We start from the raw sequence: 288,358 nt of genomic DNA, 5'->3' as shown, positions 1-288,358 counted from the left end.
TGCCTCTGATTTCTGACAAACTCTTTGCTGTCCTCATGAGGACCCATGAGAACCCATGAGGACCCATGAGGACCATGGCCATTGCATAGACACAGCCTGTTTCCACAGAGATGTTGAAGCTTGTATAAATGGACCCTTAAGTAGAGAAATATATATATGTATGTATATTTTTGTAAAGTATAAAGAGGAAATTACTCTCGAAACAGAACACATGTTTGAATGTTCTGAAAAGTCTTGGTGGCTCATTTTCCACACGTCTCCTCCATCGAGAGGCTCCTTTCCAGGTTGCTGGAAAAGTAAGCCAGTCTGGGAGCAAATCCTATAACCCATGTCAGCGGACAGGGTGGTAATCTTGCCCCACACCGCTCACCCGTGTCCAGTTCACGCAAGCAAGGTGCACGCGCGTCCAACAGGTGCATGAAACCGCAGCGACGGATCTCCCCACACCTGTCAGGATGGGTATCACGGAGAAGACACGCGAGATGCCATGGGTTGGCAGGAACGTGCACATGAAACAGCCTGAGCCACAAAATCTAGCCTTGTAGGATGATTTGACTTGTGGGTGCCATGGTCATGCCGCGTGCTTATCGCCTTGTGCTAGGAAGCAACATTGCTCCTATGAGTCGGTGAGGTGACCAGCCCAAAGGGAGAGAAACGTGCTCATGTTTGAAAAGATCACTCTCCGAAGCTTGGCCTCCCTTGCTGGATCTGTCTTTATTAGGAACTCTCTTCTCATGACCTACCCCTCCAGTGTAAATCTCATGGCCCAGCATTTGAAGGATTCTCCCCAATTTGTAAGTCCATGAGCCATTGTCTATCCAAATGCCTAAAAGGAAAATGGGCATCTTTGGGGGTTTCCAAGTGCCAGAGACTGTCCTGGGCCTGAGAAGTGTTTCCCTACCAGAATTAGTATAGTGGGGGCCCTAACCCCAAACCAGACCCTCAAACCACCCCACCTTCCCTCTGTGGTTTCAACTTTCTGGTCTCCAAAAACATCAAGACTCTCCGACCATCGATCTTCTCCTAACACACGTAATAGGTAACCTTGGTCACATACTTCCAGGAAAGACCACACCCGTCATCAGGGAATTTGTCCCACTTCTTGCTCTCAGACCCACTGACCTCCTCGTATCTCCTTCCCATCTTCTCACAGAACGTGACACAAGATGGGCCCTTACACGCTGTTGTGGGTTGAACGGTGTCCCCTCTTCAAAATCCACGTCCACCTGGAACTTCAGAACGTGACTTTCCTCGGAAAGAGGATCATTGCTGGTTAAAATGAGGCCATCCTGGAGTAACGTATGCCCTGAATCCAATGGTTGGTGTCCTTCGAAGAAGAGGAGAGGACACGGATCTAAAGAAGAAGTGTTTGTGAAGAGAGAGGCAGAAATTGGGATGCTTCTTCTACAAGCCAGGAGTAGGAGAAAGAAAAATGTTTTCCCTCCACCCTGTTAAGTTCTGTTCCTGAGGCCTGCAAATTAAACTGATAATAGACTCATAAGAGAACAACTAGATTTAATTCTATACTTATATGCCCATGGGACTTCACAAAGAAAGATGTAGCTGAAGGAGGTGGTTGGATGATTATGGTTTGTGTAGCAACTTAGGCTTAAAAAAGGAAAAGGAGTTTGGGCTTCCTGTAGGAGGAGGAAAGTTATGAGAAGGGAGGCAAAGAAGTGTGTGATAAATAACATTGTCTTGGTATACAGGTAGGACTCCCTTAGGTAATAAGAAATGTCTCCAGAACTAACTATCTTTTTGGTATGAGACATCTCTGCAAAAGCAGATTTCTTTTTAAAAAAGGGAAAACTTATATGCTCTGTTTTTAGGTACTTAAGGAAAGGCAGCTTTTCCTGTCTTTGCAGGTTTGCAATCACCTTTAGATGCCCATATACATGATACTTGATTCTTCTATGTATGCCTTTGAATTTGAAAATTTATTTTTCTCATTCTGCATGGTTTAGACCATTTTATTTTTCACAGCAAGGCAGCACTGTGTATGAGGGTAAGTTTCAACAAACGTAAATCTGAGTGGAGTCCGTCTGATGGTAACGAGTGTCCCTATTGGATTTTCTCACCCAGCAGACAAGTGTTTCATATCATCTATGTTCCCCCTACTCGGCTTTCACTGACCTAGCGAAACATTTTCAGGCCAAACAGCCTCACCTGATCTAGAAAGCTGGGTCCACTCAGTGGTGCCCATGGGCCGCCCTGAACGCCAGCGACCTTCCTAATTCCCCTCGTCGCCGACCCTGCAACACACCCCGGGGAACACCGGCTCTCCTGCTGCACAGAACACTGGCCGCTTCCATCCCTTCCCCAAAATGAAAACATAGAATGAAAAGTAGAGGTCACCCCCTGAAACCACAGGTTTTGAGAAAAACTTTGTGTTCTTCCAGATAAGGCTTATGCGTTCCCAGTTTGGAAGATTTAAGAGAAAAAAAGTGGAAATCCAGGAGCCTCGAGGGGTCTTGTATGGAAATGGACTGCAGACACACAGACAGGAGGAAAGAGACATCAGGTTAATCCTGTAGGAATGAGGCTTATAGACACAGGAGCCCCACAGACGGAGGTGACTGAAGGCGGCCACTTCCGTCCCCTTCATACAAAGAAGTAACACATTGGTCAGGAATCCACAGGGCAATCAACATTGGGCTGGGACACCAAATCCAGAGAAAAAACACAAGCATTGTGTGTGTAGCCTGGTCAGCCCTGCTTTCACGTCCAGACATCAGGATACCTCCCACATCTAGGTGGTGGGTGGCCGCCTTCCCCAGCACACACTTCTCTCCTGCGTCCAGGCCACAGATGGGATCCCCGTGTGCATTGGCTGTGTCCAAACCAATTTTAATTCAGAGCTGGCACATTTGGGGGTGACCAGCCCCAAACCCCAGCAGCCTCCCTCATGACCTGGATTGAGAAAAATAAAAAGCCGAACGTCTTTGCAGACAAGCTAGACGTATCTGCCATTTTCACTGTAGTGAGAAAATAGGCAGCCAAGCCTCACCCAGAGTGAAGACGCAATGCCGGAGCTTAAAATGCCTGAATACCATAAACCTCCACGTGGGACACTAAGGGATGGAGAAGGCAGGTGTCCCGGGTCCCCTAAAATGATGCAAATAATTCTAAAGACTTTCGGCACATCTCGATGGTGGGTGCTGGACAGTCCTACAGTCTCTGAACGCCTGTCCTTGTGAGGGGGAGACTATTCCAAACATCACAGAGAGAAAAGACATGTGTCCCCTTCAGCCTGATTCTCAACAAAACAAAACCCCTCAAATCAACCCATTCTCGACACTTGGAAAATCACCACAGAACTCCACGTGACCGTGACCGCACCATCTTGGTGGATGCACGTGGCGGTACAGGAACCAGCCTGCCTCCCTCCCCACCCAAAGCAAGACTGAATTCCCGGATGCTTGGGAGGAAAAATCTTGTGGAAGGGATCTTGAAGAGGAATGGGATTGGGTCAGGGAGCTTTGTCTTCCTTGCTCTGCAGCTGGCTGGATTCCATCCCTCCTGGGAGACCCCCAGGGTCTTTGTGTAAATAAATGCAATTCCCCCACCCCCTCAAGCGGGGGAGGGTGGGGTGGAGCTCCCATGGAGGAGAGCTCAGATCTGCAAAACGCATGGGGAGCCCCCCCCCCCAGCCAGGTGTGAGCCACCCTGCTGAGCTGCAGAGACCAAATGTCTCTACTTTACATAGACAATGAGATACACAAAGAGACAAAGAAACAAGACAAAGAGAGGGGGAGGCAGGGAGGTCCATCTCCACCGACAGCTACATTTAAAAAGCCAACACACCCCAGGCCTCGAGCAAGACAACTAGACAGAAAATAAATCCCCGTAGTCTGATAACTAGATTCTCTCTGTTCCCCAGGAGAGCAGATGGAAAGCCCCAAATTATTTTTCTCCGTCCTGACTCATCAGGGAAATTCCTCTCACTTTGTGGCGATCATGGGCGTGCCCATCCTAATTTAGGGCCCACGGGAACTCTGGGTGTTTCTCCAAGATTTTCTGGGAGAGGTGGACAAGGACGCTGGCGGGAGGCGTCAGGGGGTGCCAGCGAGCTGGTTAAGGGGAGGGCCCCTTCCCGAAGCAGACATTCACTGTCAGGTTCCAGCTGCCCTTTTATCTTTCTTGAGATGCTTTTTGCACATTCTGAGTCTGAAAAGCTCTCTGTGAAATTCCTTCTCCCTCCCCCCAGGGTTCCACTGTCAAGGACCACCCTTCTGAGGATGATTTGGAAATGTGGGGTTGCTTCTTGTTCTTTTCCAAATGATTCGAGCCTGCCATTTGCATGGGGTGTCCTGGGGCTTTGCCTAACAAGCAATCATGCAACTCTCGTCCAGGAGAAGGAGCACAGCTCCCCTAATGCCCATGCAGAAGAACCTTGAAAAGTCATCTGAGTTTCCACCTGTCCTCGGTTTCACCCAGGAAGCAAGTGTGCAAACACAGAGAAGAAGATTTGCTGGGAACATACACGAGGTTCACATGCATGGGTACCAAGCAGGACAACGTCACCTTAAAAATGACTGATGATACGTGGAGAGGTTTTCTGGTATTCAAACCTCTCCAAACTGTTTAATGGCAGTAAAATATTTCTGTCCCCCCACATTCCCCTGCCTCACACGGACAGAACATTGTAGCCAACTTTCAGAAAGTTCATTCGGGCCATTTTAGCAACTGACAGTCTGACTCAACATCCAAAAATTCTTGGTGAAAAGCTCTACAAATCAGGAACTCCTGTTTTCAGAATTATTAATAAAGTTAAGAAACCACCCTTGGATAACAGTCTTTTATACACCATAGAACAAGATCTCGCTCCAGAAAAAATGGCTCTTGGACATTTTTTCACTACCTGACATGTCTGTATAATTTTTGATTCAAGTAAGTGACAAAACTGATTGATTTACCAATAAAATATCTGCACATGAATCTATAAATAATTTATCATCTATTATGTAGCAATCACATCTATCTTCTATCAACATTCAATCTATCTATCATCCATCATCCACCCAACTATCCATCCCTCTATCATCTATCTATCCATCCATCCCATATATGTATCTATCATCCATCATCCATCCATCCATCCAACTATCCATCCCTCTATCATCTATCCATCCATCCCATGTATGTATGTATGTATCTATCTATCTATCATCTATCATCTATTTATCCATCATATCTATCTATCCATCCATCCATCTGTCCTATCCTAGCTTATCTACATATCCACCCATCCATCTCTCCATCTGTCCATCCATCCATCCACCCATCCATCCATCCATCCTTCCATCTTTCTATCCATCCATCCATCCATCCATTGTTCTACCCATCTATCTATCCATCCATCATCTATCATCTATCATATCTATCTATCCATCCATCATCTGTCATATCTATCTGTCATATCTGTCCATCCCCCATACATCCATCTGTCCATCCATATCTACCTGTGATCTATCTATCTGTCCATCCACCTATCCATCATATCTATCTCTCATCTATCTATCTGTCTGTCTATCTATCTATCTATCTGTCTATCTATCTATCCATCCATGCATCTGTTATCCCTAGCCATCCATCCATCATCCATCCATCCATCCTATCTATGTATTATTTATCTATCTATCTATCCATCCTTCTATCATCTATCCATCCATCCCATGTATCTATCTATCTATCTATCTATCTATCTATCTATCATCTATCTATCTATCATCCATCATCCATCCATCCAACTATCCATCCCTCTATCATCTATCTATCCATCCATCCCATGTATGTATGTTTCTATCTATCTATCTATCTATCATCTATCATCTATCATCTATTTATCCATCATATCTATCTATCCATCCATCCATCTGTCCTATCCTATCTTATCTACATATCCAACCATCCATCTCTCCATCTGTCCATCCAACCATCCACCCATCCATCCATCCATCTTTCCATCTTTCCATCCATCCATCCATCATTCTACCCATCTATCTATCTATCCATCCATCTATCATCTATCATATCTATCTATCCATCCATCATCTGTCATATCTATCTGTCATATCCATCCATCCATCCATCCATCCGTCATTCTACCAATCTATCTATCCATCCATTCATCTATCCATCCATCTATCATCTATCATATCTATCTATCCATCCATCATCTGTCATATCTATCTGTCCATCCACCCATCCATCATATCTATCTATCATCTATCTATCCATCCATGCATCTGTTATCCCTAGCCATCCATCCATCGTCTATCCATTCATCCTATCTATGTATCTATCTATCCATCCATCTTTCTATTATCTATCTCTCTACCTACCTTCATCTATCACCTACCTATGCATCTACACGGTTTCATCGCTTTCCCCAGTATTGTATGGACGTAATAATGGGAAAGCAAGCAGCCACCACATTTTCAGCAGCATGTGCTGCGTAGGAGGCATTTGCAAAGAGTCCACATTCCTTTCTCTGCAGGAAGTGATCAGAGCCCTTTGGCAATGAAGCCCGCTAAGCTCTGATTCCATTTGGATTTAATAAATGATTCCATGTAACTCTGCAAAAAAACAACAAGTGAGTCTAGATTTCCTGCACGGTGACAAGATCTGGGATATGCATCAGCAAGAGGGAGGCAATGATGAACTTAACATTTGTCTGGTATAAATAAGATTTGCCATAGGTTTGTGTGTGCGTGTGTGACCCAATTATAGTTTCAACATCAATTTTAAAAATTACTCTCTCTGCTTTTGTTAAGGGTCAGTGACGCCTTATGGTTTATGGTATATCCATCTGTTCAGAATTTTTCCAACATTTTAACAATTTCCGTTAGTATTTCAACTCCACGAGTGATGTTTAGAAAGCTAAAAAGAGTTTAGACTCTGGGCTGATCCCACTGTTTCAAAAGCACTAGTTGGGCTTATAGTATTTGAAGTGGAAGAATTTTTTTTTTCATGGAAGTGGAGTTTCCACATGGCTCTTAAAAAGCACCTATGACCCATAAAGGGTAAGATAAAATGCTTCCCCTAGAATTGCAGTTGGCTGTATACAAAGCATTTGCAAACCTGGACAGACTCGATAGCCAAGGGTGTTTATTTAATTTTGCCAGTAAGAAGAAATGGTTGACATAGGTGAGTTTCATTGTGGTTTTTTGTTTGTTTGTTTCTTTTTTGTAAAGATTTTATTAATTTATTTGACAAAGTGGGAGCACACGCAGGGCAGAGGCAGAGGGAGAAGCAGACTCTCTGCTGAGCAAGGATCCTGATGCAGGACTCGATCCCTGGGATCGGGACCTGATTAGAAGGCAGATGCTTAACCAACTGAGCCACCCAGAGTTCCCTAGGCCTGCTTCTTGGTACCAAAAATTCTGTGCATCTGCAGGAGGTATGGGCCCTCACATATCTTCTGGACTTAGACATTTGCACAACTCAGGTTAACATAACATATAAGATGAGGCATTCCAAAGAACCACTTCAGAGTTTCCCTAGAATAGCCATTTTATACATTCAGCTACTCTTCTACTGCCAATATCAATCCATTTTCTCCAAATTGTAAAATTATTTCCTTTACAAAAAGAAGAAGGAGAAGAAGGAGAAGGAGGAGAAGGAGGAGAAGGAGGAGAAGGAGGAGGAGGAGGAGAAGGAGGAGGAGGAGGAGGAGGAGGAGGAGGAGGAGGAGGAGAAAAAGAAGAAGAAGAAGAAGAAGAAGAAGAAGAAGAAGAAGAAGAAGAAGAAGAAGAAAGGAGAGGAGGAAGAGGAGGAGAAGGAGGAATAGAAGAAGGAGAAAGAAGAAAAAGAAATATGCTTTCCTTTAGGTCAAAACCAGCAAGCTTTGTTTTTAATGAAATGAAATCCTGAAACTTACTCTGCCTTCCTTTTTCTACCCGTTTTCAACCAGCTACTTTTTCCATTGACGTCGACATGGACATGGAATTCTGCTCCCTCGGAAATTATATTTCTCTTGTTGGTTCTGAGGCATAAAAGGTGTCTGGTGAGCTGGCAGGAGGTAGTGAGGTTTTAACAACTTCTGACTTTTCCTCAAATTCATCCAAGACTCAAGTCAAACCAGTAACCATCGATTCCCAGCTATTTAAGATAAAGATTCATTAAAGAAATGTAAAGACTTTTAAATATTGTTAAAACACCCAAATGGTGGGTTCAGGAATAGCAGTTTGTGATCTGTGCCCTTTCGACCCTCAGAAACACATGGAAACCCAGTCTAATCCAACTGGCCACTGGGCAGATACCTAATATGGAAACTTTCATCGTTTAAATGATGACTCCTAAAATATATGTCTAAGTCGTCACCCAGAACTTTTCAAACTGACCTTATTTGGGGGGAAAAAAAGACTTTTACAAATGGAATGAAGTTAAGGATCTCACAATGAGGTCATTTTGGTTTACAGTGGACTCTAAATCCAATGACACTGTCTTTATATGAGACAGAAGAGGAGATTCAGGGAGGAGAAGCCACGTGAGGATGGAGGTAGAAATGGGAGGGATATGACCACCAGCCCAGGGACGTCTGGAGCCCCAGAAGCTGGAAGAGGCAGGAAGGACCCTCCTTGGAGGTCTGGAGGGAGCATTATCCTGCCCCGCCTGGATCTCAGCAGCCCTGCCCCGCCTGGATCTCAGACTTCTGGTCTCCAGAGCTGGAGGAGGATGAATTCCTGTGGTTTTAAGACACCTCATCTCTAGTCATTTGTTACAGCTGCCCCAGGACACTCCTATGGACTCCTGGATCTCTTGGTCTCTAAGTTTTTAGCAACACCCATTTCCCTGTTCTCTTTATGCAGGTATCACTCCTGGGTGAAGGAAGACTGGGCACCTGTTTGGAAATGGGACTGTGAGTGCCTGGCCTCTCAAAGGTGTGTGGGTGTCCAGCTGAGTCTCAGTTTCCTGGCCCAAGAAAATTGTTCCCCAGAGCTGTTCCTGTCTCTGTGACATCCTGCCTGTCTTGCCATCTCCGGCTCCAGGGAAAGCCGTACGATTGCACAGAGATAGGAACGGATGGGACACACCACTTTCTACCCCCCAGAGGTGCTGCAAGGGCAAAGTTAAATAGTCAGAGTAGAATCTCCTCCCTTTACCAGAAAGAAGGAAAAAGAGACCCATAGGGGGAAAGGAATTCAGAAGTGGCCCGTATGACTTCTTCATTGTGAGAGCTTTTCCCAAGCAAGCATGGAGTTTGTGAATTTACAGATTCAAACCAGCATCATCATGATCATGCAAAGACTGGCCTTCAATCTGGGGGCAAGTGGGACTTTGAAATGATCTCATTAACACCAGCAGGCTCTTTCTTTTATTCCTGTTCCTGCTGGACAACATGGGCATTCTACAAATCCCCCTTTGGGAGGGACCCCCACATGGTCTCTCCTGGGCTCACCTACAAAGCAGGCAAGTCTATGCCATGTAGAATGGGAACATGTCTCTCTCTTCCTTTGCACTTGACTGTGTGAGGGAACAAAACCAGGGAGTTCCCCGCTCATCCCCAGACCAATGGTGCCTCTCATCTAGTCCTCACCATGTCCCACCTCCTTGGTATTGCCACCTGGACATTTGGTGGCCATACCTCAAACTTGGGGCTTTCCCCTGGTGGGTCCCTCCCTCCAGCCGCCATCTTTGCAAATGGCGCCAGCATCCCTCCAGCGGCAGCAGGAAGTCATCTGCAATAAGCATCTTTCTTTCCTTTGCATTCCTCCCCCACAACCAACTAACAGCAAGTCGGGTTCCTTCTACTGGTGGTTTATGTTGGAAAGCCCGGCACCTTTGGCATCTCTAACGCCATTCCTGTGGGCGAGGCCACCATCATCGGCCACACAGTTTGCTGCTTCCACCATCTCCCCTCCTGTGCCTGTGTCCTGTGTCTTATCTCCTACCTCTCAAGGCTCAGCCCCCACAGCAGCCAGACTGATAGCCAGATAAAGCCCCGCCCTCCTTAAAACCCACCGTGTCTTCCCTGTCCCTTTCAACTGCTGTGAGGGACCTCAACCACGTTTTCTCCATTTCACGCAGGCCTGCAGGCAGCTGCTGGAAGCCACCCATCTGGGGTCATGAACCCTAGCTGCATGCCTCTCCTCCACCCCTGGATCTTTGCAACGTCAGTTCCTTCCCATCCTAGAGCGCCAGCCTAAATGTAGTTCTTATCTTAAACATCAAGAGCGTTGGGTACAGTATTATGCACACCTGGTCCCACGTCAGAGATGCTTTTGATAAGGACCGAAGCTCGTCCCAGAGTGCCAGGGCAGGTCCTGGAAGAGACTTGCAGGGAAATCACCGGCAATCAGGGCAGGCTTCCTGTTGCTCGCCTGTGCTCCCACAGGGAAGCCCCTCTCCCCAGTGACGGCCACACCTGTCCTAACGCTCTGCCGTCCTCATTCCCACAGCCATGAGGTTTTGAAAGACAGAGCCCAGGGTTTTCATTCCACACAGTGCCCCTCAAATGACACAGCCCGTCTTGACCCCAAAACAGGACGCCCCACACTGAACTTGCCCACGTAGTTATGGCTCAGATGAGAACCCACAACAGTAGGTTCAGACGCACGAAGCCTATCTTTGCAAACATGCAAATTGTGCATATTTTTTAAACAATTAGATGTCTGAAAGGGTCCCTCAGCTGGACACTTCAGTTTGGCTTTCCAAGGTAATAGGGTGTCTGGATTACTCATTAATATTCTGCTAAAAGGAAGCAGGGATTTCCTACAGTTAAGAAAGGATACCGGGAGGGAGGTGTGGGGGGATATTTGCATTTCCCTAGTGGAAGTTTTGCTTGCCTCCTATATAAATGCAGTAGGAAATTGCACAGAACATGCCTGGGGAGGCGGCAGCAAGCTTTCCAAGCCAGAAATCCATATTTTCTATCCTGACGTCCAACCTACGCCACCGGAAAATATCCATTGTTGCCTTGACACCATCCAGAGGTGGCTGGCCAACTGTCCCTCACCCCAAAAGTCCCTCCCTGAGGAACCCAGACGACCCCCTTGATCGTCCTTCTTGAATACTTGGGCTGTTTCTAGACAGCTAGCTCCGTCCTGGACACTGGCGTTGAGTACCACAGGTTACATAATGCTATGCCCAGGGGTCTTTCCCATCTATAAATCCATCCAACTTGGGTTTTCCTTCTGAAACCCACCAGCATCCACAGTCACATTTCACGAGCGCTCTGGATTTTAAAACGCAGTGTTTTAAACGTCTAGACACATTTTATCCGGATCAGAAGAGTAGATGTTGAGTGGAGCAAAGCATATGGGACTGACTATACGTGTGGGTATCCCACCTTGAGTTATCATTCTTTCCCCCGTCTCTTGAGCAAGAGAGTCTCGAGACAGGAGAATTGATGCATCTGGGCTCCACGTTTCTCTGGATTCTTCTAGGCGTCTGATTAATGCTTCACCATCGTCAGGAGGAACGAACAAAACACATCACAGACGCTACTTGGAATCAACGTATTACTGGGCTTAGAAAAATCCAGATAATTTATGCACACGGAGTATTCTCTTTCTATCTGATTGTGTGTTTTTCTTTAACTTTCTGCGCTTCCTCCCAGAAAATGTAGGTGATGCCCCCATAATCCCATCAATTTGACGGGTGTATGTAACGTAATTGCCCCTTAACATGCACAGAACAGTGGGGGTGAATTTCTTGATCCCGTCGGAGCTGATACATCGAAAAGGGTGTCGGTCCCTTGAAAATGCCCTTTTCGGGAATGGAGTTTAAACATATGCTACCTTTATTTATTTATTTATTTATTTTTACATTTACATTTATGAAGTTGTTTCTTGGGATGCACAAAGCTATATTCGTGTGCCCCCTAGTGGTTAAATTAATCTAATGATGAAAACCATCAAATGCTCAATAAAGCTTAGATTATTAGCTATTAAGGGTGGTGGAAAGGAAGGAAATTTTTTGTATAGAAAATATTTTTTAGGTTCACAGCAATATTGAAAAGAAGGCAAAGCCTGCAGAAAACCAACTTAAAAAAAAACACACTTTAAAGTCATATTATCTGGAAAGAATTTTATTTTATCTTTTTTAAAAGGTGTATTTATTTATTTTAGAGAGAGAAAGAAAACATGCTGGGGAGGGAGCAGAGGTAGAGAGAGAGAGACTCTCTAGCAGACTACCTGCTCAGCCTGGAGTCCAACCTGGGGCTCGATCCCAGGACCTCGAGATCATGACCTAAGTCGAAAGGAGGAGTCAGACACTCAACTGACTGAGCCACCCAGGTATCCCTGTAGAGAGAATTTTATGATTTATAACTCCATTTTGGGACAATGGTTAACCCATCGCCATTTTGACAAATGGCCAAGGCGTGTGCCATTTTGATCTGTGCCATACCTTATATTTAAAATATATATATATTTTAGATTTTATTGATTTATTTGACAGAAAGAGAGAGATCACAAGGAGGCAGAGAGGCAGGCAGAGAGAGTAAAGGAAGCAGGCTCCCCGCTGAGCAGAGATCCCGATGCGGGGCTTGATCCCAGAACCCTGAGCTGAAGGCAGAGGCTTAATCCACTGAGCCACCCAGGTGCCCCACATTTAAAATATTTTATTTACTTATTTCAGACAGAGATAGAGAGAGTGTGTGTACGTGAGCAGGGGGAGGGTTACAGGGAGAGGGAGAAGCAGACTCCCCGTGGAGCAGGGAGCCCAACATGGGACTTGATCCCAGGACCCTGAGATCATGACCTGAGATGAAGGCAGAGGCTTAACCCACTGAGCCACCCAGGTGTCCCACACATACGTCATACTTTAACTCAAAAATTTAGAAGTATCTTTAGGGTAAATACCCAGATGTCCATCAACAGATGAATGGATAAAGAAGAAGTGGTATATATACACAATGGAATACTATGCAGCCATCAAAAGAAATGAAATCTTGCCATTTGCGACGACGTGGATGGAACTAGAGCGTATCATGCTTAGTGAAATAAGTCAATCGGAGAAAGACAACTATCATATGATCTCCCTGATATGAGGACGTGGAGAAGCAACATGGGGGGGTAGGGCGATAGGAGAAGAATAAATGGAACAAGATGGGATTGGGAGGGAGACAAACCATAAATGACTCTTAATCTCACAAAACAAACTGGGGGTTGCTGGGGGGAGGTGGGGTTGGGAGAGAGGGAGGGGGTTATGGACATTGGGGAGGGTATGTGCTATCATGAGTGCTGTGAAGTGTGTAAACCTGGCGATTCACAGACCTGTACCCCTGGGGATAAAAATACATGATATGTTTATAAAAAAAAAAATTTGGAAGGGGAGGCGAACCATAAGAGACTATGGACTCTGAAAAACAACCTGAGGGTTTTGAAGGGTCAGGGGTGGGAGGTTGGGGGAACAGGTGGTGGGTAATAGGGAGGGCACGTTTTGCATGGAGCACTGGGTGTTGTGCAAAAACAATGAATACTGTTACGCTGAAAAAATAAATAAATTAAAATGATACAAAAAAATTTAAAAGTATCTTCAAAACAGCTCATGAAAAAGCAAATACTTATCTAGTGCTCCGTAGGGGGCCATGTGCTAAGCCTTTTATAGGAGTCATCTCCATGAGTCTTCACAAAAGTGCTGTGATGGAGATCCAGTTGTTTTGGCATTTTGCAGATGGACCCCCTAAAGCAGGAAGTGGTCCAAACACACCTGGGTGGTGAGAAGCACAGTTGTTCCCAGGAAACCGGGGCACAGAATGGAAAGTGTGTCCTTGGCTGGACATGGCTTGCTTTTTCCTAGAGCCTTCAGGGCAACATGTGACTTGGGAACATGGAAGGGACAGAACTCGGATCTAAGAGGACTCCTGAACCCAGGGGTCACCAACCTGCAGTCTAGAGTGGGTCGTCCTTCTCACTCACTGATGTGGCCTTTCTTGGTCAATCCCTTCTTCATTGCACACTCTGTCCCCTTCACCCATGAAATAAGGGGCTTTGGTGAGAAAGTCTCAGAAGACCTTTCTCGGGCTAAAATTCTCAGATGATCTTCCGTGACATCCTAAACGCAAAATGAAACTTCTCCTAAGATGTATCATAAAATAAGAATGGATTCGAAACCCTAGGAAAACCAGGGGTGGAGACATGAATCAGCCTTATACAAATAATCATCTTATAGATGAATAAGGTCTAAGGTGGTTTCCCTGGAATCACTTAGAAGAAAAAGGAAATCCTTCCTCAATATCCAATATTAATATGCTTATTTGTGTTCGAGAGTTAAGCATGGGGACTTGGCAATAGGATGGTCAGGGGTCTATTAGCCCAACAACACAAGTCGTGTTCTGCTGAACAAGTTACAGAACAATTTACAGATAGTTATTGCTTATGTACGAGTGTGGTGGACTGAAGGGTCTCTCCCCAAAAGCATATGCTGGTGTCCTAAACCCTGTTACCTGTGAATGTTTCCTTATTTGGAAAGAGGGTCTTTGCAGATGTTGGGATGATGTCCTACTAATCCAATGACAGGTGTCCTTACAAAGAGAAGGAAATATGGGGGTGGGCACACAGGAAAGGAAGAAGGTGCCAAGAAGATGGAGACAGGGACTAGAGGGGTGCACCTACAAACCAAGGGACACCGTGGGTTCCTGGCCATGACCAGAAGTGGGGACAGATCCAAGCAGTGAAGGGTTCTACCCAAAGCTTCAGAGGGAGCATGGTCCTGATGATGCTTTGATTTTGGACTTCCAGGTTCCAGCCCTGAGAGAGAATGAATGTCTGTGTTTGGAGCCACCGCGCTCGTGGCGATCTGCGAAGGCAACCCTAGCAAACCCACGCAAGGAGTCGTACCCACATCATGGCAGTGCAGGAAGGACAGAAGAGACTCCATGAAAGCTCTGCCTCATCCTCATGGGAAAATCCACACGGGGATCCCTCCCAAGTTTTTGATATCCCATTCTCAACTGAGTTTCTGTGAGTGAGAATAAACCCTTTTGGTGGGCTCAGTGGCCACTTTTGTCTCCTTCCTTTCAACGCGCTATGATTTCATCCATTATTATTTGTCCATTATTCGATTCTCCAGATTGAAATGATTTCAGTTATTCAATTCAAAACCATCGTGATTTCATTCATTATGCTTTAATGGTTGGCCTTTTGCCTTCCCCAATCAATGGGTTAGATGCACAGAGGACCTGACATGGAGAGTTTGCTTTGGAGAGCAACAGAGCCCATGTGAATGCTTGTCTCCTAACCCCAGAAGACAGGTTGAGATACACACTTATCACCAAGAGCAGAAAAGAAGTTAACAGACAGCGTCACAACCAATGGGTACATACTGATCTGGAGCTGTAGAGAAGCCCATTGGCTCTCCAACTCCTTCCTTGAAATTTTGCAGATGTCAACATCTGCTCACATAGGCTGCCTGATCCCAATCGTTGCTTCTCCTTACGGTCCCACAGCTGAGGTGCTCTGCTCCGTGTCACACAGACAGAAGGGGAACACACCACAGCAAGGCTTCAGCCATAGGTTGTTATAATTCAATTCGGACAACTGCTGCTGAACAGGAATGATGCTTTTCTTGTGTTCCTTCACAGCGTTGGCCACCGTTCGGATCACGACGTCAAACAAGGGCTCCGTGTCCCGTGTCAGAGGTGTGGACTCAGAGGGGTCCCTGGTGATGTCGAAGACAAGAGGAGGGTCGTGGTAGGTGACCAGGTTGCCTGAACATCTGCAATAGATGGTCTCATAGCAGGCCTGAGCTCCCGGCGGCTGAAACACGGGTGTCACGTAATGAACCTTCCACACTGCCTCACCTGGAGCAGAAAAGACACGTCAGGGACATCCAACTCCTGTGCCAACCAACCTTGTGTTCAAAAGAAGTTCAGAAGAAGATCTTGTGTTCTTCTATCTGGTCATTCTCTTTGCCCATATTTTGATGCTAAATATCATGCGATCCTTAGAACAATACTAAGAAATCTGAATCTGCTAGTAGAACTTTAAGTACTCTTGGAAGAACCCATTCCTTCTGCCTGTCAAAAAATGCCTATTTCTTCAAGACCTCCCCCATCTTTCTAAAGACGATGGTTCTTGGAAAGTTTTCCAAGAAGTTATTTTTGATCATCATCCCGGAATAAAAAGACTGGTCTGGGGTTGGTGACAGGGGCGGTATGGAGGACAAACGAACAAGGTGTTGAGCATGGACGTGAGTGACCATGACCGCGGCATCTGCAGGAAGTAGGGGCTGGTGTACTCACTGTCTTTGGGGTGCCAGCGCACAGCGTGGAGGAACGCTCCACAGTAGTGGAACAGGAACTCATGTGCGGAGCGTTGCACTTCACCCTGAAGCAAGGGCATGAGATTCTGCCCATCGATCACCCTGTGGACACACACAAAGATGTCAGGCGAGGGAGGTTGGCCAGGGGGCTGTTGGAGGGACGGTCTGTGCATTCGATGACATTTCCTGGGCCCAGAGAACAGCGTGCTGACTGTTCTGGAAATCCGTGCACACTGTCAGGAACATTACGTTCTCATGGGAAAGACGGGGAACAAATCTCAGCTTTCACAGTGACATGGCAAGACAGAGGAATGTGTCAGTGTGTGTCCATCTAAAGAGCACTTGGAGCTCTGTCCACAGAAGTTCTCAGAAGATGAGTGCTCTGGATGACTTCACAGATCAGAATTTCATCTGTACCTGCCATGCTACTCTGAAATGGGATCTTGTAGAACCTCTTTGAGGTACCTGGGTGGCTCATTTGGTTAAGTGTCTGACTCTTTATTTCAACTCAGGTCATGATCTCAGGGTTGTGAGATCAAGCCCTGCACTGGGCTCTCTGCTTGAGATTGTCTCTCTCCTTCTGCTCCTCCCTCCTTGCATGTGCTCTTTTTTAATAAATAAATACATACATAAATAAAATCTTACAAAAAATGAACTTCTAAAACAATGTGATGCTTTTTAACTTGTATTAGAAAACAGATCTTCTCCCTCATGTTAGAAAAAATAAAACCTACCTCATAATAAAAAATACAATGATAGCTGTCACACCATCCTAAAAATGATGGTAAAAGAAGTAACATTGACTTTATTCTCAGACACAATGATTGCTTCTCTTGACAATCCCTTAAAAAGCTAGTGGAACTAATTAAGTTTGGTAAGTTCAGCAGTATAGAAATTTATTTCTGTATCTTAGCAGTGAACAACTGGGACATACTTTTTTTTTAAAAAAACCATTTACTACATCACAAAACATGAAATATCAAGGGATACCTTTTTCTAATACTAACATTTTGTGTCCTGGAGCCATAAAACATCTGATAGATGTTTTTCTCATCAGATAGAACTGATAAGGGAGATAAACAATGTTCATAGATTGGAAAACTCAACATTGTTAAGATCTTGCTTTTCAACAAGGCAATCTATAGATTCAATATAATCTCAACCAAAATGCCAGAAGGCTTTTTTGTAGAAAGTGAGAAATGTATTCTAAAATTGACATGCGAGAGCAATCTGGAATAGCTTACATAATTTTAAAAAGGAAGAAAGTAGTTTGAAGGTTTTAGTTTGAAGGCTCAACTAAATAATTCCAAAATCGACTATCAAGCAAGATTATTCGAGCCAGTGTAGTATGGCCATAAGGGTGGACATACGAATGAGTGAAATGAGAGATTCCAAGAAATAGACCAGTGCATATATCAATCAGTTGATTTTCAACAAATATCCAAGGTAATCCAGCCAAGGAAGGACAGTCTTTCCTTAAAAGGCACTAGAATAATTGAATACCAAAATAGCAAAAAAAACTAAATCTGAACCCATACCTCACACCATATAAAAAGTTAACTCAATATGGACCATAAGTCTAAATGTAAAACCTGAAAATAAAGAAACCACCAGAAGAAATAGGAAATCCGTGTGACCTTTGGATAGAAAAATAGTTTTTAGATATGTTACAAAAATCATAATCTATAAAAGAAAAAAGGCAAACTGACCCTTATCAAAATTGAAAACTTCTGCTCTTCAAATAATAATGTAAAAGAATGAAGTTAAGACACAGAATGGAAAATACGATTGACAAAACACAGATCTGATAAGGAACTTGTGCTCACAATATATAAAGAGCTCTTACAATTCAACAATAAGAAAAGGAAATCCCCAATTAAAAAAAAAAAGTGGACGGACGGTTTGAAAAGACAATTCATGAAGAAGGGACAAGGATGGCCAATACAGGAGAATGTCCAACATCCTTGGTCATTAGGAAAGCACAAATTAACACCAGCATGATGCTCAACTACACAATTATGATAATGGTTAAGATGGAAAAGAGTGACCATACCCTGTGTGACAAAAGATGTAGAGCAACTGGAAATCTTATGTTGGTGGTGGGAACACCAGATAGGGTCGCCATTTTGAGAGTCAATCCAGCAAGTTTCTCATAAAGAGATATTAACAATATATCAGCACATAGAAACTTTTGGATTCTTTCTTTTTTTTTTTCAAAGATTTTATTTATTTATTTGACAGAGAGAGATCACAAGTAGGCAGAGAGGCAGGCAGAGAGAGAGAGAGGAGGAAGCAGGCTCCCTGCTGAGCAAAGAGCCCGATGCGGGGCTCGATCCCAGGACCCTGAGATCATGACCTGAGCCGAAGGCAGCAGCTTAACCCACTGAGCCACCCAGGTGCCCCCTTTTGGATTCTTTCACATCAGTTTTCTTTTTTTTTTTTTTTAAGATTTTATTTATTTATTTGACAGGCAGAGATCACAAGTAGGCAGAGAGGCAGGCAGAGAGAGAGGAAGGGAAGCAGGCTCCCTGCCGAGCAGAGAGCCCGATGCGGGGCTCGATCCCAGGACCCCGAGATCATAACCTGAGCCGAAGGCAGAGACTTTAACCCAGGCACCCCTCACATCAGTTTTCCATTGAAGAATGGAAAAGTACACAGAATAAAGATAGGACATTTTTAGAGCTAATTCTGAAAAGAAAAAAAAAAAAAGAAAAATGAAAACCAGATCAGTTCTATGAAGGAAAATCCTAATCAGAGCTTAGCAGACAATATTTCTTTAGATTGTAATTCTGCATAACCTTTGTGAGTTTAATATTTAGACTATGGCCATGTCCCAGAGTTAGTAAACCCCACTGATAGAGTAGAAAGTTATTTTTATGGCTACGATTGGCTCAGTTAAAAGAAAGCTACATTTCCACTAATATTACTATTTTTTAAAATGGGCCATTAAGCTGAAATTGATAAATTCGCTTCTTAGTAGAAGGGACTTGCATTCTGTTATTATTTTATACAAATTCTCAATAAATTCTAAGATTCGCTAAAAAGGAGGTTAGAAAAAAAAAAAAAACCTATGAGATCTTCTTTGCTGCTGTTTCTAATTTTCTTTGGGATCCATTTCATTTGCTTCAGAAAGAGATGAGGTCCCTTGCATGAAGAAGGACACATTAGCATCAGTCTTTGGGCTTACAAGGGACACATGGTAGGGGGTAGAAGCCATTCGAATGAACTGTGAAGAAGTCGCCTGCAAGTCTGCCTTGGTCGGTCGCTCCCAGGGAGTGGCACCATGCCATGGTCGAATGTCCTCTTGCTCGAATTCAAAAAAGTCACATCAGTGTTCCAAGTGCCCATGGAATGTCTTACCTTCATGTCCACCTCCCCGATCTTCCACAGTAGACATAGACAAAGCTAAACTTCCCTAGGTACTGGGGACAACATCCAACCCATTAAGACAGACTTCGCTGCCTTTGTCCCAAATGCTCTGAGAACAAAGATGATGAGAACAGGGGGGATGACATCACCTGTCCTGAGGGACCATGCCTCCGGACACGGCCGCTAGCGTAGGGAACATGTCCATTAAACTTGTAGGTTCCTCGATCACTTTCCCAGCCGGCAGTTTGCCCGGCCAGCGGATAAGTCCCGGAACGCGGATTCCACCTTCCCAGCCGGCCATGCCTTTCCCACCTACGAGGCGAGGCAACGGAGGGACAGTTAAATGGTCACGGTAGCAAGACTGCGTAGAAAGGTAAATGAGTATCAGTACAGACCATGTGCTCAGAGCCCACCCCGTACAGAGTCCTGATGAGGTCAGCAGTATATGTCCGTGGATTTACTTTGCCCCGGGCTGCTGATAGAGTTTTGATGGAGTAACTAGTCGTATTCTATTTGGGACATTTCTGCAGGTTTTGTTTTTGTTTTTGTCTGCCTGCAATGCTGTTACCTCACAAATACACCTGCTACGTCCCCCACCGCCTTCACACGTTTGCACACTATTTTCTCCGTCAGCCCTGCTGGTAGATTTCCTTTAGAATGACAGCATCCCCCTCCCAGAAGTTTTTGTGTTGTGTTCTGCTTTGTTTAGATTTTTACTATCCTCAAAATATCATAGAATTTACTTTTCCCGGTGTGGAAAATTTGAATTTCCTTAAATTTACTTATTAGTATTAATTTATTTATTTACTTATTCTCTTTTTCCCTCCACTAAACTGTATTGAAAGCGCTGATTCTTTGGTTTTGTTCACTACTGAACCCAGCACCCTGAAAACAAACTGATTACAATAGTATGCATATATGCTAATTTATTATCCCAAGCCAAGGGATTATAGAGCGTGGACCCAGAAGGCAACAGTGACCCCAACACGACAGGTCTAAACCAGTGTTGCCTTGAGCGAACCAGGAGGAATGGCCATCCTATGGTGTTAAGGGAGTTGGATTAGCTCATTAAATTATAGTGGAGTTTCAATCAAGCTCATGGAGAAATGGGGATTTTTTAAAAAAGATGTCCACCTAGGTAAAAATAGAGTTTCTGTAAGAACACTTTACTTTATGGGATTTATTTGCTTGAGAATGTACTTTACTTATAAAAGCTCCCAAAAGGCAGACATTCATGCCTCATGCCTTGTGGTCAGACTGAGGCAGAGACTACCCATTCATGCAAAAATCATTATTTCCTACTCAGGCTGTATTTTCATTATTCATGTAAAAATAAGCTCAGTTGCTTCACATTCAGTGGGAAAGCATGAATATTTTATTTTCCTCTGGAAAAAAAGTGTTGATATCTCTTCCCATATATAGGATAACACACACTGAACACTTTCCAGATAATTTTCTTACCCTGTCAGGATGCATACCACAGACCAGGCCAACATGGTGGCCAACGGAACATGTTTTCATGCACTAAGAGTCACACCAGGACATGGGGCTGATATCTGTGCATTTAATTATAAAACCAGACACAGGCTTGCTGCTTTGCGTACCCAGCCATATCCTCACAAGTGAGCACCTCAGCTTCCTTGTCCTCTGTACTCTATCTAACACACTCAATCTTCTATCAATGGTCATGTACAGGGAATCAGTGAGTAGCTGGATCCTCGATTCAAAGGCATGTGGGTACGTTAATGCTTTAACATCTCATGGGGTCACCAGGGAGGCAGATTTCTGGATACGCCCTCAGCAGAACGCCAGCCCTGGTGGGCCAGCCTCCCCCAAAAGGTATCATCGGTTACACGCTCCATTTTACCCAGAGTCAAATAAAAGGCACTTGCCTGCTTTTTCTCACGTTCATCCGTTCCCTTCATGGATGCCCATGATCGCGAGCACAGGAGAGCTTATTCACAACAAGACCCCCCTTCCAAATCCCCACTCCTTACCTTTGTATATTCCGTTCCACCCTCCACGCTGGGAATGGCCCACCCGTGCCTCCAAGTGTCCCCCATGATCTGATGTAAAGTAGACAAGGGTGTGGTTCTTCAGACCAAAAAAGTCGATGGCATCGAGAATCTTGCCTGAAATCAAAGAAAGTGGGAGGGGAAACTCGTGTTATGAATGTCATCATGAGCTTTGGGCTATAGCGCCAGTCCGACCGGTGACCCATTTCAGTGCAAAACTGCCTTTCATCCATGGTACCCCTGCTTCTTCTGGGTAGCGGGTGAGCTTAAGAAGACTCATGTTTTCTGAACTCCTCATCAGCGTCTCGCATTGGACAGATAATTATGCTCAAAGAAGAGTGAAAATGGATTCGTTCTTTACTATGGTACTAGTATTCATTGTTACATTATTACTACCTGGTAATCATATTTATTTTTACTGTGTTATGCGGACACAAGCGTTGATACTTTTAACTTATTATTATGTCGAGCCTTTGCTGATTTTTCATGTGGGGGGTTCATTGTTTCTGTTCTTGATTTAGACAGACTCCCTTATCAAAAGGTGAAAGCATGTTACATTGTTGCTCATAGTTCTTCTGTTTTCAAGGAGCATCAGGTGAGTGTTTAAGAAGCACATTTCTGGTATTTCGGGAAGCGTTGAGTCTCTGCCTCTGTCATAACTTCCGTGTGGCTTAGCGGCTTTGCATTCACCCGGTCTGGACATCCGTGTTTCCACGCAGGCGGGTCCTCTGCGTGCATCTATGATCCTGCTTCTTGTCTTCTTGCAAACGCACCTGCCCCACAGCATTAGGACCGACCCTAAAGACTTCACCGTAACTTGATCCCATCGGCAAACGCCCTATTTCCACATACTGTCTCTTCCACAGATTCCAGAAGTTAAAACGTCGGCCTTTCTTTTAGAGGACATGATGCAACCCCCAACACTGACCGGGCCCGAGATATTCAATCCCTGCCACTCTGAGTTAATTTCCTCCCTCTACGTTCTCCTTCTCACTGGACTGTCTCCACGGCCACCTGTTTCTGCTTCCCTGATCTGAAAGTCAAATCTTCTGCATGTAGTTAATGTTTTAAGTTTGATTTTTAAAAAATATTTTCTTTATTTGGCCGAGAGAGAGGGAGCAAGGGGAGCAGGAGGCAGAGGGAGAGGGAGAAGCAGGCTCCCCGCTGAGCAGAGAGCCCGATGAGGGGCTTGATCCCAGGACCCTGAGATTGTGACCTGAGCCGAAGGCAGAGACTTAACCCACTGAGCCACCCAGCCGCCCCTATATATTGATTTTTGATATTGCAGCTGCTATGAATGAGATACCCTATCACCTACTGTATGTTGAAATGGGTTATTTTTTTTTAAAGATTTTATTTATTTATTTGACAGAGAGAGATCACAAGTAGGCAGAGAGGCAGGCAGAGAGAGAGAGAGAGGGAAGCAGGCTCCCTCCTGAGCAGAGAGCCCGACGCGGGACTCGATCCCAGGACCCTGAGATCATGACCTGAGCCGAAGGCAGAGGCTTAACCCACTGAGCCACCCAGGCGCCCGAAATGGGTTATATTTAACATAAAGAAAAGTATTACTTTTGGTGCATATTTCTAACAGAGAAATTTGTAGGACATATATGTATGTATATGCATAATAAGCTAATTATAATATTACTTTAATTCTGTCCTAGGAGTTTAGTACATAATTACATCAACAGATGTATTATCTCAATGCCTATATTATTATGTGTCTTATTGCTATGGTATATAATAATATAGCATGCTATTAATAATATCATACGCTAATGATTTATGTACATCATATTATACAGAACATGATATACCATTACTAACGATGTATGTATATGTTAGAGTATATTATTATATTTTATATTATATATTACATTGTGTATGGGGCAGAGGGAAAGAGAGAATCTCAACCAGACTCCACACTGATCTCAGGGTCCAAGGCAGGCCTCAATCCCTGAGATCATGACCTGAGCTGAAACCAAGAGCCAGACCTTAACCCACTGAGCCACCCAGGTGCCCCCCAATTAATAATGTTTCTAAAATCTCTCAAAACATTGAGAATAGAGCCAGTTAAAAGCATTGGCCAACCTTATGCTTAAGGGTAAAATATTGAACTGTTTCATTAAGATTGGCTACAAAAGAAGGGGTTTTCTGTCGTTATTATTATAACTCATTTTTTTAGGATTACCTAATCAAAGAAATTAACAGAAAACCTAAATACACGTGTCGTTAGATGAAGACCCTAATTTGATACTGTTAATGGACATAATTGTCTATCTTGAGAACTCTGGAAAGTATAATACAACTATTATTATATGTCTGTGATATGTAATATGAACAATTAATTCTATTCTATATAATACACAATTATATCACATAATACATGAGAATATACTAATAGTAATATACTCATAATATATTAATAATATATACTAATAATGTAACTATGTTATATAGTATACATAATATAACACAATTGTAATTATAACATGCAATATGCATACATATTTATTTTATTAGACTCTGTACAGTTTTCAGCATAGATAATCACATCCATTACAGTTACCATGTTATTCTGAGATGTTTCTATCCCTAATATTTCAAGAGATTTAAAAAAAATTATTATGTGGTGAGCATGGAAATGTATAATACCTTTATGTAAAAATAAATTTTTATTACAAATATAATATGTATATTTCTAGCATCAACTAAAATAGATTATATAAACATTTATAGATGTTATATATTTATAGTCATTGAATTTCTATTATATATAATATATTACATAAATTTATATTGTGTATTATATTATTATATATAATATATATTATATATTTATTATGCGTTATATATAGGATTTTATATTTATTCTCTATTACATATATTGTGTTTATTATATATAATATATGTCATAATAATATGTCATATAATAAAATATATATAGAAATATCTCATAAATGCTATTTAATACAAATATATATATACAAATATTATATATTATAGATGCTGTATAATACAAGCATCTACACAAATGTTATATATTATATTCTAGATACTGTATAATACAAATATCTACACAAATAAATTATATATTTGATATATATTATAGATACTGTGTAATATAAACATCTACACAAATGTGATATATTCTAGATACTGTATAATACAAACATCTACACAAATATATTATATATTTGTTATATATTATAGATACTGTATCATATAAACATCTACACAAATGTGATATATTATATTCCAGATACTGTATAATACAAACATCTACACAAATATATTATATATTTGTTATATATTATAGATACTGTGTAATATAAACATCTACACAAATGTGATATATTCTAGATACTGTATAATACAAACATCTACACAAATATATTATATATTTGTTATATATTATAGATACTGTATCATATAAACATCTACACAAATGTGATATATTATATTCCAGATACTGTATAATGCAAACATCTACACAAATATATTATATATTTGTTATATATTATAGATACTGTGTAATATAAACATCTACACAAATGTGATATCTTCTAGATACTGTATAATACAAACATCTACACAAATATATTATATATTTGTTATATATTATAGATACTGTATCATATAAATATCTACACAAATGTGATATATTATATTCCAGATACTGTAAAATGCAAACATCTACACAAATGTGATATCTTCTAGATACTGTATAATACAAACATCTACACAAATATATTATATATTTGTTATATATTATAGATACTGTGTAATATAAACATCTACACAAATGTGATATATTCTAGATACTGTATAATACAAACATCTACACAAATATATATTTGTTATATATTATAGATACTGTATAATATAAATATCTACACAAATGTGATATATTATATTCCAGATACTGTATAATGCAAACATCTACACAAATGTGATATCTTCTAGATACTGTATAATGCAAACATCTACACAAATATATTATATATTTGTTATATATTATAGATACTGTATCATATAAATATCTACACAAATGTGATATATTATATTCCAGATACTATATAATGCAAACATCTACACATGTTATATATTATATTCTAGACACTGTAGACTATAAATACAGACATACACACACACAAGCTTCAGTTAATGCTGACCATTGCCATGACCACGACCTAATTAATTTTTAAATCTCTCTCAAAGTTACTCGACACCAGTAAACAATGTAACTGTCTGTGCTGGAAACCCTAGAGATTTCGGTGACCCTGGAAATAGATGTCTCATGTTGATCCCATCTACTTACATTTTCAATATACCTTTCATACATGTGTCTTGGTATTTGCGAGTGCACAAAATTTCTCAGACACTGTGGCCCTCTCCTGGGTCCTTGCTGCCCTGCCCAGGGGAGCAGCCAAGGGCACCTGGTTCCCTTACACACCCGGCCCCGAATTCAATCCCAGCCGTCATCACTTTTGTGCAAACGGGTCCAGCCAAGCCTGTCCTCCTGCTCCCATGGTTCATCCGTCTGCCTCACATTGGACACTCACTCTCCTGTGCCATTCTGGAGGAACCTGCTCTGAGCTAAGGGAATTTTCAGAGACTCATTTTGGATGCGTATCTAGTTAGGCACCAGAGGATTTCCCCTGGGTTGGGTCAGGGATGCCATTTGCATTGGAAGGCTCTATCTGGGTTTGTGGAAGCAGGAAGCCAGGTGGAGGGTGGGGGGAAGGAGTTGCTGTAGCTTTCCCAACACCTGGGAAATGACAGCCTGTAGGAGTCCGAGGGGTTATGGGATAGTTCAGAAGGACCCAGCCAGATTTCCTCATCTCTGTCTGTAAAGCCTGGCCCTACACCAGCAGCTGCTGAGCTAGCAAATAGGAGTAAGTAGATTCTGATCCTGGCTCCCCCAGAGCTGTCCTGTAACCTTGATCAAGACCCCAGTGTCTTGTGCCCTTATTTTCTCATCTGCCAAGGGGGACCACAATGTTGAGTATGGTCCCCACTCCTAGAAGGCTCATGGGGATCCCTCCAGAGCACACTTGAAAGAATGCATGCCCCATGCATCAGTGGGCTCATGCAATCAACAGATCCCACTGCTTAACTGTTAAAAAGGACACTTTAAACAAATTCATCCGTATGATGCCCCAACCAGGAACCAAAACAACTTTCTAACAAAACTTCCTAACAAGGACAACAGCAATTCCCAAGACTTGGGGTTTGGTCTTAGGTTCTGGTTTTGTTCTTTGTTTGCCTGTTTTTCGCGATCACACCCACGCACCCCACAGCCGGGCACACACACCTACGCCTACCTAAGCAGAGACATGCCTTCGTATGTGCTATGTTTCAATAAATCTGATTGATATGTTAAATAATTCTTAGAGGTACCTGGGTGGCTCAGTCAGTTGAGCCCCTACCTTTGGCTCAGGTCATGATCTTGGGGTCCTACGATCGGGCTCTCTGCTCAGCTCTGTGCTCTGTTTCTCCTTTCCCCTGGTCTAGCTCACTCTCTCTCTCTCCCTCGTCTCAAAAAAATAAATAAAATCTTAAAAAAAGCACAGAGTTCCACAGTCCATAGGTCCTGCCACTTACCCACCATGGAGTCCATCTCCTGCACATTGTCCCCATATAAGCCATGCTGGCTGGTGCCGATGAACTCGGTCGTCGTGGGGAGAGGCTCGTGCACATGCAGAAAGGAGAAAACAAGGAGGAAGGGTCCTTCACGGTGCCTGGGGAGACATCAGTCACTCCACTATGAGTCTGCAAAGTCTGGGAAGGGGAACCACATCATTTTGGTCACGCAGACCCAGTGTCCATCCATCCTCTATGCACCCCAGGAGAGAAAGATGCATGCACGAGGCAGCCTCTTGGAGAAAGCATCCTGGCTGGGGTAGATGCCAGCATCCTCCAGCATCTGGATTGCTCCCCAGCACATGTGTGGGAGGGTTTATTTCCTGAGTGGCCCCATCTGGCCCAAGGGAGCTCACAAGCCCATCCAGCTTTGCCCAGAGCACTTTTCCCATGACTGATAAAGTCTCAGGCCAGAGTCACACCCAAAAGACCAAAGGGATGGTGGCTCGGGAGTGGTTTCTTAGAAACTCTGACTCTAAAAAAATATAAAAAAAAGAAAAAGAAACTCTGACTCTTTCACAATCCCCAAGCAAGCATGGACAAACATGTCTTGGCAAGCTGCCTCCACACCTTCAGGTCTCCTGGGAAGACAAAGGAAATGAATATGACCTACTTCGAGCCCTGACAACCCATAGGGAAGATAAGTTATCAGCTAACCAGGGCAGGACAACCACAGATGACACTCCTTGGAAAATGTCTGTTCTGATGACATGTGATGGCATAAAGAATGAGGGGAAAAATGAAAAAAAAAAAAAGTTGGGTCATGGGGAGCTGCGTTGAATGGCATCCCGCCAAAACTGGTGCCTATGCAGAGGCTCAGAATGGGATCTCATTTGAGAATGGGGTCTTTAGAGATGTAATTAGTGGAGAGGTCATCTTGGGGTGACGGGGTCCGGGGGACCAGGATCCAAGAACTGGTGTTCTTAAAGGAAAAGGATGGTTTGCAAGGGATACTGAGGATTGAGATGACACGGTTGTTGCTTTACATCACAAAAGGGAATCTGCAGATGGGATTAAGTTCAGGACCTTGAGATGGGAAGATAATCCTGGATTATCTGGCTGTGGCTTCCATGCAATCACAAGTGTCCTTGTAATGGGGTCCCCAATATGGACAAAAAACAGTGTAGGCAGGAGGTCAAGGAAACCCTGCAGCCCCTCCATCCTGGGAGAAGAAACAGACTCTTCCCTAAAACCTCCATAATGAGCCAGTCCTCCCAATGCCTCGATTGTAGCCATGTAGGATGAGATTCAGATTCCTGACCTCCAACACCATAAAATAGTAAATCTGTGTTACCTTAAGCCACTCCTGCTTGCAGAAATCTCTCCCAGGAGCCACAGGAAACTCACACACTGAGAACCCCGATAAAAGCAACTCTACCATCCACGAACCTACAGGCTGATGCTGCTCGTGGCAACTTCAATAATCCACAGAGTGGCTTCCGAATGGTGCCACTGTGGACCATAGAGACCTTCTGAAACTCAACATAGCTCTTAGCGATGGAAGTACTTTTTCACTTTGTTCTTGATGTACTAATGCAAATAGTAAGCAACATGTGCAGGCATCTTCAGACTTGAACTGGCTCATGGAATGTAACAGGATCACTCATCGAGATCTTTTGACATGATGATGTCATCTCATAACATCTTAATGTGTCCCCTTGCAAAGCATCTGCAGCTCTGGACATAAAGGAAGTTTCCAGGGGAGGAGTTTGCCTGAAGAGAAACCAGCCATCCCATTGCACCCGCAATGCAAAGACGGTTTAATTTCTCTGAGTCTAAATTTGTATTGTGCCCACTGTGGCTACAAGGTGAAGACAAAGCTACCTACAGGTTCCCCAAGATCCTTTACATCACCAAACTACTCTATGTGCCAGCCAAACACACACCAGCTTACAGATCCCCTACCCCAAGATGATCTCATCCTCACAAATGACACCTCCAAAGACCTTATTCCCAAATAGGATCACATTCTGAGATTCTAGGTAGACATGAAAATTGGAGGGACACCACTCAACCCAGCTCACCATGGTACAAACACTTTTTAAATTTGTTTTTTTCCCGTTCTTTTCATTTTGATATCTCACCAGAGCAGAAATTTTTCAGAGTGGCATTTGCATAACATGGCTGTCCTTGTTAGCTGAGGATCTATTTTCCTTGTGCTAGAGCTTCACACGGTAAGCCTGAAATCTGTTCTTCATTTTCTTCTGGCTCATGTTTGAAGATTCAATTAATGTACTTTCTCAAGTACGGCTTCTCAGACATGTTGGAAAGTCCCTACAGTTTGGACTGGTAGCACCTGGATTTAGGGCCATTAGCTTATTTTTTATCATGTGCTTGTACTATGTTGTCATTCCTAAATGCAAACTTCTCCTTGACGTCTAGAATGAATCCCCAGGATGGTGATTAGTCATGGTAAAGCCTTGGGCAATGTTGAAATGGTGAGTAAAAAGTGTGTTCACAGTCTTTAAAAAAAAAAGCAACAACTAGAGACCCATAAATGTGACTCCTTTAGAAAGTTTCCAGGCATTATGTTCTGGATGCACTGGGTTTTATAATGATCTCCACTGATCTCAGTTGAATAACGTCCCTTGTGTAGCTCATGCTCAATGATAAACCCTCAGATTTTAATTTCTCAGGGAAGTTTCTTTCCGCACAGGAAAACAGTGCAATGGCCAACGTATTCTACTACCTGGTTTCCTGGCAAATACATTTCCCATTGCACATTTTTATGCAGACATTATGTATATCAATACATATACATGTATTATAAATTAACAGGCCAGATTTGTAATTTTGAGCTCTGTGTGAGTCTATCTGCTTGGTCTGACCAAATATGAATTTCAAGGCCAATGGAGAAATTGTGATTTTAATAACAAGAACTCGAACGAGGTAGCCTTCCTTAGGTACTGCGTGCAGAGTCCAGCTTGCCTCCAAAACATCCTGTATTGTATACTGTCTAGCCCTAACTACTTGTAGTCCCTTTCTTAATTCAATATTGTTCAAATCGTCCTCTCTCATTTTTGAAAAAGTGTTCATTGTGTTATGTTTTTAAAACACTCGTCTCTTGAAAATACTCGGTCTTAAATCCATTAAGATTTATGGATTTTTTTTTTTATAAATTGTAAATTACTTTTACCTTTCCATAAATGAAATCGCCTCCTTCACCATGATGGAACCAGCTCGCTCTGCCTTCATGGGCTGCTCGGTGATGTCGTGCTGTCGGAGGAGGAGGCAATCCCAGTACAAAGGAGACGTGTAACTGGAGAACCAAAAGTAGCCCAGCAGAAAGATAAAAAGAACCATAGAGAGGATGAAGGACCAGGGAAGAGAGATCAAGTGACACAGTTTCGCCAAGAGGAGAGTGAGTGCAGCAACGGCGACCAGCTGCACACAAAACCAGATTTTGCTTTCGATGGCTAATTCTGTGTCACGAGAGGGATCTGGCCAGCAGGGGCTGGTGAGAGTGAATGGCATGCCATAGAAGTAATCAAAGCCATAATGATTTGGATGATGGCACTGGTCATGTCGGGACTGGCAGTTTAAGCCTTGATGCCATTTGCCTGAAATGACAAACAGACAAATTAAGCATAGTATGCCGGCACACCATGAAGATCACGTGAGCACTCTTCATTCAGAACAAGCGGCTCATGCACAAAAATGGAACAGCAAATCGTTTCCTTCTGCCTAAAAATCTGAGGTCAGCACCCGACTCATCTTTTGCTCCTCTTTAGCTCACAGACGTTTGGGCTAAGATCTGGTTGCGAGTGACCAGATGGGATGGAAGATAAAGGGAGGAAAAATACAGCTGTGAGTTTGTAGGAAGGATGTGAACTGGGCAGCTTCTCATTTACAGAAGGAAATAAATCATAGCAACTAAGATAAATGCATGACAGACAGGTCAGGGCAGATTACAGGTGTGGAGAGATAAGTGAGTAGGTAGGTCAGTACATGATATTAGATAATGCGGTATATATGACATAAGATGGATGGACGACAGGGCTGGTGGATAGATACGTAGGTTGATGGTTATGTAGGTAGGTATATAGACAGATGATAGATAGATAGATAGATTGATACAAATAAATGATGGAACATAGATGGGGCATATATATTTGTATATGCAAGAGGATAGATGGATAGATAGATGATAGATGAATGGGAGGATGTGTGCATGGATGGCTAGATGGGTATATAGATAACAGATAAAGACAGATGACAGCAGATAGATAAATAGACAGATGATGATAGACAGATGATAGATAGATAGATATGGATGAATGATGGAGGATGGACCAAGCATGGATGAAGGATGGTTGGATCGCTCACTGGATGGAAATCCTAGGTCTCCCACTAAAGTTCACTAAACTTTATTTGATAAAACTTGCCACACCTTGAACAGTAACAAAAAGACCCAAGGGCATGGGCATCCTGTTGGCATATGGATTCTAAGAGACAATGATCACGTGTATGCACTGAAACATTAATAGTCCCCTGTGTGGAGTTAGAACTACATGAAGGATCCATGTACTCACATCGCTGAGCAACTGAGGGGGTAAGCAGATGAGAGACAAGGCTATGGCCCGGGTTTCTCCATCCTGCACCTGCACTAAGATTGTCTTCTCTTGCCCATGTCAAATTGGTCACAAAGCTTGATTTCAAACGGCATCTTATTTTCATACCATTTGAAACCCAGGCTCTCAAATGGGGATAGTAGGTTTAGGTTCCAATGGGTCGTCATTGGTTGACATCGATCATCTTTGGCCATGAGAAAAAAGACATCTGTACCATATCCATGGTTCCATTTTGATGAAATAATTAGGGAGGGGCAGACAACTTATCTTGAGAACATACACAAGCACGGAGAGGCTGACAAATGTGATCTTATTGTGCAACGTTTGCATTCCAGTGTCTCATGTGTCTCTCAGTGTTGGGAAGAAACAATTTCCTCAGCTTTGAAATTAAGGAACTGTTATTCTCAGACATCCCTTCTGCCTGTAAGTTATCAATGTCAATTTCCACTGCAATTAACTAAGAATCCTGATCATTACCATCCCTCTGCAATGCAGTCCGGTGACTAAATGCAGACTTAATCATCGCCCAAGGGAGTAGCACAGTTTTTTCGTCTTCATTGACTCTCTTGAGCTGTGGAAGTGGTGAAAGAAGGAGCTAACCCATGGGGACAGCCTGGAAGGGGTCCATGGAAACTTTCTGAGGCAACAAAAATGCTCTTTATCTTGATTTAGGTGACAGATACAGGGTGTAGACATTTTTCAAAAGACATTTTTGTTAAAGATACATTTTATTCTATTTGGATGATGGAGATAGGCTGTAGACATTTAGATGGAGTCAAAAGTTGACCCCATAAGAAGTTAATGATGCATCAAGCTATTTGTGTGCTCTTAAGAGAGCTCATCACATTTCTTAAATCATACATGGTAAATGAGATGAAGGACTTCAGAGTCTGCAGAGGATAATAGAGGAAGACCATCATAGAACAGTGGGGGTCTGTGCAAACATGATATGGAAACACATGGGGTGGCCATCTGGCAAAGCCTGGTCATCAGGTGGGAAGGGATCTTCTGTGGTGCCTGACGTATGTATGAAAAGGATAAACATGCACCATTTAGGAAGGAGTGAGTGTGTGTGTGTGTGTGTGTGTGTGTGTGTGTGTGTGTTCAGTGGAGAGGGTCATTATGACAGAGGGTCCCAGGTGAACAAAACACAACAATGAAAGAGGGTTCTGGAGGACACGGGGGACACACTTACTTGAGAAAGATCATATATTAAACAGATTAATGTTGGAAAGAGAAGGGTCAGAGGTAGCCAATGAAATGGCAGATGCAGAACCTACATCACACAGAGGGTCTTCTCTGCCATAGCCAAGATGCATGTTTATTTCGAAATCAAGGGTTTCCAAGAAAACCATGTCAAGTAGAGAGCGCAGGGGTGCGGGGACGGTGCAGTCAGTTAAACATCAGGCTCTTCATTTATGCTCAGGTTACGATCTCAGGGTCGTGAGAACGAGCCCACATCGGGTTCTGTGCTCAGCGCAACTGGCTTTGGATTACCTCTCCCTTTCTCTCTGCCCCTCCCACTCGTGCTCTCTCAAATAAATAATAAATCTTGAAAAAAGGATAGAACAACACATATTATTTTTTATAATAAGTAAGTCACGCCTTTGGCCACTTCTTACCTATTAATGCCGTGCTGTACCCTTGGTTCTTCAGTAAGGCAGCAAATGTCGTCTCGTTATGAGGGAGTCCAGCAGGGGCTCCAAGGGTGATGATGACACGGTTCTGTGTGCTGGAGACCATTCCTAAGTGGGATGGAAAAACAAAACAAAACAAAACAACAGAGCACACATATACAATGAGTAAATGCCCATCAGCATCTACTTAGGGAGACTGTTATTCTCTTACAGAGAAATTAGGGAGATGAGTTACTCTCAGACGTCCCTTCTGCCTGTAAATCATCAATGATTCCATCAACGTGCAATTAGCTAGGAAACCGTCAGTTACCATCCCACTGCAATGCCATTGTGAGACTAAATGCAGACTTAATCATCGCCCAAGGGAGTAGCACAGTTTTTTCCTCTTCATTGACTCTCTTGAGCTGTGGAAGTGGTGAAAGAAGGAGCTAACCCATGGGGACAGCCTGAAAGAGGTCCATGGAAACTTTCTGAGCCAACAGAAATGTTCCTGATCTTGAACATTGGGTGACAGATGCAGGGTGTAGACATTCTCAAAATATTTTTTTTTTTAAGATACATTTTTAAGGTCCATCCACCATGAAGAGGAAGTGAGTTATGGAGGGTTCAGAAGCTGGAGGGTTCAGTTGTAACATGTGAGGAACAGAAAATCATCACACAGGGGAGGAAAATTGTGTTTCCCGGAGAGAACGCACACTGGCCTCCACTACAGACCTCTTTACACGTTTGTATGCACAGACAACATTATCAGACATGCACAAACACACCATTCAAATGATAGTAACACATAGACTCCAGCATGTTTATGATGACACAAGGTATCTTTTCAATAGATACTGGTGATTGAACATCCAACACAAGCTGCCCTTGGTGGGGAAATCACCGTATTGGAAAAGGAGCCAAAAAATGAAACCTTGTGAAAACTTCAAAGCCTACTGTTTCTACAACGGATTCTTTTTTCCGACAATAGATTTTAGTTGTATTTGTGCAAAAGGTAGATATGCCAAATGTCTGTCAAAAACCTGGCTTTGGGGCCTCTGAGAAGACTGGACACCTAGTTTTTGAACCTCTCCATTCCTTACCAAAAATAGAGCAATACGAAAAGAAAACTGCTCACTCATGGACATCACAAATGACAAGTCTAGGTGACAGGTAGATGGGGACATGTCAAACAAGTCCAAGATATACATTTTACAGAAAAGAAGCAGAAGAATGCAAACCAGTTTCTGAAGGATCCTTTAACTCAAGAAGCCCAGAATACCCACCAGCTGTTCTCTGGACAGGAGTAAAAACAGAGGGACTTTCCCAGTCCCACTGCTAGTAACCGAAGATTTCTGAGTGTATTGAAAATGTTGGAGTCATCCAGCCTGAAGAACTCCCTAAACCGACCTATCCTGGCTTCCTTCCAAAATGGCGGCCCAACCTTGGAGCAAAATCTGGGAGTGTAGAGAAAAATTGAATACGATGGGACAAAGTGGATGAAAAGAAAGAGAAATTCCATATAAAAGCAAAAGAGGCGATTCAGTAGGACACTTTCAGAGAGGGCGCTCCCATTGTTTCAATACCATATGCAAGGATGCAAGAGAAAAGTCTTCCAAGTTGGATTTGGTAACCATGTCCTCTGCATGAAACCATCTCCTTTGTGACGTTAGGGAACCTGGTTTCCCATAAAGTGAGTAGCACAGAAGAAAAACGGGAGAGTCAAATCACCTATAAGTTTGCCATAAGGAAAAAAAAAACACAGAACAGCTGGACCCGATTCATCTTAGCACAAGCTAACCAAGATATCATCAACCAACCTCACGGGATGCAAAAGGTTATGTGACAACCTGAAACAAGCTGGACAAGGGGCTTCTCAAGCTTGACTAAGAATTGGACGTAAGAACTGGACACCATTCACCTAGGAATTGTATGCTCTGCATCCTCTTCAACTGTAGAATTTGTGTCCATAAACCACGGCCGGTCTGACCATCTTTGAAAATATAACCACATGGTCCACACATTCCACCCCTCAGTATTGTATCCGAAAGAACTGAAAATACGTGTTGAGTCAAGAACGTGTCGGGACAGGTACACAGCAGAACTAGTCATAAGAGCCTAAAGCCAGAAACAATCCAACGGTTGGTCAATCAAGAGATGAATAAACAGGACATGTTAAAACCATATAATCCTACGATGTGCGATAACCGTTGACGACCTTCTGGCGGGTCCTCCTCATGACACCCACAATTAGTACAGATGCATCTTGCTAATTACTTCCTTCCAAGAGAGCTTGTCATTCTTGCCCTGGGAGGGAAAATCCTGCCTACTCCTGATCACAGCACACTCAGGATAAACCATCAGCTCGAGGTGAAGAGACACAGCCATACAGGGATGGCTTGGGCCAAGGAGGGGAACAGTGGTTGCCATGCAGACTTCTGCAGCTGTGAATGCAAGGACCTGTGTGTGTGTGTGTGTGTGTGCGCGTGCGCACACGCACACACACGCGTGCACGCACATTTTTGGGGAATTTTTTTTTTTTTAAATGGACTAGCCACATTTTCATTTCCTTGAATCCTAACGTGTCCACAGACCATAATAGAGGCACGTCCATCTACACACCGGATCGGATGGGGTATCTTCCCGTGAGGAAGGCGGCCCGGCTTGGGGTGCATATGGAGGCTGCAGAGATGTGGTGATTCAGCTGCACGCCTTCCTTGGCTAGGCGGTCGATGTTAGGTGTCCTGGAAAGAGACAGAAAGGGAATTGCAGAGAAGAGGAGGAGGGAAGAGACAGACAGAGGCAGAGACCAACACTGCTGTTTACGATGATTCCTGGAGCTTGGAAGAGCAGAATAAGTACCCACACACAGAGCCATATTTCCTTTTTCTCCTCACGTCATGGAAAAAATACAGCTGAAGTTTTAGACGGTGGCCGTCTTTTGGAAGGTTGATACAATGTGCTTCTGCGATATGGTGTCTAATGCATATACGGCCCTGGCTTCTAAAATATATATTAAAAAAATTTACGTGTCTGTGGACTGATTCATTAAGGCGAATGACTTACAGGCTGTAGTTACACCTAGCTACTTACGGACACAAGGAAAAGTTCAATGCACATGTTCCGTAGAGAGAAGTCCTTGCTCTAGACCAAGTTCGCAACCCCTGCCTTGTCATTCCCTGTAAAGACGCCTGCAGGTTGGAGACCATCAGATAGACTTCTACAGCAGAATGGCTTGGCTGGATGCAAATAAAGTGTACTGGGACCCAGCTTTCGTCATGACGGAAGTGATCGAACAAAATGGAATTGTTAAAGTATAGGGGTCATATGTCAAGTGTGGTAGTGACGCACGTCAATGGCTTTTGTCGCTTACCACAGAGCTCCGACTCTGTTGGCCCTATGTTTTTTGATTCTTCCAGAGGACCCACTCTTAAAATGGAAGGATATCACCTTAAAAGTCTTCAAAAGTTAGGAAGCATAAAATGACCAGCTCCACCACGTAAAAGTATGCGTAAAAAATCATCACTCATCGGGGTCACCTGGGGGCGCTTGGTCCGTTGAGCAGAAGACTCTTGGTTTTGGCTCAGGTCATGATCTCGAGGTCGTGGGATTGAGCTCCCATTGGACTCCACGCTCAGTTGGAAGTCTGCTCGAGATTCTCTCTCTGTCCCTGCACCCCTCTCTCCCTTTCTAAAATAAATAAATCTTTTTAAAAATCGTCCCTTGTGTCATAATGTTGCATATCACAGAGGGCTCACTATGTGTCAGGTCTCGGCTCCAAATGCACTGCACGTATGAACTCACAACTGTATACTCTCCACCTGTGCGTTCAAGCAATGAGAAAGGAAACCAAGACACTCCCTCGAGAGTTCACCAGCGATAAGTGCAGATCCAAGATTCAAATCCAAACAGGCCTGGTTTTAGCATTATTTGTTCCTTTTAAAGACAATTTCCCACCCATGAGTTTGGTTTTCCACATGATAGGGTCATAAAAGCTTATCAACCTCCCAAGCCCAGACAACAGATGAAATAACGCAACTCAGCCCGAAATCTTACCTCATGGTGTCATTGCCAAAGCAGCCCAGGTCCCCAATCCCAAGGTCATCCACCATAATCAGGACTACATTAGGCTTATCATCAGGCTCCTCTTGGGACCGGCATGGATTTAAGAGTACACATATCCAAGGCAGAGCAATGAAGAGCCTCCTGAAAAACAAGCATGGATTTTGTGCAATGAGGTTGGGAGCTACGTCCCTTGGCAATGTCCCCTTCTCATGAAAACAACCAGGCACATCCTCCCTGAGGAAGAGGAGAGCCTCTCAAATTTCTCTCTCCAAGCACTGGCTGCTGCTGTTGAATGGGGTCCCCGAGGCTCAAAATGACCCTCTCTTGGGTTTCCCACTCACATACACTAAATGTTTTTCCAGGAGGTGAAGTCTGCAATCATTTACTCAGAGACAAAGCATTTCTTAGGCCAGAGGCAGTGAGACTCCTGAGGTCATATCCTTGGAAGAAGGATCCTGCTGACTTTCCTTCACACCAGACGGACCTCAAACGTGGGCAGCTGTAGAGGTTTGCCGAGGGGACATTTGGTTGGAGCAGCAAACACCAACAGCAACAATAGTTGCAATACAAATTGTTGTATATACAATACAAAACCAATACAAAATAGTAAACAAAACAAAGAAAAAGCAACCCCAGGGTAAAGGGGAAGGGAGAACGTTGGTGAAGAACTGAATTCTGGAAAAGGAGCAGCCTGGAATCTGGAGACCAGGCTAGTCCCCTTCAGGATGCTGGTCAGTCCCAACCCGAGTCCCATTGTCTCAAAGAAATAGGTCATTCCCTTCCCACTGGATGCCTCCTCTGTTATCGGGTAATGAATATTGGACACGTGAACTATTAGCCGCATTTCCGTGTTGTCTTTATCCATATTTCAAAACCCACCTCAAATATGTCCTCCAGAAAGAAGAGAAATGGTCCCTGACCCTCGTCTGCTCTCAGAACCCGTTCTAAACACTCAGAAAACGATGCTGGCCACATGAGTTGCAACTCTTTGCTTCCCAAAGATATCCACCCAAGACTATGAACTTCTCAAAGGCGGGACCCATATGCCCAGGACTTGTCCCGTTGCCAAATCATGATAATACATGTGTGTTTTCATCTAACCAACATGTGTTGAACTGCCTTTCTCACATCCTATTTTGACAACGTTTCATTTATTTTTATTTTTGTCATGAAAGTGTAGCGAGGACACAGTGTTACACATGGGCCACAGCACAGTGATTGGACAAGTCTCTGTGTTATGCTGTGATCACCACAAACAGACCTACCACCTGTCACCATGCAATGCTACGAAATCACCTGCAGCATCAGAAAATAACACGACTATGTCAGAAATCTGCCGTGGACGTTTGTATCAGTTGCCAAGATATCTCCGATTTTTATCAGAGACTTAACCGAATCCAGAATGTCAGTGTGGATCTACAACCAGCCATGGCTAGAAAATGCGACATTGAATCCCTAAAGCTGAATTCCCAGCTGTCCCTAGAGTGTCCACAGCATTTGCAAAATAGCTCACTGCTTCTCTCACCTGAGCTTCATCGCACACCGCTGGAGCCTTCCTTTGTTCCTTGGCCAGAGATCAAATGTGCTGGAAAAAAAAAAAACACACACACACACACACAAACAGGTGTTATCTTCTTGTTCATGCCACTAGTCCCCATGGTGAAATCCTCATGAGATGACAAAGCCAAATTTCCACTTCTGACATTTTAAACTGGTTTTTCAGCATCGGTCAAGACATGAACCTTCCACCATCGAAGTCTCTGCTGCTCTTACTTTGTTTTGAACGAGCTCGTGCTATGCCCAATCCTGGGTCCCCCTACCTCTCTCTGCCTTTGGCGTTAACTGGCTCAATCCCTAAACCTACCTAAAACACATCAGGATGACCATACAGTCTTGTGGAGCTGCTGAACCTGGAGGCTTATACCCAGAACGTCTCCATGAGATAAATCTGGGTCGTCCGGAAAAACAGGTAATTGCTTGAATGTCTCCACTACTTTGGTTTTGGATGAGCACAAATACCACAACACCATACCGTGATTTTAGGATAGTTCATCATCATCCATCAAGGGGGAGCCAAGGTCAGCTCATGGATAGCAAAATCCATTGCAGTGAGAGAAAACATACGCTCATCGTTTGCCTGCAAGCCATCCCTCATATTTGTACTTAAAATAATACCGGGAATATAACGCGGACTCCCTCCGTCATCAATCTGTTTGTCGAAAGCAAGATGATAGAGAGCACAGAGGAAGAGCTATTGGCTAAGGAAGGAGAAAGGAGAGAAGCTTATTCAGACAAACACTGGTTTGGAATCAACCTCTCAATGCCTACGCTGATCCATTGGGTTCTAGAAAATAGGCAGCCAAAGGGGCTTCCAAAATCCCAACTCTGCCCCTTGTTTAGTTTAGAAACTAAACAGGAAACAAGAAGAGTCAAGAACGTCCACCCTCATAAGGCTTCCTCGACTCACCTGTCTGCTGTGCTTTGGTCTACCTTTCGTCCACGACAAAACCAGAAGGCTCTCTTGAAGACCTCTTGCTTCTGCTCAGCAGCCACCTGGACTCATCAGCCAAATATAACCCGGCTGGTACCACCTCTCTCTGCGACATGGAGGCTGGTCAACACTCTGCCCACCCAGATGGTTGAGGTTTGCGAGACACAAATGTGGAAACAAGTTTACCTCCCTGATTTGCATCTCCTTACACAAACCCAGGTGGAAATGTCATAGTCAGCAAAGCCCTTGGCACCTTCCCTGTAGTTACTGAGTATTCCTATCTCTGACTACCACCAAAATGATTCATCGAATTGCTCTTCTATGGAGGAACGCTGGATTCTGATGACTTAATGAACTGTAGCATTGCCGCGGGGTGATCTGTACACCCAACTAAAGGAGGGAAAATATAACCTCTCCCTAACTCCCAGGATTATTTCTCCATTCTGCTCAACAAGACCAACTATGGGACATAATCTAGGGGCTCATGGACATACTATTTGTCAACACCAGGCCCCAAATGGGTTGCCACTGTGAAGCACAGACAGACAGAGACAGCCACTCTCCCACATGAAGAAAGAATTTGGGTGTAGAAAAACCAAGGAATTATCATCCTACAACAAAGAAAAGCTCCTGAACACCCAGTTACACAAACCAGAGTAGTTTGCCTGGGGATTAGCCACACAGATTCTCATAATAAACCCCTCTTCCTCTAAAACATAGTTTGTGTATTTTTTTTTTAATGGAATGTCTTATTCCAGGTTCCATCAACTCTAGATATCAGATCCTGGACCATCAGACCCAACATACAGATGATCCCCAGGTCATTTTTGTTTCCAGGGAACTCTGCATGGGAATTGTATAAAAATACCAAAAAAATGAGAAGAAGTTCTGAGCCCATGCTCCCAAATGAGCACCATGAAGGGTGTGCCACATTTTCATCCTGAACAATAAAATATAAGGAATAAAAGTGTTTCCAAATACAGATTCCCATGACAGCTCCATAGTCAACTGGTTTCACCTCTCATCGGTGTGTCCATTCAATGGTTCTTCTCCTTCCAGATTCTGGGGCCCTCATTATGCACCCCTTCTTTCTTTGTGTTATGGGGTGAGTTTCTTGGGAGTTGCTCAAGGCTCTTAGTTATCATACCATAAAAGGTTTTCCATTCATGTGCACTTGCATTCCCTGCTAGTAATTGGTTTCCATACGATTTGCACATCTTAATATGTTTGGTACTTGCTGGCTGCACTTTACGTTAATAAGTGTAACTAAGTGGCCATTATCTGTCAGGTTTCAAGTGGTGATTAATGCGATTTACTCAGTCATTGTTAGTAATGCAATGCTACTATCATAAGCAGCCATCTTAAAGTCCATATTATTCAGACAAACACTGGTTTGGAATCAACCTCTCAATGCCTACACTGATCCATTGGGTTCTAGAAAATAGGCAGCCAAAGGGGCTTCCAAAATTCCAACTCTGCCCCTGACAGTAGAAACTAAACAAGAACCGAGAAGAGTCAAGAACATCCATCCTCATAAGGCTTCCTCGACTCACCTGTCTGCTGTGCTTTGGTCTACCTTTCGTCCACGATAAAACCAGAAGGAAGATACAAGAAACCATTGGAAGATACAAGATGCTGGCCAGAATGGGAGCACGTTTTCTGAGTTATATTCATCAGAAATGATCCTGTTAATGACATTGATTGGAAATCAAGCCTGTCCTCAGATTGAGTGCTTGTGGGAAAGAGTTGGAAAACCTCGATTTTACCTAAATAAGTATGACTTGGTACTTGGCTACTCTCCTTGAAAGACATGCATGTATCTTAAGATAGAAACGCTAATGGATACTTGAACAGGACTTTGAGTACATGTAAACATTCATGATCATGTTGGGTATGGTGTCCTGGTGAAGATCCATCAGGATCTTCCACCAGGAAGATCTTTCTTGGAAGATCTTCCAAGAAAAACTGATAGGTTGTCTGCCTTGTCATCACTGGCATTTTTTTGAGAGGGCCATTGTGCCTGTGGAACAGGGTGTTGGCTCCAAGAGGAGGTAGAGTTAGATTATAAACTCTCCCACTTACCACAGATGGTGAAGTCTCCCGCTTACCACAGATGGTGGAGACCTTTGCTAAACTCCTTAGACTCTCAAGTTTTCTTTCTTAATGGATGAAATCACGGTCACACTGTCACATGTACATATGCACTGTTACAAGGGAACCCTCTCAACGACTCTCCCTGACCGTGTCCACAGATAATTTCAGGTGCCCCCAGAAAGGGGGTCATCAGCCTCATCTTTCACAATGATCAGATGCTGAGGACTGCACAGACCCTGCCAAGTGACATGGAATCGGGTTCTCCTGCCCTCCCTAGAGGTGAAAGCTGGGTTAGCCAGATAAGTACAAATCCCATCCTGCCTTTCTGGCATTAAAAACATGGTCTGCTAATAATCCACTTTCGGGGAAGACGTAACACACACATCATTTTTGCAATGAGCAACCCACTAAGAACATCCTTCATGGAAAAATGGCCAGGAGCACTTGGGTGACTCAGGAGGTTAAGCGTCTGCCTTCAGCTCAGGTCATGATCTCAGGGTTCTAGAATGGAGCCAAGAAAGAAAGAAAGAAAGAGGAAGGAAATGGCCAGACTCCCACCAGATGCTGCTAAGTCTTCTGCCTTCAATCAAAATTGTATTTGTTCAATGAAGTTTTTTTTTAAACTTCATATTTTTTTACTTTTTTATAATTTTAAACCTTATAATTTTAAAAATTATTTTATGTTAGCCACCACACAGTACATCATTAGTTTTTGATGCAGTATTCCATGATTCATTGTTTGCATATAACACTGCCTTCAAGCAAAATTGTATTTGTTCAATGAAGTTTTTTTAACTTTATGTTTTTTTTACTTTTTTATAATTTTAAACTTTATCATTTTAAAAATGATTTTAGTTAGCCACCATACAGTACATCATTAGTTTTTGATGTTGTGTTCCATGATTCATTGTTTGCATATAACACCCAGAGCTCCATGCAATACGTGCCCTCCTTAATACCCAACACCAGGTTCACCCAGCCCCCACCCCCAAATCCTCAGTTTGATTCCCAAAGTCCATAGTCTTTCATGGTTTGTCTCCCACTCTGGTTTCTGCCCCCTTTCAGTTTTCCCTTCCTTCTCTTAATGTCCTCCGTGCTATTCCTTATGCTCCACGAATAAGTGAAACCATATGATAATTGACTCTCTCTGCTTGACTTATTTCACTCGGCATAATCTCCTCCAGTCCCATCCATGTTGATACAAAAGTTGGGTATTCATCCTTTCTGATGGAGGCATCATACTCCATTGTGTATATGGGCCTCATCTTCATTCATTCTTCTGTTGAAGGGCATCTCAGCTCCTTCTCCAATGAACATTGAGGTGCATGTGCCCCCCTTCTCTACACTACCTCTGTGTCTTTGGGGTAAATATCCAGTAGTGCAACTGCTGGGTCATAGGGTCGCTTTCTTCTTAGCATCTTGGGGAACCTCCACACTGTTTTCCAGAGTGGCTGTACCAACTTGCATTCCCACCAACAGTGTAGGAGGGTTCCCCTTTCTCCACATCCTTCATATTTGTTGTTTCTTGCCTTGTTAAATTTTGCCATTCTAACTGGTGTAAGGTGATATCTCACTGTGGTTTGGATTTCTATTTCCCTGATGGCTAACAACGTGGAACATTTTTTTCCTGTGTCTGTTGGCCATTTGTATGTCTTCTTTGGAGAAGTGTCTGTTCATGTCTTTTGCCCATTTTTTGACTTGATTATTTGTTTGTTTGTTTTGATGTTGAATTTGAAAAGTTCTTTATAGATCTTGAATACTAGCCCTTCCTCTGTAGCATCATTTGCAAATATCTTCTCCATTCTGCTGCCTGATTTCAAGCTCTACTACAAAGCTATAATCACCAAGACAGCATGGTACTGGCACAAAAACAGACACATAGATCAATGGAACAGAATAGAGAGCCCACTCTGCTTGGCTGGGAGCCTGCTTCCTCCTCTCTCTCTCTCTCTGCCTGCCTCTCTGCCTACTTGTAATCTCTATCTGTCAAAAAAATAAATCTTTAAAAAAAAAAAAAAGAATAGAGAGCCCAGAAACAGACCCTCAATTCTATGGTCAACAGATCTTCAACAAAGCAGAAAAAAATATACAATAGAAAAAAGACAGTGTCTTCAATAAATGGTTCTGAGAAAATTGGACAGCTATGAGTAGAAGAATGAAACTCGACCACTGTCTTACACCACACACAAAGGTAAACTCAAAATGGATGAAAGACTTCAATGTGAGACAGGAATCCATCAAAATCCTAGAGGAGAACCTAGGCAGTAACCTCTTCATCACTGGCCACAGCAACTTCTTTCAAAACTCATCTCCAAAGGCAAGTGAAACAAAAGCAAAAATGAACTTTTGGGACTCCACCAAGATAAAGAGCTTCTGCACAGCAAAGGAAACAGTCGACAAAAAAGACAACCCACAGAATGGGAGATGTTCAATGATGTCTTAGCAATGCTAGAGAAGAATTTGACATCTGCAGTAGACATCAGAGTTACAAGGCTGAGTCAGAATGGCTTGTTCCTCAACAGAGAGCTTTCACTTCCAGGATGGGAGAGAAATGTGAAAATAGCCAAGTAGAATAAAAGATCACGGAGGAACCCCTGAACACATCCTCAGTTGAAACAAGGATGCCAATGAGAACATGGAAAGAATTCTACCTCAGATACTCAGAGGGGCATCTTTTTTTTAATGATTTATTTTTTTAAATAAACATATGATGTATTATCAGCCCCAGGGGTACAAGTCTGTGAATCGCCAGGTTACCCACTTCACAACACTCACCATAGCACATACCCTCCCCAATGTCCATAACACCACCACCCTCTCCCTCCCCTCCTCCCCCCAGCAACCCTCAGTTTGTTTGTGAGATTAAGAGTCTCTTATGGTTTGTCTCCCTCCCGATCCCATCTTGTTTCATTTATTCTTCTCCTATCCCCCTAAACCCCATGTTGCATCTCCATGTCCTCATATCAGGGAGATCATATGATAGTTGTCTTTCTCTGATTGACTTATTTCACTAAGCATGATACCCTCTAGTTCCATCCACATTGTCGCAAATGGCAAGATTTCATTTCTTTTGATGGCTGCATGGTATTCCATTGTGTATATATACCACCTCTTCTTTATCCATTCATCTGTTGATGGACATCTCAGTTCTTTCCATAGTTTGGCTATTGTGGACATTGTTGCTATAAACATTCGGGTGCACGTGCCCCTTCGGATCACTTTGTTTGTATCTTTAGCGTAAATACCCAGTAGTGCAATTGCTGGGTCATAAGGTAGCTCTATTTTCAACCTTTTGAGGAACCTCCATGCTATTTTCCAGAGTGGCCGCACCAGCTTGCATTCCCACCAACAGTGGAGGAGGGTTCCCCTTTTTCCGCATTCTCGCATCTGTCATTGCCTGACTTGTTAATTTTAGCCATTCTGACTGGTGTGAGGTGATATCTCATTGTGGTTTTGATTTGTATTTCCCTGATGCCGAGTGACGTGGAGCACTTTTTCATGTGTCTGTTGGCCATCTGGATGTCTTCTTTGCAGAAATGTCTGTTCATGTCCTCAAAGGGGCATCATGGAAAAGGTAACTCTTGGACTGAAGTCCTGACAAGATGCATCTAAGGTAGGTCAAAAAGTGCAGGTTTTCTGGGTGAAGTCCTTGCAACATAGGAGGAAGAAAATCATGAAACTCTGGGAACATGACTTTGCCACCTGAAGCTTGGATTCTAGCTGACAGCGAAGGAGAGCTGCTCCATGATTCATGGCTAATTGCTGAGTTTGCAACAATTACATTTGAAAAAAGGAAAACATCGATGGCAAAGACAATGCGATGATGCAGATGGCATAGTTCCTTCAAGGCTATCCTGTAGGATGGCATTGCCTGTATCACGGTTCTGGACAAGTGCATTTGATTCCTCCCCAAAGGTGCAAGAGGTGAGCACGAACCCCATGAGTCTGAGTCCTGGCTCCCAACACACAACAGCCTGGGCAAGAAGTCTATTACCCCCAAATATTGCCCTGCCTGATGTCGCTGCAGCCATAGAACCAGATCAGGTGGAGAACGCCATGCCTGTCTCTGGAGAGCACACAAAGGCATGTCTCCTGCAGCCACTGCCCAGCACATCAGCCCTGTCCATGCAGGCTTACCAGGGTCACTGAAGAGATGGTTCTCCAGCACAGAGGCTGAATCCCACAGTCACAGGGTCACCAGGTGTAGCAGATAAATGCCCCCAGCTCACTTTGAGTTTCAGCGACATGTCCCGTGTTCATTTTAGCACAAACATGTCCCAAATACTGCATGGGGACCTGACGCCGGGGAAAAGCATTCCTTGCTTATCCCAAATCCAAATCCAACCGGGGCCTTTGGTGTCATGTGAGGCCCAGCCCACAGCCTGTGAGCTACGGCCCTGATAACAGAGCAGTCAGCAGCCTTTATGACACTGATTAACGTGACACGTGACCTCACTGAGCGGAAGTCGACGAAGTCATATTGCCAGGGATGGCCTAGACCATTTGGTATAATTCATAAATATCCACCATTAAAAAAAAAAAAAACGAGCCTCAGCAAACTGATGATAGAATGTTTCATTCTTATTTACAAAGGGATAATTTATGTGTGTGTGTGAGCGGGTGCATGTATGTGTGTCTGTGTCCATGTGTGTGCTCATGTGTCTTTGCATGGATGTGTGTTGATGTGTGCCTCTGTGTCTCTCTGTGTGCACACGTGTGCTGTCTCTGTGTATGCTTCTGTGTCTGTCTTGATATGGGTGTGCATTTGTGCCTGTGTGTTGTGTGTCTGTGTACGTATGTGTTTGTCTCTCTGTGTGTTCACATGCGTGCTATGTCTCTGTGTTCCTCTGTGTGTGTATACATGTGTGTGTGCACTCCTGTGAAGGGCCGACGTGGGCCAGCTAGTGAGCCCAATAGCCAAGACAAATGCATGAAAATCCAGGCAGGAATGTGGCTTTGACCCAAATCTCCACTAATATCAAAATTCAATATTGGAGGCTCTGCCCAATGACCAAAATAACCACAAGAAAGAAAGGACAAGTTCTGGCTATCATTTAAAAAAGAAATGTTCAGCCTGGAAAACCAACAGTCAACAGAAAGTCTGATAAAACTCACTAACCGAAAGCCTTAGGAATGTACGCCAAAGGGATGGGTTGTGGTGTCATAGCCAAGTTCATGGCATGAAGCACCAGTCGTGATGGTCCTCAGGGCCAGAGGACAAAGATGAACAAAGCAAGGGTGCAGGGCTGCCTGGGATGTTGGATCATCATGGCAAAGAGGAAACTAAAGCACCATTGGTACCAAAGAACATGGGTGCCATGGTCACGGGTTGGGATGGCGAGTTCTCATTAGCTTGTGTGCCACTCACCCACGGGACTCGTCTACGTCTACAGGGAGGAGGATGCAAAGTGGGGAAAGGGGAAGGACCACATGCTCAGGGAACATCTGAGCCACTCTGGGGAACAGCCTAGAGTCCCCACTTTCCAAGAACCCAACCCCAGTCAGCACCTCCTTCAAGATGGACCCGATCCACTCCACCATACCCCAAAGTCAAGTAAACCTTTCCCCTTGCCTCGTGCCACATAACCGCACAGAAAAAGAAGTGCCCAAAGTTCAGATACAAGGAAAATAACTTGACCCTGGGAAAGGGTCAAGACCAAAGACATTCTTCTAAAAATTCAGAATACACCACAAGACGGAATTTCTCCATAAAACAGAGAAGCCGTGCTAAAACCACTAACGTATGTCATCGGTGGAACTTTGTCACCGGCAAAGGGAGGCACCACAAAGAAGCAGGAATGATACTTCATAAGGAGAAATCATCACCGAATTAAAACCAGCAATAGTCTTAATACCACAGAGAAAACCCACAGAACGTGGGATGGAAATTTATGACATGCCAACCAGAAAGAGCGAAGCGTGTGGAAGATAAACGTTTAAAGACACACAAGCTCTATAATGAAAGCAATTCCAGAAAGACAAGAAGGAACACACACACACACACACACACACACACACACACGACAATCCACAAAAATCCACAAGACTCTCTTCATGAGGCCAAACAACAGATGAAAACTACGATTGCCTCAGAATCCAACAAAATGGTAAGAATGGGCACATCCTGGTAATTTGTTGGTTTTCTTGCTTTCAGCTTCAAGGGCAAAGAATAAACCCAGGATTATAGAGATTGGGAAAGAAAAACAAATTAAGTGTATATTTAATTAAAATATAGCTTGTCTACAAAAATAAAATAGAGTTTGTCTCTATTGGGGAGAAGTAGACACAGAATTTCGGAAACTTACAGATGTAGGGATGGACCGTGCACAAGTTTCCTGGAGCTCCTGCTACAAATGCCCACAAACTGGGTGGCTTAAAACAACAGCCATGTCCCAGCTCTGGAGACCAGGAGCCCCAGATCCCGGTGGGGCAGGGCTGCTGAGATCCAGGCGGGGCAGAACTGGTTCCTCCTAGAGGCTTGAGGGGACAGACTGTTCCACGTCTTCACCCCAGCTTCCAGAAGCTGCCAGCAGTCTTGGGTGTCCCTTGACTGGTCCGGTCTCTGCCTTCATGTCTACATGTCCTTCTCTCCATGTGTCTGTGTCCAAATCCCCCCCCTTTATATAGGGACACCGGGTCATGTCCCACATGGCTCCAGGATGACCTTACCTTAACACAGCTGATTACACTATGTCCAAATACAATGACATTCTGGGGAATTAGGGTTTCAGCATGGGGTTTAAGGGTGGGGGATCCCATTTGACCCACAACGTGCCCTCAACCCCAACACAGACACATACACAAACTTCACCTAGCTCCTCTCCAATGCTGTCCAGGGACCGTCGCCCTTCTCCATCTCTGGGCTCTGTTCCACCATCATGTTACCACCAGAAGGTCCCTCCCTAACCACCCCTCCCACATTGGCTCAATCTATGGTTCCCTGCCTGGCGAACTTAATGTCTGGGAACCTCTTGTAATGACCCGTTGTGCCGCATTCAGATGTCAGGTGCATGAGAATAAGGACAGGCTTCGCCGCCCCCCCAGCTGCACTCCCAGCACCCCTAACACCCTCCATACACAAACCCAGGTTCCCAGCTTGTAACTTCAAGACAGAACCATGAAGCTGGGTCCTAGTCTATGACCTCTCACCATGACTCTACCAACTCCCCTTTTGTACTTAAAAGAAGACCAGCAAAGACCCATTCAAAGGTTGCCATTCGTTTGAGCAAACAAGGGTCTGTGTGCCGTGGGCATCAGCAAACCTAATGTGGTCCAGAGCTCTACATGGACAGGAGTTTGGGAAAGGCTTTTACAGGAAAGGTACAGCATGCCTGTCATTAGGTCAACTCTATGGCTTTTGGGAAAGCCAAGCTGGACTGCTGTTTATGGCTGGTTCCTCTCCAAATTTGGTTTCCTCGGGTTCAAGTGCATTTGCTGGTTTGGGTTTGCTCTGTTCACTGTCACGGTATCAGTCACCTCATTCCGGGGCACTTGTTGTTTAATTAGTCACAAGGTAATTGCACCTTGTAACTCATACACTCCTGCATATGGACCTTGTACATACACTCCAACAATTGTACCTTGTAACTCATACCTTCATGTGCAATCGTACCTCGTGGCGTCTTGACTGCCTCTATGGCCACATTTGATGTCATGATGAAGACCAGCGTCCACCTCTCAGCAGCTGTGTCCCCCAGGTGGAACGTGACCTGAAATACAAGGTGTGTGCTCTCTGAAAAGTAAGGATTGTTCAAGGTCACAATCATGCAAGGGAGACCCCATGACTGTCATGCATCATTGGTTGATAAAACCCTCCCTGAGCAAGGTAGATTATAACATCTCACACCCAATACCATCTCTTTTGGGGATGAATATGCCCACTCATCGTTAGACATGAAGGAGCGTATATTCAAGAACCTCTCCTTTTCTCTTAAAATGAGTTCATACTTTTACCGCAACACGTCACTGCTCCTTCAGAGCCTGACCCAGGGGCTTGTCCGAGGCCCCAAAGACACTCTGGCATGTCCAGATTCCTATGCAACCAATGCCAAGACCCCTCCCCTTACCTAGAAGCTATGGCTCCAAGGCACTGGGTAGAGAGGCACTGAGTCCAGAGGGGTTTCTGGAATTTTCTGTAGGAAGCCACTGTCTGCAAACCATGGGGCATGGGGTGAACTTATATGTGCAGTTTCTGTTTTGGGAATGCAGGTACTTTTCTTACTACAGGTGTCTATCGTATCCATCCATATTGGTTAGATATCCTAATAAACACATGAGAGCCCTGTGTCGGGCTCTCTGCTCAACGGGGAGTCTGCTTCCCCCTCTCTCTCCTCCTGCCTCTCTGCCTGCTTGTGATCTCTCTCTCTCTGTCAAATAAATAAAAATCTTTTAAAAAATAAAGAAATAAAACAAGAATATATATTATAGTAATATATAATAAATATATAATAGAGTAATATATATATAATGAACATATAAACTGTAGTAATAATATATATTATAGTAATACACTACAAAGATACATTACAGTAATATACAATAAATCTATATTGTAGTAATATATAATAAATAGATAACCTAATAATATGTATAATAAATATATATTCTTGTGACATATAATAAATATATATTCTAGTAATATATAATAAACATATATTCTCGTAATATGTATAACATATATTCTAGTAATATATAAACATATATTCTACTAATATTAGGGCAAATAAATATAGACATATATTAAAAATATATTTTTAATGGTCGGTAGGCAAAGCCAACTACTGAAACAGGAACACGAAGGAAGGGATCCAAAGGAAGTCCTCTCCAACAGGTTAAATGTGGGCGAAGACGTTTGCTAAGTTGCTAAGAGGAGAGTGAGCTCCTACGGACATCTAGACGTAGAACCTGCCGGAGAATGTGGAAATTTTGAAAGGTGAGCCTTTGTCTTCCATGGGGCAACCTAAGGGTGGGGCAGCAAGCCCGTTGGAAGGGAAAGCTCGGTTCTCCACCGCACCGGGAGTGAGAATTCTCACCAGGGTCCCTCAGGTTAGGGCAGTAAGGGGGTAGGACATAAATGAGTCCACACAGAATGTTCTGGGTGATGAGAGGACACAGGGCGTCTTGAAATCTTGAATGGAGAAGGAAAGAAACACTTTTGTTGGCCAGGCTTTCATGGCTAGCAGAAATAGAAAGGGTGGCCCCACAGGATCTGGGAAGGTGGGACCCGTGAGGGGGGCAGTACCTGCGACCTGCCCAGGAAGAGTCCCATGGAACAGGTGACATTTTGGGGGACGGCCACCAGAATCCACGTCTGTGCTCCTGGTTGGAAGGCAGGCAGGGCATCCCCTCTCTCTCTGCTGGCAGATAACAAGTCTCTGTCCCTAGACAGGTTCCTCCTTGTCTCCCAGCACCTGTGTCCTTAGTTGCAAAACCCGGGAAATGTTGTGAGCGTGAGAGATGGAACGGGGCCTGGGGCCCAGCAGGGGCTCGGCTGCGCTTGTTTTATTTCATTTATGAATCTAATTTATTTTATTGACCTTATCTTACTGATTTATGTTAGGTCATTCATTTGATTTATTCCATTAATTTATGTATTACATTTATTATCTATTTTGTTATTTATTTCCTTAATTCAATTCAATTCATTGTGTTTTATTAACTTATTTTATTTAAGAAATGTCACCTGTTTTATCTGATTAATTCATTTTATTTAATGGATTAATTTTACTTTATTTCCCTTATTTGATTGTATTTGGTTATTTGTCATTTATTGATTTCATTTTATTTTTTATTTATTTTATACATTTTGTCATTTATTTTATTTCACTTATTCAATTTAGTTTATTTCATTTCCTTGATTTACTTTGTTTCCTATTTTTAAATTAAATTTATTTCATTTATTTCATCTTATTTTTCATTTTTTTACTTTATGTTACTTTAGTAATTTATTTGATTTCTTTAATTTTTTACTTGGGATGTGTGGGTGGCTCAGTCATTTAAGCATCTCATTCAGCTCAGGTGATGCTCTTGGAGTCCCAGGACCAAGTCTCAAGTTCAGACCCCAGTGGAGCTCCCTGCTCAGCGGGGTGTCTTGCTTCTCCCTCTCCCTCTGCCCCTCCTCCCTGCTCATCTTCTCTCTGTCAAATAAATTAATAAAATCTTTAAATTAATTTGTTACTTAATTCATTTAATTTTATTGAAGGATGATTAACACACAGCATGATATTTTAAATATCTTTATGTATTTCCTCAAGAATTCCATCTTCCTTGCAGACAAATCCCTCGATCGCTACATTTTGATCATGCTGTTCATAGAGTTTATAAGCATGTTGTGGGAAGACCCTAGGGTCTGGGATATTTCTTAGTTTCACCACTTATACCTGAGTGATCAGGGAAATTCAGCTAAATATAACATGAGGATAATAACCACTCCTACCCCACACGGTTCCTGTAAAGAATGAAATAAATTTCCTTATAAAGCCCTCAGGACAAGTGACTCATCTTTATATATGATATATATCTATAAAATATATGTACATATACATATTATACTTATATAAGCCAGATACATCTAGAACATTTACCTACCATGTATATATCCCACATATATACTCCATATATGTACATACCATATATATTATATATATGCATCACATATATATACTCTCTATATATGTACCACGTATAGATACAATATAGATACTCTATGTACATATAGACACACAGTAGATACACTGTATCCATGTGTACATTCCATATGTAGAGACAACATGTACACCCCATGTACTTACAATAGATAAACTCTGTAGACTGGAGCCAGTGGGTGACCCGGGTCCCTTCTATGGAAGGTGGGATGCACCCAGGAGGCCATTCAGGAGGTGGACTTCTGGTGTGTCCTGGCTGGCAAAACCATGAGCTCGAGATCAGAGCCAAACCACACATCCTCCAAGCCCGCACACCTGCCATCTGCTCCATTAGGACACTTGGCTTAGGGAAAACCTGAGTAAGCAGTCAGGCTCGGCCAAGATCCTTGTTCCGCCACCAACGCCCATCCCAACGCCTTCTAAAATAGCATTCACGGGCGTTCCGTTTTGTCTGGAAAAGCCCCTGACTTTTGTTCTTGGGGTGAGGAGGAGGGCACTCTTTGTTTCCAATATCTCTGTCCCAATATTGTGATTATTTGTTTTTTTTTTTTTGCAGATTTTAAGTATGTATTTGGCAGAGAGAAAGAGAGAGATTGAGAACAAGTAGAGGGAGCGGCAGGAAGAGGCAGAGGCAGAGGGAGAAGCAGACTCTCCAATGAGCAGGAAGCCAGTGTGGGGCTCCACCCAAGACCCAAAACGTAGCTTTAAAAGAGAAAAAGGGTGAAATGTATAAGTGACCCCTTTAAACCTAGGGGATGCCATCATTTTCCATAGATAATATACACTGTTTTTTTATATACAAAATATATAAAATAAATGTTTCTATTTGATAGATAAACTTACATATATTTATATAAAAATACATGAAATTAGGGGCACCTGCGTGGCTCACAGGGTTAAGCCTCTGCCTTCGTCTCAGGTCATGATCTCAGGGTCCTGGGATCGAGCCCCGCATCGGGCTCTCTGCTCAGCAGGGATCCTGCTTCCTCCTCTCTCTCTGCCTTCCTCTCTGCCTACTTGTGATCCCTGTCTGTCAAATAAATAAATAAATCTTTTAAAAATACATGGAACTAATGTTTATGTTTTATATATATTAATTTTGCCAATAAGCAGAAATGATAGACATAGGCTTGTTCCATTCTTTTTCCTGTTTGTTTCCTTGTTTTGTTTTTTAAGATTTTATTTATTTATTTGAGAGAGAGCATGAGCAGGGGGGGAAGCAGAGGGAGAGGGAGAAGCCGACTCCCCGCTGAGCAGGGAGTCCCTTCTGGGACTCAATCCCAGGACTCCGGGATCATGACCTGAGCTGAAGGCAGACAATTCACTGACTGAGCCTCCCGGGCGCACCCAGAAATTCTTTTAAATATTATTGCCACTTCTTGTCTTGGGACTCCTAGGTGTTGTCACTGTCTTTGTTTCAAATGCCCAACCCTTGGTGTGTCTTACTTCGGAGATAATTATTCAGACCTGCACTTGGTTTTCCAGTCAACTTTATCTTTCTGGAGCCAGAACAGAAGGTGCATCCAGAGTCTGGGTCTGATAACTAACAGCTCCCACGTCAGGGGCCAAACATCCCTCTGGATTTTTGGCGGAGTCCTCTTTCCTAACAAACTACAGGTGGCGAAAACCATGATTCATAAGACCGTCCTTTATCAACATAAAAACCAACCCAACAAAAACCCTCCTCAAAAAGAAGATGCAGAGCTCTATTGTGTCTCAGATGTGGTGCTCCGGTGCTTGGTAGTCCAAAAACCATGGGGTGGCTTTAAGGAAAGGAGTCCCAGTATGTCCTCCATGAGTCTGATAGCTAGAAAGTCTCATGGGCCCATTGCGCTGATGCTCAAAGTATTGGAAAAATGTCCCGGGTGCCGTACCAGTAAAGACCTTAGCTGACACCCTGCTTTACGTTGTTGCCCCCTCCAAACCATAAGCATTCCACAATCCCCGATAAAGCATCCTAGTAATACTCAAGAAAATGTCCTAAAAAAACGGTCAGCTCTGAGATCGTGTCCTATGCCAATGGAGGTGAGTTTGGGATTGTTCGATTTCACTGAAACAGAAGCAGGCAATCACTGACTGCCGTGAGTGTTGAGTTAAAAACCTTTTTGGAGACAGCTCAGTGCCCCCCTTTTTGGGTCAGTTTGTACCCCAGCCATGGACTGCAGCTCCTGGTTTGCAATGGGTACCATCTGGAAGCATCTGGGCCCCAAGGGACCTCCTCACTCTGGCTCCCTTCTCCGGATCTCCTCTGACTTGACTGCCGACAGAACTGTAGAGAAACCCATGTGATGGTCACGGTGCCACAGTCTGCTCGTGGGCAAACGAAGGCTCTTGCATACTGACCTCCAGTGGGACATGGCCTCTCTCCCAGCCACTGAACAGACGACTCTGTCCGCCTCTTCGGGAATCTGCTGACTGCTTCTCCTACTGTCGTCCCCTCCCTCCCTGTTCCAATCTGCAACCCCTTAATCTTGTTTCTTTAGACCCATGAGAGCCCAATATAGCTAACCTGCTACTCTGAACAACCATGACATGACCCTCTGTGGAACGACAAACTCCTCCTCCAACTCCATCCATTTCTTTTGTTAAAAGGTTTTCTTAAAAGGTTAAAAAACAAAAACAACAAAAAAAAAGGAAACCAGGAAGAAAAGTGATTCTGTACACTATCTCACTCTGGAATCGAATAATATTCACGCACAGATAGAGGAATTCACCGAATAAAAGTCCAACTCGTTCTCATTAGTGGATATGCTTGTAATAAAATATCAGCTTTTATTTGTACTCATTTTAAGAACAGACAATATGTGGATATGCATTTTGATATGTTCTAAACCGTTAATTGTATTGATGACCGAGTTAAGAAGAAACGGTTATTTTTTAAGATTTTATTTATTTATTTATTTGACAGACAGAGATCACAAGTAGGCAGAGAGGCAGGCAGAGGGAGAGGAAGGGAAGCAGGCTCTCTACTGAGCAGAGAGCCCGATACGGGACTCCATCCCTGGACGCTGGGATCACGACCTGAGCCGAAGGCAGAGGCTTTAACCCACTGAGCCACCCAGGTGCCCCAAGAAGAAATGGTTTTTAACATCTATAATCACATGAAGCAAAAAACCCCCCCCAAAAAAACCAAAAAAAAACAAAAAAACCCACAAAAACCCTAATAATGTTTTTACATTTTTTTAAATTAAATAATGTAAAACAAATGGAAAATTGGGGCGCCTGCATTGCTCAGTGGGTTAAAGTCTCTGCCTTTGGCTCGGGTCATGATCCTGGGACCCTGGGGTCGAGCCCCCGCATCGGGCTCTCTGCTCTGCTGGGGGCCTGCTTCCTCCTCTCTCTCTGTCTGCCTCTCTGCCTAGTTGTGACTTCTCTCGTCAAATAAATAAAATATTTAAAAAAATGGAAAATTAAAAGTAGAGCTTCCCTATGACCCTGCAATTGCACTGCTGGGTATTTACCCAAAGATACAGATGTAGTGAAAAGAAGGGCCATCTCTACCCCAATGTTTATTGCAGCAATGGCTACGGTCGCCAAACTGTGGAAAGAACCAAGATGCCCTTCAACGGACGAATGGATAAGGAAGATGTGGTCCATATACACGATGGAGTATTATGCCTCCATCAGAAAGGATGAATACCCAACTTTTGTAGCAACATGAACAGGACTGGAGGAGATTATGCTGAGCGAAATAAGTCAAGCAGAGAGAGTCAAGTATCATATGGTCTCACTTATTTGTGGAGCATAACAAAGAACATGGAGGACATGGGGAGATGGAGAGGAGAAGGGAGTTGAGGGATATTGGAAGGGGAGGTGAACCATGAGAGACTACGGACTCTGAGAAACAAACTGAGGGTTTTGAGGGGTCGAGGGTGGGGGGTTAGGTGAGCCTGGTGGTGGGCATTAAGGGGGGCATGGATTGCATGGAGCACTGGGTGTTATAAACAATGAATCATGGAACACTGCATCAAAAACCAATGCTGTACTGTACGGTGACTAACATCATAAAAAATAATGAAATCTTAAAAAAGTAGAAATCATTTATAAGTGTTTTGTACAGCAGAGGAGTATGAGAACGGGGAAAGAGAACAAAATTTCACAGAGAGGAATAGTTAAGCTTTCTGACTGGTAAAGAGAACCATTTTCACATTTGTATCTTTTTTTTTTCCTTTTTTTAAACACCTGCGAGATTAGATCTTCAAAGGCCAGTGATCAGCGGCACTTGAAAGTATCTACAACACAGGGTTGCAGTGTTATCTTTAAAGGTCGGTATTTACAAGGCTCTAAGAAGGCCACCAACGCTCCCACAGGAACAGGGACAAAGCCAAGCAAAGGTCTGGAAAACACACCCACCCCCTCGCCACTTTACCCCCTCTTAGAGGTAGCAGTATGCTTTAAGACATCTGTGTCAGCTGGGGTAATTACTTAAACACTCTGAAATTCATTTTCCCCATGGGAAACGGAGGTCATAATACTTGCCTCACAGGAGTTGCATGGCGTGTTTAAAAAACACATTTATCTGAGCTGCAGGACCTGAGCCCTCCTGGTCTGGCGGCTTCCCTCCTTGTTTGGGGAACACCCCTTCCCCTTTGTCTCCTTTGTTCCCAAGCAACCAAACAACCAGAAAACCAGCCTAATCTCTCACATCTCTCCTTTGCAGCCCTAAATTTCTTTTTAGTCCTTGAGAATTATCTTAATGCTAACGTGCTTTGCAACTTGGTTGTTTTTTTTTTTAATGGAAAATGCATGTATGAGCACATAACAACAACATGTCAAAAGGCTGTTTTTATGTAATTTTGTTACTGAAATATACACAGAAGAAGCACAATTGCAAATGTGTGGCTTGGGACATTTCCACCAAGTGAACCCAAGGGTCACCAGCCTCCAGAGCTTCTCATTTACCAAGTATTTCATATTGGTTTTTCCCTTTTTCTTTTAGTATTTGTAGGATTTTGAGTTTTGTTTCTTCTGTAATTCTCATTTTGCTTTCTTTCTCTCTCTCTCTCTCTCTCTCTCTCTCTCTCCCTCTGTCTCTCCCTCTCTCTCTGTAGGCAATCTACATAAGAGTTTCAAGAAGAAATGCGTTTCTCAACAGAATGAAATTCTATGTTGCAAATGAGGACAAAAAAATAGATCTGAGGGAAACAAAGAACAATACATTTTAGTGTCTCAAAAAGGAGCTCGTTCAGGTATTTGTTACATGGTCAAGGATGAGTGTCAAAACTAACTGAATTTGGACTGAATTAACTGCATTTTAAAGATAGATCAGTTTTATTTTTAGATAGCAATGTGTACAAAAGCAATGTCCACCACTCTGTGAGCTCGCAATGAAAAATTTACAGGTCAAGGTGTAAATATGTTAGAAGGTACAGTTTTTAAATTGTCGATTTTATCGACTAATAATTTATATACAACAAAATAGTGTCTGTTAGGTGTCAAGACCAATGACATTTGACAAAGGAAAAAAATGAATGTTATACTAATGTAACCACCTGAAAATCTCTGTCCCCCTCAAATCCAAGCCCCGGGCAACCTGGATTTGCTTTCTACTACTCTAGATTCTATTGTCCTTTTCAAGAGTTTCATATAAATAGAATAGTACTATAATACCATATGTACTCTTTTTGGTGACTTATTTCTTAATTTCAGGATCGTGGCTTTGAAATTCTTCTATAGGTGTCATGTACATCTGTGGTGGCTTCTTGTTCACTGTTGTGTAATACTCCATGCTTTGCAATTTGTTTATCTGTTATTCTATCAATGAAACACAGAATCCCAGTTATTCTATCAATGGACTGGAAGGAATTAATGGCTAGTATGAATACAATGTTTATAGAAAAGCCCAACAACCGAAGTATAGGAGAAAGGAGAAAAGAATCTGATAAAGATATGGCAAAAACTCAGTTCCATAAGAAGACAAACAAACCAATGCTTGACTAGTTTGTTTGGAAACCACTGTGTTCTATAAACATCCCTGAGAAGAGCTTTTCATGACCCTGTGTCTCACTCCTCTAGAGTGAATACCCTTGGAATGCATGACTTCACAAGCATGTTTTCAGTAGTATTTTTATGCCATGTCACCTACTCTGTATATCCACACAGGGAAGTCATGGTGGATTAATTCCTTTATGCACTGATACACTACACACTGACTCTGTATTCCATCCTGATTCTCCTGATCTTTTAGGGAAACATTGAACTGAAGAGAGAAGGAGCTAGAAGCCAGATGACAGCTAACATTAGCCTCAAAGGAGCAGAAAGTAAGGCAAGATATGGCCATCTGCAGGGAGCATGAACCCTATGAATGAGTCTTGTAAACCATGGACAGGCTTCTCGCAGGAGAAAACAGTCTTCTTCTTCTTCTTCTTCTTCTTCTTCCTCTTCTTCTTCTTCTTCTTCTTCTTCTTCTTCTTCTTCAATCACTTTTTTAAAGATTTTATTTATTTATTTGACAGACAGAGATCACAAGTAGGCAGAGACGCAGGTGGGGGGGGGCAGGCTCCCTGCTGACCAGAAAGCCCAATGCAGGGCTCAATCCCAGGACCCTGGGATCGTGACCTGGACCAAAAGCAGAGGCTTTAACCCACTGAGCCACTCAGGCACCCCAACAGTCTCCTTTTCTACTAGAAGCAAGCTTATGAGCATAATTTCAGTATTTGTTTTATACAAGTGAATCTTCCAATCAAACACCCTCCCATCCAAAGAAAACCACCCCCCCCCCAAAATAGTATGTGATATCTGGACACAAACTTCTTCCATAGCTCAATGAAGAAACTATAAACACACTCAGCTGTGTCATATGACCATGACTATGATTTACAAGTTGTAGGTTTTATAAGACAAAACAATAGGGTGTGACTTTGAAATTCTTTGGTGAGGTGATATAGTTTTGTTCTGTCAAATCACTCATTCTGCCAAAAGTTTCTTCCTTTCTTTTTACCTTTTTAAAAGCCTTATGACCATGAATAGTTTCTACTTACCCCTTCTCAGTGATCCTTCCAGTCCGATATCCTACTTTCTTTAAGAGGGATGAAAATGTGGGATTGCTTCCCAGAAATGTCATTGAGGATGTTTGAAGTGAATTACACAATGTCTGATTCCCAGAACCATTGGCTCAAAATGGTTGTCCTGATTTCTGCTTCAAGAACGAATGAGCAAGATCCTGGCAAACCCATCTTTGCAGAGATCATAGCTATGATCTCTACACAACATACAAAAATAAAGTAGTGACAGCTCTTTAGAGTGGATGGAATTAAAAAAGGGCAGATTCTGGAAAAAAGTCAACATTGGGAAGAAGGAGGTATCCAGAGCTGAGTTTTTTCTAGTTTTTAAGGCTCTGAATCCACAAGGGTTCTCCAGATGATACAACAAGGGGCAGTTAAACCTCAGAAAGGATTCAAGAATAGATCCCAAAACATCCAAAACAGATGTCAAGGAAGGTGAACATCACAGAAAGAAAAGAAAGAGCCCGAGTGAGATTGTTGTAAACACTGCACAAAATCTTCCCCCAGATCTGTATCTGGTGCCAGAACCACGCACAGGCCAGACAAACAGAAAACAACCAGTTAAAGAGAAAAGATTGGAAGGGGATTGATGTGGGAAACAGAGGCAGAAGAAAATCATTAAAATTCCTTATCTACTGACAAGCCCTTGAAACAGACAGAGTGGCTCTCCCCTGGGGGCTCAACTGTCCTCACCTTGAGGATTTGCGAAGGACAATCCTAGCCTGACTGACCCCCCACCCTGACAGGTTCGACCAGGATCCTGTAAGTCTACTTTAACAATTCATTTAGAAAATTTTATCTCTAAACCTCCAAGATAGTGTCGACAATCATTCCCAAGCATATGGCCCACTGATATATATCTAAAGGGTCTCACGAGAAGATTTTTATTATTGGTAATAAATAACCTTTCTCCCAACAATAGCTAGCCCCTCAAGGTCCTAGAGATCTTGCTTCCAAAACTCCTTGGAGACTTAAGCCATCCATAATCCCCTTTGTCCTCACCCACCACTGAGTCCACCCCTACTCTGCCTTTAAAAACTCTGACTATAATCTTGTTCGGGGTCCAAGTCCCTACTCCGCTGTGTTGGGTATACTTGGGCCCAAGCTTAAGCTTGTTAAATAAACCCTCATGTAATTGCATCGGTGTTGGCTCCTTGGGGTGGTCTCTCAGATGCAAAAACTCAGGTACAATATTTGGAGGTCCCACCAAGATCTGGAAGACTCCCAGGACCCCAACATGGAGGGTCTTGCACCGGCTGGTGAGTGCACTCATTTTTATCTATTTGCACGCATACTTTGGGAGCTCCACTCTGCATTTTTACCCATAGGAATTCCAACTTGTATCTGGGTTGACAATGTTGTCGAAATTGCCTAAAAGCCAGAAGGACACCACACTCCATAGGATTAACTATGGACTTGTGGAGATAATGGATGACCCCACTTTCCTTATGATTGAATTGGATGATGCATGTGGGACTCCCCTTATCTCTTGACAAGTTTCCTCCCACTTGCCAGTGATCCTCTGTAATCAGGATATTGTTAAGGTTGGACTACTCAAAGGGCTTCTTAATGGTTTCATCCCTTAGTCATATTTATCCTAGAAGCCACCTCTGTTGAGGTACCATTGCAAACAAATGCTTTAGCGAAGCATAGAATAGCCCTCCTCATAAAAAGAGCTTCAAAACTCACTATGGAACAGTCCGTGACTGTAATGACTTCATATCAGGTCTAGATCTGTCTTAGAAGCCAAAGGCCACCAATGGATGATGGAGGCCGACTTATTAAATACTGAACTACATTTACGGATATGAATACCCAATTGAGGCTCTACAGTATCCTTCTCTCTCTCTCTCAGTAATTGGTTAAGTTCCTGGTTTAAAGGAGGACTATGGCCCAAAATCGCCAATTTGGACTTTTCATTCTTATAGCCTTATTAATCTTAATGGGTTGCCTTGCTCAGTGTTTCTCTACTTGGTGCCGAGAATCCATTGCTGCAATGACTTCACCATGACAGATGGTCCTTACCACGCACAGAAACACTTCTTCACTGTCACCGCTGGATTCAGCTGCCTTGGTCTTTTGTAACTTCCCTGCACATTCCTCAACTGATCAATGTTGACCTGAGTAGGTAGGGAAAACTCTAGGCCCCTATTCAGCTGGAAGAAGCTACAGAAGATGAGACCTTCTACCTTCAACAACCTTAAAGATTTAAGGGTCGAAATTGTTCAGTGGGGAAATGATGTGGGAAACAGAGGCAGAAGAAAATGATTAAAATTCCTTACCTACTGACAAGCCCTTGAAATAGACAGAGTGGCTCTCCCCTGGAGACTCAACTGTCCTCACCTTGAGGTTTTGCGAAGGACAATCCTAGCCTGACTGACCCCCTACCCTGACAGGTCCGACCAGGATCCTGTAAATCTACTTTAACAATTCCTTTAGGAAACTTTATCTCTCAACCTCCAAGATAGTGTCGACAATCATTCCCAAGCATACGGCCCACTGATATACATCTAAAGGATCTCACGAGAATATTTTTACTACCGGTAATAAATAACCTTTCTCCCAACAATAGCTAGCCCCTCAAGGTCCTGGAGACCTTGCTTCCAAAAATCCCTAGAGATTTACATCACCCCTAGTCCCCTTTGTCCTCATCCACCACGGAGTCCACCCCTACTCTGCCTTTAAAAACTCTGACTGTAATCTGGTTTGGGTCCAAGTCCCTACTCAGCTGCGTTGGGTATACTTGGACTCAAGCTTAAGCTTGTTAAATAAACCCTCGTGTGATTGCATTGGTGTTGGCTCCTTGGTGGTCTCTGGGACACGAAAACTCAGGAACAACAGGGACTCTGAGCTGCTACCTAGTAGCCAGAGCTTTCAATTTGAGTCCAACCAAGTGAATTTCCTAAAAAATAAAAAAACATCAGCACTTTTTGTGAATGTAAAAGAAACCAGAATCTCCATACATCATGTTCAAAATGTTCAAGATAGAGTCCAAAATCACTCCATGTAGAGAGTCAGGAGAATGTGACCCACTCTCAAAATAAAACCAACAAATAAAAATATTAACAGAAACTAACCCCAAGATAGCCTAGATAAGGACTTGAAAGCACCTGAAATCTTTATGTTCAATGAGATAAAGAAAAATATGTTCCTAACAAAAACAAAATAATAAATCTCAGCAAAGACATAGTAATGATCAAATATGAGCTAAATGTAAATTCTAGAATCAAAAATGTAGAACTTAAATAAAAATTCACTGTAAATGCCTAAGAACTAAATAGGTCACAAAGGGAAGAGAGTCAATGATTTGAAAACAGATCAGCAGAAATTATCCAATTTTCAGATCAGGGAGAAAAAAAATTTAAAGGAAGTCTTACAAAACAATATCAGAAAGTCTAAATTAGGGGCGCTTGGGTGGCTCAGTGGGTTAAAGCCTCTGCCTTCAGCTCAGGTCATGATCTTAGGGTCCTGGAATCAAGTCCCGCATTGGGCTCTCTGCTCAGCCGGGAGCCTGCTTCCCTCTCTCTCTCTGCCTGCCTCTCTGCCTACTTGTGATCTCTCCCTCTGTCAAATAAATAAATAAAATCTTTTAAAAAAGAACTCTAAAATAATAGCTATATGTTTTTTAAAATTTTCACCATCATTATCAAATAACCTGAGTAAGAAGATCTGGGTTGACAATTTTTTCTCAGTTTGAAGAGATAATACTCTGTTGTCTTGTGGCTTCTTCAGGGCCTTAGCACATCTACTCTTGTTTTAATTCTTTTTATTTCATAGGAAATCTGATGTTTCCCTCTGATTGAGTTAAAGTTTTTTTGTTGGTCTTTTGTGATCTGCAGTTTTCCCATGATTGTCCAAGGAATGGATTTATTTTTGTTTATGCTGCTTAGAATAGTTTTCTAAGTGTGCTTCCTGAATGCCTTTCATCCATTAAAAACATTTTTATCCATATTTCTCTATTTTAAATACTGCCTCATCTCTACGTTTCCTACTTTGTACTTCATGGAATATGATGAATTACAATTGAAGACAATTACAACATCCATTACAATAACATTGACTATTTACTGTACATATAGTCATTTCAGGTGAATTAATGCGTGTAGTGTTCACAGCTACTCCATCCAATAGACTCTGGTTTCCCCCATTTTACACATGAAAACACCAAGACACAACAAGTCCTCCCCAATCAAAGGTTACTAAGAAGAACCAAGACCTGTAGGTGGGAATTTTGTAAGACAAGAAGAGAAGGAAAGAGAAGGCAGGAAATCAAGGAGTGGAAATGAGAAGGTTCTGTACATCAGTGTTCTGTACATCATCTGCTTCAGGTTGAAACAAAATATTTATCATCACTGATAATAAAAATAAGATGTCTGGGTTGAGGACCTGCAAGTAGGAGTTTCTGCCATAACTATGTAAATACAATGCCATCAGACCTACCACTTCGAATCATCTTCTAAGAACCACAGACCCATAAGAATCTCCAGAAGGTTACCTTGGTCGATCTTCTTGCTTGAACAATGACACAATTATATAAAAACATGACACCACAAATGCTCTTCTCCAGGTACACTGGTGTCCAGATCCACTTTCACTACATTGAGCTCCTGGACATGACTTGAAGAAAGAACTGAAATCTGAGGGTTTAAAATAAAAATGGTGGAAAGCATAATTACTTGTCCCCTTTCTGCTCACCAAGGAGTGGAGAGGATGTCATATTCTTTGTCACACCCACAGAAGGGGAAAGTCCCACAGCAGGGCTGCAACCACGGTTTCCAAATGGTGTTGAACACTGAGAACTGCTGTGGGACAGGTGTGAGTGTCCTGCGATGCTCTTTGATGGCCGCCTCGACTTTCTTGACCACCGAGTCAAATAACGCTTCATTATCAGGGTGAAGAGGTCGGGCCTCAGAAGGGTCTCTGAAGATGTCGAAGAGCAGGGGAGGGTCATGGTAGGTGACATCTCCAGAGCATGAACAGATGCCACTTCCATAACAGGCACCAGCTCCATCTGGGGAGAAGTTGGGAGTCACATAATGGACCTTCCACACAGTTGCACCTGGAAAACAGGACTCCATTGGAATGCTATATTTATCATTTTCGGAGACTTTCCATTGAAAATATATTTCTCAAATACCTTTGCCAACAATTGATAAACTTTTTTGAATTATTTTTTTCTAAGATTTAATTGATTTATTTGAAAGAGAGAGAGAGAGAAAGCCTGAGCACGGGGAGGGGCAGAAGGAGAAGCAGACTCCCTGCTGAGCAGGGAGCCCAATGTGGGGCTCGACCCAAGGACCCTGAAATCATGACCTGGGCCGAAGGCAGATGCTTAACCAACTGAACCATCCTGGCGGCCCTGATCCTGGAAATTCTAACTCCAGTTGCTACTTTGCTCTGACGTGCATAGGCAAAGTGGAAAATTTTCTAAGGCTAAATACCAATTTCAGGTCTGACACTGACCAAGGTGATTTGTCAGGATGCATCATTCCTTGTTCTTTCCTTCCTCCCTCTGTCCCTCTTTCTCTCTTCCTTCCTTGTTTCTGTTCTTTCTTCCTGCATAAATGGTTAGGAGTCCTATTTCCAGAAATCAATTTTAAATGGAAAACATCATAAGTGTTTCCCAGCCTCTGATCAATGAGGCTTGCCCAGAAGTCTGTGGGTGAGGTTTTTCAGGAAGGCTATGATTTTCTAATAAAATGAGGCTAAGTCCCCTAACTCAGTCCTTTACCCCCTTTGCTCTTCTGTCTCCCTCCTATATGGAGAGCAGAGGTGATGGCTGGAGAAACAGCAACCACTTTGCAAACAGATCATTAGAATGAGCATAAGAATGAAAACAGGCATGCCAGAGAGGGCCAAGTAGAAATAGAGAAAGAACCCAGATCCTGGTCATGGCATTGAGTACTGTACCAGCTCTGCACCTCTAACTTCTGAAATCCTAATTATGAAAATATAAGTAAAGTTCTATTTGCTTAGCCTTTTATAGTTAAATTTGGGAAATTTTTCTGTTGAGGGGAGCTGTTTTGTTTTGTTATTTACCATTGATCATGCCCCTAACTGAGACAGAATCGAGAAGGAAGAAGTTTCTGTGGGTGTGTTCTAGTTTTTTGTGGGAGATTGATCCACACTAACCTAAAGAATGGATTACACCACAAGTGATGGGTCATATAGAAGAAAAACCCATATCTTTTCTGCAAATTAAGTTAACTCCCATCAAGTAAGAATTCTAGTGTCTACAGTGTCTACAGGAAATGGATATCTCTTGTTAATTTATATCTGTTTCCATGAATCCTATAGTATAAAGGCAAGAAGGAGATGATTAACTAGAAGGGGATGGTAACTGCTGTGTGAGTTACACTGCAGACTTTATTTCTTGTTGCTAATTATTTCCATGTCCTTGGTTCTGGATTTTCATATCTCTCTTCCTGTCTCTTTCTCACTCTGATGTATTCATGCACACGAGCTTACACACACCTCTAAAATCTACCACGTGGCAATGGCTGCTTAACTAACTTCTCTAAGGAAAAAGAATCATCATGGCTGGGTGCTGTGTGCATGGCCCAATTTCCCCCAAAAGGAAAAGGAAACGGGGTATTTCTTTATTGTGTTCCCACGTGTCTTCCATCTTCATACTCACAGTCCTTCTGATGCCACCTGGCTGTGTGCAGGTAGACCCCACAGTAGTGGAAGAGGAACTCATGCTCCGAGTGGGACACCCTGCCTTCCAGCAGGGGCATTAGATTGCGGCCATCAATGATTCTTAGGAGAGAGGGAGAGATAAACAAAGTAGTGAGAGAGGCATGATTTGGTCATACATATTATGACAGGAAGGGGGAGAGGATGGGGAAGAAGGAAGAAGAAGGAGGAGGAGGGGGAGGAAGAGAAGAAGGAGGAGGAGGAGGAGAAGGAGGAGGACAGGAAGAACAGTAAGAGGAAGAGGAAGAAGAAGAAGAAGGAGAAGAAGGAGGAGGAGGAGGAGAGGAGAGGAAGAAGAAAGGGGAGGAGGAAGAGGGGGGAGAGGGGGAGGAGGAGGGGGAAAAGGAGGAGGAGAAGGAGAAGAAGAAGAGGAAAAGTAGGAGGAGGAGGGGAGGGAACGGGAGAAGAAGAATGGACTCTAAAAAAACTTATTACATATCTTCACTCATTTTATACAAAAAGAACAAACAAACAGAAAAAAGGTGAATGTTACATAATTTCTAAGACAGTGGGAGAGGTGAGTGGCTGGAGCTGTTTCCGTACCTGTCCTGGGGCAATATCCCTCCACCTATATAAGACAGGGTTGGGTAAATGTCCATTAGGCTCGTTGGTTCATCAATCACTTTCCCAGCCTCCAGGACTGTCGGCCACCGGAATATTCCTGGGACACGAATGCCCCCTTCCCATCCGCCCATCCCCTGGCCACCTGAAACCAAACATGAAAGTCAATGATAAAGTCAAGTCAACCATATTTCTCCACCCAATTGGGAATTGCATCTAGATAGAACGCTTTCTGTCGCTTGCCAAATCCATGCCAGTGTGCTATATTCACACATGGAGAGAGATACAGAGTACCTCGGATATATTTCTTGCTTTCCAGAAGCTGAAACTCGACTTGTGAAAGTGGCCATCCGGTGACAAACCCAGCTGCCATAAATAAAAACAAGTGATGTCCTAATATGGTGCATTATTTGGTGCCAATGAGTGCCTCACAGTTTCCCTATTATGAGAAAAGAGAACTTTCCATAAGCTAGCAAATCTTCAGTCTTTATTGGAATCACATTGGGCTCTAAAAGATGGGTAAGTAAATGAGGCTCCAAGCAAGACCAGAGAAACAGGTTCTACATGGGCCATGCTGATCATTGAGAGAAAATAAGGAATTTGGACTTTATTCAGTGATCTTCCATATGGACAAAGATGGAGGTGGAGAAAGTATTGAGATCCCATCTCAGACAAAGGATGTTTCGGGTGTTTCTGAGCACATAATAGGTGAGCCCTTGCTTTAGGACCTATTCTGAGGTCAAGATGTTCATTGCAGAATAGATATACAGTCCTAAGCCAAATGACATAGTCAAGATTATACAGACATACAGACCATGAGATTCTCTGGGTGGGGTAGGAAGAAACTCTTCCAATGTAGGACAAACAGGAAATGTTCATGAAACAACTTTTACATGTTGGTTACTCTGACAGTATGAATTATAAATAAAAGACAAGATGGGGTATCTCCACGTAGAAATGCAGCGACATTAAGTGGGAAAACATTTAGGGACAAAGACTGCAGGCTAGCCAGTGTCCAAAGCTGTCCCAGCTCAACAGCAATGTCCTTCTTTCTGGAAAACTTAGCAAGCTCCCTGCGCTGAATTTATGTGTGTATACCAATAAGCAACAAACAAAAGAGCAAACATAAACCCACCGTCACATTTTCATAGTCATATTTAATAGCCAGCGACTGTGTTAGGACCTACAACAAATCTAATCGTCTATGCAGACACCAAAATTTGTCCCTTAAATGGACTCAGCTCCTCCTGGTGAGCTGGGGGTCAGTTCCAAAGATAAAAATGGCTCACAACAATTTTGCTATATTTCTTTGAGAGGCGTGCGAAGGCACTTTTTAGAGTGATGGTTTTATGCACACACAACCTCCCACCACACAAATACACACACACACACACACACACACACACAGAGGCAATGTCACTATTAAAATCAACACATATATAATGGCATATATTAATTTTATTACACACCTTTGCTGCTAGGCTTGTCAACAGTTTAGTCTACGCTAATTAACAGTAAGTCTACAGCAAGCTGGCATGACCCACCAGAAAAGGTGAATACATGTAGGAGGTCAGTTGCTGTCAATCAAAATACACAATGTTACTATTATATCTATCTACAATCTATCTTTCTATCAATTATCTATCTATCTATCTATCTATCTATCCATGGATCAACCAATGTATCTATTATCTATCTACCTATTAATTTACCTATCACATCTTTGCAACCATCCATCCATCCATCCATCCATCATCTCTCCATTCCTTCCATCCATCCATCCATCCACCCATTCATCCATCATTTCATCCATCCATCCATCTATCCATCATCTCACTATTCCATCCACCCATCCATCATCCATCCATCCATCCATCCATCCATCCATCCATCCATCCATCTATCTTTCCATCCATCCATCCATCCACCCATCCATCCATCTATCCATCCATCCACCCATCCATCCATCTATCCATCCATCCATCCATCATCTCTCCATTCCACCCATCCATCCACCCATTCATCCATCCTTTCATCCATCCATCCATCCATCCATCATCCATCCATCCATCCATCATCCATCCATCATCTCACTATTCCATCCACCCATCCATCCATCATCCATCCATCCTTCCATCCATCCATCCATCCACGCATCCATCCATCTTTCCATCCATCCATCCATCCATCATCTCTCTATTTCATCCACCCATCCATCCATCCATCATCTCTCTATTCCATCCACCCATCCATCCATCATCCATCCATCCATCATCCATCCATCCATCCATCCATCTTTCCATCCATCCATCCATCCATCCATCCATCCATCTTTCCATCCATCCATCCATCCACCCATCCATCCATCCATCTTTCCATCCATCCATCCATCCATCCATCCATCCACCCTTCCATCCATCTTTCCATCCATCCATCCATCCATCCATCTTTCCATCCATCCATCCATCCACCCATCCACCCATCCATCCATCCATCTTTCCATCCATCCATCCATTGATCCATCCATCCATCCATCCATCCATCCACCCTTCCATCCATCTTTCCATCCATCCATCCATCCATCCATCCACCCATCCATCCACCCATCCATCCATCTTTCCATCCATCCATCCATCGATCCATCCATCCATCCATCCATCATCTCTCTATTCCATCCACCCATCCATCCACCCATCCATCCACCCATCATCCATCCATCATCTACCTATCTATCTGAAGTTTTTTCATAAAGTACAAGGAACTCCTAAAGTTCCGACTTTTGTAATGATGACAAGTTTGACAACCTTTTACTTTTTTTGATTGGGGTTGGGGTGGTTGGAGGGGAGTAGCAAACACCAAATTCATTTTTAAACTCTTCTGTTTAATCTACTTTGCTGATCCATAAGGGCAGGCTCAGTGGGGCTACTGAATAACCCAGCAGGTGTACATCAAATAAGTCAGAAGAATCCACTCACAATGAGGAGGAAGGCACCCACTCCAAAGGAACACATCCTTTCCTGATCATTTCACAGTGTTTGAAGCACAGTGATAACATTTTTTATTTCGTTCCATTAAAAACTTGGATTTGGGTTCTCTGGTAAGTATTATTCTAGTGAAAGTGGTTCTCAACTAGAGAGGACTTTGGCCCTGGGAGACACTAGGCAATGTCTGGAGACAGTTTTGGTTGTCACTATTTTAAGGGGAGTGGTAGGTGCTCCTGGAAACTCTAGGGTGATGACCAGGGACACGGTTCAACATCCTTACAGTGCCCAAAACACTTAAAGAGTCATCCAGCCCCAAATGCTCAGGGTGACAAGCCCGAGAGACCTGCTTTAGATGGTCATTGAGATCCTCTGCATTTTTACTCAGGAGGCTCTCATTACTTCAGGCACTTTGGTCTTAAATTCTCAGAAACCACCCCCAAACCTGCACCTTTTTCAGTCTGGTTTCGTAAGAGGGAACAACTCCCACGAAATTCTCCAAACCGAGTTTGCAAATGAATGCACGTGCAGGCACAGAGAGTATACGCCACTGGAGGGATGAAACTCAGACACATGGGGTCTCTGCACATCACCTTTGTAGATGCCGTTGTAGCCCCCCAGCTGGGCCTTGCCTTCCTGCACCTCCAGGCGACCCCCGTTATCGGAGGTGAAGTACACCAGTGTGTGGTTGGTCAGGAGCTCCCGGTCCAGGGTCTCCAGGATCCTACCTGGTGTGGGAGGAAACAAGAAACTCTCACCTTTCACCATGGACCTCTGTCAGTGCATGATGTCATTATTAGGCATGTGTTAGCGTAACGGTATAATTAAGGGTTATTTTATGGTATAGGCTATCGTAATAGACAATAAATGGTGATTCTGTACTCTAACATATGTAATATATTTAACTATACTATATAGTAGAGACATAAATATATACTATATGGCATAGAATACATATACTACAGAATGTACAATATTAAATTGAGCTTTAGATAGTTAAAATTAGTTATTGTATATTTTACATTATATAATATTTATATATGAATATTAAAGTATATATTCAGAATAAATACATAGCAAATAGTAAATATATGATATAAATTATCGAATATATTAATAAACACAATAATATTTAAAACATAATATATAAGATGTTTGAATGTTATATTTTAAATAATAAATTGTAACATAAAATATATACTATAATATTTGATAAATATATTATTTGTATGTAAACATATAAAATATAATTTATGTATTATGATCCTATATACTTCCTATATTTTGACTATTATATGGTAATATGTAATATATGATATACAAATATGTAATATATGATATGTAGGTAAAATGAAATATTTATAACTATAGAAGTTATAATTAATAATATCTTCAAATAATATATTAAGTATATAGATATATTTTATATATAAATATATATAAATAAGTATACAGAGATACATATAATCTATTATATAATATAAATAATCTATCAACATATGCATAATGCTTGATATTATATATTATATAATGGTATTATATAATGGTTACTTATTATATAACACTAATGCTATTTTATTCTGTAATATGTAATTTTATTATATAACATTTAATATATCATTTTAGTTTTAGTTTTAATTATTTTCTCACATAATTTTTTAAAGGTTTGATTTATTTATTTATTTGTTTATTTATTAATTTGTCTGTCAAATAAATAAATTTGTCTGTCAAATAAATAAATTATTTATTTAATAAATTATTTATTTATTTAAATATTTATTTATTTAATTTATTATTAAATTAAATTTAATTTAATTTAATTATTTATTTATTTATTATTTATTTATTTAAATATTTATTTATTTAAATAAATTATTTATTTATTTATTTGACAGACAGAGATCACAAGTAGGCAGAGAGGCAGGCAGAGAGAGAGAGGGAGGGAAGTAGGCTCCCCGCTGAGCAGAGAGCCAAATGCGGGGCTCGATCCCAGGACCCTGGGATCATGACCTGAGCCGAAGGCAGAGGCTTTAACCCACTGAGCCACCCAGGCTCCCCTTCTTACATAATATTTAAGAAATATAATACACATTATTATATAAATATGTAAATATAAGATATAATATATACTGCATGTAGGAAATATATATTATATAATGTATAAGAAAATACATTTATTTTACAAATTACATAATAATACATATACATATTATATACATCACGACGTATACCCATACAATATATTAGAAAGTATGAACTAGTATGTAGTATACAACAAGAGCATCACTCAGAATCCAAGTAACCATCACATATTAGGCCTGTCAGTTCAACGAAACTCACAAACACTAATAAAACAGCGAAGGTGCTTTAAAAACTGACATGTCCAGGAATAAATCCACAGGTTCATACCCTTGCCCTGGAGAGCATGAGCCCCGCCTCGTCAAGGAGGCAGTAACCCCATACCCCTCTGAAGGTTGCACCTGACCTGCAGGTTATTCTTCTCAAGCATCAGACTATAATGAGTCCTTCACTTCACTCCGCAAGCATCGTGTTGATGTATGGACTATCTCTGAAGGGGACAAAGGGTTTTTTGTTTTTCCCTTTAAATATTTATGTATTTATTTTTCCCTCTAAATATTACATTTATTTATTTGTCAGAGAGAGAGAGAGTGAGAGACAGCAGAAGCAGGGGGAGCCGCAGGGAAGGGAGAAGATGAGGGAGAAGCAGGCTCCCCACTGAGCAGGGCATGGGGCTCCAATCCCGGGACCGTGGAAACACTACCTGAGCCAAAGGCAGATGCTTAACATACGGAGCCACTCAGGCATCCTGGGAACAAAGGGCCTTTGAACAAAACAAATAGTAAGCTGATCTAGCCACATCTCGAGCTATGCTGATTTAATTTCCGATTCCAGCGGGACATTCACTCTGGGCTCTGTATCGTCACATCACAGTCCCACCAGCCAGTGTGACTCCCCCTGCCACAATCTCGCCCCATTCAAACATGGAAAGACAATGCGGCCAGCTGCAAAGAAAATGGGTTTGAGCAACAACTCCTTGAACTTTCTGTTTCCTTGTTTAAAAGTGACTTATTTTGGAAGCCACATTGGCCATTTTTTAGAAATGTTGCAGCTAGAAATTAACCTATTTTAAAGCCCAGATTTCCTAAGATTAAGATGATAATGGCTTTTTGGTAAGAGAATAATTTACATGTAAAATATCAGTTCTCATTCATTACAGCTGGCTATCATCTTTAGCATAAAGGTTATCTGTAACATATACCAAGTAAATAAAATACACACGAATCCTTTTATTTCTTGGAAATACATATACGTAAACTTATGTGTATGCAATGTGTAAATCATAGAAGCATGCGTGTACATGTATGTATGTACGGCAACATAATAGTCATAAAATCTTTTACAAGACAAAAATACAAAGAAAGAAGGCAAGAATCAAAAGTTGCTAAAATGTGGGGCACCTGGCTGGCTCAGTGGGTTAAAGCCTTCGGCTCAGGTCGTGATCCCAGGGTCCTGGGATTGAGCCCTACATAGGGTTCTCTGCTCACCAGGGAGCCTGCTTCCCCCTCTCTCTCTGCCTGCCTCTCTGCCTGCTTGTGATCTCTGTCTGTCAAATAAATAAATAAAATCTTTTTTAAAAAAGCTGCTAAAATATGTTTTTAAAGTACAAATTCTCTCAAATTGGGGATTTAAAATATTCCTGGACACTTGGAGCCTGCAGGAGATCTGTTTGGCATGTCATTCTTTCTGAGGGCCCCAATGTTACTGCTTCTTCTTGAGAAAGTTATTAACTTAGGAAATGATCTTAAGTTTAATCATCATATTGCCAACTAGAGAACACACACACACACACACACACACACACACACACACACACACGACGCCTCTCTGATTTTTGATCCGCGTCTGGTTTTGATAGAATTTTCATAAACCGTGTAAGGGAAGAAATGCAGTGTCTTGGGAGGACGTCATGCACAGAAATACCTACTTTTCATTTCTCCCATGTAAACGGGATTAGCCCAGGAATGCAATTAAAAGTGTTACTAAATGCAGTTAATACTACTTACAGAACACCTGTATATTTACACAGCGTACAGAATAAATGTAATTAGCTGCTTGTGGCAAACTCTGCATATAAAAAGGGAAAGAAAGTCTATTTGCATCAAACAGCTCTGTGACTCTACATATGAATGCACCAGAATGCCTGGTTTCCAAAGCAGATTAACCCAGACTGTAACAAACATCAAGGAAAAGAAATCATAATCTTACAACTTCACTGAAGTTACAATGTTAGAAATGTTTTTACTGTAGCGGGTTTCAATGTTTGTATCTGCCAGGGAAATAAAAAAAAAACATACATATTGTAGCATGCACATACACCATATAAACAGTATATGTATACCTATATGAGCATTAATATTTAACGTGCATGGATACATTTTAAATATTAACTTAAGTCAATCATATGCTTAATTGATTTAATATTAATAGATATGAAATGCATGTATATATATACCTAGGATATATAAAAGTAACATTATATTTAAGAAACTTTAAAAATGTTCAATTCTTTGAATATTAGAATTCTATGAATATGAATTCATAGAATTCATATCCTATGAATATTAGAAGTCTAGATGGTTCTGCAGAGAACACTTTCCAAAAAGTAGCAGAAAAAAATAATCTTCCTAACACTTTTTGAGATGAAGAAATACTCCATCCTGCGCAATTGATGGAAAAGGCTATTTGGAAATCACGATTTATTGTTTTACTGATATGCATATGCTCTCCTCTCCCCCAACCCCCACATCCTCATTTATGACCCTTTGTGTTTATTTCCACATTGACCCTTATGACTTTGAATCAAATGACTTCAGTTAAGGTAAATTCCCTCCACATTTCTAAGCCTTTCCCGTAAAAATGAGCTAAGGAGAAAAGCACATTTCCTTTCCTATCCATCAGAATGATGGGGAAGGGCAGTCTCCTTTACCGTGTTGAACAGTTTTATTTAAAAGATGGGAAAATCCCATATTTATAATTGCAACTGTTTTCATGTGGGGAATACTCACGGATTTTCCTGCACCGACAGCCAGACTTTGATTCAGTTCCTGGGAACGAATATTCACCGAGTGCCCAAGATCCACAAGGGGCTGTCCGTTGTTTGAGGCAATCAGTATGCATTCACTTTCTCTAGCCCAGGCATCAGATACCTAAGATTGTTTTTCTGGACACTTACCCACCATCCAATCCATTTCTTCGACATTATCCCCATAAAGTCCATATTTACTGTGCCCCACAAACTTCTCTTTGGTGATCAGTGGAGTATGGACATGTAGGAAGGACACGAAGAGGAGGAAGGGGCTGCGTTTATACCTAAGGGTTGGAACGTGAACTAAGTTATTGTCACCAACAGAGGCGTTTTCTCCAGGAGTAGGATTCCACATCAGCTGAAAGATCTCACAACAGTTGATAGAGGTTGTTTATGTCCCTACATGACCAATACCTCTCACAAGATTAGCAAATAGCACAGCAGGACGTCCACGGAGAGGCCATGAGTAGGAATAAAGAATATTGGGACGTTTGCATTAGCAACAAAATAGTGAGTGCCATCTGTCTTCTGAAGAAAGACTTCTTCATTCCTTTCTCCTCCTCCTCTTCTGTGCTGTCTGGGACATAAATGTGATGGCTGGAACTTTGGCATTAACTTTGGGCTATGAGGCTGTTTATGCAGAATCACAGGTAGCCAGATAGATGGAGCTAAGGTGCTCATACATCTTGTTTGTTGTGTTCTGCAGTTCAATATCCAATGGGGCCACTTAAGACGACTCCTTCACACACTTTTACAACTGGGCATTACAAAGGGGGAAGGTCATAGAGATTGGGTGTGTTCTGTCACAGACAGCCAGGGGAGTGACAACCAGAGCTGAGTGACGACATTGTGACCACTGTGTTAGAACAAAGACTCAAAGCGTATGAGTGGATGGGATCCCACTGTTGGATACATTAACCCCACAGGGTTATACCTTTTCCTCTTCCATCCACTCCCCTGAACTCCATACACACCAGCTCAAAGAGCATCCACACCCACAACTCAATCTGCTTCTGGCTAGTAACCTAGAAGGGAGCCGACATGCAAAGATGGGAGATAATTACCTTCATGCCCATGTGGTTTGTATTGAACACATAAAACTTCAAATTAGGTATCTATACATAAAATCACTCCTCATCATTCATGCACACAGAAAGATTTTCCAGCTGCTTCTAAAGCACACCAAATCAACATTAGTCCCAAAGGTTGAATCCATTTAGATCCCAATCCATATTGAAGCTATATGGACCAAAGTATAGGGATTCCAGTGTTGATAAAAAAGAGTGAGCAAGATATATTTCTTTACCCTTTCAGTGTTTATAATTTGCAGGAAATTTAATGCTCAGTTTTATTCTCAGGAGAGATTCTAGTATATGAAAATATCACACACAGATACACGAAGGTCCGTAACCCCAAGATGAACCCAACTTCTCCAAAATGCAAACAAAGTTCCCATGCATGGAACTGGACCACAAAGGACTCCATACCTGTCGATAAAGGCAAGAGCCTCCTTGAGCATGAGGGAACCCACTCTGTCCTCCCGCATTGGCTGCTGGATGATTTCGTGGTTTCTCATAAGAATGCAGTTCCAACGTCGCGTAAACCCGTAACTGGAGTACCAGACAATGAAAAAGAGAAAGGCAAGAAGAGTGAAGGTGACGATGACCTTCCACGGAACGGAGAACCAGTGGGCAAACTTGGGGATAAGCAGCAGGAGGGGGACCAGACTGAGCACCGCCGTGGAGATCCAGAGTTTGACCCGTAGCCAGCGGTGAAGCTCTGCGGTCTGGGACGTCTGACAGTCGTTGAGGAGGCCAAAGGGTAACCCGTAGAAGTAGTCGAACCCATGGTTAAGAGGGTGGTAACAGTGATCGTCCCGAGAGGCACAACTCAAACCCAGGTGCCACTTGCCTGTGGGAAAAACAAAATGGCAGCCGACACGTCCACCTGTTTCCAGAACATGGGTTTTGCTTAGCAAAACCTAAGTATGACTTGCACTGTCTTGCCATGGGGGCATCTTCTTGATACCCCAATCACTGTCCTGAGGATGCTCAAAAGGTTGTCATAATTGTCACCAACACTGCTTTCTCTACAACCTGCATCTTTCCAACTCAAACAGGACAGTAGAGACCCCTTTGCTCGCTGCTCTCTCTCACTCTAAAATAAGTAAATCTTTAAAAAATAAATAAAAACGCATTCACTTCTCTGCTGGTAATGATGTTATGAAAGCATTAAATCCCCTGTCCTGCCCCCCTACAGAATATTCCATTTTGGTGATAACGATGGACAAGCCCATTTGCTTTGGGTTCCCATGATTCTTCTCATACTCTGCTCAATATACCAAAGGTCCCAGAGAAATGACATTGAATCCCTGCCCCACGTGTCTCCTTTCAACAAGAGGGCAGCTGGCATGGGTCCAGCTGACATCCCAGGAAGGCTAAATCCCAGTATAAAGGGGAAGTGCATGAACATGCTTCCGAGTTCAGAGTCCTCGGGCCATACCTATGAGCCCAGTGCGGTAGCCGCGATGCTGCAGCAACTTGGCAAAGGTCGTCTCATTGGTGGGCAGACCGCCTGAGCCTCCAAGCCAGGTGAGCCCTCGGTTCAGGTTGAAGGGAGATGCCATTCCTGAAGTCAGAGAAGGAGGCACCCCGTGAGTCCCACAGTCCCTCTTTGACGACCCTCACAACAAACTCCGGGATTCATCCTGCTCTCCTTGAAACGTTTTCTACTGAGCCTCCACCATTCTGTTCTTTCGAGAATGTTCCCTTACTTTTTTGTTTCTACTTAGCTCGTCCTCACATCTGTCAAAGGCATGTGCTCCATGTGGATCCGGGTCACCAACTCACACACGATACCAGGTCACGCTGGAATTTCATATGAACAATGAATGGATTCTTAGTATAAGCACCACATGTTGCATGGGGTATACTTATACTAAAAATCTAGTCATCGACGATTCAAAATTCAAATGTAACTGTGTATGTGACTCTGAATGATATCTTTGGACCTCAGTTGTGACCTTTGATGCCATCTCTCTACCTGGTGAGAAACCTGCATCTCCTCCAGACCCTCCTTTGAAGTTGAAGTCCTATCTAGATGTCTCTATACTTAGGAACCCAAATCACAATATGACCAACACAGAGTCCGTGGTCATCGTACTTCAAACCTGCTTCAACAAAGGATGTCATAATCCCCCCAGCCACCCAATGCACGAATCCCTTTGGGATCCTCCCGCTCACTCAGCATCACCTCCTCTGTCCAATCCCACGTCAAGTCCAGATAACTCTACCCCAGTAAACAGTTCGAATAGTTATCTCCCACACCATAGCTTTTGAGCAGAGATTCAGCTGGTCTGTGCTTGGATGTCCACCAGCCAAATGCTGTCCACCATCCCACGACCTTCTGAAGAACCCTTCTAACCCATTTCCGTCCCATAGTCAAACCTCATTACTGCCCGTCCCTCACCTTCTCTTGAAATCTAAATCTGGGGTAGAGCTTACACTATGTTTGCTAATCTGAGACAACTGATTATTGCTGTGGCTGCCTCAGTGACCTCTTGCATTCATGCCTGACTGCATTGCCTGTGCATGCCCCTTTCTCTTATGAGCACACCCTCCCTCCTAACTCCTCACATTTCAAGCAACATCATCCAGGAGGACTTTCCTGGAATGCTGGAGGGGCCCCTGTGAGCTTCCTGTGCTCACTGAACTATTCCTTGCATCTTGACCACTGGAACATTTGTGCCTTGAGGTGCTTATGTCCTACTGATGTTACAACCAACAAGAATAAACCTATACATGAAAGGCATCACACAAACATGCACAATCAATTAAAAAAATCAAAATATGTTAAAATAGCATTGTGATCCTATCTGCTTCTCCTTTTTCCGTTCTCAGCAGAAATAAGTACACTAAAAAGGATGCCTTCTGCCAAATCCTAAAAAACAAAAGCCTATTTAACACTTTCAAGAAAAGTGGTTACATCTTTTAATTGATTATAAATATATGTATGGATGTTAGTGTGTGTATAAAAATTTGATGGAGCAGAACTTTGATCTCATCTTCCTGCATGAGGAGAAACCCAAGTCTCCCCCAGACCCTCCTCTGAGTTTGAGGTCCTATGTAGGCATCTCTATACTTGGGTAGAAACTTAGAAACTTAAGGATTGGGAATATTGATAACTTCTACATCATAAAATGTTGAAAATGCTGCAGCTGAGTATAAAAATTGATATTTGTAATGTTGATTCTACACTGTCATGTTGTGTGTGTGTGTGTGTGTGTGTGTGTGTGTGTGTGTGTGTGAGACAGAGAATATGTATGAGGCTCCTTCTTTTCCTTGTTCTTCCCAAGACCTAGGAGAAGAAAGCATGGCATAAAGACAGCATTGTCCTCACATTGCCCTGCCCCACCTGATCGGATGGGGTACCGGCCAGTCACAAAGGCAGCCCGACTCGGGGTGCATACGGAGGCAGCTGCCAGGTGCTGGGTGAGCCTCACGCCCTCGCTTGCCAGGCGGTCAATATTCGGTGTTCTGCAGACAGAGGGAGGATTCAGCACGTGGGTCTTTAATTCTCAATGAGACAAAGAACATTCAAAGCCATCCTGTTTTGAGTCCAGTGGACTATCTTTCCAATAGACCTGAAACACATGCCTCTTAAAGGTCAGTCCATCGACCTGTTCGCATGCCTCCCCGACGGCCCCAAGGAGATGGAAAGCAGACTTTAAAAGCAATGTATCTTCAGGCAAAACAATTGAAGACTAATCAAGGTCCGCGGGTATAATTAAACCATAACCAGTCTGAGCTCATAGGCGTTTCAACGCTAATGTTAGTCCATTTGCTCATAATATATTCCTGAAGTGAACTTGGTGACTTCGGTTACCTAAAATTTTACTGTATTTCTGGTAGTAAAAATGTATCTTTCTTTTTAATAACCAAATGGGGACATTTGGGGGTTTAATTTACTGTCCACATTGCTCGTCAGCTAAGGTGTCCCCGATCTTAACAACACGTGAATCACATCCTAGTCTCACAAGCCCTCAGCAGGGTGATAGAGGACAGAGTTGTACACTCCCCAACATTCTCAGTATCTGAGTCAGGGAGACCCTGTGCAGCCCGATGTCGGGTGCAGGTGCACTCAGTGTCTGGTTGAGAGTGACAGTCCCAGATTCTCAAGCGATGTCTCCTGCCCGACCCATCTCTTGCTTGCGGAAGTTAAACAGGGAAACACGTGTGCTCATGTAGACCTTCAGTGCCTTTAAGAAGATCCACTCCTTTCCAAGTCCAAAGATATACTTAAAATATAGGACTATTCCATGAGCCACATTCCAAGCAGAAAGGGCAGTATTTAACTCCAGACTAAGAGTTATGTGTATTTGCACATGAATAAGATTTGTCTGGAGCTGGGGGGCAAGGGGCATTCAGCAGAAGGATCATGGTCACTGAAGGCTTTGAAAAAAATTCAGGGAAGACCCTGAGAAGCTTTCATGCCATTCGTCTCTGCCATGGGATAGTATCCAAAACAGACAGAAAGGAAGGAATGACACGCGTTACCACGTCGTTGAAAACACGATGCTCGGTGAAAGAAACCGCACACAAAAGGGTACATAATGTGTATTATGTGCTGAATGGTGGTCCCCAAAATTCATAAGTAGGAGTCCGATCCCTCAAGGCCTCTGAATGGGACCGTTTCTGGAGTTGGGGGTCGCTAATGAGGAAAAGGAGTTAAAACCGAACTCAGAGGTGTGTCCTCATGCAGCAGGAGTAGGGTCCTTAGAAGAAGAGGAGATGAGGACACACACAGAGGGACGGCCACTTAAGGACACAGGGAGAAGATGAGCTCTACAAACCAGGGAGAGGGGCTTCAGAAGGAAGTGGCCTCAGCCCTGCCTGGATCTCAGCCTCCCAGCCTCATCCCTGCCTGGATCTCAGCCTCCCAGCCTCATCCCTGCCTGGATCTCACACTCCCAGCCTCATCCCTGCCTGGATCTCACACTCCCAGCCTCATCCCTGCCTGGATCTCAGCCTCCCAGCCTCATCCCTGCCTGGATCTCACACTCCCAGCCTCATCCCTGCCTGGATCTCACACTCCCAACTCCAGGACCAGGAGGGAATCCATGTTACTGGAATGAGCCAATCCCAAGCGACACAGCACATTGGTGATTGCTAGGAACTGAGGGCTGAGGGGTAGAGGCAACTGGTACTAGGTGTGGGGTTGCCTTTGGGGGGCCAAACAGAAGTTCTGGAAGCAGACAGAGGGCATGGCATGGCTGTACCACCCTGTGCATGGGCTCTGCCCCCGGAACGGTGCCCTTTCCGTGCTATACAGAGGAGCTGCCGTGTTAGGGGAATCTCACCTCAAAAGCAGGACAGCAGCCACCAGACCAGGGAGAGCAGGATGCATAGTCTGAGCTCTGCTTTTCCTGGTGCCGACGGATGGTCAAGACCGGCCACCCCCGAGCTAGGGCCCAGCTACTCCCCAAGGCCCCGGGGCACACCCCTCCCTCCACAGTGGGGCAGGGGCGGCTTCCTTACCTCACCGTGTTATTACCGTAGCAGCAAATGTCCCCCACCCCAAGGTCATCAGCCATCAGCAGCACAATGTTGGGCCTGGAGTTCCTCGTGGTAAAGGCCGCACTCAGACCCCCCATCCAGCAGCACAGGCAGACCGCCAGCCAGCCGGTCCTGGAAGCATTTGGGGACGTTGACAAACACAGCAATACACACGGTCAATCCGGACCAGCCTTATGGGCAGCTGAGAAGGCGCCACCATGCTGTTTCTTACCGATGCCCACTACACAGTACCCCTGGCCTACCTTTCTCAGAAACCAGTATTTATTTTATTTTACGCCTTTATTCTTTATTTATTTTTAAGGATTTTATTTATTTATTTGAGGCAGAGAAAGAGACAGAACACAGAAAGGAAGAGAAGTAGAGGGAGAGGGAGAAGCAGATTTCCTGTGGAGCAGGGAACCCGATGCGGGACTCAATCCCAGGACCCCAAGATCATGACCTGAGCCGAAGGCAGATGCTAAACTGACTGAGCCACGCAGGCGCCCCCAGAATGTTTATTTAAAATCCTATTCTATGTTCACATAGTATAACATACAAATTAATTTTCTATGCCTGGTGATATTTAAATCCTTATAACTTCCCCAACCGTTTCATGATATGAGACCCTTAAATACTGTTTAAACCTGAGTGGGAGGCCTCATAATCTGATTTATTTGAATACATAGGTAAACAAAGTAGAAAATCAGGAGCAAATCGCTAGCGAGTGTGGCTTTTGTGTTTTTTTTTTTCTTTTGATGCTCAGTGGTAATTTTTAATACCTTAAAATATACATTTAAAATAACATTGAGAATTCTTTTAACGTCTGAAAAAGGAAAATTGGCATACTTGCATATGCTCCTAAGTGTTAGGCTGTAGACTCATGCATTTGTAACTATTAAATGCTATCATACGCGCCAAAAAGTATTTGAACAAAATCGCTCCCAGTTGAGGACCATTCTCTCATGCAGGAAAGTGGTTCCAAAATCCCAAATTCCAACCCATCCATTCCATTCCAAGCCCCTCTCACTCTACCTCAAAAAAATGCATCTTAAATCCATTTGCATGCATCCACCTACAAGCCCCATCATGGCAAGCCAACTAACTCAAAGCGTATCTCATTTGGACCCCTCAAAACTCTCCCAAATGACCTGGCCCGTCCCATTTTTGCCACTTGAGTGCCCTCCAAAATGCAGCCAACCTGAGCAACCCTATACTATGAATCTGGTTGCAATGCTCCCCCACCAAGTCCAATGGCTTCCCATTGCGCTATGATTGGCAAGCCACACCAGGTGGTGTTCTATGCTGTTCCATCATACTTTCCTGCACTACCCACCCCCCAGCCTTGGCTCATCCATGGGCATCCTTAAAATCCCTACAACGATCCATGACTTTGGACCTTCGGCAACCCCATTAATTTGCATACATGCCATCACTCGTAAGGTAAGCATCGTTTCCTCAAAAAAGGCATCCTGTGGGACGTCAGCAACCCACAGTCCCTGGCACACCCCTCATTATCTGTAGCAGGTGCAGGGCTGATGCAGTTGACCAAACATCAGCCCGGGTGAGGAACACGGGATGGAGAACCCTTCTGTCTGGGATACAGAGAAAAAGGATGGTTTACGAAGTCACCTACTCACCAGTTAGAGAAAGGCTGCTTCATGACTCTGTGTGCTGCTCCCCTAGGGAAGAAAAAGAAAAAAAAAACAAGAGCCTTAGAGCTGACATTTGTCTCATAGCCAGGCGGTCGATCCAGAGGAATAAAGAACCTGTTCATGTGGTCAACCTCTCAATCAGTCCTTCACAGCTCATTTGCAAAGCAGTCATGTTCGTCCAGACAGAATCTGACAAAGAACACCACCCAGTTATTTCTGGGTAGATGTCACGGCAGATTTCCAACACATGATGTGAATCTGACAACAAAAACCCTTCATGGCAAGTCACTGACATACATCAGTCGTCGACGAATGGGCAGTCATTCCATAACTATGTGTACCAGGCATACGGTGTGTATGGTACACAGCTACAAGGAACATTTTCCTCCCCAATGTAGATAAGCAATGTCCACCTTAAAAAAAAAAAAAAAAAAACAGAGATGAACACCTTGGACGTATGGCGATGTTGGCCCAACTCTTTGAGTGCAAGAAGGCATGTTAGCAGCTATAATTATGATCCTTTTATAAGAGTCCAAAGAGTGGTAGAGTCCTGTGTTCTCCCCGCACAAGATCCCCAAATGGCTCCAAGTTGGTGATACTTGGTAGGCTGAGGAAACTTCCCACAAGGCAAATGGTATATAATAACGATTAATGACACCACCCTAGAGTTTATAGGGCTTTTCATCCCCAAGGCATCTCCAGTGTTCCCTTTGGATCCTTAAAATACCTCACCTTGCTTGCCTCAAAGGCTTTATGACACTTCTTTTGTTTTATGGGAGAGGGAGCTGGGGTCATAGAGCTTAGAACACTTTCACAGAGGCTGGTAAACTGCAGATGTGGCATTCAGAAGGTCTCTTCCTTATAATCGTGTGTGTGTGTGTGTGTGTGTGTGTGTGTGTGTGTGTGTGTCCAATTCCCTTGTCTTCCTCCAGGAAGACTCTTGGATGAGATGATTCTCCTGGGCCACTTGGTGAAGCTGACCCTCCCATTGCCTCTGCCCCACAGAACCCCCATCAATACTTGTGTATTCAACTTGTTGCCGTAATGACGTCCCCAAAATCCATACTCTAATGTTTCCTCTCTTCAGCCCCATTGCCTCGCACATTAGATGGCATTCCTGTAAATTTCCAGTAGTTTCCAAAATGCATTTCTAGTACATGCTCACTGAAGATACCGAGTATTTCCCAAGGTTGCATGAAAGATGCAAGAATGATGTTGTTGTTGTTTTTAATTTACCAATTGTAGCCATATCCACCTCATTTCCTAAGAACATATCTCTCCAACCCAAGATTGGTAAACTCACCACGGATGGTCCTAGTCACTGTGCAAAGTTCTTTCTAAAGAACTTTAGAAATAAAAGCTATTTATAAAATAGATGGAAATCAGTTATCACAGAGCTCCTACTGTCCCAAAGAATTATACATATCAAATCAAGAATAACGTGTTTACCCAGGAAGCTTCTCTACTCCATTCTGCACAACCCTTTTCTCCACTGCCTCCCCCCACACCCAGATTTTAACAGAGGAGTTTTTTTTTTTAAAGGTTTTATTTATTTATTTGACAGAGATCACAAGTAGGCAGAGAGGCAGGCAGAGAGAGAGAGGAAGGGAAGCAGGCTCCCTCCTGAGCAGAGAACCTGACGCAGGGCTCAATCCCAAGAACCTGAGATCATGACCTGAGACGAAGGCAGAGGCTTTAACCCACTGAGCCACCCAGGCATCCTAACAGAGGAGTTTTTTTAAAGGTGGGCAAACTGGTGATGTATATTTGGGCTTCTGGAGGTGTGTAAATGCATGAGACTTGTGTCATAGATCAATGTGGTTTTCCAAATTGATTTTATTTCCTAGCTATCTTTGAAGAGATGTTCAAAGTTATGGACCTAATAAAGACACACTGCTCAAAACCCTACTCTATAAGGTCATGTTATTAACTGAAAAGGCAGGTAATACATTAGCCAACAAAAGAATTACATCCTCAGATGGATAAAAATGCAAATGCAGATGTGTGTGGACTATATTCTTTCATAGGGAGAATGACAGTCAAAAATCAAGTCAAAATGAAACAAAACTCCAAAACCAGCACCCTTGGATGGTAGTGTGGACCTTCCAAAATGATGGGGGGGAAATGCAACTATGTGAGGTGACTGATGTGTTAGTTAGCCAGTTTTGGGTAATCACTTTGTAATACATATCAACAGCAAATCATCACATTGTATGTCTTAAATTTACCGTGTCCTGTGTCAATTCCATCTCAACAAAGCTGGGGGGAAAAAAGTCTTTAAAATTCCTCATTTTCATGTTTTCACCTTTAGAGGTTACCTCCCAATGACCCAGAAATAGCAAAACATATCAGTCATGGACACTTTAGTGAGAGAGAGATTATCAGGTAGTTACATGGAAGAAACTGGGGATGGTGCCTTATATGCAAATAGGATATTTCCAGATGTGATGAAATAAAGGATCTGGAGATGACACCATTGAGGATGAGGGTGGCCCTAAATCCAAGTAAGGTGTCCTTGTAAGAGACAGAAGAGGAGAGACAAACATAGAGAAGAAGCCATGTGAGGACACAGCCAGAGATGGGAAGGGTGTGGCCATAAACCCAGGGATGACTGGAGCCCCAGAAGCTGGAGGAGGCAGGAAGGACCCTCCCATAGAGGTTCGGGAGGGAGCACAGAGCTGCCCCACCTGGATCTCAGCAGCCCTTCCCCACCTGGATCTCAGACTCTGGTCTCCAGAACTGGGGGAGGTTACACTTATGTTGCTGTAAGCCCTCAGTCTGTGGTCATTTGTTACAGCAGCCCAGGAAACAAATACACTTTTAAGAAAGATTCTAAGAAAATTACCTGCACACTTGGCTGGTAAAAGTTTTGTGAGGGTATACTGCCACTAAATATTAATTTTTTAAGAAATCATAAGCAATGGCACACCATGGTGTGCCATTCTTCTCACTCCAGAGGCAGCAGGCAAAAGGGAGGGGTAAGGGTGTTGATTGCAACCTTGCTTTTCGACAGAATCAGGAGGAAGCCATCTGAAATCAAGCTGAAGAGGAAGGGATAAATATACTCATGGTGCAGAAATCTATGCTATCTCCTTTAAAGTAAGGAAGATGCACTCACTGATCTTTTGGGGCTCTTTGATGGTAAAGCTGTATAATTCTGGGAGGCATTCCTCAACCGCAGCTGAAATCAAAACAGTAATTACTTTTATGGGACCTTTCATCCAAGGACACCATGATGCTACCTGGATGTTATCTCCTCAAGCTTTGGAGGAAGGACAGTAATACTATGATTACTCCCACTCTTCTGTGGATCCAGGGGGCTCTAGGGGTTAGGGTATAGCTTAGGGCCAACTAATAAAGCCAAATGCAGCCTCTACACTAATTAAAACATTCTCCCTACTAATATTCACTAACAAAAATCTTCTAGGGGCGCCTGGGTGGCTCAGTGGATTGAGCCGCTGCCTTCGGCTCAGGTCATGATCTCAGGGTCCTGGGATCGAGCCCCGTGTCGGGCTCTCTGCTCCGCGGGGAGCCTGCTTCCTCCTCTCTCTCTGCCTGCTTCTCTGCCTACTTGTGATCTCTCTCTGTCAAATAAATAAATAAAATCTTAAAAAAAAAAAAATCTTCTAGCCACTGAGACCAGTCTCGGAAGTGCCTGTATGTTCTTCCAAAAAGTTCCTTCTTTCCCTTACACACCTGGAAAATCACGCAATTATAGAACGAAAGCCACAGTCGACTTACAGAGTGGACCCATGATGGTGGCTTGATGCCCAGCAGAGCACCGGCATGTTATCTTCATGGGGGTAATCCATGTGTAGGCGAGCGACTCAAGGACTTGATTGCAACCCAGGCAGAACTGGGCAAAATTCAGCCTGCCATACTTGAAATGGAGCAAAGTGTTGGTCATTATTTTCAACCAAGCATCTCCTTCCTTTCTTTGCTATGTGTTCAGAACCAACATCTACAGCTGGCCAGTCAAAGCAGCTAAAGCGGAGGAGATGCTTAAAGACAGAAATTCCCATCTGTGTTCTTAACAAGAGCAGAGAAGAGGCAGAGTTGGGAAATCAGTCAAATCCAGGTTGGGTTGTGTTCTCTCAGTTGTGGCACTGTGGGCATCTGGAGCTGAATGGTTCTCTGGGGTGGGACATCCTGGACACTGTCAGGTGAGGAGCAGCATCTCTGGTCTCCATAGACCACGTGCCAGGAGCACCCCCTCCCCAGAGACAACAACCCCAATTATTTCCACACATCGCCAAGTGTCCCCTGGGGCATGAAATCATCCTGTCTCCATGGTGAGCTCCGCTGAGTGGAGTGGAGCTCCACTCAGCTCTGCGGAACCAGTAGGAACTCATTCTTGGATGATTTCAAATGTTGTTTACTCATCACGCAAGATTCTGATTTTCTCATCCAGGTTGTTGATTTAGAATAGAATCTCTGTGATTCCCCCCCCCCCCCCTTAACTTAAATATATGAATAAAAATTGAATGTAGCAATTTTCTCCTTGCTTTATTTTAATAATTCCTGCTGGAAAGAATTTAATATGTTGACTTGTGGTTCTTCACTTAAGAGACTTCTAAAAAGATCCACATATCTCCCCAAACTTCCTCCAAATTGACTGATATTCAATGACTCTTTTTTTCAAAGATTTATTGAATATTTATTTATTAGAGAGCTCGAGAGAGAGCATGAGCAAGGAGGAGGGGTAGAGGCAGAGGGAGAAGGAGACTCCCCGTTGAGCAGGAAGCTGGACATAGGGCTCAATCACAGACCCTGAGATTGTGTCCTGAGTTGAAGGCAGATGCTTAACTGACTGAATCACCCAGGTGCCCCTATTCAATGACTCTTGCAACATCATTATTATAAAATATAAAAGAGAATACTCAACAGCATGAAAAAATTTAAATATCTGTTACTAAAAACATACTCTTTTTTCCTCCTAACAGTTCATATAAACCCACATTTTCTGCTGGATGAGATAAACCCATCTCTCCACTATATGATTTCCACTAGGAAAAAGTCCACTAGTAAAACATTAAATGACAACCATTATGAAGTAAATTCAGAGACCAGAATCCTGGTTTCTAAATCAGCAAAACTGTTATGCCCTGTGTCAGCTTGTGATTTTCAATATTTTGGTATTGACTGAGTCACTGTAATGGTATGAGCGCATTATCCCATTCAGGGATTATAACAGATAGCAGAAAGAAACAGAAGAAGAAGGAATGAAGGAAGGAAGGAGAAGAAGAGAAGAAGGAAGGGAGGAAGGAAGAGAGAAAAGCAGAGAGAGAGGAAGGAAGGAGGGAAAGAAAGAAGGAAGGAAGGAATATAGATTTTAAAGTAAACTTACTTGTATAGATTTTATGTCATTTTACAACCAAGCAAAGGTCACCCACCTCCATGACCTTTGATTAGCCCACTTACTTGTCTTCCTAGGAATAACATAAATACCCTTAAACACATAAAATCCACATTTTGCAAGTGTCTGCTCACAGGTGAATGGATAAATCAAGTCTGGACGTCCCAAATCCAATGGAGTACCACCCAGCAATCATGAGTCCACTATTGATAATACAGTCAACAACCTTGAGGCATCTCCAAATTGAGTATGCTGAGTGAGAAAAGCCACACAAAGCAGTATAGGATAATTCCTGATCCCATTTATATAAAATCCTAGAAAGCACAAGGGATATAGACTACAAGTAATCTATCCTCAACCCTCCATTTTCCACCTTGCTGAGCATTAAAAATTCAAGCACGCCGAACGGAAATTACATTAACTTCCCATATTTTCTATTGAATTACATGAACTTAACATATTTTACTTACTGGAAACAAGTTGTCTCTCCAGCTCTGGCATTTAGGGACACTGGTCCTGTGTATCCAGGCTCCTGTCACAGTTCCTAGTGACTGCACTCATTATTATAATTAAACGTTTATTAAGTACCATGGTGGGGGCACCGCTCAAGTCTGTCAATTATCTTTATAGGTAAGCATAACCTACCAGGACAGCTGGCACATACTTATTTAGCAAAGGGATATTTCATTGGAGCTCAACTGCCACCAAACACACATATATAATTAAGGGGACTTAATTAACTCAAATATGTTTTCTGCCAGGATAATTTAAAAATTAAAAGGTTAAAAAAATTCTCCACTGACTCCAGTTAGGTTTTCAAAACAGCAAAGGGATACATCGAGGTGCGTTCCTACATTGAGGTGCGTTTCCACATCTTAAACTCTATCTCAAACTTTCAAGAGTTGCTTCTGTCTTCCAGTCTAAATGTGTCTTATAAGTATTGCATCTTTAAGCCTCAACACAGAGCTCTGAGGAGGGTGACCATTGCTAGCTGCATTTGGTGGAGATCATGGCATGGAGACAGCCTGTATGCAAGATTCGGTGACACACTCCTACAGGAGTAGATGATAGGAGAAGTGCTTAGAAGGTAGATGGGTAGACAGGTAGATGATAGATGGGTGGACATATGGATGGATCGTTGGATAGATAGACATAGAAGGTACATATGATGGCTGGATGGATCGATCAATAGATGATAGATGGGTAGATGGATGGATGGTTGGATAGATAGACATAGATGGTAGATAGGATAGATGGATGGATGGATGGATGGATAGATGGATGGATGGCTGATAGATGGGTAGATATGATAGGTAGATGGAGGAAAAGATGATAGATGTATACATCAATAGATAGATGATGGGTAAAGAGATGATGGATGGATGGATAGATAGATGATAGATAAATGGATAGGTGGACAGGTGGATGGATGGATGGATGGATAAGTGATTGGGTGGATGGATGGATGGTTGAATGGATGGATGGATGGATGGATGGTTGGATGGTTGGATGGATGGTCGGATGGATGGACAGATAGATGATGGGTGAATGGATGGGTGGGTGGATAGACGAATGGATGGTTGGATAAATATATGATAGAGGGATAGATAGATGGTGGATGGGTGGGTGGAAAGGTGATAGATGGATGGGCGGGTAGATAGATGATATATGGGTGGATGGATGGAGAGATAGATTGATAGATATAGATGGTAGATATGATAGGTGGATGGATGGATGGATGGATGGATGGATGGATGGATGGATGGATGGATAGATGATAGATGGATGGATATAAGCATTGCCTCTATCATAGGATTTTCTCATTTTCTTGTACCCTTTATTACAGTCCTATTTTGTGTATGAAAATAGGGGTAGGTGTGCAAGGACAAGGAGAGACATTCACGTGAGAATTACTGTGAAAAAGACAGGCAGGTCATCATCCAGCAACACAGCTTCACCCAGGGCTCCATAATTTCTGGAGCTACAAGCAAGGAGCTCAGCCTTGCAAAGGAGGTCATCCTTCAAGGACATTCTAATCTTGGGATCTTCCAAGCCCTCACCATGCAGAGCAATCTCTGCAAACAGACCCTTTTCCATGGGGATCGTGTTTTGCCTTTAAGGCAATTCTGCAGTCTCCGTGTGATATCTGGGCTGGTGTTGAAGAATGTAAACTACGACTCCAGGAATTCACGAACACCCCATAGACACACAGTCCCATGTCCCCTTACAGCCCCCAAATGACTCAAAACCCAAAAACACAGTGACCTGGTTTCAGGGCAGCGGAAAAGTAGGTTTCTTGAGAAGCGCTAAACCCAGGCGGTGTACAGAGCACTTGAGGGATTTGTTCCTTCAGCTACAAAAAGAACCAGCAGCTCCCACGAGAAGGACCAGGAAGCTGTATGTCTCGGTCCAGAGCCTCCTTGTGCCACCGACCCTGCAGGACCTGGCTTCTCTTAGCTGACACTCAGGAAAAAACAACAGGAGTCCAGCTGTCTTCCTTCATCACCAACGTCCTTCTGCAGACCTGCCTTGGAGCAACCGTGAATCCCTACCAGAACAGCGCCTACCCGCCTTCCTTTGATTTGAGAAATCTGCAAAGAATTTTTGAAGCCGTGAACTTGTAAGATGGTTATCCGCCAAGCATGAGCCTCCAATCCCAACTCAGACAAGCGCGGGCCACAGAGAGCAAAACAAAAAACCGAACGCACAAAGGGCTTTGAGGATGGATCCTTGGATAGGATTCCGCCCCTGGAGAGAGTTCAGAAAAGTCTTATTTAGGAAAGTCTTTGGAAAGGATCAGGTTTGCATCGTGTGCTGCCTGAAACGTGCATCTTGCCGCCCGCGGAAGGAACGTGCTCCCTCGTGAATAGAAAAGAAACAAACAGACACATAAGGCCTAAAATCCAGAAGTTCCCAAATACAGTTATAGGGCTAGGGAGGGGCCAAGCTATTTGCATAGGACCGTGCTTGTTGATACAGGCCGTGGTGTGTTCTGTGCCCCCCCCCCTTTTTTTTAATTTATGAGGCAGAGGCCAGTGATGGGGAGGTAGGGAAGCCACAAAATTTGAGGACTGTCAAAGAGGCATTTTTGAAGGCAACGGCTTTCCCACTTTGGAGCACAGCCAGCCAATACCCCTCTGAGTTGAACAAAGGTCAGAAAGGTTTCCACCTCCCCGGGCATGAATGAGTCAGTGTTCCCAGCGTGAGTCCTCCCGGCTCCTTCTGGCACGGTTCCATTTTATAATGAAGAACAGAAGTTCTTCTGTAGAAACCGGGGACTACAGTAGCATCCGGACGCCGGCGACTGCCCTGTCCATTCTCTCTGGACAACCGAACTTGTTTCTGCCACCTCCCGGCTGTGGCTTTGAAGAGTGAATCAGTTCCGGACGCACATGCGTGCAGTGGACCGGGCAGGCCTGGGGACTCTCAGACTGTGAGTGCCGCCGGCCCCGCAAGGAGAGGCTGCTCCCTGACGTGCACAACCAGCCCTTCACCTCCAACCTCCAACCTCCAGCCATTCAGGTAAGCGGCTGTCCTGGGGCTCCCGGCAGGGTGGTCCCCGCCTGTCCAAGGGATGCTGGGCAGCTGTGCCAGAAGCACGCCGCGTTGCAGGGCACACCAAGTCCTCGGAGGCAGTCTCTAGCAATCTTGCAGAAGCGATTTTGCAAAAAGGAAAAAAAAAAAAGAAGAAGAAGAAAAGCAAAAACATCAGGGACACGTTTCCAACCCCCTCTTCCCCGGGGTGATTTCAAAAAGCAATGCAGATCGGAATGAACTAGAAACATAATCCGGAGGCTGGGGAAATGGAACGAGCCTACGTTCCTACAGGTCTCAAAGCGCGGGGACTGGATGTGGGAGGAATCCTGGAGACGGGAAACTCGGCGAGATTCCCGAACGGGGCTAAGGCAGAGTGGCAAAGGAAGGCGTGTTGCCCTGGGGCTACAGGACAGCCAGGGAGCAGGACTGCAGGCTCCCCCGCCTGGAAGGTGGTCAAACCCTACATTACGCCTCGCAGCCTGTTTTCTCTTATCTTTTTTTAAAAAACTGGGGTCCAAGTGACCGAAAACCTTGTTTAAGTTTGACGGATACAGCTTGTGCATTTGAGACATGCTGAAATTGCTTTGCGATTACGACACAGGTCCTAACAAACTTTTCCAGGACGTCACATATTTACCATTCCTTTTTTTTTTTTTTTTTTTTTTTTTTTTGCTTTGAGAAAGATTAAGATCTGGTCTAGGGGCCACTTTGAGCGCCGTTGGCGATGAGCGCTATGTTGTGCATTGGGTTGCCAGAACTTAGCCCTATTCTGGTTGCAGGGTAGTCCCGTAACCCTACCTCACTTCTCCAACCCCCTCCAACCCAGCCCCCTGGAAGCCACCATGCTACTCTCTGCTTTCACTCCACTGTGTTTTCTTAAAGTTTTCTCTGCTCACAGGATGTCAATCTGAAGAAAAAAGTAGGCAGCGTTCCATAAACCGCTGAGTTCATTTCCAAAAATATATATATATACACACTTCCTCTATGTAACTAAATATGTTAGAACATATCATTTAGAAGCTAGACTCATATTTGGTGTAAGGAAACCTCATATGAGTTTTCAGTTGCCGTTGGCTCTCAGATGTAGACTGTCAACGGTAACCAGATATGACGGCCACAACCAGCCACCTTCCCCCAGAAAAGTCAGAAGCATCCCCTTTGGGTTTTTCTGGCAAAACCCCAAAATTTTATGTATAAATAGATAAAATGCCTGTCCCAGCTGCACAAAACGACCATGTCTAGTTTATACTCTACTGTATATATTTTTAAATACTACAGATACATTATGTATTACCATGTAATAATATATATTTTCTGTATGTGTGTATCACCATAGGATGTATACGTGTTATTTAATTTATAAGTATATGTAAATAAAAATATTTATACAGACCCCCTAAGAGGTCATGATTTAAGATCTGTAGCCCAAAGCCATAAGCTGGACCAAACTAAGAGTGGGTTGCATAAGGATAGTGTGAAAAGAAAGCATTCCCAGCTTCCGTCCTCTGCTCGTTCTGAGACACGTGGTTCGAAACCATCCACGTATAAAAGCAAGTCAGGTAGACAGAATCCCCAACATCCTAGTTCTCTGGCAGAGGAGGGGAGTGGCTTCACCAACAATGCACACTCTAGGAGCTTCGAGCTCTAGGACCTGCTGGAAAAGGCAAAGTTATGTAGATACTAAAAGACAAGTGGTTTCTGGGGTTTGGGGCCAAGGAGGGATAAACAGGGGCCGCACTGGGGGGTTTTAGGGCCATGAAACCACTCTGTAGGACACTATAATGGTGGATCCATGTCATTATATGTTTGTCCAAACCCATAGAATGGGCACCACCAAGAGGAAACCCTAATGTAAGCTAAACACTTTGGATGCCAGAGAAAGTACAGAGCTACCGTCCCAAAGGGTGACATCATGCACCCTCCAGCAGCAAACCAAGATGTGCACGGAGTTCGAAGGTTCACACCTCATGAAAATCTTTCCTGGAAGTAAGTGAAGCAAATAAACAGCCATGTCTTGGTGCTAGACACGGCCCAGTGGTGGAACCCATCAGGCTTTATCACACGTGGAAACTTCCCAATGCTGAATGCGCTGTCTGCATCCAGCCCACAGAGGAACCTATCCCATGAGGTCTATCTCTGCACAAGCTTTGCCCTGTCCCAGCGGCACGTAACAGCCATCTGGTTGACCACAGACTCATTGCCTTGTCCTCAAGGTGAAGTGAATACTGTGTGCAGAAGGGTGAGAAATCACCTGAAATGGCTAGGAAGTTTGGAAAGAACCCCGTACCACCTGTGGCCAAAGACGGACATCCATAGAACATGAAGGATACAGGAAGGTCAGGCTGAACTGAAAGGACACAGAGTCCATTAGCCTCTCCCAAGAACAGCTTACATGGGGCAAGGTGGCGCTCATGGGAGGGCTGGATGCCCCCCAGGCTCAGAAGCATCCCCCCACCATGGAAGCCAACATCTCTTCCAACAACTCGTGAGTAGGTCTTCAAGGTCACTGCAAGGGCGGAGCCAGATTAAGGCCACTGACCCACAGAAATCCAAAGTTGACTTTCCCTTAATGTCTGAGCCAGGGGTTGCGGGGTGGGATGGGGAGTTCGTATTTAATGGGGACAGAGTTTCAGTTGGGACAGATGAGATCATCTGGACAAAAAGATCCAAAACCATATCGTCTGGCCCTCGAAAGTCATACATTCTAGATTCTTAACATGGTGTTCAGCATCTTAAAAGCCTTTTTAATGGGGAAGGCCATTCTTTTTATGAGTTTTTGGTCATTGTTTTAAGGTTTCGTTGATATCATCGGAGAGAACCAACGTCTCCCTTTGGCTAAATACTTAGTATTTTATGCATGGAATTAGGGCATGTCTGCTGCCTTTGTTATTATAGACCTCTTTATTTCTTCCAGGCCATAAAAGTCAGGAGAGGACATGTTACCTCAGGACCACTCTTGGTAAGACAAGATTACATGGGATCCTTGATCTTCTGTTTCTGCTTCTACGTTTCTTTTTGTCCCTTTGTCAGGATGCGTGGACACAGTGGTCTTGTTCACTTAGTCATTGATGGTGCATCTGGGGGAGTGATCGGGGGACTCGGGATTCCTCTCAGTGATCCACAACCCCCATCTGGGAGCTTGTGAAGGAAGTCTGTTTCCCTATTCCCAAACCCAGCTGTTCGGTTTTCCAGAGAGTCCATATTACAGATATTCGACGACTCAGATCTCATCTTTACTCCATGGTACTGGGGATGGCAGGACTCTTATCCTGCTGTGTATGCATGAGCCCTAGGTGGCTTCCATACAAAGAGAGAGGAGGGGCTCCTTGGATGCCATGGTTATGGGGTTATGATAGTGATGATGGTGGGAAAGCCCCCAAGCTCTGTGGCAATTCCTCCTGACGTGCCACCACCGAGTGTCTCTGTTCTGGGCTGGAACCTCAAAAGACTCACTTCCCATCATGAAAAAAGTCAGTCACATTCATGCCAGAATATATGGAGACTTTTAATAGACTCAGAACCAACAGCTGGCATTGGTAAGCTGTCGCCCTGACTTTTCTTCTCTGTCTTGCTCTGGTCAGTGGTCCAACTGCCTACCAAGTGCCACAGATACCCAAGTTCAACACAGTTGACTTATTTGAGGAAAAATGATAAAGAGGCAAAGGGGAAGGAACTATAGCTATTCTGGGGACCTGATCCATGTCTAATAAGAAACCAAATAAGGTTTCTCCTTAATCATGGGTGCAATGACCTAACAACAGACTCCAGGGCTTAAAATGCCAAAAAAGTGTTGACCATTGAAATAAAACCATCAAGAGCGTGAGTTGTCTTCAACTAAGAAAAAGTCAAATGCCCAAGAATGTACTTAACTATTCTACAATGTGATGCTAATATCAAAGTCCCCTAAAATGTGGACTTGCCTAAAAAAGTCCCACCTATGGAAGTCACGTACAATACATGGGAGAGCAGAGTTAAGCGTTCATCGGCACCTTGTCTTTCAGGAGCTGGCTGGCTGTGACGGTCGGCATGCTTCTAGGTGTGAGGCCCTCGGCTTGCAGAAATTTATCTGGTGGGCATCCAAACATCCTTCTTCTGATGGCAGATGATTTTGGCATTGGCGACATTGGCTGCTATGGCAACAAGAGCATCAGGCAAGGATTCTGAGAGTCATTCATCTGGGACCCCCATGAAGGCACCATTGACAATGGGTGTCACTCTCCATATGTGCTATCCAAACTTTGATGGGATTCACACTTCCTTTCATGCCCCCTAACCCTTCCTTCTTCCCATCCCAGGTCAGATTCATCCTACCTGTGACTCATCACTTCACTTTTAGACGTGTTTTCATCAGCATGGTCCAAGATGGAGCATGTTTAAAAATTGTTGGTGTTGCATCAGAGTCAATGACCCGAGTTTCCTCATGCTCCACTTCTGCCCATCAGCCCAACTCCATCCATTCATGCATGACTTCAGCTCTCTCTGCTGAAAAGCTCTGCTTCTGATGGACAAATCCATGTCCCCATCACCACCAGATATGACACGCTTATCTGTCATTGCTGACCCATCTCTCTTAGAATGAGCTCACCCCATCGCGTAGATCACAATCTAATTGTCCTTGGAGACCCAGCTTAGGCAACACCATGAACCTGCCTCTGAATCCCACCGTCACTACAATATGTTGGTGCTGAGAAGTATAATTTTCATGAGTCCCATTAGAGAAGCCACTCCAGATTCTCAGTTCTGGATTTCCCATTATGCCCGTCTCTGTATAGCTTGTTTCAGAAACTTAGTAAACATTATTGAACTGAGTTTATGTTACTTCAATGGTACAGATGACATCTGAAATTTTTGCCACTGCCTTTTGGTCATTCCCAAGAACACTTTGATGGGTTAAAGAATGATGGGCTGATTTTCTTTCTTTTTGGAAATTTAAATTCAGTTAATTAACATATAATGCATTATTGGTTTCTGAGGCAGAGCTCAGTGATTCATCGGTCTTATATAATACCCCGCACTCATCACATCCCATGCCCTCCTTAACGCCCATCACCCAGTTATTCCATCTTCCCACGCACACCTCCCCAGCAACCCTCAGTTCGTTTTGTATACTTAAGTGTCTCTTACAGTTTGTCTTCTGTTCTGATTTCATCTTGTTTTATTTTTTCCTTCCTTGCCCTCTGATCCTCTATTTCTTAAATTCTATATATGAGTGAGATCATATAATAGTTGTCTTCCTCTCATTGACTTATCTGGCTTAGCATAATACTCTCTAGTTCCATCCGCATCATTGCAAATGGCAAGATTTCATTCTCTGTGATGGCTGAGTAATATTCCATTGTGTATATATATAGACCACATCTTCTTTATCCATTCATCTATTGGTGAACATCTGGGCTCTTTCCATAGCTTGGCTATTCTGGACATTGATGATACGAATTTCTATTAAATACATAGATATGCTTGTAGGAAACCTTATGTGTTTATTTGTAAAGGAATAACACTGTTCATGTTTCCCTCTGTAGGACGCCAAATATTGACCGCCTCGCAGAGGACGGTGTGATGCTTACCCAGCACGTGGCAGCTGCATCAGTGTGCACCCCAAGCAGGGCTGCTTTCCTAACGGGCAGATACCCTCTCCGATCAGGTTTGTCCTCTCTCACGTCTAACCATGGCTCTGGAGAAGAAGAACACGATCCGTGTATTAGAGATACTAAAGCATGGGTCCACTGCTCTAGTGGGGAGAAAATAATGTAATCCCTCCATATTTCTACCATCAGATCAGACCCAGCAAGAGCCATGGAGCCCTGTAGGTAATGCGTGACACAGGCAGAGGGATTGAGTAGGGAGTGGACCAAATGTTTGAAAAAAGTCTGTGTGATGTCTTTGGTATCCTTCTGCCCTTTGGCCCTAAAGATAAGGAACCCCCATATCAAGGGTTATCTCCTTTAGTTAAAGATTTGTAGATGTTAACCATTTCTTTAAAAACCTTCACAGAAACACTTAAACTAGGGGACTAGTGTTTGAATTACTGGGGATTGCCCTGGCCATGTGACATACCAGACTCTCACAGACTCTCCTATGTATGGGTCCCTGGCATCTTCTCATACCCCAGGGAAGACCGAATTCTGACATAACGTAAATTTATGTTCCACTCCTCTTCCACTCAACCAGATGTATGCTCAAAGCTTTGGAAAATCTCAGAATGAATTCTCCAAGTTCCCAGAGGATGATGGTTGAGATATGTTCAGTCTTGGAGCCAAGTAGATCTTCTCTAGTTAAGACTGAGCTGCATTCAGAAAATCAGTCTAGGAGGTACAGAGCATCTTTCTAGTTAGTGGTTCTTGGCTGTATACTCCAGAGCATTAGAAAAATATTTAACCTATGTTTTTAGACACTTGAATAATTGAGTGAATCGAGTTGCATAAGATACCAGGGTCAGTGTGAATTATATCCATGCCTCCCTACTGTGTTAGCATACATAGATCATCTGGGGCATTTTGTAACCATTCCAAATCCCAAATTCCCCCCCCCCCAACCAATTACAATCACAATCTCTGGGGAGGCACCTGATTGGCTCAGTTGGCTAAGCATCTGACTCTTGGTTTCAGCTCAGGTCACAGTCTCAGGGTCGTAAGATTGAGCTCCCCGTTGGACCCCACTTTCAGTCTGGAGTCTGCATGAGAGTATCTCTTCCTCCCTCAACCCTCTGCCTTTCCCCCTGCCTCTCTCCCTAAAATAATTAATTAATTAATTAATTAATTATTAAAATCTTATAAAATAAAATCACAAGCTCTGGATTGACAACCAGGTCTCAGAATATTTTCAAGCTCCCCAAATGATTCCAAAGTCCAGATAAGTTGGAAAATCTTTGGATTGTATCAAGAGTCTGGTGCAATTATAAAAACCATTTTTAATTCTCTTTCCTTTTTCACTTAATTCTCCTTGTGTTTATAACCTTCACAGAATAGTTCTTCTACAAGAGAGTTATTCTTGCTAAGTTCTCAATTAATGTTTCACAGCATATTTTAAATGAAAAAAATCATCATTATTATCATTATCATTATTATTAACGTGTCATTGTCGGATGGTAACTTTTCTTTGAAAATGGTTCCCCAAAGGTATGGTTTCCAGTGATGGTTATCGAGTTCTTCAGTGGACCGGAGCATCTGGAGGGCTCCCAACCAATGAGACAACTTTTGCAAAAATATTAAAAGACAGAGGATATGCCACTGGGCTAATAGGTATGTGTATTTTTTAAGTATTGAGTACCTTTCCTTTATATGGAGAGTGTAGTCAACCAGAAACCTTGGGAATGAAATTATTTTGATGTGGTGGGATTGTCCACCAGGCAGAAAGCTCCATGAATGCAGGAATGACCTAAGTATCCAGAATGCCTTGTGTGAAGTAGATGCTGAAGATAATAAGCTTAATGAAACACCTGGCATTTCCTAGTATTTGCTGATGCACCATGATGGGGAAAAAAAAAAAAAAGGGACATTTTTTTCTAATGTCAACAAGTTACCAACAATTTCTGTAATGTTTTCCCTAAATTCTGCACAGAAATGGGGCTATAGGGCTTAGTACTTCCCTGCTTTATAAAGAGCGTGCTTATCTTTCTATATGTCAACAAACCATGTCATGTACAAAGTGAAGCACAATTAAGGACAGTCGTTTCTTGAGAGGGGACCAAGCTGTCATTGTTGCTATCATGGTACAGTGATAATTTTTATTAAACAGTGACATTTGCTGATCATAAACAGCAAGACTTGCTGATACACTGAATATCCAATGCAATAGACTTATAATTTTTTTGAGATAGAAGTCTATTCTCATGGAACACTTCTTGGAAAATCTCATAAAGTTTTCTGGATGAGAGATGGCCATTTGGGGGTGGTGGGAAGACACAAAGGTCTCTATCAATGCTCTACTAGTGACAAGGGGAAGATAAGCATCTGCCGTTGATTGAACTTGAAACCTGTGCTCTGTAGAACCTCTGACCGACCATGACCCTGACTACCATTACAGCATTTTAACAAAAAGAGGGACAATTCCAGAGTCAGGCAATTGTTCACCAACACTGAGAACAGCAGATTGTTTTCTAGAACTATGTGAGCACTCTGTGCCTTCCTTACTGCTCAGTCACAGACCTTTGCGAATTTAGCTACAGTAGATTGAATAACAGTCTCCAAAGATATCATGTCCTACACAATAGAAGCTAAAAAATTATTACCTTATATGGAGAAACGGTCTTTGTAGATGTTGTTAAATGAAGGATCTTGAGATGAGGAGATTTTCCTGGATTACCCAGGGGAGCTTTATATGCAAGGTTAAGACTCCTTTTAAGACAGACATAGATGTCAAAAAATGGGCAAAAGACATGAACACACACGTCTCCAAAGAAGATGTACAAATGGCTAACAGACACATGACAAAATGTTCATCATCACTAGCCATCAGGGAGATTCATATCAAAACCACATGGAGATACCACCTGACACCAGTTAGAATGGCCAAAATTAGCAAGACAGGAAACAACGTGTGTTGGAGAGGATGTGGAGAAAGGGGAACCCTCTTACACTCCTGGTGGGAATGCAAGTTAGTGCAGCCACTTTGGAGAACAGTGTGGAGACTCCTCAAGAAATTAAAAATAGAGCTTCCCTATGACCCTGAAATTGCACTACTGGGTATTTACCCCAAAGATGCAGATGTAGTGAAAAGAAGAGCCATCTGTACCCCAATGTTTATAGCAGCAATGGCCACGGTCGCCAAACTGTGTTAAGAACCAAGATGCCCTTCAATGGACAAATGGATAAGGAAGATGTGGTCCCTATACACGGTGGAGTATTACGCCTCCATCAGAAAGGATGAATACCCAACTTTTGTAGCAACATGGACGGGACTGGAGGAGATTATGCTGAGCGAAATAAGTCAAGCAGAGAGAGTCAAATATCATATGGTTTCACTTATTTGTGGAGCATAACAAATAACATGGAGGACATTGGGAGATGGAGAGGAGAAGGGAGTTGAGGGAATTTGAAAGGGGAGATGAACTATGAGAGACTGTGGACTCTGAAAAACAACCTGAGGGTTTTGATGGGGTGGGGGGTGGGAGGTTGGGTGAGCTGGGTGGTGGGTATTACAGAGCGCATGTATTGCATGGAGCACTGGGTATGGTGCATAGACAATAAATTTTGGAACACTGAAAATTAAAATAAATTAAATTAAAAAAGAAAGACAGACATAGAGGGATATATGACACAGAAGGGCGGAAGGCAGTGTGGGCCACAGAAGCAGAGTGGGAGGGATATGACCACAAGTGAAGGAACTCTTGGTGCCCCCAGAAGTAGAAGAGGCAGGAAAGATCCTCCCCAGGAGCCTACAGAGGGAGCACAGTCCTGTCAAACCTTGATCCTGGGCTTCCAGCCTCAGAACTGTGGGAACATAAATTCCTATTGTTTGAAGGAACCACACTAATGGTAATTTGTTCCAGTAGCACAGGAAACAACGTACCACATAATGCTGCCACACCGGCGCCTCACTGCTCTGAAACAGTGCTAAGCCAGGCTGTGGTTGAAACAGCCGTGAACACTACCCACATCTTTGTACTTCCCCACCCCATTCGTGCGTGCGGCAGAACATCTAGAAGAGGACAAGCCTGCAATACCTATTACCCAATGACCAGCCGGTTGTGACATGGGAATCTTCTTTGCCTTTCAGGAAAATGGCATCTGGGCCTCAACTGTGACTCTTCCAATGATCACTGCCACCACCCCATCAGCCACGGATTTGACCATTTCTACGGAATGCCGTTTTCCATGATGGGAGATTGCGTCCACTGGGAACTGTCGGAGAAGCGTGCAGGCATGGAGCACAAACTCCACGTCTGCTTCCAAATCATGGCCTTCGCTGCCCTCACTCTGACCGTGGGGAAACTCACCCATCTGACATCGGGCTCATGGACACCGGTCATCTGGTCAACCATGGCCGCCATCTTGCTCTTTGTGACCTCCTGCTTCATAGGGGTCCTGATTGTTCATGCTGACTGCTTTCTGATGAGAAACCACACCATCACGGAGCAGCCCATGCACTTTCAAAGGATGATGCCTCTGGTTCTCAAAGAGGTCTCGTCCTTTGTCCAAAGGTGAGCATCAAAGGGCTAGCTTCATCCTAGTGCTCTGATCCATGATGAAAATGCATTTCAAAAAGTCTTTCCACTTTCTTTCTGTAATGGAGATAGGAATGGTGAACTCATTCTGGCTCAGGAAGATATTTTTGGTAAAATGTGTTAGAAATGTTGTTCCATTGAGCCAAGTTGATGGTGCCAATTGAAACAGGTGACAGGGCGGTTGAAATTTGCTGTTGTCTCCCAATCCCTGGAGCCAGTCCCATTATGTAAGCAGCTACTGATCACCTCGGACCATATTTAACTAACAAAACAAACTGAATTACCTGAAGACTTACAATAAATATAAATATTTGTAAAGCTCTATCATCAGAACTAAGTTGTCCCGTTGCTAACTCTATCCTAAATGTAAATTTGAATAATAAAGGCACTTACTATGTCAGAGTTAAGAGGGGCAAGATATAAAACTACATCACACAGAGCCAGTTCCATGCTCCCCAAGTGTTTCTGTAAAGAGGCAGACACCACAGAACCCCAATTCACCTGGTGGAGATGAGGTTGTGATCCTATTCCAGAACATTCTTTTCATGGGCTTGCCTAACAGAGGTCAGAAATGATGCTGATAATTACTGTCGAAGATGGAGAGAGGAACAGATGAGGCACCACCTAGATGGGGCACAATCAAATTGAAATTAATAACCTAATACTTGCCATTTTTAAAGTGTGTTTTAAAATAACCATGGCGTATCCTAAACTTTGTTGCTTGAGAGCAATTAAAAAGAAAACCAGATGTGAAATAATCACTTTATTCTGTATGCTAACGTTCTAAATGGGAACATACACTGAACTAATTGAAGTAAACATCAGATCAGACAGTTGCCTAGGGTTCCGTCTTACGTTCACTTGCCAGAAGTATGTAGAGTTATAAATTGATAAAATTCGGGGGAGGGGGGAACATGTATAGTATCAGTGTGAATTTTTCAACAGACTTTAGAAGGGTAAAGTCATCACATTAAAGAGTAGCAGATAGACTTGTTGAAGGAAATGACAATCTGGATCTCTATTTTGTGTCTCTAGGACCTCAATCCATCCTTAAGTAAAAGTAACTCCATTCACCGTTATTTATTTTCAGGAACAAGCACAGACCTTTCCTCCTCTTTGTCTCCTTTCTACACGTGCACACCCCTCTGATCACTACGGAGATGTTCCGTGGGAAGAGCGTGCATGGACTATATGGGGATAACACAGAAGAGATGGACTGGATGGTGGGTAAGTGCCTTTTCCTGGTGAAAATGGGACAGGTGCTCCTCCCGAAACAGCAGGAAGAAAGGACATAGAGAATGCAATGAGATTAACTGTGTCTGCTTTCTTTCTGCTCATCACACTGTCTTAGGTGGGTCGATTTCTTATTTTTCCCCAGAAGAACATAGATTAAAATCCCCATGGGTAGGATTATCTTGTTTTGTTGTCCCTGTGCATCCCCTGGGTTTGGAATGATGCCTGGTATGACACAGTGCACATTTCTTCAGTGGGTACATTGGATATAAACACAGTGACTCCCCTGAGTCTCAAGCAAGGACTTGGATGCCCTTGGGTTGACATGCTGGTGGACATAGAGGGCTAGAAGCTGCAACATAATGGGAATCAGAGATTTTAGGAGAAAACATGATTTTAATAATCCATTGAAAACATTACCTTGGAGGAAATTGTTGGCAAAAATGGTGGAGATAGGTAGGCAAAGATCGATGTCACAACATGTCCCCAGTGCAGCTTCAGGACAGACTCACTCATCATTGCCACTATGGTCCTTGTTGGAAAAGATTAAGAATCACCGGAAAATACAGGCTATTTTATATGATGTCAAATACGGCATGTTTAAAACAGAATTCACCATGCCACAACTTGAGGGAAAATCTTTTGAATAAAAGACATGCAGATATATGTAATCCAATACATATTGAATAATAAAGTCTGAAATTCTACAGTACAGAGTTAAGAACCCCCTAAGTCCATCAAGATAAGGAATTCTTAAGACCTAGGTCAAGAGTCTTCTCTATGGCTTCAGTGTCTCTGTGCTCCTTGATTGAGATTGATGGCTCTTGATTGAGTTTCAAACTCAGTCAAGCTACAATATGACAACTTTAAATGAAAATCATGGTCCAAGTGTAGATAGGTGGAGGATAGGGGATTTTTAGGAAAGAGAAACTATTTTGTCTGGTACTATAACACTAGGTACATGGTATTGTGAATTTATCAAAACCCCTAGAATGTACACCACCAAGAGCCAACCGCCATAGAAACTACAGACTTCAGTTAATAATAGTTTATCGGTATTGGCTCATAGATGACATTACAACTCAGCTTATTTATAAAACCTAAAGCTGTTCTAAAAAAAAATTGATTAATTGATGGAGGGGGATTTCCTAGAACCACAGATTTTAAGTCTTCAGCAACTGAAGACAAAGAAATGGCTTAACTACAGATGGAACAAAGAAAGAGAAAAATAATATGGACATGGCTAATTTCAAGCTAAGAGGATGGAAAAATGGTCTTCATTGTGCTCAGTCAAACCCATGAAAATGTAGTGTCACCAGACTGGAGGAAAAAAGCAAGACCCAACTCAAAAGACATACTGTTTAAATATAAAGACACAGATGAGGTCGAAATAAAACTTACCCAATAACGGGATCTACTTGAGACCACAGTCAACTTTCACAACACTTGGTCCTCATGAAAAAGTAGATTGTAAGTTCTGTCTCCTGTTGGAAATAAAATAATATGATTTTTCCCATCCCAATAAAAAAAAAAAAATCCCATAGACATGGTGAATTGTGTCAACTGTAAGATTTCCCTTTGAGGTGATTATAAGAGACTTGGAGCCACAGTTGTAAACCATTCTTCATGGATGGACATACATCGCCAATGCCCTTGTCAGCCTTGTTCCTAGACCCTCTTGATCTCTCCTTTTTCCCCTCTTTCCCTTTGTTTAATTGAAATATGGTTGACTCTATACTCTTTTTTCTTTTTTGCCTCCTTTCTAAGCTTTTACTATTTTTTCCTATGTAGTCTATACTCTGTAGATTGCCTAAAACATTTTGGAAACAGAATAGGGTGTATCTAAGGATGTATATGCATCTTGAGTCAGTGATATTTGGGATAGCATGATTTTATTGCTACTCACTCCCATTATTTGTGAATACTCAAGACTCGTTCTCATGGAGATGTCCAAAATGCTGAGACATACACTGAACATCTTGGTTTAAGATAATCTCCATTTTGACCTGCTCAAATGCACATATTGTTCGCAGGGCAGATCCTTGATACTTTGGATATGGAAGGTTTGACCAATAGCACTCTTGTTTATTTTACGTCGGATCATGGGGGATCTTTAGAGGCTCAACTCAGAAACAACCAATATGGCGGCTGGAATGGAATCTACAAAGGTAGAAAGATGATGGGCTTCTTGTTCATGGTCTCTACCCCTACCCTACAGTTCCCAACCCTTCCCATGGAATGGGGCCATCCACCTCAAGAGAGTCACCAGGGACTATTGTTTTTCGTTTGAGGTGGAAATTATAATTTGTAATTTTTTTTTCTTTTGCCCAATGCTGTGGTTTTTGGTCTATTCACAGAATTGCACAACCATTGCCACCACTTAATGGCAGAACATGGTCATCCCCTCAGAAAGAACCTCAGCACACATTTGCAATCATTCCCTGGTTCCCTCTGTGCCTAGCCCCTGACAACCACCAGCTGAGTTCAATCTCTGCATATTTTTGTAGTATAACCGTTCCATGTAAATGGAATCATGCAGGATGTGGTCTTTGGCCGCTGGCTTGCATTCACTGAGCATGAAGTTTTCCAGATTTATTCAAATTATGCCAAGTGTTAGTGCTTCATTCCTCTTCATGGCTGAATAATCTTCCATTGTCTGGATGGACCACACTTTGGTCATCCATTTCTCAAGTGGTGGACTCAGGATTTACGCAATGCATCCAAGGACCGTGGGGGCCACATCATATTCAAACTGGAATTTTACCAACTACAGACACATCCTTATTGGCTGTACCCCAAAGTTGGCAAAACACACTGCCAAAAAAAACATGGCACAATCACATTCTTTTCTGTTCATGTTTACACACAGGTGGCAAAGGGATGGGGGGCTGGGAAGGTGGGATCCGCGTCCCAGGGATCTTCTGGTGGCCTGGGGTGCTGCCGGCCGGCCGAGTGATCCACGAGCCCACCAGCCTGATGGATGTTTTCCCCACCGTGGTCCAGCTGGGGGGCGGTGAGGTGCCCCAGGACAGGTACAGAACAGCTCGAGGAAACCCAAGCAAGTCAGTTTTGCACACAGACACACATGTATGTGAAATGTGACTTTTGAACTGCGTAACACATCCATGAAATGAGTCTCGGGAAAACACTCTTGGCTCCCTACTGTTAGCTAAACTTGCTTCATTGTATACATAGATCTGTCTAGACATGTAGATTTTGATTTATCATTTAGATCTATTTTCCATGCTACATATGTATTCTTTATACATACACGTTTTTAGAAATTTTTGTGCATAGACAAGAAAATTTAATGACTTCATGTTATTTTCTTTCAACCATCCCCTTTTATGTGGACGTTAGCCTTGCTTTAAAAAAAAAAATACTGTGTAGTCACATTATTGACAGTCATAATTGCCTCCTAAGGAAGAATCTTTTAGAAAGTGAATTCCTGAGTCAAAGAGTATGACCGTTTATAGGTAAATCTCTTGATATATTTTGTCAAACTTTTCCTTAGGAATCACTACCAGTCATATATGAGATATCCATCTTAAAACATAACAGAACTACAATCAATGTCAATTCTGTACATGTAACTTATATATATAAATTACTCATATGTATCTACACAAGTATGTATCTATGTGTGTGTTATAATGTTCATTGTTTCATCCTTAGAGAGGTTGAATATTTCATACCTTGCTGTCTCTTTACTTGCACTGAATATCGTATCTCTGGTTGATTATTTTTCCTAATTGGGTGCTAATTTTTAAACTAATTTATATCATTTGCTTTAAAAACTAAAATTGTCTGACATGTATATTGCCAATGTGTTGTTGCCCCAGAAGGTAAAATAAATATAGCTATACAGTGTCTGGAATATGTATACACACAGACACATAATCATATACATGTGTCTATGTGTAAATGAATATTTTTGGAGGTGTAATTATATTTATACATACACACATATATATGTTGCAGATAGATTCTTTTGTTTCCTTTTTCAAGGTAACTAGTAACTCTAAGTAAAATCTCCTTGGCGTTCTGAATTCTCTACCATGACGAAGAACATTAGTCCACTTAGAGAAAAAGATCCCCTTTTTATGGCTTTTCAAAGTTCCTGGTATCTGTAAAAATCTATCCTTGGTATTGACGATTTCCATCTGGACGCAAAGGTTCCTGCAATTTGACCAGGTCCCTGGGGGCATAAAATGCCCATGGCAGCCCCTGCAAATCACAATGCTCGATGTAGGTTTTCTCCTAAGAAGGGTGGAGGAAATGGAAGTAGAATCCCAAGAAACCTCCATCCTGAATGGGAACAGAGGTCCATCTTGGAAACTGAAGAAGACAAGGAAGGGGAGGGGTAAGAAGACAGGCAGGGAGGCAGGGATGGAGGAGGGGAAGAGACTTATTATAAGTCCCTGTGCTGCTGTCCGCAGGGTGATCGATGGCCGGGACCTGCTGCCCTTGCTGCTGGGGAAAGCACAGCACTCCGACCACGAGTTCCTGATGCATTACTGTGAGAATCTCCTGCACGCAGTCCGTTGGCACCCACGGGATGGTGAGTACTCTGGGTGGTCAAGTCACATCTTGGCTTCTGTTCCTGTGGCTTTGCTTCACAATTGGCCCTTTTCTCTCGTTGGGCAGTATTTTCCCCGGATACCAGCAACATCCTTCCTGATGCATGCAGTCAGTTACCTTATCACCATATGATGATTGTTTATGGGGTTTTCGTATGGGCTTTCCTGCCCATGAGTCTTCCCGTCTGCCTCTCGCCCTTGAAGCCCCTACTTTTAGTCTATATCAGTGTCCACCTGTCTCAACCACCTTAACTCAACAACGCGGTTTCACCCTTGTAATAACCATAACTTTGTGGTATAAGCCGCCATGTCCACACCGAATAATTTTTGCATTTCGAAATTTCCTGGGCTATTTTGGCCCAACTGGTCTTTTAAAAGAACTGTAAGATCATTTGCAAGATTTTTTTTTTTCAATCCCGTGGGAATCTGAATTGCCTTGGCATCCCATGGGTCCATTAACTCAGGGAGAAGTTTGGTTATCTTTACAGTATCAGATTTTCACAACTGAAACCTGTTAATGCCCCTCCCGTTCTCTTTTTCCTTAAAAGTATGCATTTCGTCAAGCATATAATTCCTGTCCCACATAATTTCATTGTATTTTAATTGCCTTCATGTGTATCAGGATCTACTGTTCATGTTCACCTAACTGGCTTTCCCAGAAGTTTTCTGGTTTTAGCAATCATGTTTCTTTTAAAAAAAACTCCGTTCTTGCATTGACTGGAGAACTATTATTTTTAAATTTTATACACAGTGAATTTTTGCTGCTACCTTTGTCTTCTGATAACAGAGTTTCCCCTATTTGAGTGGCTTTCCTTCGTTTTTATTTCCCTATTATTCTGACATTTCCTGACCTTTTCTCCTCTGTTGGATTTGCCCTACGAATTGATCAGATTCATGACTTTATGATTGCATAGGTTTTCTGATTTTTTTTTTTTTCTCACCAGTGTTTGGGAAGGGCTGTATATTCTCCTATTGTTTAAATTGTCTTTCCATTCCTCAAAACCATTCTCTACAAGTCTTTTTTAACTGTCTGAATCAGGAGAGAAGGAATACCTCTTTGGATTTCCCTTATTTGAGGACATTACCCTCCATTTTTTTCCCCCTAAATGCCCCTCCCTTTTCACCCATTCTCTTCAATATTACTGTAATCTGGTATGGCTTTTAGTGCTACATTTCATTTTTTAAAAGGTATGTATTACCCCTTTCCTTCCATTTTTGAGGGTTTCCTTAAAACCCATCATTCCATTTTACATCCCAATCTACGTCCATGCATGCCTGAGAGCACAAATGAGTACATCCAGTGTTCCGATCTGTCCTTTTACACTGTGGCTTCCCCATTACGGGTCTCTCATCTCTCAGTCACTGGGCAAATGCTTCTCTACTTTTTCAAGGGCAGTAGATGGGGAGTGTCTTCCCAGTGCTCAAGCCTCTTCCAGGGCACCCGAACTGGCTTTTGCAGATCCACTGTTCATCCTACATGCATAATCCACTTAGCCCCCCTGCTGAAAGCCATCCCAAGACCACCCAGTGCACACACATCAGTACAAATTCCTCCTTGTAGAATGACCTATTCCCTCCCCATGTCTGAGAACCCCACTCAAAGGCTCATTCTCAATGTTCAAATGGACTCAAAGGAGGGGTGGATCCCCACGTGACTAGCTCATTCTCGATGTTCAAATGCAACATTACCTTTTCATCAAGGCTTTCTTGACCCAAACGAATCCTGCCATGATGCACCCAACCTCTCCCTCCAACACACACACAGTCACAAACACTCACACGTCCACCATCACCTTCCACCCTTCACAGTTTTCTTATTTCTGTGGGTTTACCCCCATCTGGCCTCTTCTGCCTCCCTAAGACTTACCTGTCTTCTCTTTGTGCTCAACACGTTTCCTGAATTATCACAGCAGTGAGTGACCTTGATGGGTCCATAGGGCTGTGCTTCGTGGCTTCCTTAGAACCCTGATCCTGACCCCTATCTGTCCTTGCTTCCTGGCCTTTCTGCCCCTGGAGGAGGCAGGCTCACCAGAATCCTGCTCTCTCCCCTCTGGTTACCCATGTGGCTTCCCCAGACTCACTGCCCTGTGGGGGATACAAAGCATGGGTGTGGGGGCCTCCCTCCCCAAAGCAGGAAGCCGGGCAGGATAGGCAGTGATGTTGGGATGATCCACATCCAGGCAGGAGGCCGGTGCAGGAGCCCTAATGGACCTCCCTTCCATTCTTTCAAGGTCCCTTCCTGAGGCAGAGTTCTGTCTGGTGCCCTCCCAGAGGCCGGAGGTGGTTTGCTGTAGCTGGTTCCTCCCTTCCTCTGTCCTCTCCTCCTCCCTCCCTCCCTTCCTTTTCCTGTGGGTGCCGGCCTAGCTGTGGGGGTGCGGTGAGCCTGGGAGCAAACTTCAAGAGAACAGCTGTTGCCATTTTAAGCCTCTGAGCATCTCGCCTGAAACTATGCATGAGGAATTAACTCCTCTGCAAACAGCTTTACGGAGCTGCAATTCAGTCTCCGCAGAAGGCCACGAACTGGTGACTTACAAACCACAGACTTATTTCTCCCAGTTCTGGGGGCTGGACAACCCAGACAGGCTTCTGCTGGCCGGTGGACTGCCACCTTCTCGCTGTGTCCTCGCGTGGTGGAGAGACACGGGACACAAGCTCTGTCCTGGCCCTCGTTAGGGCACTCATCCCGTTAGGGCACTCATCCCGTTCTTGAGGGCTCTGTCCTTGTGATCTGTTAATCCCCCAAAGCCTCCACTTCCTGATTCCATCCGGTTGATGAATTTTGGAGGGACACGATTTCAGCCCATGATGCTGCAAAATTCACTTTTAAAAGGTACAACTTGGGGGCATTCGACACATTCACTATGTTGTGCAAAGAGCATCTGTGTCTCGTACCAGAACGTTCCATTCCCCCGAAGATACCCCGTCCCTATTAGCACTCACTCTCCATTCTCCTCCCCAGCCTTGGCATCTACTGGTGTTCTTTCTGGGTCTACGGATTTCCCTGTTGCAGACTCTCCTACCAAGGGGATCCCACAGTCTGTGTCCTTGGGTTTCTGGCTTCTTTCATGGAGCACCGTGTTTTGGTAACAGGTCTCAGAGCTTCATTTATTTTTATGACTGATCCCATCCCATGGCGTGGATTGGCATCTGCTCAACCATTCATTTCAGCTTCTCTCCAGCCATCGTTCTGCTTCTCCACGTCAACCCCAAGGTTCTTGTCCTTCCCTCAGGAGGAAGACTATGGAAAGTCCACTACACAACCCCAGTGTTCCACCCAGAGGGTGCCGGTGCCTGCTACGGGAGAGGGGTCTGCCCGTGCTCCGGGGACCAAGTGGCCCATCACGACCCACCATTACTCTTCGACCTGTCCAGAGACCCTTCCGAAGCCCACGTCCTCACCCCGGACACAGAGCCCTTGTTCCATCAGGTGATGGACACGGTCGCAAGGGCCGTGGAGGAGCATCGCCAGACGCTCAGCCCGGTTCCTCTGCAGCTGGACACGCAGGGCAACACCTGGAAACCGTGGCTCCAGCCCTGTTGTGGCCGGTTCCCCCTCTGCTGGTGTGATCGGGAAGGCGACCCGGAATCATTGCCTGCCGGGGAGAACTAGCTCCCTCCCTCATCCGGGTAATTCTTGGTCCAAATACAACTCCCCTGTGAAGTTAAGACGTCCCTTTATGTGGGTGGGACAGTTCTGCACCCCAAAACCCAAAAGGTATAAGGAAGACACAGCAGTGTGCCATCACCCCTAAGTCAACCGAACCACACTGGGCTTGTTCAGCCCCCTTGGACCCCCAACAAGTGAGGAGCAAAGCCCCTCCTGCCATGGGGATTTCCATTCCCCAACCGCAGCCCCACCGGGAGGAGGCTGCTCTGTCCCCATCCAGACTCAGTCCCCGTGGAAAATACTTCTGTACCAGATGGGTTTGCTGACAAAGGCCAGGGGAGCACCAAACATAGCCCAGAAAAGGTTTGCCTGGGGCTAGTTTCAAGAGTTTGGGTTTATTAACTCTTTTCAAGCGATGATTCTCTGCAAACGGATGCCCTAGAAATTCGGGAAACCCAGAACTTGGGGGGTGGGGGGGCTGTGCTGGGTATTCAGTGTTCTCCTGCTCTGTGTGGGAGGTCCCTGCATTAGCACCAAGACCCCTGGCCCGCAGGCTTTGCACTGGACATGCCCAGGATGGGACACCAGCAGGATGGGGACTTTGTTCTGGACCCTGCACCCAAGCTCCTCTCTCTGCGTGCGCGCGCCCGCGCGCGCAGCGCGCTCCACCATCATGACTTTGCAAGGCTCAGCTTTAACCCCCTAACTTCATCCTCTCCAAGCTGCGAAGCTGGGAAGTCCTGAGATCAAGGTGCGGACAGGGTGGGCTTCTCCAGAGGCCTCTAGGGAAATGTGAGCTAAATAGGGCCGCCAGTTCTAAGGCAAAATTGTCTTTTCTCCAAACAGATCCTTCAGCAAACTGCCCCAACCCTCAAGTTTTTGGCAAGCCTTAATTCCCAGTGACTATCTCCCCAAAACGCAGAACGGAGTTGGAAAGGGACAGAGAGAACTCTGGGCAGCTAATACGGACCAGGACGGGGAGGTGACCACCAGGTAGACCACCCCCCTGGTGTCAAGTCCTGTGGGTGAGGGTCTAACTAGCCCAGCTCACACCTGACCCCTGCCCCCCCCCCCCCCCCGCCTTGGCCGTAGAGAAGGGGGATGGCATCCCGGACCCTAGTGAAACAAAATTCACATCCAGGCGGCCAGACCGCACGGGAGCAGTCCCCAAAACTTTCCAGAACGTGCTGGAAACTGCTGGGGTTCCTCATCCTCTCCCGGGAGTGCCCACCTGGAGGCCACCGAGACTCGGGAAAACCGGTTTCCAAGATCAATTCCCTCGGGAAAACCGGTTTCCAAGATCAATTCCCGGAAGGCCCACTGCGGCAGGAGATTAAACGGATTGGGGCGGGACGGGGTCCACCCGCCCAGAGGGCTCCGCTGCGTGGGCGGGTCCGGGCTCCGCGCTCTGGGGGCAAGGTCCAGTGCGCCAGGCCCGCGCGCCGCCACGGCTCCCAGGGCTCCGATGGGACGCACCGCGCCCGCTGCCAGGTGCGCGGGGCCCGAGGATACGGCCCCCACTCGGGGCGGGTATGAGGGCTGGGGGAGACGCACACTGGTCGACAGTGGCCCCCGGGACGCGCGGGCGGTGTGTGCGCCTTGGAGTCACCAAAATGCAGCTCGATCTCCCTCTCGCTTTCGCAGGGACGCGGGGCCAGAGAGCTGGAGCTGGACGGGAGGAGAGGGGAGGCCGGAGGGAGGAGAGGAAGGGAGGGCCGGCGGCAGGAAGGGGAACCGCCGGGCTGTGCTCGGAGACCACGCCCCGGCGGAGCGAGGCCTAGTCCCCATCCCCCACTGTGTGGGTCGCGCTCCCTTGTTCCCGCGTCCCCCCTCCTGCACCAGCACCAAACCCCAAAGCACCCTCCTCGCCCCTGAGCGCTGCCGCGTGCCCCCTCGGTCCAGCACACGCCCCCTCCCGCTCGCTGCCACCTACCCCCCCGGAGTGCGGCCGTATACCCAACCCCCCCCTCTCTAGGGCACGCCGGGTCCCCCCCTTGGTTCCGCACCCCCAACAGCACCGTGACGTCTTCCCCACCCCACCCTCGCTCGTCGCCTCCCCCCATCCCTACTTCGTTCCGTCCCCCCCAGCCGGGCCCCCCAACCGGCCGCACCCTCCCCCACTCTGAAACACGTCCGGTCCAGCACCCGCTTCCCCGCCTCCCAGAGCGCGCGGCTTCCTCCTCCCGACACCGCCCCGCCCGCTCCGGCCTCCGGCCCGGCCTCCGCAGCCCAAGCGGAGCCTTGCCCACCCCCACATCCGGAGCAGAGCCTGGCCCCCAGCCCTAAGACTTGACCAGTTCCCCAAGACCCCGTCGCCGGAGCGCTGCCTTGTCCCCTCCTCCCGCTCTCCACTACCCTCTGGACGCTCCGCCCCCGCGCTGTGCGGCCGGGGTCTTCCCTGCCTCCCTGCTCCGGACTGCTGGCGCACTGGGGCGCAATCAGGGGACAGGACAGCACTGAGGGCCTTCCTGGGCGGCCTCGGGGCACGCTCGAGCTGCCAGCCAGGAATGAGGATCAGGGCGCCCCAGGCCCTGCGTCCCTCCCGGTTACGCGGCGGGCAGGGCCGGAGATCCGCGTCCCGGACGCCCCAAATCCCTTTCCCGCGCGGTGCCTAGCGCGCCCTGCAGGCGCCTTGCTGGCCACGCGCGCTCCAAGACCGTGTTGTCACTACTGGGTCCCACCAGCACCTGGCGTGGTCCGGTTACCCTGAATCCCACATTTTTCCTTTCAAAATGTCTGTCCCCTGCTGCTCCGACCCTCTGGGTCCGCCTACCTCCTGTGGGGTCGCCCCGGGGACGGGAGGGCGCTCTGGCAGCCTCTGCACGGGGAAAGGAGGGAAAGCGCGCCCTGGAAGACAAGCGCTCGGCCCTCCGGTCTGCGCTTCCGGTCTGCGCTTTAAGGAGCGCCCACCGAAGGAGGTAAATCCTAATTTAGGGCAAACTCACGTGCCTTCCCAGCAGGCCGCTTGGAATGCCGGCTGAACATTACAAATCCTGAACGTTAATTTGGGCCTTGTTGCTTGTCTCTCCAGGGACTTTTTATGGGGTCTGCTCCTTCTGTGTTTGCTCCTGAGGACGTCCGAGTTAAAAGCAGCAAATGCCCTTCAACCCAATATTCTACTGATAATGGCGGACGATCTTGGCATCGGGAATCTTGGTTGCTATGGGAACCATACGCTCAGGTATAACGTGCTGGTGATGCTGGTGGTCCTGGGGTGTGTGTGTGTGTGTGTGTCTGTGTGTGTGTAAGAGGAGGCATCTGGTTTACGATGTCTTTGAAAGCTGCCTGTACTGGGAAAGCCCCGGCTCATCAGATGTGAACCCCCAAGAAACTATTTTTTGACCAGGAAGCTGGATCTTAAACTGAAATGTTCAAACACCATTGCACTCCGGTGAGTGGGTGTATTCCTTTCTTAGGGCTGCCTGAACAAAACACCATAAATGGAGTAACTTGAGACGCAGGAATTTCTTCTCTTTCCAGTCCTGGAGATGAGAAGTCTGAGATCCAGGCGGGGCAGGGCTGAGCTCCCTCCAGAGGCACCAGGACAGCTTCCTGCCTTGTCCAGCTTCTGGGGCTTCAGGCGTCCCTGGGCTGGTGGCGGCGTCCCTGGGCTGGTGGCGGCGTCCCTCCCATCTCTGCCTTTGTCTTCCCGTGGCTTCTCCTCTGTGTCCGTGTCTCGTCTCCTGTCTTTTACAAGGACACCTGTCATTGGCTTTAGGGCCACCCTGGTCCAGGATGAGCTCATCTCAGATCCTTAACTAATGACACCTGTAAAGACCCATTTACAAGTCAGGTCCTATTCACAAATACCGGGGATTAGGATAGGACAGCTGTGCCCCTGAGGCTGCTACTCACTCACTGTGGAGACCTCAGCGGACCTCAGCGGACCTCAGCATTCACAGTTTGCAGGCTCCTGCGTCTTCCCTCCTGGCCAACGGGTGCACGATGGTGTTTGCGTGATCTGTGCAACAGGAGACAAGAAGCACCTCATTCCTTTTCTTTTAGAAAGACCACTTCGGCAGCATCACACGATCTGTCTTGACGTTAGCAGTCCATGTTGGGACTTCGGCACAGACCCGGGCCCACCCACTTTGGTCACGACCTTTCCAACAGCAGCAGACACTGCCCTGTGTATGCAGGGACCTTCCTCCCCCACGCTGAGCCTGCCTAGTTATACCTGCCGGGATAGACCATTCCCCCAACAAAACCGGACAATCCATTGGCTTCTGGTAGCTCCCAAGAAGTCACTATGACGCATTTTAGAATATTTTCACAGCCCAAGAGCACGCCTTGCCCTCTTTCAGCCATCACTCTCTGTAATGGACTGAATCGTGTCCCCCAGGATTCATAGGACGAATTCCTAACCCCTCAGGACCTCCTGTAGCCTGCCCCTGTGGGTTAAGAAAACTTAAGCCAAGAAATTAATGGAGAAACTGGGATTGCATAACCAATACCACCGCTAGGGGGCAGCACCCATGATTTTTGTTGTTAATGTCCAGTGTTTCTCCTTCCAACTAAAATACAGGCCGAGTGCAAGAAGGGTGTTTGGGGGCATCCTAAAGACGGCGGAGATATTCTCTTAATTTAATGCATTGACTCAGTGATGAAGACATTGAACCAGCTGGCCCCATGGGTTGCAGGGCGCCCCTTACCCATGTAGGGTCCATGCCTCTTCTGATCAGCCTATGAGGATGTGGACTTTCTGCCCAAACCTACTACACTTCTGTGGTCTTCAAAATGTTGTCTCCGCGGCACGTCCATCCACCCCAACACGAGCAGGGCACTTCGCTTTAACAATTCTGCCCTAGCAAGCCATCAAGGCTGTTAGGTAGAAGACGTAAGAATCACCCGGTTTAGGGAAATCTACACCCCGTCTTGGCTTTCGAGGGGAGTTGACTGCACATGCTCTAAGGCATCCATGCCTTCATCCTTTGGAGATTTGCTATGAAATCATTCCGACTCCTCTAGCATATAAGCCATTTTCACAAGTAAGTGTATTCCGTAGAATTCTCTCCAGCAACCAGGGGATCTGCTGTGCCTAGATACCCTAGAAGGCATCAGATACCCTTGTTTAGAGTCACTCCGGTTGCTCATGTGGGACACACCGGGTCTGTGTTTCATATCTTGCCTCGTAAGAAAGGGAAGTCGAGAACTCAGAGATGTGTAATGAATGTAGTCACCGAGGGTCAGGGGAACAGGAGGTCAGGACAGAATAGGGAGCCCCAGGACTGACTCTGTGGCCCCAACCCTGCTTCTCAGTATCTGTGCCATCAGTCATACATCCAGCCCCAGTTTCCCCTGTTCACATAAGGCCTTTGGATGATCTCCACCTTTCCTTCTGGGACCATGATGCAAAACATGGAAGTGAACCCCTGCCCCAGACCTGTGTTAATGACAGAAACCAGTCTGCAAATACATGTGTAACCTGCTTGTTTTATTAGTATAATGGGAAGAAAAGATATGTCTTCTTTCAGGAAAATCTCATACATGCCCTGCCCATCCAATCCTTTTGTGAGAGTCACTGGGCTGTCTCTCAGCACACTGGTACCATTTTCAGACACTCCCATACTTTCCCTCTGTTTTTAGAATAAAAATATCTGATCCCACAGGCCAGAGGGTTATTTAAAAGAGAAAGAATGCATAAAAAAATGAAAGGCACTTGAGAGTAATATTTTGGGATTATATATGCCAGTCATCTTGGTTAGGGAAAGAAGGAGATGACATTAATTGATTGAGAAGCACAGAATTTAAAATCAGGAGCATTTTTCCTGTCTTAGGGTATCTTTTAACAAGTGGAGGAATGAGATTCTACAGACGATTTCTGTGCTGAGGTTGAAACCTGTGGTATTTTTCATTCTGATCCACAATGTAGATAATCATGAAGACATCTGTTGGATATAAATACTTGATAGAAGAGAGATAGCTAAACAGACAAGTGTTGGATGGATTGATGGATGGATGGATGCAAGGATGGATGGATGGATGGGTGATGGATGGATGGAAAGATGGATGGATGGATGGATGATGGATGGATAGATGGGTAGGTGGATGGATAGATAGATAGATGGATGGATGGATGGTTTGTTGGATAGATGGGTGGGTGGATGGATGAGTAGATGGATGGATGGATGGATGGGTGATGGATGGAAAGATGGATGGATGGATAGATGGATGGATGGAGGGACGATGGATGGATGCATGAATGGATGATGGATGGATGGATGGATGGGTGGAGGGATGGAGGGACAATGGATGGATGCATGAATGGATGATGGATGGATGGATGGATGGGTGGATAATGGATTGATAGAATGATGGTTGGATGGATGGTTGGATGGATGGATGGATGATGGATGAATGGATGGATGGAAAGATGGATGGATGGGTGGATGGAGAGATGGATGATGGATAGATAGAATGATGGGTGGATGGATGGATGGATGGTTGGATGGATGGATGGATGCATGGATGGAAAGACAGGTAGATGGATGAGTGGGTGGATGGAAGAATGGATGAGTGAATGAATGGATGGTGAATGGATGGATGGAAAGGGATGGAAGGGTGGGTAGACAGATGGTAGGTTGGTACATAATAGATTAGATATCAAGCTAGAGATAGAACTTTTGTAGCCTTAAAAATAGGTCAGAGCTAATATAATTATACTTACTTGGTAAAATCCTATAAGCCCTTGGAATTCGTGTTCGTAGTTTAGTTAAAAAAAAAAAAAAAGTAAATTTTTACAGGTGGGTTATTGAAAACAACCAGCATGAGTACAGAATGGGTGATTTTTTTTTAATAACAGCATTTGTATTTGGGTTGGTTGCAGTTTTTTTTAAAAGTCCAAGATGAGCAAAGTGGCCAGAACGGTCTTGAGTGACACAGCTGTCCTCTGAAAACAGGGGCATGGCAGGGCCCCAGCAGCAGCCCGGGGCAGCTGGTGTCTGAAATACTGACCTCAGCTGTGGTTTCTGGGCATGCAGGATGGGCCTGGAAGCCACGGCTGAATGAGTACAGACAACAGCTTACACACCAGAAGGCGAGGGGCACTGTCTTTAAATAGGAACAAAGCCATCAGGAAAAAAGCTTTAGTGGTCCCAAAGTGGACGGGTGGTTGCGAATGATCATAAAATCCATGCTTAATGGAAGATATGAGCCTGAGGATGGACATACTTGTCTCACAACCCTCAGAATGCCACCCTCGGTGGATTTTTTTAAGTCACACGGATAAGGTGTGACTTAACGAAGGTGTTAAACCCTCCTTTGGCATGCTCTAGCTCCGTGACCAGGGACGAGTGGCTCAGTCTCCCAGCTTTGCTTGTCTTCTTACAAACGGGGAGATCACTCCAGTGACTAAGGAGTCATTGGATCTAAAGATAACACAGGGATTCCAAAAATGCATCTTTTCACTTTAATAGTCTCCAAAGATGTTACACTATTATATTACTACACTAACTTAGAAGTTATTTACTGGTCTCCCATGCATTTACACCAAACATCCTTTGAACACTGTCCTTCGGCCCCTGACCTCTGTGCTTCTCCACCTTTGAGGATTTTGAAGGATACAGTTGTAAAGTTTCATGTTTTTTAGACAACGTGTACTATGTTCACCCCAAACAAAAGCAACAATTAAAACGAGAAGTGTGGTCTTCAAAACTGGCAACAGCCATCTGAGTTAGTAAGAAAGGCATTTACCTCAGCGTTTGGAGGATGGTCTTGACAATGGTTTTGATGCATCTGAAGTTCTTGAATCCGAAAACCTACACTAGGACTTTGGGATGCCCACTGGCTCCCAGAAGTCCTTCAGTTCACCCACAGCTCCTTCAGGAGTCATCGTACTTCTGTCCTCTATCCACAAAATGTACAGATGGGGATCCTCTGGGTGACAAGGCTTTGGAAGAGGCGTGTGTCCAAGAAGACAGCACCTACTAGCGCTATGACTCAGCCTGGACCTGCCCAGACCTTCAGCAAAGCCATGGTCACGTCTGCGTGCTTCTCCCAGGTCACTGGGAGAACAGGGACACTGAGGCTCCTCTTCCCCATAGATAATGGTTGTGGACCATTGTCCACTCCCTTTGCACCCTCCACCAACACTCATACTCAACAAGGAAGGCTTCCATCCATGCCTCAAGTCCTCTCCAAAGATGCCTTTGACCTTGGGCCATTGGAACACCTGCTCAGTAAGGAAGTTTTAGGTATCAGCTCTCACAGATTTTATTCTGGCCAGTGGCTTCAAGTCTTGCTGTTTTCCCGTGTCTCCTTAATCCACTCACCCTCTGCCATTTAACCCACCCATGTGGAAACTTGGTGGTGCAAGCAGGAAAGGCATGGCATTCCTTCCCCCATAGGACTGGGAAGACCATTTACCGTTTGTGAACTAGAGCATGCTCACAGAGGAGCAACGTGTAGCAAGTAGTAAGGAACCCACCTTTGCAAGCCAGTAGGTTGGTGTGGCCACAGCCTCCTGGCAGACAGAAGCGGACAGCAAGAACTCTTATCTCTACACACAGCAATAGCATCCAGAGAAGCTTGTTCCCAGCCCACAAGACTTCCGGGTGACATAGTGGGCTCAGAGGGTGGCTTTGCATGCAGTGGGTTAGGCGCAGCCCGGACCCTGGGACAAGGGCTCAGCCCCTTTTGCAGCAAGTGGTTCTCAGTCCATGTGCTCATGCTGGTTGTTTTGGGGATGGGTTCATCTGCCTTTACAAGACACCATATGCAACTAATGGTAAAACCCTCAAGAAACACTGATGTACTCTGCACGGTGCCCTTTGGTGCAGCGATCCCTATAAGAGCTGTCTTGACAGGGATGTTTGTGTATGGTTTGCTCAGGACACCCAATATTGACCAGCTTGCAGAGGAAGGCGTGAGACTCACCCAGCACCTGGCGGCCGCCCCTCTCTGTACCCCGAGCAGATCTTCCTTCCTCACGGGGAGGCACGCCTTCAGATCAGGTCAGTGTTGTGGGGACGACCGAGAAGGGGGCACATCTGCGTCCACTCGTTACTTGTCCTCAATATGATCATTGATGGTCGAGATCCAGGGGAGAACGGTGCACATATAATCTGCAGTGACATCCCCTCGAATGACATGAAGACTGCTGTGTTTTAGGTAGTTATGCAATGATTGGGTTGACTGGGAATTCAGAGACGGGCACTCTGCAAGGGTAGCTGGTTATGGCTGACATTGTGTTTATTTGTTTAAATATTTTAGCCCATCTGGCTGTGTAGTCCTGACGTCAGATAGGCTTTGGATGAGCGTGTAGGGAGCTAAAGGATGGTTCCCAAAGATCCCACATCCTAATTCCTTATATGGCAAAGGGGACTTGGAAGCTGGGGCTAGTTGAAGGATCTTCAGATGGGAACGTTATCCTAGATTATGCAGGTGGCACAGTGTCATCACAAAGGTCCTTCTAAGGGGAGAGCAGGAGGGTCAGAGTCAGAAAGGGACAGGGAAGAGGCTGGTGAGATGCACCCTGAGGCTTCAGGAAGGGGCCCTGATGTGTTTGTCTGCTTAAGCTGAAAGCATGCACACTCATGACCCAGCAATTAGGCGCCCAACATGTGCACACACGCAGGTTCTACAAAAGATGGAATGAGAACGTTCACAGCAGCACCGTACGTCGTCTGTATGTCTACATGTATGTTTGCAAACATGGACACAGTTCATCAGTGGGAGAGGGGGTTAATAAGCTGGTACATTCACATATTGGAATATTGACGTATGAGTTTGTCTGAGCTGCTGTAGGGAATACCACAGATGGACCAGCCTCAACACCACAGATTACTTTTTTGACCATCTTGGAGGCTCAGAGTCTGAGATCCAGAGTAGGGCTGGTTCCCCCCGAGGCTTCTCTCCTTGGCGTATGGACTCTGCCCTCTCTCCCTGTCCTCACGTGGTCGTCTGTCTATAACTCTTCTTCTTATAAAGACCCCAGTCCTATGGGGTCAGAGCCCACTCCAATGACTTCTTTTTTGCCTCTTTAAAAGACCCTATCTCTTTTAAAGATCTGATCTTCAAACACGGTCACATTCTGAGGTGCTGGGGCTCAGGTCTCTATGTGCAAAATGCTTGTAGCAGTCACTCTCCCCACCGAGTTGTGACAACCAAAAATGTCACTGGGCGTTTTCCAAGTGTTCCCTGGGGGGCAGAATTACCTTTGGTTGGGAACCACTGCCATAGATAGATAAAGGAAAGAAGATACAGAGATAGAAGATAGAGATAGATAGATGGATAGATAGATAATAGGTACATAACAGATTGATAGATGGATGGATCGGTGCATAGATGGATAGATGGGTGGGTGAGTGGATGGGTCAATGGATATATGGATGAATGGGTAGAGTTAGATGATAGATAGATAATAGATTGATAGATGATAGATTAGTAGATTGATAGATGGATGAATAGAGTTAGATGATAAATAGATAATAGATTGATAGATATAGATTAGTAGATTGATAGATGGATGGATCGGTGCATAGATGGATAGATTAGTGGGTGAGTGGATGGGTGGATGGATATATGGATGGATGGATAGAGTTAGATGATAGATAATAGACTGATAGATGATAGATTAATAGATAGATGGATGGATAGGTGCATAGACGACTAGATGGGCGAGTGAGTGGATGGGTGGATAGATATATGGATAGATGGATTGAGTTAGATGATAGATAATTGATAGATGATAGATTAGTAGATTGATAGATGGATAGATAGGTGCATAGATGGATAGATTGGTGGGTGAGTGGATGGGTGGATGGATATATGGATGGATGGATGGATCGAGTTAGATGATAGATAATAGACTGATAGATGATAGATTAATAGATAGATGGATGGATAGGTGCATAGACGACTAGATGGGCGAGTGAGTGGATGGGTGGATAGATATATGGATAGATGGATTGAGTTAGATGATAGATAATTGATAGATGATAGATTAGTAGATTGATAGATGGATAGATAGGTGCATAGATGGATAGATTGGTGGGTGAGTGGATGGGTGGATGGATATATGGATGGATGGATGGATCGAGTTAGATGATAGATAGATAATAGATTGATAGATGATAGATTAATAGATGGATGGATGGATAGGTGCATAGATGACTAGATGGGTGGGTGAGTGGATGGGTTGATGGATATGTGGATGGATGGGTAGAGTTAGATGATAGATGATAGAGATAGATGATGGATAGATAGATAGATAGATAGATAGATAGATAGATAGATATAGGGATGGATGGATAGGTAAGTAGGTAAGCAGTTGATGATTGATAGATAATTAGATAGATGATACTTGAATAGATGGGTGAAGAGATGGATGGATGGATGGATAGAGAGATGATAGAGAGAAACAGACAGACTCTCTCATGCCAAGGCAGAGTTTCTCAACCTCAGCACTGCTGACATTTGGGCTGGATGATTCTCCATGGTGGGGGCAGCCTGGGGACTGTTGGGTGTTTCCCCCAGCTGATGCCAGTAGCACCCGTCCTGCAGTTGTGAAACCCAGACCAATCCCAGACAGGGTGAAGGGCCAGCTTCCTCCCCAGGCAAGAACCCTTGTTGTCGTCAAGGGAGAGTGAGTGCTTGCTCTCTGCTCTGCTCCGCAGGCATGGAAGCCGATGATGGGTACCGCGCCCTCCAGTGGAACGCGGGATCGGGCGGACTCCCCGCGAACGAAACCACGTTTGCAAGAATCCTACAGCAGCAAGGTTATGCAACCGGCCTTATAGGTACTCATACCATTCAGGGGGCAGGAAGATCAGCCTATTTCCCTACAAGGGGAAAAAGTTACATGTCAGAACCAAAACTGGGTGCTGACCCCATATGACCACTCTTGGATCAGTCACACCATTGGAACTTCTGTCATTGATAAGCCATTTGAATTCAACCTCTTGGGGGATTTGCCTCTTTCTTTTCCATTCCCAGGCTTTGTATTAGGGGCTGGTCTCCTAGACACCCGCTGCCTGGCACCCACCCCCAAACCCCAGCCTCCAGAAGGAAAGCAGGCATTCAGCAAAACCATGTCTTGCAAATATTTTACAACCAGAGCCACACTTATTATTTAGGGAATGATGTAAATCCTCTGGAGAGATGATTCTCGCACATGATGAGTCAGGGGCCAACCTCGTAAGACCCCCTTTCTGAGAACAGCACTGTGACACCTGCTTGGTGGCTTCCTTACAGATGGGCACTCACCTGTCATGGACCAGATGCTTGGGAACACTTTCAGTCCTTGCTCAGCCCATGTGTTTAGAAGTAGTGTCCTGTCTTAACAGGAATCTCCAAGGCCAGATGACGGGGGTGTCTTCCCCAACCCCTTGGTCAAGGGAAGATTCAATCAGGTCTGTGTGCATTCGATTCCTCACTGGTTCTTCCACACTCAGAGTCACTGTTGAGTTCAGAGGGGACTGTGACACCCCCATGTTGTCAAGGTGGTGACTGGGTTGGACACGGGGTAGTCACCCCTTCTGCCCCCCCTTTTAAAATCTCCTGGCTACTTTAGAAATAGAGATTATGTAGGCTTACTTCCCACAGTTCTGGAGGCTGAGACGTCCAAGATCCAGACTCCATGTCTGGTGAGGACCTTGCCCTGCTTCAGAGACAACCATCTTCTCTTCGTGTCCTCACATGTGAGAAGAAGGCATGAATCTCTTTGGGGGCACTAATACCATTCATGGGGGCTCCATGATCTCCCCTCTAAGGTCCCACCTCCAAATACCATCACCCTGATGGTCAGGTCTTAACATAGGAATTTTAGGGAGACACAGATACTCAGCATATCACATATCCCATTTTCAAGGGCATTTCAAGGACTTTGTACACATCTGCTCTATCACCTGTATTTCTCTTTTCAATCCTGAGAAGTAGAGCAGAGCTGCTTACCCACCCAAATTGACTGGAACTTTCCATTACCAACTCTCCACCATTGGGTCAACGACCCAGTGTCCTTGAGCCCACCATGTATCTTGTACTCTGTGGGTGGAGATGTGTTTAAAACTAGACAAGTGGATTCATTTTGTGTTTGCTGGACTTGTAGACCTGTGTATTGGTTCCTTCTGTGAATCTTTATTCTTCTGGTGCACACACCCCATCTGAACTTAGACAAGGCCGTTCTTCACGTTCCAAATGGTAGACCGTGGACAAGATGGAGACCATCCTGTATACTTTCCTTCTCCACCTGTTTCACCCCATCCCGACATTGACACGTCCTTAAATGTCAGCAGGGATAGAAAGGAAAGTCTCCGGGCTTGGGACTAGAACCAATCCCAAAGGTTCTGAAGACCCTTTATGAGTCATGGGAGGGAAGAGGAGGACGGGGACCCCGTTTAACTTCTGTACTTGGAAATTATGGTGACTAGTACATTGGACCCTCTCCTGTCCTATTTTGTGTCCTATTTTGTAGCTAAATTTAAGTTGGCTGAGCATCTGGAGAGAACCCATTTCTTGTATATCCTCCTAGAATCTGATATATGTGCTTTCTCATGTTCCATCTCAATGATATTATAAAATTACTGCCTTTGGGGAAAAAAATGTCTTAGAAGCATTTCTTGCTTACTTGGTTACTTCTACTCTGTTATAAGATTATTCTAGAACCAACTCCTTTTATCAAGGGGCTGTCTTTTAAGTAAGAAATATCCATAAATGATATTTTCTGAGTTATTTAATAGCAGAATAGTCTAGGGTGCAAATTTATAATTCCTAACAGTTCAGAAAGTCTTGAACCTTTAATCTCATGACCTCCATATGTTTGTTCAGTATTTGCAAAGGGCAGGGTAACTATATAATCTGAATTATTGAGAAGATGACTGGGGTCAAACAGAACACCTCCATGAGTGTTCTTGTCTAATTTCTTGCTCTTATCTTCAGGAAAATGGCACCAGGGTGTCAACTGTGAATCCCGCAACGATCACTGCCACCATCCACTGAACCATGGATTTGACTATTTTTACGGCATGCCTTTCACGCTTGTGAATGACTGTCAGCCGGGCAGGCCCCCAGAAGTGGACGCCATGACTAGATCCAGACTATGGCACTACACCCAGATGGCGGCTCTGGGGGTCCTGACCGTTGCGGTTGGCAAGACTTGTGGGTTCATCTCTGTGTCCTGGAAGGGAGTCCTGGGGGCAGCCAGCCTCGTCTTCCTCTTCCTCGTCTCCTGGTACGCCAGCTTTGGGTTTGTGCGTCGTTGGAACTGTATCCTGATGAGAAACCATGAGGTCATAGAGCAGCCCATGGTTTTGGAAAGAACGGCGGGTCACATGCTACGCGAGGCCGTTTCCTATATTGAAAGGTAATCCCATTTTTAAAGAGGAGATGAGTTCTCATAGTACCCGAGTCTGTATCATCTTTGAATTTCTTAAATGAGCCCCGACAGGGTGATGGGTTTTAAGGACTCAAATGGCTCAGATAGTGTTGAAACAGGTGCCATCGTGTCTGAAGCATGTTTCTCTTCTTTCAGGAATAAGCACAGGCCATTCCTCCTCTTTGTGTCTTTGCTGCATGTTCACATTCCCCTGGTGACCACAAAACGGTTTCTTGGGAAAAGCCAGCATGGTTTATATGGCGACAATGTGGAGGAGATGGATTGGCTTGTAGGTAAGTCAAGGCACAGCCATGCGTCATTCAGTCTTGGCCTCACCGCTCAACTTTGGTAACAGATGGGCCACCTCAGCATGAACCAAGCTGCAGTAAAGAAGAAGAGAAAAGGCAAAGAATTGGGAGAAAGTTCCCCATATCACTCACGCGCTCCTTCGGCCTACTTCTGCACAAAATCATCCTTTTACAAAGCCCATTATTTAAAGCCATCATGAGGAGCACCTGGGTGCCTCAGTCAGTTAAGTGATACCTTCGATTCAGGTCATGGTCCCCAGGTCCTGGGATCAAGCCCCACATCGGGGCTCCCTGATCAGCGGGGAGTCTGCTTCTCCCTCTCTGTCTACTTCTCCGCCATCTTCATGCTCTCTCTTTCTCAAATAAATACATGAAATCTTTAAAAAAATAAATAAATAAAGCCATCATGAGATATTACAGAATGTGAAGCAAGAACGCTCTTTCAGGGCAACAGACCAGCATTACTTTTGGATGAGATTGTACATTCTGTTTGTTTTTACTTTGATGTGTAGTTGATACAGTGTTACCTTCCCTTCAAGTGTATATAGATTCTTAAAAGAATGCAGACATCTAAATCCTTGCAGGGTGCGAGGGCTTATCCTGGGAGAAACATAGTACTACGGTGCACCAAGTAAAGAGGCAGACAACCCCAAAACGGGAGCGTGGATTACATCGTGCTCTAGAAATATGCATTTCCAGTGCTGCACAATCCCCATGTGGTGTAAAATTTTTACTTTCAGGTCTGTAGATGTGCACTTGGTCTCCATGGATAAAGTGAGTGCTTGGCTGGTAGACGGCGCTGCTCTCCGGAGCCTTGGCCCCCATGTGCCGACACACGCAGATGAATGCTCACAGCTCTGGGTTCTTCCTATCTCAAGGGGATTCTCCCATCAGACTCTTTCTTGCCACACGCCAGCCCCATGCGGTCATTATGGACACATATGCCAACAATGCCCATTCTGGACACTCAATTGCTGCCATATTGGCTTTAGCCATTTATTTTGTTTTCTGTATTAGTGATACCTTTGTAAACAAGATTCTGAATCCTGTGGAATCAGGAAAATCAGAAAGGGTTCACACTGTGTGACCACGTTCATAATGACAGTGACTACACCGTCCCCTTATGGGACTTTCTAGCAAGAACGGGCAAATTTGGGTTGAATTTGCGGGTGGTGATTCATTGGCTCTGTCCTGAATTGTTCTGTTTCTCTTAAAGGGGAGATCCTTAAAGCACTTGAAGTCAACGGTTTGAAAAACACAACGTTCACGTATTTTGCCTCTGATCACGGAGGACATTTGGAGGCAAGAGACCGACACGGCCAGCTAGGGGGATGGAATGGGATATTCCGAGGTGAGACCACTGGATATTGGGGGTTAAGAGGCAGATGCGGGACCCACCAAATGATTCTCAGCGATATACCCTGGAGACCCAGCAGAAGGGAGAAAGAGTGTGCGCTTTCAAAGGGGGATTCTTGAACAGCTGCTCTCCACCAAATCCTATCTGAGTGCCAAGAGAGAGAAAAAAGGACACATGCCCTTCCCTTAAAGGGCTTATATTTTAGTAGGAGAGGGAGATCTACAAATAAATAATCAAGATAAAATTAAAAGAAATGCCATCCTAAACCAAACATCGCACTGTAACTATAACCTTAGTTACATATGTCTCTGTGTTCCACTCTATCTTGTGAGATTTAGGGCGTGGTACCTTTATGTTGCCGTCTTTTTAAAAGTCTGATACAGTCGTTTTCTGCATGATTCATGGATTCCACGTTTATGACGTCATCTACTTGCTAAAATGTATCTGCAACCCCAAAATCAATATTTGCAATGCCTTTGTACTTGTTTGAACAGCAGTAAGAGTATCAGTCACCCGCCATGCACGTTGTCAACCACGGTTGGGTGCGGTAACCCTGTGCCTACATTCCTTCTCTCAGACATAGACGTGGGTCCTTTTCATGGTCTCTTTCATGGCCACGTTTCTGTGGTTTTGTTTGCTTTTTGTTGGTGACTTTGCTCCTTGAAAGGGCCCGTGGCCGTAGTGCTGAAGGGCTATCCCTTGTTCCCAAGGGCAAGATGCTTGCCATGTGTCTTATGGAGAAAGTAAGTGTGTTAGACACGAGTTCTAGCGCTCTTGGCCACGAATCTCGTGAGAATGAATCACGATTTCTAACCAATAAGGACTCTTTAAACCAACACACACAGAAATGTACTGATTGGCTGATGGAAATACAGGGACCAGAGTCTTCCTGGAACCGGGCCGTGTGTTACACACACCTGAGAGTCATGGTTCAGTATGTGCGGTGACTTTGTAGAACATCGCTCCAGGGAACAATGAGAGTTCACGGTGTATGTTCCTACGACTTGTAACTTATGACTCCAGTCCTCCATACACGTCCCCGAGCTATTCAGTAGCTTCTCAAGGTTCCCGGTGGTATGTTCTACAAACAGCCTACCCCTTGATTTCCTAATGTGGGACCCAGAACGGAGTAGCCGCCAAGCCACCCAGCCACGCCCGACTCCCAGCATACAGAACGGAGACCTAGCACACGAGAGCGAGGTTTCTCCTTTGCCGTAACTTGTTACGCAGCAGTACAAAGGGAAGGCAGGTGCATGACAGTTTTTGAACCGCATCAAAGAACCCATTTATTTAGCAAGATTCTGAACACATCCCTGCCTGTTTACTCCTCACCTTCTGTAACATAGGATTGCTTTATCGGTACTTCTTTGCAATTCCTGAAGACCCGAACCGGGCCCCAAGCTATTGCTAGGGGTCCCAGAAATGAAGAAGAACCAGGAAAGGGGGTAAAGGAACAGGTGGATGGTACAGCGAGCAGGTGGGAGAGGAGGAGAAGAAGGGGCTCCCAGACCCAATTCCTGGTCCTTCCAAAAGGAAGAAGGATAGAGGAAGACGGGAGCCACCAGCCGTGCGTGGTGTGAAATTTCAGCCCCCGTTATAATTCTGAAGTCATGCGTTGCACACCCTGTGTGTTCCCGTGGTCACAAAGACCTGCCAGATCTGAAAAGAAGAGCATATAGACTCCACCTGCCCATAGGGCAGTGACCAGGTTCTGGAGTTATTGCTGCAAACGTTTTTGGGAAATGCAGGCTGCCACTGTGAGTGTTTATGTGTGGTAACCAGGCACATACAGAGACAGACAGGTGTGCCCAGGTGTGCATGTGGATGGGACCATCTCCTGCAGAATTCTAACGATGCTTCCTTACAGGTGGCAAAGGGATGGGGGGCTGGGAAGGCGGGATCCGCGTCCCAGGGATCTTCCGCTGGCCTGGGGTGCTGCCGGCTGGCCAAGTGATCCACGAGCCCACCAGCCTGATGGATATTTTCCCCACCGTGGTCCAGCTGGGGGGCGGCCGTGTGCCCCAGGACAGGTACACATATCATGAGACCCCTTCCCTTCCCAGTTGCTGAAAGTTGTCCTTTTATGATTTCACACATAGGGGAGAAATTCTACCATGATGTGGGAACATTTAGAAAGTTCTCACATCCTCAAAGGGAGGGGACAGCCTACTGCAAAATAATCATCCTCAGTAAAACATGATTAAATAAAATATGGGGTCCGTCTACTTCTTTTCCGTTCGGGTAAGATTTGATAACTCAGCACAACAATGGCGGGATGAAAGCCTTAGAAGTTCATCCATTGAAACACCTTTCCCTATGATTTCCTGAGTTACACTCTTACCCATGCATTGTTGAGGCTATCACAGCATGTTTTAAAAATGACTTATCACTTCGATATTAGCACAGGACCAAAGACTGTACCTAATCCAAGGCAAAACAAAGCAGTCAGTATTTTGATAATAGTCTGATATTCCTCCATTTAAGGGGACAAATAAATAGTCCTGTATAAGAGAGACAAAACCAACAGCGTATGTGCGAGTGTCTGTGTGTTTATAAAATAAGGCATTGAAGGCATTGGCTCCTGAAACTGTGGAGGCTAAGAAATTGAAATCCTTATGGCAGGCCAGCAGGCTGCAAACTCAGGCAGAATTCCCCTGTTACACTCTTGAGGCAGAATTTTGTCTTCTCTGGGAAACTCAGTCTTTGCTCTTGACAGCCGTCAACTGATTCTGCGAGGCCCACCTTCCTTGTGAAGGGTGCGCTGCTTTGCTCAGAGTCCACTCACCGTGGATGTTAACCATGTCTAAAAAATGCCTTCACAGCAATCCTCAGCCTGGTGTTTCACCACATCCCTGAGCACCGTGATCCAGACAAGTAGACCCAGGATACGGAACCATCCTAATTAGGGTATAATTGAAATAAAAGTGTTTTACAACTGTAAGGAAAAGTACAACATTTGTACATTAAGTTCAGATCGAGGACTTTTTAAAATATGGTCCTGCGGCCATGACGGGCAAGGCTGGAATGGTGTCTGTATGTCTGTGTGCACACTGTGTATGCCATTCTGTATAACAGATGACCTCACAATTTAGTGACTTTTTCTTTAGAAACAGCGACGTGCCTCTTGCTCAGCAACTTGTTGAGCTCTGGACAGAGTTGGGGAAACAACTCATCTCTGTTCCTCTTGTCCTTAGAAGGCCCTTACGAGCTAGGAGTTTCACTTTCAGGTGCCGGGCAGGCTAAGCGGTTTTGGTCTGACTCCTCCTTCTGTCTCTTCACTGAATCAGGGTGATCGATGGCCGTAGCCTGGTGGCCTTGCTTCAAGGGACTGCTGAGCACTCAGCACACGAGTTCCTCTTTCATTACTGTGGGAAGTACCTCCACGCAGCACGTTGGCACGAGAAGGACAGTGAGTACATGCCTTTCCCCGGTGCAAGGGAAAGGGCCCCCCCCCCCCCCACCAGGGAACAGAACCTAGAGTGGGATGGCTGCATAGATGGATGGATGGATGGATGGAAGGAAGGGAGGGAAAGAGAGTGGATGGATGGATGGATGGATGGATGGATAAATGGATGGACAGATGGGTGGATGGATGGATGGACAGATGAATGGACAATGGATGGGTAGACAGACAGGCAGATGGACAGACGGATGGATGGATGAAAGGAAGGGAAAGAGGGTGGGTGGATGGATAAATGGATGGAGGGAAGGATGGAGGGAGGGTAAAAGGGAGGAAAGGAAGGAGAGAAAAGGGTGGATGGGTGGGTGGATGAATGGAGATATGGATGGATGCATTGATGAATGGATGGACAGATGAATGGATGGATGGATGGATGGAAGGATGGGAGGAAGGAAAGAAGGAAGGAAAAGAGTGGATGGATGGATGGACAGATGAATGGACAATGGATGGGTAGACAGACGGATGGAGGGATGGATGGAGGGAAGGAAGGGAAAGAGTGGATGGATGGATGCTTGGATAAATGGATGGAGGGAAGGACAGAGGGATGGTAAGAGGAAGGGAGGGAAGGAGAGAAAAGGGTGGATGGACGGGCGGATGAATGGAGATGTGGATGGATGCATTGATGGATGGATGGACAGATGGATGGATAGACAGATGGACAGATGGAAGGATGGGAGGAAGGAAAGAAGGAAGGAAAAGAGAGTGGACGGATGGATGGACAGATGAATGGACAATGGATGGCTAGATAGACGGACAGATGGATGGAAGGATGGATGGAAGGAAGGAAGGAAAAGAGAGTGGATGGATGGATGCATGGATAAATGGATGGAGGGAAGGATAGAGGGATGGTAAGAGGAAGGGAGGGAAGGAGAGAAAAGGGTGGATGGACCGGCAGATGAATGGAGAATGGATGGATGCATTGATGGATGGATGGATAGATGAATGGATAGACAGATGGACAGATGGATGGATGAACAGATGACAGATCAAGGATGGATGGATGGATGATAGAATAGAGTGATTGAGTGTTGACAGAGAGGTAGCTAGGTAGATAATGGATGATAGAGATGGAAGATAAAGACAGATGTAGATGAATGGGTGGACAGAAACAGCGATTTTCAAGAACTGTGTCATGTGTGGCTGTGGGGACGGTCACGTCTGGCATCTTCAGGGCCAGCCCACAGTCCTGTGGAGTCCGAAGGCTAGAAACTCAGGCAGAACTCATGTGTTGTGCTCGGCAAGCAGAATTCCTTCCTCTTTAGGGGACCTCGTCAGCTTTCTGTTACATCTTCAAGTGATTGGATGAGGCCCACCCATGGTATGGAGGGCAGTCTACTAATGTAAATGTTCATCTCACTGCGGGGGAAAAAAAAAACCTGCCATGGTGACATGCAGATGAGTCTTTGCCCATCTGGCACCGTAGTCTGGCTGTGATTAGGAATGAAATGCAGCATCACAGAGCAAATCTGTTTCTGAGAAGCTGAGAAGAATCCATATCACATGGAAAATGGTGGCTGGTGCTGGGCACACGTCCAGGGGAAGGGAACCTTAGGGCTGCACCCCATGTCCCCCTCTGACTGGCTTTATTATCTGCCCTGTACCCAAATGCACCCCCTGGGAACACAGCGAGGTCTTTGCCAATCACCGTGTTGATGGGTCCTCTTTGCCTCCATTACCCAAACTACTACAGGGATGCAGAACAATTACAAAATAGCGGGAAGGGTAAGAATGAAGAAAGCACAGTCCATGTGGGCGTCATCCCTGCAGGCAGCCTGCCTGAGCACTTTGGGACGAGTCCCTTTGCCTCTGTGTGCCTGGAGCACACCATATAGACACACTTGGCAAGAACCACCTGGTTTCCTCCTCTCCTCTCTCTGTATTTGTATGGGTTGTTGGTGATTTCCCCAGGGCCGGTACTTAGGTCAGGTGTTCACTGCTCTTTCCGTCTTTAGGCGGAAGACTCTGGAAGGTCCACTACATGACGCCACGGTTCCACCCCAAGGGGACGGGGGCCTGCTACGGCCGAGGCGTGTGCCCCTGCTCCGGGGACGGCGTGACCCAGCACAGCCCACCTCTGCTCTTTGACCTCTCCAGGGACCCTTCCGAGGCGCGGCCCCTGGCCCCCGATTCCGAACCCCGGTACCACGCAGTGGTCTCACGGGTGGGCGAGGCAGTGGAGAAGCACAGGAGAACCCTGAGTCCTGTGCCTCCCCAGTTTTCACTGAGCAACATCATCTGGAAACCGTGGCTGCAGCCGTGCTGTGGAACCTTCCCCCTGTGCGCGTGCGGGCAGGACGGAGAGATCCCCAGTGAGACGTGACCTCACACTGGGCAGGATGCCCGTCGTCAGGGAGATGGGGCGAAACACGTTGACAGGGACGCGGAGAAAGGGGAACCCTGTTGCACTGTCATAGCACTCCGGAAAACAGTAGGCAGGCTCCCCCAAAAATGAAAAACAGTTAAGCTAGGACCCAGGGATTCCACTCCTGGGTGTTTTCCCACAGCAAATGAACACAAGATCTCAAAGATACCTCCACGCCATGTCCATGGCAGCATTCGTCTGAGCGGCCAAGACATGGAAACAGCCCAGGCGCCCATCGATGGACGGAGGGAGAAAGAACCGGTGGCCCATCCACGCAAGGCAACACGACTCTGCCACAAGAAGCAAAGAAATCCTGTCCTTTGTGAAGACCCGGACGGACCTGGAGGATGTTATGCCAAGTGCGATCAGCCAGACACAGATAGGAAAATTCCACATGATCTCACCAATTCGTGGAATCTTAACAATAAAAAAAAAATTGAAACTGGTACAAGGAGAGTTTGGAAGAGTGGGTGCCGGGGGCTGCGGAAGCTGGGGAGAGGGTGCCCAGAAGGTACACAGAGGACTGTGTTGTGGATACGTCTCAGCACAGTGATTCTCGTATTGTAGTTCCTAATACTGTGTTATACCGTTCACATCTGCCGAGAGAGTAGATGTTAGGTGTTTCCACCGTGCACACCGAAACCGATGGCTCCCGAAGGTGATGGGTGTGTTCATTCCCTTCACTGGGGTGGCCATTTCACGATGTGTATGTATATCAAATCATCACGCTGTAAACCATAAATACATACAATTTTATTTGTCCATTGCACCCCCATAAAGCTAGGAAATGGATATTTAAAGAGGAGAGGCACAGCTCCCCCAAATGCCGTGACTACGATGGGGTACCCAGGAAAGCGAGCACACTGAGAAGCTAAGCTTGCATTTCCCTTTCTCCAGGAGCATGTCTGGGTGGGGAGTGTGTCTCAACTTTCTCATCCACGACATAAAACCATCACAGTGGACACCCAGTAATGACCTTGGTCTAAAGCTCGGGGTTATCACAGTGCCAATGTCCAGTTTTTGTACCCATTCATCTCAAAGCCTACTTGGGGTTTCACTGGGTCTTTGAACACCCTTACAAAAGGGCAGACAAACCTATGGGGATAAAGCAGCTCTGTGCTGGTTCTGATCTCAAGTGGCTAATTCAACCCCACACATGACATTCACTGTTCCTGTGTCCTCATCTTATTACTTGAAATTTACTTTGGGCTTCCAGCAGCAGACATTGGGAATTAATCTCATAAACAGGGGAAGGGTGTGTTCTCTCTTGGAGGGATGCAACCCCAGGCTGGCAGCCGCCTTGCAATGCCAAGCTCTACTGTCCTTTGCCTCATGGCCTCGGGATGGCTGCAGCAGCTCCAACTATCACATAGGCATTCCAAGCTGAGGGAAGAAGGGCCTTCTTCCTAGCTGAGTCTGCCCCTGTTAAGGGAATTTTGCAGATGTCCTTAGCACGGGACTCCTGCTTCCATCCATAGAAACACCTAGGAATTGAGAAATGGACTCTTTGAAGTGGGGCAGTGTTGGTCCCATCAGCCTAAAGGTGATTCGGCCTTTATAACAACTTGTCTAAGGTCTTTGATACATCATTTCCAAATTAAATGATACATCATTGCCAAATGAAATGATACATCTTTGCCAAATGAAATGATACATTTTTGCCAAACTAAATTGCTTACTTAGCAAACTTAAATGTTCCAGTTAGCTTATAAGCCTCTGGAATTTCTGCAAGAAACCTCCTGGGCTTTTTTTTTTTTTAATATTTTATTTATTTGACAGAGAAATCACAACTAGGCAGAGGCAAGCAGAGAGAGAGGAAAGGAAGCAGGCTCCCTGCGGAGCAGAGAACCCGATGTCGGGCTCGATCCCAGGACCCTGAGATCATGACCTGAGCCGAAGGCAGAGGCTTTAACCCACTGAGCCACCCAGGCGCCCCGTGGGCTTTTTTTTTTTAAACTTTCTTGCTCTTTTTTCTTTCATCCTTTACGACTTTCTTGTCTGCATCAGAGTCTTTTTGAGTGAAACTTTGTTTCCGCTCAGAAGACACTGCCAATATGCAACTCTACACAAGTGTATTTCAATGCAAAACTGACTCAGAAAATCAGACCTGCAGCAGGGAGGGGGGAGAGGGAGGCGCATGGGGGGAAGACACCGGCCCAGCGGGAGTGCTGCCTGCAGGTAACAATGTGGAAGTCAGCTGCACGGAGCCCCAGGACGGTGATAAGCGGAGGCATTCCAGGGGTTGGGGCAGGGCCCCACTGATAGACAACCAGACTGAACAAGTCTTACTTAATCTCCAGGGCTCTTTGTCTTTACTTGCCCTGAAACCTTGGCAACTGGTCTAACCGGTTAGACCCACTGTAGTTTAACTAAGTGCCCAGAGGCAAGACAGACCTCTCCCCTCCACCGTAGGCTCCCAGCCAGCTGGAAACGGAGTTTCCTCCCAGACTTTGGTGCTGGGTCTGCAGACACAGCAAATGGAGAGCTTGGGGCAACCGCTGAACCCCCAGGACTGCCTGCCAGCTCCCGTGTCTGGTTGCCCTCCTCCTCTACATCTTTAGTGCATGCTCTGCATGAGTGTGACCAGGATCTGAGGGACCTGGGGGTCCGCTTGGATATCCAAGCTAGGGAAATTTTGCAGAAAACGGTCAGTGCTAGTTGGCCCCAAGGATCAGCCAGTTAAACATCGGACAGGGTGTTCACGGGCACAGTGGGCTGTTCACATGAAAAACACACAGTGAGACCCCTAACCTCGCACAACGTGCCAAAGAATGAATGCCAAATCCACCAGAGATGTAAATGTTAAAAAAAAAAAAAAAGAAAGAAAGGTAAAATGTAAAAAAACAAAAAAAACAAAACAAAAACAAAAACCAAACAAACAAAAAAAACCTCAGGGTAAAATCTTTGTCTTCTTGTGTTAGGAAGACATTTTTAAAGATAAGACAGTCAAAGCCTGATCTACTTTATAAAACTCGGTAAGTGAGTGTCTATCAAAATGCAAAGCTGTGTGCGTCCAAGAGAACCTCGAAGAAAAGGCAAAGAGAAGCCACAGATGGGGAGAAAAGTATTTCCAAATGAATCCAACTCCATAATAACGAGAGAAACCATCTAAGAAGTGGGCAAAAGCTGTACATTTCACCGAAGCAGATATAAATGACTAATAAGCATATACAAAGATCACTGGTCTGCATTTCTTTATTCAGGACTGGCCGCCAGGAAGAAGCCGGGTTCTGCTTCAACCTGTTTGCAATCCTACACCAAAGCTCATCAGCACCGAGCTGTTCAAGTGCATTCAAACACGCACAATGCCTTCAGCAAGATAGGATCAAGTGATAATACGATACTGCCTTCCTCTGCGTCTACATACTTCACCCACCCAGAACAGTCACTACATCTACAGGTGCTTCTTTCCTCCTGCCCCCAAATAATTGGTAAATATTTCCAGAGCAATAAAATGTAAACACACACACACACACACCATCTTTTATGCACCAAAATATTAGTGATAGTATACTTCAAATCACATCTCTTGGGGTCTCAACTTACACAACTGTGTAGTCCTGACCTTACATAGCACAGTTTCTGGCATTGGCCTCTGTTCAGGGAACATATTATAGCTCTTACCCAGATGTTACTTAGAAACTCTCAGAATGTTTTGAACTACTCATTGCATAAGGACATGTCACAGGGCCTGCCCTACAGAGAACTCAATAACCATGGGATGGATGGATGGACAGATGAAAAGGATGGATGGATGGATGGATGGATGGATGTGTGGAGGTATGGATGGATGGATGTGTGGAGGGATGGATGGATGGATGGATGGATGGATATGTGGAGGGATGGATGGATGGACGGATGGATGTGTGGATGATGGATGGATGGATGGATGGATGGATGGATGGATGTGTGGAGGTATGGATGGATGGATATGTGGATGGATGGATGGATGGATATGTGGAGGGATGGATGGATGGACGGATGGATGTGTGGATGATGGATGGATGGATGGATGGATGGATGGATGATGGATGGATGTGTGGATGGATGGATGAATGGATGGATGTGTGGAGGGATGGGTGGATGGATGGATGGATGTGTGGAGGGATGGTTGGTTGGATGGATGGATGGATGAATGTGTGGGTGATGGATGGATGTGTGGATGGATGGGTGGATGGATGGATGGGTGGAGGGATGGATGGATGATGGATGGATGGGTGGATGGATGGATGGATGGATGTGTGGAGGGATGGGTGGATGGATGGATGGATGGATGAATGTGTGGATGATGGATGGATGTGTGGATGGATGGGTGGATGGATGGATGGATGGATGATGGATAATGGATGGATGTGTGGAGGGATGGGTGGATGGATGGATGATGGATGATGGATGGATGTGTGGAGGGATGGGTGGATGGATGGATGATGGATGATGGGTGGATGTGCGGATGGATGCATGGATGGATGGATGGATATATGAGTGGGTGGTTGGATAGATGGAACGAAAAATGGTATGACGGGTGAAGAAGTGGATGAGGGATGGGTGGGTGAGTGCTTGGATGAAAGGATGGGCTGATGGATAGATGGATGCATGGATGGATGGATGGGTGAGTGACTGGAAGACGGATGGATGGATGGATGGATGGAATGAATGAATATGAAACACTGAAAAACAATACTAGGAAATGGGTAGCTTCCCTGGAGAGACCTTAGAGAATTTCACACAGTGAGAAGTAAACAGTTCTACATATTTTACTGCTACTAGCAATTCTGAAAAAAAAAAAAAAAAAAAAAAAAAAAAGATTGGTGATTTAAATTTACCGTCAGACAGACACCCATGTCCCTTCCCTCTGTTACATATAAAATATTATTCTGATGGCTCAGAACACATGCAAACACACACCAGAAGGGACACCATGTTGCTGTTTTAAAATTTTAATTGAAGTGCATTAGCATCCATTGAAATCAGAAGATATAGACCAGAATGCATAACAGAAGTCTGTGTTGAACAGACACCTTAAGCCATTGAACTACTGTCCAGAAACAGGAGTTCTCTTCCCCACAGAAGCTGAACCAGACTCAAATACCCATCACCTGGACTCCTCCTCCTCAAGTATGTCAGACTCTGGCTCCTGCTTTTTGTAACCCCAAATCACAGCACCCAGCACCCCTGGTCTTTCCCCAGAACAAGTTTATAGTGTTACTCTAATGATTACTATTCCAACTCAATCCCTGTAAGGCTATATCCATATGGCTATCTTCACTTAGCCCCAGAAGCATCATATGTGTGATGCCCAACCATGACAGCAGACCATTACCACCCAGACATAAAGGAAACAACCCCTCTGTAACTCCTGTCTTGCAAAAAAGCTCACACCACAACTACCGTCATGCACTCCCCCAGATTCCCCTACCCAAGGGCTCAGCTGCTTGACACGATGTCAAAGTGACCAAACACACCCACCACGTTACAGCATAGCCACCACGATGTGGTCCAAACTTGTCTGTAGGTAAGCCTTTGATGTACCCCTCTATGCATGATAAACAAACCATTCTAACTTTTTAAAAAATCACATTTCCCTCTCTTTAGCATGGTAGTTCCCATGTTTAGGAGGTGGCCATGAGCTGTGACTCTGTGAGAGCTGTTACAACACACTGCATGAATTCACAAAATTAGGATACTTCTGAAGATGAGTATTTCCTGTAGAATAAAGCATCCAGTCTCATAAAACTGAGAATTCTCCCCCAAACGGCAGCACTGAAATGGTCTGAGGAACACGGTGACTTGACTCGTTATTTAAGACTGAGGTAGTGATATCCAGCAGAGCACAGTCAATTGCGATGGACGGCAGACAGATCCGCCTCTACACAAAGACCCTCTCCAGATCCTGCCCATGTGAGTGAGGTGTCATCAGAACCACCCGGAGTAAACCCTTGGTTCTCTCCAACCAAGAAGATGCTCCATCTGCCACGCCAGCTAGACTCTCCCTTCCAGGTTACAACCAGCATTTCTCAAGTCGGGCTCCCGCCAACAGCACTTGGCAGTCCCACCAGGTTTGGCAGAAGAGAAACAACAGCTGTGTGTTGCTCAGACATGCTCTGCAAAGTCTACACCAGAGTCACCCTCAAGATGTCTGAACATCTACCTAGTCCCCAGGGAAAGGACTTTCTATCCTCGAGCCTTCCTGAGGTCTTGAATACATATACTGGTGTCATTAGCTTAGGGGCAGAAGAGAATCTGCAGGGATGTCCAACCTCACATGGGATAGAGATTGGTAGCATTGCCCAAGGCAGCATCTTGGAGCTCCTTGAAGCAAGACCAGAGAGCATGAACAAGGATCTACCAGAAGTTTATCCCTGCTCCCATTTGCAGAGAAGGAATGTTGTCTCAGGGAAGCCAAGAAAGCATGGATAGCTTGGATCAGCAGGGCAGGAGGGTAGGAGGGCTGTAAGTTGGGATTTTTATGGTCTACATTATTTTGTGAGGCATTCAAGTTGGTCAGCCATAAATAGAGGCACATGGTTGAACACCTGTTCCCTCCAAAGGGCCTGGAGATGTCTGTGCTCACGGGACCATGCAACAGAACACTGCCTAACCACACTCAGCACAACGTGAGCCCTGGAGTTACTGCAGAAACCGGTCCAACTTCTCCTGGATGCGGGCGAACGCATCCTTCCCCATGTAATCGATGCGTCCCTCCTCCCATTTTCTCCTTTCTTCCTCGGGACTCAGCTCCTTGACCTTCTCCTCGATGGAAATCTCGAAAACAGACATGGCCAGGTCAACCTAGGGAGGACAAGCAGACGGAAGATGGTTTCTGGGGCCATCACAGGCATGACAGAACATCCGACTTAGCAAGCGGTTCTACAAAGGAATCCCAGTTCTCTGGAGCAAAATACACGCCGAGATTCATACTCTTAGAAGATGCTTTCCCTGGCCATGTTTTGTGAAATTTTACAAAATACCAGTGTATATGTGTTCACTTTTTCATAAGAAGTGTTTTAACTTTTACCACTCAACCATTTTACACACACACCTTTAATGCTTCTACGCACCCGAAACTTCAATGTTTTGTATCACCGTATACAATCAAATTACGTGACATCAAGAAAATGTTCGCCTTAGAAGAATAAAACCTATAGTAGTCTGGACAGCCTGCCAAAGCCATTTAAATAATAACCCTTGGTTTTCTGCTTGCAAATGGCAGGGATTTTGATCTTCTTAAAGCCAAATTAAAAGAGAATATATACACACATATAAGCAACACACACACACACACACACACACACTCCTTTTGTTTGGCACAACAGCAGAGTTTCTTAAGAACCCCATCATGGACACCTCTAGAGATCAGTTCAAAATACTGCATTTGGCCTTGACTACATGGACAAAAGAAAAGGGAGACAAAGGGTTTTCTCCACTTTCTAGCAGTACCAGAAGTACTGCTTTTCTCCAGCAGGACCTTCTAGTCAAGGTGCCGTGCAAACTAAAATATGTATTATATAGTGGGCCATCTTGCAAATATTGCTATAAACTAAATATCTGGGTCACCCCAAAATTCACACCAGCCCCAGGATGGTATGAGGAGGGGGGCCTTTGGGAGATGGTCTGGTCGTGAGGGTGGAGACCCCATGAATGGGATTCGTGTCCTTATAAAAGGGACCCCAGAGAGCTCCCTCGACCCTTGGTCTGTGTGAGGACACAGCAACGAGACAGAGGTCTATGAACCACGAAGCAGGTCTCAGCCTGACCTTGGACTTTAGGCTCCCAGGACTGTGAGACATAAATGGACCATGAGCATAAGCCCCTCAGGCTATAGTAGCCAGCTAACAGCCACTCAAACAGACCCCTGTTCAATACTAGCTTTCCTCAGAACCCAATGCCTGGCTCCAGAGCCATATTAACTATTATGGAAACTATTATGTCATTCAATCGCTATTAGAAAAAGATTTTTTTTTTTTTGATAGTTTTCATTCAGCGTATCCATGGAAAGAAGAAAACTTAAGACGAGGACATCTGGAAGAGGTGAGAAAGCACGGCCTGTGCCATTTGGTTCCAAACGTTCGCCCCCAGATTTTCCATCATTATCCTCTTCATTTGAGAGAGCAGCTCACGAGGCAGTCATTCCAATGCTCGCCCACTATACGGAAGGACAACAAAGCCCCAGACCGTCAATTAACTGTTGCAGAACAGTGTTTCAGGAGACAAAGGCCGTGATGATTCAGGACAGGAAAGAAAGTGACCAAGCACCCCAGGCAAATGCTGGAAAGGAGGAAGATGAATCAGAGGCAACGAGAGAAGCAGGCAGCCTTATTTCAACAACGTCAGGCTGGGCATTGAGGTAGCAGCTGGTGCGTGAGGACTGCCGGCCCCAGTGATGGTGGACAGCAACCAGCAGGAGGGCCTGGCAAGACAATTAGGGTACCACCTCCAAAGCATCCTGAGGAATGGGGTCCCCGGGGACATCCACAGGGGGCTCCAGGCTTGGTTCCAAGATTTCCACAGGTGGGCCACCTTCTGCTTTATCCGCGGGCTGCTAGAAACATAACCATTCCATCGTTAGTCCGCAGACGGCTTCACACGACTACAGTTTTAACCACAAGAACTGAGAACTCCGTCAGGGAGAATGAGATCAAAGGAACGTGTCGTGTCGAACGGCCCTTTCCACAAAGACTAGAAAGGGGAGCTTCCCCCTTCCCACCTTCTCCCCTCACACCCACCATTTCTCACACAAGATGAGAGGCTGGAAGTTTTTATGGGATGCACCAAAGGTAATTTTTCAGACAAGGACTCAATGGCAATTCACCCCTGAATAACATGGGGTTACGTGTACTGACCCACACACGGTCGAAAATCCACGTATAATTGCTGACTCTCCCAAAACTTAACCATAAACAGCCTATGTTGACCAAAAGCCTTACCAATAACATTAAAGAGTCAATCAACAGATATTCTGCATATTCTAAATATTTGCATAATCTATATATTATAGCCTGTATTCTTACAATAACATAAGCCGGAGAAAAGAAAATGTGATTGAGTCAGTCATAAGATGTGAAAACACATTTATAGGATGGTACTGTATTTATCAAAAAAAAAAAAAAATGTGTGTATAAGTGGACCCGTGCAGTGCGACCCTGTGTTGCTCAAGGGTTATAAACCATATAGTTTATACCAAAAGTCCATGGAAGCATTTTACGAAGCTTGTGTCTCAATAAGCACAGCGGAGTCTGAGCTCAATCTTCTCATGAGGCACAGTAAGAAAAGCCCAGATTCCTGAGGGAAAATTAAGCAAAAACAGAGGTAGGACTCATAATCCTTCAACACTACTATTAAACATGGGTCCAAAAATCCTGCCAAAAAAAAAATTTTTTTAAAGGGAGAATATATGTCCTGGCGATGTTACACCTTTGTCATTTCTAACTCTTCCTAAAGGACAATGGACTAACCAAATGACCAACAGAAATTGGAATGGATACCCAGGTCCTATATAGACTGATGAATCACAGCCTGTGTTCAAGGTTGGGAACGATCAGATTCAGAAAGATCAAGGGATGAAGAAGAAAAAACACGGGCCATCTTCTTTGGTATTCGATGGACAAAGACACACCAAGAAGACAACAGGAGACACAGATGTGCATAAAGATTGCAAATGAGGTGTACCGAGGAGGTCTGGGTCCCTGAGGAGTCTGCACATTGGGGGGAGGGTGGCGACAATGGGTCACACCTCACTCCAGCGGATGTCTCAGGTTCAGGCCAACCTATCGTCTGTCATAAAGAAAGAAAGAAAAGGAAATTAGGACAAATCTCTTGCAAATATCTGAAAACACCCAATCTATTTTGTTTGCCTCCACGATACAAGGCAGGGTGACAGGAACAGGTGCAGGGCAGATGGTGCCAGGTTCACCCATTCCTGCATCTGGTCTTCTGTCCCCATCTTCCTTGTACCAAGTGGAGTCACACGATGACTTCTCACCCACACCACTGGGATGTGGATGTGAGTCACATCCACCGACGCAGGAGACTTTTCTTAACCCTCTTTACTCACAGGTCAGGTGAAGAACAAGATCCATCCAACCTCTTCCAACTGGGGTTCCATGAGAAAACAAACCATTCCAGAAAGCAAATCAAGGCTTTTCTCAATGTTTTGTTCTCAAGTTTTCTCAATGCCTTTAAGGATGGTCCACAGCTAAGATCATTCCAGGAGCACGGGAGACAATACAATGCATGGTGTGCGATGACTGGCTTCAGCAGGAAGGCCTAACTTTCTCTCGGGAGCCACAGTGGACAAGGAACGCCCTAAGAGAAGCTGGACCAGAACTCCAGGAGGATCCTGGACCCCTTGGTGACTGTGTGGAGCCCAGCATGCTTTTGGCACCACAGCTGACTGGGACACAGACATAGATTTTTACCTATTTAGGGTTGTTTGTTATACAGCAAGCCTAAGCAATTCATGGTCAGGAAGCAAGTTTGTGCCCATGGCTGGAGGCCATAAATAGTCCAAAGGCTTCTGCAAGATTGTCTGCCACAGAGGCTAGAAAATATTGAGACATTTCCCTGCTGTCCCTGCAAACACACTGTAGAAATCACGTGGGCAGGGTGGGTTGCCCCTGTGATAGGAAAACAGTAAATGCACCTGGCAGCCTAGCCCCCCTTGAGGTAACCAAGAAGCTGCAGGAAGATTATGAGCAGAGAGTTCAGCCACACAATGAGGCTGAGGAACCCATAAATGATGAGGGATTCAGGAGGGACCTTCTGAACACCACAGGCTTTCATGAGGGAATGCACTTAAAAGGGAGACTGGAAATAGAGCAGCTCTTACAAACACAAAAGCCCAACTTCACACCAGCTCAAACTCTGACCGGGTGTGGGCAAACCACCTCTATGAAAACTTTCTGCCAGGGAGGAAAAAAAAAAAAAAAGAAAGAGGAAAAAAAAGCAATGCATTCTGGATGATGATGGTAATATGATTCAGAGCTCCCAGTGATCTCTGTAATTTTTCCATATGCAGTGTGTTGTGTGGTATCAAAAATCAACTAGCACAGAGCCAGACAAGACCAAATGAATGAAGACCAAGAGGAAAAACAAAGCCAAACCACAAGAATAGATCTACATGAAATCCAGATAATAAGACTGATCAGACATGGACTATAACCAAGTGCAAGAAACACTTTAAATAAAGGGACAAGTTGGAGAATTTCAGTGAAGTACGGAAACTGCCCTATGAAGTATTTGATGTTTATTGGGGTCAAAAATACAATAAGTGAAATTAAGTGTTCAGGATGTGTGTTTAACAGCGATTAAACACAATGAAAGAGAAGATGAGTTAAATGGGAAGGAGGCCAGTAGAAAGAAGCATGGAAAGACAGGTGGGAGAAGAATACAGAGAGGGGAGTCATAGTGAGAGCAAACAAGGTAACCAGTCGTACTGAAGATGTAATTAGGATTCCAGAGGGTAGGAGAGTGGGTAGAGGGAAGGAGAAAAAGAGGGAGACAGAGAGAGAGAGAGAATGGGCAGAAGGAAGACAGGGCCAGGCTACAAATTCCAAGCAGAAGGAATATAAAGAATAAAAAACCCAGAGCCATAATTATAAAACAGATGACCAAAGCCCAAGACAGAAATCTTTAGAGCAGCCAGAGCAAAGAGACAAATGACCCTCAAACACATACGCATGAGCCTGGAAGATGAATTTTCAGAGAAATAATGGCAGTCAGAAGATTAAGAAACAACATCACCCGAGTGCCCTTATACAAAGAAACTACCAAGTGAGGATTCTACGTTCAGAAAAATATGGCCCCCCACATGAAGGTTAAATAAAGGAATTGTCAGATATACAGATGGAGGAGGGAAATGTTCAGCATGAAGCTTGAATTAAAATAAATGATAAAGGAAGTTCTTTGGGGAGAAGACAATGATTACTGATAGAATGGAAGATGGAATGAAAATAAAATGATATAGCTTAAGGGGACTTGGACTGTATAAAGTAGGTGTAGAATGAAAATAGACAACAAGAGAACAAAATGTGGAGGGAAATGGACAGTTTGAAAGCTTTCTGGGGTTCTTCTACTCCCCGAAGCGGTAAAGTCTTTAATATATTACGTTATGTCAAAGTTAGGAATGAAAACTGGAATCTCCAGGTAACCACTTAAAAAATAATCAAAATAATGCAAACTGATATGTAAATAAATGAAATAAGTAAAAACACATTAATCAATCCAAAGATTAAAAAGCGAGAAAAAGATCTTTCAAATCGGTGATCATGAAAAGCAAACCAAGGGACAGACTTAAACATAAATGGACTAGTAATTACATTAAATGTCAACAAACTACCCCAGGTAAAAGGCAAAAAGGTATTCAGATAAAAAGAAGACAAAACCTCATTCTGAACATCTTAAAGAGTTACATCTTAAACATAAGAACACAGAAAGGTAGACGGGAAACATGCAGAACCACATGGTATGTTTTATCTTTTGTCTGGCTTCTTCAACTCGGTATACTTATCCTTTGCAACTTTGCTGCCTGGATCAAAAGTGCATTCCCTTTGGTTACTGAGCAGTTTTCCAGTGTGAGGATGGACCACACTTTGTTCATACTTTGACCTGTGGATGGACACTTGAGCTGTGTCCTGTTTTGAGCTATTACAGATCAATCTGCAGGGCTCCTGGGGGGCTCAATCAGTTGAGCATCCGCCTTCGGCTCAGGTCGTGATCCCAGGGTCCTGCGATCGAGACCAGAGTCAGGCTCCCAGCTCAGTGTGGGAGTCTGCTTCTCTCTCTGCCTACCACTCACCCTGCTTGTGCTCTCTCTGTCAAATAAATAAAATCTTTAAAAACAAAACCAAAAGCAAATCAATCTGCTATTTTTGCATGATCATAAACATTCATTTCTCTTGAGAAAACACCTAGGAATGAATTGGTGATACCACACACTACAAGCAGGATGGACATTTCAAGAAATGACTGGGCGGCATCTCACTTGCAGATGATATAAAGGTGTGTACAGCATAACCAGAAGAATCCGGACAAAAACTTAGCATTCACAATGACACTATTTGTCATAGCCTCACAAACCACCAAAAACCAGGAATAAGTCTAGCAAAATGTATGCAAGATCTGTCCTTTAAAAAATAACATATTGGGAGAAATTAATAATCATCGAAAAGTAGAAATACTCTAAATCCATTGAGTGTAAGACTGAAACTTTGGTGGTATTAGTCTTTCTAAAACCCAGCTATAGATTCAACACAATCCCAGTCGAAATTCCAGAAGATGGTTTGTTTTCCAAGACACCGCAAAGCTGATCCTAATATTCATATGGGAACTTAAAGGAAATTAAGACGAGGTAAGGAAAGAAGAAAAATGTTGAAGGGCTTGTATGACCCATATTGAGACTTACTTTAAAGCCTCGGTAATTGTGGCAGTATGTTACTGTAATTGCAAGAAAGGGAAAAATAAAAGAATCGAGAATCTGGAAATGGATCCATCCACATATAGGAAAGGAAACAAAGCAGGTGGGGGGGAATGATGGTATTGCCATCCCCCAAATGGGGGATGGCATTGCGACCCCATGCCGAGTTAATGACAGACCCTCATGTAACAGTTGTGAATGTTGACCCCGAACTCATTCACTACCTAACATCCATTCAACTGGATTATGCCCTTACCTATAAAAGATAGGAACAATAAAAATTCTGTAAGACAACCAAGGTGATTATCTCCATGACCTTCGTTTACGGACAGACTTCCTAAAGAGTAAACAATCCATAGTCCTCATGAAGGATATATTAAATCCCGGCTAAACTAAGAACTTCTATTCATTGAAGGATGCCGTGTGAGGATTCCAAAGGGAACAGAGTAGGAGAACGTATTTATACCGTACTACTGAAAAAGAACTTGTATCTGAAATATATATAAATTGTGAAAACTCCAACTTACCAATAAAAAAGGAAATGCCAAAGAAAAACAATGTTCAAAATATTTGAACAAGCATTTCCCAAAGACTCAAAGCTTGATAAGCATCTACCTAAGAATTGGCTTAAGTCAACTCAACGCCATCTTATACTTGCCAAGTAAAAGCATGAGGAGATGCCCCACGTGCTCACTGGCACTTTGGAAGAAAGCTGAAGACCTCAAGCCATCAGGACTCCCCCACCCTACTAAGGGTGCAACCACTTGCAAAATCGTTGGCTGAATCTATTAATGCAAAAGGATATACATGCGTGCCTTCTGATCTAACAACCCCGCCATTAAGGATAACCTCTCCAAAAATGCTTAGCAAGCGCAACTAAATGCATGTATAAGGTGGTTCCTAGTGGGGTTATCCGTGTTACCCAAAATGGCAATGCGTCCACCAACACTAGAATTAAACAATACATTATATCTTGCTACAATTTGATAATATGCAGCCCACGGAATCAATGAACTATCAAATCCCCCAATAAGACGAATGGATCTCCTAAAGATGTCAAGTGAAAGACACCAGACCAAAAAGTACATACAGTTGGATCCCGTTCATAAGGAGCTCAAAAGCCCTCACAAGTAAGTAGTGTGGGTCAAGGTCAGGATAGCCTTTCCTAGTGATTGGGAGGGTACGAGAGGTCTTTTGGGGGTGAGTTTCTGGATCTGGATTGTGGCGATTTAGGAATTTTTTTTCACTCTGAAAATGCATTAAGATGTATACTTATCACATACCACGTGCACCCCCCTTTTTCTACATGTATGTTATCCCTCAAAAAAAAGTTTTATGAAAAAACAAAGATGTTCTAAGAAACCACAGTAAAAACAACCAATAACTTCAAAAAACTAAAGGGCATTCTTCATTGTTTCATTAACTTCATTCCCTCACTCACAATACTGGAACACACAACACTTGACTGTGAAGACAGTAAAGGGCAAATATTTTTTTCTCTAAAACATTAATTTATATATGGGAAGAAGATTAGACATTCAGCTTTACTTTGGAAAACTGAGACCAAACTGTCAATACTCTTGCCATCATTCGAAGGCTGCTATCTTCAATACGGATCCCACATTCAGGACCTAGCTCTGTCTATTGATAGGAACTTATGAAAATAATCTCTCTCTCTCTTTTTTTTTTTTTTAGACTGGGTTCCAGGTCCCCAAATTCAAGATCCAGAATCAATAAGTCAATACATGGCCGGTAGATGGCAGTTACGCTTCATAATTAATTCCATATAAGGCACTCTGCCTGGGGTACTATCCCCCAGATACTGTGAAAGCATCCCTTCCTTTTTTTTGTTTGTTTCTTTTTTGTTTGGTTGTTTTTTTTTTGTTTGTTTCAAGTTTTAATTTAAATTCTAGTTAGTTAACATATAGTGTAATATTGGTTTCTGGAGTCGAATTTAGGGCCGCATCCCTTCCTTTTAAAAGCCTGAGGACTTTATTGATTTTACTTATTTATTTTTTTATTTCTTTTCAGCCTAACAGAATTCATTGTTTTTGCACCACACCCAGTGCTCCATGCAATACGTGTCCTCTCTATTACCCACCACCCAGCTCACCCAACCTCTCACCCCCCACCCCTTCAAAACCCTCAGGTTGTTTTTCAGAGTCCACAGTCTCTAATGGTTCATCTCCCCTTCCAGTTTCCCTCAACTCCCTCTCCTCTCCATCTCCCCATGTCCTGGGTGTTCTTTGTTATGCTCCACAAATAAGTGAGACCATATGATACTTGACTCTCTCTGCTTGACTTATTTCACTCAGCATAATCTCTTCCAGTCCCGTCCATGTTGCTACAAAAGTTGGGTATTCATCCTTTCTGATGGAGGCATAATACTCCATCGTGTATATGGACCACATCTTCCTTATCCATTCATCCGTTGAAGGGCATCTTGGTTCTTTCCACAGTTTGGCGACCGTGGCCATTGCTGTTATGAACATTGGGGTACAGATGGCTCTTCTTTTCACAACATCTGTATCTTTGGGGTAAATACCCAGTAGTGCGATTGCAGGGTCATAGGGAATCTCTATTTTTAATTTCTTGAGGAGTCTCCACACTGTTCTCCAAAGTGGCTGCACCAACTTGCATTCCCACCAACTGGGTAAGAGACACATGCGTATCATAGTCAAGCCCTGAGATGTCTTCAAGAGTCCATCACTACAACACATTATTTAAGGGTGGTAGGATGGAAAGGCAGAGACAGATGGGACGGGAATAGGAGATCGAAGGATGAACCAGATACCCCGAAACACTCTTCCTTGTGTACATTCTTTTTATTCCAGCAAAGTGTGCAAAGTGCTGTGGACTGCCAGCATAACCCCCACAGCTGTTCAGGGTTGAGTCCATATTTACGTATCCAAGTGGCTTCATTTCCATCTCCAGCCCTTTCTCCAGCACCTGCCCATTCCTGAGCTCTTTTCTGGATCCCTGTCCTCCTCCCTGGGAAATAGGACATACGCAAGGGGTGCTCAGAGTACTCTGTCCAGAGCCCCTTCCCCTCTGAGTGTCCAGGACATGGAAAAGTGAATCTGGCAGAGTCTCAGACACCTGAGTCCCCCCCCCCACCCCCCCGCCACCGCCTTTTTCCCTTGGATCATCAGAGACAGCACCCTCTGGTCATAATTACACATTTCAACAGACAAGAATACGTTCCCTTTCTGCCTCTTCATGTTTGCGGGATCCCTTCTTCCTCTGAGCACGTTAGTCGAAATCAAAGTTAGGCATCCAGGTGGGTCATCCTGTACTCCTTCCTCTGGCTGCTTCCTTTGCAATTGCAGACACAGGTCCTTCACTGCAGGGGCCTGCTGTCTGGAAATGTTTGCGAGGCCTGGGGTGTGGGAGTGTGTAGATGAGCTGGAGCAGGGCCAGTCCACTAGGGCTGCCAAGACGAGAGACTGGAGTTCCACGGTTACTTGTGAGGACTAGTGGATTATCCTGAGCTGAGCACACTCAACCCACCCAGGGCGTCATCTCCCCTGTACCCACCCCTGGCCTTGGGCTCAGACTGCACTGAGCAGAGCACGACGGCAGCCCGAGATCCCATCTACAGACCTCACTTTCTGTAGGGACACAGAAGGGTTTTCATTTTCAATGACATTCCTTCTCTCATATGAGGATTGTTCTGAACCCACTTTTCTCCAGTTCTTATGATATTTTCCCACCGTCCTCCTTTCCCCAACATTACCCCTTAAGGATGGGGTTGGGTTCGGGACCACAGCAAACTTGTCCAAGTGGCACCGCAATCTTCTGCCACGGATGGAGCCAGCTGACCCAATGTCTGGGCTGCTGTAGTGGACTTGTGTACTTGGATTGCCACGGTCCAGCTCAGCAGGCGTTGAGGGAACCCCATCCTGAGATGCAGGTTCTTTCTGTTGGCTTTGCCCAGAAGCCCGGTCCCTTTTGCAGGAAGATCTCGCCTTGACCTGGCTCGGCCGACTTGGGTTGAAATGCCGCTTGTAAACACTCAGACACAAGGACATCTGTTGTGTACATCAAAGGTTCACCAACAATTATGAAGCCAAACTAAGGTATGAAGCAGATACCAAAAAAAGCCACAGCAATCAAGGAAATCAACATTAATGAACCCAATGTGGAGAAGACGGTATTCGTGGAACCGAAGCTCTCTTTGGACTGTGAATATGTTTCTGGTTCTTCTGAGATGGGTACAGCGTGGCCCACGGAATTCAAGTCTCCTAGAGTTTCTGCAAAATCTCTGTCTACACTGGGCTTCCTTGATTTTTCAGGACTGGTGACAACCCATGGGGTCCCACCAGCGACCAAAGGATCCAGAGCCCACACTTGCTTTTGAAACAGGGTTGCTGGCGGTCCTTGGGAATGGGGTGGTGTCCATGGGATCAAGAACAGGTTTTATCAATCACGTTGACATCATTCTGTCAAGTGATTCTTATTCAGACAAAGCTTCTAGACATAGCTAGAAAACAGCTAATACACACTGCCAAATGATAGAACGCGATTAAAATGGGATCACTGGGAATTAGAAACAGCGTTGATGAATGAGTCCGTGGTCTCTGGAGAAACAGGACCGATAAGACTTACAGATTTACAGGGAGGTATTCTGAGAGACTGGCTCGTACAGTGATGGGAGGCTGGCAGGGTCCCTATCTGCCTTCTGTAAGATGGAAGCTGAGGAAAGCCAGTGGTGATAGTCCGTTGGGTCTAAAGACCTGAAAACCAGGAGCACTAATGCTTGAGGGCAGGAGATCATGCAAATCCCAGCTGCCACACAGCAAGTCTGCCCTTCCTCTGCTTTTTGTTTGATTCAAGCCCTCCATGGGCTGGGATGAGACCCACCCACCTTGAGAGGTTGGGGGAGGGTCTTCTTCATTCCAAGTACCCATTCAATTGCTCATGTCTTCCAGAAACACCCTCACGGAAACCCCTAGAAATGACCTTCTACGAGCTATCTGGCAGCCCTTAGCCCAGTCAAGCTGATGGATAAAATCAACCATCAAGGTGCAAAAGGGTTTTCTGAGCATTACTTAATTGAGTCCACGTGTCCGCTAAACATTTGTGGGAATGCTGAATTTTCTTCCTGACCCCATTTCTTCCTGATCCCCCCAGGCGGGGCTCCTGGTGACAGAACAGGGAGTTGTACACACACTGTAAGAGCTTAACAGACCGATTCTTCACATTCCTACAAGAAGCCCACGCCCTGTCTTGAACTCACACGGGACGCTTCCCGGGACCACATATGGACCGGGAGGGGGTTTCCTGTACCATCAGGAGGAATGAGAAACCAGGAAACTCTCCTTTTCTCCTAACACAGCTGAGGGTCTCACTTTGTCTGGGTTGATGTGACCTCCAACCTCCAAGGCTATCAACAACTTGACAATGCGATTTGTTCCGTTGTATAATAAAGAACAGAGTGCCATCTACGGACACGTTTGCTACAATTTAAAGAGCGACTATTCCAAACCAATGAGACACAGTTTTCCCAGACCTACGTGAAGCGCATGGAAAAATATATGACGTCCCTTGACACCATAGCCCAGATCCATCCGAGGACGGGAATTCAGCACACCCAGCCTCAGCAGAAATGAGCACACGGGTCCACATTAATCTCCAAGTCATATTTGCATTGGTGGTTTGGCAAACACTCTCCGGATGTAGAACCCTGTGGCCTGGCCGCGGGGTTCAAGGGAGATACAAGCAACGCCTTTCGAACCTGACAACTCGGGGACCCCGCAATATCAGGGTGAGACCCACACCTGTTGTCAGGGTGCGTCTTAGCTTCCTGTGGCTGCTGTAACGAATGTAACAAACGCCCACATTTGTTGCCTATCTGGGCGGCTTCAAACAATGCAGACTGACCACCTTGCGGTTCCGGAGCTCGGAAGTCTCACATGGGTGTCACAGGGCTCACGTCAATGTATGGGCCACCGTGAGATCCTTCTGCAGGCTCCAGCAGACTGTCCATCTCCTGGCTTTTTCCCACTTCTCGAGGCCCCCGCAGCCCCGGCCTGTGGCTGTGTTCCCCTAACGCCAGCAGAACTGGTGTCTTCTCATTTCTGTCTGGCCTCTGTTTCTTCTGTGACATGTTTAATCAGCGAATCTCCCTCTGCCGCCCCCATATGAGGACCCTCGTGATGACACAGGGTCCACCTGGAAAGCCCAGAATCATTCTCTGGAGGTCCTCAACCTGACCACACCAGCCAAGACCCCCTTTCCTGATAAGGTAGCATGTTTAAGTTCCCAGAATTAGGACGCGCGCATGTCGGTGGGGGAGCATTATTCAGTGTACCCCCCGGGGCACGGTGCAATGATCTACATGAACGCAGGACCCCTTGAAGCTAGAGGACACTGCAGATGGGGCCATGTCCTGGGAGCCCCAGGAGCAGACTCTCCACTCTGTCTCCTTGGAGAGCCAGCATCTGATTCTCTGATTCTCCAGGCATACCCGTGAGGAGGTTGGGTTTACTTACGTCTTCTGAATGGCATCCCTTGGGTGAGGGAGGGGCGTCATCCGTGACCACAGTCTGCTCTGAAGGACCCTCGGCAGGCCAAGGCTGGCTGGGCCCTGCCGCTGGTTTTGTGCACAGCTCCCTGATGCCAGCCTGCACAGAGAGGGATGCACTTAGTAAGTCCTCCTTACCTCTTTGTAACTCTCTGGCTGCCCTGGGGACCCTAAGACCTGTCCCAGCCTCTTTGTGGCCAGCACTCTCCTACCCTATCATCTGCCCTCAGTAAACACAAGCTCGCCCAAGGAATGCACCCAGACTTAGGAAGCTGGGCCCCGAGAACATATAAACAACCTATCCATGTTCTGAGCTGGCCATGCACAGAGCCTCATTCTCTGGAAGCAAAAGCAAGCGCTCTCACACCCCTGGGAGGACACAGAGAGCCCCCAAGCCCATGGGGCTCCTGGCCATGTCACAGGTCACAACGTAGGCTACAATAAAGCAGGTGACAGGTGCTCCTTCAGGAAGCTGCCCCTGTTGTGGCCAGAACAACCACACGGCACACGGCTCCTAGAACTGCTCTCGACTGGCCATATTTCCCAGAACTGCCTGACTCGATGTCTTCATTTCCTTTCCACACAACGCGAGGCCTAGCCAACGACCCAGCAGAAAACAAGAGGCAACACAAACACAGATAAACTCCTATTCCCTTGCGTGAAATGACGGAAGAAACAGAGTCCTCCCAAAGAGAAGCAGCACCTAGTTCCACGCAACGAAAACCACGGCCAAGACCAAAGTATGGATTCCCTTCCTTTTCCCATCAACGCGAGGGCTGGTGGTCAACGGTGTGGGACTAATCCACATCCTGATCATAGCCATGATCGGGTAATAAAGTTCCCTGGAAACAAATTTCAAGAGGTCTTTTGCAGGACAGGTGTATCCACAGTAAACTAGCTGCACAAACACGACTATTTAGAGCAGGAAGGGTCACCATTTCGTTTTTTTTTAAAAATCAAATTGGTATCAGTCAAGAGTTTCCAAAAGCCTCTTCAGCAAGGCCCTCCAAGAGCTACTTGAATTGATGATGCAAATTGGCAAGGGTCTCCTCGAACAACATAGCAATCAATCATCCGCAGGCACTTAGCTACAAGGGGCTCTTTCCCTGATGAAGGCGGCTAAGTGAAATAATCTATTCATGCACCAACCCTCTCAGTCACAGCCACATTTTGGCACATTAAACATTCATGATTTGGAGCCAGAGAAACAACAAACCAGGGTATCTGCCATCCTTTTTGAAAGACAGCACGCAGGAACAGGAGGGAGCACTTCAAGAACGTACACCGGGTATCGATTCGATCATGCACAGTGTATGCCCATTCTCCACCCCTGCTGTTAGAGGGTGTCACCCGCTTACGGAGTGTCCTGGAGATGCGCGTTCTTCCTCATCCCGGAAGCTTCCGTAAAGAGGCAGGATGCCGTCCTGGTAGATTTTCCACCAGAGGTTAAGGAAGGACGTCTGGTGCTCGTTGGCCAACCCGGAGCCCTCCTCCAACACCGACCCCGTCTGGGGGTTGTACTTGTAGTTCCATGGCTTTGTGGGCCCCAAAAAGTGAACCACCTTCACGCTTGAACCAAATCTAAGGAAGAAACACAACACATTCTACTTTCCACTTGGAAGTGATTCCACACGCACGGAAATTGCCCCCAAACCACAAGGCATGTCAAAGACAGCAGCCCATCAATGCTTGTCTCAACCCTACTATGTAGACCTGCATTTTTTTTGCTTAGAGATCATTTCTTTTTTTTGCAATCAACATTGCGAGTATTTCGATTTCTACCTACCAAGAAACATAATCATCACCCAGTGGGGAAATCCCTCACACTAGAAGAATAAATCAAGAGCCTTATAAAGACAGACAATATGGTAGGTAGCCCAAACCTTCATCTCCTTAAAACAACAGGGACCAAAAAAAGAGAAAAAAAAATCACTTTTATAGTAGATGACACAAGCCGCAAAGAAGAAAACTGGCTTCTCTTACAAGATTCTGAATTTTCTCCTCTCAACCTTCCTAAACATTTTTTTTCCCCATAATCATCTTCCCATGAAATTTTAACACTACATTCACACCAAACATCCACAGCCTGTATGTACAAATCTGCTTTATACATTAGAAAGAATAGGATGTTTTCACTCCCCGAGGACCCACTTCTCCTTAGAGGCAACACATTCTCCGTTAAAAATGTGCGCTCTCCCATTATCTTTCCCTATATTGTGCTCCGATTTCTCACTGTTGTTTACAACAACACCATTCTCGCAGCAGCGAATCTCAAACATTTTGGTCCTGGGGCATCTTGATATTCTTAAAAATGCACAGAGGACCCAGAGTTTTGCTTTGTTCATATGTGTCCTATCTGTCTGTGTTTACCACAACGGACAACAAAACCGAGAGACCTGAAAACGGATTTAATCAATTCATTAGAAATCAATCGACCCATGAGATGTGGGTGTTCCTGTGACACATTTTCATGAAAAATAACTGTATTTTTAAAATACAGTTGTCGAAAGAATGACTTTGACCACCTCGAGACGAGGCAGCTGTTTTCTCCCATCTGTGTCTCCGTTCAGTGCATTGTTTCGTTTTGGGTTTTTTTAGCGCCTTGTTTAGTCATATCATGGAGTTTCTGTAAAATCCCGCTGTACATTTATAAAAAAAAAAAAAGAGAGAGAGAAAAAAAATAACATCTTAGAAGACTTCTTTTTAAAGTCATTTTGACTGCAGACATTCGAAAGAACCACAGAGGTTCCGGAGACCGCCCTTTGGGAACCACTACCATGAAGACGTACGGTCTTGACCATCTATGATTTAAAGCAACAGGCAAGCAGAGGGATCATCTAGTTTTTTCCTGCCCAAATTCTAAAAGCTGGTAAAGATTCTAGAGACAGGGCTGCTTGAAGGCAGCAGGCATGGACGGTTATAGAAAGTGGAGAACTTACCGTTTGAAAGCAGGGCTGTAGGTGTACGCCGTGTTACTGCTCAAGTTATAGATGAACGGCAAGTGCTTGTGGATGTCTGCCGTTGACCAGCTACTGAAGAAGCTATTCAGTAAGCCTTGATCCGCCCCTAAATGGCAAACACACAGCCAAGGAGGCCCATCACAGATGGTAGAGCGTTTCAAAGAATTCAAGATGTGTTTGAAGGGCTTGACCCACCCACACGTGGGGTCCCATTCTATTTCTTCTCTCTGCCCGCTACAATATGACCATCTGTCTCAAAAAGGACGGATCACCCATACCATTCATTTTAACATGCATATTCTCTCCAAAACTTTCCACCCATAACCCAAACCATGCATCATAAACCCTCGTAGTGTCCCCCGAATTTTCAACTCTTGCAATGAATTCTATCCAGTGGCCCACAGTGCTTTATGGGCAAATCCTGGTCCTTACCCACAGATGATTCTTCGTCAGTCCCCCATTTTCTCTTATGGGACAACAATCCTAGCACTGCCCCCATCTACTAATGTCCCTTCAAGTCAAGCACGAGCTTCTCTTTGCTTCCCAGAGTGGTTCCCTTTGTTCTCTACCAGGGTCTGCCCAACTGAGGCTTGCATCCCCTTTTGTCAATAAAGTTTTATTGGAACACAGACATGTTCATGTCAGTTTTGTCAAGGGCTACTTTCACTCTACACCTGCACGGTTAAATATCTGCAGCAGATTTCATAGGATCTGTGATGCTGGAAAAAAACAAATCTATTATCTGGTCTTCAGAGAGAAGTTTGCCTACCCTTTTCTGTTTGATCAGGATTGGGGAACCGTTCCTCCTACTCACTGAGGATATTTACTCACTGAGGATATTTTCTTCTGCGGTTTTTCTCTGTCGTGTATTTACTTACTTCACTGATTCCTGTCACCCTGTCTGGCCGCATTCTTCCACTGGATCCTTAACTGACTTATGCCATCATGTCTCTGGGGGAAGTGAGGATGAGGCAGGGGTACGGGACCAGAAACAGCCCCATCCTCTTCCACGCATTTCCAGCTTCCCATCACTCACCATCAAAGCTGCCGTGGTCTGTGGCATGTTGCAGCAAGAGGCCGTGCGTCTCCAGAGACGGTTGGAAGACAAATACACCACTGTTGAAGCAATCCGGCCATCCGGGATCGGGGGCTGCAGAAAACTCTGTCCTATCAAACAGCTCATCGATATTGGCTAGCACCTGGCAAAGCAGAGCATGGGGAACTTGTAGCACACTTCTCTTACCTCCAGGATGCAGGTGATAAATGCAGCAGAAACTTGAGGATGGTCAATGTCTGGTGATTGGAAATCTGTGCCCACTTTGCTTTCTCCCTTCCCTCCTTCCTTCTTTCTCTGTCTTTCTTTCAAGATTTTATGTATCTATTTGACAGAGAGAGCACCAGCAGGAGGAGTGGCAGAGGGAGAAGCAGACTCCCCGCTGGGCAGGGAGCCCAATGTGGGACTCGATCCCAGGACCCTGAGATCATGACCTGAGCTAAAGGCAGATGCTTAACACACTGAGCCACCCAGGCGCCCCAGGTTTTGGACTGACTCTCCTTTTCGGCTTACAATTTGAAAGAGAAGAGTGTGTAAGACTCTGGTTTATTTCAAGTGATTGTTGGAACACCACTTCTGAAAGTAAATCATTTTCTCAAGGTTCTTAAAATCCTCTCCGGAACTCGTCTGACTGTGTATGCTCTTTCGTCTACCAAATGTGACCAACGGAGCTCTGAACACACATGAAAGGAGAGGTTCACAAGTCGATGTAATACACTGGTTGCCTTCCAGAACTTGCCTATGGATTACAGACCCCTCCAACACCCACTGAGTTTCCAACCTGTGCGGTTTGGAAAAAAGAAAACATGACTCCAATTGTGTTACTGGTCTTATGTCCCTCTGCACCTGTCCATCTTCCTATAGAGCTGCTTTGGCACAACCAAAACAAACCAGGACGCATGCCAACACCCTGACTTCATTTTACGTTTCCACCTTCCAATGACTGTTTTGGAAAGTAGCCCATCCTAGGCTCGTACACTGCAGGTCGCTACCCCACACGACAAGAGGAGGATGCCTCAGCCTAAGAAGCCCCGTGTACCAGTCCCATCCAAAGTATGTAAGTCAAGATGCAATCAAAGCCAAGTATTTTTTCTAATTATTCTATTTTTGTGTCGATAAGATCATGTGATTATAAAGCCCTCCTAGGGAAGCAGCATGCCTTCAAATCTGTTAGTGTCCTGGGCAGGGTCAGAGTAGTTTTAGCATTATGCTATAGCTGATTTTGATGCACTGAATGTCCATGCTGGTGATAGAGATGCATGTTATGTGCTGGGAATCCACACGGAAACACTAACAGCCTCCTTACAAAGGAAAAGGCATTATCTCTGAGGGGTCCCTTATCAAGTAGAGCGTCTCGTCCTCATCATCCCCCTGTACTCACCAGAGTATCTGCATCCAGGAAGACACACTTGCTATAATGGGTGAGGGTCCAGCAGTGAAGCTTGGTGAGGGTGACCCCAAGCTCAGGCCTCTTCAGAAAGGCCAGGTGGATGTAGTCTGCACTGTCGATCAGGTTCACCTCAATTACCTCATCAAACACCTTCGAGAGGATAACCCTGGAAAGACACACACTAGGTACTAGGAGAGCAAGGGAACATTCAACACAGGACATCCTACCCCTTCAAGATGACGCCCTTTGCTACTCACCCACATGAAGCATAGATCCAAAACCCCATCAGAATCATGGCAATCTTCACATTCAGGCTTTATTTTTCCCATGGAGTTTGCATACTTTCCACTCACACTTAAACTTTACGCAAACTTGGACATCTTGACAACTGTACACAACTGTGTTGGGTAGAGTGATTCCAGTCATCCCCTAGGAAGGTAATTCTCTTTGAAAACGGCATGGGCCATGGGAATGAACGCTGAGCAGGGAGAACTGGACAGATGGCTACGACCATCTCCATCAGTTTTCACTTTATGTATTCAAAACCTACATTGTTAGTTGCATACAAGTTAAAGACTCAAATTTTGAAAGACTGTACTTTTTATCAAAATGAAACTTTCCTCTATTCCTTTTTCTCTCTCTTTTTTTTTTTTTTTGACTTAAATTCGACTTCATCATAGGTTGGAATGCCTTGTGATGATGAAAAATTAAGAGCCAAAAAAAGATGAGGGCATGTCAAAAAGATACAGAGAACCAATCAGGAATCTGAATAACAAAACAAATCACAAACAAACAAGAAACAAACAGAAAACATAAACAAACAAACATAATATAAGATGGATATTCATGGGTCCATAATAACAACATAATTGAATAAATAAGTAAGTGGGAAAGAAGGAGCAGCAAATTCCTTAAAGAAGAATTCCAAATACAAAATGAATTAGAAATGAGGGAAATAGAAAATCACCATTAGGCTAACACCACCGTAATAATGACTGCTGACAAGGTTCACCGATGGATACTAAAATTAATGGGTAAAGGTTTTGAAAGAAACAGCATGTTTTCATATGCTGAAAGTATCTGCTCCAAGGTACCCATCAATTACAAAGACAAAAATCATAACCCCACAGATAATACCTTAATGCTATGATCAAGGTTAAAATCACCAGTAACAGACCACAAAAACATCACATACTCCTGGATAGGAGGCCCTGAAAAAAGTTACATCACTCCTGAGGGCTTTTTTTTATTTTTTTATTTTTTTGCCAAAAAAGGCATAACTTCAATCTACTACTGAAAAAATATTGGACAAATGCCAGCCCCCAAAATTCTATAAAACAAATGACTAGTACTCCTTGAAAATATCAAGGTCATGACACATAAGGAAAGAAGGAGAAAAGGTCATAGTTGGAAAGTCACAAAGGCAGGTATAATAACTAAGTCCTGGTTGGGAACAGAATCATATACTATCAAAGGTATCCTTTATTTTCAACATTCTGTGCTGTGATTGAAGTTGCCTCCTGTACATATCTAGGATATGGCTGGGTTTTATGTCTACTTCTCTGTCCTTTAAATGGGGTTTTAAACCCATTCACCTTTAGTATAATCATTGATATATTCGAATGGAGTCCTGCGGTTTTATCTCCCCTCCCCCTTTTTTTTAGTGTGTAACAGTCTCTTTTTCTTTCTAATCCTTTCCCACCATCCACTGCAAGGATTACATTTTTTTCCCCATTCCATGCATTTTGCATTAATGCTTGGGAAGTTGTACGTATCCTTTCTAGTCTTCTGATGGTTACCACCCTTGACTTTCAACACACATATTTAAACTTATATTCTCTACTGAATGTAAAGGCAGTCAGCATCTCTATCTTCACCCCAAATGAGACAGGAACATCAGCCGATGTTTACTTCTGTCCCTTCCCTCTGTCCCCCTCATCACCTCTGCGTGGAGTGCAAATCCCAGATTATTTTCATAACTATGCCTTAACACATTTACAATTAACTTTGAGTTCTACTCATATTATTGGCTTGGTGTTACATCTTTATTGTAAGTTTTTCTTCCTTGGAGGTTTTTCTTCCTTGGATTCACAATTCACTGTGCTTGAGGATATCCTCAAGGAATTCTGTTCCCAAACATCATCCATGGGTAAAATCTTCAAGCTTTTATGTATTCGGAACATCTTTAATTTGCTTTTGAATTGCACAGATTTGGCTAGATACAGAAAACTCATTGGAAAATTATTTTGCCCCCGGGGAGGATGGTGGGGGGAGGGGTAAAACAGGTGGGAGGGATTAAGAGGTACAGACTTCCCATTATAATCGAGTAGGTCACAGAGGTGAAGAGTACAGCCCAGGGAATGTAGAAATAATAATGTCAAAATTCTGTACGGTGACCCTACTTGTGGAGAGCATTCTATAATGCACAGAATGTCAAATCACCGTGCCATACACTGGAAACTCATGTACTACGCTACGTCAACCATACTTTTGTAGACAGACACATGAAATTACTTTGCCCAGAAAATCTGAGACGTCTGCTCTCTCAACCTGACCGATGCTGAAATGCTTTTAGCGCCTTTCTCTGTTCTTGGTGCTCTGATAACACCACCCTTGGGTATCGACATGTGTGTCCACTCATTCTGCTTGACACTCAAGGGGCAGCATGCTCAGAGCCGAAATAGGAGAGGAGTTAATTCCTACAATTTGTTTTCTCTCTTTCACTCCTTTTGAAACTTCCATTACGAAGCAGATGTTGGTGCTTCCAGGATCTATCTGTTATATCCTGTACCAGCTTGTATCTTATATTTTTTGGTGCTTTTTCATCAAATGCTATTAAAAGTACCTACATCTCTGAGAAAGCACTATCTCATCGCCAAGGTTCCCTTGCTTTTAACCCAGTTATTTATGGAATTTATGGCATCCTTAGGGTTGTATAAAGATCCGGGAGCGGGGGCAGGGGGGGTGGAAGGCAAAAGAAATATCACTCCATGTTGCTACAAATAGACTGTGATGTATGTCCCCAAATCCCTTTGTTCAGCTCTGCCTGTTTTCTCAAAATAAGTGCCTGGGCTGGGAATGAAATCTCAAAACTACAATTTGAAGCTTTTTGCAGAAAGATTACCCCACTCTGCCCTTGAAACACACTGCCTGGAAAAACAGAGTGGTGGTCCTCATACCCACACCCTTGGTCACTTTCGGTCACCTGTCACTATTTGTCACTGGACCATCGGTCACTGTTCCTCAGCTCTCCCAGTGATTACAAAGTATGTAATGGGTCCTATAAATGATAACTCATTCTGTAATACTGAACATTCCCAGGATTCCTGAATGTTTCTGAATATTTTACAGTTCATCTCAAGTAGGCCAGGAGACTGAAGGAAGTCGGTGTGGACAGCTTTTATGGACCCTGAAGAGACAGGAATGGAGGACAGTTGTGTGTTCTTCTGGGGTCCTTTTGGCTTTATCAGGACCATTCTATGAAAAAAGTATGACTTCCTCCAATCACGAGGGGGAATGATGGGCCAGTACGCAACCAAGAAAGACCCCATGTTTCCCATCTTGGTCCCTCAGGGTCAGCGTGCCTGCTCTGCATCTGCTGGAGCCTCTGGTCTGACTCTGAAGGTCAGGCGTCTGGACACAAGGGATGCATTTCTCTCTAGAGCCGAAGAGCTCATCTCTGGCAAGAGGAAATACACTGTACAGATTGCTTAAGCTGAAACACTTTGAGAAAATGGGTTTTAGCCAATTTGCCTCTAGTCTAATGATGTCATTCGATGTCAAAGACAGAGGTCTGCCCTCCAAAACACCAACATTTACAAAGACAGCTGCCAACCTAGCTGGTCATAAATACTTCCCATAGACATACTGATGGTTCATACCCTCCACCATTGTGAGATTCATCCGTCCATTTGTGATGCTTGGTTTGAGGACTTCTTTGGATATTATGTAGACCAACAAGCCTCCTCCCCAGGATAGATTTTATAAATGTGTCCCTTTGTTGATTTGTTTGATCTTTTACTTTTACACATAGTATTTCTGACCTATAGAGGTCCTGGTGGCCTCCTCTGCTTTCATTTAAGACAGTTTTCCCCACATTCAGATGAACGAATCTGTCATTGAGATGAATGACCCATCTATGGCAAGGTCTGGAGACACTGGTTGTGGATGGTGATCCTACCAGCATATGGTGGGTGGAGACCAGGGACACTGCTCCACACCCTCCAGTGTCTAGGATGCCCCAACTCAGAGAGCCATCCAACCCCACATGTCAGTACTGTCCAGGCTGAGACACTCTGATTTACTGACTTCTAAGATTTTTCTATCCTTTAAAAATTTTACCTTTACACTCATAATCTACCTGAATTCATCTTGGTACACATGCATGTGGTGAATTATACAAAGGTCATGAACTGTCTTCTTTAGGGCAACATTTCTCTATGATATACCTCACATGGTCTTCCTACTCTTGTGTATGTCGAGGCTTTTCTCATCTACATGTAAAACACAACCAAACCTGTAAATCAAGTTTGGGTATCAAGATTAGGATGGTTTCTTAAATTAAATGAACACATTCTTTCTTTTTTTTTTTCCCCTCAGCTCTGAGATAGCTCCTATCACATGGAAATCCATTCATTGTACCCAACATAACAGAACGTTCTTTATAACTGCCCAGGATCAGGACCTTCTACTAGATAAGCCTTTGATAACATTCTCTGCTTTCTACCCTGGGGTACTGGTGAACAGTCTTTTCTATGCCTTCTAGTATCAATGTGGGGTCATCTGAGTTTCCCTACAAGGATCAAGTATTTCATCAATCTAAACCAGCAAAGTGTTCTGTGAGGTTTCTAGAAGTTTCCTGCAAATGACTACTTTTTCACTTTAATTTTGGATACTTATGTTTTCTGTCATCTTAATTTACTTTTAGATAATCCAACACTTGGACTTGTTTCCTGTTCCCCGTTTTCAGTTTTTATGAATCTCTTCTCTCTTGACTTATGTATTTTTTGTTTGTTTTAATTTTTTTTCCAATTGTATAATTTCTTCACTGATTTTAATTTTTGTATTGTTTGCCTTCTGTATTTTTTGTTTGTCTTAATGTAAGATTTTTTTGACTTCGATAATTTATTTCTTCACTGATTTTAAAGTTTCTCTGTGGAATGGCATTAGTTTTCCCCTTTGGTATCTATTTATTTTATTTTATTTTATTTTTTAAAGATTTTTTGTTTATTTATTTGACAGAGAGAGATCACAAGTAGGCAGAGAGGCAGGCAGAGAGAGGAGGAGAAAGCAGGCTCCCCACTGAGCAGAGAGCCCGATGCAGGGCTCAATCGCAGGACCCTGGGATCATGACCTGAGCTGAAGGCAGAGGGTTTAACCCACAGAGCCACCCAGGCGCCCTGCCCTTTGGTTTCTATAGGTAGCATTCATATTGCGAATATTTTAAGCACCGTAGAATTCAAGGTTTGATTTGTTCACTTATGAAGTGTTCAGCAATTTCTGATTTAAAATGTCCAAGGGTAACGCTGGTTTTAAATTCGGTTTGCAATGAACGTCTACTTTTATTACAGTATAGTCAAAGACTATAACATTCAATTCCTGCTCCAAGTGCCACATTAAATGCCTCTTCGTACTGAGAGTATAAAATCAATTTTCCTAAGTGGTCCATGGCTGGTGAGAACAAAGATTACCATTTACATAATGCATAACATTTAAAAGATACCTCATGCATTATTCATTAGATCAATTTACTCACGTGTCTGCCTCATTTGCGAGTTAAACACTAGGAAAACTATATAAAAATACTCTCCCTCTTCCGTTTTTTGCGTTTGCTTGTATATCAAATAACGTTTTTTAATATGCTTTATGTGGTGATTGTTGGCGCACCAAGGATCTTGAGCAGTGTATCTGCAATGGGAATTCTATTCTTTATTATGTAGGGTTCCTTGTCTGGATTGTTACACTTAGAAAACCGTATGACTGTTTCTGCTTTTCCTTTCTTCTACAGGTGATCTGTCCATCGTTCATTAGGTAACTATACCAGACAGAGGAGGTGGGTGGGGGATGGGTTAAGGAGGTGATGGGGATAAGGTGCGGGGGGGTCACTTGTCATGATGAGCACCAGGTGATGTTTCAAAGTCCTGAATCACTATATTGTGCACTTGAAACCAGTATTATACTGTATGTTAACTAACTGGAATTTAAATCAAAACTTAAGGGGCACCTGAGTGGCTCACTGGGTTAAAGCCTCTGCCTTCAGCTCAGGTCATGATCTCAGGGTTCTGGGATTGAGCCCCGCATCAGGCTCTCTGCTCTGCAGGGAGCCTGCTCCCCCCTCTCTCTCTGCCTGCCTCTCTGCCTACTTGTGATCTCTGTCAAATAAATTCTTTAAAATATATAAAAAAATGTAATCAAAAAATACATATACCAGATAACATGGGTCCTTCTTAAATGTGCATAGTTTTGTAAATATATTTACAATGATTATTTACCCTCAATACTAGGTTTTTTTACTCCCCTCCTTGTCCTTCCAGAAAGATCTTTCTCATTAAGTTGTGGTTTTTGATACAATGTTCACCCAGCAGATGACAATTTTTTTTTCTTTTAGTAGCAAAATCCGTAAGCACCTACATGCTTGAGAATCATTTCTGATCCTTTGCCAATAACAGATAAACTTGGCCAGGTGGCTTATTGGATGTATCCAGAAATCTTGATCACCGCAACTTTAGAAAGTCGTCAGTACACAGACATCTATGTTTGCCATCTTTATTTGCTTTGCTCCCCTCTGGCGATACCGATTTTTTTTCTGGTGTTTCTTCACCATGGGGGATTTTCTTCATATACGTCCTTGTTTCCAAGCTGGTTTCATCTGCTCTCAGCTTGGGAGCCGACTCACCTCTGTTTTAAACCTTCCTACTCTACACACTTCTGCTCAAATAGTGGGAAGCCTCTGACATTTTCCATAACAATGAGTCTCACAGTCGGCGGGGAAGATGACATGGAATGGGGTCTCTAAAAAGTTTAGTTTTTTAGTAATTTTAATCTGCTGTTAAATTTGCTGCCTGACTCTCTGCCTACTTGTGATTCTGTCAAATTAATAAATTCTTTAAAATATATTAAAAAACTTAATCAAAAAATACATATACCAGATAACATGGGTCCTTCTTAAATGTGCATAGTTTCGTAAATATTTCCTCAGTTCACGGCTGGACCCTTTTCAACTCAGTCCATCCTACCAGTTCCATTTGTATCAACAAGTCTCTACTTCCATGAATTTTATTAAAAGTGCCCCTTGGATCTTTTCCAAAGTCCTTGTGTTCCATGCACTAACATTTTTCATGAACAGCCTCTCCCTGAACTTGAGTATGATGTCCCCACCTTCACCTGGAGAAACATTTTATCTGCTCGGTGCTGATTTAAATTCTTCTCTGTCTTCACCTTGATACAAAAAGTGGGCTGATGCTTCGTCAAGGAGTGGGTGGGTTCTCATTGCTTCAGACTACCTGGTCCGAATCAGAAGTGGCCTTTCAGATCTCAGCCCTGAGAGCTGGCCGAGCAAACCTGACATCACTCGTTTAATGACGTAGGGAGGGACAGAGCAGGAAACCCCTCCAGGGCCCGTGTCCTTACACTGAGTAATGAAGTCTCTGTGACTACTACAACCAGACTGAATTCCAGCGGCTGCCCTAGCTCCCTTTCCTGGTGTCCCCTGCTAACTGGGACAACCCCTTCCAGGAGTGGGCCTCAACGTACCAGAGATGAGCCCATGCACACTTTTCCAGGCTTCTGCAAACTCTGGGACTCCCTGTGTACTCAAATGCTGCTCACACAGAGCCTGACTCTCATCTGCCAACCCCTGCCTTCATGAAGGCCTCCTCTAACCTTCCCTTCCCCTTCAAGGCTCACCCCACCCATGAATACCGCGGCCCTGTGCACGCCGCCCACAGCCAAGACAAACTGGAAGAACCTCGTGCCCACGCGTCTATCACTAAACAGTTTCATCATTCTTTACATTTGCCCATGGCCAACAGGAAGCTCCTCCATAGTGCAGGCATCCGGACCATGCCTCCGAAGCCCCAAATTCATGAAACTCTGTTCCTACAGCAGCCGCCTTCAAGACAAGTCTCCATGCACGTGCTCCATCGAGATGACATCCATCACCTGGGAGCATCCAGAAGGAACAAATGGTCTCCCCAGTGAACTACTGCCACGCAGGATACTGTGGGGACACCACCTTCCATGTGTCTACAGATGGGAACAACCCCACACTCAGGCTGGAATGCACAACCCGCTCTACAGAACTAGGGCGCCAACGGGCTCCACATTGCAAGCACGTGCTCAAGGACCTATAGCCATCCATCCTGTCAACCTAAGCGTGGACTCATCCTTGACCTCCCATCTCAAGCCCTGCATGGCAATCTCAAGACGTGGCTTTGAACAATCGTGAGAAACTCAGGGCATGCACTCACCACCACAAAACAGCTTTGCACACGGCACAGCCCCGTGCAGGAATGTCCACTCATCTTCCCGGGAAACATCGCACACAGGGACGGAGACACACAAGGATGCAGAAACCCATTCTGCACATGCAAGATTCTGCAAAACCACACGTAATGTGCTCCGGCTTCCAACCTTAAACCTCTCACCTCCTCTATGAGACTTGCTTCCTTTGATGATGAATTGAGTGGACCAGCACTGAATGCCTGCTGGGAATTCCAGACCCACCGACAGTTCTGGGGACCTCCAAGAGCCACAGGAACCGGTCAGGCACCAGAGCATCTTCCTGACTTACCTGAGCAGACTGGACACCTGTGGGGTGATGAGCACCACCAGCTTCCTGGTCGCACGCTGGTTCCTCAGGGACTGTCCCAGGACCAATGCACCCTGGCAGTAGACATCATTGGTGGCCAGCGTCACGAACGCCTGGTCAGACACTGCGGGTGTGGACAAAAACACCACAGTCACGTGCCCAGTGGAAATCAGAGATGGCAGGGTTGGCGGTCACCCCTCTCTGAAGCTTCACCAGCTGAACCAAGTAACTGCTCCATAGTTTACCAACATTTATGGGAACACTTTACTGACGTCCTTCCTGCCCCCTCCCTCCCTCTCGATCTCCCTCCCTTCCTTCTTCCCTACCTCCCTTCTTTCCTTCCTTCCTCCCTCCCTCCCTTCCTCTCTCCCTTCTTTCTTCCCTTCCTTTCTTCCTTCCATTTTTAGTAATCTCTCTGCCCAACATAGGGCTTGAACTCATGACTCCAAGATCAAGACTCTAAGATCCATGCTGAACCCCCTGGGCACCCCCACATCTTTCCCTTTGAAAACACACAAACACACGCAGACACACACAGTGTAAGGAGCCTGCACATGATGCCTTTTCTCTGCATTCGAGTGTAAAAAAACTCACCCCAAACACCTGAATCTGAGACACAAACAAATCAAAACCTGTAAGCAACTGCCCAAGTTATCTGAGCTAGGATCCAGATGTCTGCCCAACTCAAAACAAAACCAAACAACACAAAACTATGCCCAGTTTCACAGGGTCTCACTCAGAGGGGAGGAAATGCAAACAGGGGATCCAATTGATGGCAATTTCCAGTCTAAGCGCATCCTTGTGGTGGTGGTAGCTTTCATGGGGACTTCCAACGAGCTTAATTCCTGCTCCCCCAGGAGCGTGTTGCCGGGAGAGAGACAGCAGTTTAAAGAAATCCAGTGCAGGCTCCCGTGCTGTGTGCAGAAATTAAAATTCACAGCATGCAACGCAGGGCGAGAACACACAGACCTTGCTTTTCAAAGAGCAGAGCGTCCTCCCCTCCCCGGGCCAGCAGCTCCCCAAGCAGGGCCCGAAGGACTGGCATTCTCGCTAAATATAACATGACAAAGGCAAGCTTCTGAGGCCCGGTTCCCGGGGGGTGGGGGGGGGGGCCTCCTTGACCTTATACATTCCATGGGGGTAAATTCCAAAACAAGCCTATTACAACAGGCTCCTGTCTGCCCGTTCTTGTTGCTGCTGCTGCTGCTTTCCCAAATTAAGAAGGGTCTGCAAACTCCTCGCCTCTCCACTGGGAGTTGTGGGTTGTACTCAGAGAGTAAAGTTCCAAACTCAACTTTGCAGCTCCCCAAAGTATGTATGTATATATGTATCTGCCTCTCTATCCACCCATCCATCCATCCATCCATCCATCTATCCATCCATCCATCATATCTATCTATCATGTATCCATCCATTTACCCATCCATCTATCTATCCATTCTTACATCTGCCTATTTACCATTCATCCATCCATCTGTCCATCCATCCATCTATCTATAATCTATCATCCATCTATCCATCCATCATATCTACCTATCCATCCACGTATCCATCCATCCGTCCATCCATCTATCCATCCATCCATCCATCCATCCATCATATCTATCATGTATCCATCCATTTACCCATCCATCTATCTATCCATTCTTACGTCTGCCTATTTACCATTCATCCATCCATCCGTCCATCCATCCATTCATCTATCTATAATCTATCATCCATCTATCCATCCATCATATCTACCTATCCATCCATGTATCCATCCATCCGTCCATCCATCTATCCATCCATCCATCCATCCATCCATCATATCTATCATGTATCCATCCATTTACCCATCCATCTATCTATCCATTCTTACGTCTGCCTATTTACCATTCATCCATCCATCCGTCCATCCATCCATTCATCTATCTATAATCTATCATCCATCTATCCATCCATCATATCTACCTATCCATCCACGTATCCATCCATCCGTCCATCCATCGCTGTGTCTGTCTATGTATCTATCATCCATCCATCCATCCATCTATCCATCTATCCATCCATCACTGTGTCTGTCTATGTATCTATCATCCATCCATCCATCCATCCATCCATCTATCCATCTATCCCTGTGTCTGTCTATCATCCATCCATCCATCCATCCATCCATTCATCCATCTATCCATCTATCCATCCAGCCCTGTGTCTATCTATCATCCATCCATCCATTCATCCATCCATGCATCCATCATATCTCTCAATCATCTATCCCTCTTATCTACCATGTATCTATCTACCTGTATCTATGAGATGTTCAAGGGGCAGGAGACTTCCCCTATGGACATATCTGAGACATGGGAACAAAGACTGGGGTCCTCTAGAGACCTCAGGGTGACGAGAGAGTCCCATGTCCACAACAGAGCACCCTGTGATGGGATGGTTGACCACACAAGAGGAAGGTATAGCTGCATTAGCCCAAGGGAAAGTAGTAGACAGAACATAACACAAAGAGCAAAGTCACCAAAACTGGTTAATGCATACACTGGTTTTGCTGCATTTTTGTAAGGACATAAATGTAACTGCTATAATCAGTGCATATTATGCGCTAAAATATGTTCCCCCTCCCCTGGCCAAACTCGTAGTAAGTCCTCACTCCCAGGACCTCAGAATATGGGTATATTTGGAGATGGGGTCTTGAAAGAGGTAAACTGAGGTCATTGGTATGAGTCCTGATCTGCCAAGATTGGGGTCCTTACAGGAAGAGGGGATGAGAACACAGACACACACACAAAGGGATGACCACGTGAGGACATGGGGAGAACGTGGTGTCTACACCAAGCAGAGAGACCTCAGGGGGACCCAGCTCCGCCTTGCCTGGCTTGCCAAAGCCCCACCTGGATCTCAGATTCCCAGCTTCCAAGACTGGGAGGAAAAAATATATCTGTTCTCTAAGGCATCCTATCTGTGCGATTGGTTATGGCAGCCCTAGGACCCTAATAAATTGGGGCACTGAACTTGGGAAGCAGACCCGGTAATGCCACACCCACACTGGAGAAAACGGGCACGGCAATCACTTGGTTACACGCTCAGGCTCCATTTCCATCATCGTAACTTGGCTACATATTTCCTATGTCAACATTTTAAACTGGATCCTCCTCAAAGAAAAATAAAATTCACAACACATCTTGGTTGGATATTTCTAAAAGAGAACATCGAGGTCCTTCTGAATGGAAGGTAACAGGAAGACATGAAAAATACCCAACTAGATTATTCCTACCCCTTTATCCTCTCCGTGATCGCTAAGGAAACCGCAATACAATTGGCAGGGTCTGTTTTGGCTCAGCCATGGTTGATAAATATGGGCGTCCTTCCCAGGAGAGTTATCAAACCAGACTCCAGAACAATTAGATTCCAAACCATCTCATGTTTCAGACCTACTTTGTTTGAACACATCAGCTGATTCCACGTGAAAACGAGTCATGTGTGAGGCAGGGGGAAGCCAGGAGGTCCTGGGAGCAGAGCTGCTCCGTGGTCCATGGAGGGGAGTACATCATCTGGGAGGGCTTTGGGGACCCCAAGGGACACACACCAAGGACTGGTATTTGTCCTGAAGCATCTTGATTCAATGAGAATCCTTCGGACACATCTCCTGTGGGCCCCATCTCACATCGTGATTTGCAGGATGGACAGAGATAGTGCTGGGTCTACAGAGCGCATCAACTCTGTCCTTGCTTAGGATGGATTCCTGGTCCTGTCAATAGGCTGACACCACAGCACCCCGGAGAGCAGACCCCCTCTCTCCAGTGACCCCAACATGCAAACTCACGCTCTGCGAGGAAGATGTGCCCGTCCGAAGGCTGGCCACCAGGGCCCCACACCCGATGTGAGATCCCTCACAGAGAAGAGGCACAAAGACAGACCAGTGGATTTTAAGGACGGAAATTCATTAACAGGTCTCCAGGGGCCACACGGTCTTGCTTTTAAGAAGTTACCAAGGACCAAATCTCATGGTGGCATCAAAGAACCTCCATGACCGTCCAAGGACACCGTAATTAGAGTCTGCTGTCCCCCAACATAGTGCCAGGGTGAGGACTCGGGGAAACACACAGAACACGAGTGGCTGTACTCCAATCAACGGCTTAAGGAGAAAAAAAAAAGATATTCTCTCAACATGAAGTTCCACCCAAAGAATGTGGTGGCTGACTATTTCATAATGAATCTGGGAGAAAGGTTCATTTTTACCCGTTTCTCGTCCTTGTGCGTCCTCCACTCCCTCCATTTTCTATCCACCCTCCCCTCCCCGAAATAACATGGCCAGCTTCCCCCTTGGTCCCTGCCATTTTACTCAAAGGTGGTTTTTGTTCCCCAAATACCCACTTCGGGTCTTCGAGCACATTCCAGGGCCGATGCAGACACGTCCAAAGGTTGCTCATTGAATGCTGCCATTATACGGACCCTAGTGGGTTTGGGGGGGAAAGTGGTTTTCGTTCTGGAGACCTGGAAACTGCTCCCGGGAACAGAGAAACCGTTCTGCTTCTCCTCCGACAAGATTCATACAGCAGGAACCACAGGAAACCATGCCACGGGCCCCGCCTCAACCATTTTCCTTTCTGAGGCCAGACAGGGAGAGAGCAGCATGGAAACTGCTGTGTGATTTTACCAAATTGCTCCTCTGATACAAAGTTACCTGTTGTTTGGAAAAAGGAGGGGGGGGGTGCCTCATGGATGATCTCCTCTGGTCTTGGTCTGGTGCGAGGCGGAGTTCTTCTTGATAAAAACAGAACATGCCTCTCTCTTACGGGTTAAGGCCACAATCCCATGATCTAATTTCTAGCCCTCTGAACTGTCCACATCGGATGTCCACAAGCCCCCTGGAAAGGCAGGTGCATAGGACTGAATCTGACCCTCGGTGGCAGCCAAACCTTGCCCTAAGCTCAAGTCCGCTGCCCTGCTGGGGGGACGGGGGTGGGGGGGGAGTTATCCCAATTTTACTGGAATAACGACGTGTGCCTGTGGTCTGAACTTGGGAAACCCCAAAGGCACTGTGTTCCTAAACTTTTAGGGACATGAGCTTCCCATCTGTCTACCAGTGGGTCAGAAAAGCACTCAGTGAAATTTTATGCCCGAGAAACAAGCCCATGTAAAGTCCTAGGGCTGCGTTTTACAGAAGGGAAATTCAGGAATCTGGAGGCCCCCTGACCAGCCTATAAATGGACCCCTGGGAGGGGGGGTGTGAGACTCAGCCCATCTCATCTGCGCCTGGCCGGGCCAGTCTCTGCAAACCCAAGGATACCTTCGGGAGGCACTGGGGAGACGAGGGGCTTGGGGGTGATTGTGCAGGCAAAGGCGGGGGGTCTCCCCAGAGCAGATGGATCTCAGAGGGACCAGTCGGAACAGAGAGGTTGGACGGAAAGCGTTTGCAGACTCACCGGGCATGGTTTGGGTACAGTGGGGCCGCTGGGCGCCTGGGCTCTCTTGGGCGTGGTGGGTGAACTCTGCAGCCTGAGGCAGGGCCTAGCGGAGGCGTGGTCTCCAGGGGACCCTCGCAGATTTCCAGGCCTGCAGGGACAGCTCAGCGTTCCAGACACCCATAGCTGTACCCCAACCCACGGCCCCCCTACCCGCCCCGTGTCAGCTGGGCGCCACTGACTGGAAGCCACACCCACGACCCCCTTCCCTGCACCTCACCCTCCAGGCTCCTGGGCAGCCTCTGCCTTCCAGCCAGGCTCCCCGCGACGCCCCGTCCTCGCCCCGGGGTCTCCTGCAACCCTCTGCGCCCCGCTTGTCCTCCCTGCCCTGGGACACCCTCAGGCCCTTGCCCGCCCGGGTTTTAGAAGCGTCCCCGCTGCGCCCCCCACTTTCTCCCGACTCTGGTTGGTCCTGGGCTCCCGCCCGGCGCCCCTCGACTTTCCGACTGCTACGGAGTCACCGGCGCCCTGGCTGCGCCCCGCCCCTCCTCCGCGCTCCTGGGGGGCCCGGCCTCACCCTGGCCCTGTGGCTCCGTCACCTTTCTCGCGAGGATCCCACTGCGCTCCCCAACCTGCACACCTCGCGGTGGGCTCTCAGGCAGCCCTGCGCCCCCTGGGCCCCCAGCACGACCAAGCGGCCTCCACGCCCCCGCACCCCCTGCGCGCTCCCGCACCCCCAGCCCTCGCCACGCCCACCGTCCCGCGCCTCCCTAGCGCTCCCGCACCTCCCGGGGCGCCCTCCCCAAATTGCTCCCCAGCCCCCCCGCAACCCCTCGCCCCCCACACCTCCTGCGCGCTCCCGCGGCCTCTGGCCCGGCCGGCGCTGGGAGGGCCCCGCGGCCCGCGCCCCGCGATTGGCCGCTCGCCGGAAGCCCGGCCCCACCCCCGCTCGGCCTCCGGGGCGCGGGTCCCCCACGGAGGAGCCGCAGCCCCAGCCCGCCTCCCTCGCGCGCCGCCTGCCGCGAGTCCCGCGGCCGGGAGAGAGCCGTACTGGGCCGGCGGCCGCCTTCCGACCCCGCGCCCCGCCCCTGCCCCCGAGGCCCCCTCCCCGCGGAATCCGGGAGCCCGAGGTGTCGAGGTTCGGACATTTAACCTTTACCCAGCCCGCTGCAGAGTAAATGTTTGCTGTGGCCCCGAAGCCTGGGCCCGAGGCCAGCCGGCTGCGCTGGAGAGGCCACGCTGGGAAACCTACCCGCAGGGACTGCGGCGCACTGGATCGTACTGCATTCGGGGGTGGGCGAAGGAAGGAGTCAGGCACTGGCGCACGCCGGGACGCGGGAGAGGATCGCAAGATAAATGAAGCCTTGGCGCCTCAGCAGTTGAATCCGTGCGCGCATGGGCGGAGGCGCCAGTGAGTGTGCGCGTGCAGGAGTGCAGCTGTGCGGGCCCGCAGGACGCCGCCAGCGGGTGGGTGCGACCGTGCGCTCCGCACTCGGATGTGTGAGTGACGGGCCGCGTGCACGGATGCGGGGGTGCACCACGCGTGAAGGCATGAGCGAGAATGTGCATGAGTGACCAGGGACACGAACAACCCAATGCAAGCGTGCGTGAATGAAGGCGGGAACCCAGGAGGGAGGGAATGAGGGGGCTCCACGCAGCGATGAGTGAGTTCGTGTACGCGTACCTGGACGACTGCAGGAATGCCCAGATCCACGCGTGCATGAGTGAGTTTGCACGGGAGTGAATGAATGCATTAAAGGCATGAACAAGGGAACGAGTGAATGCGTGTATTCAGGAATGACTGAACGTGTGCGCGAGAACACGAGTCAATTAAATGTATGAAAAAGGGAACGAGTGAGTGTGTGCATCCTTGAATGGATGGAGGTGTGCCAAAAGTCAAATTTAGGGAATAGTTCAAGTCTGCGGTCCAGAATCTGGCAGGACAGGGAGGCCCGTGGCTGGGTGTAGACCCAGGAGCTGCCAATTTAAAACCTTCTGCTCTTTCATGAGTCCCGTTGAATGTACAGAGAAAAGGGGTGCACAGGGGCAGCGGGTGCCCAGGGATGCTGCCCAGGAGAGCTGGAAATGCTGGACACACACTTGAAGGGTCGGGAGAAGAATGCAGGGTAGCAGTCGGTGTTAGAACAGGAGACCTGTGAGCCATGGAGACTCATAGAGGGAGAGTAGTGTCTGCCAGATGGGCCAGATGGGGAGGAGGGAACGCTTGGCTGGGGCCATAGGGGAGCCCAAGGACCAGTGGTCAGAAAGACCTGGCAATTATTTCCAGAACTCCTCATTCTCTGTGGCCCTCTTTGGTCCACAGACTGTCATCATCCCACCCGCTGAGGTGTCCAGGGGACATCTATCTGCAGGGGGGTTGACGTGCCTGTTGCTCAGGAATAGAACAGTTGGGCTTCCTGCCCTGTAAAGTCACCTGCAGGGGTTGGGGGGAGGAGGACAGAGGAGTCCCGGGGGGAGGGGGTTCACCGCCCCTCTAACCCAGCCACCTGCCTCACAGCTTCACCCCATATCACGTCTACAACATCGGTACACATACCAATGAACGAGGTCTTTGTATTATTATGAAAACTGCTCCTCCCAAACCCCCACAGACGTCGGGGTGTCAGGGAACCCCCCGCCTAAGGTTCCACATTCCACGCTTTGGGAATCGGCACAACTGAGGCTCCAGAAATGAGAGGAAAATGTCCAAGAGAACATCGCCGATGGGAAACCTCATTAAGGATCAGGACCGGAGGGCGGGGATGTCCTCCAATGCCCATCGGACTGGGAGATTGCCAAGCAACAGTATGAGTATCCCTATAACATTCGTCCTATTATCCCAGCATCTTGGCCTCCCCAGAGCAGGACTTTGCTGGATTTCCTCTGGTTCCCCATTGTGCCAAGTCACCCACTCGCAACCCCACAGGGAACAGGAAGTTGGCATGCTCCAAAGCCATTCAGGCTCACTGGTGTCAGAAAAAAGGGGGCAGAGGCAAAAAAAGAAAGGGCTCCTGGTTCTAGAAGCCACCATCCATAAAGACGGCACCTCGATCTATAGCCACCAGCCAGCCTGTCCCACCAGGGGACAGGCACGGGTGGGGGTTTTCACCGCACATCACAGATAGGCCCAAAGCTGTTAAGAAATTGAAAGCAGGTCAGGCACTGGGTAGAGCCACCTGGAAACCACGAGTGTAGTGCCCGCCTCATTGTGACCATTTCTACCCTAAGGGGCTCCAGGATGCACACCCACAGTACCGTCAATGTATTGCTGGTCTGTCCAAACGGAGAAGACGCATGGAGCTCTGCCCCCACTATGGGCTGTGGGCACCTGCTTCGCTCCTTCTGGGGTCTGGATAGGTATCTACAGGGCTATAGAGCCCCTGGAAGGTTCCTTGAAATCTCTGCAGCCCCTGGACTGGTGGTAGGAGGATTGAGATCTGAGAAATATCTGAGGCAAGCCCCTTCTGGTGTCACTACCCCTGTTGTCTATCCCTGGCCCAACAGCCTGGAAGAGGAGAAATGTTCTCATGAAGCTGGACATACAGGGGAAGAGTCAGGTCCAACGGGAGTCCTGCTCAACCCCAACAGGCCCCTTGCTTCCAGGGGAAGGTGGAGGTTCCCTGGGCTCTGTGCTGGTCTCGCTGTTCGCTCCAATATTTACCAAGTGTCCCCCTACAGCCATGCCATGGCTCATTCTGTTTGGCCTCATTCTGGCCTCAAGTGAGCAAACTGTGGAGTACCGTGTGCAAAGGCCCTCCAGTGAGGAATGGGTCCTGGACAGACCTCCAGTAATCAGAGATCTGTTTCCAAATGTCCCAGGCAGCTCCTGCCTCCTTTACTACATGGATTTCCAGATTGTTCCCTTTTTGTGGATTAGAAGTTACCCAGCAGCAGGAGTTTCACCTGGCACTAGTGACATGTGGGGTAGGTCACTCTCTGAGATGGGGCATCCCGTGCACTGTAGGGTATGGAGCAATGTCCCTGATCTCCACCCACCAGGTGCCGGAGCATGCTGTTTCCTCCCTCAGTGGTGACAACCAGAAACAACTCCAGACATTGTCAATGATCCCCTGAGAAGCAGAATCATCCCTGGGGTGCTAACCACTGGGATGGATGGATGGATGGATGGATGGATGGATGGATGGATGGACGGACGGATGTGTGGATGGATGGACAGATGGATGGTTGGATGGGTGGATGGATGGGTGGGTGGGTGGATGGATGGATGGATGGATGGATGGATGGATGGATGGATGTTTGGATGGAGGGAGGGAGGGATGGATGGATGTTTGGATGGATTGGCAGATGTTTTGATGGATGGATGGATGGATGGATGGACAGATGTTTTGATGGATGGATGAATGATGGATGGATGGAGAGATGGACGGATGGATTGATGATTGGATGGATGGATGGATGGATGGATGGAGAGAGAGATGTTTGGATGGATGGACAGATGTTTTGATGGATGGATGAATGATGGATGGATGGAGAGATGGATGTATGGATGGATGATTGGATGGATGGATGGATGGATGGATGGATGGATTGGCAGATGTTTTGATGGATGGATGGATGGATGGACAGATGTTTTGATGGATGGATGAATGATGGATGGATGGAGAGATGGATGGATGGATGGATGATTGGATGGATGGATGGATGAATGGATGGATGGATTGGCAGATGTTTTGATGGATGGATGGATGGATGGACAGATGTTTTGATGGATGGATGAATGATGGATGGATGGAGAGATGGATGGATGGATGGATATTGGGTGGCTGGATAGAGTCCCTTGTTTTGAAGCAGTGTTTCTTGGCATCAGCAGGACTGACATCTGAGGCTGGACCATTCTTTGAGGTGGGACGTCCTGTGCATCTTGTAGGACTCTGAGCATGACCCCTGGTCTCCACCCATCAAGTGCCAGGAACACCAGACCCCCACTTGTAACAACAGAAAATGTTTCCAGACATTGCCTCTCATTGAGAAACCCTGTCCTTTAGCAAGAGAACCTTCTGGGTAGAAGCCAGTTTGGGGCTGAACCCAGCAGAACCGTCTGCCCTGAGGGAAGAAATGAGGGTGTTCCCTTCCCTGGTCTCCCCCACAGCTTCCTTGACATATGTCTCAGGGGTCTGAGTGGAACAATCAAGACAAAGGGCAGGAGGAACCATCTGGGGTCTGCATGCTCATTGGAGTTCCTGGTAGCTGATGGACTGTGCAGAGGGCAGCCTCCCTTCTCTCCAGGGGTGGGCACATCTCTCTCCTAGTAGAGCACAAGGCTCTGGCTTGTGCACACATTCACATCCTGGGCATCTGGGCGAATTATCAGGGGCAAAAGTCAGGTTATGCCAGCTCCCTGCTGGGGTCTCGCTGCTCAGAGGCACCAGCCTTGCTGGGGTGGGGCATCCTGTTCACCGTAGGGTCCAGAGTGCCTCCCTGGTCTCCACCACGAGCTGCTGGGGGCACTCCCTCCCCAGCTTCCAAAACACAGACAGGACCTGAGAGCAGGAGTGGATGGCCTTTGCATGAGAGCATAGGAGGGTTAGGGGTGAATGGCTGTTTCCTGCTGGCTTGGGGAAGAAAGCCCGCATGGCTCTGCTGTCCCTACACCAACCTTCTGTATCCTGTTACCCCCCTAAGCTCTCCGGAAGGCAGAGTTGGAATGCTGGTGTTCTAGCAGCTCTCGGCAGAACAGGAAACAATGGCAGGTGCATGTGGGTTTGAAAGAAGGAAGGATCGCCCCTGACCCAGCCTCCGAGCCTCCCACCCACTCACCAGCCCTGGGTCAGCCCCGAGCAGGCAACATTTGCAGTCCTCTGGGGAAGCTGTGAGGGACACACATCCTCTGGCTTCCCTACGGGCACCCTGGGATCAGAAAACGGAGTCTGGGGACCGGATGGGTTCCCATGATGCATGCTCAAGCAACAAGCTCTGTTCTGATTGATGGACCAGGTGGGGATGTGGCAGGAGAAGGTGGAGAAAGATGCATGGTGGCCAGAGGGAATTGGGGAAACTGCAGAGATGATCAAACAGAAGGTTGCAGACGTCCCAGCAGCTGCCGCGTGTCCCAACACACACTTCCATCGTGACCTCACCCCTGCCCCACACACCCGCCTGCCCCGTGGGACCCTTGGTACTCTGAATTTGTGCTCAGAAACCGGGGCAGAAGGCAGTAAGCCGCAGGCGAGCCTCCCCAGTCCTGGCCACAGGTCCATTATACAACTTTCTTTTCTTTTCTTTTTTTAAACCATAATAACCATATGTTGGGATAGATTTCAAACCCAGAAACTACGAAAAAGACACCAACCGATTTGACTGCACAACACACTTTTGTGACCTAAGGCCAATGAATTAATCTGAAAAGGACAAGCAAGAGATCGAGAGATGGTATTTGCCATTATAAACAGGATATCATGATTGCAACAATTTATTTGCCATTATAAACAGGACATCATGATTGCAACAATTTATCCATATATTACCCGCTTGTAAACATACACATCGCCATGTATGAAGAGCTACAGTTGCAAACCACTTGATACAAGCAATAGACAAAATGTTTGTAGGTTAGGCTACTGGTTTACTTTCAATCCCTCCTTTGCCCCGACTCAACATCAGACATGGAAAAAAGACCTGCTGAAGTTGAAGATGAATCCGTGGAGGGACCCCTGGCGGGCTCAGTCGGGGGAGCTCGTGGCTCTTAATCCCAGGGTTGTGAGTTCGAGTCCCACGTTGGGTATGGAGATTACTTAGAACTAACTAAATACATAAGATGAAGCCTTGGATTTTTTACTTTGTAGGATTGTGGTAACTGGGAGAGACATAGCTGGGATTCTGATTCTCCTCCATAATTCATGCATCTTTATCTGATTGATTTGGGTGAGGGATGCTGTGGAACATTGTGGGTCAATCAAGGCTGAGAAGTTGCCTGGTAGCTTCCACGTGGAAATCTTTATCCTTAAAAGAAGGAAGTGAAAGAAAATGCTCTTAATTAGGGCCCTGGATATTAATGGATGAGGCTGTGATGGCTGGTGCTACAGCAGCCATCTGTGGCCATGAATAAAACTGGCTAATGCCTTGCAACAGTGAGGTCCAAAACCAGCAAAGCCAGACACCGGAGGAAATTATTGAATCCTCAAATCACTCCACCCCAGAGGCTCAAACCTCAGTAGGTCTTCTTAGGTGATATTTTCTTTATGGATTGACCCATTTTGAGATGGGCTTTTAGTGACTTCAACATCCTGATTCATACAACCTAGCAGAAATTCTCAAACGTTCTGGCCACAAGACTCCTCGAGATTCCTAAAAATGATCAGGGAACCCCGGGACATTTGTTTACATGGGTTGTCAACATCTATATTTTCCATCTTAGAAATAGTAACTGAAAAATTTTAGGTGTTTCTTTACTTAATACATTGAAGGTAATTACAAGAAGCCCGTATGCTTTACCCAAATCACACATTTTTAGTGGAAAAATAAATACATCTTCCTGAACAAAAATTGAGGGGAGGGGCAAGAGCGGCCTTATTTTCCACATTTGCATAGTTCTTCAATACCTGGCTTCCTAAATAAAGAGGATGGCTTTCTCATTTCTGCTTACACGTTGCTGTACCGAGGTCTTCCAAATATTGGTATATTACAATCTGTAATATTTCAGTATATCATGTATATTTTTAATTAAAAAAAGATTTTATGTATTTATTTGACAGAGTGAGAGAGAGCACAAGCAGGGGGAACAGTAGAGGGAGAGGGAGAAGCAGATTCCCCGCTGAGCAGGGAGCCCGATGCGGGACTCGATTCCAGAACCCTGAGATCGTGACCTGAGTTGAAGGCAGACGCCTAACTGACGGAGCTACTCAGGCGTCCCTATCATGGATATTTTTAAAGCCCTACATCTGTTTATGTGTTTAAACCCGTCTCCCCTGCCAGTGTGTGGGCAGGCAGTCTGGGCAGAACGAAACACATTCATTCATTCGTTTTAGCACGCATGCAACTAAGAAATACCTACTGACTTTCTCCTATGTGTCCCTGTTGCAAGCACTGGGGACACACCCCTTATCTTTGCAGGTTTCACATTCCGCTGTGGGGGAAAAGCCAGACAAAAAAGGGTAAAAGCGTGTTCTCAGCACGCTGGACGTGGATATGAGCTATCAACCCAAGGTCTGAGCCGGAGCAAGGGAGAGGGTGTGCCCATGCTGGAGGAAGCGGCTGGCGTTGCAATGGTCCCATCTCCCTGCTTCCTCTTTGGTCTCCAGTTCAAGGTGACAGTGTTGGGTTTTGCCTGCAGCCCCTGACCAGCCCGTTTCGCTGCCCCCTGTGGGTAAATGTCCCGTCCTTGTTGGGTGCTTTCTGTCAAAGGAATGTCTAGACACCGTCTGTCCCTCCGTGGACTGTTTCTGCATCCTGAGCTATCCACAGAGGAGGACTCTGATGCATACGCATTTGGGGCAGGGTCCATGATGTGGATGGGGATGGGGGAGGTCAACCCAGACCCCCCCTACAGCGTCGACCTTGGGAACCGGAATAGCAGCCCGTGTGACAGGGGACAAGCAGGACAAGCAAATCCATCCCTTTGTGTGTCTGACCTTCAGGTGACTGTTCATGCAACAGGACAGGCTCCCCTCCCTCAATGCCCCCCGGCATCTTCTGTCTCTTCATCACGAGATCTCACAACAGGTTCGTCAACAAACACAGGCTGTTGTCTGTGTGTTTTGTGCACAACGCCCGAGCAGCCCCGTAGGGAAGGACGTCTCGGAGAAGAGACACCAAGACTAACTTTTGTGTTTAAAAATGGTGATGGTGCTTATCCGAATAACAATTCTGAGATTCCCAGGGGATGCCTCGCATGTTGGGTGGGGCACGTGGGCTGTGCCCTTTGAGAAGCTGTGGAGGCCGGCACATGAGGACCCCTAACTTTCAAGCCACCCACAAACTTAGGGGGCTCAGCGAATAACCAAGCACGTTAATACACCTTTGAATACACCTGCCGAATTCCGGGCTTGGCATATGAGCCCCACAGGGCGTGTGGTGGGTTCTGTAAGACCGCACACCTTCCCCGTCCCCCCGTCCGTCTTCATGAGACTATTACTGACCGTTTACTACCAATGACGCCCGCTGTCGTGTGCACTGGGTAAAATCTAATTTAGCAGTTTCTTTTTCACACAGTTCCTAGTGAGATAGAACATATGTATGCATGTTCTTGCTGCTATGATCATGTAAGTACCGGTGTTCATATATGTATTCTGTATTTCTCTATAATATAATTACAATATATTATGTAATGTGTGTAATTATGTACATATGGGTAATATATGTTATATGTTACATGTTATAATATATGTAATAATTATGTAATATATGTAATTATTACATAATATATTGTTGTCTACGTATTATATATATCCTCTATATTATATTAGTTTATTTTTAAACAATAGATGTTATTTTTAATATATATTTACCTATAAATGTATAATTTATGTATATGAATATGATATGTATGTAAATACATATACTTGTATTATTATATAGCATATAAATAATATATGTATATATAAAATATATAATATAAACTTATTTATATAAATATATAGTAATAACATATAAATATAAGTTTGTATACTATAAATGTATCTATATGACTCTATATAAATATATAAATATGTAGATATCTGTATAAATCTATAAATATATAAAAATATATAGGTTTTATAAATCTATTAATATATACATATATAGATTTATATATAGATCTATAATATATAGATTATAATATATAGATATATATAGATATATCTATATGATATATATAGATATATCTATATAATATATATAGATATATCTATATAGATATATAGATATATCTATCTATATAGATATATATATATCTATATAGATATATAGATAATAATATATATCTATATAGATATATATAATATATATATAATATATAGATAGATCTATAATATATAGATCTATATAATATATAGATAGATCTATAATATATAGATCTATATAAATATAAATATATAAATATGTAATTATATATTTATATATATAAATCAATATATAGATCAATATATTTATATAAATATATAGCTATCCAGGGGCACGTGGGTGGCTTAGTGGGTTGAGCCTCTGCCTTCGGCTCAGGTCATGATCTCAGGGTCCTGGGATCAAGCCCCCCATCGGCCTCTCTGCTCATCAGGGAGTCTGTTTACCCCTCTCTCTGCCTGCCTCTCTGCCTCCTTGTGATCTCTTTCTCTGTCAAATAAATAAATATAATCTTAAAAAAATAGAGAGAGATATCTATACATAGATATATATTTATGTATATAAAATATATAGATTATATATTTTATTTTATTTACTTTATTTATATATAAATATATAGATAATATACATTTACAAATATAATGTATAATTGATGTAATTATACAAATTGTACATATAAAATTATACATAAAATTTGTAAATAAAAATTATAAATAAGGTATGTACACAAATACAAATATATAAATATGTAAATATAGGTATATTTATATATTTTTATTTATAAATGGATTTCTATTAATATATAATATATTTATATATTTACATATATTAGTTATATATTTATATATAATATATAACATATATGACGTATAAAGTATATCATTAATTGTATATTTAATTTATTATTTATTTTAATTTTAATTTAAGACATTATTAAATGATATGTAATGACTATTATATTTATTATTTAATATTAATATCAAATGAAAATAAGTCATTTGTAAGACTATGTAATTATCTTGATACACAATGTATGTCTTTTTCCGTTCACAGAAACGCGTTCCACTCACGAGACAATGGAGCAGCCGTCGTCAGCGAACTGCCCGATGTCCCTTTGAAATTCTGTACCCCAGCTTCTGCCGTCAGCCCCAAGGTCGCGTGTGCACAGAGTTCTTGGCAGGTGTATTTCGGGCATACCCCGAGACAGAACCCACACATGTGGGTCTTCAGCATAGGCATCAACACACTTGCATTCAAGGACGGTCGCTGGTCCCCGGCAAAATCCCCAAAGAAAAGTCCTTCACGGTGTTGGGAGGAGAAAATTCTTCTCCACCTTTCACCGTCCTCCAGCTGGCTTCGGAATTAAATCAACATGAGACAGATTAGCAAGGGAACAACAACAACAACAAATCCCGCAGAGTTTTATTATGCGTGCACGGAAGCCCAACATTGAAATTTGAGACCAAGGGAGGCAGTTTCTCTGCTTTTTCTATGACGAGACAATATATTTGTGAAGCATGGACAGCATGAGAACAAAACAAGCTTTTGGGAGCTGGAATGAGTAAGGAATTCTGTGTATAATTTGGGCTGAGGCAGAGTAGAAAATAAATATTTGTTTACACAACTTTGTCATCTTTAAAGCCCCAGTTTCTGGTAATCAAGATGTCTTTTTACGTCTTAGTACAGGGAGGGCATTCTTTATACGGGAGATCTATTTCCTGTTGCAGAGGGACAGAGGAAGGTCTGAGTGTCCTTGACTTGGCTGTGTCTTTAGTAACTTCTATTTAAACAGTATGTTTTGTTTCTTAAATACCACATATGAGTGAATTCTTATGGTATTTGTATTTCTCTGGCTGACTTAGTTTACTGACCTTAATCCCCTCTAGATCTATCCATGTCTTTGTAAATGGCAAGATTTTCTTCTTTTGTATGGCTGAGTAACATTGTATTGTGTGCATACATACACATACAATATCTTCACATTATAATATATTTTATATAGTGTACAGATGTATACACACAATGGAATATATACATCACATCTTCATCTTTTTAAGATTTTATTTATTTATTTGACAGACAGAGATCACAAGTAGGCAGAGAGGCAGGCAGAGAGTGTGCCCTGAAACCCAGATGCTCCAGAAAAACAGTGTTGAACAGAGAACGCAGGGCCCCTGTGAAAAGTTCACCTTGGGTCTGCATTCCCTGTCAAAACGGTGAGTTTCTGGAAAGCCAAATTCTGCACTACGGTCCTTGCAAACATCACAGGAGGAACCGGGGTCACAGTATAGACGTCTGCTTTTCCAAAAACTTTCCAAAATTAGGGTGCCATTGCTAAAAGAAGTGAATAACATTTTTTTTTGGAAACAATACTAAAGCCACCAATTTTCACAGGTTATTAATCCTTTCCAATGATTTGTTTGGTGATGTTTCTGGGTATTTTTTAAATTTATGGGGTGCCTGGGTGGCTCAGTGGGTTAAAGCCTCTGCCTTCAGCTCAGGTCATGATCTCAGGGTCCTAGGATTGAGCCCCACGTTGGGCTCTCTGCTCAGCAGGGAACCTGCTTCCTCCTCTCTCTCTCTGCCTGCCTCTCTGCCTACTTGTGATCTCTCTCTGTCAAATAAATAAATAAAATCTTCAAAAAAATAAAATAAAATTCATTTTATTATTATTATTATTATATTATTTGCTATGATTCTGAGTATCTAACTAGGATTTATGCAAACAAACAAACAAAAAAATCAAGGTCCAACTGAATGGAGATTAACATGTACCAGAAAATTTATGGTGTGAATGGAAATTCCCATCTTCAGTGGTACCTACAGCTGCTTTTCTAAGAATCCCAAGGATGCCAACAAGAAATGAGTAAATTCGATAAGCAAACACAATGTCAGTAAATCCTTGCTCCAGACAGACGTCACGCAGCTATGGACGCTGTGTCCTTGAAACTGGGGACACATGCATGAGACCTGGTGACGAATCACAAGGAAGAAATTCAAGAAAATGATGAATGTGGTCACATAAAAGCTCGGATTGTCTGGAACAAGAAGCAACCTGATCTACACTGAATTATCTGGTGGAAAACACAATAATGCTGCCCAGACATCCCCTGTTAAGAAGTCTCCAAAACGGAACAGCTTCATTGCAGTCAGGAAAAAAAAACACAGTTTGAACGTCGGATTCCATATCGCTATCACGCATGTCAACATGTCAGGCCACACAGAGAGCCATCGGAAAACCCCATCCATATGCATATAAAATTATATAGAATGTGCCTGTGTTTATACAGGGGTTTTGTGTCTTTGTGTTTCGTACAGCATTTGATGTGTCTGTATATAAATACGTGGTTTATCCATTGTATACCGTGTATATGTAATTCTTACATGTAATGAATTATCGCGGAATGTGGCATTTTTAGGGAATGGACCACGGAAAGAAACGGGAGCCTCTTTGCAGAGACAACGCCAACGTCGTCTGTGCATGGGGATGCCCCCGCGCTCCAAGCAAAAATGCTTGCAGGGAAATCAGAAGTAGATTTTTTTTTTTTTCTTCGTTTTTGGTTTCCAGCTTGAGGGTTTCATAGCCTCGACGTAGAGCCTTCTGTTCAGGGTCAGGGGTGCACCGTGACAGGAGGGTCCGGTATGCACCATGACGGGAGGGTCAGGTGTGCACCGTGATGGGTGACGTGAGTGTCCGGGGTGCACTGTGACGATGTGACAGGCAGACATTGCACCGGGAGGTCCAACATCCCGGTAGCTAACACCTCCCTTCCCTGCACACAGTTAACTTTTTCTTTCCTGGTGGCGAGGACAGTGAAGGTCACGTCTCTCGGGGACCTTGGCGAGCACCTTGCAGACCAGTTAACTCACTCACCATGCTGCTTCCCCAGCACCCTGTGGTCTTAACCCTGGAACCTGGTGCCCTTTTATGGGCTGGGGTGTGAGGACCACAGGTAAAGGGTCCCTCCATCAGGACAACCGGGTGGTGACCGGCAGCTCCTTCCCCAAACCCACACACACTCCTGATGCTGGTCATGCTGTTGGGTGCTGAGCTTGGGGAAACAGGACGGTCTTGCTGCCCCAGAAATCGAGGTTGCATGCCATTGGCCCGGAGTTGTCACATGACCACAGTGACCTGCAAAGGTTGCTGGGAATTGTAGTTCATCTGGGAAGGCTTGCACCTAGCTGCAATCCTGTGGATTCTGAAAACAGAACAGGGTTTTTTTTTGGGGTGGGGGGGACCTGCATTCTCGAACACTCTGTGTTTTTAGTGTCTGCAGTTTTGACTTCCTGATGTCAACTTCTCACCTGAGTCTAAGAAAGATCCTGAATATTGCAACGAGCCTAATTCTATTTATATTAAGAAAAAAGGGTTTAGGGGCGCCTGGGTGGCTCAGTGGGTTAAAGCCTCTGCCTTCGGCTCAGGTCATGATCCCAGGGTCCTGGGATCGAGCCCCGCATCGGGCTCTCTGCTCAGCAGGGAGCCTGCTTCCTCCTCTCTCTGCCTGCCTCTCTGCCTACTTGTGATCTTTGTCTGTCAAATAAATAAAATAAAAATTTTAAAAAGGGTTTATTTGTATCTTTTCCCCCCATTCCATCTGCAGCCCTCACTACGCACCAGGCCCGACCGGGAATGCTTGTCACACATCAGCTCATGGGCCTGCACCCTTGGGGGGATGCGGAGCCCACGATGATGCCCGTTCACCAGATGGCGCACCTGCATGCCCAGAGAGGGTGTTTAACTTGCTTCAGGTTGCACAGCTCCGAATGCACGAAGCAGCCTGTGAACTCGTGAACGGAGCCTCAGCGTCCGGAGACAAATGCTGAACAGTGTCATGGCGACGTCCCTCGGGAAGCTCCACGAGTTCCCCGTCCTTTCCTGTAAATTAGGAACCCACGTAGCCAGCACGTAGTCACGGACTCACGAATGTCTTTGGGCGGCTCTGACAAGGTTCTGCAAACCCAGCAGCTTCGACCACAGACTCGGATTCTCTCTGTCTCTCTGTTCTGGAGACAAGAAAAGTCCGAGGTCTGGGCAGAGCAGGGATGCACTCGGGCAGAAGATGGTACGGGACGGTCTGCTCCGTCCCCCGCAGCTTCTGGCCGGTCCTCGGCTGGTCGCAGCTCCGCTGTGAGCTCTGCACCACACTCTCCCTGCGTGCATGTCTCTGTCCACATCTCCCTGCTCACGCCAACACGCCAGCCCCACGGGGCGAGGCCCCCCGTCCTCCGGGATGACCTCAGCTGGTGACTTCTGTGGACTCTCCTTCCAAATAAGGTCAGATTCTGAGCTGCGGCAGGCTACCACTCCAACATGTTAACTCGGGTGTGTGTGCATGTGTGTGTGTGTGTGTGTGTGTGTGTGTGATTTTGTCTTCCCTCTTTACAAGTCACACCGTGACAGCTGGGACCATGTCTCCCCCCTCCGCCCCTGGAAAGCCGTGCATGGGGCCACGGATACTCAGCTGAGGAGGGGAACAGAAATGCTTTCCAAGTGTGTGCAGGAAAATGGAAATTAAAGCATAGATCCCGTAGCGGTCGCTGTCCTCTGGCCCCGCCTGGAATTTTCTTTCAGGCTTTGCTCCGTTCCAGCATGAAGATGGACCTGCAGACCTGCCCCCTCGCCCGCCCCAGGCACACTTGAGCTCCCAGGAGGAGCAGAGGCGTGTTGCTTTTTACAACAGGGTCCAGACTATCTGTTCCCCCCTTCACGGGCATGCAGAGTGGAGCTTACGGTCATTTCTCTCCTCTTTCTAGCAGGGAAGCATGACTTCCTGGTGGCCTGGGGGGTTCCTTAAGGACCTATGCTCCCCGCTTGGAACTAATCTGACACTCTGGGTTACCCATCCCTCAGTCATCAATCAATCAATCAATCAATCAAATGCTTCTGCTGTATCAGCCCTACCCTGTCCCCCGCAAAAGATAGGCCTCCAAGGGCTGATGATTCCAACTTGCTTATTCTAACTGGGCTGAACAGGAATGCGTTTCTGCTTGTCACTTGGGTGATTTTCTTTTCTTTCTTTAAAAATTTCATTTGTTTGTTTGAGACAGAGAGAGAGAGCAAAAGCAAGGGGAGAAGCAGGCTTCGGGAGACAAAGCAGCAGGATTCCCACTGAGCAAGGAGCCCCGTGCAGGACTCGATTCCAGGACCCTGGGAATATGACCCGAGCCAAAGGCAGACGCTTCACCAACAGAGCCACTCAGATGCCCTACACCTGGGTGATTTTCATTCCCCAATCCCGTAACTACATTCACGTGTTCAGCATCCATCCTACTCCAAATGGTGCCGATGACAACATGTCATCGCCAAACACCTGCCGTGACCCTCGGAACAGGGCAGACACCGCAGCGGACGCAAACACACCCCCTAACGGACACCCCACCCTGCTCAGGATTGCACTGATACATTGCCCGCTAAACTGTGTAGACAGCTTTGTGAGTCGTGCACCTGCCCTGCGCTGTCCCCTCTTTGTGGGTGGGAATTACAGAAAGCAAGAACGCGGCAAGCCAACCGGGGTGTTTTGTTTTTCTTTGACGTTTATTTAGAGTGATGAAAATGTATGTATGACAGGCACAGGAAAAAAAAAATGGATGTACGTCCTTATAAATGCTTCCGTGGCGCGTCGGTCTGATTACAAAGGTGCAAACGCGTGTGTCCGTGCACACCCACACGCATTCACACACGTCTTCAACCCCCGTCACGAGAAACCCAACCCCGAAACTCACATCCAGGAAACCTAGCGCGCGAGGACATTCCCGTCCCGGGAGGAATTTCGGGCTGCCGTCTTGAAACGGCTCTGGTCACCCATGAAACCCGGATGTGAGACCCCACACCCAGATTCTTGGCTGCAAATTCCTTTTGGCTTCTGGAAAGCTCTCTTTAGGGCTTTCTGCATTCGGCACCCCCTCGATGGAGACCTAGCTCCCAATCCACAACGGCGAGTGCAAAGCCTGCGTATTTAGGACTTTTCTGGGTCCTATCCACGAATTGCAGATGGCTTTAATTGTTTTTATTCTGATATTTAGGGCAAAGCCCAAAAGTGCTCTAAGCATGTACCTAAGTTGAAGGAAACTATACCCATAAGCCCCAACTGTCCTTTTTCCTTTCCCCCAATATGTTAGTAAATAGAAGCAAACAGCTAGTCTGCATTTCAGATGCTTGAACATTTAAGGTTTCCTATTATGGGTCTTAAAAAAAAAAGCATACACAAAGAAAAAGGATGGCGTCATGCAAAGGACAGAAACCTATAGGGCATCAGATGGACACTGATACGAGAGGACAGTCAAGAGAGTCACAATCGCCGTCCCCTGTTTTCCCAGAAATCCCGAGACCTTAAGATTTCATAACAAAAGGAAAAGCATCCCCAGGCCACTTCCTCCAGCCTTGCCCCCGCCTCCCGCCCCCGAGATGGCTTGCCCTCGAGTGACTGTGCACGCACAATCCCGAAACCCAGGATCGGCGTGTGCAGGTTACAGGCAGGGGAGGGAGGGCTGGTCGAAGCTGTCCCCAGGGGTGAGAATCCCGCATCCCACAAGAGCCAGACCCACGGGCACCGGTGGAGACTCAGCCTAGGCCAAGCTTCCCCCCAGAGCTTCCTGGAAACCATCCCCCCACCCCTAGTGGTGTTCCTGATACCCCAGAAGACAGCACCCATGTCCTGGGACCCCCCACACTGTGCTCAGGAGACACACATGGGTCCCCCACATGCACGTCCTGCACCCTGAGGTAGCACTCGGAACGCAAGTCAGAGTCAGCATCTATCCACATGTGTGATCGAACCATTAGAGGGAGGAATCATCTTCGTTTGACCCGAGGAGGAACCCAGTCATGCTCATGAATGCACCGTATCCAGCGGACTGGGGATGCTTTCTGGGCCAAACCGAGTCCACGTCAGGGCGGCAGGTGATGTCGACGACGAAAGGAAGCGTCCCAGGAGCGGCCAACGGCATTCCTGTCTACACCGAGCGTCTCTCCAATCGGCCGCTGGGTCTCCAAACCCTCACACGTGTGCTGGTTCTGGAAGGGAAGACGGGAACCAGCATGTCATACGGAGGGTGAACGGACCAACTATGTCTTTTTGGGTCACAGCTAATTTTTGCACAAGCCCCCCTTTATGGATGGGGCTCCACGAACCTTCAGAACCTCGGAAGCGGGAGCTTTTATTACTTGCAGTCGAGCAAATAAAACCAAAGCGTCACACTCAAACAGTCCGCCTGTCGCCCTGTATGTGGCCCCGGAAGTGTGACCCCAGAAGGTGTGGCAGCGTCAAACTGCGGCTGTTGCACACGTCCAGTTCCACAGGTTGTGCACTGCAACTCATCCCCTTCCAACTTGCCAAGATAGATGTCAGCCATCCTTTAGCTGACAGGGGACCTCTTGGACCCAACAGCACAGCTGGGCAAAGTCGGTGTGAGGGGATAGAGCCACACTCGCTGCAATGCTGAGACTCTTCCCCATACCCATGTCTTGGACGAAAGCCTAGATGGAACCACCATGGGTCATACGTGCTAGACGGTTTGCAGGCCTGGCAACTGGCAAGACCAGGTAGTCCCAGGGTGAATCCTGCCCATCTTCGGAGGGTCCCCTCGTCCTGTGACAGTAGGTGTGCCTGCCTGGTGTCTAAGGGCCCTAGCTTTAGCAGACGGGCAGGCAAACATGGTGTGCACGGGACCCAGGGACGTCATCCCTGAAGAGGAGGTACTGAACGGGACGTCTGGGGGCTCAGTCAGTGAACCATCAACTCATCATCTCAAGGTCCTGGGATTGAGTCCCACATCTTACGAGGCTCCTTGCTTGGCAGGGAGCCTGCTTCTCCCTCTCCCTCTGCCCGTCTCCCCGCTCCGGCTGGCTCTCTCTTGTACTCTCTCAAGCAAATAAATAAAGTCTTAAAAAAAAAAAAAAAGAGTTACTGAAAAACTAGTCGGGATGTGTTTCTCGTCTCCAAAGAAACAAAAAGAGCGTCCAGACGGGAAAAACAAAACAAAACAAGAAAAAACAAACAAAAAAGCATCTTCTCAGATACACAGGAAGGCCGTGATCCATACTTAAAAACAACACAAAACAAACAAACCAAACCAAACCAAAACAAACAAACAAAAACACCCTCCAGCTGCTGCTGCAAAAAAACAAAAAACAAAAAACAATCCAATTCCAGTCTACACTGACGGGTTCCGAAATGCCCGCGTATCCGTGTGGAAGGAGGGATCCAAAGTCACGTTGTGCGTCTGTGATGATCCACGACTGCCCAGACATCCGTGGGGCTTTTCAGAGGCTCAGTTTCCCCTCAAGCTTTTCGGGGGGCAGGTAGGGTGGGGAGTGGGAAGCGGGTGGGGTGTAGACCCGAGCAACCCAGTGTCTGGATTTGGTCAGTACTGCCTGTCCGCCAGCAGAGGGAGGCCCCGGGCAGGTTTTGGGATTTTGCAAGCCTACCTGAAACACCCTTCTGCAGGCTTCATTAGGCACACGAAGGAAGCGGAGTGAGTGCACCCCACACACCCCACACGGAGTCCTCCCTGGCTGCCTGCTGTGGGGACCACACCTCAAACACTCCCTCAGCTCACATCTGTCCCCTACAGCCCCCTCTCTGTCCCTGGACCCTCCCTGCAGACGGGTCCTCAGCCCAGAACCTGCCACCTTCGTCCTCCAAGGAGTCGTGATTCTCCAAACCTAAGGTCCTGGACGCCCCCCCCCCCCCCCACACACACAAAATCCTGAACTAGAAAGCCACAGCGGCCCCCACCCATTTCCCGGGGGGGAAAATTCACAGGAATTCAACAGAAAGCCTTCCAAGTCTATCCCTCCAGACTTTCGTTTTTGGAGAGGAAGACAAACACCGCGGGTTCAACGGAACCGTTTCCCGAGTCCCTTAGGACCAACAGAACCAGTGTGAGCCCAGCTGATGGCAACCCCGATAACATTTCAGTCTATGTCAGTGACTGGCAGAAACGCCCACTCTGGCTGACCCCGAAGCTGCTTAAAAAAAAAAAAAAAAAACAAATAAAAGGAAAAGCATTCCCCCCGCGAAGACCCAACTTGACACCACGTCCTCAGCCGACGCCGCTCTATGGGGCGAACCCAGAAAGAACCCAGCCCAGCGACAGGCTCCAGGAGCTGTCTGTACACAGCCCGAAACTTGCCGTTTGTCCTCAAACAGTTCCTCATTCGGTTGCGTTGGCAGTAACCGGCCGCGGCACCCACCAGCGTGACCACCAGCACGGACACGACGGGAGACACGATTTTCGCTACCGTGTTACCTGCGGGATGGAGACACCAAAGAGGGGCTCAGGAAACACAGGGCCAGCGAGGGCGGCGAGCACGGCGAGCATTGCAAATTATCCCATAATCTCAGCTCTGGTCTTCCCAACCTTAAATGCATGGGGAGGGGGTGGAGGGGAGGGAAATATAACATTAAAAATAAAGACAAAGAGGGGCGCCTGGGTGGCTCAGTGGGTTAAGCCTCTGCCTTTGGCTCAGTCATGATCTCAGGGTTCTGGGATCGAGCCCCGCATTGGGTTCCCTGCTTAGTGGGGAGCCTGCTTCCTCCTCTTTCTCTCTCTGCCTGCCTCTCTGTCTACTTGTCATCTCTGTCTGTCAAATAGAAAAATAAAATCTTTTTTAAAAAAATAAAGACAAAGAAAGAACAAGAAGTCCGGGGAAAGGAATCTGCTTTTACCCCATTTGGAGATTATGGATGGCGTCTTTCCCCTTCCGGACGTTCAAGTCAGAGCATTGGAAATACGACTCATTCGATTGCTTTTTTGTGGATTTGTTGAATGGGTGCATTTGTACCTTGTTCAAAGTACAATGCTTATACTCTTGTGAAAAAAAAAAAAACCAAAATAAATATTCAACACACACGGGGCCTCACACAAACTCTCGCCAGAGGCACGCACCAAACCTGACTCCTGCGACGCAGGCTTACAGCCTACAGTTTGGTGTTTCTGCCCCGGGACCTGGCCTGACAAAAGTCCGGGCTTCTGAGAAAGGAAATCACTGCTTCCGTGGGCGAGAGCGACCTGCGTCTGTATCAGAGCGGGTCAAGCAGCTGGACGGCTGTTGGGTTGCCTATGTGGCTTCCACCTGACCTTGGCTTGGACACTGCCGCCTGCAGGAAGGACAGCTTGCCCCTCGCCACCGCAGTTTGGCATCGCTCCCCTGTCTGGACTCAGGACCCCGTATGTTCCATGCAACTGCGCGCCCCCTTGATTTCTGTCTTGGGCTTTGCCCCTCCAGAGCCCCAGCTCGGGTCCGAGACGAGAACGGAAGGGATGGATGTCCTCCCAACACCAGCACAGCCAGGCAGCAAGGAGCTACCCCAAGGCCGTGCATGCGCACCGGGGCGCGGGGGCTGGAAAGCGCGTCCATGTGTCCTTCTCCCGGAGCATCAATGATGCACAGAAGCCCGGCATTGGGGAGAGCGCATTCAGCTGTTGGATGGCTAAGAGGGTGCATTCTGCAAGCAAGGCGTGACCAGCGTGGGCCTTCTGGCCTCCACCCCTGCCTTGTCGGACCTGCTCTGGGGCGGGCAGTGCATTTCTAGGGTGCTACCTAAGGGCGGAATGTCCACGCCTCCTTTCCATTCCCCTTCTTGGTTTCCTGTTTGTGCGCTTGCTCAAAGTCCCGGGAGCCTTCGGTGGCACCTGGACAGGTCCACGAGCCCCACTCTGCGCTCGGAGCCTTGAGGCATCCTCCAGCCCAAGACCTACCCTCCTCCCTCCTTCTCTGAGTCCCCAGGGAGCTGCGCCGCCCAGAGAGGAAGACCGTGTTGCTCAGGCATTTCCCAACCGAAGAACTACTGGTCCATGAAAACCCCGTGGACCTGCCCAGAGCATGTTTTTATAAAAGACGGGGCTGCAAGGAGCCATTACCCTGTGGGTTCCCGTAGGTCGAGTATCCGTCTCCGCCTGTCAAGGGGAAGGCACATGGTCACGGGTTTGCCCAGCAGAGTTTCCGCCGCTGGGCGCCTGGAGAGGCTGCGCAGGTAGCTAGAAGCAGCGGGAAGCGCCGCGGATGGAGATCTCTGCGTGCTCGCAGGGAGCTTACCTTCTCCCAGAGGAGGGGGCGGACACAGCCTCGGGAGGGGTTGGCCGAGGCTACATCCAAGGTGAGGAGTGCCACGGGGCAAGGTAGGGACGAGGCAATGCAGCTTTCACTGCCGGGGGGCACGGGATATGCGCACACATTTGCAGGCGCACCGCGCACGTGCGCGCAGCCACAGCCATGCTCGTGCGCACCCGAACGGATGCGTACACGCCGGCCGCCACTCATGCACAGGGCACCACCCACGCGGACTCCTCCAACCCTGTGGGCCTGCACACCTCCACGCAGGCAGACCACATGCGAACACACCTGCAGGCACCTACAAGCCACACGCATACACACGTGCTCACACAGACGCGCACACATTGGCACACGCTTGCACACACATGTTCACGCACAGGGGAACACGAATGCACGTGTGCACACACACATATTTCAGTTGCAAGCACGGCTTACTTACTTCCTGGCAAGAAAGTAAGGTTTCAGGGCATGCAAAGGTGTGGACGCAAACCAGACCCAGCGGGTCCGTTCATTTCCACGCGGCAGACAATAGCAGAAGCTTCCCGCCAGCGCCCAGACGGGGTGTTAGTTCTCCTCAAGGACAGTTTCTCCGCACACAGCTCATAAGAAATCATTCCTTTACCATAATTGTTTCCGTAAGAGTTGGGTCTAGAGCGCCCTCCTCCTGCAGGACAGAAAGAGCACGTGAAACGGAAGAGAACCCTCCAGAAAATTTGGGGACACCGCTCAGAAAACCAGCACAAGCAGAGACTTCCAGGCCAGCCTCCCCGTGCAAAGAAGGAGCGCAGTCACCACGGGGTGGCCACTGACACACAGGAAGCAGCCGCTGAGGTCAGCCTGCAGGACGCATGGCTTCCCCAGATGCCCTCTAGAGCCTGTGGCAAAGGGCAAGCACCATACTCGCGCCCCAAGGCCAGGGCTGACCTGAGCTCCCGTGCAAACACGTTTTCCATGAGGCCAGCCCGGGGCGTGCCATGGGGACAGGCCATAGTCATCCCGGCCAGTGAAACAGAAAGATTTCTGGCACCTTCTTCTCACGTCTGGAGACCCATTTCTCAACACAGGTATCAAATGACAAATGCTTGATGCCAACTTTGTTAACTTGGAAGCGGGAGTGTTTTTGCAGGTGCCGTTTCAACACTGACGGGTCATTCGATGGACTGCCTCTTTCCAATGCATGATGGGGGTTACGGGTTGAGCCATGTCCCCCTCCCCAAAATTCATATGTTGATCGCCTTGCTCCCCGGGACCTCAGGACGGGACTGTGCTTGGAGGTGGGGTCTTTAAGGGTAACAAGGTACCATAGGGTGACAGTGATATGCCCCTTAAAGCAGGCTGTTTGAGAAACATGCTTCACCCTTACTCTGGAAAATAGGATGTCACATAAATATGTGTTCCCGAACTCTGGGACATCACGGAGAGCCTGGGGACCTTGGTTAACAATCCCATACCCTACATTTAAAAACAGTTGCTAAGGGAGTCAATCTTTAAGATTCTCCTTTTGCAGTAAAAAAATAAAATTTGCAGGGCACCTGGGTTTCTCAGTGGGTTAAGCGTCTGCCTTCAGCTCAGGTCATGATCTCAGGGTCCCGGGAGCGAGTCCCGCATCAGGCTCCTTGCTCCGCGGGGAGCCTGCTTCTCCCTCTGCTGCGTACCTTGCTTGTGCCCTCTTGTTTTCTCTCAAATAAATATTTTAAAAATTAAACAAAAATAAAATTTGTAACTGTGTGTGCCCACGGACCCACAAAAAATGAAATTTGTAACTATGTGTGGTGATGGACACAAAAAATAAAATTTGTAACCATGTGTAGCGATAGACACAAAAAATGAAATTTGTAACTATGTGCGCAGACAGAGGTTCCCCAGACTTAGAGCCGCGACATAGAATCAATGTCGAATCGCTATGGTGTACACCTAGATTGGATACAGTGTTATGTGTCCGTGGTATCTCAAATAAAAAAGAAATCAATCCGTAGCATTTCATTTTCCCAGCGATGACGTTTGGTTCTCGGTCTTCCCTGATGGAAGCAGGGAGCGTCCGAGGGCTCCGAGATCTGCCGATCTGATGGCAAACAGCTCAGTGCAGACAAGAACCCACGGATCGCTCCTGCGGACTTTTCCTTTTTGGCAGCGTCTGCCCCCATGAACTGTTTTGAGTTGGGGGTAAGTCCGCCGCGTACAAAAAGTCCCTGATGTGTTGAATGTTGTCCCCCCAGTGAGTGCCGTTGCCTGTCGCTCTGTTTCCTGCTACCCGGACGCTGGGGCCCCTGGACAGCAGGACGCGGCTAAATCAGAGGGTCAGCTTGGAGAGGGCTCCGAACCCCGGACACCAGCACCCACGAGCACCAATGCCCAAACTGCCAGGACGAGGCTGAGATGGTCATGCAAGCGGGAGCCCTGCAAAGACGACCCCCACCCCACCACGCACCGGGGGCCAGGGACCGGGCGTACCGTGCGCGTTTCCCGACCCGTCGCTGCTGGGGTAGTAGCTCCCTCCGCCTCCTGCAGGAGAGAAGGTTCGCGTCAGGGATGCTCTACTGGGAACCACAGGGTTCCTGGTGATGGTCCCAAAGCCCAAAGAGAGCCCCACAGGGTGGCAAAGAGTGGGGACCACCAAGGCATGTCCAAGGCTGCCTTCCTCAAGGCACAGCTTTCTGGAAGGACAACTCAAGTCAAGACAGAGCCCCATGGCAAGCTTGGTGCCTTCAGAGAGCACACATGAACCCTGAGAGCCTTATGGGAATGCAGGGGTGTCCTTCTCCTGCAGAGAGATCCGAGCAGGACTGGTCATTCTGACGCAGGAGCACCTGTATGGCATGGGCAGATGGGCAGGCAAACCCCATCACGCACGACCTTTCTTAGGGGCCAGGCATTTTTACGGTCGGCTGGTCGCAACCATCACAACCTCGAAGACAAAGCCGTTTGTTCTCAGTGCTGAGCATGGCAGAGAGAAGGGGCACACATACCCCGCGCGTCCAGACCACACAGGTGCCCCCTGGCCAGGTATCGGGGCCGAGTCCTCATGTCTTCCGAAACGCGTCACGTGTGACGGAACAGAGGAGAAACCCCGTGAAGCTGACACAGAGCCTCACGCAGTCCAGTCTGGAGCCCGGGCCTGCAGAGGGCTCCATCCTGACCGTCTGCGCTGCGGTTTACGTATGAAAACGTCTCGGCAGGTGTCCCCAGTCCCGTGGTAGAGAGAACGTCCCACTAAACATTTACATACACTTGTGTACGTATATGCTGTGCACCAGCATAGAGCTGGGAACGTGACTCTCCACACACATACACACCATAAAGGTGTATTTAGGTACGTAGAATGCACCGATAATCAGAGGAACACACGTGAAAATATGCACACGTACGTGTCAAAGTATATGAATACCCATGAAGATACATATCCCCACGTGCATATGCAGAAGTACAATCAGGGCACCTGGGTGGCTCCGTGGGTTAAAGCCTCTGCCTTCAGCTCAGGTCATGATCTCAGGGTCCTGGGATCGAGTCCCGCATCGGGCTCTCTGCTCAGCGGGGAGCCTGCTTCCCTCTATCTGTCTGCCTGCCTCTATGCCTACTTGTGATCTCTCTGTCAAATAAATACATAAAATCTTAAAGAAAAGATATATAGAAATATATAAAATATATTTATAAAATATATAATATATGTAAAAGACCATATGTAATGTCTATAAAGCGATCCATACATGAATATTTACATGCATATATAAAGGATACATTCCTAAGAGCAGATAGAGCGAGACATGTGCGTACAAAGATGTTTCTGTGCACGTGACTCAGGGATGCATGCATAAGCCACAATGTGCAGAGACGTGTACACACAGATGCATTTGGAAAAGTCTATAAAGGGATCTACATGTGAATATAAAGACATAAATATGCATTTTCATATACAACGGATATATGCATCAGTGAACATATATACGGACGTATGTATACAAACGTCTTTATATAATTGTAGATAGAGGCATATGTATATATAAGATATATGGGGCGCCTGGGTGGCTCAGTGGGTTAAGCCTCTGCCTTCAGCTCAGGTCATGATCTCAGGGTCCTGGGATCGAGTCCCGCATCGGGCTCTCTGCTCGGCGGGGAGCCTGCTTCCCTCTCTCTCTCTGCCTGCCTCTCTGCCTACTTGTGATCTCTCTCTCTGTGTCAAATAAATATATAAAATGTTAAAAAAAAGATATATGGAAACATGTACACAGAAGTTTCTATAAGTGTATATAACAGATACGTGCGTAAGTGAATCTAGAGAGACGCACATATACAGACAGGCGCATACGCAAATGTCGATAAGGGTTTCCGTACATGAATATGGAGACACGTAGTTTTGTACACGCACATATAAGGGATGTATACCTAAGTGAATATACAGAGAGAGACATACGCAGGCAAAGATGTTTCTATCAATGTATATAAAAGATACAATGTAAGTAAATTTGCACAGACACATGTGTACCGACAGGTGCGTTTGTAAATGTCTATGAAGAGATTGTACGTGAATGTGGAGACCCTTGGAGAGCTACGCGTCTGTGAACCCGTACGCCTTGCAGGATACCCATATGGACCGACGTGTCGGCAGAAAGGCACGTGCACAACTGTGTGCAGACTATAAAGGAACGCACACGTGGGTACACACAGACATGCACACGCACACACGTGTACACAGACACGACCAACACTTAGGAGTGCAATTGGCCCTGTGGCCAGCGTCACCCACAGCACCAACCACCAGAAGGGACAGGTGCATGGAGCACGCCGTCCGATGAGGCACGGGATACGGACGCCCTGTGCACCTCGTCTTCTGCTCGGGGCCAGCTCTGCACCCAGGCCTCCCCGACATGCCCCAGCCTAGTGAGAGAAGTCATAGGCCTACCTGCGGGCGGTTTGGGTCTGGGCGGGTAGCGGCCATCATCCCGGTCGGTGTTGCCGAAGTAACCTGTGGAGTGAAACACAGACCATCACTCATACCCCGTGCAGACAGCGCTCAGTCAACCCCAGCCCACGGGCAGCTTATGGAGAGTGGGGCCGACCCCTTCCATGATGCCGGGACACTGGGACCAAACTACAGGTGTCCCCAATGCCCTCCAGGTGGGATGACATCCTTCCTATGGGATGAGCGTACAGGTGGTCCAGCAGCCTAGGGAGGGTAAGTGCATGGATGGTCTCCTTATGATCTGAGAGCTGAAGAGAGGTACAGCATGCAGAGGAAGACAGTGATCCATCACCTCTCAGAACCCCAGACCCCACGGCCTTTGCACATGCCCTCTGCACTGAATGCAGGCTTCCATTCCTGTCTCAGACCCTGTGATAAGACCACCTCCACCCTGGCTGGGAACCCAGAGCTCCCACACTGTCCCATCGATTAGTTCCTGCCCCCCAACCGTGCCGCTTGGTGACTGCCGCACCCCCGTGCCAAGAACCATACACGGTACGTGTGATGAGCAGGTCACAAATTGCAGTCAAGTCATGTGTGACCTCTGGGGATGGGAAAGACGCTACAGGATGAGTTAATCCCAATCACCCACGATTTAATCAATCATCAATCGTGCTAACGTGATTGAAGCCTGCCTAACACCCAAAAGGACTGGTTTCAGTGAGAGTCAAGGTCATGCTGAAGGGGGGATGCTTCCCCCGTCGCTCCATGGGGACACGAGCTCCCGTCCGGACCCCTCCAGACCTCACCCCCATGAGCCTGTTAACCCTACAGCTTGTGCATATCCTTCATCAAATCCCATACGGTAAACGAGCACCTGTGCAAGCCGCTCTACCAAATTAACAGAACCCAGAGAGAGGGTCTTGGGAACCCCCAATGTACAGCCAGATGTTCAGAAGCTCAACCTGCACTTGCCAAGTATCATCTCAACCAGGGCCAGTGTCCTTGGGCTGAGCCCTTACCCTGTGAGATCCGGTACTATTTTGGGGAAACAAGAGTATGGTGAGGGATTTTTTGGTCAAAATAGAAAGAAATGGAATGTGCACGCGAGTCCCCAAAGGTCCCTTTCGGGTTCAGTGATTCCCTTTGTGAACATTCTGCAGGCACCAAACGTCCTGACCTTTTCCTGGGGATGCTGATATATGGAGGCTGGTGAGGCGGCCTGACCTGTCCACTGGGGCTGTTGCGGGGACGTCTGTGTTTGCAATCAGAAGAAACCTCGGGGGCCTTGAGAGGTGGGGGCCAACTAATCTGCAGAGCCCAGCTGCAGGATGTGAGTTGCCCTAGGGTGGCGGGGTGCTAAGGGGGTGTCAGAAGGCAGTACCAGTTCCTGTGGCCAGGGACCACCGTCCACATAGGAAACTGTGTATCTTGCCTAATGGCTCTGGCCGCAAGCCACAGCCTGTCCACCTCCCAGCTGCCTCCTGCGCACCCACAGGGACACAGGTCCCAGTGGAGACTCCAGCCCCCACATCTGAGCTGGCCACTTGCTAATGCCATGGAAATGTGCACAGCTAATGCCATGGAAATGTGCACAGCTAAGTGCAGTGCTGGAAAATGTGCACGCAATGGAAAACCCTACAGAAAGTGTCCACCTGCTTGGAAAACCCTACAGAAGGCATCCACCTTCTTGGAAAACCCCACAGAAGGCATCTACCTGCTTGGCAAACCCCACAGAAGGAGTTCATCTGCTTGGAAAGCCCTACAGAAGGCGTCCACCTGCTTGGAAAACCCAACAGAAGGCATCTACCTGCTTGGCAAACCCCATAGAAGGAAAACCCAAAAGAAGGCATCCACCTTCTTGAGAAACTCTACAGAAGGCATCCACCTGCTTGGAAAACAGCATGGAAGACATCTACCTGCTTGGCAAACCCCACAGAAGGCATCCACCTGTTCACTGCTCCCAGATGGCTGAAACCTGCATGCTTTGTCCCCAAGAGCCAAGACATGGCCCCAGAGATGCATGTAGAGAGGTTTACGATGCCTTAAGCATCCTTTAGCAAAATCTGTATGCATGACCCGCCCATCTCTCCAAACAACCTTCTCTCCCCACAGAGTTCTAATGCCCCCTGCCCTCCCAGGGCGTGTGTATAGGACTGAGCTACTTGGAGCCCAGATGACCTCCAAGGGATCCTACTCAGGGTTTGGGAGACCATCTGTAGTCACCCTACATCTCTTTCCCCTTCCCTGTATTAATAAGACCATAGTTGGTCTCTGTCCTGTCTCTTAGAAACCCCCATAGAGAAGCCCAGATGTCCATGACCAGCAGGGTTGGATAAAAATGTCCAATTTCTCTCAACAAGAATCGCTCCATCAGGGATGCCTGCCCAGATATGTGGGGACCCTTGGGAAAGGCGTTTCTGGAAACCGGTCCTGCCATCCAATAAGGGCCAGCCACCAGACATGGCGGCATCTTCAAGAGGCTGTCACGAGGCTCTGGAGAGCTCACGATTTCCCATTAATTTTGCTTCAAGTGGGCGTGTCCAGAAACATCCGTGAGATGAGACCAGTGTCCATCATGACCCCCATGAACACCATGGAGGAGACAGAATGTCACGGCCAGGGATTTGGGGAGGGTACGGGGGGACTGTGTAGACCACTCCAGCTGACGGAGTTGAGCGTGTGCACTCTGATGGGGAGATGTAGGGGGCTGGGTCTTCTGTCCCCAACATGGGAGTGGACGACTAGTCAAGCAGCTGCTGGGCGTTCGAAAACCATCGTCAGTTCACCATGGAGGACGGAATTTCAAGTGGGTCCATATGGATGGTGCATCCATTCCCAACGTTTCTGTATCCGGGATTAATACACTTACCTCCGCCGCCGTCAGAACCGCCAGGCTGGGGGCGTGGGTGTGGCCTCGGCCTTGGGTAGATGTCTGTGGGAGAGTAGCACGGGATGTGAAGAACGCTTCTGGACACCCTTGACGTAGCCCAGGCTCACATGGTTCTACGCGGTCGGGTTTTAGGATTTGGGTGCCATTGGATCACCAAGGACTTTACTGACAATGTTTCCTTCTGTTTTATCTCTTATTTATTTTTAGGAAATCTATGGGAACTGTGTCTACCAGGGTTTTGAGGCCAAGGAGACACGGAGGGTCAGTGACTTGTAATGCACGGTGCACGCAGGTGGGATTTATGAGCAGGAGATAATTTGGAGCCCTGCAAACGAGCGGGAAAGGAACTTGTCCTCAGCATCCCTAAAACCATCATGAGAACATACAAGATCATCTGAGTACGTGGTATTTTCCAGAGCTCAGAGCAAGGGGAAATAAAAGGAATGATGTCGGTTTGACCTTCGGCCCCCTCCCACTGTGGACCGTGACTCCGTTTCCTGCAGAGCGAGTTGCTCCTTATTCCCAAAGCAGCCTGATGACCCCCCACCCCACGACCACGGCCGTAAAGACAAGGCAGGCTCCACAGAACCAGGCTGGAAGGGAGCCCGAGGGCTGAGAACGCTTACTTCCACTATCGTCCGGCATCCCGGGCTGCGGGTGGTACGGCGGTTTCGGCCTTGGGTAGAGATCTGCAGGGAAAACGACATTATACATAATGATACATAATATGTATTTTGCATTTTCAGCCCAGAGAAACAGCCGCCTGTCACGAGCGGCCTATCAACAGGGACGTTGTGCAAGTATCGATTTTCTGTCTTATTCACATTTGCTGCTCACGGTGTCACAGATGGCCACGGACCCACTGCACACGACTGAGTCGATAGACGTGAAATCTGAAAACTACAACTTAAAGGGAAAAGCACACAAGGGTGCGTGTACACACACACACACACACACACACACACACACACACACACACACACTGTTCCTAGAAGCTAGCCTCCATGGCGAAGACGGTGTCAGAGTTCCAGGTTGCCGACAGGTGCTGGCTTTATGATAAGGATCAGCGTGCCACCAAAAAAAAATGGTCAAAAAAGGCAGAGAAATTCTCCGGGTGTATTTTTAAATTGATGTCAGTGCTTTCTTACTAAGTATAGTCTTCTCCTGGTTGTTGGTTATCTCTCTCCATTTCTTTTATTTTAACTCTATTATTTATTGATATATCATATATCGTAGATATATATCACTCATACATCGCATATATATGACGTATCAAATAGTGTATCAAATACCATACAATGTAATACATACGTGTTATTAAATAACATGTACTAAATTTTATTATGTAATATACCATTTATTTTATATATAATTTAGTAATGTATGTGCTACGTATAATACATATTATGTGTTATATATGTACAATGATATATAATTATATTATATTAATATTATATATAATTGCCTATTATATCTTATATATGTTATATATAAATTTATATATATAACACATATAATATATAACTTATATAAATTATTATATAAAATTATATATAAATTATATATATTTTATATAAATCATATTATATAAATATATACAAGTATATATTATATGTTGTATATTATTATATATAAATATATAAATTATGTATTATTTGCTTTACATGTATATTACATACGCCATATTACATATGCTCTCCAATATATATAATTATACATTGTCTTTTGTTACATGGCATATAAATATGTTACTGATTTCATATAATTTAAGAATGTATATTGCATGCGAGGTACCTATATCTCTATAATTTTATATTATAACACATATGTGCTATAAATCATACATGTATTACTGAGGTATAATCGACGTACAAGATTATACTAGTTTCAGGGAAACAACATGACAAGGGGGTATTTCTCCGCATTTCAGAATCTGGTTAACACCCATCACCACAGACACCAGCTACAGAATATTTTTTTCTTGTGGGGAGAACATTTTGGATCTACTCTCTGAGCAGCCTTCCGACATGCAGTTCAGTATTTTTAACTGCGCTGCTCACGTTGGCGAGCCGTCTTCACGGTGATGCACGTGGATGCTGTGCGTTGAGACGCTGGGCTCCGGGGTCCGCCTCCCACGCCATGCCACTGATGGACGCGTAGGTGTTGTTTTGTAGCTCAGCTAAGGATCCTTTGCACCCTGAGCTCATAAGACACATCGTCTATTTTCCCAACACTTGTAAAGTGTTTCTTTGCATACTTGGATTTGTCGTCCATCTAGATCTTATTTTTATAAATACTGCAGGACGTTGAGAGTGAACTAGCTATTATCCAGGAGAACAGCCGGTCGCCCCGGGCCTGCTTGTGTGGCGTGCTCCTTTCCCGCTGTTCTCTGGCTCTGACCTCTCTCAGGTACGGAGACATAATTTGGTCCCTGAGCTGCCACCCTGCCTCTGGTCACACCTCAGCCTCCCACCCTCCCCGGGGTCTGTGTCTGGGTTTCTTGTCCAGACCCCTGGCCAAAAATGTGCCCATCCCTGCAGAAGTAACAGACGGCCCTCTTTCCTAAATCATCCTGTGCTACACAACTGTCTGCTTCTGAGCTAGACTGTGCAAACGTAATAAAAACTGGAGATTATATAACACCTGTTGGCTACTATGAAAAACACAAGAAACGACAGCTGTTGGCGAGGATGTGGAGAAAGGGGAGCCCTCCTGCACTTTTGGTGGGAATGCCAGCTGGTGCAGCCACTGGAAAACAGCATGGAGGTTCCTTCAAAATATTAAAAGTAGAAATACCCCAAGATCCAGTAATTCCAGTACTGAGTGTTTATCTACAGGAAACAATTACTGTCTTGAAAAGGTATCTGCACCCCCATGTTCCCTGAAGCACTATTCACAATACCAACAGATGGAAGCACCTCCAATGTCCACTGATGGAAAAGTAGATAAAGAGAATGTAATATAGGTTTCAATGTAAAGTATATATAGAGATATATTGTATCTATATGTAATATGTATAAAAGAGAATATATATATTACAATGTAACATACAGATTACATGGTATCTATATGTAACATGCATACTGCAATATAATGTATCCATTACCACATATACAGATAGAGATACATTGTATCTATATGTAATATGTATATTGCTATGTAACGTGTCCATGACCACATATAGAGATAGAGATATATTGTGTCTATTTGTACTATGTATATTGCAATGTAACATATCTATTACCATATATAGAGATACATTGTATCTATATGTAATGTGTGTATTGCAATGTAATATGTACCTTACCATATATAGATAGAGATACATTGTATCCATATGTAATATGTATATTCCAATGTAATGTATCTATTACCACATATACAGATAAAGATATATTATATCTATGTGTAATATGTATATTACAATGTAATGTATCTATTACCACATATACAGATAGAGATATATTGTATCTATATGTAATATGTATATTGCAATTATCTGTTACCACACATAACATATAGAGATACATTGTATCTATGTGAAATATGTATATTGCAATGTAATGTATATATTACTATATACAGATAGGGATACAGTGTATCTATATGTAATATGTATATTGCAATGTAATGTATCTATTACCACATATACAGAGAGATATATTGTGTCTATTTGTACTATGTATATTGCAATGTAACATGTGTATTACCATATATAGAGATACATTGTATCTATATGTAATGTGTATATTGCAATGTAATATATATATTACCATATATAGATAGAGGTACATTGTATCCATATGTAATATGTATATTGCTATGCAATGTATCTATTACCACATATACAGATAGAGATATATTATATATATGTGTAATATGTATATTACAATGTAATGTATCTATTACCACATATACAGATAGAGATATATTATATATATGTGTAATATGTATACTACAATATAATGTATCTATTACCACATATACAGATAGAGATATATTTTATCTATGTATAATATGTATATTGCAATGTATCTATTACCACACATACAGATGGAGATACATTGCATCTATGTGAAATATGTATATTGCAATGTAATGTATATATTACCATATACAGATAGAGATACAGTGTATCTATATGTAATATGTACACTGCAATGTAATATATATTGTAACATATACAGATATAGAACTATGGTATCCGTATGTAATATATATTTCGCAAAGTAATGTATATATCACAACAGATACAGATATAGATAAAATGAACTATTACTTGGCCACAAAAAGAAGGAAATCCTGCTACTTGTGACAATATGGCTAGAACCTGAGTGCATTATGCTGAGTGAAATAAATCAGACAGAACAAGGCAAAGACCATACATCTCACTATATGTGGAATTTAAACAAAAAGAAAATCAAAGCAATGAGAAGGTCCTAGACACAGAGAACAGACTGGTCGTTGGAGAGATGGGAAGTCAGGGAGGCCACAATGTCTGAAGGTGGTCAGAGGGAAATCATCACAAAAAATATGTCGCTTAGGTATACACATTTGGCAGAAACCAAAATGAAGCAAAGTGAGGGAATCACTCTATATAAAATTCAGTATCATGTTTAACTCTGATGGGGAGATGGGGAGATAGGAAGGGAGTTCCCAGGTAGATATATCTTATTGCCAAGTACGAGTTCTTGAATTCATCATGAAATTACTTAAAATACAACAAGGCTCTCCTCAGACAAAGATGACAAAGGGACATAAAATAAGGATCACAATTCGTTCAAACTCTGGGCAGGTTTTAGGTTTTTGGCATTACTGGATCACTAAGGATTTTACTGACAATGTTTCCTTTTATTTTATCTACTTATTTATTTTTAGGAAATCTATGAGAACTGGGTCCGCCGGGTTTTTGAAGCCAAGGAGACACGGAGGGTCAATGACTTGTAATGCACAGTGCACACAGGGGGCCTTTTTTGAACAGGACATAATTTGGAGCTCTGCAAACAAGTGGGAAAGGAACTTGTCCTCAGCACAACTAAAAATCCATCACAAGAACATACACGAGCGTCTGAGCATGCGGTATTTTCCAGAGCTCAGAACAAGGGGAAATAAAATGGTTCGACCTTCCGGCCCCCTCCCGCTTAGGAATGCAACTCTGTTTCCTGCAGAGTGAGCTGCTCCTTATTCCAAAAGCAGCCTGATGACCCCCATCCCCCTTAAGACAAGGCAGGCTTCACGGAACCAGGCTGGGAGGGAGCCCGAGGGCTGAACGCTTACTTCCACTGTTGTCCGGCATCCCGGGCTGCGGGTGGTATGGCGGTTTTGGCCTTGGGTAGAGATCTGCGGGGAAAACGACATTGCATTTTCAGCACAGAGAAATAGCCTCCTGTCACGAGTGACCTATACAACAGGGACGTTGTGCAAATATCGATTTTCTGTCTTATTCACATTTGCTGCTCACGGTGTCACAGATGGTCACGAACCCACTGGACATGACTGAGTCGACAGACATGAAATCTGAAAACTACAACTTAAAGGGAAAACACACAAGGGCGTGTGTACACACACATACACACACACCACACACACACACACACACACACACACACTGTTCCTAGAAGCTAGCTTCCGTGGCGAACACGGTGTCAGAGTTCCAGCTTGCTGAAAGGTGCAGGCTTTATGATAAGGATCAGCGTGCCACCAAAAAAAAAGCCAAAAAAGGCAGAGAAATTCTCCTGGTGTATTTTTAAATTGATGTCAATGCTTTCTTACTAAGTATAGTCTTCTCCTGGTTGTTGGTTATCTCTCTTTTTCTTTAATTTTAACTATAGTATTTACTTATATGTAATATATAGGATATTATGATATGTGCTATATTATATATAATATACAAGTGTATCTTAAATTTATGTTATATGAATATAGTAAATATATTATTTATTTTATACTTGATTTAATAATGTATATGATACATATAATATATACTGTGTATCATATATGTAGTTATAATATACAATTCCATGCTATATCATTTAACTATATTGTTTGCTTTATTTATATGATATATGCTACATGACACATATTATATATAATTACAGATATATTATTACATTATACAAATACATTACTTAATTTGCATGTATGTCATATAAACTACATTATATACTCCATAATATGTATAATTATTTAGTACATTTCATTATATGGTACATAAATATATTAGTTATTTTATGTACAATTTATTTTCTTGTTTTAAAGGACTTTATTTGTTTATTTATTTTAGAGAGAGAGAGAGAAAGAGCAGGCAGGGGAGGAGCCAAGGGGGAGGGAGAAGGAAGGCGACAGAAAAGAATCTGAAGCCGTCTCCACCCTGAGTGTCGAGCCCAATGAGGGGCTCGACCCCACAACCTTGAGATCATGACCTGAGCCAAAACCAAGAGTCGAAGGTTAACTGACTCAGGCTCCCAGGTGCCCATCATATATAATTTAATAATCTATGTGCTGTCTATCATTTATGGTATGTGTGCTCTATGTGTGGTACAGAGTAGTTATAATTCTATATTTTATTTTATTATACGGTATATCATTTATGTATCATTTATGTTATATATAATTTATCATTTATTTCATATACCATTTATCATTTTATATATATTATATATAATTTATTTTATATATAATGTATCATTATTTTTTGTTTATCATTTATATATCATTTATTTTATGTATAATTTATCATGTATTTCATATATCATTTATCATTTTATATATATTATATATCATTTATTTTATGTATAATGTATCATTATTTATTGTATATCATTTATATATCATTTATTTTATGTATAATTTATCGTTATTTTATATTATTTTATGTAAAATTTATCATTATTTTACATCATTTATTTTATGTATAATTTGTCATTATTTATTTTGTATCATTTATATATATCATTTATTTTATATATAACTTATCACTATTTATTTTGTATTATTTTTATATATCATTTATTTTATATATGATTTATCATTATTTTGTATCATTTATATATATCTTTTATTTTATATATAACTTATCACTATTTTGTATCATTTATATATATCATTAATTTTATATATAACTTATCACTATTTATTTTGTATCATTTATATATATCATTTATTTTATGATAACTTATCACTATTTTGTATCATTTATATATATCATTTATTTTATGTATAATGTATCATAATTTATTTTGTATCATTTATATATATCATTTATTTTATATATGATTTATCATCATTTATTTTGTATCATTTATATATATCATTTATTTTATGTATAATGTATCATTTATTTTATATCATTTATATATATCATTTATTTTATGTATAATGTATCATTATTTTTTCCATATCATTTATTTTATACATAATTTAAGAATGGATATCGCACGTGACCTGTGCTATCGAATCGCGTATCATATGATAAAAAACGTCCGATACACATCCTGTGTGTATTACGGAGGCAGCGTCGATACACAAGACTGGGTCCCTCTGCCCACGTCGGGATCAGTCAGCCCCCACCCCCAAAGGTCCCAGCTACCACACACGATCCTTCTTTCTTATGGCAGAACTTTCCAGACCGGCGCCCCGAGCAGCGGTCAGATACGCGGGTCGGACCGACGACCCGTGCCGCTCCTGCCGGCCGGCGGCCTCGTGGAGACATGTGGATGCCGCGCGTTCCGACTCACCTGAGCTGGGCTTCTTGGTGGGCTCTGCGGACAAAGAGGGGAAGCGAACCCGGTGAGCCTGGAGAATGTGCCGCGGCCCCACAAGGAGCCGTGCACACCCTCACAAAAGATGAACAAATGAAGGCAGGGAACAGGTTTCGAATATGTGTATTTCGGGAAAGGGGGGCAGGAAGAATGCCGCGTAGGGTCCGGACCTCCCCATCTTCCCCGGGGGCTGTGCAGGCTGCGGTGGGTGTGAGGAAATCTGAGGAGGTCCGCTCGGCTCATAAGCACACGACTTAGAGCAAAGCCCTTGCGGAGGTGAGGGACAGATGCTTTGCACAAAGGCCGCCTTAGCCGAGAGCCTCCAGGGCCCGTGGCCACCTTTCACCAAGAAGGTGGCCGTCTGGCAGCCCGAGGCAGGGGAGGCAAAGACAGGCAGACAGAGACACTTTCTGCTCCCACAACACTGCTCTGTCTCTTCCTTTCATGTGTGTCTTTATTCATTCAACAAACGCTGAGTGTCCACGTGTCCAGGAGGGTGTAACGCGGATGCACACAGCTCCCCAGGCGATGGCACGACCACAAGGCCAGCCTTTGGGGATGTGGACATCGGGCGGGCTGTGCTCGGGGGTGCAGAGCACAGTCTGGGTGAGCCTGGGCGTGGGGTCTGCGTGGGCAGACGGGGGGGACGGGAGCTCAGAGGAGGGAGGATGGACAGGGCTGAGCAAGCACAGACAGGACCGCCGCGGTGCACCGTGGCCGGCCTGCTTCCAAGCAGATGAGACCACTTGCTCGAACTCCCTCCTGCAGTTCACATCACGTCTCCTCACGGTCCATCCACTGGCCGGCAGGTACCAACCGTCCTCCCTTTCCAGGGCTGCACCAGATTCCCTCCGTGCATGCACTGTGACCACACACCTTCCAGCAACTGTGAATGGCTCTGCTGTTCCCGTGCACGGCTGTCCACGAGCACGCACGTGGGGACATTGGAGTCCCTGCGGGTCCTTGTCGTGAGCATCTCCCCAGGATGGGAATGGCAGGGTTCTCCGCCAGCGCTGTTTGCCGTGAGCGGCAGCCGGGCTGCTTCCCACAGCCCCGCTGCTTCCCACAGCCCCGTGTCCCTTCTCCGAGTTTTCCATCCCCTCGTGCCTGCCGCTCAGACTGACCTTTGGAGGATGCCACCCAATACCCTCAACGGGGGTTGCAACCATCCACACTGGGGCTACCCTGACCTCCCAGTGGTGCCGACCAGGAGCAGTAAAGCCTGAGGACCCCAGCGCAGCCTCATGGGGGAAACAGAGTCCCCACTTTGGCACACCCCTGCCGCTCAGCTAGACCCGAATCCAGACCCTCGTGCACGGTCCAGGAGCCGAAGAGTCAGCTTTCTGGCAGCAAGAACGGGCAGGTGGGCTCACAGGTGGTGTAGACAGGACGTGGGGGTCTCTCCAACCCCATGCCCCCTTTCCGGGGAAAGCGAGCAGCCCCGTCGACGGAGGCCGATACAAAACCCGCTGGGGAAGGGCCCCCAGACCCCCCAGCAACCGCCAAGCTGCTGCAGAAGCAAAGCCCCCAAGAAATACGGTCACTCACCGGGGTCGTCAAGAGCATCGGCCAAGTCGAAGTCACGCTGACCTGTGGGGGACACAGAGGGCGTAAGTGGCGTGGACGGGAGGCGTCAGGGGCCCGGGCTCCTGGCTGCAGGCGGTTCCCGTTGCCCCGTGCGTCCACGGTAATCAGACGGGGCCTCGGCGCAGACGTCAGTCCACGGCGAGAGCTCAGGGACAGTCAGAGAGTCTCCACCTCCCCGTGGGGTTGTCAAAGGAGTATCTTGTCTTTCCCAGAAGCTGATGCCCTTCACCCAAGACGCATCTTCTGGAGATCGTGATGCTGTTGCTGTCTTCAAGGAGGACAGCATCCTCCCAGGATCTCAACTCCTTCCAGCTCCCGAGCAGACCACGGGCGTGTTTCCAACACGCCGAGCACCCGTACACTCTGCAAACACCGCTGGGCACTGGGCGGGCGCCAGGGAGCCCGGTCAGCCCTGCTTCCCACTGCTTCAGGGGGACGGGAGCGTGAGCACCCCGAAAGGGAGAAAAGAGAGGCAGCGGGCAATGCACTTCTTACGTGAGCACACCCGGAGGTCTTCCCGGAGGAGGTGATGGGGAGCTCTTTCAAAGGTGCGGTTGACGTACGAGACTTGCGAGACTCCCGAGAACGAAACACCCGGGTAGTCAGACAGCAGCATATCTGAGACAAGGTTAGTTCCCTCCCCTCCAGGGAGAGAAATGCACATTGTCCCTCCGGCCAGCCGAATGGGGAACAAAGGCGGTTAGCTCAGCCCACACACAAGCCAACCAAATCCGCACAAAGAGCTCTAACATGGCCTGAAACTGCCATCGGGACTAGCCAGCTGCACCCTGCTTGTCCCTCTGCTCCCCAAGCCGAAGCCACCGTTTGGGACACGTCCCTGCTCTGACTGTGAAAGCGACACAAAACCAGCTGTTTTCTGCTATTTAACCCGGAGCCGAAGCCGCCCCCTGCCGAGCGACACATCTCTCTCGCTGGCTCGCTCGGGTGTTACTTTCGCTTTGCAAACTAGGCCTGACAGCAAAGACTTCCCTAACCTCTGCCCAGTCCCGTCACTGCAGGAATTTGGCAAGACGTCCCCAGGAGCTGCTCCCGATCTCCATTCCTGGGTTCCCGGGACACGCATGGGCAGAATTCTGGGGTCTTTCCTTTCTGCGCTCAGACACACGGGTGTGCGACGCCGGCCCGGCCACACGCCAACCCCTGGCTCCCCAGGACCTTCCCCCGCCCCCCGCAAGCCTTTGCAAAGCGCTCTGAACCCGGCCCTCCTCCGGAGCTCAGACAGTTCTGAGGCTTTCTGGCTTGCTGGGAAATGGTGAAGGACATCTGGAATCTGGGCAGGAGCTAAGATCCTATTTGTGCTTTTTCGCTGGTTCAACTTGGTGGCCTCCCCATGCAGCAAGGTTTGGTGGCCAAGCACACGCCTCTGAGGGGCCTGGAGGCTGGGGTGCACCCAGCAGCAGGCCCCGCAGTCCACAGGGGAGGCCCCGGGGGACGTGCCCCCGTCCAGAGCCAATCGAACGGAGCCGCTTCCCACTGTGAGAGGCGCCGGTCCCCCCGCGCCCACGTCCGCCTGACCAGGGTCCCCTTCGCTGCAGCCGCTGCCTGTTGCTCATGCAGGGACAGCCTGGCCCCATCTGCTGCCCCCGGGGCTCTCTCTGGCCGCCTTCGTCCAGGATGGATGCACGGGGCTGCGCATCAACCCCCTTGCAGGGCAGCTGGGGACGCACACCCCCTTCCGTGCGGCTCCCGCGCGCAATCCCCTGGCACAGGCGCTGATGTTCAGGAATGACCATGGCCCTGCTGTGGGTTCCAGGCACCCCAACAATAACCCGGCGCCCAGCAAGCTGCTCCCAAGGCCTCGACCATGCCTGTTGTCCCAGATAAGCAAAGGCCTCTGTGTTATCTGCGCGGATTGCCCAGCCCAACCGCTGACCCGGCTCTCCCAATGCCTGTGCCCAGAGGGCGGGAACCCCGTGCATGGAATGTAGGATCCCTCCCAGCCACCTCTGCGTGCATTAATGGCCAGGGAGCCCCCTCGCTGCCTTACAAACCTCCCAGATCTGTGCCCCCTCCCTGCCCAGCAGCACCTTGGCCCAGATGCCCGTGTGTCCCGAGCTCCGGGGGGTAGAAAGGAGGACGGGGCATGAGGCAGCCACATCTGGAAATGTGGGGTTTGCCCTGCCAGGGCTGATGTGTGAGCAGAACTCATGCAAGCATGGAGGGGAGGGTCCCCGGGACCTCTTGCATCAGCTGTGGACTCTGGCCAGCCTCAGGCGCCCGTGGAGGGAACGTCCACTCCTGCAAAGCAGGGGGAACTGGCCAGGCACCCAGCGCTCTCTGGGGGCTGTGGCCAAGACCGGGCAAGGGTCCCCATGCAGTTCAGATCCTAGCTGGGCGGGGAGGTCACTTGGGCTGAGGAGGCCGCTCCCAGAGAGACACCCAGGGAGGGACGGTGCTCACGAGGCCATCGGCATTATTTTCCACTCGGAGCACATGACCCGGCTCATGTCCCAAGACTTGTTTCTCATCTGTTTTCTCCTTTGGCTCAGCAAGGTCGGAGACTAATAATCAAACCTACATGTGCTGGATCCGGGACCCGGGGAGAGAGTAGCATCACGTGTCCTGGGGTTGTGATGCTGGTGACCCCGCTGGGATCCCGGGGATGTGGGCGTATGGCGGCTCATGCTGGTGGGGAGGCTGATGGTCAGTGTTATACACAACAGCCCCCTCCCTCCACCAAAAAAACAAGCTATTTGGGGTCTTTGAGTAGCCATTGGAGGAAGATGGTCGTCTCCAGGAGCCAGGAACCAAACTCAGAGCTCCAACCCCCACCGGCCCCCACGAGACTCCCACCGCTCCCTAGTGCCCTCCGCATGCCCTGAATTTCTCAGCTAAGGCATGGACCCTCGACTCCACATGACCACGGAGTCCTCAAACAGCAGGACCGTGCTTGGAAGAATCATCACGGCACACCAATGCGTCAGGGTCCCCACTGCCCGCGCGGCCACGACCGACCTCCACACGAGCCCCGCCCGAGCTCCCCCTGCAACCACAGAAATCCTGACTCTCCACTGTATCTGCCTCCCGTCCAGGAATATATGCGTTGTTTCTTCACGTACAATTTGACTGATTTCCTCCAGTTGCGGGGCTAATTGAAAGCAGCCTTTGGGGTCAGTTGCCGCCCAACACTTGCCTCCCCAAGGCTCCCGTTTGTAGGACCCGTTCCCTTCCTTGATGCTTCCTCTCCTCCAGGGACGTCCCTGGAGCAGGGATGCCCAGACAGCCAATCCTGACTTCCCCCAGGCCAATCCTTTCACTCGGCTCCGTTGTTCTTAAATATATATATATTATTGTACAAAGAGCATATTTTCGGAGCTCTTCCCCAGGATAGGGAAAACTCACAGTGCGTGCATTAGGTTTGCACGGACAGTGACAAGGAGCCCGGGGTGGGGTGCCCAGGTGGGCGGGGGGTGCATGGCCGCAGGGCTCTGCGTTCTTCCTCTGAACAGCTGTGCCTGCAACTGTAAGAGTTTCAGGGCGCTTCCGAGCTTTCTGTTTTCCTGCAGCAGCAAGGGTTACGCAAGAGGGCTGGGTTCTCAGGCTGCACAGCTGTATGCCCATGCAGGGACACCAGGAGGGACTCTCTGTCCAGAGACAGCAGCGCAGACCCTCTGTGGAGATGAGACGGTGGTTCCTGGAGCCCCTCCCTACCCTTCTGACCCTGCAGCTCAGGGCAGTGGAACAACTCCTGCAAGGTCAACCAGTTGTCCTGGTTCCTAGTGTCCCTAGGTCCCCTCTGGATGAAACCCCTCCACCCTGACAACATGCACGGTCCCGGGAAGGGAAAGTACTTGGTCACAAGGGACTAAGACGGCCGTCGTGAAATGCTGACCGTCAGACAAGGCAATATCGGAAGCTGTGTCCTAGACCTCCGAGGACACAGTGACGCACAGCCTGCATTTCTCTCCAGCTCCTCGGGGAGATTGTGGTCTTCCCACCCAGTCCTGGAGGGTGGAGACTGATGCCTCCTGAGGCCTCCCTCCTGGGCGTGTCGACACTGTGTGCTCACATGACCACCCCTCCGAGCCGGTCCTCATCCCCTCTTCTTAGAAGGACTGCCATCCTATGGGATCAGGGCCATCCTAGTGACCTCATTTTACTGTAATCGCATCTCTCAAGACCCCCACCTTCAAACACAGCCCCATTCTGAGATCGTGGGCTTAAGGCTGCCTCCTCTGAATTTTGAGGGGACACAGTTCAGCCCGTAACAGACTTAAACCATGGAAACACCACAGACATTCTGCTGGGATAGGCAGGTGGCTCTCATGCAGCCCCAGTCCTGGGGGGAAAGAAAGGAGGTTTTCAGCAGAGCTGCATGAGGACAGGCGGAGCACATTCCTCAGGCTCAGAACTTCTGCCTCCACACCTCTCAGACCCTCAAGGGCACGCGTATCAGCCCATAATCCTCTTAGGAGCAGATTCTGGTTCAGCAGGTCTGGGCGAGGCCGAGACTATCCTTCTCAGCAGCTCCCAGGGTGTTGGAGCTGTTGGCCCCGGGGACCCTACTCTGCAGACATCCCTCCTCCCAGCTCTGTCCAGGTCATGGAACCTCCCAGGATCTGAGAGATCCTCACCCCCTTCAAGAAAATGAGAGCCAAAGAAGAGCCCTAGGCTGTTTCTTCCCATGAGTAGGAGGGAAGTTAGCTTTGAGAGAGGCTCATTGACATCATTGTGGGTGGAGACACGCGATGCTCCCCTCGTGACCTGGTAACAGGCAGGGGCTCCCCGAATTCCCAACACAGGAGGACTACCTACAAAGCTGAGAATGCATCCAGAGTGGGGCTCCAGGAATGGATGGTGGGATGGGGGACTCTGCATTTTGACCAGGGCCACCCCCAGCAATCCTGAGGACCGCCACCCACCAAAGTTCCCCAACTACCTCCCCCAGGGATCACCGTTTGTCCAGACCATATTTTATTGGGATCCACAAGGATAAAAACAAACCATCAGAAGACAGTGTTTTGGGAAAACTCTTGAGAATGGTTTGCTCCAGGGTCATCTGGGAAACCGGTCCGAATGCTCACAGCAGAAGGCACAACGCTTTGTGAGCTTTGCCCCCTCGGTTCTCAAGAATGTGGCAATTTCTACAGCAGCTGTCCTCACCACAGGGACACCTTCTTCAAGTGTGTAGCTCAAGGTCATAGGGAAAGCGGGGATGCTAAAAGATTTAACAGACCTGGCTCCACTCTACTCTAGCACCAGAAACAAACACAGGAGTTATTTCTGAAGACAGACCTGCAGGAGACCCAGGGGGCTGAGGACAGGCACATTGGAACCCTCCAGAAAACCTGCAGACTTGGTGCCTCAAGCAGTGGAAGTGGAAACATGAAAGCACCCTGGATGTTTCATACTTTGTGTCAGTGTGGACAGGCTTCACTGCCCAGATGTTTGGTCAAATGCTAGTGTAGATGTCACTGGACCGGTACGTTGTTGATGGGACTGCCATCTGCAATCACATACTGGGAAAGCATACCACCGTTACTAATGTGTGGGTCTCCTCCATCTGTTGAAGGCCTTAAACGCAATGAGTAAGGTCTCCTGGAGAAGAAGGGAGCCAGACTCAACATGGCAGTGTTGTATCCTAGCTGAGTTGCTAGCCTGCCCTGAAGGTTTTGGACTTGCCAGCCCCATAGTCCTGTGGGGCAGTTCGTTAAAGTATATTTGAGTCTATAGATTTATGATGATGATAAGGACAATGATCATAGATAGATAGGTGGATGGATGGATAGTCAGATAAATGATGGATGGGTAGATGTATGGGTGGATGGATGCATACATAGGTGGATGGATAGATAGATGGATAGATGGATGGATGGACAGATGGATGGATGGATGGATGGATAGATGGATGGATGGATAGATGGATGGATGGATAGATGGGTGGGTGGATGGATGATGGATGGATAGGTGGGTGGATGGATGGATGGATAGATAGATGGATGGTTTGTTGGATAGATGGGTGGGTGGATGGATGATGGATGGATAGGTGGGTGGATGGATGGATGGATAGATAGATGGATGGTTTGTTGGATAGATGGGTGGGTGGATGGATGAGTAGATGAGTGGATAGACATGGATGGATGGATGGATGGATGGATGGATGGATGGATGGATGGATAGATGGGTGGCTGGATGGATGATGGATGGATAGGTGGGTGGATGGATAGATGGATGGTTTGTTGGATAGATGGGTGGGTGGATGGATGAGTAGATGAGTGGATAGACATGGATGGATGGATGGAAGAATGGACGGATGGACACATACATAAATTATGGATGGATGGATAGATCAATGGCTGGATGGATACATAAATCATGGATGGATGGATGGATGGATGGACAGATAGATGTACGTATATATAGGTGGACAGACATCAGGTGGATAATACTTAGATCCATACATCAGACTCAGGCTGATGGAGACTCTCCTGCTAACATAAGATTTCTCAACCTGAGCTGCAGCAACATTTGGGGCTGGATCCCTTTCTGACACGTGCAGCAGACATCGGCGGCCTCCTTGGCTTCCACCCGACCCACTCACAGGCGTGACTGCCAAACAGGACTCCAGATATTGCCAAGTGTCCCCTGGGGTCAAAGCGGCCCCCATTGAGAAGGGCGGGCTGCAGTATGTCTGCCCGGGGGATGTCCCTTTTGGCCTGGCCATGCTGGCTGCTGATGCATGGCCGAATGGGGAACCCCAGAGCAGCTGGCCCCTCGTGCCACAGATCCATGGGTCTCCACCCAAGGGTAAACCAGAGGGCCTGGTCCTTACTCATCATTCGTCCCAGGGAGCCCTGACTCTGCACAGCGTCACTTCGGGTGCTTCTGAACCTACAGGTCCCAAGCCCCACCCACATACCATAGGAGCATCTCAAGGGGGCAGTACTTGGCCTGGCGTCTTTAATCCGGCCCCCTTCCAGGTGACTCTGCACTACAAGATGGAGAACCACTGCCCTACATAGGTGGGCAGGTTCAGCCCCACCAACAGGCATGGTGACAAGACAGGCTTAAATGACTCATCTGGGGCTTGGCCGTCACACCCAGAGATCAGCTAGATCAGACGTAGTTGAGGGTCCACGAGGAACGAGGCAGAATTAAGGGAGACTCTTGGTTGGTTCTGGGGTGCGCTCAGCGTGGGCTGCAGTCCCGTGGCCCAGTGTGGCCTGGTCTATTGCCTCGGGCACGGATCCCACTCTCCACGTATCAGCCAACCACAACGCCCCACAGAGCTGGGTGCAGCACAATAATATGATAATACATTATAATAACATATATAGAAGACGCTATATGTTTAGGGGAGAAACATGCATAAAGATAGGTACTTCCTTCTTTCTCGAGAGACCCAAACCACAAGCTGGCCTTGGCAAGTTTCATTTCTGCTTCTGCTTCCCGATGGCAGAACCTCAGGCCCGTGATGGAACCCCACCCCGTGCCTCAGTGTACCCATCTATAAGGCGGCGGCAAGCACGGCCTCATCATGGGACTGCGTGAGAATCCGCTGGGAGGCTGATGCGTGCGTGGGGTACAGGACACGAGGCTGTCACGGAAGGAATTTGGTGCACGTGGGCCACAGCCAGGGCCTCGCCAAGGACACCCGCCAAACACCCAGCGACGTTCCCACCGATGCCCGAGGAACCGAGTGGCTCCTGAAGGAATTTGCCCCCCTCGTCCCTGAAGCATCCGATGGACGGAACCGTGCAGGTCTCATTGTCCCGAGGGGTTCGCTGAGCCTCCCGCTGTCCCCACACAATGACAAGATCAACTCTGGGACCTGCTTTCCTGGAGGTCGGGCTGCGTCTGCCCCTGGGCAGCTCCATGTTAAAACGAGCATTTGCCCTCTGGTTCCTGGTAGGATGAATGTGGGGACTGGCCTGTCCCTGCATACGGGAGCTCCGGAATGCATCGCACGCTGGGGGAGATGGCCAGCTGACCCTCACCTCCCCACCCGCCCCCGGACAACCTACGCCCCATCCCTGAACACACCCCGAACAGGAAAAACAGGACGCACCACGAAAGGGACGTGGGAACACAATCCCGCCTTCCTAACCTACAACATGTCCTAAACCTCCATCCCACCCGCCTCCCCGTGCTTGCAAGAGGACCACGAAAATGACCAGAGGGGCTGCTTCGGTCCCAGATCTCACGTGTTCCATACGGTTCCCAAATAGCCTCCTGCCCCGCCCTCCTACAAACAAACACCCCCTCCGCACCCCTCCCCGCATCTGGGACGCAGCCGCGTGAGCTCCAGAGGCAGCTCTGGGCGTAAACAACTTCCATGACTTTCTTTTGCAACCAAGAAGGATCTCATTTATCCAAGAAGCGGCAGAATCCAACCCCGCGTGCCAGCTCTGGGTTTACCCCGAAAACCGGCCGAACTAATCTTTTCCATGGGGAACAAGGACTTTAAAAGACCCTTTGCTCCCCCGGTTGAGCTTACATCACGGAGTAGGAGGGCCATGTTGGAAACGCAGAGCGGAAAGGCCAAGAGCGCCCCTTGCTTCCAAGCGCTGTGGGCCCACGTTCTGCCGGTTCTGGGTCCGGGTTCCGGGCTCCACGGCGACCCGCGGTCCCCTGTGCCCTCTCAGAAGCCACCCATCCCGTCTCCTCTAATGCCGTCTGGCAGCTTCTCCCCGTTTGATCAGCAGAAGCTGTTCAGGAAGGAGATTTGAGAAGCAACCAGACAGCACCACGGCAGCTCTCCCTCGGGGCCGAGACGGCGCTTACCTTGCACGTGCGCCAGGAAGCCCAGCACAGTGACCCAGAAGAGGCCCCAGGGTCTCTCCATCCTTGACGGCAGCAGGAACGAACCTCCTTGACGGCCGCAGCCCAGCGGCGCGTGAGATCCGGCCTCCCGAACCCCACCCTCCGTGTGTTGACTTCCTGTCTCCCGGCTTGGAAGGAAGGGAGGCCAAGTTCCAAGCGGAAAGTCTGAAGCGAGCTGCAATCCCTTTGCCAAAAGCTAATGGGGCCCGTGCTCAGACGGCAAACCCCACAGCCAGGGCGGGCGAGGCCCGTGTGTGCTCGATGGAGGTCTCCCGGGGCCTCCCCAGAGCAGGGCTCGCTGGCGGACGCTCAGCACGGCGGGAAAACAGGCACCACCTGGCAGCAAGTGGCCTTCCCCACTTCGGGAAGCCGGCACACCTGCTCAACAGCTCTGCTCCCTGCCGGCGTGGGAGGTGCCCCGAGATCAAAGTGTTGCCAACCCCGAGCCCCAGGAAGGACGCTCCCTGCCCACAGATCTGTGCATTCCAAGCTTCCTGCTTCCCCACAGGGGGATTTCAGGACGAGCTCACGCATTCGTCCCACAAACACGGGGGACACAAACGTCTTCTGAGCCAGGCCCACACTGGCTGCCGGGTTGGCGGCGGTGAGGAATGCATCGTTGTGGACAAAGAGGAGGGGACATCGAAGGTTAAGCCAGACGGTGCTCGCGGGGCATTGCATGATGCAGGGATGCACACCGAGGCCTCGGGGACAGGGTGGGGGGGCGCTGGCAGGCGCTGAACTCAGCCAGGTGTCGGAAAACTCTTCTGGGGAGGACCGTGGCCTTGAGAGGATTGTAAAAGCTGAGAAGGAAGGACGCAAGATGGGACAGACAGAGCGTTAGGGCCGAGAAGTTGTAGGCTGTAGGCTCTCCGTACAAGACAAGAAGCCCACGGCCACTATGTGGGACAACTCTAGGGGGCGCCATGCACACCTCCAACGGTTATCAACTGAAGGTCTGCGTCCCCCCGAGATCCATATATCGTAGCCCCATCTTCCAATGGGATGGGATTGGACGTGGCCCCCTTGGGAGTGACTACACTGAGATCAGGTCATGAAGGTGGGCTCCATGATGGGATTGTGTCCTGAGGAGGAGAGGAAGACACACCATAGCTCTGTCAGTCCACCCCGTGAGCACACGGGAAGACGTGGGGTCTCTGTCCCAAGGAGACTGGCCTCGGGACGAACCAGCCTCGGCCCCGCCTGGATCTCAGACTCCCAGCTTGAGCCCCGCCTGGATCTCAGACTCTCAGCCTCCAGGACAGTGAGAAATAATGGCTATTGTTTGAGCCGCCCAGTGCTTGGTATCTTGTCATACCAGCTCAGGTGGACGACGGTGCCAAGTAGGACAAGTGCCCCAGAGGCGAAGAGTAGCCATTCTTTGCCTCGTTCCTCACGGACGTAGGGTGTGACTTAGCGCATGTCATGTGATACATCAGATAGCATCTGATAGAGCCTTCATGATATTCCGTACATCCGGGGGGCATAGTTTGTCGGCTAAACCATTCCCTGTCCATGTAGGGATGGTGCTGTGGGATGGGGAGGCCAGTGGGGTTGCACAGTTGATCCTGGGGCCCATTCGCTGCTTTGTGGGCCATCAGAACCGAGAACAGAGATTTGCCCTGACATTTACCGACTTTGTCCGACTCTACGTTTATGGATAGTCCGTGTTTCGAATTGAAATGTATCACAGCCAACGTTGAAAGCAGCCCAAGGTCCATTGTATTTGGTGTCTCGTTTTGTCCCGTAGGAAAGGGAGCGAATGACCGTGTGAAATGAAAAGGCGGGATGTCGGGAAAGTTATCTCACCCTCGTTCCTTCCTCCCGACCCCCCAAAAAATCATGGTCATGAAGCATGGGAGTTGGTCCTTCGAGCACAAGGACAAATTCGATGGAGAGAAAGGGAAGGGAGAACATTCGGGGAGAGCAAACAGGAGGTGTGGACCTCTTGAGTCCCGGCTTTGATAATAAGGTCTGAGTCGGGTCCCTTGAGGATTACCATAACGACCGGCCGGGTCTTGACTTTGCTAGTCCTGGATGCTGTATGAAGATCTCGGTCTGCAGGCTGGTGGGAACCACAGCGCAGCCGTAATCAGGGGAGGCTGGAGATGGTGTCCTCTTGGGAAGAGAAGCCCACCCGTGGCCAGGAGATGAGTTACAGAGGGGGCTGAGTTTGATGCAAGGAGGTCACAAAAGCCTTTGATGCCTGCTGGGGGAGGTGGACAAAGCCAATAGTCATGGGGTGGGGTGGTTTCAAGCATTCTTTGGAGAGAGAACCTATGGAAATATGGCACCCGTATCCTACCACAAGAGGACCCTTCTATGGATCTGGAGAAATTGCAGTCCCTAGCATATGGCAGAGCTTGGATTCAAAGCCAGGCAGCCTAGGGGCACCTGGGGGGCTCCGTCGGTTAAGAATCTGACTCTTGATTTTGGCTCAGGTCGTGATCTCAGAGTCGTGAAGTCAAGCTCTGCATGGGGCTTCCTGCTCAACGAGGAGTCTGCTGGAGACTCTTTCTCTCCTTCTACAGTTCCTCCCGCTCTCTTGCTCTCTCTCAAATAAATAAATAAATCTTTAAAAACCATTTAAATCCAGACAACCCGAGTCCCAGACTCATCCGTCCTCAACGTGTCCTGTTGATGGTTGGCCCGAAGCATGGGTTCAAACATGACCTGTTACGTTAAACCGAGAGGAAATTGGAAGAAGGCGGCTGGTGAAGGGGATGGAGGTGACCATCCAGCCTTCCGTCTTTGGTCCAGCGTGGGTCGGGTTGACCCTAGAATGAGAGAGCAAAAAGTCAAGAGCAATGTCCGGTGCTTGGCGTGAAGAGAAAACTCTGGCTCGGACCGGTTGGCTTTTCACGTTGAGTGAAACACAGGGGCGTCTGTTTTTCTGGTTTCCTGAGTATTCGTTACATCTCCAAGTCTCACGTCTGTCACCCAACAACTACTTGGAAATTACCTGCTTGGTGTCAAGCACAGAGAGGCGTGGGACACTGAGCTAACTCAACAGGCGCCGTGCCCTCCAGAGATGGACACATCGGTGTTTTCGGCTGAGTTGTGTCTCCTCGGAAACATACGTCATGGTCCTCAACGCCAGGAACTCAAAACGTGACTTTATTTGGAAACAAGGTTCTTGCAAACGTAGTTAGTTAGGAGGACCCGGGTGGGCCTAGAGAACTGGACCTTCTCATGGCTGATCCAAGTGGGACCTAAATCCAATGACATTGTAAGACATAGATGAGGAGAGACAGAGACGCAGAGGAGAAGCCACATGAAGATGGACGCAGAGATGGCAGGGACGTGGCCATGAGCCCAGGGATGCCTGGAGCTCCAGAAGCGGGAAGACGCAGGAAGGACCCTCTCCAAGAGGTTCAGGATGGAGCATGACCCTGCCCTGCCTGGATCCCCATGGTCCTGCCTCGCCTGGATCTCAGCATCCCTGCCCCGCCTGAATCTCAGACATCTGGTCTCCAGACCTGGGAGACTTGATGAATTCCTGTGGTTTTAAGCCGCCTGATTGGTAATTCTTTGTCACAGCAACAAGGAGACATTCATAGATGTCCCTTTCTTTGAAACAAAAGACCAAAAAGGTACTGACTACGCATAAGCCTTTTTCTTCCGGCACAGAAATTACCCCCCAAGCCCTCTGTGCTACGTATCGGCAGAGCATCGCCACGGTCACGTTGGAAAGCCCCGTCGTGTTCATCAGCGCCGTTGCAAACTGTCACACAGGCACGTCCTTCACGCCGTGGTGGGTTTTTCCTCCCCTCCCATCACTAGGATTCGGACACGACAGTACAGTTCTCGAACACGGGTCGGAGCCCAACCGAATGCATTTCCCACGTGCCTGTCCATCCTCCGTGACACGTGGACCTGAGTGGAAAAACACAGGCACTCGCCTTACGTAAGAGCACTTTCGGGGACCCAGAGCCCGGCTTTCTCGTGGCCACCTCGAGGTGGAGAATGCGTGGCAGAAAAAAGGCTGGATAGGGCACCCGGTGACCGGCCGCCGAGGACACGGCCGGGGAAGCACTCAGTTGCGGGGAGGAGGGTTCGAGGGGTCTTGTGCCGTCATTGAGTGCTTTGGAGCCAGCTGGGACTGAAACCACCTGAGTCCGCAAAATGTGTCCTGTCCTTTTCTTCCTTCCTTTCCTCGCTCCCTTTTTCTTTTTCTTTCTTCCTTTCCTTTCCTTTCCCTCATTCCCCACACAAGGCAAAACAAAAACAAAAACAAAACCAGACAAACCCACACTATCGACGCCGCAGACATTTTACAGAAGACCCGGATTCTTTCCATCCTCGGTTGGGAATCCGTCCGCAGCACCAAAGCCGCCCGGTCGCCGATCCAGGAATTTTTTCCCCGTTTTCCCAGAGTTTACAGCCGCGTGTCCACAAGACCCTGCGATTACGCCTCCTCACCCACCGACACACACTGACCGACCCTTGCCGGCCGCCTCCCTCCACGCGTCGGCAAAACGTACCAACTCACCATTTCCAAAAGGCTCGGAACCGTCTGACCCCCGGCGTTCGTGCCCAAGAAAGACAAAAAAAATACATCCTGGTCGTGAAAGCGGTTTCTAAACCACCTTCCCTTACGCACACAAAAGAGCTGGATTTAGCCTCAACAGATGTGAAAGGGGAAACGAAGCCTGACGTTTTCTGCCTGTTTTTTCCCCCGACACCGGGAGACGCGCGCACGTGTGCGTTGAGCGTCTGGTGATCCGGTTCTGGTTCTGAGCACCCAGGGCCGTCCTGTCGGAGGTGAGGGACGCAGGGCACAGTGGGGCGCACACAGGTCTGTGTATGTGAGAGAGAGAGAGATGCTTTCAGGAAACCTGCATGTCCGATCCCAAACTCCCCACGGGACCGTCGATCGCGGCAGGGGACGTGCTCGGAAAGACGCTTTCTCCCCATTTCCCCGAGCAGGAAAAGGAACAGGGACACCGCCCTGTGGACGAACTTGCAAAACCGCACGGTCAGCATCAGAAAACAGACACCAAAGGCCACATCTGTGTCAGTCGGTGTCCCTGAAGCGTCCACAAGGGGCAAACCCGAGGTAGAAAGCAGATGGGTGATTTCCCAAGGACGCAGTTCAATTGTGTCCGTCCCCACCCCCCCCCCCCCCCCCCCCCCCCCGCTCCTGCTCCCCCAAAATCCCATATTGGAGTCGTCTCTGGAAATCCTGCAGAATGTGAGGTTTGCTGGACCTCAGGGAAGTGTCAGTGAAACTGGTTAGGACGGGGTCACGCCGGACTCAGGTGGGACATGACCGGTGTGCGGTGTTCCCATACAAACGGGGACGTTTGCACACGGATGGGCGCATGGAGGCAGAGCGGGACCAGCCAAGGGACGCCCCGGCCCTCCAGCTGCCCCGGGGAGTGGAGACGCAGACAGGGAGCAGACTGTCCCTGGGATGCTCTACCGGGAACCGGTGCGGTGCCCTGCGCGGTCCCAGACTTCGGGTCTCCAGAACAAAGACACAACACGCTTCTGTGGTTTAAGCGCTTCCCACCCGTGCTACGAGCTGCCACATGCAAGACGGACAGGAGTGTTTTTGCTCACGTCTTTGTCCGTCTGCAGCACACAATGGGGCAGAACGACCCCCATCCCGGTCTAGTGAGACACGACAGCTCCCATGGGCAGGACGGGCCGTCCAGAGCCTCCCTCGATTCCATGGACTTGGGTACAAGGACAAAAAGGTGCACAGAATATAAAACACCTGTTTCCATTGCCCCAGGTTTGCAGTGAGAAAGCAAAGGGCGGCAGGTGTCCCGGGACGTGTGGGCAGGCAGCGAAGCAAGCCCAGAGTGGGACCTTGGACCACATTCCTCCCATCTATGGGGCCAGGATGCCAGGTGGGTTCCTGGCGCAGAGAGGGAGGGAGCCGACCTATTTGATACCCTGCCACCCGCCATGTGCCCCGGAAGCCGGGTGTGAGAACAGAAGGGGACGGACAGAACCGGGAAGGAGCACTCAGCCTCCAGGGAAGCCGGATTCTGCGAAACCGGGCTGTGGGCACAAGCCGCGTCTGGCCATATATGACCATCCCCTGAGCAGCGGAAGGAGATACACTGATACCTTGTCAGGCACTCCTGGCCAGAGACGCTCTTGTAAACTGGGCACGGCCAAGGTCAGAAATCCCTGCAGGCCTCCCCAGCTGTGCCCCGTCGAGGGCCAGAGGGTCACTTGGTCCGTCTCTGCAAGCCACGCAGGGTCTGGGCAAACCACCCCATTTGGCCGTTAGAGGCGGGAGGCAGCCACACGCATTCCGAACAAACAGGAGATCTGGACGACCACCCAACGTGATGCGTGGACACAAAATTTGACTCGAAGGCCACAAAATTTTCGTACATCCCCAAATATGCCTGTTCTTATGGAATCTTAAAACCACAGAGAGTTGGGTGCCCGGGTGGCTCCGTGGGCGAAGCCTCTGCCTTCAGCTCAGGTCATGATCCCAGGGTGCTGGGATCGAGTCAAGCATCGGGCTCTCTCTCCGTGGGGAGTCTGCTTCCCCCTCTCCTTCTGCCTCCTGCTCTCTCTCGAATAAATAAAATCTTTATAAAAATAGGTTAAAATAACAAAATGATGCAGAGTCATAAAAACCATTCACACGGCAGACCGCACTGGGGTTCTGGGGTGGGGGTTGTGTGGTCCTGGGATGCACGTGGTCGTTGGACCCCCACGTGTCACTGGTGGAGGACGGCCACGTCTTACGCCCCCCAGTCAAAGGACTCTAGTCTCCCACACAGGTCTCAGCCCAAACAGCTCCCATACAGGACGCACAGATGGGACAGAGCTGATCAGAAGGATTTCACATTTGCGTCCTCTGTATCTTCAACACCGAGAATGCACGTGGGTTTCCATGTTCACTCTCAGGAACAAAAGCTTCGATCCACTGGAGAGGGAAAGAAAAACCAGAAATGATAACAACAGGAACAAGGACACGTGAAAAAAATGGGCAAAGGGTGTATTCACGTGTCTCCCCCATAAATGGCAGGCAAATGGATTTTCCCACGCATCCCCAATCCCACCTGCATTGAGAGAAATGTAACCTAAAACCAGGGATTTGATGCTGTGTTTTCAACAGGTTGGCAAGGCCCATAATGTCTCCACAGCTTTTGGAGGACACCAGAGACATCACTGGGAACACCATGAATTTACACAATCTTCATGCATTTAGGCTAAACACACACACACACACACACCCTAACGAAGCTGGCCTCAGACAGTAAACAAATACACACACGCTTGCACAAATGTTCAATGCCCGCATTTTCCTGATGCCGACAACCTGCACTCAGCTCACGCGGGTTGGCTAAACGCATTCGGACCGAGGCGTAAACCCTCTAACTGGGTTCCTGTCTCCCGTAGCCCTACATAAATTTCTTTTTTTTTTTTTAAGGATTTTTAAAAAAGACTTTATTTATTTGAGAGAGGAGAACACAAGCAGGGGAGAGGCAGGCAGAGGGATAAGCAGGTTCCCCACTGAGCAGGGAGCCCGATGGGGATCTTGATCCCAGGGCCCCGGGACCGTGACCTGAGCTGAAGGCAGACGCTTCAACCATGGAGCCCCTCCAGGCATCTCCCCTACATAAATTTTCTCATCCTGATTTCAAAACCGTGACCCTAAGATTCCTCATATAAAAGCTCAGAAATAACTAAACGAAGCCATTTTCGTCAAGGAGGAAGAGTACACTCGCAGCTCCTTTCCAGTCGTTAGAAACAGCAGGAGCTCGTCTGCCACCAAACAGTGTTACCCCAAAGATAGAGCAACATCTCCCACCCTGGCAATGAACACACGTGGTAAAGACACGACCGTTAGCAAATTTTCACCAAAAAATCCACAAGGAAGAAGACGGGAGTATCTGAAAGCAGGGGCGACATCTGATTCAGGGGAGTATCTGAAATGTAGAGGAGTATCTGACTCCGAGGAGTATCTGACACACAGAGTAGATCTGATTCAGTGCAGAGGGGTATGTGATGCAGGGGAGTATCTGCAAGCAAGGGAGTATCTGAATGCAAGGGAGTATCTAATGCAGGGGAGTATCTGAATGTACAGAAGTATCTGATGCAAGGGAGTATCTGAATACAGAGAAGTATGCAATACAGGGAGTATCTGATGCAGGGGAGTATCTAAAACAAGGGAGTGTCTGGATACAGAGAAGTATGCAATGCAGAGGAGTATCTGAAAGCAAGGGAGTACCTGACTATAGAGAAGTATCTAATACAGGGGAGTATCTGAATGTATAGAAGTATCTGATGCAGGGGAGTATCTGAATACAGAGAAGTATGCAATGCAGGAGAGTATCTGGATGCACAGGAGTATCTGAAAGCAAGGGAGTATCTGCATATAGAGAAGTATCTAATACAGGGGAAGTATCTGAATACAGAGACATATGCAATGCAGGGGAGTATCTCAAGCAAGGGAGTATCTGAATACAGAGAAGTATGCAATGCAGGGGAGTATCTCAAGCAAGGGAGTGTCTGAATACAGACAAGTATGCAATGCAGGGGAGTATCTGGATGCTGTGAAGTCCTTGTTCCCGATGTACCAAAACCAGTAAAGGAAAGTAGGCAGCGAAAGAAAAACCCCGAAAAGACAGGGGCACACTTGGGTTGTCCATCCCACTGGTTTCCACAGCCTTCTTTAAACGTCACCCCATGGCAAAATATTTCAGTAAAAAAGTACTTGGTTTCTCGTTTCTTTTTTATTAGTCTGGCGTGGAAAACAAGAACAAAACAAACAAATCCTACCCAATGAAGGAAACCTCGAGGACACTAGTGGAAGGTTTATCTCACTGTATCCGAGGGTCAACGCCAGGGACGGGTCTTTTTAGTTGACACGTGGTGTGGTAAACCGCCCAGAGTTCCGGGCGGGAGAACCTGTGCGGGGTCGGTGTTGGAAAGACTCTGCCATGGAGAATGGGTCTCACCCACCCCATGGGGAAAGCCCTAACAGCCCCGGAGAGGGGGAGCACAGTTCCCCTCTGAAGGCAACGCGCAGCGTGAGAACCCCCCTCGTCTACGCAGCATGGTGCAAACGGGCGCAACGCATCTGAAGGTCAAAACAAAGCGTCTCAATGTAAGGACAGGCGCGGGCAGGACGGGGCTGGAGCCTGCCGTGGCCGCCGCCGCCCGTGCACGTGATTTTAGGGAAGACACAGCCAGCGAGTCTTGTCCTTCTGCTGGGAATTACGTCACGGACGTGCGTCGTGGCCAAGCTTCTATTTTTCCAGAAGACTCCACTGGACTGTCAAGGACAAACAGATGAGAAAGACTTGAGTAGGCATTCCCGGCTCCCCCCAAAACCCACATGTCACCAGCTGCTCCGGAAACATTTCAGACGCGGGTGATTCCCCTACAAGATACGTGAGCGCGAAACCCATCACTGACAGAAAGCAAATCCTGACTCTGACCTGCTTGGAGAAAAAGAGTCAAGAAATTCAGTGTATGATCAACTCTAGCTAGAAAAAAATACATACTCCACGAAAAATAGGAAAAAGAAAAAAAAAAAAAACAGGAGAAGGCATTTTCTCCTAGAAAAAAACAAATAAAAACATACACCATGAGAAATGGGGAAAAAATATAGAAGGCATTTTTTAACTAGGAGAAAAAAAAATTCATACTCCAGGAAAGCTAGGGGAAAAAATAGGAGAAGGAATTTTCTCCTAAAAAAACAAAAAGCAAAAAAATAAAAACATACTCCAGGGAAAATAGGACAAAAAAATATAGAAGGCATTTTTTCCCCCTAAGGAAAAAAACAGAAGGCATTTTCTCCTACAAAATAACCAAAAAAAAAAAACCAAAAAAAAAACAAAAACCAAAACAAACAAAAAAAAAACCAAAAACAAAAAAACAAACCCCGAAAGCAACAAAACAAAGCAAAACAAAAATACTACAGGAAAAATAGGATAAAAAATATAGAAGGTATTTCTTTTTCCTAGAAAAAAAATATATATACTCTAGGAAAAGTAGGGCAAAAAATAGGAGAAGGCATTTTCTCCTTAAAAAATAAATAAATAAATAGATAAAAACATACTCCAGGAAAAATAGGATAAAAAACATAGAAGGCATTATTTTCCTAGAGAAAGAAATAAGAACACATTTTCTCCTACAAAATAACCCCAAAAGCCCAACAAAACAGAAATACTCCAGGAAAAATAAAATTAAAAAATACAGAAGGCATTTTTTTCCTAGGGAAAATAAATACATACTCCCGGAAAAGTAGGGGAAAAAAAAGAAGAAGAAGAAGAAGTCATTTTGTCCTAGCGACTGCTCGGACACAGCCAAAACTGTCTCCGATCCACCAAATCTCACCGTACGCAATTTCCTAAATCCAGTCCCGTGGTGTTTATTAGTCTGGAATGATTTCGGGCCGAGATTTTGCTCAGCAGCTCATTTACAGTTTACAACGGGAAGTCACAGCCCGTGAGACACAGACGTCCCCAAAGTGTCCATTTTAAAAGGGAAAGTACGTTACAATGTCAGGCGACACCGATCTCGGGTCCGCACGGGTCCCATTCCCTACACGCTGCCTCTGGCGGGGCAAACAGGTACATCCCCACGTCCCTATATATAGGGGAAACGCGCTCACAGACGCCTTATTTTATTTTATTTTTTTTTTCCAACGCGGCTTTCGAAAGTGGACCTGACGGTCCGGCGTCTGCCTTGGGCCCCGAGAAGCTCCCCTCATTGGGGGAAAAAAACCGTCCCATGGACCTCGTTCTGCTCGTGGTCCCGAGGCTCACCTGGCTGGTCGGCGTTGGGGCTCTGCTGGTTCTTGGTACTGGCCTCACCCTGGTCGGCTGAAAGGAAGCACAGAAGATACCCCAAGGGGGTCAGTACACAGAAGTCCCCCCTCATGTCACCGCCAAGCACGGTGAGCCCCCCACGGTCCTCACCACCGGCCCACATCAGCGGGACCTGGAGGGACGGACACCCAGACCCACCCGGGGCAGCTCCGTCCACAGAGGCTAAGGCTAAGGCGGCCTCGCCGGGTCCCGTTGGCTCGATTTCGAGTTTTCCCGGTTTGGGTCAATTAAAAAACATTTTTTTCCCCGAAATTTCTCTTTGGCATCTGAGCACACAACTGCTGTCCCCGACGTCCCCTCCCCACGACCGAGATCCCCTCCAGATGTCGACGGAATTCAAGACAAGGGACAGAGTCGCGGGCAAAAGGCGGTTTATTTCCGGACGGTGTCGCTCGGGAACACCGGCCGCCAAGGGGTCCCCGAGTGGACGCTGTCCCAGACCCTTCACAGAACTTGGAACTTTGTACAAAGCAATGCGCCCCATTCGGGGCAGGGACAGAGCAGACACGCCACACGCCTTCCACTGCGGGTCCCGGTGGATGTGCCAGAATCCCACTGTCCGTCGCCCTGTCCCCCCGCGTCCCCTTGGGGGCAACACGGGAAAGCGCTTGTGCCCTTCTGATGCTTTTCGATGTTGGTGTCGCACACCGCCGGCTCTCGGAGAACCTTCTCGAGGTACCAGTATCACGGCTGGACGTTGGAGGGAGCAGGACCCCGGAATGACCATGGACGGAGAGTGGGGTGGACGCGACCTGGGACAGGACAGGTGTCTGCTCTCCGGGGAGCAGGACCCCGCATGCACGGGGCACGGAGCCCAAACACCGGGGCCGCTGGTGCTGACAGTCGTGATTCTGACGGGGCTTGGCCACCCGGGCGCCTCTCCCCAATCCTGACGGCCGGGCTCTTTGCTGGACCCGTTCACACCCTTGGCCAGGGCCGACACTCGAAAGAGACGCCAGGCCTTGCAACCAGCAGGGGTGCAGAGCCAGACTCCCCGTCTCCCAGAGGGGACCTATGCCCGCCTGGGAGACATCACGCACCTCTGCCCCTAAGGGGACACCCTGTTGCCCAAGACACACCCTGCATCCCACCCTCTCCGCCCTGCCCTGCAACCAGGAAAGGCCACCCACAGCGTATCTCAGAATAAAACCAAAGCACATGCTTTTCGTCGGCACGGGGGACCACTTTTCCCTGGTAGGACCGTCACGGAAAGGGCAGCTTTACGGGCCTCTTTGGCTGGGGACTCTTTATGCGCAACGCGCGTTTGGAGCCAAGACCACAGCCCTGGGGCACCGCCGAGCCGCTGTGCCTGATGTGAGGCAGCACACACTGGACTCAGGCCCACCGGGGAACAAGCCTCATTTTATGGGAACAAAGAGATCGGCAGGGACATCCTCCAAAAAGCCAGCGGTGGCCAAGGTGACCACAGGCAGGGGAGGGGAGGGACCAGACCCAGGAGCAAAGCACTCAGAGCCCCCAGGATAGCTCCCTCCCCGTTCACTGCCCGCGCGAACCCCACGACCTTCCAGAGACCCAGGGAAAGGAGACGCCGGAACATGCCCGGGGCAGGAAAACACCCACGGCTGATTTCCCATGTACGGAACAATCCAGAGTGCATGGACTCTCCGGCCGGGGACAAGCTCCACTCCGTTCTCGACAGACGTTCAAATTCTACGACGGTGAGATTTTCAGGTTGTTCCTACACAATGGGATTTTTTTTTTCCCCTTTCCTTACTGGAGAAGTGAGTCAAGCAGGACAGTCCCGTATTATTATTATTTTTTAAATAACACGGGTCAGAGCGACAGCAAGGAACTGCTTCGTGGGACGTGCAGAGGACGAGGCTTCCGAGAACTCCAGACGCTGGAAAATCAGACGTCAAAAGCTGCAAATGCAACGCGGGCTTTGCCTCGGGACCCCCCGTTTGGCCCCGTTCAGCTTCAAGTGTGAATTTGACGGACGCTCGCGAGCGGGATGGAGGCACGGACTAAGCCCCCTCCCCGCACCCGCCACGCCGCCTGCCGCAATGTCTTTCCTGCGGATTTAAATTTAGAAGGAAACCGTTGCATTCCTCCTCCCGTCCTAAAAGTCCTTGTGCACAAATACAGTCTAACACCAAGCGCGTCCGTGCGTCTGCGAGGGGAGGGGCAGGGGACACAGAATCCGGGATCGGGTTGGCGTGGGGGGAGGCATCCCATCCCCGTGGCAACGGACTGACTGGCCGCGGGGAACGGGGCAAATGCCAGGGTTTGCGTTAGCCTCTGCGTCTCGGCGGACACAGATCACACGGGGGCAGCTCCAGGTGTGCGCACGGTTTCCTGCTCGTCCCTACGGCCGCGGCTCATCTGTAACGAAAGGTGGAGAAATGAAAACCGAACCAGACGGAAAAAGGGACCGGGGGAGCTCTGCAGAGGTCCCGGCGCGTGCAAAAGCCCTGGGCAGCAGCCGCCGGCTCTGCCAAAGACAGTCTTTGTGCTCAGGAGTACAGCGGGTTTTAGGATTTTTTTAAAAGCGATGCTTGAAGGCCAAGGGGCCGTGGGAGGCACGGGTCAGAGATGGAACCTAGTTCAAGGACAAGAGGGAGGTGAAGGTAGCCATGGACGCTGGGAGGGAGAGAAAGACAAGGGACAGGCAGCAGGTCAGCCCAGCAATACCTCAGGCACCTGCCAGAAAGAACACAAGGACACACGTGAGAGCCCACATCAGCCACCATGCACATGGGACAGCATCGTGCACAGCAAGTGACAGCCGCCCAGAGCGGGTCGCCATACATGACATTGGCCGCTCAAAGCCAACACGGCAAACCAGAAACACCCACATCAGCCACGAGCCCACGCCAGAGACGGCTCTTAACAGACCACCATGCGCCATTTGCAAAAAAGCCACATTAAACTCTAAGGCGCACATCGAAATCTCCAGGAATAAAGGACAGATCTATCAAGCCGTGTTGGCCACGGACACCGTTCCGGGCATCGGCTCCCAACATGACCCTAAAAAGCACTTCAGGGAATGTAGAGCCAGAAGGTTGGTATCTGACGGATGCATTTCCCCGTAGAGTAGACCACCCAGTTGGCGGAGACCGACCTTCACGCACAACTCAACAGACCCTACCAAATTCAATGCAATGACAAGGTCCTGGAGAACCACCCTCTACAGAAACACCCACCCTTGTAGAACTATGGTTTTCCCCAAAAAAACATGGTTTCTTGAAGCACTGGGACACGCCACGGCCATGTCCTTCTTAGAAAATGTCCATGCTCACAGCTCCACCATCCCAACAAGGACACCCACCAACAGTCCTGCACAAACTCCACTGAAAGATCTAGGATGTTGACGATCCCAATGGCTGAATCCAACACTTCAGTTCTGGGTCTTCATAAAAATGTGCCATGGAGACAAACCCCGAGTCCATCTACTAACAGGTCAAGAACGCCAAAATGTCTCTTCACGGACTTGGAAGAGATGACTCACTCTCCTATGATACCATCCTGGGGTTTGCTGAAAAGCAGAACCTGATTTTCTTTCTCTTATGGGCACTTTATAGCTGCAGACTAAGTTTCCTAATGACTGAAATCAGAACTACCAGCTTTCTTGTTGCGTTGGTTTTGTTTTTCGGTTTTTTTGGACATTTTCTTTGTGCGTCTGTATCAGCAAAGATCATAAATCCCATAAAAACCAGAAAGCAAATCAAGATGGTAAAGTCACCCCCAATGGTCACTTCACTCATGCACAATGAGAGACTGTACGAAATTCTGGGTCAATGGATGACCAGGAATGGGGGGTAGGGGGACAGAGAACACTTGGTTTTCCAAGTTCCTAATCCCATTCCAAGTACGGGAGAACATCCATTATGTCCATTATGGACATTATCCATAATCCATAATCCATAATCTGTCCATTATCCAGAACGTCCATTATGATTCTCAGGTCCTCCCCCAAATCCCTGTGCCTTGGCATATGAATGTCACTTTGGCATTGTAACATCCAAGGGAGTCATGTATCTCAAACCCGAGGTGCCAGAAAGGCTTTGCAGGTCCACGATACGACTGAATTTGGAAATCCAAATTGGATTTGACAGTCACCTATAGATTTTCAGAAAATCGTTGTTCCCAGACTTCCTATCATCCTTCCCTAGCAGGCATGCCTTCCTTCTCTCCTGGCTGGACATCAGGCTCTGAGCTGAGCATTTGCAGAGAGGGGGGCAGAAATGAAGTCCACTTGGGCTCGTCCTTGACCTCGGTTCTCTCTCCATTTGGGCACGTCCTTGACCGCACACTTGGGCATTTCCTTGACCTCATTCTTCTCTTGATTTGGGCACGTCCTTGACCGTGGTCATCTGTCCACTTGGGTGTGTCCTTGACCTTGGCCATCTATCCATTTGGACGTGCTGGATACTCAACATTCAGGCAACCGAGCATGGTTTCCTGAGGGCCCCTGACAGAAGGCGCCTGGTCACAGGGACCCTTCCCCTTTGTTGTAGGGAGAGGGATGTCAACAGAAGCTTATGTTAAGTCTCTGAACCTACAAGTCGCTTGTGACTTTCAGTTTCAGGCTACAAACAAGGTCCATGAATCTAAAAATCTAGAATGATGGGAGATTGAGGGTAGACTCCCTCTTTACAGTCAAATTTTGTATCACCATCTATTCAAATCTTTTGTGAATTTCCCTAGAGTCCTCAGGCAGTCGTCCTTGAAGATGGAGGTCAACAGCTAAGTATGAATTTGGACTTGAAACTACAGGTGGGTTGAGAAGTTCAGATAACATGAGGCTCCATCCATAGACCATGGGACCCCTAAAGCCACATCAGAGTCCACCCCTCGTGTTCATCTTACAAGAGGGAAGGCAAGACTTAGAGCAACCCAGAGATGCAAGAACATGAGCCACGTTCAAAACAGAACTTATGGACTTCAGGGCAAATCCTATGTAATTCAGGGACTCTTGCCTGTATGGTACCCAAACACCCAACGATGGAGTTCCAATCCCAATGCTGGTGGTTGTGATACCCTCCACATTTTCCTATAAATTTTATATCCTACTCCCAAACCCTCGCAAGCACCTGTCAGTTCGGGGTGGTACCAGAAAGGCAATCAGCCCTCCTCCGTTTCAGTTTTAATTCCCTTGGTTGGAGAAAACAACATGGCGGCCACCGAGTCATCGCTCTTGTCATAAGCGGGATGAGGACGATCACAGTTATAAATTAGGATGAATAAACATTTCCAAGAGCTTACATTTCTCCAATTGACCTGTCAAGACTTTCACACACAGCCCTGTGAATCCTCACAAAAGTCTGGTGGTGTGCAGTTGATCATCTCCCCCCTTTAGAGATGGAAAGCCCAAAGACAGGGGTGGTTAGTGACTGGCAAAATTTGCACAACTCCACACGGGTGGCACCAGAATGGAAGCTACAGAACCGAATCCCACTGTTCCAGGCATCTCTCGAACTGTCGGCCACCTCCCACGTGTCTCATGCCAACGGGACTTCTGCATTGTTTTAGTTTCGAGAAAGCAGAGCCTTCAAGTTAGTAAGGCACGAAGGGAAGGACGCGGCCGCAAAAACCTTACCGTTTTCTTTGAAGCAGAACTTTTTCTTCTGGTAGGCGATAAAGCTAGAGACCGCTCCAGCCACGGCCACCACGACGGCCCCAATGATGCCAGGGACTACCCCCGGGGAGTCGGCTGTAGGAAGAAGCACACGGCACCGTGACTGGGAACGTTCGCGAAGAGCAGACCACCAACAGGACAGGTGGCTGGAGGCCCTGCCCACCGGAAAAAGGTGAGACTGAGTGTCAAGACACAGGGTCCCAGGGTGACCATGGAGGAAACCCCACTCCTGAGTCTTGCCCAACTTCCAACGCCGCCTCTAGCCTGTTTGCTTGACGTGGAGAACCAGCCATTCTGCTCCCCGAAAGTCCCACCTCGTACTGGAAGTCATCTGACTACACGTATCCCTTCCAGTGCAAAACAGGTGTCAGGTAGATGACACACCCTGGGTCCCCCCATCCCTGTGGCCAGTGCAGGGGTCCTAACAGTTAGCAGAAGTTCTCAGGTGAGGCAACATGGCTCACCGTGCATGGTACCCATCTCGGAGTGGGATGTCCTGGGCATCATCCTCTTCAAACATTTTCTGAAAATCAAAGCCGCTGACCCCCTTTGCTACTTTCATTGGATTTATGGGCATGTGGTTTCCACGTGCTGTCAGTAACTCTCACACCACATGTATCTCTGCCACGTGGACAGCTAAGCTATTTCTAAGCATGGCAGCTGCTCAGGACATCCCATTCCATGAGTCAATCAAGGATGGTGTGAAGGTTAATTGTGTCCATTGACTGGGTCCAGGGGTGCCCAGATGACTGGGAAAACATTCCTTCTGGTTAAGTCCATATGGATGTTCTCGCAAAAGATTAATGTCTGTATCTACAGACTACGTGAGGCAGGTGACCTTCACCAGTGAGGATGGGCATCAATCCATCCGCAGAGGGCCTGCACGGAACAGAGCACACAGATGGGACATCCATCTTCATCTGCCCTTTGTGCATGGGCACTCCTACTTCTTGGGATTTGAGACTCAGGAGGAGACTTGCCCTCCCAGCTTTCTTGGTTCCCAGTCCTGTGGACTGGGACTGAACCACACCCCGGCTTCTCCTGGTTGTCCAGCTTGCAGTCAGCAGATCATAGAACTTCTCAGCGTCCACCATCATGGGGGATAATTCCTTACAATCAATCTCTTTCTGTAGCTCTCTATGTACATCTACATCTAGATAGATCCCAATGGTTCCGTTTCTCTGGGGAACCACACGTAATAGAGATGGGTTAGGGTTAGGGTCCGTAGGGCACCGTGGGAAGATGAGTGAACCTAACGTGTGGGTGTCATCCGTACCCCCTTGCTGAGCCTACTCAAGGACGTCAATGACCTACTTCAGCAGAGCGCTTGGGATGTGCACGGGGCAAGGCAACCACACTTGGACGTTGACCGCCATCATCTTTAGGACAACAGAGCCAACACAACACGTTTGGTCTTGACCACTGCATTCCACGTTTTCTCAACAGTGCCTATAAGAAACCCAAGACATCAGACACCACGGGTACATACCCTGCTCCCCGCCATCATGATTCTGGCTTCCTCCACCAGCGCCGCCACCGCCGCCACCCCCACCGCCTCCTGCAAGGGAGAAACAGGCTTGCAGACAAGTCGTGTTGGGAAGATTTGGGGCAAAGAAAATATCATCCCAGAGATCAACTTCCGGGACCTTGAGTTATGAAGGAACTCAGAGAGTCCTTTCCTTTCATTGAGTCCCAACTTTGCTAAACGTCATTGGACTCGTTCCTGTTTGTCTGACACGCAGGCTCAGCTCCTGAGTCAAACCACTCCTCTCATGGTGGGCCGCAGGAGAGCCAGGAAGTCCTGTGTGCCTCACAGATTGTGACCCCTCTTGCTGAGCAGGGAAGAATCCCAATCAGGGCCTTGGAGCCCACCTAAGACCCAGCCCATGGCTATGGGGTGATCCAAGCCACGTTCCTATTGACTCCCAGGATATGTACTGGTGACCCCTTGAACAACGCAAGAGGATTAGGAGAGCCAACCCACAGTACAAGCAAAAATCCATATACAACTTTTGATTCCCCCCCAAATTAATTACTCACTAATTACCTACTGTTGACTATTGGCTTCCTGATAACAAAACAGTTGATAACACAGATGTTGTATATATTACATACTGTACTCTCTCTCTCTCTCTCTCTCTCTCTCTTTTTTTTTTAAGATTTTATTTGTCAGAGAGAGAGAGAGTACAAGCAAGGGGAGAGGCAGGCAGGTCAGCTGAAGGAGAAGCAGGCTCCCCACTGAGCAAGGAGCCCAATGTGGGACTCGATCCCAGGAACCCGAGATCATGACCTGAGCCAAAGGCAGCCACTGAACCAACTGAGGCACCCAGGAGTCCCCTGTGTACTGCACTGTGACAATAAAGTACTCTTACAATGAAGTAAGCTTGGGAAGAGAACATGTGATTAAGAAAAAAGAGAAAAAATCGTAAGGGAGAGAAAAGACATTTACAAGATTATTTTGTATTTATCATAATACATGGATTCATGCAGACCCAACCTGTGTTGGTCAAGGGAGAACTGTAAGCGTATAGTAAGACCAGCTACATGTACGTATCATAAATATTAATATATTCTAACTATTATAAAGATGTTATTATTTTATTGTATACTTAAATTTTTACTTATATGTACAAGATGTATTATATCTAAGGACTGCTCTGGACCCTACTCTAACCTAAGGTTTTAAAGAGAGGGATGGAATCTGTCATAAACACATGCACTAAAAAAGTGAATTTTACTTTATGTATTTAATAAAATAAATTTAAAAAAATAGAGAGAGATGGAGAATCTGCTTTCATTTCTACGTTCACAAAATAACAGAACACATGCCATTGATGACACCCAACAGTCACCAAGCAAAAACAGGTGACTGAGGCATTCAGGAGATGTCTGAGAAACGTGCGGTCAGCCCCATGCATACGGCGGGTAGCTCCCTGAACCATCAGCACAGCAACCAGGGACCAGCCCTGGTGGGGCAGGTCTTAACAGTCCTCATCCTTGATGCATCTACCAAGGGCAGAGGGGGGAAGAGATTTCCAAGCAGTTGACTGTGATTTCACTGAGGGTCAGACCGTATACCCTGACATCATTGTGTACAGCAGGTGCGTGACAGGGAGGAAAGAGAACCCGTAACTCGACCTCCATCTGAAGCTCCATCGATGAGATCGGAATCTGAAAAGCCACCTAGGAGACAAAAACACAGTGTCACCTGGCATCTTGGGACGGTCAGGAGGGTCGAGATCAGCCACGCCTGGCCCCAAGCTCGCGGACACATAACAAATTTTTTTTTTTAAGATTTCATTTTTGTATTTTAGAAGCCGAGAGAGAAAAAGAGCATGAGCAGGGGAGGAGGGTACAGAGAGAATCTTAAGCAGACTCCACGTGGAGCATGACCCAGATGGGGGGCTCGATCTCAAGACCCTGAGATCATGACGTGAGCTGAAACCAAGAGTCGATGCTCAACTGACTGAGCCCCCTAGGCGCTCTAAGACATAACAATTAAAAAAAATTTTAAAGCACACTGGGTTCGTGCATTATTTGTTATACAGCAGTAGCTAGCTGATACGTATCAGATTTAATGCATCAGTTTAACAAGACCTATCATAGCTAAATACGGTTTGTTCCAGGAAATCAGGGACGTCATCTGTAGAAAGACATCCTTCGATATACCTTGTCATATTCATGGGTTAAAAGAAAAAAAAATATGTTCATATGCATTAATGAACACATGCAATCAATGAAATTTAATATGGGTTTTATAGCCAAGGCACAATGATTCAAATACAAGAAAACTGGAAAGAGACAACATAAAAAAATATATATATACACATTTGATTTAAAGATCACTTGCAAATAATATGATAATCTTTTTTATAAAAACTAAATGATGAAGGCAAAATTATTAACAGGTAATAAGGATTCATCATTAAGTGGCCCATGAGGAAAGACATATGCAATTCATTTCCATATCTCAGAAATAAGCAGAAAAATAATGGGCATAAAATGTATTCACAGAAAAACACCAGCAAGCAAAAGCAATTTAGAAATTACGTTTATAGGAACAGCAATGCGAAAGAGGAAAGAGAACAGATTCCAAAGCAAAAAAGCTCAATTTTGCAAATGGCCGGCACTCTGCAAATTGATTTCTCATTGGAAACCATTCCAGTGACAATAAAAGGAGGGTTTTCTTTCTCCCCAGAGGGATGAGAGACAATGACCCAGTGAGTGCTAAATTAAAAAGAAAAAACAGCCACAAAGACGCAGGGGAGCCATTCGAACATAAAAGACCCCACGGGGAAAACACACACACGTGCACACACATTCCAGGACCACTTGCCAAAAACCACTGCGAAAAATACCCAAAGGCGAAAATAAGGGGAGAAATGTTTTCATCATAAATGACTGAAAAAAGGATTTGTGCGTGGGTGACGCGGGCTTCTCGACCAGGCAAGACATGCCGGTTTTCCTCAAATGTAACCCAGAACCAGAGACACCATCAAGCCACGCGCAAAAGAGAAACCAGACGTGGCCATGACACGCCGAATTTATTTCCTTTCATTTCGGAAATACGTTGCACCAAAAGTCAAATCCAAACCAAAAATACCTTTTCAAGAACTCGTGTCCCACTCCTGGAAAACCAGAATGGCCCTGTTCCAGGGAGGGTCCCCCCCCATGAAGGCCACGCTGATCTGATAGGACGACTTCTCGGCCGACAGGGAGACCACCGTACTCTGGGAAATGCACAGTGTGCGTTCAGGGAAGGCGTCTTACCAGAAGATCCCGGCTGGTTGGGGTTTGGATGAGGCTTAGGTTTGGGTGGATTCGGTGGTGCTGGGTCATCTGTTGGTAAAAAAACACAAGTGTTGCATTTGTGAGGAGTCAGCAAAAAAAAAAAAAAACCCAAAACACAAGAAAGAAAACACATCCGTTTTCCTACAGATGGTTTTCCAAATAGCTACAAAGGGGAGCATATCCTTTCTCATGGTGGAGAATGCCAAACACAGCCACCAGCCCATTTCTTTCCATCGTCATCCAGGTGTCCTACCTACCTCCGAGAGAACCAGACAGTTCCAACAGTTACGTAAATTTTTGTTAGAAGCTAAAGCAAGTGCCTGGACCAGGTACAGAATTCGTGGGACCCAGGGCAAAATAAAAATGCAGGGCCCTCGTTCAAACTCAATTGAGAATTTCAATATGGCGGACGCAAACCATTCCAGCAAGGGTAGGACTATAGTGAATGCACAGTCCGTTGCCCTGGCAAGGGTGCTCATGTTAACCTTATGCCATTGCAAAGGCTAGAAGCCCTTTTATTTTTTTTTAAATAAAAACAAAAACAGGCAAAAACCGAAACCCAACAAAAGCCAACAATAACACACTATTCCCCATGTGTTCATGGTAACAGCTAGTTCCGACTTGAGAGGCACAAGGCTCTTGGGAATGATGATAATTTAGTGATCCTAACCAAGTCGGCCACCCAGAAGACTTCCCAAAGGTACTTACTGTGTCCTTCCCCGCCGAGGGCATCTTCCAGACTGAGCCCGTCATCGTCTACAAGGGAAATGGGCTGTTAACACTGCAGACCCAGGAAGGAATTCAGCTCCCCAAGCCACGGAGGAAGCCCTGCATCCCCACCTCCCCAAACACGACGGCAAATACCAGTCTGACCCGGGTCCAAACAGAAGAGCCAAATTCTTGACCTCTCCGAGGAGAGGAGCAAGAGACAAAGCAAAACCCACAAAAAGGAACTGTACCCATCCAAGGCACCACGTGCGCCAAGCTGGGATTCCAACTCTGCCCACCGAGAATCCTTCGCCGTTACCGTCCCGTCCGAAACCACCCCTCCCATGTGGACAGCGTCCTCTGTAAGGCAGACACGATGCGGTGCACGCAGAAATGGGGCACCAGACTTAGGCAGGCGTGTACCTACACCGGGATTCCCTCAACGAAATGATGGACGCTTCCTGCTGGCATCACGGCTCTCCTTAGTATTATGACCCCTTTCCAATTTCCTGCTACGTTAGTGACGTTGGTGCATCTGCCCATCGCAAGGCACTGAACTACGGTGGCAATTCAGGTTTTCAACACTCTCTAATCCAAAATTCTTTTCATGCCCGTGCTGTGCAAAGATGCGTGTCTGAACACGGCAGGTGCTACCCTTTCCCTTCTGACGGGACATTCTGGCCGGGGGACCCTGTTCCTAAAGAAACCTATTCCCTTAAAAACAAATTAAACAATAGCGGTAAGACCGCCATGATTCTGACGTCTGGTTGGCCAAGAAGCAACAATCAGACCTTTGTTCCAGGTTCCCAACTTCCATTTGGAAGGAACCCCGCCAAGAACGGGTAGGTGTGTCCTAGCGGCTGGAGACCGGGTTTGCTCACGGGTTGTACCGGCATCTCGGCCCCGAAAACTGCTTCCCCTACGCAATGCACATCCCAACACAGAGCGAGCCCTCCAGAAACACACTGTCCAGGCGACCCGAAATCATCCCCAAGACTCGTCAGACCTCAGTCTGCCCCAAAAAACATGGCACCCGGTGGCCAACGTCTACACCACGGCTCTGGTAGGAATCAGTCTGCACCCAGAGATCCCAAACCACTCGTCTCTGTGGTCGTCTACGTCTCGAGCAGCTCTCGGATGAGCGGGAGGGAGCACGGCCCAGAGAGCTGTCCGGTAGACGTCCTCTGCTGTGTGCGCCAGGCCCGTTGGCTTCTTACCAGCACTGGGTCTCTTGGGCGGTGTCGTGGGCTTCTTCTCCTTGTCTAGACAGAAAAGACATCGCATCAGCAAGACCCGTGGGTGAGAAACTGTACCATCTCTCAAGGATGCCCCATGTACTCTAAAAAAGTCGGGAGAATGCCCAAATCGTCACACACAGCCCCCATGGCTCTGGGAGTGGACAGGATCTGGAGCGTGAATTCCGAGCCAACAGGACCCCCATGGACGGGTACACAGCCTGATGCTGGACGTGGCCTTTGCTGAGACCAAGACCAAGGGGGTCTTTGCACCGGGAAGGTTTCCTCCCCCTACCCAGAGCGTCTGGCTTTTCCTCCCCCCGTGTGAGTCCCTTCATGGGTCCACACTCGATACACTCACTACATTCAGACGAAACACTCGTCGTCCGTTTAGAGACACAATTCTAACATGACGTCTGTCACCTTATGAATATTTAATCGCAGCAGGACTTACCATCGAGGGCGTCCGCCAAGTCGAAGTCTTGGCCTACGAGGACAGAGAATCCGGTTAGGAATCAGGAAAATAGTCATGCAAAAATTAAGAAGGCAGTATTTCTTTTTTTAAAAAGGCGGGGACTGAGATTTTTCTGGACTGCATGATGGTTGCAAAAGTCAGTTGGTTTTTAAAACGTAGAACACGCCGGAAGGTCTCATGTCTTCGACACGCTCATGTTGATGCCGAAAAGTAAGACGACCGTTTACGTTGGAAACAGCTGGTGATCGTAACATTTAGCAACATAACAATTAAAAAAAATGCATCTAGCAATTTTTTAAAAAGAGCGTAACAGTTTTAAAAAATGTGTGCAACAATAAAAAATGTGTATAACAATATTAAAGATGTGTATAACAAATTTTTAAATGTGCATAATTTAAAAACTGTATAATTTTAAATGTACGTAACAATTTTAAAAATGTGTGTAATAAAAAGTGTATAACAATTTTTAAAAGTGTAGAACAATTTAAAAATGTGCATAAAAATTTAAAAAATGTGTGTAACAATGTTCAAAATGTGTATAACAGCTGTTAAAAAATGTGTAGACCAATTTAATAAAACGTGTGTTACAATAAAAGTGTATAACAATTTAGAAAAGGTGCATAACAATGTTAAAAAAATGTATATAACAATTTACAAAATGTGTGTAACAATAAAAAAGTATATGACAATTAAAAAATGTATAACAATTTTTAAAAATGTGAATAATAATTTTAAATATGTGTGTAACAATTTTAAAAATGTGTGTAAGTTTTAAAATAATGTGTAGCCCAATTTAATGGGTTACAATAAAAGTGTGTAACAATTTTAAAAAGGTGTATAACAATTTACAAAATGTGTGTAACAATTAAAAAAGTGTATGACAAAAAATGTAAAACAGTTTCAAAAAACGTGCATAATTTTAAAAATGTGTATAACAATTATAAAAATGTGTATAACAATGTAAAAATGTGTATAACAATTTTAAAAATGTGTGTAACAATAAAAGTGTATAACAATAAAAATGTGTATAACAATTTTTTGAAATGTGTGTAACAAAAAAGTATAACAATTTAAAAATGTGTATAGCAATTTTTAAAAATGGGCTAAATAAAAAATGAATATAACAATTTTTAAAAATGTGTATAAATTTTTAAAAATGTATATAACAATTAAAAAAACTGTAGCAACAGCTAGAGCGCTAGGAAAATATGGTAATTTTGCCCGTGTGCCATTCCTGAACAACAGACCCCTCCAAGAATGACTGACTATTTCCCGTACGTGAAGAAAACACACACACAGACAGAAAAGCCCCATTTACGACCAACCTCCCTGACTAACCCAACCTGCGTTTCTTGCAAATGCACTAAACTACCGAGAAAAGCACCGAAATCGTCCTCAGCTCCTGGGATCACTCAAACGGGGCGTCTGCTGAGACGAGCCGCGTTTTCTCTCCGGTCCCGAGGGTTTTGATGGAAACCGTTTCCGTGCCAGGGCCCAGGGCCCGCTCTGACCGCGGCACAAAAGACAACGTAAGGACATTTCGGAGAAGCCCGCGTGGGCTGTGAGGACACGGACCGCAGGCCGGACGGGGACTGTGGGATCCGGAAGCTGAGGGGACCCTGACCTCCCCTCAGGAAGGGCCGGGCCTTGAACGCTGCACGAACACGCAGGAGCCGTCTCGTGTGGGTACGTGCTCAGCTGCACGGAGCGTCTCAGACAGGCGGCGCTCTGTCATTGTGTCCTCTGTCCTGTGTGCGTGGGGCATGCACGTGTGTGTGCACAGATGCGGGGGTGTGGTTTGTGTGTGTGTGCATGGTTTGTGCGCGCACAAATGTGTGCAGGTAGGTGTGGCCTGTGTGAGGGTGTGGACACGTGTGCGTGGTTTGCACGTGGGCCCATGTGTAGCTTGTGTGGTGCATATTTGTGTAGCTCTGTGTGCATGCACGTCTCTACGTCTAGTGTGGATGTGTGGATCTGTGTGTACACGTGTGTGTGTGTGTGTGTGTGTCCCTACGTGTGTGCAAACAACAGGCAGGCAGAAGCCGGCGGTCTCGGGCACGACGCTCATGCGATCCCCGGCGGCCCCAGGGTGGCTGTACTCAGGATCCCAGACCTGCAGTCCGGCCGTCTACACCCGTGCGGTCCAGACACAACACACACAATTACATGACGTCCAGCATGCGGCAGGTTTCCCTGAGGCAGCAGGTGGGATTCCGCAGACGTTGCCTCCCCCCAACCCCCGTGCGTGTGTCTCCCCAGGAGAACACCCTCGGCCCCAGAGTGAGAGCCTCCCTTGTGGGCAAGACCCAAAGGCATTCGGCTGAGCCATTCAGCCTGGATCCCAGGGCTTGGGGCTCTCTGCCCTCTGCCCCCTGGGGACCCCCTTTTTCCTGGTCACAATGCCACACCCTCACCACAGATGACAGAATCCCAGGGACTACCCCCCGGGAGTGCTGCCTACACAGAGCTGGACAGAAATTCAGGGGCACGGAGGGGCCAGCTTCCACGGAAAGTCCCCCCTTAACTCAATCACGAAGACACGTCCCCCCGCCCTGCCCGTGTGTGGGTTCCCCGATGCCAGCTGCCCCAAGACTGCGCTGATGTTTGCAAAAGGGACGCTCGCGATTCGTGACCGCTCGAGCCCCCCCCACCCAGGGACAGTCAGGAGGTGCAATGATTCAACAGCCAGCAGCACCGGCCAGCCCTAACCCCTCCCAGTCTCTTCCTGACCTAATCTGAGCTCTCCGTCTGCATGGCTGGCATCCCAGTTCCAGCCCAACACGGCTGACTCTGTCTCATCACAGGCGACCACGTCCGGGGGCTCCCGGCTCCCGGCAGAAACCCTCCTGTGCCGGCCGCTCCCCCTACTGCCTCCCGGGGCCAACTGTCACCACCCGGACCAGGAGCCCGGGCCCCGTGTCCAGAGATCAAGGCATGTCGCGCCTCCGTCCCAGCTACGAGCAGACCACGGTGCACGCAGCCCGTCCACCCCCCTGGGCTCCAACACCCCTCAAGGCTGCAGATGTTCAGGGCCACGCAGGGGTGAGTCACGCAGGGCGAGGCTCGCCCTGGCCGGAGGGAGAGACACGTGACTCATGCTGATGGCACCACGGCTCCCGCAGCCCCTCCCGCCCTGGTTCGGCCAGTCCTGCTGGGACGCAGGCTGAGCCCCGTGCAGTCCCCAGAACCCCTGGGCAGGTGGGCAGGCGGGCAGGCGGCTCCTCCTGAGTGCGGATGCACCCCTGCCTGGATCTGCATCCCTGCCTGGGTCTCCATCCCTCCAGGGTCTCCATCCCTCCAGGGTCTCCATCACTCCTGGGTCTCCATCCCTCCAGGGTCTCCATCCCTCCTGGTCTCCATCCCTGCCTGGGTCTCCATCCCTGCCTGGGTCTCCATCCCTGCCTGGGTCTCCATCCCTGCCTGGGTCTCCATCCCTGCCTGGGTCTCCATCACTCCTGGTCTCCATCACTCCTGGTCTCCATCCCTCCTGGGTCTCCATCCCTCCTGGGTCTCCATCCCTCCTGGTCTCCATCCCTCTGGGTCTCCATCCCCCCAGAATCTCCATCCCACCAACCCAGCCTAAATTGGGTTTCTCTGAAATTCTACCACAACAATGGGCCATTGCAGAAATATAAAGCAGGATGGAGATATGCATAAAACTAAATGACAAAAATGACAAAAGACAGGTTCCATACAAGGAACTTAAAAGTTATAGGAATACATAATAGAAAAATTATAGATGTATATTCAGAACAAATTCTATATGTTTAAATATACTGAAGATTCTCTCTCAATATATAAGATTCTATATATATATAAAAGATTCTATATAGAATATAAAATAAATTATAAGTACATATTTGGGATAAATTATAGACATTTACACATATATAGAATATAAAATTCTATATAGAATGTAGAATAAATTATAGAAAAATATTTAGAATAAATTATATACATATGGAATATATTATATATATTTACACATATACAGAATATGGAATAAGTTATAGTACAATTCAGAATAAATTACATATATAATAATTTTATGTAATTGTTATATGCTTTAATAATAAATGATAGAAATTGGAAATCACATAACTTATACACAGAATTTATAAAATCTAGAGATAAGTCATATTAAAAATATAAGTAAGTTATAGATATTAGAATAGGAACAAAATATATTGATGACTCATAGAAACTAAATTATGTAACTTATGCAGAACTTATAAATGATATAAATACATATGTAAGATAAGACACAAATAAGTTGTAGAAATAAAATCAGAATAGAAACGAAATGTAATCATAACACGTTATAGAACTTGGAATTTATGCAATGTATAATTTACACACACATAAATCCACAAACCCTATAAACGAAACAGAAATAAGTCACAGGACAGAAACAGGATTTGGAATAAAGTACAGACAGTCGTTTTCCGTACTTACACATTATAATTTATACGGAGCTTACGAACTATATAAGCATATGAACACAATTACAGAAATACAATGAAAATAGGAATAAATGACATGCATTTCCAATAAACTATACAACTTTGGGAATTATACAATTCCCAATAAACTATACAATAAAATATACAATTTAGACAAACTGGAAATCTCCCAATTTGCACACATCGCCTGCAAATCAGACACAAACACAGACACAGACAAACACGTACGTCAATAAAGTAAGTCACGGAAAGATGAGAGGAGAAATATCAAGGAGGCGGTGAGGCAAATGCTCGCATTTTCAGGTATTTTCTCGGGGGTGCACCAGAATAACAAATGTAGGCAAAGCCTGCGATGCCCCCGGGGCTTTCCAGTTAACATAGGAGTCCCCACGGGCGACGGGAGGAGCGCAGACCTGCCCAAGGCGCCTGGGTCCAGTGCAGTGGGTGGAAATGCCAGGGTCCCCCCAGCCCAACCACCTGCAAAAAACATGGAGCCGTGGGGGCCGTCCGAGCTCTGCGCCACATCTGCAGACCCGGCAAAAGCTTTTCGTTAGAGAGCCCTCCCCCACCCCAGGTCACATGGCATGCCCCTGAGCAGCCGGTGTCCAGGTTCCTGGGGGCTGGAGATGGGGTCCCCTCCACCGGATGGAGTGCCCAGCACAGAGCCCAGGGCGTGGAGACACACACAGGTGTCGGCCTCATCCCGAGCCCTGCAGGTCAGGAGGACGACGGACATCGTGACCACGAATGCCATCTGATTGCATCGTATCTCTCGATACCGAGAACGTCCTCATGTTTCCGGGCGCAAGACGGGAATCGCTTCAGAAATACCTCTGTGCCTTTTGCAGACGCGACACCAAACTGTCTGCCCTTCACAGTTTAAGATTTATTTGGGACAGAGGGAGAGCGCACGCGGAAGGGGCAGAGGGAGAGGGAGAGAGACTCTCAAGCCGACGTGGGACTCAATCCCACGACCCCGAGATCACAACTTGAGCCAAAACCATGGCTAAACCGACCTTGCCATCTAGGCGCCTCTGCCCCTCAGATGTTTTAAGTCCTCAAGGTTGCAGGACTGTGCTGGTCCTGGGTCCTGCTTCCCAAAGACGCACGATGGCACGACAACAGATGAACACGCATGCACAAAAACGCACTCGACGGCTCGGTGACAGACGCCCAACGAAGGCCACGCTGACGGACTATCGCCACCACTCAAGCAACGGGAGCCAAGATGGCGGGCTGCACACACGTGTCCGTGAACCCAAGGCATGGCGCTCGCCCTGCCCAGACAATGTTCTTGGCCACAAAAGGGAGCCAATCTCAGCGCCATGGCGGTCTTGGGCGTCATGGGCACCCCGACGGCTGACATCAACTCTGCTCCCTGTTTTAGTCCCACGCGGGTTCATCCTCCCCAGGGGCTGGGATGCACCAAGTCCTTTCATGTAAGTTTACAACACGGTGGAGGGGAGGGGAAAGGTCTTTCTCTCCATCACGCCAGGGACGGCCCTGAAAGGTAGGCCAAATTGTGCACAAACCCTGGGAATCTGGTGAGGCCGTGGGGTGGTGTTGGGGACCATCACGGTCCCCCAGTCTGCCTGTGCCAACAGATGCCTGACAGATCGGGTTGCCATCCATGGACCTGCCTTTCTAACACCGTCTGGCCGGGACCCTCTGCTGTCTGCCCGCTGCTTGGGGTTCTCCCTCAGAGGCACCCAGTGTCTCCCCTACAAGGAGCCAAGGCATTGCTTCCCAAAGGGCAAGCTCCAAAACCAGACTAGAAGCCCCCATTCCGAACCCGCCACCTCTCCAACTGTGCTCCCTTCACACAGGGCCCTGCCTGCCCACCTGGGCTGGCCCCCAATGACCCATCAGACGATCCCAAACTTTGTCAGCTCATGGAGCCCTTGGTGGCTCTGGAAACTGGCCCGAGGCTACAGAACAGACTCGACCATTCTGTTAATTAATTACAGTCCCTTCTCACAGGTCACGGAAGTTACATTCTCTAAGTCATCGGGGATGCTGAACGCATGGATGCTCCATCTTCGCTCCTAGGGATGGACAGGGTTACGATCCCACAGCCCTGGGTCACACGTTCCCCAGGGCATCAACGCACGACCTTGTTTTCTGCGTGTTTCTGCTTAAACAGACCGTCCTGGATCTGTGTTGTTTATTCATCAGTGTGGCCAAGCACAGGACACAAAAATGCAAAATACGTGCTCCCACACAGACCATGAAAAGGACACTTGTGGACAACCTGGAGGCTGGACGTTGGCTCGCATAGTCTGCGCTTCTGCACCCGTCCCTGAACACGGACGATTTTCATCCGGGAGTTCCAAATAAATGGCAGCAGGTGGGCAAATGCACAAATACAGGATCCGTGAATATGGGGAATGCACTGAATTTCACCTCAAACAGCATCACCCCAGGAGGTCCTGCGGTGTCTAACACAGGTGGCTCTGGGTTCTCCAAAACTTTAAACCTTTCCCCGAAAACAATCCCAGGAGTGATTTAGGGCACATTTAGGGCACCTACAGTCTTCATCTGGATCCTCTCCTTGCCTGTACATGCTAATCCCTTCTTTCCGTACCAGGAGAACTCCTATTCATACCTCAAAGCCCCGAGAAAATGCTGCCTCCTCTGGGAAGTACTCTGTCACTCCTCCTGAGCACACTGAAGCATTTCCTCACCACGGTGTGCACAGACTGCTTCTCAGCTCCAGCCGTGGGTGATTTCATAAGCCTGGATGCTCAGCTCAAGGTCCCGGTGAATTAAACCAGGAATTTTGTGGGCTGGGATTCAGGTACAAGTTCACGCTTACCTGCCTGCTCAAAACCCACCAGGGGAGTTTCAAATCCACATTCTGGGAACCAGGGCTGCCTATCACGTACCCGCTGCAGGCTGGTCTAGAGCTAGAAATAAACTACGTCCTTTCGGCATTAATCACCGCTTCTGTCTTCTCTTTCCCTCCTCCACACACCCTCCGGTTGAGCTCACACACCTAGGCTTCCTTCCTGCAAGCCACGCCCCCACCCTAAAAAGCCCTCTTCCCTCTTTATCAGGCTTCCACCACTACAAAGGTCTGTCCACTCGTGGAAACTTGGTGCCCATGGAGGTTCCCACCTGCGAGGAGCCCTCTCTGACCCCCTGGGGCAGAGTGGTCCCCGCTCCCCTTCACACAACACTGCACCAGAAGAGACAGCTTGCTTGTCTCTCCCCTGGCAGAGAAGAGAGGATGGGGACGAGGTATTTCTTCTCTGGATCCCCGCACACAGCAGAGAGAGAATACAGATACCACTGGGAATTCTATCTACGCCAGGTGAAGGCATGCGCAAGAGCCGGTGGCTGGCTGGGTGGGTATGTGCACGGACGGACAGGCGAGTGGGTATGTGGGGCGATGGATGAGAGGATGGATGGGGAGATGGATGAGTGGGTGGATGGAGAGAGAGTGGATATATACATAAAGCTAAATAAAAGAAAAAATTGGTGTTAGTCATAAATAAATGATGGGGGATAGATAAACTAATGGGTGGACAAATAAACTAATGGATGGACCAGTGGATGGATGGATGGATGAGTGAGTGGATGGAAGGATGGATGGATGGATGAATGGATGTATGGATGGATGGATGGACGGACAAATGGATGGTGGATGGATGGATGGATGGATGGATGAGTGGGTGGATGGAAGGATGGATGGATGGACAAATGGATGGTGGATGGATGGATGGTTGGATGGATGGATGGGCAAGTGAGTGGGTGGATGGATGGATGGATGAATGGACAAGTGGGTGGATGGGTGGATGGGTGGATGGATGGTTGGATGGATGGATGGATGGATGTGCGAGTGAGTGGATGGATGGATGGACAGGCAGACAGCTGGACAGATATATGGGTGCATATATGTACAGATGGATGGATGGATAGGTATATGAGTGGGTGGATGGATGGATGGATGGATGGACGGATTGACAGAAAGATGGATGGATTAACAGCTAGACAGATGGGTAACTGGATGAATGGTTGGACAGCTGCATGGACAGACAGATGGATGGATGGATAGGTGGACTGGTGGATGGATGCACACATTGAAGGGTGGACAGTGGGTGGATGAACAGACAGATGGGTGGACACAGAATCCATGAGTTGTTGAAGAGGCCTCAGTCACTGATATTGGATCCAGTTCACTATCAGGATTCAGAGCTCTCGTCTATCTGGACTTAAGTTTCATTAAATATAGGACAACCTCCTGTACTTCCCTATCATGCCACATTATTAAGAGAGGCAACTCCCTCTGTGGTCTACACAGCAACACCTAGAGAGCTCCTAGCCCACTGGCCCTGAGGCCCGGGTCTTGCGATCCAACATAAACCCAACGACATAGGTGGGCCTGGGGGACCCAGCTCTGGGGCCGGGCCCAAGAACCTAGGATCTGGGCCTGCACTGGCCGCTGAGGGTTCCTGAGCAGGTGTGGAATGGCAACCCTAGCTCAGGCATCAGGACAGAGAGCAGAGGAGGTGAGCAGGAGGATGAGCAGCCCTGAGCCTGGGATCTTCTCCACCTGAACCCTAAATAATTGATTTAGTAAAACCAGCTTCCTCTGCAACGTTATGTGTTTTATCTTGGGCATTAAAACATGAAGTACCCTGAGAAGGAGTCCTCACCACCCTCCTAAGAGTGCCTGAAAAGGCCAGGGAAGAATGTAGGTAAGGGCTCTTCCATTCGTGTGAGAAAAGTGTCAGGGTAGGGGTGCAAGTCAAGAAAAGAAAGAAGAAAGAAGAAAGAAAGGAAGGAAGGTAGAAAGGAAAAAAAAAGGAAGAAAAGGCAGAAATAGTGAAAGGCACATGAGCCAAGAAAGATTCAGAAGTTGAAATGAACAGGATTTGGTAACAGATGGAAAACAGGAGGAAGGCGATGGCAGGAGTGCAGGGTGGCTCTTCCATCTGAGAGTCTGAGCAAATGGTCGCATCACAAGAGATAGGAATGAAGGAGGAGACCTAAGTTGAGGAGAAAATAATGAGAAGTTCCAGATACGGAGCACTGGAGACACCACGGGTGCAACCAGAGGGACCTGGTTTAGGGCCTGGTACCTCAGGGAAGGGAGCACTGGCATCCCAAGAGGCGGACAGGGAAGCTTCCTATCCTGTAGCCAGACACACGGTGTCAGGCTTACGTTCATCTTCCTCTCTGTCATTCCCACTCCCGGGTGCCTTTCCCAACCCCATGCCAGCTCCCTGTTGTCAGAATGCAGAGATTCTGACCCATTTGTCACCTGGTAAGAGGCTTATGATTCACTGTGATGAATCCGGCTGCTTTCAGAGCAAGGAGACATGTACACCTCCACCTGGGAGCCACTTGGGACAGGCTGGGGCATCTCTCTCAGCTATGTGTCTATCACCCAGATGTCTGTCTGTCCATCCATTCTTCCTGTCTGCCTGTGTATGTATCTATGTATCAGTGTGTCTACTTATTTATCAATCACCCATCCATTTCATCCATCCATCCAACCATCCATCCATCCATCCATCATCCATCCAACTGTCCGTCCATCCATCTATCCATTCATCCATCATATCTATCTGTCTATCTATGCATCCATCTTTCCATCTATCTTATCTATATGTCCATCTGGCTGTCTTTCTATCTATCTATGCATCCATCCATCCATCCATCCATCCACCACATCCTAACCCTAACCCTAACCCTTTTGAGGGCTACCTCACTCCAGCCAGGCCACGAGTCCTTAAGCAAGTGCCCCGGCAGGCAGGGTCCACGGCCTCACCTTTCTCACAGCATCCAGTCCGAGTGACCCTCAGCTGTTCACAACCACCTCCTGCTCCGTGAGACCCCAGCACATCTGTCCTTTCCCGCCATACCATGTTGCTCTGCCTCAGAGAGCCAACTGCTCCCCTTACCATCTCCCTTCATCCTTCTGGGGTACCCTGGGGTACACTCTGCGCTGAGTCTGGGGCAAATACCACTGTTTCTGTTCACACTGAGCACAGAACCCACGTCCTCCTCTAAGAGAAGACAGCGGACAGCCTCAGAAGGACACGAGCCATGGATGGCTTCCTGCAGTATTTACAAAACCGACCAGCCTCCGGGACCCTCTGCCCCCGAGACAACATCATCAATTTATACTTTGTCCATGTATAACACCAGTCCATGGTGCATCCCAGTGCATGGACGCCTCGTCCACACGGCATGCCTTAACGCCTGCCAGGGAGCCATCAGACCAGCACACAGGGGCTGTGGCAGTGGCCGCGTGGAGCACAGGCAGCCAGAAATCTCTGGCCGCGTTGTCTGGAGATGACTAATGCCTTCCAAAGCACGAGAATGCAGCACTCCGCTCCTTGAGCCCCCTTCCTGGGGAGGGCGGTTCATTCAAGAATGAACAATTACATTGTTGCAGAAATGTAACTGCCTCACCACAACTATGTTGCTCTTTGCAAAGTTCCTGATACAATGTAGTGTATCAAAAAACAAAAAAAAAAAAAACAAAAAACAAACAAACCAGGGGAATTCTCAAAAACTTCCAAGCAGAGAAAAGGAACGTGATTTGCACCGGGTTTGGATCGGCAAGTACTTCGGGACCCTGCTGCCTCCCGTCCAAGGCAACAAATCCGTTTTATATCTGGCCCCAGGCCACCCAGATGCAGAGAAACAGAACAAAAGGCTCACGGATGCTCACTCCGCCACACTGGCGGAACACAGGGCTGCTTTAGCTTCTAGTGAGTTTTCTTCTTGTCCACGCGGCCGGCCGCACCGCCACACATGGAACTCTGGGCCCATCAGTGCATCCTGAGTTACTGCGGGAGGAGCACACCGGTTTGACCATCTCAGGGTGGGGGAGGAAAGAGGAAGTCTCTGGTTTCCTGTTTAGGGGATTTTGAATGACACGGCTAGCAAGAGCAGCCAGAGCTCAGGAGGGATAGTGGCAACCTTGAGTCATTCCGAGACAAAGCTGAAACACACCCGAGGGCCATCTGCCCAAACTGGTCTAACCACGGGGCCCGGGAAGGACAAGAAAGTCGAGAAAGGGAAGTGTCGTGTCTCTAGACGTGTGGAAGATACGACGAATTCCCTACATACAACTAGAACTTTGGCGAGGGTCCATCGGTCATCCCCAGACACTGGCCCACACGGGAAAGAGTATCCGCATGTTGGATGGTGAACCACCCAACACGTCCAAGCAGCATGGCACCAGCAAGATCACCGGCAGTCCACGCGGCCTTCTCTCCCACATCTCCACAGTGGACATGACCTCACGGAATCCTGAATCCTCACAGCGGTTCACTAGGATGGGGAGGACGGACGCCCTGTGTGTTATGGGAGTCTCTGGACTGTAAGGTTTCAGGGCGAATATAAATTAAAAACCAAGAGTCCCCTTTGAAAATACCAGAGCAACATAAGGGAAGGCCTGATTTCCCCCACTAATAACAGCACCGGGAAAGAGCTGGCAAGACCCGTTTCCGGAAGGTTGGAGGACAATACTCAGCAGAGGCAATCGGTACCCGTTCAAGGGTGTGTCCCTCTCAGACGTTCAGAACACGCATCTCTGTCTGCAGAAAGCATTTCCCAAACCACTAATATCCCCCTTGCCCCTAAAAGGACTTTTAGAGATCCCTCCCTAAACACACACTTCACGGTCCATCAGAAAAATCAGCAAAGGACCAAAGGAGGTCCCACAGCCATCTCCGCTGATTGACCTAGGACAGACGCCCAGACCTTAAAACAAAGCACGTGAGGACAGACAGACATGACTGGAGTCCCCTGTGTCTCTCCGACCCCCACAAAGGCTGGACATCCTACAGAACAGTCCTCCAGTCTCTGGGCGTCCGAATGATCCCAGGTAGACCAACAACGTTATCGATTTTTTTTTTTTGAAGAGGGGGGGCTCCCACTCACGATCCCGAAATCAAGACCTGATTTGAGATCAACCTCCCTGAGACACCCACATGCCCCCGGGGATGCTGAGTAATTCTGAGCCTCCAAACACAGGTCCGTCTTGGAGCTCTACCCTGTCTTTACGTCATAACCCCCATAGGATTCTCTTCCCCTAAAAGAAGTCGTCATGCGTTGGAAAATCTCGGGAGGGGGAAACACCATGACACCCACGACTGTGGTACTCAGGACACCGTGGGGGGGCCACGAGCCAAGAAAAAGGCCACTTTCCATCCACGAAATCATGCTGGGACCCTTCACGTCGAAATCATTGGGTTGCTTGAACAGCCACGTTCTGTTGTAAATGAGAGCAGGCAGCCAAGATGTCATCCAGATGGAAGAAAAAAAAAATCTACAAAAATCAAGTACCTTCCTATCTCGACATGCCAAAAAAGAAAAAAAGAAAAAAAAAAAAAGGTGTTAGCCTCTTAAACTGAAAATGGGGAAAAGCGCCCAAGCGGGGAGGTCCACAAGGTGCAATTAAGTTTTATCAGAGCCCAAAGGGCAGGCAGGCAGGCAAACAGGCGGGGCCACGAACTTCATACCCGAAAGCCATACCCACGGGGCCGAGAGCAGAGCCGGTGTCAGGAAACTGGAGAGACCAAGCCCACACCGGCTTTGGACATTTGGGGCTGCGTGACTCTGGGGGATGGGGAGGGACGTCCTGTGCAAGGCTGGGCATTGAGAGTGTCTGGTCTCCAGGTACCACCTGTCCGTGTACCCATTCCCCCAGCTGTCACACCTCAAAAAAAAAAAAAAAAAGAAAAAGAAAAAATGTCCCCATGCATTTCCAAGTATCCCAGGGGTGGGGAAAGCCCAGCTCTATGAAAGGTGAAATGCCCCTTTATGTCTCCTCCATTCCCATGGGAATCCCAGAAGCAAGCCAGGAACTGGGGGAGCCCTAGGTCCCCGGGACTTGGAAATCTGTCCCGTGCCGTTAAAAGCCAAGGTCTGTCCCCAGGCTCTGCTGGCTTCGACCGCCAGCGTGCCAACCACGCCAAACATGTATTTCTACAGTCAAGTGTGTTCTGACCTTCAGCAACTGGTAAGCAGTTTCCTGATTTAAAAAAAAAAAAGGCATTTGTATCTTTGGGACAGCTGGTTCCTGCCCAGAACCTCAGAAGGATCCTGTAGGGAGGCGTGCATGTATGTAAGGGGGAGTGTGGACCGTTGAAAAGATCAACGGGTACTAAAGGTCCATCCTTCCCTCCTTTCTCTGCTGTTGGGGCGAGGCTGGCTGCCCCCGCCTCCCTGCCCCCCTCCGCTGCCTCTCGTAATTTCAGTAAAATCATGCCCCATGTTGCAGCTGCCCGGCACAATCTGTATACAAATCAGGTTAACTCCCGGATGATCACGCCGTGGGTTTTTCCAAGAAACAAATCCCAAAAGGACTCGTGTGGGGCCCCAAGAACAGAAGGAGGCTGGCCCAGATCTGTGAGCCGGACCACGACCAGAGAGCCCCCACATGGCTCGCCAAGACTGCCCACCGGGATCTTGAATTGGGAGACCGTCCCGTTCTTGGAGCCCGGTGTCCTGGGTGTGGGTTTAGATGTTCCTCCAGCCCCGCCACCGCCAAGGATGGTCCCGTCTTGAGGAACCAGAACCACTTGTGATCCACGTCCCTGGAACCCTGCCCATGGGAAGGGGCTCATGAAAGCTTCAGAAGACACACACACCCAGAGGCCCAGAGAACCCTCGCACACTCCTCTGCGCAAGTGTGATACCAACAAACACACACAAAGACAACCATGGGGGGGTCAGGGGCAAACCCATTTCTGCTCGACCAGCCAGAGCCGAAGGAAAAGAGGACATTTCTTCCAGAAGGAAGAGAGAAACTGGGGAGCCATGCCAGGCCGTCCCAGCCAGGTTGTAAGTTGTCCCAAGATGTTCCCCCCCCATCGACCAGGCTTAATCTCCCCTAAAGTCACCAGAGGGCCCGGGGCCCATTTCAAAAGCCCCCACATGAATTCACAAATCCTCCCCCAAAACAACCAGGCTGCCAGGCACTCAAAACTCAAGCCCTTAGCACCGAGCTGGAGGTCCCTCCAACAGAGGGAAAGTCCCCAGCACCACACAGGCCTCCCGCCATGACTCCTATTTGCAAAATGCGTCCACCTCGGAGCAGACCGGTCCTGAAACGGCTCTGCCGGGCGCCGGACTGTCCACTCAACAGTCTGGCCACCCTCCCCGGGTGGGTCCCGGTCCCGGGGCGCCAAGGAAATCAATACACGGTTAGGTGGGGAAAGTTTCCAGAATGCCACGCCCAGCAAAAAATAAGTAAATACATAAAAATTCTAAAAATCGGAGCTCTCCTTTTGAAAGGACAGAGAGGGAGAAACAGGATGGCAACTTCCCCTTGAAAGGACAGCAACAGGAAAGCAGGCAACAGCCAGAAACAGGCGTGGGCTGCGTGCGCCGAAAGTGGGGGGTCGTGGTGGAGAAGGGAGGGGTCCCCAGGCCTCTCCTAGTCCTGACATTTTTTCTGTGTTTTCCGAATTCTCCACTGGAACAGACGCGCAGTGTGCTGAGACCACGTCCCCTTTCCCCGCGCGCGCAGCGAGCGCCCCGTCCCCGAGGCTTGGGCACACAGTGTTTCTGAACGTGTCCAAAGCTCCGAGTTGCTCTCAACGGCCCCCACCCCCGCTCCGCGGGCGCCCAGGCTGCACAGCGGACTCCAAATTTAGGCCCGGAACGCAGGGCGTGGCTCCCCGCGCACCAACAAAGACCAGGGCCCGGGGTGAGCCAGAGGGGGGGAACTCGGGCCGCTGCAGGGGAGCAGGGGCGCACACGCGGGGCCGGGGGCACCTGAGAAGTGTCCCGCGTGCGAGCACCCAACGCCAGCGGCTCCCGCGAGCGCCTCCAACTACGGGAGTTGCTGACTTGGAAAACACACGCGGCATTTCGCCGCTGGAGTAAGTCCAAACCCGCCCCGGAAAAAAGTTGGAGAGTCGCGAGGCCGCCTATTTGGGGCGTTGGCTACCCGCGGGCACGGCGCGTCCCGCCAGCGGGGAGGAGGACCCGGGGTCCCCGCCGCGTCCCACGAGGCCCGCCTCACGCTGGGCGCCCCCGAGGCCCTCCCCGGGGTCCCGGCGCGCGCGTCCGTGTGCGGGTCTTCCCCAGGCCGGCCGGCGCCCCCAGGGCACTCCGCCCGCCCCCGCCCTGAGCTCCAAATCGCTCACCCCGGGCGGGCACTAGGGTGCCGAGCAGGCCGACCAGCAGCAGCGCGACGGCGGCCCGTGGAGCCATGGTGCGCCCTGCGCCGCGCAGGAACCTCCCGGAGTGCGGCGCCCGGGCAGCGGGGGCGGCGGCTGAGGCTGCGGGAGGGCCCACGGGGCGGGGCCGGCAGAAGGAGAGGTCGGTGGGGGCGCCCTGTGGCCCCGCCCTGGCCTCAGCTCCGCCCCGCCCGCAGGCCGGGGACACCCCTGGGGCGGGCCCAGCGCAAGGGAGTGGAAAAGCCGGGGAGGCCTGGTTACTCTGGGCGGCCGGGACGGGAGCAAGTGACCCCCTCCCTATTCGGAAAGTGGGGGCCCCCTACCCGCCCTAAGAACTCCAGGTCAGCCTGGAAGGGAGCAAGTGACCCCGTCCCTATTAGAAAGTGGGGGCCCCCTAGCCGCCCTGACCACTCTAGGGCGTCCTCAAGGGGAGCAAGTGACCCCTCCCTATCAGGAAAGTGGAGGCCTTCTGCTCGCCCCTAACCACCCCAGGGCGGCCCGGACGGGAGCAAGTGACCCCCTCCCTTTTCAGAAAGTGGGGGCCCCCTACCCGCCCTAACCACCCCAGGGCGGCCCGAGGGGAGCAAGTCAGCCCCTCCCTGCTCAGAAGGTGGGGTCCCTCCTTGTGTGTCCGGCCCATAACGGGATCCGCGCCCCCAAGAACGCGGAAGAGGCCCTCCCCGCCCCTAACTCCTAACGGGGACTCGTGCCCCCTCGAGCACCGAGTGAAAGGCTCTCCTTTCCCAGGAACCTTGGTTCCCTGGTCCCCGGCAGCCCCCAGTCCCATCCCAAAGTCCGGTCTGAAGGGACAGAGCCCGGAGCATGGGTGGGGGTTTGGGGGGCGCAGGGCAGAACCCTACCCTGCAGCCTGCACAAGGACCTTCCTGGGCGGAGCCTCCGAAGCCTTCGCGCACCCTAAGCTGGGGGCTGGGCGCGCAGACGGGGAGAGGCATGAGACCCCTCCCTCGCCCCCCCTGGGGAAGTGGCACTGGCGTCCTGCTGGGTCTCTGGCCACAGCCCAGACCCCAGGCTTGGAGCTGGTCCTTGTCCCAGACCATCAATATTTTTTTCACTGAAATGTTAGCTTAATATTCTCTCCGTGTCCCTTCAGAGAACAGAACATCTCAGATGGAGAAAAATCCCTGAGTCAGATTCCTGCATTCCACCCTGCAAGCCTTACCCCGCTGCGGGCCAGCCCCAGCCCAGCTCCAGCCTCTCCTCACCCCTGCAGGAGTCAGGGTCCCTCCCTGGACAGGGCCATCGGGACACCTGTCCAACTGCTCTCACCTACCGCCACCTACCAGGTCCAGACAGACACCAGGCAGGCCAGACGCACTGGACGTAGCACCCTGGGGCCTGCCTGGGGCAAATGCAGGGACACTTACTTAAAAAGGGAACGGTCTGGCCATATAAGGCTGGATGCTTGGTGGTGTCCCGTTTCCCATCGGCTAACCATTCCCCACCAACGGAAGCCTGTGGTTCCAGAGGTAGGAAGATCACACAGTCCTTTGTCAGGAAAAAGCAATAATCAGCCTTTGAAGTCAACGAGCACTGACCGCCCAGCCAGAGACCACCTGCCCTCTGCCCCCATGCACCTGCTCCCTCTATATACGCCTTTCTCTGTTCGTCCCGTGCAGCCTTGACTCACCCCCCACGAAGCCATTTCCCTTCCCAAGCACGTCCCCCTTCCCTGGCCACAACCTGGCGGCCAGTGCAGCGTGTGGACCTTGGGCCAGGGCCCCCAGGAGGCTCTTCTTGGGCAGCAATGGGATGCCGGAGCTAGGGCAGCCCTTTTGGCACCCTGAGGCAGGTCGGCAGCCTGAGAGAAGCCAGTTGTGTTTGGGGCCAAAGTCAAAAGGCAAAGACCTCTCCCCTGCCCACGGAATGGTCCAGTTCAGCCCTGTCCTCCCCTGTTGAACATAAAACCTCACCCGGGACAATGTTTAACCTCACTCCCTTGGGATGCAGCGAGGCTGAGACTGCCCTATCCACACCACGGCCAGCATTCCAGAGCACTCTCCAGCCTGGGCTCACCTTTCATCCCCCTGGGGCTAGGTCCCCATCACCAGCTCTCACAGATGGGCATGGTCACTGGCACTAAAAGCCAGGCTTTCAGGCTGCTTGGTGTTTTAATTTATGTTCATACCGACAGGCGTCTTGGACGCGTCTCTTTCTAATTCATTAAGTTGACTTTTCTTTTTTTTTTCTTAAGGGCTACCTTCCCTGGCTCAGAATGAACATTTCCATCATGTCTGGCAGGTGCTCTGGTGTCGAGGTCTAAGCTGCAGAATAAAAATTAAGTTAATTGACGGAGGCCCCTGAGGTGCTTCCAAGCACCGCAGGAGAGATCTTTGAAGGGCATCCGTGAAGACCTAGACAGGGAGGAGGGAGGAAGAGTCCTTTCCAAGCGGACTTCTTGCTCTGCTGGTTGGGACTCAGGACCAGAGGGAGGTCTGAGTGTTTTTGGCATCCCCTGCAACACACGCACACCTACGGACTGGCCCTTCTCCCTCATTGATGGACCATCCTTTGTGTGACCACTGGGCTCTGTCTCTCGACCTTGGGGTCTTGACGTGGACCCCAGGAATCCAATGCACAGAGAACAAAGTAATCTTAGAAAGCAGAACACAGAAGACTGTATCCATACGTGAGGGAGACAGACAACCTCAGCTGTCCGAGCAGACGTTTGCGGAAAGCAAGACCTGTCCAGCGGGGGAAATTCCAACAGGCCATTCCCGGTTGCAGGAGCCTGGGCATCTGTCTCCATCTGTTCCCATCTCCCTGGGAACACTCTGTCCTCACTACAACCCAAAGCTGCCGGGGGGGTGGGGGGGGGTCCCCTCTTTGTCGCCCTGGAGTCAAAAGACGCAGCCAAACCAAAGAACGGGAAAGGGGAGGGTTTTTCTTGCAATTTCCCGAAGCAGTGTCTTCTCCGAACCATGGAATGGGGGAGTTTGAAGCTTCGGGGTGTATGCCTGACCAGGATAGGGCTTGCAAGATGGGGGGACGCAGGGCAACAACCTGGACAGGGTCCAGGTCCTATCTAGCTGCTGGAACTCACAAGGGTCAGGGAGGCCCAGGATTATCAATACTCTGGCTCTGGCCGGTCTGCTGTTTGGGGAGCTCACAGGGCTTTAAAACCCTGCCTAATGTGCTCCAGGTCAAACTCGGGTCCTCCCACAACGAGGGGAGCCATACGCCTGGTTTCCTGGCTCTGATTCCTTCTGGCTGGCTCCGGGCTGAGGAGAGACTTTTTGTTTTTTCATTCTTTTGTTCCCCTTAAAAAAAAAAAAAAAAGTCCTGAACTTTATGTGTATTTTTGTCACGTTTGCAGGAAGTGCTGCAAGAAGTGTGCGGGGGAGGGTCGAGCCGGTGGGTACTAGATCACTAAACGATTGGGGGGACCTAAAATATTTGTCTTCTGTTTTCGTTTTTGGTTTTTTCTTTTAAGATTTTATTTATTTACATGACAGAGAGAGAGAGCACACAAGCACGGGGAGCAGCAGAAGGAGAGGGAGAAGCAGGCTCCCCGCTGAGCAGAGAGGTCGATGCTGGACTTGAACCCAGGCCCCGAGATCGTGACCTGAGCCGAAGGCAGATGCTTCACAGACTGAGCCCCCCAGATCAGGAAGCAGCAGGGAGCCCAGCACGAGACCAGGCCCTTAGAGTTGCAAGCAGAGCCCTTCCCCGGGCTGGCCCAGCCTTCAGCAACAAGCCTCACGACCCCAGGCTCTGTTTACGGGGAGAACAACACTCCGTTTGGATTCTGGGAAGGGGCACTGTCCAGCTGGCATGGACCACCATTATTCCAAAGTACCACAGACATCTGTCCGGTCACCTGTCCCCGTTCCCCACCTGCTCATACCCTCCCATTGGGTTGAGCCCTTTTGCACTCACGACTGCATTTCTAGAGGGATGCAAACATTCAGTCCCTAGCAACCTCCCCTTAAGAGTATTGTTTACGACAACAGAAGCACAGAAAAGCACACGCTTCCTGCAACACAAGAACAGAAGTGACTGCCAATCCACATAAGCCAGGAAGGGAAACGGCAGCCTTTTTAAAGCACTGAAAAACCACGGCCTAAACCCAACCACATTGCGTCGAAATGCTCTCTGGGGTTTAAGAGAACGACCCGGTCTACACGCCGAACACATAGCCCTGATTGCTTTTTGCAAAGCGAGGGATGTCCTTGTTACCTGTATTTGCTCAACTCTCTGCACGGAATCTGCGTTACTTTTGAAGTTGGAGGTGAACATATTTTGAAACTGGAAGAGCGAAAATGTGGGGAACGCCACCAGAGTATGGCCCTAACTTCAGGAAGGATCGAGCTCCCGGAAGATGATGATAGCCATTCGGTAAGACGGAGGCTGATTTCCCTTCCGCCTCATCTCTGGACAGGTAAATGGGGAGATGGTTCATGGATGCACAGTTAGTGGGTGGGTGGGTGGATGGATGGATGGTTAGCGGATGGATGGATAGATGGATGGATGGATGGACTGATGGATGGATGGATGGTTAGTGGATGGATGGATGGATGGATGGATGGGGTGATGGATAGATGATGGATACATGGTTAGTGATTGGATGGATAGAAAGATAGAAGGATGGATGGATGGATGGATGGATGGATGGATGGATGGATGGATGATGGATAGATGGATGGATGGATGGATGGATGGGTGGATGGATGGATGGATGATGGATAGATGGATGGATGGATAAATGGATGGATGATGGATGAATGGCTAGTATTGGATGGATAGGAGGATAGAAGGATGGATGGATGGATGGATGGATGGATGGATGATGGATGGATGGATGGGTAGGTGATGGATGGATGGATGGATGGATGGATGGATGGATGATGGATAGATGGATGGATGGATGGATGATGGATGGATGGATGGATGATGGATGATGGATGATTGATGGATGGTTAGTGATTGGATGGATGGAAGGTTAGAAGGTTGGATGGATGGATGATGGATAGATGGATAGATGTTCTTAGCTCCTAGTCACACCAAATCTTGTTCTCCAGACTTTCTCTTGATATCTCAATTATTCTTGGATAGTCAGTGAAAACTGACACATTTGACATCTGGTACGTACATAACCAGTGCCTCACCCTGAATCAGACGGGCTCCACTGCCCTCTTAAGGTTCAGGTTTTCATCTTGAAGCCTGGGCAGCACTAGACCTTTTGGCCAGAATGTTTTCACCGGGACAAGGCCCCCCAGCACTTCCCTCCTCTGAGTCCCTACCTATCCAGCTCCCGTTCCCTCCTCTCAGTCTTGTCTTCCCCAAGTTCCTTGGGAATCCCTCTTCTCAATGATTCCTTAACACACCCAGCCCCTCAACAGCTACCCAAGGGCCCGCACTTTGGAATACAGCAGTGAAATCCAGCAGCCGTAGCTCTGCCTCAGAGAGCAACGCTTAGTTTTAATAGCCCTTGATTTACATGTATTTATTTTTGTTGATCGGAGTCTCCCCAAAGTCTTTGAGCAGTCTTATTTTTTATTCTACCTCAGCACCTGGCTGAGAGCCCAACACACAGAGACTGCCTTTCAGATGCTTAATTACTCCACTGAATCAAGCAAAACAGACATGAGCGTGCCATGAAAAGCTGAGCATTTAGGTAATGAAGCTTTCGTATTACCTTTAGGTCTATCAGGACACGCACAGATACAGTGAAACACACACAGAGTATGCATGTATATAAATGTCCACACTTGCTTCTACATATAGATCTACATCTGTCCATCCATCCATTCATCTTGTGTACATGCAAGACCATGCATTGTACGCAAGACTTTTACCTTCTTCCATACCAAGGGACTTGACCTTTATGGACGTTGGCAATATGGCAGCTGAAAGACCATTATCTACAGTCTTCCTTGCAGTTAAGTGTAACCAAAAAATAAGTTCTGGTCAATGAAACAAATGTAAGCAGAAATTGTTGGAGAAAACTTCTGAAACGTTCCTTAAACGATGGATGGTTAGATGGATAGATGGATGGATGGATGGATGGATGGATGGATGGATGGCAAGGGGCCCTTTTAGCCTTCTCCCTTCTTCATCTTGTGCTTTCCTGGGATACCAGGTTGATGTCTGGAGCCCCAGCAGCCAGTCTGGAGAAGGAGGTAACCCAGAGGATGGGAGCTACTCTTGAAGGATGGCTGAACATAAGGAAAGAGAAGCAACATTTTTATCTTATCCTTTTTAAAAAAAAAAAAGTCATATTTGCTTCAGTCTTATTTAAACCAGTTTTCTTTCTGGTCTTTGTTATCAGAGGTCAGGCCCAGTTTATAATAGAGACTGAGTATGAGTTCCTTATGGGCAACCAAAACAGCTAAGATGGGTCTGACCATCACACATGGTGTCTGTTGAACAGATGTTGAAGAGAAATTTCCTGAGTCAGTAGAATGGCAGGTGGAAGGATGAGTAGTTGGAAGTGTCAGTGGATATGTGGGTGGATAGATGGGTGGATGGATGGATGGTTGGATGGATAAGTAGATGAATGTGTGGATGGATGGATTGATGGATGGATGGATGGATGGATGGATGGATGGATGGATGGATAGATAGATAGATGATAGATAGTTGTATGGGTGGATGGATGGATGGATGTGTGGATGAATGGACAGATGGATGGATGGATGGTAGCATGGATGGATAGATAGATAGATAGATAGATAGATAGATAGATAGATAGATAGATGGATAGATGGATAGATGGATGGATAGTTGTATGGGTGGATGGATGGATGGATGGATGGATGGATGGATGGATGGATTGTTGGATGGGTAAGCAGATGGATGTCTGGATGGATCGACAGATGGCTGGATGGACAAACAAACACATGAACCTTTTATCAGATACCATTGTGACGTATTATAACTTACTTCCACGTTGGGAAACAACTATGAAGTAGGGGTATTGGACTGACTAGCCCTCTTCTGTTGAGGAGGAAACTTCCTGGTCCCACGGAGCTCATGCATGGCAGGCTGGGGTCAGAACCAGGATTATTTGATTCCGAGTCCAGGCTATTTGTACCTCCCTGCCTCTTGACTGCCTCCAAACCACCGGCATTTTCCTCAGAGTGTTCCCAGCAGCCAAAGATAAAAAGCGTGTTGTAAACTAGAGTTTTTACCTTAGAAACCTCACGGTCTGTGCCCATCAGTGGTCCAGTTTATTTTTAAAAACAGTGCTTTCATTAATTTAGCAAAAGGTTCATGTGTTCATGTGTTTATCCCCTCTTAAGTGTAATGTAGGTCGGGGCCCCTGCAGAAATCAAAAGATGTAGTGAAGCTTCCTAATACAGAAACAACTACTTTGTCGAAGGAGCTAAAGCTCGTGGTTAGTCTGGCTTAGAATCAAGAACAAATCAATTTCCCAGAGGACAGGAGTCCCCCTTCATCCTCGGGGACAGGTTCCAAGGCTCCAAGGGCATGCTTGGATCTGCAGATAGTGCCAAAGCCTATATGCACTGTATTTTTCCCTGAACTTGCGTATCTTTAGTAAAGTGTATTTTATCAGTCGGGCACAGCCTGAGGTTAACAGTAACTAACCAGGGGCACCTGGGTGGCTCAGTCGGTTGAGCATCCCCTCTTGATCTCAGCTCAGGTCTTGTTGTCAGGGTCGTGAGTTTAAGCCCTGTGTTGGGCTCCAGACTATGCCTGCAGCCCACTTAAAAGCAATCAAAGGGAAAAACCCAATAACTAATCATAAAATAGAATGATTAGGACAAGGCGCTGTAACAAAAGTTACGAGAATGGGGTCTCTGTCTCCCTCAAATTGTTTTATTGTTCTGTACGCACCCTTCCCCCTTCTTGCGATGATAAAATGTGCTCGTGATGAGATGCAGAGAGGTGGATGACATCGGCATTATGACCTAGCGTTAGGCTACAGCTGACCTTCTGGTGATCCCTCAGAAGGATTATCTCTTCCTCAAACCACAGATAACGGGAGATGACTGAACAGCAATTGAAGCTTGAATCCTCTTTGTCTCCAAGGGCTGCTCGCACCTGGTGTCTGGGACCTGGAATGGGGTCCTCCCCGTGACAAACGTTGGCCATGATGGTCATGGTGATGGGCCAGACGGAGTTGTCCTGCGGTTTCCCAAAACACAGAACCTGGACCAAGAGCTGTTTGAATTTATTTCTGTTGATTTGTGAGTATCTGAGTCTCCTGATAGGCTGTGAGCAGGCTCGGTGGTGTTTCTACATCAGCCCATGGCCGAAACCCCAACACAGACACACACACTGCACGTTACTCAAGGGATGCATCAAAGGAAAAGTGAGCTCAGCACCAAAGGCTATGCATTGAGATAATGAAGCTCTAGTTATCTCCTTTATCCTACAAGGACACACACAGACTTGTAGACACATGGAACACGTGTGTATATATACATGTGAAAATGGTGCATGGCAAAGTTAACATACTAATTCTAAGGTGCGTCATGGTTCCAATTTTGTATCACACAGTGCCCCAAAACTTAGTGCTTTAAAGCAGCACTATGCATTTTGCTAAAATTTTGCAAAAAGAAAAAAAAAATCTGCAACCTGGTGGGGCTAGGCCAAGTTTGCCCCCTTGTCCCAACTTCGTTAAGAATTTCAAGATGGCGGCAGGGGAGCGTTAAGCCAAGCATGGAGCCCCCTTCTGAGAGGAGGTCCGGCTGCACAGATTGCCAGCCCATGAAATCACCCTGGCGGAGACGTTTGGTGAGACAGAACACCTCCCGGTGGCTTGGGCTTCCTCACATCGTGACGGCTGGGTTCGCTCAGTGACCTTCCAGAAGGAGAGAGAGCAAACCAAGTCATCCCTTATGCAGTGTGTCTTCATCAAAGCAGCCACAAATATGTGGCCAGTTTCGAGAGATGGGGAATGGTAAGATCCTACAAGAGGACACGGGACAGAAATATCCACGGTATGTGCGTCACAGCAGCTCAGCTGTGTTCCCCAAGCATGTTCTGGGATGCGGGATCTTAACGCAAGACTGTGCGAAAATTAGGTTCATATATCCAGCACACGGTTCTTCAGCATATGGTGTGCTGAGGATCTTGACCTAGGTACCGAGCCTGAAAAGGTGAATTAATCATTTCACCTGTTAGCAAATAGTCCATTCGGTCTTTTGAGGGGAACTAGAAAACCCTCTACGGTCTACATAACACCATGTGTTGTACAGACCATGAGCGCAGACTGCCAAGGGAAGGAAGAGAAATCAGAGACCAAGTCCAAGGGTTTGGAAATGTTTCACCAAGGAGATTACATTGAAAGACTCTTATGGGGTTTCCAGAAAGAGAGAGGGTGGAGATGCATTCTAGAGCTTTTTCCTGCATGAGCCAGGCTGCAGATGTCGGGGGAAAGCATCCATGGCATGCAGCGGGTAGGGGAAAGAGTAGGGAGGTCTGGCTGCAAAGGTGGCTGGAACAGGACGGCGATGGACGCTGAATGTTTACCAAGGAATGTATCTCATCCAGAGACAAAGGGAAACCCCAACAATACCGTAGGGTAGACGATTGTAGGCTGAGACTTGGTTCAGATAGGTAGCTAACTGAAGGCAGAAGAAAGGGACGGTTTCATGGGATGGAGGTGGGGGAACAGGAGGAAATGTGGGAAACCCCCAAGTTTCTCAAAATCTCTATTTTGAGAGCCTTAACTTGCAGTGCAGAGAGAAGGGGATCCTTCCCAGAAAACTTGGGAAGGGAGGAATTTATTATTTCTTGCTCAGATCATGGTTAGTTATGAGCCAAGTAAAGAATGTATTTCCAACTTTGGGGAACATTTATTCCTCTCCCCAGAAACTAAAATCCCCATTTCTTCCTACCAGTTTTCCTGAGTTTTCCAGAGCCCAGCAAAGCAATCTGCCTAGAACTGACGTATGTATGGTTAGAGATGATGCCTGGTGAGAGCCGCCGGTTGTGGTTGGAAGACCTTCCTACACCCCAGGATGGCCATAAATCCTTGATGTTTGGTCAAGAGTGGGTGTTTTCCTGTGATATGCCTTGTGGGTGGGAAGGTTTCAACAGGTATGCATGGGGAAAAACAACCCATCTCTCCTTCTAATGGACCTCCTCTTTGCTGTTCTTGACTCGGGAACACCAAGACCACACTGCAGTCTCTATGAGCACAGCCTTTTTCCATCTCAGTGATAGGCTCAGAAGAGTAAGGCCAACAGGCAAAGTTCATGCCACGGCACAAGCCTGACCCCTGCACACAGAGGTTGGGTGACGTTTAAACAGAGCACTAGGAAATGCAAAGCATAGTTCATTTTCCAAATGGAGAGTACGGCCCAGGTTGGGGAGTCCTTCCCACACACTGTGGGTGAGCCGTATCTTCTCAGGCGTTGAGTGTTTGGGGTCTCCACCGAATGTTGTAAAGATTATTTGCAAAAGTGAGTGCAACTAATTTCCTCCCTGTTTCGGCATTTTTTGCAGGCTGTGCCATGGACAGGTGGAGTCCATGCCCCGACCACCCGCGCCCTATCTACCCCCAACAGGACACACCTTCTTAAGTATCTACCAAGACCTCAACATGCTTTGGATCACCTCCAGGGACTTAAGATAACATCCCCAAGGAGTCTGCAGTCCCTTTGGTTTTGGAAAAGGGGAGGTAGACAAGGTATCCTATTCATTAATGGGAACGAGCTCTCCGGGGGTTTCTTCCCATAGTTAATTCTTGCTGGAAGTCAAGGTCAAGTGAGCTGGTCTGTGGTTGATCAGTTCCTCCCAGATTTCAGGAGTATTTCCCTGGTTGGTCTACGTTGGCCATCTACACGCACAAGAAATCCAAAGGGATTCGGTAACCGTTTACTTGAATATAAGACACATACTCCTCTTTTCCTGTTGTATTGTCCGTTCCAAGTGGGGTGATGGCCAACCACACAGTTGGACTGCTTTTTTTGATCTTCCGAGGAAATGAATATCCTTATTGTACAGTCAAGGAAACAGACCCAATGTGGTTGACGTATAGGTTGGCAATGAAGAGCTCATTTCTGCATGCACCCTTCTCCTGGAGAGTCAGGATGCCTGGACGTCCTGCTTCTGGGTTCTTCAGGTCAACAACTCAATAAACGGCAATTCCATCCATGCGTTCTGCTGGGTGTGTGTGTGTGTGTGTCTGTGTTTACACACTCATTACTTGATTCCGATCTCATCCCGGATCCTGGTAAAGGGTAAAGCCTGCTTTCAAAGAAGCCGGGATGCTCACTACACCCCACACTACCCTAAAACTAGCTCTTTTCTACAATCAATCTCACCACACCGACCTCAAAGCTACACAGGCAGTAATTTTGGGTGACTGACACACCATTTCAGGATCCCAAAGGGGATTTAGATTCAGAAGTACGCCGCAAAGGATAACACATACCAGTTCTCCAAACTGTTCTCAGTGTGATTAACACACACACACACACAACACAGCATTTTCCATTTTGAGATAATTATGACTTAGAAAATTGCAAGGACCCAAGACTAGCCCCAACAGTCCTGTGTGAGCCAGGTCCCCCTCAGGGCAACACTCTCCCTGGTAGCTACACTATAAAATTGGGACTAGGGCATCCAGGCTGGGGCACTCCTGCTCAAGAAACAACAGTCACAACCACCTCAACACTCACCAATTCAACCCGCTGTGATGCGTTTGCATCTCCATCACCTCCTGCGGGTACGAAGCATGTCTAGCCCTATATTGTTTACCATCCAACCAAGAGAAGTATTTATGGGCCGGCAGCTCTCTACAAAGTTCTTGGAGAATATGGTCATGGTCCCCAATTCCCCAGGCGCTGGATGAATGAGCCCTTTTAGATCGATGGTGAAGAACCTTCTTGCTTCATACCCCACGGAGGGGGATTCCCTGTGCTGTCTTTCCAAGAATTCTGGAGGGAGGAGAAGGGTTTCCATGGCTTTGAATTATTTCCGGCTGCTGGGTCCGGTTTGTTTGTAGGGTCAGGAAATGAAGGTGGGTGTGAAAACGTTGAAGGCATCAAACTGGACCCATCAGAAGCAGCGGCGGACACCACTAGGTGTTTAAGGATGCAGGTCCCCAGGAAAGAAACGGGCAGGCCAGGTAGCAGAGAAGGCCTGGTCTATAAGTCATCGTGGTGGGGACAAGATAAAAGGCCCACAGCCAAGACCCCCAGAGGTTTGCAGGGTTGAAAAAGCCATGGAAGGATGAGGAAGCCAGGTGCCCAGGATGGACACCCCCTGGGCTGTTTCCTGGAGCTGTAGATCCCTGAGCTAGTGGCTGCAAGGGACTGGGTTCTGGGTCAGGAATTGTAGCTCATTGTTGGGGATTGGTGGCCTCAGGGAGGAGAGCAGGGTTGCAGATGAACTTTCTCAGGCAGCTGTGACAAATGATCATGAACAGGGGACTTGCAATGACAGGAATTCATGCTCCTCCAACTCTGGAGGCCAGAAGTCTGAGATCCAGGTGGGACAGGGCTGCTGAGATCCAGGCAGGGCAGGGCTGCTGAGATGTAGGTGGGAGAGGGCTGTGCTCCCTCCTGAGGCTCCAGGGGAGGGTCCTTCCAGTCTCTTCCAACTTCTGGGGCTCCAGGTGTCCCTGGACTAGTGACCACGCCCTTCCCATCTGTCCTTCCATTTTCATGGGGCTTCTCCTCTGTGTCTGTCTCCTCTTCTTGTCTCTTACAAGGACAGCTGCCATTGGATTTAGGGCCAACCTCATCCAGCATGGGCTCACCCTGAGATCCTTCCCTCCATCACAATCTGCAAACACTATTTCCAAACAAGGTCCCAGTCTGAGCCTTCAAGTTCACAGGATCTTACAGAAACCCCATTCCCTCCCGGGGCTTACACTTCAGCCTTGTTACAGCAAGAAAACTCAGCTCTTAATAATAGATGATTATTGGGACACCTGGGTGGCTCAGTGGGTTAAAGCCTCTGCCTTTGGCTTGGGTCATGATCCCAGGGTCCTGGGATCCAGCCCCGCATCGGGCTCTCTGCTCAGCGGGGAGCCTGCTTCCCTTCCTCTCTCTGCCTGCCTCTGCCTACTTGTGATCTGTCTGTCAAATAAATAAATAAAATGTTTTAAAAAAATGATTAGTTTTTTAAAAAGGCACTTATTTCTTGTCCCAATTCATACAACGTCACTCTTTTTTTCCTAAAAACATGTCAAACTAAAAGCATTCAAATCCTTTGTGGGATAAATGGGACAGGAATTCCCAAGTATTTGAATAAATAAATCACAGTGTTAGCAACAGGCATGCTGGGTTTCCAGTTATGCTCAGGACGAGTGAGCACAAACCACGGAGAAGAATTTGGGGGCGTAACCCCCCCAAAATGTGAGGCTTCAGTGATTCTGCTATTTTTCAACCGCTCGGGGAATTTCATGTAAAATCCCACAATGTGATTCCTTGACGCTCAACGCTTCCTGCCCACACGCAGTGACTTCCTCCCACCTCTGTGCAGTGGGGCTGATGTCGCTAATGTGACTTCTGGAAACATCGAGCTTAAGAAAATCTCCCGTCACTGTATCTGCAACGTTTTGCCTCTTCTCGCTGGGAAGACCGTGCGGGAGGAAGGCGTTTTGCAGGGGCGCCTGGGGGGCTCAGTGGGTTGAGCGTTTGCCTTCAGCTCGGGTCATGGTCCCAGGATCTTAGGACTGAGCTCCCTGCTCAGCATTGGTGGCATTGGTGGGGGACGGCTCTAACTTGACATCTGAAAGTCACTTTGGGAAAACAATACTTGTGACTTTCTGACTTTTTAAGACAAATGGAAGCAGAAAGAAGGATGGCCAACGGAGGCCTAGCGGAGGGCCGAGCCCTCTACAGCCTCCCCAAACCCTTCCCTAGGGTCTCGTGCACCCTCGCGTGCCCCTCAGCACCGGGATTGGGGATCCCGTCATCACCGGATCATGAGCTGATTAAACCACATAGCACACCTTGTCGTGGGTGGGCCTCACCTAATCCGTCGAGGGCTAGGAAAGACCCAAACACGGTGGAGCAACAGGGGTTTGCAGTCTCTCTGTGCTCATCACTGGGCTTGGGGATCCCATCATTGCGGGATCATGAGCTGATTAAACCACATGGCCCACCTTGGCGTGGGTGGGCCTCACCTAATCCGTCGAGGGCAGGGATAGACCCAAACGTGATGGGGGAACAGGGATTTGCTGTCTCTGTGTGCTGCAGCACCGGGTTTGAGATCCCGTCATCGCTGGATCCTGCCCTGATTAAACCACGTGGCCCACCTAGGCGTCAGTGGCCCTCACCTAATCCAGCGAGGGTCAGAATAGACCCAATCGTGGTGGGGGAACACAGGTTTGCTGTCTCTCTGTGCTCATCACTGGGCTTGGGGATCCCGTCTTCACCGGTTCATGAGCTGATTAAACCACACGGCACACCTTGTCGTGGGTGGGCCTCGCCTAATCTGTAGAGGGCCAGGATAGACCCTAACACGGTGGGGGAACAGGGATTTCCCATTTCACTGTACTGCAGTACCGGGCTTGGATCATCACTGGATCTTGCCGTGATGAAACCACCTTGCCCACCATGGTGTGGGTGGGCCTCACCTAATCCGGTGAGGACCCGGATAGACCCTGACAGAGTGGGGGAACAGTGATTTGCCATCTCTCTGTGCTGCAACACCAGGCTTGGGGATTCTGTCATCATGGGATCCTGTGCTGATTAAACCACATGGCCCTCCTTGGCGTGGGTGGGCCTCACCTAATCCGTTGAGGGCCAGGATAGACCCAAACACGGTGAAGGAACAGGGATTTGCCATTTCTCCGTACTGCAGCACTGGACATGGGGATTCCATCATCGCTGGATCCTGCACTGATTAAACCACATGGCCCACCATGGTGAGGATGGGCCTCACCTAATCAGTTTAGGGCCAGGATAGACCCAACCACTGTGGAGGAACCGGGATTTGCCATTTCTCTGTGCTGCAGGACCAAGCTTGGGAATCCCGTCATTGCTGGATCATGTGCTGATTAAACCACATGGCCCACCATGGTGTGGGTGGGCCTCACCTAATCCGTCGAGGGCCAGGATAGACCCAAACACGGTGGAGGAACAGGGATTTGCCGTCTCACTATGCTGCAGCACTGGGCTTCAGGAACCTGTCATCAACTGATCATGAGCTAATTAAATCCCGTGACCATCCTTGGCCTGGGTGGGCCTCACCTAATCCGTTGAGGGCCGGGATAGACACAAACAGGGTGGCATATCAGGGGTTTGCCCTCTCTGTGCTGTAGGACCAGACTTGGGGATCCCATCATCGCTGGATCCTGTGTTGATTAAACCACTTGGCCCACAATGGTGTGAGTGGGCCTCACCAATCTGTCGAGGGCCTGGATAGACCCAAACATGGTAGGGGAACAGGGATTTGCTATCCTTGTGTGCCTCAGCACTGGGATTGGGGACACATCATTGCTAGATGCTGCGCTGATTAAACAGCATGGTGCACATTGGCATGGGTGGGCCTCACCTAATCTGTCAAGGGCCAGGATAGACCCTAACACGGTGGAGGAAGAGATTTGCCATCTCTCTGGGCTGCAGCACCGGGTTTGAGGATCCCGTTATCCTGGATCCTGCGCTGATTAAACCACATGGCCCAACATGGTGTGGGTGGGCCTCACTTAATCTGTCGAGGGACAGGATAGACCCTAGCACGGTGGGGAACAGGGATTTGCCATCTCTGTGCTGCAGCACTGGGCTCGGGGATCCCGTCTTTGCTGCATTCTTTGCTGATTAAACCACGTGGCCCACCATGGTGTGGGTGGGCCTCACCTAATCTGTCGAGGCCAGGATAGACCTGTGGAGGAAGAGGGATTTGCCATCTCTCTGTGCTGCAGGACCAAGCTTGTAGACCCCATCATCGCTGGATCCTGCGCTGATTAAACCACATGGCCACCTCGGTGTTGGTGGGCCTTCTTACCTAATCTGTCAAGGGACAGGATAGACCCAAACATGGTGGAGGAACAGGGATTTGCCGTCTCTGTGTATTGCAGCACTGGGCTTGGGGATGCCATCATCACTGGATCCTGTGCAGATTAAACCACATGGCGCACCTTGGTGTGGGTGGGCCTCACCTAATGCGTTCAGGGCCAGGATAGACCCTAATGCCGTATGAGAACAGGGACTTGCGATCTCTCTGTGCTGCAGCACCGGGATTGGGGATCCCGTTATCCTGGATCCTGGCTGATTAAACCACATGGCCCACATAGGCGTGGGTGGGCCTTACCTAATCTGTCGAGGACCAGGATAGACCTAAACACGGTGGAGGAACAGGAATTTCTGTCTCTCTGTTCTGCAGCACTGGGCTTGGGGATCTCGTCATTGCCAGATCATGAGCTGGTTAAACCACAAAGCCCACATTGGCTTGGGTGGGCCTCACCTAATCCGTCGAGGGCCAGGATAGACCCAAACATGGTAGGGGAACAGGGATTTGCCATCTCTCTGTGCTGCAGCACCAGGCTTAGGGATCCCGTTATCCTAGATCCTGCGCTGAATAAACCACATGGCCCACCTTGGCGTGGGCAGGCCTCCACTAATCAGTCAAGGGCCAGGATAGACCCCAACACAGTGGAGGAACAAGGACTTGCTGTATCTCTGTGCTGCAAGAGAGAACCTGGGGATCCCGTCATTCCTATACCCTGAGCTAATTAAACCGCATGGCCCACTTTGGCGTGGGTGGGCCTCACCTAATCCATTGATGGCCAGGCTAGACCCCAACACGGTGGAGAAGCAGGGGTTTGATGTCTCTCGGAACTGCAGCACCGGGATTGGGGATCCCATCATCGCCGGATCATGAGCTGATTAAACCACATGGCCCACCATGGCGTGGGTGGGCCTCAACTAATCTGTCAAGGGCAGGGATAGACCTAAACACGGTGGAGGAACAGGGGTTTGCCGTCTCTCTGTGCTGCAGCACCGGGATTGGGGATTCTGTCTTCGCTGGATCCTGCGCTGATTAAACCACATGCCCCACTTTGGTGTGGGTGGGCCTCACCTAATCCGTTGAGGACCAGGAGAGACCCCAACACTGTGTAGAACCGGGATTTGGCATCTCTCTGTGCTACAGGATGAGGCTTGGGGATCCCGTCATAGCTGGATCCTGCACTGATTAAACCACATGGCCTACCTTGGCGTGGGTGGGCCTCACCTAATATGTCGAGGGCCAGGAGAGACCCAAACACTGTGGAGAACCAGGATTTGCCATCTCTCTGTGCTGCGGGACCAGCCTTGGGGATCCCGTCATCGCTGGATCCTGTGCTGATTAACCCCATGACCCACCTAGGCGTGGGTGGGGCTCACCTAATATGTCGAGGGCCAGGGTAGACCCAAACACGGTGGAAGGGCAGGGATTTTCCATCTCTGTGTGCTGCAGCACTGTGCTTGGGATCCCGTCATTGCAGATCATGAGCTGATTAAACCACATGGCCCAGTTTGGCATGGGTGGGCCCCTGCAATCCGTCCAGGGACAGAAAAGACCCAAACACGGTGGAGGAACAGGGATTTGCCATCTCTCTGTGCGGCAGCACGGGCCTCGGGAATCCCGTCATCACTGGATCCTGCAATGATAAAACCACATGGCCCCTGGGGCGCCTGGGTGGCTCAGTGGGCTAAGCCTCTGCCTTTTGCTCAGGTCATGATCCCAGCGTCCTGGGATCGAGCCCCGCATCGGGCTCTCTGCTTGGCGGGGAGCCTGCTTCCTCCTCTCTTTCTCTCTCTCTATGCCTGCCTCTCTCCCTACTTGTGATCCCTATCTGTCAAATAAATAAATAAAATCTTAAAAAAAAAACAAAAAACCACATGGCCCACCTAGGCGTGGGTGGGCCTCACCTAATCCAACGAGGGCAAGGATAGACCCTAACACGGTGGGAAAACAGGGATTAGCTGTCTCTCTGTGCCATAGAACAGTGCTTGGGAATCCCGTCATCACTGGATCCTGCAATGATTAAACCACATGGCCCACCTTGGCGTGGGTGGGCCTCACCTAATCCATTGAGGGACAGGATAGACGCAAACACGGTGGAGGAACAGGGATTTTCTGTCTCTGAGTACTGCAGCACTGGGTTTGGGGCTCCCATCATCGCTGGATCATGAGCTGATTAAACCACGTGGCCCACCTAGGTGTCGGTGGCTTTCACCTAATCCGGTGAGGGCCAGAATAGACACAATCGTGGTGGGGGAACACGGGTTTGCTGTCTCTCTGTACTCATCACTGGGCTTGGGATCCTGTCTTCACTGGTTCATGAGCTGATTAAACCACACCGCACACCTTGGCGTGGGTGGGCCTCACCTAATCCGTCGAGGGCCAGGATAGACCCTAACAAGGTGGGGGAACAGGGATTTCCCATTACACTGTACTGCTGTACCAGGCTTAGGGATTCCGTCATTGCTGGATCCTGCCCTGATTAAACCACCTGGCCCACCATGGTGTGGGTGGGCCTCACCTAATCTGGCGAGGTGGTCCCCGCCAAAGGATAGACCTTTACAGGGTGGGGGAACACTGATTTGCCATCTCTCTGTGCTGCAGCACTAGGCATGGGGATCCCGTTTTCCTGGATCGTGTGCTGATTAAACCTCATTGCCCGCCTTGGCGTGGGTGGGCCTCACCTAATCCGTTGAGGGCCAGGATAGACCTCAACACGGTGGGGCAGCAGGAGTTTGCCATCTCTCTGTGTTGCAGCACCAGGCTTGGGGATTCTGTCATCGCGGGATCCAGTGCTGATTAAACCACATTGCCCTCCTTGGCGTGGGTGGCCTCACCTAATCCGTCAAGGGCCAGGATAGCCCCAAACATGGTGGAGCAGCAGGGGTTAGCCATCTCTCTGTGCTGCAGCACCAGGATTGGGGATCCCATCAAGGCTGGATCATGAGCTGATTAAAACACATGGTCCTCCTTGGCGTGGGTGGGCCTCACCTAATCCGTCGAGGGCCAGGATAGACACAAACATGGTGGAGGAACAAGGACTTGCTGTCTCTCTGTGCTGCAAGACTGAGCTTGGGGATCCTGTCATTGCTGTAACCTGTGCTGACTAACCCTCAGGCCCACCTTGGTGTGGGTGGACCTCACCTAATCCGTCAAGGGCCGGGATAGACCCAAACATGGTGGAGGAACAGAGATTTGCCGTCTCACTACGCTGCAGCACTGGGCTTCTGGAACCCATCATCAACTGATGATGAGCTAATTAAATCCCGTGACCCTCCTTAGTATGCATGGGCCTCACCTAATCCGTTGAGGGCCAGGATAGACCCAACCAGGGTGGAGCATCAGGGGTTTGCCCTCTCTCTGTGCTGCAGGACCAGGCTTGGGGATCCCATCATTGCTGGATCCTGCGCTGATTAAACCACTTGGCCCACAATGGTGTGAGTGGGCCTCACCAATCTGTCAAGGGCTGTGATAGACCCAAACATGGTAGGGGAACAGGGGATTTGCTATCCTTGTGTACCTCAGCACTGGGATTGGGGATGCATCATCACTGGATGCTGCGCTGATTAAACAGCATGGCCCACCTTGGCGTGGGTGGGCCTCACCTAATCCGTCGAGGGCCAGGGTAGACCATAACACGGTGGAGGAACAGGGATTTGCCATCTCTCTGTGCTGCAGCACCCTGCTTGGAGATTCTGTCATCGCTGGATCCTGCGCTGATTAAACCACATGCCCACCTTGGGGTGGTTGGGGCTCACATAATCTGTCGTGGGCCAGGATAGACCCCAGCACGGTGGAGCAACAGGGGTTTGCCATCTCTCTATGCTACAGCACTGGGATTGGATATCCATCATCACTGGATCATGAGCTGATTAAATCACATGGCCCACCTTGGCGTGGGTGGGCCTCACCTAATCTGTTGAGGGCAGGTATAGACCCAAACACGTGGAGGAACAGGGGTTTGCCCTCTCTCTGTGCTACAGGACCAGGCTTGGGGATCTAGTCATAGCTGGTTCCTGCGCTGATTAAACCACATGGCCTACCTTGGTGTGGGTGGGCCTCACCTAATCCGTCGAGGGCCAGGATAGACCCCAACACGGTGGAGCAAGAGGGGTTTGCCATCTTTCTGTGCTACAGCACCGGGATTGGAGATCTCGTCATCTCTGGATCAAGAGCTGATTAAATCACATGGCCCACCTTGGTGTGGGTGGGCCTCACCTAATCTGTTGAGGGCAGGGATAGACCCAAACACGGTGGAGGAACAGGCGTTTGCCATCTTTCTGTGCTGCAGCACCCGGCTTGGGGATCCCGTCATAGCTGGATCCTGCGCTGATAAACCACATGCCCTCCTTGGCGTGGGTGGGCCTCACCTAATACGTCGAGGGCCAGGAGAGACCCAAACACTGTGGAGAACCAGGATTTGCCATCTCTCTGTGCTGCGGGACCAGCCTTGGGGATCCCGTTATCGCTGGATCTTGTGCTGATTAACCCCATGACCCACCTAGGCGTGGGTGGGGCTCACCTAATACGTGGAGGGCTACAGTAGACTCAAACACGGTGGAAGGGCAGGGATTTTCCATCTCTGTGTGCTGCAGCACTGTGCTTGGGATCCCGTCATTGCAGATCATGAGCTGATTAAATCACATGGCCCAGTTTGGCATGGGTGGGCCCCTCCAATCCGTCCAGGGACAGAAAAGACCCAAACACGGTGGAGGAACAGGGATTTGCCATCTCTCTGTGCGGCAGCACGGGCCTCGGAAATCCCGTCATCACTGGATCCTGCAATGATTAAACCACATGGCCCACCTAGGCGTGGGTGGGCCTCACCTAATCCAACGAGGGCAAGGATAGACCCTAACACGGTGGCGAAACAGGGATTAGCTGTCTCTCTGTGCCATAGAACAGTGCTTGGGGATCCCGTCATCACTGGATCCTGCAATGATTAAACCATATGGCCCACCTTGGCGTGGGTGGGCCTCACCTAATCCGTCGAGGGACAGTATAGACACAAAAACGGTGGAGGAACAGGGATTTTCCATCTCTGAGTACTGCAGCACTGGGTTTGGGGCTCCCGTCATCGCTGGATCATGAGCTGATTAAACCACGTGGCCCACCTAGGTGTCGGTGGCTTTCACTTAATCCGGCGAGGGTCAGAATAGACCCAATCGTGGTGGGGGAACATGGGTTTGCTGTCTCTCTGTGCTCATCACTGGGCTTGGGGATCCCGTCTTCACTGGTTCATGAGCTGATTAAACCACACGGCACACCTTGGCATGGGTGGGCCTCACCTAATCTGTCGAGGGCCAGGATAGACCCTAACACTGTGGGGGAACAGGGATTTCCCATTTCACTGTACTGCAGTACCCAGCTTGAGGATTCCATCATCGCTGGATCCTGCCCTGATGAAACCACCTGGCCCATCATGGTGTGGGTGGGCCTCACCTAATGCGGTGAGGACCAGGATCGACCTTTACAGGATGGGGGAACACTGATTTGCCATCTCTATGTGCTGCAGCACTAGGCATGGGGATCCCGTTATCCTGGATTGTGTGCTGATTAAACCTCATTGCCCGCCTTGGCGTGGGTGGGCCTCACCTAATCCGTTGAGGGCCAGGATAGACCTCAACACGGTGGGGCAGCAGGAGCTTGCCATCTCTCTGTGTTGCAGCACCAGGCTTGGGGATTCTGTCATCACGGGATCCAGTGCTGATTAAACCACATTGCCCTCCTTGGCGTGGGTGGCCTCACCTAATCCGTCGAGGGCCAGGATAGACACAAACATGGTGGAGGAACAAGGACTTGCTGTCTCTCTGTGCTGCAAGATTGAGCTTGGGGATCCTGTCATTGCTATAACCTGTGCTGACTAAACCTCAGGCCCACCTTGGTAGGGTGGGCCTCATCAAATCCGTCGAGGGCCAGGATAGACACAAACGTGGTGGAGGAACAAGGACTTGCTGTCTCTCTGTGCTGCAAGACTGAGCTTGGGGATCCTGTCATTGCTGTAACCTGTGCTGATTAAACCTCAGGCCCACCTTGGTATGGGTGGGCCTCACCAAATCCGTCGAGGGCTGGGATAGACCCAAACACGGTGGAGGAACAGGGATTTGCCGTCTCACTACGCTGCAGCACTGGGCTTCGGGAACCTATCATCAACTGATCATGAGCTGATTAAATCCCGTGACCTTCCTTGGCATGGGTGGGCCTCACCTAATCCGTTGAGGGCGGGGATAGACCCAACCAGGGTGGAGCATCAGGGGTTTGCCCTCTCTCTGTGCTGCAGGACCAGGCTTGGGGATCCCATCATTGCTGGATCCTGCGCTGATTAAACCACTTGGCCCACAATGGTGTGAGTGGGCCTCACCAATCTGTCAAGGGCCATGATAGACCCAAACATGGTAGGGGAACAGGGGATTTGCTATCCTTGTGTACCTCAGCACTGGGATTGGGGATGCATCATCACTGGATGCTGCGCTGATTAAACAGCATGGCCCACCTTGGCGTGGGTGGGCCTCACCTAATCCGTCGAGGGCCAGGGTAGACCCAAACATGGTGGGGGAACAGGGATTTGCCATTTCAATGTACTGCAGTACCAGGCTTGGGGATTCCGTCATCGCTGGATCCCGCGCTGATTAAATCATGTAGCCCACCATGGTATGGGTGGGCCTCGCCTAATCCGTCGAGGGCCAGGATAGACCTCAACATGGTGGAGCAACAGGGGTTTGCCCTCTCTCTTTGCAGCAGCACCAGGATTGGGGATCCCGTCATTGCTGCATCATGAGCTGATTAAAACACATGGCCCACCTTGGTGTGGGTGGACCTCACCTAATCCATCGAGGGCCAGGATAGACCCTAACAGGGTGGGGGGAGAGGGATTTGCCATCTCCTTGGGCTGCAGCACCGGGTCTGAGGATCCTGTTATCCTGGATCTTGCACTGATTAAACCACATGGCCCACCTAAGTGTGGGTGGGCCTCACCTAATCCGGCGAGGGCTAGGATAGACACAAACACCGTGGAGCAACAGGGATTTGCCATTTCACTGTACTGCAGCACCAAGCTTGGGGATTCCGTCATCTCTGGATCCTGTGCTGTTAAACCACCTGGCCCACCTGAGCATGGGTGGGCCTCACCTAATCCGTTGAGGGCCAGGATAGACCCTAACACGGTGGGGGAACAGGGATTTGCCATCTCTCTGTGCTGCAGCACCGGGATTGGGGATCCCATCATTGCTGGATCATGAGCTGATTAAACCACAAAGCCCACCTTGGCTTAGGTGGGCCTCACCTAATCTGTCAAGGGCCAGGATAGACCCAAACATGGTTGGGGAACAGGGATTTGCTGTCTCTGTGCTACAGCACTGGGATTGGGGACCCGTCATCGCTGAATGCTGCGCTGATTAAACCGCATGGCCCACCTTAGCATGGGTGGGCTCACTTAATCTGCCAAGGGTCAGGATAGACCCTTACAGGGTGGGTGAACAGGGATTTGTCGTCGCTCTGTGCTGCAGCACAGGGCTTGGGGATCCCGTCATCGCCGGATCATGAGCTGATTAAACCACAAAGCCCACATTGGCTTGGGTGGGCCCCACCTAATCCGTCGAGGGCCAAGATAGACCAAACAAGGTAGGGGAACAGGGATTTGCCATCTCTCTGTGCTACAGCACCAGGCATGGGGATTCCAACATCGCTGGATCCTGCACTGATTAAACCACGGGGCCCACCATGTTGCAGGTGGGCCTCACCCAATGCGGCAAGGGCCAGGATAGACCCTTAAATGGTGGTGGAACAGGGGTTTGCCATCTCTCTGTGCTGCAGCACCGGGATTGGGGATCCCGTTATCCTGGATCCTGCACTGAATAAACCACATGGCCCACCTTGGCGTGGGTGGGCCTCAACTAATCCATCCAGGGCCAGGATAGACCCCAACATGGTGGAGCAAGAGCGGTTTGCCGTCTCTCTGTGCTACAGCACCGGGATTGGAGATCTCATCATCTCTGGATCATGAGCTGATTAAATCACATGGCCCACCTTGGTGTGGGTGGGCCTCACCTAATCTGTTGAGGGCAGGGATAGACCCAAACACGGTGGAGGAACAGGCGTTTGCCATCTTTCTGTGCTGCAGCACCAGGCTTGGGGATCCCGTCATCGCTGGATCCTGTGCTGATTAACCCCATGACCCACCTAGGCGTGGGTGGGGCTCACCTAATACGTCGAGGGCCAGGGTAGACCCAAACACGGTGGAAGAGCAGGGATTTCCCATCTCTGTGTGCTGCAGCACTGTGCTTGGGATCCCGTCATTGCAGATCATGAGCTGATTAAACCACATGGCCCAGTTTGGCATGGGTGGACCCCTCCAATCCGTCCAGGGACAGAAAAGACCCAAATACGGTGGAGGAACAGGGATTTGCCGTCTCTCTGCGCTGCAGCACGGGCCTCGGGAATCCCGTCATCACTGGATCCTGCAGTGATTAAACCACATGGCCCACCTAGGCGTGGGTGGGCCTCACCTAATCCAACGAGGGCAAGGATAGACCCTAACACGGTGGCGAAACAGGGATTAGCTGTCTCTCTGTGCCATAGAACAGTGCTTGGGGATCCCATCATCACTAGATCCTGTGCTAGATTAAATGACATGGCCACCGTGGCATGGGTGGGCCTCACCAAGTTCAGCAAGGGCCAGGATAGACCCAAACACGGTGGTTGAACAGGGATTTGCCGTCTCTCTGTGCTGCAGCACCAGGCTTGGGGATCCCGTTTCCCTGGATCCAGCACTGATTAAACCACAAGTCCTACCTTGGCGTGGGTGGGCCTCACCTAATCCATTGGGGGCCAGGATAGACCCAAACACTGTGGAGGAACAGGGATTTGCCATCTCTGTGTGCTACAGCACTGGGTTTGGGGATCCCGTCATCGCCGGATCATGAGCTGATTAAAACATGGCCCACTTTGGCGTGGATGGGCCTCACCTAATCTGCTGAGGGCCCGGATAGACCTAAACACGGTGGAGCAACAGGGATTTGCCATTTCACTGTACTGCAGCACCAAGCTTGGGGATTCCGTCATTGCTGGATCCTGTGCTGATTAAACCTCGTGGTCCACCTTGGCGTGGGTGGGCCTCACCTAATCCGTCGAGGGACAGGCTAGACCCAAACACGGTGGAGGAAGAGGGATTTGCCATTTCACTGTACTGCAGCACAGGGTTTGGGGATTCCGTCATCGCTGGATCGTGTGCTGATTAAACCACATGGCCCAACATGGTGTGGGTGGGCCGTACCTAATCCATCAATGGCGAGGATAGACCCAAACACGGTGGAGGAACAGGGGTTTGCCGTCTCTATGTGCTGCAGCACCGGGTTCGGGGATCCTGTCATCGCTGGATCCTGTGCTGATTAAACCACATGGCCCACCTTGGCGTGGGTGGGCCTCACCTAATCCATCGAGGGCCAGGGTAGACCATAACACGGCGGAGGAACAGGGATTTGCGGTCTCTCTATGCTGCAGCACCGTGCTTGGGATTCCGTCATTGCTGGATCCTGTACTGGTTAAACCACATGGCTCGCCTTGGGGGTGGGCCTCACCTAATCTGTCAAGGGCCAGGATAGACTCCAACACGGTGGAGGAACAGGGGTTTGCCGTCTCTCTGTGCTGCAGCACCAGGCTTGAGGATTCTGTCTTTGCAGAATTCTGTCTGGCAGGTCCAGTCCCCGTGGATACTTCCCACGTTTCTGAGCTCTGTGATTTCCAGCCGGTCTGCTGACCGGACCTGTGACTGTCCCCAGGGAGGGACGTGTTCCTGGACCCAGGATCTGGTCACCTGCTCTGGGGGCAGCCCAGCGTTGCTGGGAGGAAGCTGTGATGACCCCCAAGGTGTGACTCATCCTACTGGCCCTCATGGGCCAGTCCCCAACTCACAGGATGGTCTCGCTTGAGGCCAGACCCCAGGGTCTGCTTTGGGGGAACCACACCCAAAATACGTCCTCCCTTCTGCTGAGACCTTGTGGGGGGCCCCGGAGGACATGTCCGCCTGGAAACTCACCCTGCTCCCCCTCCCGTCTCCCCGTTTCCTTCCCCTCACTGGCCAGCCTGCCCGAGATGACTCACAGGGCATGCACACCCGTCCCCGGAGAGCACACCCTCGCCATGTCACATCCCGTTCCCCTTCCCGTGTTCCTCTCTCTCTCCCTGTGCCCTCCCACAAGGCCCAGCCAAACATCCCACAACGAGAAAGTCCTTCTTGGAGTCGTCAAATCAGTGAGCGACTCTCCAAGGAAAACCCTGTCCTTCCTCTTCCTTCTGGAACCTCCGGAGAAGGGGGGATGACTCCTTTGTTGTTACCAGAAGAGCATCCACGGCCTCCTCAGGGCAGCGGGGTGGGGGTGGGACCAGTGAGACAGCCTTGTGGGGTTTTTGCTGGTTTGCCCTGCTGCAAAAACACACTCATCAGGCAGGAAAGTGATCTCGCGAAGCAGGGGCAACCCCACCCCGAAAGCGTCCCCGCTGGGCCCCCCCCAAGCCGCCCACTCCGCTTTTCGCTGGCTGGGGTTTCTGCTGCTTTTGTTTTCGCCTTTGCCATGGAGATAGTACTCTGTTTTGCTGTGCTCCGGGCTTCCGCAACTGCAAAGACGGAGGTGCCCATGACCCGTGAAACTGCACGTTTTATAAAAACATTCAGGAACGGGAACTCAAAGAGGCATTTCCTTCGCAGTGCAGATTTTTGAAGAAGCAGAAACTGAGACTCTCGGGGCAAGGAGAAGTCACCTGTGGTGTGTCTAAGCCCAAGCCGGCCACAGTGGTGGAGACCCTTGATGTCTAATGGTCCATCTTTGCTCCTTGATGTCTACTGGTCGTCTTTGCCCTGCTGCCCCACGTGAGGTTAGGGTCAGCGATGTACACTCCGGAGGGCACCGTCCTCCAAGAGACCAGACACGCTCCAGCTGGAAAGGTTCTCTGAGTCTTCACGCCCTCAAACATCTCAAACCTGAAGAAAGTCAGACACCATGGTATGGGTGGTCAGGACCCATCACCGGGCGTCCAGCTTTCCTGGGTTCAGGGATCCCCGGGGACAGCGTGGTCCCATGCAGATGCCACCGTAGTCCATCTGGGATGTGAGGGAGATGCGGCATCTCTAGCAGGTACCCGGGAGATGCTGAGGCTACTGGCCCTGGGACCAGACCTAAGGAAGCAATCTCCAGAAGGTGGAACTCAAGAACTCAGGTGATGAGGGTCTGAGCGTGCAGAGAACCCCCAGGGGGTCTGGATGAGTCAAAACATTCAGAATGGCAGTGTTACCTGCCTGGAACTGTAGACAATGACTTTGACCTTCCTGCTCCTGCCTATTGCCAGTGGACGGACCAGTCCTGCTGGCCACCTGTGCATGCTAGGCTCATGTCAAAGCAGAGTTGCGAGTGCAAGGATAAGTCGTCATGTCGGCTTGCCTTTGTCCTCAGCATGAATGAGGGCTTGTGTCTCCAGAGGGGAAGCGGGTTCTGCAAACCACGCATGCACAGATGGACTCGAAAAGTTGAGCGCAGACCTGCAAAGTTGTCCAAGGAAGCACCAGCGCTGGAAGGCCTCAGCTGAGCTGCTTGCATGGAGAAACGATGGAGAGACCCCAACTGGTTGGGTGGCCCAAGCCGGCCGCCTGCTCCTAGCTTCTAACTTAGCGATGACATGAGCTCCCCTTGGCCCTGATGCCAAGATTTCTCCAACCAGGTGTCTGGCCCAGCAGGAGGCTTTGTGCTCCTCAACCACATGAGGCTATGAACGAGTTGACGAACATGGCCCTCGGTGATTTTCCGTAGCCGTGCACCGGGTCCTGCCATTTTGCGAGGATCGTGTCCACTCTCACTTACCCACTCTCCAGTCCCCCAAGAGGGAACAGAAACCAGCTGCCTGAGAGCTTTGGAGGCTTCCTCTGTGAGGTGGGTGTGGTCCCTGATCCTCGCTCTCTCACCCGTGTTCACTCTGTCCCCCTCCTGCTCAGGTCGCCCACTATGGCCAAAGTCAATAGGCAAAGGGAATGGATTGTGAGCGTCTGCCGTAGGTGCTCTGAGTCGTGTCCCATCCCTGCACCTTCCAGGGACAGGATTTTTCTGCAGGTGTGCAGGGCTCCACCCCAGACACAGGAGGTAGGACCCCTGCTTCTGACCTGGGCTGAGAAATTGGGACCACCCACAGAATGTTCCACCTGGAGAGTGCCAGCCGCAATTCATGATTAGCACGCCCACAAAACCACCCTTGAGTGGTTCTCTTACAACATGGGTGACAGGCAGCCTCCACCTGTGGGGAAAACAGAGCTGGACCACCCATCCCCGAAGCCCACAGTGCATGAGAACCATCTGGAGAGCAATAGATCATCCTCACAATATGGAAAA

General features: G+C 47.2%; 7 protein-coding genes and 1 long non-coding RNA gene across 25 annotated transcripts; 2 read left to right on the top strand and 6 right to left on the bottom strand.

Annotated features, from left to right (window-relative positions):
• Positions 1–15,067: 15,067 nt before the first annotated feature.
• On the bottom strand, positions 15,068–49,740 carry LOC123935855 (arylsulfatase F-like). Of its 2 annotated transcripts, none has more exons than XM_045996696.1 (11): positions 49,692–49,740; positions 39,020–39,079; positions 37,486–37,635; positions 36,052–36,173; positions 33,436–33,558; positions 30,379–30,802; positions 27,204–27,340; positions 21,579–21,713; positions 19,731–19,893; positions 16,193–16,314; positions 15,068–15,751 (listed from the first exon to the last, which is right to left on the bottom strand). In XM_045996696.1, the coding sequence occupies exons 2-11, from the start codon at positions 39,028–39,030 to the stop codon at positions 15,384–15,386; spliced, it is 1,755 nt and encodes a 584-aa protein (XP_045852652.1). In that variant the 5' UTR covers positions 39,031–39,079; positions 49,692–49,740; the 3' UTR covers positions 15,068–15,383. The 2 variants fall into 2 exon arrangements, with proteins under 2 accessions (XP_045852652.1, XP_045852651.1); XM_045996695.1 differs by lacking the exon at positions 49,692–49,740 and adding an exon at positions 46,217–46,266.
• A 13,678-nt stretch (positions 49,741–63,418) lies between these two features.
• On the bottom strand, positions 63,419–97,776 carry LOC123935813 (arylsulfatase H-like). The gene is made up of 11 exons (XM_045996609.1): positions 97,738–97,776; positions 83,263–83,304; positions 81,608–81,757; positions 79,485–79,606; positions 77,574–77,699; positions 76,559–76,982; positions 75,219–75,355; positions 70,558–70,692; positions 66,966–67,128; positions 66,364–66,485; positions 63,419–64,785 (listed from the first exon to the last, which is right to left on the bottom strand). The coding sequence occupies exons 1-11, from the start codon at positions 97,755–97,757 to the stop codon at positions 64,418–64,420; spliced, it is 1,809 nt and encodes a 602-aa protein (XP_045852565.1). The 5' UTR covers positions 97,758–97,776; the 3' UTR covers positions 63,419–64,417.
• Positions 92,020–112,139, top strand: LOC123935815 (arylsulfatase L-like). Of its 2 annotated transcripts, XM_045996611.1 has the most exons (11): positions 92,020–92,155; positions 95,085–95,129; positions 96,172–96,321; positions 97,693–97,814; positions 99,289–99,411; positions 101,888–102,311; positions 103,426–103,562; positions 105,602–105,736; positions 106,438–106,600; positions 108,008–108,129; positions 111,379–112,139. In XM_045996611.1, the coding sequence occupies exons 2-11, from the start codon at positions 95,107–95,109 to the stop codon at positions 111,756–111,758; spliced, it is 1,779 nt and encodes a 592-aa protein (XP_045852567.1). In that variant the 5' UTR covers positions 92,020–92,155; positions 95,085–95,106; the 3' UTR covers positions 111,759–112,139. The 2 variants fall into 2 exon arrangements, with proteins under 2 accessions (XP_045852567.1, XP_045852568.1); XM_045996612.1 differs by lacking the exon at positions 96,172–96,321.
• LOC123935817 lies at positions 102,279–114,816 on the bottom strand. 2 transcript variants are annotated; one of them, XR_006817023.1, is made up of 5 exons: positions 114,701–114,816; positions 104,970–105,052; positions 103,989–104,100; positions 102,837–102,959; positions 102,279–102,392 (listed from the first exon to the last, which is right to left on the bottom strand). It is a non-coding gene; the product is annotated as an uncharacterized LOC123935817 (long non-coding RNA). The 2 variants fall into 2 exon arrangements; XR_006817022.1 differs by lacking the exon at positions 114,701–114,816 and adding an exon at positions 114,529–114,613.
• LOC123935816 (arylsulfatase D-like) lies at positions 113,104–134,018 on the top strand. Its single transcript, XM_045996613.1, has 10 exons — positions 113,104–113,246; positions 114,787–114,936; positions 120,585–120,706; positions 123,371–123,493; positions 125,631–126,054; positions 126,223–126,359; positions 127,591–127,725; positions 129,599–129,761; positions 131,019–131,140; positions 133,144–134,018. Exons 1-10 carry the CDS (start codon positions 113,221–113,223, stop codon positions 133,509–133,511), a joined length of 1,770 nt encoding a protein of 589 aa, XP_045852569.1. The 5' UTR covers positions 113,104–113,220; the 3' UTR covers positions 133,512–134,018.
• Positions 134,019–140,025: 6,007 nt separating this feature from the next.
• Positions 140,026–174,466, bottom strand: LOC123935762 (glycogenin-2-like). Of its 7 annotated transcripts, none has more exons than XM_045996560.1 (12): positions 174,352–174,466; positions 173,121–173,250; positions 168,673–168,753; positions 167,686–167,827; positions 158,886–159,060; positions 157,487–157,649; positions 156,430–156,556; positions 154,849–155,071; positions 153,459–153,590; positions 143,220–143,324; positions 141,985–142,092; positions 140,026–140,342 (listed from the first exon to the last, which is right to left on the bottom strand). In XM_045996560.1, exons 2-12 carry the CDS (start codon positions 173,125–173,127, stop codon positions 140,181–140,183), a joined length of 1,425 nt encoding a protein of 474 aa, XP_045852516.1. In that variant the 5' UTR covers positions 173,128–173,250; positions 174,352–174,466; the 3' UTR covers positions 140,026–140,180. The 7 variants fall into 7 exon arrangements, with proteins under 7 accessions (XP_045852516.1, XP_045852518.1, XP_045852515.1 ...); XM_045996562.1 differs by lacking the exons at positions 168,673–168,753; positions 174,352–174,466 and adding exons at positions 172,069–172,147; positions 173,946–174,075; XM_045996559.1 differs by lacking the exon at positions 174,352–174,466 and adding an exon at positions 173,946–174,075.
• A 14,927-nt stretch (positions 174,467–189,393) lies between these two features.
• LOC123935904 (glycoprotein Xg-like) lies at positions 189,394–221,022 on the bottom strand. 8 transcript variants are annotated; one of them, XM_045996743.1, is made up of 12 exons: positions 220,820–221,021; positions 212,036–212,077; positions 210,464–210,487; positions 208,005–208,067; positions 203,354–203,416; positions 202,707–202,769; positions 199,835–199,897; positions 197,389–197,439; positions 195,560–195,601; positions 194,745–194,780; positions 193,014–193,130; positions 189,394–190,893 (listed from the first exon to the last, which is right to left on the bottom strand). In XM_045996743.1, exons 1-12 carry the CDS (start codon positions 220,878–220,880, stop codon positions 190,877–190,879), a joined length of 642 nt encoding a protein of 213 aa, XP_045852699.1. In that variant the 5' UTR covers positions 220,881–221,021; the 3' UTR covers positions 189,394–190,876. The 8 variants fall into 8 exon arrangements, with proteins under 8 accessions (XP_045852699.1, XP_045852691.1, XP_045852698.1 ...); XM_045996735.1 differs by lacking the exon at positions 220,820–221,021 and adding an exon at positions 212,570–212,947; XM_045996742.1 differs by lacking the exon at positions 208,005–208,067 and having other exon boundaries at positions 220,820–221,022.
• Positions 221,023–229,550: 8,528 nt separating this feature from the next.
• Positions 229,551–260,218, bottom strand: LOC123935834 (CD99 antigen-like). Of its 2 annotated transcripts, XM_045996641.1 has the most exons (10): positions 260,061–260,216; positions 244,460–244,492; positions 243,988–244,032; positions 242,771–242,818; positions 242,042–242,110; positions 240,410–240,454; positions 238,761–238,829; positions 237,233–237,346; positions 231,610–231,666; positions 229,551–230,111 (listed from the first exon to the last, which is right to left on the bottom strand). In XM_045996641.1, exons 1-10 carry the CDS (start codon positions 260,125–260,127, stop codon positions 230,086–230,088), a joined length of 573 nt encoding a protein of 190 aa, XP_045852597.1. In that variant the 5' UTR covers positions 260,128–260,216; the 3' UTR covers positions 229,551–230,085. The 2 variants fall into 2 exon arrangements, with proteins under 2 accessions (XP_045852597.1, XP_045852599.1); XM_045996643.1 differs by lacking the exons at positions 229,551–230,111; positions 231,610–231,666 and adding an exon at positions 232,157–234,015 and having other exon boundaries at positions 260,061–260,218.
• Positions 260,219–288,358: the final 28,140 nt, after the last annotated feature.

Source organism: Meles meles, chromosome Y (assembly GCF_922984935.1).
Source record: "Meles meles chromosome Y, mMelMel3.1 paternal haplotype, whole genome shotgun sequence".
NCBI lineage: Eukaryota > Metazoa > Chordata > Mammalia > Carnivora > Mustelidae > Meles > Meles meles.
The sequence above is the reverse complement of the archived record's forward strand: the minus strand, read 5'-3'. Positions and strand labels throughout refer to the sequence as shown.

Bases quoted from the DNA above. Each gene is read 5' to 3' on its own strand.
- LOC123935762 (XM_045996560.1), bottom strand. The intron at 155,072-156,429 runs GTAAGTTCTCCA...TTTCTTCCTTAG, and splicing joins TACAGCCCTGCTTTCAAACG to ATTTGGTTCAAGCGTGAAGG. The intron at 143,325-153,458 runs GTAAGTAAACCC...TCTTTATGACAG, and splicing joins AGGGATGCCATTCAGAAGAC to ACGATAGGTTGGCCTGAACC.
- LOC123935815 (XM_045996611.1), top strand. From the start codon at position 95,107: ATGTTACCTCAGGACCACTCTTG. The intron at 95,130-96,171 runs GTAAGACAAGAT...CTTGTCTTTCAG, and splicing joins TTACCTCAGGACCACTCTTG to GAGCTGGCTGGCTGTGACGG. The intron at 97,815-99,288 runs GTTTGTCCTCTC...GGTTCCCCAAAG, and splicing joins CAGATACCCTCTCCGATCAG to GTATGGTTTCCAGTGATGGT.
- LOC123935816 (XM_045996613.1), top strand. From the start codon at position 113,221: ATGGGACGCACCGCGCCCGCTGCCAG. The intron at 114,937-120,584 runs GTATAACGTGCT...TGGTTTGCTCAG, and splicing joins TATGGGAACCATACGCTCAG to GACACCCAATATTGACCAGC. The intron at 126,055-126,222 runs GTAATCCCATTT...CTCTTCTTTCAG, and splicing joins GCCGTTTCCTATATTGAAAG to GAATAAGCACAGGCCATTCC.
- LOC123935834 (XM_045996641.1), bottom strand. From the start codon at position 260,127: ATGGCTCCACGGGCCGCCGTCGCGCTGCTGCTGGTCGGCCTGCTCGGC. The intron at 244,493-260,060 runs GTGAGCGATTTG...CTGTCCTCGTAG, and splicing joins CACCCTAGTGCCCGCCCGGG to GCCAAGACTTCGACTTGGCG. The intron at 242,111-242,770 runs GTAAGTACCTTT...TTTTACCAACAG, and splicing joins CCTCGGCGGGGAAGGACACA to ATGACCCAGCACCACCGAAT.
- LOC123935813 (XM_045996609.1), bottom strand. From the start codon at position 97,757: ATGCAGCTGCCACGTGCTGG. The intron at 70,693-75,218 runs GTAAGTGTCCAG...CTCCCACACCAG, and splicing joins AGAAATGGATTGGATGGTGG to GTAGGATCCTGGAGACCCTG. The intron at 64,786-66,363 runs GTGAGTATGAAG...CCTGTTTTCCAG, and splicing joins CAGGTGGCATCAGAAGGACT to GTGCAACTGTGTGGAAGGTC.
- LOC123935855 (XM_045996696.1), bottom strand. The intron at 33,559-36,051 runs GTGTGTAGATGG...CATCCCACTTAG, and splicing joins AAGATACCCCATCCGATCCG to GAATGGTCTCCAGCACACAG. The intron at 27,341-30,378 runs GTAAAAGTAATT...ATGTCTCCCCAG, and splicing joins GCGATTTCATTTATGGAAAG to GCACCGTGAAGGACCCTTCC.
- LOC123935904 (XM_045996735.1), bottom strand. From the start codon at position 212,738: ATGTGCATTTCTCTCCCTGGAGGGGAGGGAACTAACCTTGTCTCAGAT. The intron at 208,068-210,463 runs GTGAGTCGGAAC...TTTTCCCCGCAG, and splicing joins CACCAAGAAGCCCAGCTCAG to ATCTCTACCCAAGGCCAAAA. The intron at 202,770-203,353 runs GTAAGCGTTCTC...ACTCTCCCACAG, and splicing joins GATGCCGGACGATAGTGGAA to ACATCTACCCAAGGCCGAGG.